Raw genomic sequence first — 270,018 nt, forward strand, 5'->3', positions numbered from 1 at the left:
GTAATTTTGCTATGGTTATGAATTGTAATGTAAATATCTGATACGCAGCCCCTGTGAAAGGGTTGGGTTGGTCAAACCCTTACGGGTCATGACCCACAAGTTGAGAACCACTGTTTTAAGGAAAGCTGGCAATTTTGAGAAATGCACAAAGCCGATCAAATGAATTGAGCAAAAGCAGGGAGTACAATCAACACATTGGATAGGATTGACCCACGGCCAGAGCCAGCCTGCTGCCTGCTTTCCACAGAGCAGCGAGTCTCTGACATTTTTGGATCAATTCATGGATAAGGAAATACAATGATATTAGTGCCAATTAACTGAATCTCCTCCCTTCCTAGTCCAGTTTCATTTCTGTTGCTTTGATAAAATACCCCGACCAAAGGTAATGTAGGGCAAGAAAGGGCTTATTTAGCTTATAATGAATTCCCATTCATGGTCCCTCATTAGGGAAGCCAAGTCACATCCTACCTACCGTCAGCATCGGGGAAACAGTAGGTTTTAACCACTTCTTCTCTCATCTAGCTCTTTCCTGTCTTATACAGCTCAGGACCCTGCCAGGGGAATGGCACTCCCTACAATGGGCTAGATCTTTTTACTTTGGTTAACAAGAAGACAGGCCTCTACAGATAATCTCACAGGCCAAGCTGGTGTAGAGGATTCCTCCATTGAGGCTTTTTCTTCTCAGCTGATTTGTTTTAGGTTGTGGCTAATTAATGATCCAAAACTGACCAGCAGGTTACCCTAAAAAGAATTCACTCTTGGGCTGGGTTAGTTTCCATTACAGGAAGGTAAACAACTCAAAATAACTTTAGGAAGTCCCTGAAACTGACCAGCATAACTACCCCTCCACCCGGAGTAAACAATAAAAGCTGAGCGTCCCCCTCAGACTAGGAAAGCCAAGCTGCCAAGACGACTCTGAGACCAGACCTGCTGCCTCAAAGAGGCAGAAACCAGCCGAGCTGCCTGGAAGAGGCTTAGATCAACCCAGGGCACCTGGAAAGGGCACTCTCCAACATGTTGAGCTGCCCGTAGGCTGTGCAATGTTCCCGGCTTTGTGAGCTGTCACCTGCGCTGGGTGGGCTTTGGTGATGGAGCTGTCTTTGAGTCACTTCTACTCCTATAAGTAGCCCCCCCCACCCACATTCATGTTAAGTAACCCCGATAAAACTAACGTCTCACCAAGTTGTGCTTTGGTGGACTCCATCCTTTGGTCTGTTATGGGCTCCTTATCTGGGGTGAGTAGACTTGTGTGTAGTGTCTACCCCCAAGGAAAGTCTTATCAAACAACGAATGCTTAGCATGTACATACAAGATGCTGAGCTTAATCCCCGGAGGACCTGTGGGGGTTGTGTGTGCATGTGCGTGCATGTGTGCGCGTGCGTGTGTGTGTGTGTGTGTGTAGGGTTGTTCATTCGTCTCACAGCAAATCTGCATAACCCACAGTTTGTATTCAATCCCTATTATATTTTTACCAACAAGAAGGTTGTAAAAACGGACTCAGCAGTTAAAAGTACTTACTGCCCTTGCAGAGATGAGGGTTCAGTTCCCAGCATCCTCATGGTAACTCACAACCATCTATAATTTTAGTTCTAGGGAATCAAATGCCCCCTCTGGCATTGCACGGACACAGTACACATACATACATGCAGACAAAACACCCATACACAGAAAACAAAAATAAATATTTTAGGGGAAAAAACAAGAGGAAATGTGCACCGTTTGTCAACAGAAGCACCTGGATTTGAAGTGCTGATTCATGCTACAGAACTTTCTGCAAAAGAAAAAAAAAAAATCTATCCCCACCGCCTCCAGGCCCCAATGCCTTTTCCATTCCTAATCATTTGCCTTTAGCGCCATCTAGTGGAACCATTTAATATAATCAGCTCCTGCCGAAGTCTTCGGTGCTTTCACGTAGGGCCGGGTGAAGAGAAAAGACTGCCTGACATTCCCAGACCTTGCCCCGCTGCTTTGCTGGAAGGCATTCAATAAACTTTGCCCTGTGGATGAGCTGCTGCAGTAGGCGTAGGCCGAGTATGCCGAGGCCTGCGCTCTAGCACGGTGTCTAGAAAGAAGTCCTTGAAAATCCCTGCACGGGGGGGGGGGGGGGCGCTATCCTAGGACAGTCTGGAGTCTGGAAGTGAACCTGGCCCACGGACAGCATGAGAGGCACCGAATGCTACTGTGGTCCTGATGGTGAGGCTGGCAGGTGGGGAACCAGTCCCTGGGAATAACCCTGGCAGGGATGAATGACTGCACAAGCGCCGATCCCATCTCCATCTCCCAGCTCTGCATCAGCAGCTCACGGACCCTGTAGAGGCCGGCTGAGTTCCCCAGGGCTGATGGACCAAGAGGACATTTCAACAATGAAAGCTCCGGTGCGTTGCCAGTGTTGTGGGAGTGGGCGGGTCTTCACTTGGCAGTCTTCCAGGAATAGCAGTGGCCAGGACTGCTCCTGGTGGGGACCTGTCTATTCCCTTCTCTCCCCACTCCCTTTCTTGTTCATTTTTGCCCCCTCCATCCTTGTGCCCTCACACTGGGTTAAGCCCCTTCTCTCTCCCACGTAAAGCTAGGTGGGTGTTCAGCCTGTGAGGAGGAAAGATGATAACAAAAAGGATGGATTTGTATCCTGGAGAGCTGCTGTGCAAACCATGACTGGACACTGCCTCCCTACATGGCCCTCTCAAAGATGGCGTTAGAAAGACACCATTTGTAGCCGGGCGGTGGTGGCGCACGCCTTTAATCCCAGCACTCAGGAGGCAGAGGCAGGCGGATCTCTGAGTTCGAGGCCAGCCTGGTCTACAAGAGCTAGTTCCAGGACAGGCTCTAAAAAAGCTGCAGAGAGACCCTGTCTCGAAAAACCAAAAAAAGAAAAAAAAGAAAAAAAAAAAAAGAAAGACACCATTTGTTATTTATGCAAAAGTAACCGTAAGTAAGGACCACTGCCCAGGGCGGGTCTCTTCATCCAAGAGGAAGACTAAGGTTCAAGGTTCAGGTTCCTAATGAGTGGGGATGGGGCAAAGGGTTGGAAGGGGAGAACCCAGAGCCCAGATCCTATCAGACTGGGAAATCTACTCTCAACTCCCCACCTTTTAACCCCCTCCTCACACCCACCCCAGCTCATGGCCTTCAGCATAGCTGGTAGGAGCCAACTTTGAGAGATGCAGCAGATCTTCCTGCTCCCCACCTCACCTACAGCCCAGGCCTCCTGTTCTCTTTGTTTTGTTCTGTTTTTATTTTTTTTCCTGGGTTTGGACCCCTGCAAGCCACAGAGAGTCAGAAGATTCCAGAGAAAACCTTAAGCCTGCCAGGAGGAGGCTCCACATTTGATGTCCCTTCTTCTATAGAAGGTGGAGGCAAGCGGGCTGTGGATGCTCAGAAGAGGAGAAGCAGAGGCTGAGTGGGGAATACAGACCACAGAGGCTCAGGGTATCACTGAGCCTGTCATCTGGAGCTAGCCTGTCACATGTCTGTCCCCTCAGCCTGTCCAGGGATGTGCATCTGTGTCCCGGGGAGTTAGAAAGAGCATGCAGGGTTACCACCCACCCCTCTTCTCCCAGTTCCAGGATTCCTCCCAGGATGTAGTGGGACCCTCTCGTCTGAATCCCATGAACCGTGTCCTCTAAGAGCTTAGGTCTTGGGCTGTCCTGGGGAAGAAGTTATGCATCTGGCCATGTGTGCTATGGAGCATACAGGCTTATACCACTGCAAGTCATGTGAGGCATATGGCCCTGGCCTGTGACAAGACCTGTCCTCCCTCTAGCCCCTGTATTTTTCACACCTCCTGCCTTCAGGCAGCACCCAAGGATCTTATAGACCAGGCAGCTGGACAGGTGAGTTTTGCCATCTTGCCATCGAGTAAGCCATGAGGCCTGGGAAGTGTAAGACGAGAGCCGAGCCTTCTCCACAGGACCTTCTCATGTTACTCCAAGCTCCATGCCCTAGCCCTGTGGACCACCTAGTGGTTGGGAGGCTGAGTAGGGTCTCCAGCTCCTCTGAGTCCCACATAATTAGACTCGGGGCCAATGGGAAACCTTGGCTAAGGATTCCAATTAAGGTGTCCTCTACTTGACAGACTGTGTCTCCAATTTTTTCCTTCTCTTAGAACTCCAGTCTTGCCCCAAAAGAAGATGAGAGAGAGAGAGAGAGAGAGAGAGAGAGAGAATATTCAGGGAGCTGAAGAGAGGGTTCAGTGGGAGAAACACGTGTTCCTCTTGCAGAGGCCCTAGGTCAGCTCCCAGAATCTACATGGCAGTTCCCAGTCACCTGTAATTGCAGTTCCAAGGGATCCAATGCCTCTTCTGACCTCTGTATCAGACACACATACATACATGCAGACAAAACACTCTTATACATACAATAAAATGAATCGAAACTAAAATAAAAAGGATTCTGGCTTCTATAGTGGGTGTTGGACTTTCTTTACCAGCTGCAATTGCTCCTCTAGATCAGGGGATAAGGGTGATAGGCCTTCCATGTGTCCCCAGAGTCACACTGAGGAGGTGCAGGGAGCTTTGTGGATGCTCCAGTGAGGGACCTAGAAGTTGGGAGTCACACACTGAGGAGGCCACGGAGGAGTACAGCTTATATGGTTCTTCATAGCCCGCAGGACCATCAGTCCAAGAGTTGGTTGATGAATCATCCATCAAGAAAATGCACCAAAGCCATTCTGATGGCGGTTTTCCAAAGTGACTCTAGCTTGTGTCAAGCTGACATAAAAACAGCCAGCACAGGGCTTACTTAACAAAGGCCTCCTTCCGACTGTCCTACCAGACCCTCCAACACCACACCAAGGACAGACAGTACTGTGCTTGACAGTGGCTTTTGTCTCAGGCAAAGTGCCGAGTCATCCTTTTCTTCCTTTCTTTAAAAAAAAAAAAAAAGTAAAAAAAATTCTTAGCAGGGAGATGGTGGTGCACAGCCTTAATCCCAGCACTTGGGAGACAAAGGCAGGCAGATCTCTGACTTAGCAAAGCCAGTCTGGTCTACAGAGTGAGGACAGCCAAAGCTACAGAGAGAAATCCTGTCTTAAAAAACCAGCACCACTACCACACAAGTGTGTGCATGTACATGCATGCATACTTGTGCTCTCAGAGGCCAGAAAAGAACACCAGATCCCCTGATCCCCTAAAGCTGGATCTAGGTAGTTGGGAAGCAGGTGGTGAGAACCAAACTCAGATCCCCTGCAAGGGCAGCAACTCTAACTGCTGCATTGTCGTCCCCCCCCAACCCTGTGAGAGTAGCATTTCCTGAGTAGGAGTACCCACACTTGGGATTTCTAATTTTCTTATCCTTGCTCACATGAATCTTCTCATGTCCTGACCTGAAATACCTAATATGATAGTGTTAAATGTCAGCTTGACGGAATTGGTGATCACCTGGGAGATGGGTCTCTGGGTATGCCTGGGGAGGGGGTATCCTGGGCTGTAGAAATGGAGAATGGGAGCCAGGTAGCAAAGCCATCTTCATTGCAGTCTGAGTGCAGACGCCAGAGGAGCTGTCCTCTTGCTCTCACCACCACGCTGTCCCTGCCTGCTGCCATGTCCCTGTGCCCCCCACCCAACTCAGTCCTTCTAACTGTGAGCAACTTTTGCCCCTGAAGTTGCTCTTGTCAGATTATCTTGTTATGGTAAAGAGAAATTAGCCTGGTGGTGGTGGTGCACACTTTAATCCCAGCACTCAGGAGACAGAGGCAGGTGGGGTTCGAGGCCAGCCTGGTCCATAAGAGTGAGTTTCAGGATAGTTAGGGCTACACAGAGAAACTCTGTCTCAAACAAAGAGGAAAAGAAAAAAAAAAAAGAAAAAGAAAAGAAAAAAAGGAAGGAAGGAGTGAAAAAGTAACTAAGACACACAGGTCAAAGAACATAAACATTCCAAATGTTTCAAATGATCTCTGGATACCCCAACTAAAGGTGGCATCCACATCCTCTTATAGAACAGGCTGTGGCCCTGACCTGCCTTGCCCACTGTGTCATCCACGCTGGCTGGCACCACTGCTGCTTTTATTTACGTTTCTCTGGACTGGGGAGCTGGCTCAGTGGGTAAGAGCACTTGCCGTGCAGGCTTGAGGACCTGAGCTCAGACCCCAGCACCGTGTGGAGAGTTGGACACTATTTCCTGTGCACCTGTAACCCTGGTACTGTGGTGAGCAGAGACAGGAGCGTTTCTGAGGCATGCTGGTCACTAGCCTAGCCCCTGGTTCAGTGAGAGACCTCGGTTCAAAGGAATAAAGCAGAGCGATTGAGCAGGACATGTGAGATCCCACTCTGGCTTCTCTGCACTCGCACCTGTACCTACATGTATGCATACACCACGAACTATAGAATAGAGCTCTATCTACATACACCACAAACTATAGAATAGAGCTCTAGTTACATTTCTCCCCCAATTCAGGGAACACAGTAACACATAAACTTCCCCAAAGGAAAAGACACACCTACAGAACTTTAAAGACAAACAGATGATTTCCCGTGAGAGGAAAAGTCCAGAAACGCCTTCCATCCCTGTTGGTCTTCTTCATTCTTGAAGGCGGGAGAAGCAGCAACTGGGAAAGGTTGAGAGAGGGAGGCCTGTGGGCCAGTGTGACAAGCTGATTCCTGCCTCCTGTGGAACCTTGCGGATGGCCTGCCTGTTCTGATCTTCCTCTGTGACACAGGGGATAGCAGGGCTGGGAAGATGGGCGAGGCAGATCCATTGTGAGGCAGATCTCTGCTTAGGGCCCTTTGTATGCAGAACAAACATGGTCTCTGTCAGAGAGGAAGGGAGCTGGGCCGGAGGAGGCCTGTCTCAGGGGTGCCTGGAGAGCAGACCTGTGGACATCCCTAACTGCCCGTGCTTGCTGAAGGTGCAGGGTGGAGGTTCTGGAGCTGAGACTGTAGCTGGGACTGTTTTGAGAAAACCTGCTCTCACACCGATAAGCTGCCTGCTAGAGGATGTTATTTCTGGATGGGCGGAGATTCCGCAGGGCTGGGGCTCCTTCCTGTCCACACCATGTGGGTCCACTGCCTTCCACCAGACCTGACTTGAACGATAACCAGGGGACAGCCACAGCCTGTTGCTCAAGGCCTCCACGATGCTGCGGGGCCAGCTATCACAGGACCCTGGATTCCTGGAATTGTCTGACAGAGTGGAGGCCTGTTGTCCATCCCCTGACAGGCCATGCACTCCAAAACAGGTTATTTTGGTCACTCCAGCCGCTGGCTTTTGGCCTGACGCATATCTATATTAAACTGCTATGAACTAGCCATGGCAAGCCGCATCGCCTACTCTGCTGGGACGGTTTTCAATTACAAGGTTCTTTCTGTCACCGGTGAATCTGACCTTGCCCAGACCACCATGCCCTCAGCGAGCTGAATCTCCCTAACAGCTGTCGATCCAGATCTCGGTGAAAAAAAATCCTCATCTTGAACATTTTGAGTCTAATCTGTTGTTCTTTGTGGACTTGGTTTCTATCTAGTATTGAGCTGGCAAACATCTGACTCGGTGCATGGCGGACTGTGTGTGTGCCGATAGGCCCTCCGCTGTCACCCAGGAAGTTCTCTTGTGCTTTCTTTTCAACAGCTCCTGTCTCCATTCTTTTCTCCTCTGTCCATAGATGAGCTTTGCCTTGCTTTGAGCGTCATGCCAGTGTAACTGTAAGGCTAGGAAGACAGTCGAGTTGGTAAAGTCATTGCTGAGTTCAATCCCAGCATCTACGTAAAGATGTGGGTGTGTCAGTGCTGGCTTGAATCCCAGTGTTGGGGACACAGACAGAGGGATCCCTGGGCATGCCTGGTTAGCCAGTTTAGCCCCATTGGTGAAGGGCAGGTCCAGGAAAGGCATGCTATGACGGTACTCTACCAAACCAACCCGTTTTTGTTTTTGGAGGCAGGGTCTCACTGTGCAGCCCAGGCTGGCCTGAAACTCTCAAGCCTTCTGACTCAGTTTGTAGAATGTGGGTTGCCACTGCCCCAGCCTCTACCAGTGTGTGTTAAACAAAGGCTCCAGAGTCAGCTCCAGGCTAAAAGTTGACTTGAAGTCAGTGCTCTTCCGTTGAGTGTCAGCTGGGCCTCCGATCCTTGGATGGATACAAGCGTATCCATGGGCACCAAAGGCAGCCAGGTTGATTATGAGGACCCAGAGGTCACCTCGTGGATAAATGAATGCCCTCAGAGAAGAAAGGGGCAAGCCTCTGAGTTATGGTCCTCTCAGGTCACATGTGGCTCTGGGACAGAGAACTGCCTCCTGAGGGTGGTCCTCTGACCTCCACATGCTTGTTCTTCCCCTCCCCCACAAAACAGAAAGTGGAAGGTAACTGAGTGCTGAACCTGGGGACCTATAGTGGTGGTCTCCATTATTATCTCTTTTATTATTTCTTGCAGATGACCTAGGGCCTTTGGGGGCACTAATGGGAAGCCGTCTTCTTCTTCTTCTTCTTCTTCTTCTTCTTCTTCTTCTTCTTCTTCTTCCTCTTCCTCTTCCTCTTCCTCTTCCTCTTCCTCTTCCTCTTCTTCTTCTTCTTCTTCTTCTTCTTCTTCCTCCTCCTCCTCCTTCTACTTCCTTCTTCCTTCTTCCTCCTCCCCCTCCTTCTTTTTCCTTAGGTTTTTTGAGATAGGGTTTCTCTGTGTAGCCTTGGCTGTCCTGGGACTCGCTTTGTAGTTCAGGCTGGCCTCAAACTCAGAGAGATCCACTTGCCTCTGCCTCCTGAGTGCTACACTCATATTTAGGCAGTTTTGCCCTATTTTCCTTCATTTGTCTCCTTTTTTTTTCTTTTCTAAATTCATTTTAGACAGGATCTCATGGATCCCAGGCTGACCTGGAACTCACCATGAAACTGAGGACAGTCTTGAACTCCTTGAACCTCCTGCTTCCCCTTCCCAAATCCCAGGATTACAGGTGAGTATCGATATGCCCAGCTTTCCTTTCTAATTTAAGAAATGATTTCTCGTTGTCTTGCCCAGAACCCACCCGACCTCCCAGCCTTTCTGCAGAGGAGCATGCAGGGTTGAGCCAGTGCACCTGCCTACCCTCTCCATTTGGTCAGTATGTTGCCTTGGGGATCTCCCAAGCTAAATATTTTCTAAATATTTTCCCTCACCCCTCCCCTGGGCCCTTAAGTCCCTATCTGACCTCAAACTGGCCTCCTTCCTCCATCTCCTCCGCTAATGTTTACGGAACACTTACTATGTGCCTGGCATTTTGCCTCCAGATGCCGTTGCTGGCATCTTCAAACACGGCAGGTCTTTCTGACCCGTGAGACTCCTTGTCATTTCCTCCCTTCTTAGTCTCCATCTGTTCATCTGTAAAATGCAGTGACACAGAGGCCCTGAGGCTTCCTGCCACCCCCACCCCCACTCCAGGCTGTAGCAATCCCTGGTGGCTATGGGCAAATGTCAGGGTTAAATTCGTGTCTGAGCTCGGAGGTGATGGGAAAACCACAAAGCTGGAAGGGTCCGAGTGGCAGTTAGGAAGGCGTCTGAGATTAAATTCTGACTGGGACCCTCTAACATATGGTGGGGGCTCTCGTCCCATGTCAGGAGAACATTTAGGGAGCTCCAAGCATCACCTCTCTCCCGACAGAAGAGGGAAAAGCTAAGCCAACTGCTTGGTGAAGCGCCCTGTAGGAAGCACCTGCCCCAGACCCTGACCTCTGCTACCCCGGAGAAGCGAGAAGCGCTGATTTAGGGTAAACAAGCTTTGTTGTTCTAGATAATGGTTACTTTGTAATTTGGTCAAGCCCTCCATCTCAACACACCTTGGATGGAGCTCCGGGGCCAGGGCACCAGAGACTCAACTCCTCCCACTCCGTCTGTAATTCTAGATTTCTCCTCCCACCGATTCCCTCCTTCACCCTTTGCCTTCGCTGGAGGGCTAGGCGTGCTGACACGACCTCGGACGAGGGGAAAGGGGAGGGGAGGCTGGGAGGTGCGGCGGGAAGCTTGCAGCAGGCTAGAGCACAGGAAAGCTATGGGCTTCACGGCTGATTTCTGTGAAGAACTTTCGACATTCGTGAAGATTTAAAAACACCTAACTCTCAAGTGTGGGCAACCTAAAGAGCGTGGAGTTTTAAACATTGACTTCATTCGTTTATCAAGCTGTCGCCCGTTCTGAGCCTCAGTTCCTTCGTGGGTAAGTGGTCAGGATAAAAAGCACCAAGCCCTTAGGAGTACTGGGAGGACCCTAGCTTGGATGATACTCGCAGACCTGGCCAGCGGCGATGTCTGTGGATACTCGGGTGCGGAGCGCGCCCTCGCAGACGCACTGGCGCGGACACCGTGGCAGGTCTGCAGGTGACGGAGAGACGTCGGCAAGTTAACGGCGCTCGTTCAGCGATCCAGGAGCCACTTGGTGGGGCTGGGGATCTCGAGCTGGGTCGGGAAGGGAGAGGGGCGGAGCTGGCGCGGCCACCTATCAGGGCCCAGCCCGCCGCTCACATTAACCCGCCTCCGGCCAGCGCCCCCGACTCTGCCACCGCCGTCTGGACCGAGAGGTGTTCGGGCAGCTCGCCCACCGCTACGCCAGCGAAGCCCGGCAGGTAAGCGCCAGGTAGCCTCAGACCAAATGGCTGGAAGGTTGGGGACCGGTGTCCAAGTCCCTCGGTGGCCCCGGCTCCGAAACGTCCCCTCCCTGGCTGCCACCCCAGAAGGTGCTAGCCGCGTCCGCGTGCCCCGCCGCGCATCCGTGCAATGGGGGTGAGCCCCTGCGTCTCGGCCCCAGGACACGATGAGCAAGTGCCCCTCGCTGTTGCCGCTCCCTCGGTGTCGAAACCTTAAGGGGCGAGAATCGGGGCTCTGCGCTGTGCGGCTGAGATCAGGGCGCGGCACTGCCAGTGTAGGGCGGCCAGGCTCGGCCCGGGCCGCAGGCGGAAGATGGCGTCTGCACCTGTCCCCGCGAGGACCCGGGAGTTCGCATCTGTCCTCCCCCGTCCGGGGATCCTGGGATTTGTACCGTCCCTGAGGCGACCTGGTGGTTTACACCTGTCTCCGACAGAATCCAGGTTTCGCATCTGTCCCCGCTGGGACCTGGAGGGGGGTGGGGGGAGGATGCCCGTCTTCGAGGGGACAGCAGAAGGGCCTTCTTAAGAGACTCGGGCAGACCAAATCGGTACTTCTTCAAGCTCTTTGCCACTTGCCCACGTCCAGGAGCAAAGACCCGCCGGGCTCGTTACTTCGGATGTTTGTGTGGGGATTAGGGACCCTCAGGAAGGTCGGCCCTGTGCGCTTTCCTGGGTCAGCGCTGGTGTGTCACTTTTGTTGACCTCTCCAACCCTGTGGTCTTGCAGATGCATGTGGCTTTGTAAACTGCTAATTGCTGCTCCGAAGTGCAATGAACCACCCTGCAAAATGTTGCTGTTTCTTGTTGACGTTGCCACTGCAGTTGTAACACTGTTACTGTGGCCTGGAGCCAGCTGCAGCTTCCTAGAAGGCCAATCTTCTTCCTACTTTGGGAAGGGGTCAGTGAACCTTGCTCTAGGCTGAAGAATCACCTAACTTCTGCGGAGCAGGAGCTCTGGTTTTAGATAGAGAAACTGAGGCTTATGCTCCAGTGGTCACTTCCTGGCTGTGTAGCTTCCTACAGACTCCTCTGCCATTCTGCACCTCAGTTTGTTGAGTTTGTGAAATACATTCCAGTCTAGCTTGGTGGGAAGGAACCCTACCCAGGAGACTGCTGAACTACTCAGCAATGTTGCTGCTGTCTTGAGTTCTACTCCATCTGAGCATATTTTGGACGAGTAGCTTTCTGTATGCTTATTGTTACTGTTCTACGAGTATCCACTTGGATACATCTGGGGCAGTTGGCTAGCTTTGGATGCAGTGTCCTGCATGGGGCAGGTGTGTACTCCTGACCTCCCACACCTGCTCCTCCCCACCTCCTCACTTTCCCCTACTTCCCCATTTTGTCCCCTTCTATTCTCCAGGATTTGAGGCTTGCTTTTTTGGTTTGAGGCAGTGTCTCATGTAGCCTCGCCTGCCTCGAGCTCGGTATGTAGCTGGATATGGTGTGGTCTTGAATGCCTGATCCTCTTCCCTTCACCTCTGGAGTCCTGGGATTCCAGGTGTAGTCACTGTGTCCAGTTTATTTGCTGCTAAGGCTGGAACTCACGGTTTTGTGCGCACTAGACCAGCACTACCGACTGAACCCCCTATTTAAATTTTTCCAGACACAGTTTCTCTGTGTAGCCTTGGCTGTCCTGGAACTCGCTCTGTAGACCAGGCTGGCCTCGAACCCAAAGAGATCCACCAGCCTCCCAAGTGCTGAGATTAAAGGTGTGTACCGCCCCTGCCCAGCACCTTCTTTTTTTTTTCTTAAGCCCTCACCATGTAGTAGAGGCTAGCCTTGCATTTTCAGTCCCCCTGCCTCTGACTCCTGAGTGCTGACTCTTTGGTCTGTTTTCTGTTACTAATAACACAGTGCCCCAGATGGAGTGATAGCCATCTTGCAGGCAGAAGACACACATTGTGTATGTGACACTTTCGGGTCAGTGTACACTCACAACCTTGTCTCATTTTAGTCGCCTGCCTCTAAATACCACAGTGAGGTTGAGTTCTAAATACCTGACAATGGGGAATAAATTTCAACGCTCCAAGCTCTGGGGACCCTCGGGTCACGCCTAACCACCACACCTTCACCTTCTGAGCTCAAGGGCACTGTGCTGATGCTGAACTCAGCAGCTGTTTCTCAGTTAGGTTTAAAAGTTGTCTTCGGTTTTGCATTTTTATATTTTAGAGACAGGGTCCCACACGCTATAGACCAGGCTTTCTTTCAACTCTCGATTCTGCTGCTTCTGAGAGGCTAGGTTTATGGACCGATGGCACCATGCTTCTGAGAGGCTAGGTTTACGGACCGATGGCACCATGCTTCTGAGAGGCTGGGTTTATGGACCGATGGCACCATGCTTCTGAGAGGCTGGGTTTATGGACCGATGGCACCATGCTTCTGAGAGGCTGGATTTATGGACCGATGGCACCATGCTTCTGAGAGGCTGGGTTTATGGACCGATGGAACCATGCTTCTGAGAGGGTAGGTTTATGGACCGATGGCACCATGCTTCTGAGAGGCTGGGTTTATGGACCGATGGCACCATGCTTCTGAGAGGCTGGGTTTATGGACCGATGGCACCATGCTTCTGAGAGGCTAGGTTTACGGACCGATGGCACCATGCTTCTGAGAGGCTGGGTTTATGGACCGATGGCACCATGCTTCTGAGAGGCTAGGTTTATGGACCGATGGCACCATGCTTCTTTTTATTTTTCTCACCTCAAAAATGTGTACCCTGCCAGAGGATGGTGGCTTCCAGCCCAAGCTTGAAAATGCAGAGTGTCATTTTCCAACCTGGTGACAAGCTCATTTAACTAATCTTCTAAGCTAATCTTCTTCTAAACCATCCCCTAGTTAGTATTTAAAGTTACTTTTGTTTTGTTTCCAGTCCTGGCGCTGGGATCCTGGACTTTGTGTGTTTTAAGCAACTCTCTGCCTCTGAGTTCCACCCCAGCCGCAGCTGACCCTTTTTGGTAGGGATATTTCTTCAAGTACTGGGACGTTTGTTGGTTGTTTGTTTTTCAAGACAGGGGTTCTTTGTGTAGCCTTGGTTGTCTGTCTTGGAACTGCTTTGTAGACCAGGCTGACCTTAAACTCACATAGATCTGCCTGCCCCTGCCTCCTGAGTGCTGGCACTAAAAGCATGCGCCACTACCGTCTGACTCCTAGGAAGTTTATAAGAGATCAGCAGAATGATCTTTGTGGGTGTCTAGCTGGAGCGTCATCTTTTGACACCTGTGAGAAGTCCTCTGTGTCTAACGCTTTTTGTCATCTCACTGGTCAATTGCTCTGTCCTAAACCCTTGTCTCTCTGAAGTGACCTCATGTATTTGTGTCCTGACTCAACGGTAGTCTGCAGGCTTTGTGAGACAAGGGATATCAAAGGGTAGGTCCCTGGTGCCTGTCATAGCTTGGGCATTTGGAATAAGTAACTCTGAATGGAGGGGTTGCCTGCATGCTGGGCTCTCTGTAAGGTGGCTGACATACAGAAATGAAATTACTGCTGGATTCACTGAAAGCAGAGAAGGCTGGAACCGTGGACTGGAGATGTAGCTCAGTTGGTAGAGTGGCTGGATAATACACACAGATTCCTGAGTTCAACTCCCAGTACCGAATAAACCAGGGATAGCAGAAAACATCTGTAATGCTAGCGTCCTGGAACTCACTCTGTAGACCAGGCTGCCCTTGAACTCACAGAGATCCACCCGCCTCTGCCTCCTGAGTGCTGGGATTAAAGTGGTGTGCCACCACCACCGGCTATGCTAGCACTTGCGAAGAAACAGGAGGGGCAGAAGTCCAAAGTTGCTCATTCATGGGTGCATATTGAGTTGGAGGCCTGGAATACAGGAGACCCTGTCTTGAAAGGAGAAACAGGGTACAGCTAGCCATCCTGTCTCATGTTCCCTTTCCATGACTTCTCTCTGAGTGGCATGGAGGGGGTAGTTAGAAGGACATATTGGCCAGTGAGACCTAGTGCTGTCCCTGCCACAGACAGTGTTTCCCCCTCTCCCTGGAAAGCATCCTGTTTTTAGTGAGTCAGTTACATTCGTGGACAATTGATGGCTCTTGCTTCCCCGGCGGCTGACAGAGAGGATCCCACGAGAGAGTCACTGTTTTGCTGTCTGCCTGGAACAATTCAGAAACTGTTTCAAGGAAGTTCTGAACGATGCCCGGCTTTTGTTGGTAGTGGCCACCAGGAAGCCAGTCGTGGGTCTGGACTGGGCGTGTGTGGCTGCTTTCTTTGTCCTACCCTTGGTTGGCTGAAGCCAAGCCTTAGGGGAACAGTGTCAGCAAATACATTCCCGGCCCATTTCTTGGCCTCGAGGCAAGCAGGAGGGGCGGGCAAGGTGGCCAGGGCACAGGGTGGCATGAAGAGGGCAGCTGATTTACCTAGTGTCAACATTAGGTTGTGACAATACAAAACAGCCTCTGGGCACTGCCAAGCAAACCTGTTTTTCTGGAGATGGGAGAAAACTTGGTGCCTAGTTACTCTGCTTGCGAGGAGACTTAGCATGCTGGGAAGGGCGGTGAAGGAGAGCCCACCTGGCTATCTGGTGAAAGACGATGTTCCGGTAAAGGTGAAAGTTAGGGTACTGAGCAAGAAAGAAAACCACTTCACGAGGAAGGAACTGCAATGAGGAAGCACCCCTATATGGGTACCAGAGCAAGGCCAGCTGTGTGTTAGGACAGCTAGAGAGGTCCTCAGATGTGGAAAAATGATCGATGGTAACTAGACCCAGTTGGCAGGAGGTGGTCAGTGTAGACAGGACTTCTGTGGGCCTTTAATGAGCATACCCTCCTTAGGGCACGTCTCCAGGGAGGCTCTCTTCCTGTCCTAATGGGTGACCCAATGGCCCAGCATGGGTATATGGCCACTCTAGGGTCCTCCACACAAGGGCGTTGTCTTCCCTGTCCCCGTGTGCTGCTCATTCTCGATGTCTCTCAGAGAACTTTCTCTGCTGCCACACGCTGCCATGCCTTCTCCCTGGGCAGACAGACAGGTAAACATTGATTGAGGCCATAAAAGGCCAAGAGCCCAATCCAGGTCAGCTGACCCAAGGTGCTAGGACAACAGGGTGAGGAGAAGTTGAATCCTGTCCTGGAGACTGGAGGGTTGAGGAGCAAATAGGTCCCCTGGCCTATCTGGAGCATGGGATGCAGAAGACTTAGTAAAAGGGTCTGGGTGAGAGCCCAGTACCATCAGAAGGAAGGAGGAGGATGGAGTCCGCCTCCCAGAGGAGCCCAGTAGGTTCTGGGGTTTCGTGCTGGGGCTTGAACTTTCCAAAATGTAAAGAATAAGAAGCTGAAGGGGGAGATGGTAGCTAATCACTCTGTCCTCTAATGGAGACAGAAAAGCACAGAATTCTCTGTGTGTGTGTGTGTGTGTGTGTGTGTGTGTGTGTGTGTGTGTGTGATTCGAGACTCAGGAGAATTGTTACATCGTCATACTCTGCTAGCTGGAATACTTTCTAGACGGTTTTTATGGTGGAGCTGGGAGTGGAACTCAGGTTCTGTGTAGTGGCCAGGTGCTCAATCAGGGAGTTGGGTGCCTCAGACAGCAGTATCTCAGAGAGAATTAACCAGGCAAACATACCCTGAGCCTCTCTTTCTTCCCCGATGAAGAATTCGGTGTCCAGGAAGCCTAAGGAATCTATCCAAAGTCACATAGAGCCCAGGGGTCCAGAGGGCCATTCTTGACAAAGGAGTTTACACGAGAAACACAAGTTAAACCAAACACTTGAGGATCGGTCTCTTGTCACGTGCCCAGAAAGAAGGCTAGAGGAAGGAAACAGAGCCCAGGTGGACATGGTCTCCTATACACAGCTGAATGTCCTATGTGTCTTCCTACAGTTTTCAGGCAAATTAAAGACCTGAGAGCAGCCAGGTGCTGGGGTCAGGGATGATATGCAATTAAATGCTTTTTTTCAGACGACATTTAAGCTTGGGCTGAAGCTGTGGCTCAGCTGGTAGAGTCCTTGCCTAGCATCCATGAAGCCCTGGGTTCTTCTCCCAGGACTGAATCAAACTGGACATAGGAGAGTGTCTGAGTCCCAGTACTCAGGAGATGGAGGATCAGAAGTTCAAAGTCATCCTATGTTACATTTTGAGTTCAAAGCCAGCCTTGAAACACAGGGTACTTTGTCTCAAAGAAAAGTTTACATTGTCTGTATATGCTCAGGTTCCCCATTTCCTGCCAATCATTCGTGTAAGTCCCATCACCCTCCTCAAATGTTTGCTTCTAGATCTTTCTTCCATAAGGTTCCATTTACAGATACTGATGAACATCTCCGTGGTCTGTGAAATATGAATATCTTATCTGTATCTATGGTTGGCGACTCACAACCACCTGTAACTCTACTTCTCCGGAGCCTAATGTCCCCTGCTGGCCTGCAAAAACATTGCGCCCTTGGGATGCGCACACATGAAGGCAGAACACCCAGAGTAAAATAAATCTAACAGCGACTTTGCTCAGGGATAGCGCTGAGGTTGGTGGTGACAATGTGCCAGCGAGACTGGAGCTGAACCTGCAGGGTTACTTCCAGGCCACTGCTCTCTGAGTTGCTGGACAACACCCACAGACACGGATGCCCCTTTTTATGTCCCTTCCTTTCTCTCTCCTTCCTGTCTTCCTTCCTTTTTCCACTGTTTTTCTGTCTCTGCTGGGAAGTCAGCCCAGCCCAGCCCATCCCCAGCAAGCTGTTTTGGATATCTACAGGTTCCTGGGCAAAGGGGGGTCCTGAGTCTAGAGGAGGATTAGGGACTGCACCTAGGTTTCAAGATTTTTTGTTGTTGTTGTTTTTTAAAAAAGACAAACATCTCTCTGTTTCCCACCAGTTTGAGCCATTAGTTTTTCTTTGAATTGATGTTGCCAGCCACAGGCATGGAGTCAGACTTCAAGACGACAGCCACATCTATGGTTAAAAAATAATGCCACGTCCTTCCTCTGGCTGTCATGCTCCCCATCCTGCTGTCTCTCCTCCTTCAAGAGAGAAGTTTGTGCTAGTAGGTGTATCTGTCTGTCTTGTGTGTGTATGTAAGCGGGTAGATGTGTGGAGGTCAGAGGTCAGTGATGGGTGTCTTCCTCAATCCCTCCCTATATTTTGGGGGACACAGTTTCTCACGGAAGCTGAAGTTCACCAGTTTGTCTAGACTGGCTGGGCAAGGAGCCCCAGGGATCTTCCTGTCTCTCTCAAGAGTCAGGCTAAGAACCGTCATGTAAGGCTTTTGCACGGATGCCAAGAATTCATGGCCCACTCAGTTTCCCCATGACTGCTGGGTGCCTCCAGGGACACACAGCACATATACCCACAACTCAGAATGTGCATGTGCAACTTTGGTAGCTGCCGTTTGATCCCTCCTAAGAGAGGGAACTTGCCTGTTCAGAGTGGAGTACAGGGGCTATGGTCTTTCGCTGGCTGTGGTTCTAGCTGCCTCTGAGTCCATCAATTCAATGGCAGTTTCGAGGCAGGGTTTCTCTGTGTAGCCTTGACTGTCCTGGAACTCACTCTGTAGACCAGGCTGGCCTTGAACTCACTCAGTGGCCCGCTTTAATGGAGGCCCTGTATGGTGACAGTGTGTGTGTGTGTGTGTGTGTGTGTGTGTGTGTGTGTGTGTGATATCTCATCTTTTCACAGACCTAGGGTGGTATTGGTGTCAGTTGGATTCAGAGAGTTTAGGAGATTGGTCTGTGGTCACAAAGCAGGAGCAGAGAAGGAACTGGAGCCTAGTTCTGTCTGTCCATATGTTCAGAACTTTTCCCAAGTTGTGCATGCTACTAGCACTTGGTGACATTCCAGTTTCATGGTCCGGGGCTGGGGTACTGCATGGGAAGGGCAGCGAGGAGCTCTGATGTTCAGCTAGGGATGTTCAGCTGGTCCCACCCAGCTACGTCCACCCAGATGACTTTGGGGCCCCAGGCTGGTTCCATCTGCTCTTAGTTTGAATATCTGTGAGGTGGGCAGCAGGGTCCTGCCTGCTTGGTGTTGGGGGCACTGGATAAGACATAGCGTGGGGCTGGTCGGTGGTGGTGCACGCCTTTAATCCCAGCACTTGGGAGGTAGAGGCAGACAGATATCTATGAGTTCGAGGCCAGCCTGATCTACAGAGTGAGTTTCAGGACAGGCTTCAAAGCTACAGAGAAACCCTGTCTTGAACAACCAATAAGAAAGAAAAGAAGAAAAGATGCATTGTGGGAGTTTCTGCCAGGGACTGAAGCCCCAATGCCTGCAGGGGCCACACTGGCCGGATCTGTCTTTGCTCCCGGGAGGGAGAGAGCGTGCCCACATTCCCAGATAAGCCTGTGGTCACACAGCTGAGGGCACAGGGGTCACCAAACATGGGCTGGCCCGTGAGGCTCGCTGTATTACCCATCTAAGCTGTGGCATGGCAAGGTTAGCACCTAGATCTGCATGCTGACACACTCACAGCAGCAAGTTCGTCTACCGTGAGTGTGCAGTAAGGTCACTGTGGGCTGCAGCCTGGGTGGGGACACAGGTAGGTGTGTTCTCCTTTCACTGAAGGGTTCCAGTACTCATCTGTAAGTTTGTTGGGAGAAAAAAAGCAAACAAACCACCTAGAGGATGTAAACCAGTGCTGTTTTCCTGGGGTCACACTGGGTCTTCTGGGAACACCTGGCTTCCATTTATTCACTCAACAGACACTTGCTCCACATCTGTCCTGTGTTGAAGTGGGACCCAGAAACTAATAGCAGTCCTGATTTTCAGCTGCTTGCTCTCTACCAGGTCCATATGGATTGTGTCATGGCCCCACGACAGTATCCCAGGGTAGAAGTGACAGCATGGATTGTGTCACTGGCCCCTACAACAGCATCTCCAGTGTAGAAGTGAGACGACATGAGGCTCAGACCGGTTTACTGGTCTGCCCAACGACACCCAGCCACCCGTTTCCATGATTTAAGTACCAGGGAAACAGCGATAGTCCACATGGTTGGGTGGAAGTAAAGGGAGGCAGAGAGCGGCTGTGAACTCCGAGGGCTCCCAGTGTCCGGGAATGTGATGCCTGGGCTGAGCTCTTGGGGACCCGTAGGAATGGCCAGTTTCCCGAGAATGCCCAGGTAATGGGCACTGCATTCACAAGGGTCCAGGATCACAGCCTGTCCCAGATCATGGTTCCTGGGTGTGGTCAGAGAAGGGACCAAGACTGGGTGACTGGCTGGAAGAGAGACCCTATAGTGGTTGTTGCGTGGCCCTTGAAGTCTAGGGATCCACACAGTTGTGGCAGGTCAGCCCTGAGGCTTCTGGTGGAGGTCTACTAAAGACAGTATGGCCTGGCTGGGGCTGGGGGTGGGGGTGGGGCTGGCAGAATGACTGACAGCAGGGCATTACCACTGCAAGGAGCCTGGGGGGCGGGGAGGGGAACTCTTCCCAGTCCCAGGTCCACATGTGCTTGCCCTCTCCATTCCAATTCTTGACCTTAGGTGGACGCAGTGGCTCATGGGAAAGGCTTAGAGAGCTGATTTCTGATGGTGGTGGAAGGGTTACAGTGGACACGGAGGGAACTAATCCACACACGTAACGAAGCCTTGCTTACACACCCATCACGTTCTAACAGGGACAAGTTGAGGCCTTGTGTCTGGACAAGGAGCCCCAGCAGTGTGGCTGCGTTATCTCCACTCAATAGCAGGTAGGGAAACGGAGTCCCAAGGATGGGAGAGGTGAGTGTTGGGATTAGAATGGTAACCTGAGATGAGAATGGGGTCTGTCCCAGGCCATCAAGATGGGAGAGCAGTGGAGCCCAAGAGTCTTCTAAGGAAGACACATGGATGGCTGACCCTCCAGCAGGGCCTGTTCTCTCAGGCCTCCAGTGACAGCAGCCATGGGGATGCTGGGAATTCAGGCTATCAGGACTGAGGATCAAGGTGAAGGCCAGGTGTCCAGCTTCAAGGCTGAAGTTCCATCCCACTGTGGCCCTTGTCTGGGAGCAGGCTGGGAACAGGGTCTGCTCTGAGGTGGAAACAGTCCAGCGTGGAGGTGAAAGAGAGGTGGAGGCTGGGTTTAGGGAGACAAGGAAGCGAAGGAGGGGACCGATGCAAATGAGGGCCTGGTCTGCTTTCCCAGGGAAATGGCTTTGCATGCTGAGTCACTCCTTGGCCTGAGCCTCCGGGCAGCGAGGTTCTAGACACAGTTTCATAAGGACCACCCAACATACGTGCACATGTGTGTACATGCACACACAAGCTCATGCATGAGCACACATTTGCAGAGACTGCTTCTAGTCTGTACCACTCTAAGACATCGTGGCCATAAGCGAGTCTGTGTCTTTATCTGCATCTTTAATGTTACTTCTTTATTATTTTGTTTTTAGTATTGTGAGAGGAAGCCTTGGGTAGCCTAGGATGTCCTTAAACTGCTGTGTAGACCAGGCTGGCCTTAAACTCTTGATCTTCTTCCTCCACCTCCCGAGTGAGGGGGGGGGGAGTTTTTTTTTCCAAGACAGAGTATCTCTGTGTAACAGCTCTGGCTGTCCTGAAACTTGTGTTGTAACCAGGCTGGCCTCAAACTCACTGAGATCCACCTGCCTGTGCCTCCCTAGTGGCTGGGATTAAAGGCGTGCACCACCACTGCCCAGCCTGTATGAAGATTTTATAAGGATATCTTGACCTGAAGCCTTCTTTTTCACTGGGATTAAAGGTGGGTGCCACCATGACCAGTGGCATCATTTTTGCCTGGTGTGGAGCTAGTGACTTCAGCACATTGACTTCTGTCCTCTTTGACATCCCACAGTGCCATGAGTGGGTATCTGGGACAATTCGTAGACACACACACCTGCTGACTTGTTGAAGGAGGCTTAGCGGGAAGGAAGGAACCCCCTAGGTGTTCATGCTGAACATTGCCCTTGCCTCTTCTGTGGCTTCCGCTTGCTGCCTTCTGTGTGAGCCCTGTGTTCTCCTCTCTGCTTTTCAGTGAACTGGCGGCACAGTGGCATGGTCAGTGAGGTCAGGCTGCCCCTAGGAGATGGTGACATCTCTGGCTGCTGGCCAGAGTTGGGAATGGCTTCCATGAAATGCAAGTTCAGTCTGGGAAAGGGGCCTATCGTGGCCCATCAGGGCTCTGAGTGGCGTTGAGCCAAGCTAGCTAGAGACCTGCTGGTATCTCTATATTGCAACTCCTTGATCTCCTTTTTTGTTTTTTAACTGCTGCCAAGCAGTCCCTGGGACAGATATGTCAAGTGTTTTGAGTACGGTACCTGTGTGAGCACACGAGTGACGCCAGGTGACCTTGCCTGGCTCCTTCCCTGGGTCATAGCCTAGCGGTGTTGGGGGGAGGCTTGCTCCCACCTTACAGCTTTGCAGCTCTGCCTGCAGGTGCACTGAGCAGGTGGAGTCCCCTTCCCTCCCGCTACAGCCCACAGCTTCCACCTCCAGGCGAAGGTGTTGCCCGGCAGGTGCGGCTGCCGTGGCTGTGTTTACGCTTCTGGTCCTTGCAGCCGTTGTCCTGTGAGACTTGAGCTGTCGTAGGGAACAGATGTCGGCCTCCCCTGTGCTTTCCTCTTAGGAGGGGAGACAGCCACCTCTTTGTTGAGACAGAAACTCTGGACAGGTATTGTTTTTCCACTTCTGGAAGGAAGAACAATGCTGTCCTTATATGGCTTCTCAAAGCCTGGAGCTCACCACGCCTCCATACCTGCTGTGGTAGCTGATGATGTCACCTTGTGTGCACTAGGCTCCTTGATCGCACACATTTGGGCTGCGCTGCTGACAGTCACCTGTCTCGAGGCAGCCCTGAGACACCTGGAGAATGTGTCCCAGCTTACATTCTAGTCCCCCGAGTGCCTAGGCTTCCAAGCATCTCTTTCTTTAGTGCAGGGAGTGATCAGTGGGATGCTGCGGTGTTTGGCCTCGGGTGGCCTTAGGAAGATGGTTTTATGCAGTGTGCCATAGTCGGTTCACCTTACAATGGGCATTGGTCTGCCTTGGCCTGGAGATGGGAAGTCTTGGGTCACTGTTTATTCTTAGCTCAGGCAGGAACTTTTTCAAGACCTGGTGCTGTCTTACCACGTTTAAGTTGGTTCTTGTGTGTCAGTGTGTATGATGGGGATGAAGCCAGAGTCTTGTGCTCTACCCCTCACTCGGTTGTTGGGAGGTAAAATAAAGGAATCTCCAGTCTGAGCACAGCCTAGTGCAGGGTAGAGAAACAGGCTCAAGCCGGCATGACCTATGTACGGTCTTCAGGATGGGCGCCAGAGTCTTTTGGATTTGAGATACCATCTGCTTATAGATAATGAAACAGACTAAGGGCTGGGATGCGGGAGATGGCTGCTGGTATCCTCAGCACCAACTCAGAAAGCCAAACCTGGCTGTGCTTGCCTGCAGTCCTAGTGCAGGAGGATCCCTGGGGCTTGCTGTTGAGTCAGGCTAGCAGAAACTAGGACAGTCAAGGAAGAAATGAGGGCAATCAAGGAAGTCACCAACAGTGATCTCTGGCCTTTTCATGCACACCTGTACACACACATGCATACATGCACACATGTGCGTGTGTACAAAATATATGTGTATATATATATATATATATATATATATATATATTGTTTTGTTTTGTTTGAGACAGGGTTTCTCTGTAGCTTTGGGGCCTGTTCTGGAACTAGCTCTTGTAGACCAGGTTGGCCTTGAACTCAGAGATCTGCCAGCCTCTGCCTCCTGAGTGCTAGGATTAAAGGTGTGAGCCACCACCGCTTGGCTCAAAAGAGCTATCTTGGGGATGAGGTCAGAGTCTACATATGAAATTCAGGTACCTTTCTATGCACTTTGACATATGAGGTGAGGGTAATTTATATGTGGTATTAAGTGATTCTGTTCATGGGATAAAGTTCCTATACTCTGAGTCATCACATATGCTGTGTGATGTTAGGGCTCAAAGTTTTTAATTTTGGATTCTTGGTTGTTCAATGCCCCCCCTCGCTTTCTTGTAGAATTTCAAGACAGGGTTTCTCTACACAGCCTGTCCTGTAACTCGCTCTGTAGACCAGGCTGGCCTCGAACTCACAGATATTCACCTGCCTCTGCTTCTTGAATCTGGGATTAAAGGTGTGTGTCACCACCGCCTGGCTTTTTTTTTTTTTTTTTTTGGAACAAAGTCTGTGTGTCACACTAAGGCTTATCTGGATTGGAACTTTCTGTGTCTCCCTAGACTGGCCTTGAACTCAAATCAATCCTCCTGCCTGTACACTAGCATTTGACTTGGGCTGTTAGAGCTTCTAGATCACACTACCATTGCCTTGATGCCATGGACCTAAGGCTGCCTGGTCCCATGTGGGGTTCACTCTGGTGAGTCAGTCACAGAGTCCCACCCAGCCTGTCTCAGTGGCGATGGAACCAACCATTACTGAAGTGTGAGTCACCACTGTGAGGGGTCCAGAAGCTTCTGGCCACAGGAATTGGAAACTGGGAATTTGAACCTTGAGTAGGCAGGGCGTGGCTTTCGGTCCTGCAGTTACTTGGGCCAGGCTTTCCCCATTACCCTGTCTACCGTCCCTGACTTGCTGCTGCAGCTCTGGCTCTCACCCCTATCTATGTTCATGACAGTCAGGAGGGGAGCTGCCCTGTCCTGGGTAATTCCTTTCCTTTTTCTCTTCTGTTTGAATCATTACTTTATTGCAAGGTGATGTAACTATTTACAAGCTCATAAGTAGTTCAGTTTAGCCGGGCAGCATGTTGCTGCAAATCGCTTATTCAGAATTGATCACCAGACAATTCCAGATGCAGAGCAAGGATCGGAGATCACTTGCTGACTGAGAGGTGGGTGTAAGCCACCAAATGGACCTTGATCGTTTCTTAGGAAGGCACACTGTCATTGCAGTGGACAGCATAGAGGAAGAGTTCGCCATGCAGATGAGTTCTCCCTTAGTTAACTCTCTGTCTCGTCTCAGTTGAGATAGTTGCGCTCATGTAACTGGCTGAGCTTGAGCCTTCTTTTCAAGCGGAGTTAGATCCACAGTGCCCTGGGGGCTGCCTCCCTCCCTTTCCTGCAGTGCAGAGAGACGCTCTGCACCACATGCTTCTCCACCCAGTCTGTTGTGCTCTTGCCCCTTGCAACCCATCATGTCCCGTGCAGAGATATGGTAGTCCAGGTGATTCTTAACCTCCTTACATGTTCTATGTAGCTGTCCCTAGTAAGTGACCTCCCAAGCCAGGACACTATTAGTCCTCCGAATGTCGCAGAGGTACTGGCGCTTCTGAGCCAGTGCCTGCCGTGCCTTCTCCATGTACTCTGCCTCCTGGATTTGTGTGATGGTCTACTGCTTTACGTTAGGTGAGTAAGTTTTCACTCGTTAAGTTTACCAGCAAGCCAGGCGGTGGTGGTGCATGCCTTTAGTCCCAGCACTCAGGAGGCAGAGGCAGGTGGATCTCTGTGAGTTTGAGGCCAGCCTGGTCTATAGAGTGAGTTCCAGGATAGCCAAGGCTACACAGAGAAAGCAAATAATAATAATAATAATAATAATAATAATAATAATAATAATAATAATAATAATAATAAATTTCTCAACAAATTCTCCAATAAAGGTCCCATGTTTCTTAATCGCATAGCCAATGGCCCCTACTACTGAGATGGAAGAGAAGGTCTCTGGGGTAATCACATGCGTTGGATAGAAAACATAAAATAAATCAGTTCCAAACACGCAGGGTCCTGTTACACCAGTTTTAGGACAAAGGATGAAGAATTTCTCAGGGGTCAGTCCAAGATGTACTTTTCCTCAGGAAGAGGTGGTAGAGGGGCAAGATGTGGCTGTCCTGTGTGAAAGACCCTTGTTGCCTGTAATATTCCTGGTCCCAGGACAGCTGCCTTCTTCAGACTTGGGGCTGCTGTGGCGGTGGCAGAAAGTTCCACCCGGTACAGCATGGCCTGCAAAGGTTCAGACGGTGGTGTTTGTGTCCCGGTGACACAAGCTCGGCCTTTGCTCTTTTTCTCCCAAGCCTGGGTCTCTTAAGACCTCTCTGACCAGGTTTGGTCACATGTCCAGCACTGCAAGGGATGCTGGGTAAGAGACTGGGTAGGAGGGTCTTGATGGGCCCCCATGAGGGAGGGTGCAGAAGAGATGTCTGAGGAAGAGTGGAGGGTGGTGAGAGAGCGAAACGAGGCCTCTGTCTGAAGCTTGGGTGTGTGGGGGAGGCTCTGAAGCACTGTGTGGCCGCTTTGGGTTTGAAGATTCAAAGATGGCTACAGATGTGTTTAGAGGAAGGACTGGCCAGCAAGGGATTGTGGGATCATGGAGGACTCTCATCTTATTTTGCCCATTTGCCTTTATTATTCCAGAGTTAACAGCAGACATAAAGAGGGGGGCATGGTGGTAATACCCCTTTAATCCCAGCACTCAGGAGGCAGAAGCAGGCAGACCTCTGAGTTCAAGGCTAGCCTGGGCTACAGAGGAAGTTCCAGGACAGCCAGGGCTACACAGAGAAATCCTGTCTCGAAGGATGGCTCAGGGGGTAAGGTACTTGCTGTGCAAACCTAGCAACCTGAGTTTGAGTCTGAGACCCTGTGTGAAGGTGGAAGGAGAGGACCAGCTGCACAGAGATGTTTTCTGACCTCCCTGTATGCATGTGGCGTGTGCCCTATTCTACTGTACATACACTGAAACAAAACATAATAATAAATAAACAAAGAAATGAAGAGTGGGAGGCTGGAGGTGGAGCACAGTGGCAGCACGGGGTTTCTCTGCAGCCTTGGCTGTCCTGGAACTCTCTCTGTAGACCTGGCTGGCCTCAAACTCAAAGATCCACCTGCCTCTTCTTCTCAAATGCTGGATTAAAAGTGTGCACAAACACACCCACCCCCCCCCCATCCTATTTTATCTTGCATAAGGTTCAAGTTCTGTCCATGGAAAAAAAGCAACAAAATCAACTGGGTGTGCTCTTTGTAAAGTGGCTGAGGCAACGCTCTCCTTGGGAGCTTGCTTTAGTTCCTTTGTTGGTACAGGTGTATGTGTGTGTGTGCGCGCGCACGCGTGCTTGCCTGCGCACGCGTGCTTGCCTGGGCCTTCCCATCCCATCCCAAGGGACAGAGCTGGGCCCCTCTTACTTACAATAGGAAACAGCCAGGGCCCTGAGCATCCTCTCACTTCAGAGCCCCAGGTCTTGGTGATTCGCTGAGGCACACGGCCTGTGTAGAGCACAGTCTGGAGCAGCGAAGGCTGCAGAGTTGGCGACGGCTCAGAAGGAATGACTGCCAAGGCAAGAAGGTCCTCCTTAGGTGTAGGGCCGCAAAGCCAGACGTCATAGCCCATGTCTCTATCACAGACAGTCAGAGAAAGGAAAGTGACAATCACATTTTCTATCTCAAGAAGCCTTTACACATGAAGACCTGGCGACATGGGGAAACTTTGTGCGTATGACTTACGTGTGGGTGTGCATGCACATATGTGTGTATGTACATGTGTGTGGATTCCAGATGTCAACATTGGGTGCTGTTTGCCAGTAGATGTCCACCTTGGGTTTTTTTTTCCCCTAAGATTTATTTGTAACTGTGGGTGTTGGGGGGTGTGGGTATGTGCATGAGAGAGTGGGTGCCCCTGGAGGACAAAAGAGGGCTTCTGATCCCCGGAACTAGAGTTATAAGTGGTTGTGAGCTGCTAGCGTGGATGCTGGGACTCAAACTGTGGGCCTCTGCAAGATCAGTACGTGCTCTAAATGACTGAGCCATGCCTCCAGCCCTGACTTGGGTTTCTGAGTCAGGATCTGGAACCTGGGGCTCACTGATGAAGCTGGGCTGGCTGGCCAGCAAGCCCCAGGAAGCCTCCTGTTTCCAGTTCCCCAGCACTGGGGTTCTAGGCATGTGGTACTATGTCCAGCCTTGGGTTCTGGAATCAGGTCCTTGTGTTTGCATGGTGAAGGCAAGCACTTCATGGTCCAAACTGTCTCCAAGCTCTTGGAGAAACTGGGTTTGATGCTCAGGTCTGGTGACTGGGCAGTGTGTGGACAAAGGGTACAGTGCGTTCTTGTGACAGACTGGGGTGGGAGCAGTGGGGAGTCTGTTCAGATTCTTTGGGCTTCCTGGTCTTCAAGGGTCAGAGGGACTAGAAGCTTTATGACTTGCTTTGGGAGAGGTAGTCCAGCTTGTGCGAATGGCCTTGGTGATGGCAGCTCTGGTTTCTGTGACTTGTTCTGGGGGCAGAAGAGGGTCGGGAATGTTCAGATTCCAAGGCCTGCAGTCCCCATGAGCTCTGTTGTACCCAGCATTCCAGATGCCTACTTTGGTCTTGTGTTCTGAGCCCCAGCGGCCCCCATTGCATCGTTTTGGGGTATCTAGTAACACTAGGCCTATTTTATCCCACAGAGGACATGTCGGAGGCAAGACTCATGGCCAGAGACCTCATCAAGACTGTCCTGCATGACGAGGTCCCCCAGCCTCCAGTGGCTCCTGGGCCTCCCAGCGTGAAGGAGCCCATGGAAGAACATGGTAGTCCTGTGAGAGATCAGGACCTCGTTGAGTGCCTGGAGTACAGGTAGGGCCCGCTGACCAATGTCTGTCCTTCTCTGGACGTGGGGTGAAGCAGCACCTTCTGTGTAGAGCAGGAATGGGGTGGGGGTTGAGGAGGCTCTGTACCCCGCAGTCTCCTGACAGTGATTCCTGGCTCTCAGGACCAGCACCCTGCAACCTGGGCCATTTGGCTTCACTAGGAGGGGGCCATGTCTGTTGTTGCCACTATGTCCAGATAGGGAAGGTTCCTCCCTGCTCAGGCTGTGAGACCCATCACTTCACTTCCCAGTGGCAAAAGAGCAACCATACTGGCCAGGGCGAGTCCTTCTGCACACAGGCAGGTCAGTACAGGCTCTCTCTGTGTGCCCTCAGCTTCAGGGTCACTGTCACTCTGGTCGTGGAATTAAGATGGGGCTATTTGGGTGCCTGTCTCCTCACTTCCTGCTCCATTCCTGAGTGAGTCGAAGCCTGGGACAGTGTTTATTTGGGGGATTCCCAGGGTATAGGTGGGATCAAAACTTCCCAGCCCAGTTGCCAGGCAACCAACCATGCAGGCTCCTCTCACTCCTGTCACCACCAGAATAGACCTGGGACATTGGGTCAGTGGTGCAGGTGGCTCCTAAGATCCCCTCTGCAGGGACTTTCCAGGAACTGCTGAGTCATTGGGGTGGAATGTTCGGGCAAACCCCACAAAGGGCTTAATCAGGCTGGTTTCAGTGTGTGTATGTCTTAGTTCAGGTTTCTGTTGCTGAGATGAAACACCATGGCCAGAGAGCAAGTTGGGGAGGAAAGGGTTTATTAGGCTTATACTTCAACATTGCTGGTCATCACTGAAGGAAGTCAGGACAGGAACTCAAACAGGGCAGGATCCTGGAAGCAGGAGTTGGCGCAGAGACCATGGAGAGATGCTGCCTACTGCCTTGCTTCCCCTAGCCTGCTCAGCCCACCTTCTTATAGAACCCAGGACCAGCAGCCCAGAAATGACATCACCCACCATGGGTGGGGCCCTCCCTCAATCATCACTAAATGAGAAAATGCCTTACAGCTGGATCTCATGGAGGCATTTCCTCAGCTGAGGCTCCTTCTTCTCTGATGACTCTAGCTTGTGTCAGGTTGACACAAACCACCCAGTATCATGTGTGTGTATTCACCACACAAGTGTCTCTCATTCCACGGGAGAACTTTTGCATTTTTTAAAGATTTATTTTACGTGCATGAGTGCTTGCCTGTATGTATGTCTGTGTACTGTGCACATACCTGGAGCCTGCAGAACTCAGAAGAAGTGTTGTATCTCTAGATACTGGAGTTACAGGTGGTTGGAAACAACCACATGGGTGCTGGGAGTTGAACCTGGGTCTTCTGCAAGAGCAACAAGTACTTTTTATTGACTGCTGAGCTATCTTGTCAGTTCCTGAGATTTTCTTTTTCTTTTTCTTTTCTTTTTGGTTTTTCAAGACAGGGTTTCCCTGTAGCTTTGTAGTCTGTCCTGGAACTAGCTCTTGTGGACCAGTTTGGCTTCGAACTCACAGAGATCTGCCTGTCTCTGCCTTCTGAGTATTGGGATTAAAGGCATATGCCACCACCGCCTGGTGAGATTTTCTTTAAATTGAAGGTGCGAACCATCACACCTGGCTCACTCAGGACTTTGGTTTAGCAAGTGTGGCTAGACCAGGGCCTGTTAGTCTCTCTCAGTCTGAAGAGGGTGTACACACAAGTGTTTCAGGACTGGGACAGAGGCAGGTCTTGGAGCAGGAAGAGGAAATGAGGCCCAGTTGAAGGGGGCTCAGAGCACCCCCTCTGCTCCTACCATCCACTGTTACCATCAAAGCCCACCAGGTAGCACCCCCTCCCCAAGATCCTCTAGGGGAAAGGTCAGGTGATGGTTTTTCTGGGCTAGGTTGTCCCTGGCTTCCAAACAGGTCCATGAGACAATCTTAACATTAATGTGTGTCTGAGTTCCACAAGAGATGGACAGTGGACATGAGCTACAGACTGGGGTAGGTCCCCTACTGGCCCCTCTGATGTCTCAGTAGCCTGTGGCCTATCCCGCAGGGTCACATTTGAAATGGCCTTTATTCCAAAATGTACTCAGAGCTAAGAGGGACACCAAGGTTTGCTGCTGGCCCCCAGTAACCCACTGTCCTCCTCTCTGTGGGCCTTGAGTCCCCCGGGGTGGTATGGCCTCCCAGCATAACTGCACCTAACTTCTGGTGCCTTCCTGCAGAAACCAGGTGGCCCTGAGGCTGGCCTACATCGGTGATGAGATGGACCTGTGTCTGCGGAGCCGCCGTCTGGCCCAACTTCCTGGGATTGCCATGCACAGGTAACCAGCTGCCCAGGAGGGCAGGTGGAGCCAGAACCAGCACAGGCCTGGGCCCTAAGGGCCCCCTGCAAACCTTGGAAGAAGTGTGGGAGCTTCCCAGCTCCCAACCTTTTCTGAGTCCCCCCACCTTGCATCTGGCCGTAGCAGTAGGTCAAGCACCACCCAGGGTCTTTCTGTTGCCCCTCATCAAGCTGGACAGTCCTGAGAGGTCCCAACTCCCAGGGCAGTGTGGACTAAACCCCAGAGGCAGCTCCTCATTTGGTCTCTGAGGAGGACAGGTGTAAGTAGCGACTTACTCAGTGACCTTCAGAATGGTGAAGACCACTCTGGGCAGAGACCCAGAATGCAGTCTAGGAGACTTTCTTAGTGGAGAGAACAGGGTGTCCGAGGACCACAGAGGCTGTGTGTCATGTTGTACGTCACACTGTAATGAGTCCTATGTGCAGGCATCCAGTGTCTGCGGCTACAGTAACCACCTTGCCTGTTCCATGTCTTACAGACTCGCTGTTACCTACAGCCAGACGGGTGTCAGGGGGGTTTTCAGAAGCCTGATTCGCGGCCTCACCAATCTCAGGGAGAACATCTGGTCCTGGAGAGTTCTGACTCCTGGCACCTGGGTAAGAGCCTTGACACCTCTGGTCCACTGTGTGTGTTGTCTGGTTTGCCACAGTCTCCACCCCTCTCTAGAGCTTCCTTCCACTTCCGCCCCATCCCAGAAGCCTTAGTGTGTGCAGCAACTGCTTGACTGGCTGCTGAACTCGCGAAGGTTCAAGTACACACTCAACAGTGCCTTCCGGTCTCTGCTGCAGGGATCCTTCCTTTGGCAGACGGGACCCTCTCTCAGCCATGGTCTCAGTACAATGCCGGCTCCCTTGCTCACCTCCACTGGCTTGAATGCCCATGTTCATACTGTGTCCCAGGACCCCCACTTGTGCTTGGTCCCAGTCCCAGGAGCTGTCTCTGCTCACCCCAGGTGGTCCCTAGGCCTTATTCTCCCTTTCCTCTTGGTCCCACAGGTGTCACCTGACCAGGCCCGCGGACAGCTGTTTCCCATGGTGCTGTTGGTCCTCTTACTGCTGGGCGAGGCCTTGCACTTGCAGCTTCAGTGAAACCCAGAGGGGCAGGGCCGGTCCCTGCCCCTCAACTACCCCCTAGAGGTGCCGGCACCCTAACTGTGGTGTTTCCTGACTGTCCCTTTTTTTTTTATATTTAACTCAGGATAGTGCTGAGATTTCATACAAGTTTTCTGGGTTTTTGTAAGGCAAATGAATTCACCGGACCTCAGGGGCATTACTGGCTAAATGCCCTTAAGGCCTGGCTGGCTTTGACCCCTGCCTGCCTTTCTCTCTGCAGGCTGGTCCTGTGGCCACCAGTGGGGGGAGTGCTGGCCACACCCCTGTTTGTGAAGCCTTGAGGCACAGAATCTACTGGACTAGATTCTTTGGGGTGAAGAGTTCAATAAAGTGTTGTTTCCAGGAAAGTTCAACAAAATGTTTTTTCCAGCCAGCCGCCCCTTAGGTCCTCTTGGGGGGCTGTCCCAAAACTGAATATACATGGTGATAGGGGGAAAGGGTGGCCTTTGCCCCTAGCCCTGCGCATCCTGCCTGCACCCAAGATCCATAAGCACCCCCAAACCCCTAGATACGGTTGCTCTGCATAGCTCTCTGCCTGTCCTGGAACTATGTAGAGATCTGCTTGCCTCTGCCTCTGCGCCACCACACACAGCGCCACAGCACTGTCTTGTCCCCTTCTGCCTGTGAGCCTAAGGGGGAGTCTGTCCACCTCCTGTGTGTATGTGGAAGATGCAGCTGTCATGAAAATTCGTGGTGCTGGGATGTGCTGCACAGGGAACACCGACTCCCACCACCGGGGCTCAGCACCCCCACCCCAGGCCTGGCCCATTCTCTTTCTAGACCAACAAGGGCCTCCACCTGGAACTTTGCCCATTCCCATTGGACACCAAACAGTGCCCCTCCTCAGTGCCTGTGACTTCAGGGGCCACTTTCTCTGACCCCCTCCCAAATGCCCTTCTTATGTATCCTTGAATTGTCCCAAATTCCCCAGGTCTGGGTGAGGTGCTTTTTTAGTCTCTGCAGTCTGTGTTCCTGTCACCTGGTTGTATCTTGCAGCCTCAGTGCCCTTCCTGGGAGGACAGGACCACATAGCAAAACCTCCCTGAGAAGAGCCATTTTGGGAGATGGGGCAACCTGGCATCCAGACCAAGGGTCAGGAGACTGAAGGTGGGATGTCAGCCTGCAGGGCTGTGACCAGGGGTGGCTGTCAGGGCTGGCTCATTCCTGGGACAGGAACTAACTCGATTGTGGCTGTGAGTCCTCCACCAAGGTGGGGGAGATGGCAGCAGCCGGAATGAGCTCTGCTCCAGAGACAAGGAAAAGACCTTCCTGGCCTGAGGAGATGTCATTTAGTTCCCACCCATGTTTGCCACAGACCACCATCAGCCCCAGGGGTGTCAGTGAGCCTCCTAGCTGTGTGGCCGCAGGCTCTAGGCCCTCTCTTCAGCAAGGCAGTTATGACCCTCACGTTGAAACCTCACTGCAGGCAGTGGGAACCTGAGGTCACACCCAGAACACCTGCACTTACATCCCAGGGTGCAGCCCAGAGCTAGCTTCTCTGGGCTTTCTTCAGCTCCTAAGCCTTGGGTATTTCTGAGTTGGCACCAGCCCAGTAGGTGTCACCTCCCATCCTGTCCCAGCTGCCCCAGGCCTCTAGGGTGTCGACAAATGCTGTTTAGAACAAAAGCCACCTGCTTTGGGTACTCCTCTTTCAAGACACAAAACTAAACACCAGAGCCCAACCCCAAGCTATGTTACAGGTTCAGTCTTCAGTGAGACCAGTCCTGGTTACCAGCAGAACTGGGATTGCTCCCCAGTGCTTACAAGTGGGGACAGACTTGTCACATTTACCACAGCGGCTTCAGTCCGAGAATCTTCACACCACTCCACTGCAGCAGGCCCAAGGAGGGATGGAGGGTTCTGGGACAGTGGGCAACTTCCCTGAGGTGATAATGATGTGGGAGCATCTGGGGTCTGTCTTGTGACCACACTGGATGGGACTGACCACGCCCCATGTGCTGTCACCTGGATTGCCCTGGTTCAGGTAAACCTCACGCTGGGCTCGGGAGAGGCGAGCACAAGCTTCTGAGTGGGCAGCTGCCCTGTAGACAGCCAGGCCATGGTGCTCCAGACCCACAGGAGCCAATCCCCTGCAAGCAAATGTTGATGGCTGCCCAGAATCCTCATTTACAGACTGCTCTGTCTGCTTGAAGTCAAGCTCAGCGTTAAAGCCATTCTCCTGCCTCAGCTAGATGGATGTGCTCACTCGGGGTGGTGCAAACTACACTCGCGTTTCTGTTGAGATCCACAAGGCATATGGAGGTCACAAGGCCTGACAGTACCACTGGCCAGGACCAAGGACAGTCGCACAAGCATGGGGACAGTTGGTCAGCAGGACAAGTCCTGTCTGGGGACTGCTGTCCAGATCAGGTGCAGGTCTCCCCAACAACAGAACAAGTTCATGGGCTCCCTTCCCAAGACTCCCAGCATCACTGAATGAGAAAGCCAGCCAGGCAGCTTAAAAAGGCTCTCATTTATTACATGTCCTCCCAGCTCTGCTCTACTCCTGCTGTGGAGCAGGCTGTGCTCTGAGGGAAGCCATAGACACAGCTGATTCTGCAGTGACCACTGTCCTGTGGACAGTTTGGTAGTGGGGTCTCTCCATGGATGAACTGGGGCTGGCCTAGGGCAGTCAGGATCCCAGGCCATCCTTCTTGCCCAGATACACCCCACACCTTACATCATGCTCCAATTTTCTTCTACGAGGGACCACCCACTCTAGAGCAAACAGTAGGCACTTAATATGTGCTTCTTGGATATGTGTAGTATATGGCACTCAATCTCCCAGCTGTCAAGTGAGGCGAGGACAAAGTGGCTGCCAAAGCCACTGGACAGATTAAAGGCCAAAGAAGCTATGACCTCAACCCTGGGTGAGCAGCATGACACAGGTGGGTGATGGGCCACTCTGGCACCAGGCCTGGTTTGAAGCCAAGCAGTGTGTCCATGGCACCAATAGGGCAAGTCTAAGGCTGCCCCAGGCTTGCCCTTGCTGGATTCACTGAGGGGCATGGCTGGGTGCAGAAGCAGAGCAGCTGGCTGGGCAGGTGGTCTGCATAGGAATTCTTCCCCCCGCAGCCAGATGTCTTGTCAGGTGTAGGGATGGGTTGAGTCACACAATGTGGCACTCGAGGGCAATGCTTCGAGGGAAGCCTTAGTCACAACTGAGACTGCAGTGACCACTGTCCTCTGGTCTGAGGAAAGGGGGCAGGTAGAGAGGCTCACGCTGGGGCCATTCCACCCAAGGCCCTCAGTGATCAGGATCCATGCTGGTCTGCATCACATCCACGTGGCTGTAGGACTTCCATGCCTGCCCGTTGCAGCTCTTCAGGATGCTTCCCAACTGCCGCCCAGGGCCCACCTCAAAGGTGCTGGGAAACTCAGTGCCCTTCTTTCGCTTGTAGATACAGTGCATTGTCTGTTCCCACTTCACTGGAGACACCACCTGCTGCCCCAGCAGCTTCCGGATGTGTTGGGGATGCATGTATTTATGTCCACTGACATTGGAGTGGACAGCAACCAGTGGCTTCTTGATGTTAATCGTGTCTAGAATTTTCACCAGGGGCTCCACGGCTGGCTCCATGAGGCAGGTATGGAAGCCACCACTCACCGGCAACATCTTGGTGCGCCTGAAGTGATACTTAGCAGAATTCTTCCGGAGAAACTGCAGGGCCTGATGGGGAAAAAATGAGAAATCTCACTCACAGAAGCAAAAGTTTCAGCTGTTGCTGGAATCCTTATGTGTGTGTGGCAGGGGGTGCTGGGACCAGGGGTCTGTGTGTGCAAAGCAAGACTTCTACACTGAGGTGCACCCTCAGCCCTTGGCTTTTTGAGACAAGGCCACTGTGCAGAGCCCAAGTTAGCTTTGTACTCACAATCCTCTGGCTGAGCTTCCTGGGTGCTAGAATCACAGGGTGTACATCACCACATGTGGCCACAAGCCCTTCAGCTAGCACCTTAATTCACTTTTTCAATTCTAGTTAACCTGGTTGCAGTCAATGCCCCAGCAATCTCTCTCTCTCTCTCTCTCTCTCTCTCTCTCTCTCTCTCTCTCTCTCTCTCTCTCTCTCTCTCTCTCTCTCTCTCTATTATGTGCATGAGTGCTTTGCCTGCATGGGTGCCACACTCATGCCTGGTGTCTGAGGACAATAGAAGAGGATGTTTGATTCCCTGGGACTAGAGCATATGGGTTCTGAAAACCAAACATGGGTCCTCTGTGAGTACAAGTGTTCCTAACCTCTGCACCATCACCTCTCCAGTCCCCTGGCGGTTTTATTTATTTAATTATTTATTTTTGGAGGGAGTTGACATGCACCTGCCTCAACTAAGATGTGACCATGGCTGTTCAGTAGAAACCATTGGCTTAGAACTGACCAGTGTGACCTACCATGTCAGGTTAGTCCCCAAGGGGCTGTGGTGCTCACAGGTTCAGATGTGGTATTTGAAGACACCCAGCAAAGGTGACCCAGATAGTGGGAGGAAACCGCCAGGACGAGACATGGGGTTAGTGGCAAAGAACTGTGCGTGTGCAGCTTTGTTTGGATTTTGAGTCAGGGTCTCACTATGTAGTGAGCTCGCCTGGAACTCACTGTAGACCAGATTGGCCTTGAATTCAGATATCCTCCTGCCTCTGCTTCCCAAGTGCTGGGATTAGAGATATGAACCATATATGTGTTATTTTTGAGACAAGGTTGTAGGTACTCCAGGCTAGCCTTGAACTCATTATGTGGCCAAATCATTTTCCTTTACCTCCTAAGTGCTGGGTTTATAAGCATGTGCCTTCAGCCCAGTTACCGGGGTTCAAATTTGGCCTTCAGTGGCACATGCCTGTGACAGTGTTGATTGTGAGTTCAAGACCAGCATAGGCTACAAAGAAAGACTCTCAAACTTCTGGCTCTTGTTTCTCCATCTCAGCTTCCTTTTCTGTGAAATGGGATAAGGATACCTTCTAGATGGTGGACTAGCAATGAGGGAGTTAGAGTGTGATACCTGGCCATTACACAGATTCTCGCTGCACTTCCTGGCATCTCAAAGTAGCACTGGGCCCTCAGCTGCCACTTCTACAGGGCTCTTGCCCCTCCACTTGTGCTTGACCTGGCCCTTACTGTGTTCCTGGACTGGTGTCGTGTTGTCACACTTTGACAACAGGAACTCTAATGGGTCTTATGTCCCTAGTGCTAGTACACAGAATATCCTGGTAGGTGACACTTGGAGAAGCAGCAGACGGCAGAGGATCGAGCACTCAAATGCAAAATCATACATTTAAGAAAAAAACCAGGCGTCTGGCAGTGGTGGCACACACCTTTAACCCTAGTACTCAGGAGGCAGAGGCAGACAGATCTCTGCGAGTTTGAGGCCAGCCTGGTCTACAGAGAAAGTTCCAAGGCAACCCAGAGAAATCCTACCCACCCCCTAAAAAATAAAAAATAAAAGAAAAAAAAGGTAAAACAAACAAACAAAACCCCACAAAGCCACAGCAAACAGATCTATGAAAGCAAGCATCCAGATTGCAAGCATAGCATGGGAAGGCCTGGACGTGACCTGACCTGACCCATGAGCCAGGCGACTGGTTCAGAAATTCTGTCTGCTGGCTTCTGCTTCCCTCTGAAGCACTCACTCTGCCACACATGCCCTCGGCCCTCAGCCATTTTCTCCAGACCATGCTCAGCAAGGCACGCACCCTTCCCACTGGGACCTCACAGACTCTCTGCTCCACATGGACTGGAGTCTGTGAGTGTGGCTTCCCATCAACACCAACCTCAAGGTGTCCTGAGATGACCCTGCAGTCAGGAAAGAGGTAGTTGGACACCTGGCACACTGGGTTCTCTATGCCCAAGGATTTGCAGTGCTCCTGGGCTTCCATGCAGGCAAAGGTGAAGTTGGACTGATGCTGGCCAAGGACAGACAGCATCCCACTGGGGACAGCTTCAGATGCTTCTTGCATGGCTTCGGCTCGGACTTTAACTGCATACAGACCTATCCAGATAGAAGTGTTTGTAAGTCTAACTGAAATGGAGGGTAAGCCGTCCTCAAGGGGAATGGTGACAGTGGTGCTGACTGCCAGTCCAAGGGCCACAGTTCTGATCATCTTTATCTGCTGTGCCAGTGGTCACAGCATAGGGGCGCACCTACTGCACAGGATCGACCCGAGTTCAAATCCTTAGCACTTCTCATACAAGAGAAGTCAAGCATGGCTATGTAAGCCTATAATCCAGCAAAGTGGGATGGTGGGGCAGAAGCAGAGACTGCCAGCCGAGCCCTGGGCAACTGTGGGCACACAAATGTAGAACTGTTGACAGGAAGCAGAAGAAAAGGCAAAGAAGGTGAAGGGTAAGTGTGAACATCTCTCCCATGTGAGTGGGAAAGCAGTTACTGTGACAGATGCCACACAAAGACATGTAGCACACACCTGTGATTATGCTGTCATTCTGTAAACTGCACACACAAAATTACAAAGCTAGTGCTTTCAACAGGAATGGAAACACTGCCACCATGTCTACAACAGTAATATGCTTTTGAAAACAGCATTGGGAAGCCAGGCAGTGGTGGTGCACAACTTTAATCCCAGCACTTGGGAGGCAGAGGCAGGTGGATCTCTGTGAGTTCGAGGACAGCCTGGTCTACAGAGTGAGTTCTGGGACAGTCAGGGATATACAGCAAAACCCTGGTCTAAAAAAAATAAAAATAAATAAAACCAAGCAAAACCCAGCATTGGAGCTGGAGATATAGCTCAGTAGCAGAGTGTTGCCTAATACCCTTCAGGCCATAGGTTCAATGCCCAGCACCAATCCCTCAAGAACACCTCATTCCCTTTTCCTCCTCCAATCCTGGGGGATCTGCCCCTTCTACCAATTGGATTCATGTATTGTGGACACTTCATGTTACAACCTAACTGTATAGTGGCTGTACTATTTATATTCTAAGAAGCTGGAACCTGGGCTGATTTCTGCACATTCTCAACCCTCCTCTCCCATAGGGTATGAAATGCTGTTCATGTGGGCTGACCTGCATTTTTTTGATAACCACTGTTGATAAACATGTACTTGTTGACCACCTGGGTCTCAATTCTCGAGAAATGTGCATTCAAGTCCCTTCCCTGTATTGATCTATAAAGCAAACTTTAATCAAGGAACTGATCGGCCAGTCAGTCATTTGTATCTGCTCTCGCTCTCTCACTCATGTGTGTGTGTGTGTCTGTCTGTCTGTGCCTCTCCTTCCCTTCCACCCCCAACTCTCTCTCAGACAGAATGTTACCTAGGCTAGAATTGAACTCAAATCCTCCCTACCCGCTTTGAGACAGGATTTCACTGTGTAGCCCTGGTGGGTATAGAACTTGATATGTAGACCAGGCTAGCTTACTCACATAGATCCACCCGCCTCTCCAAGTGCTAGGATTAAGGGCGCAAGCCCCCAGCTCAGTTCAGGTGAGCTTCTTGCTACAATCTCCCAAGAGGCCAAGACTACAAACATACGCTACTGTGCCCAGTTTCAGCAAAAAAAAAAAAAAAAAAAAAAAAAAAAAAAAAAATCAGGAAAAAAATCTGGAAAGATGGCTCGTCAGTTAAGAGTACTAACTGCTCTTGCAGAGGATCCAAGTTCAGTTCCCTGCACTTATGCGGATGCTGGGAGTGGGCTTTGCATACATACACTAGGCAATGAGCAAAGTACTCCTGACCTTCTTACACACGCCATGGCATGTGCAGTCATGCACACATTCACTCATACAAGCACAGTTTTATGTAATTAAAAAAAAAAAAGGAATGCAGAGGGCAGTGAAGGAAGGTGGCCAAAGGAACAGATTTCATTAGATCACATGTAAACAGTAAACCTGCATTGAATCCTTCAGGCTTCAGAGGGGATCAGTGGAATTCAGTCTTGAGCTCCAGGGTCATCTTCAGCCATGTGCTCCCTTGTGACAACCTAGGAGTGGGTCCAGCACCACTGTCCAGAGTCCCCTGTCCCCACTGAGCCCAGTAAGAACACACCCCGACAAGCCAAACTCCTTGTATACCTTCAGAAAACTCCATGGCTCCGGCAAACACAAGGGCTGCAAACTCCCCCACACTGAATCCAGCTGCAGCAACACAGTTCTCAATGACCTGCGGTGACAGAGCAGAGCATGAGGCTGAACCCGCAGGAAGAGTTCAGTCCCGGGATATGCACCTGGGAACTGGCAGAGCAGTCAAGTGTCACCATGAGCCGATTCTAACGGCCTGGTACTCCAGCTAGAAGAGGACACACAGAGGTGGGCTGGCAACCGGAGTCTAGCCCTTTATGGACTAGGACCTTCTGGAGAAAGACAGACGGGAGCCAACCGTAGTCACACCATGACCCAGAGCTCTCGGTGCTCTTGCCTTCTCTGCACTGCCAGAGCAGTTTCTTGGGCACACAGGTGAAAGAAATTACATGCACGCTGCCAAGGCCACTCATGGCTGTCATCACAGCACTGAGGGACACTGACAACACAGCCACATTACAGTTCATCGTCCCATGCTCCCAACCAAAGCAAAAGTATGATTTTTCCAGGCCACAGAGAACTGGACTTCAGTCCCCCAGACCTACTTTATAATATTAAGTAGGTAATGCTAATCTCTATAAAAAAGCACAGCCTTGGCCCAAAGTAAACATTGTAAACATTAAGTAAATGTGCCACAGGACCATACTCATTCCTGTAACTGAGCCTTCTGTCATTGCATCTTACAAGGTGGCTGTAAAGGTAAAAAGAGGGTCTCAGCACCAGCTAACATGGATTGCCCTGGTATTACTCTATTTCAACAGCAAATAAAGTCACATGCTATAATATCTGACATGCCATTTTCTTTTTTAGACAGGGTCTCACTGTGTAGCCCTGATTGACCTGAAACTTGCTATGTAGACCAGGATCCCCTGGAACTGGAGTGACAGACAGTTGTGAGCTGCCGTGTGGGTGCTGAGAATTGAACCTGGATCCTCTGGAAGAGCAGCCAGTGCTCTTAACCGCTGAGCCTTCTCTATATTGAGTCCCTCAAAACATAAATAAATAAAACCTTAAAAAGATTTATGTATATTTATGTTTTGCTTGCTTGAATATTATGTGCACGTGGTGCATATACTTGGTGTCCACAGAAGTCATAAAACAGTGTCGGATCCCATGGAACTGGAGTTATGGATAGTTGTGAACCACCACATGGGTGTTGGGAACCGAACCCAGGTCCTCTTACTTCAGGGCCATCTCTCCGGCCCAACACATTCATCCTTAATGTACTATATTAACTCGGTGCATTAACTGTGGACTGTCTGTCTCTTCTAAGATGCAAACACCCCTGGAGCAAGGATTCTTGTTTTGTGCAGGGGGTCTAGAATACTAACAATGGGGACCAATAAGAAGCAGACTGAGGACCCCGCAGACCCAGCAGACTCTCCTCCGCTCACCGCCGGCTGCAGATAATGTAGCTTTTCCACGGCAGCCAGCGAGGCCACGAAGACGGCGGGCTGGCAGTGCACCGTGCGGTCCAGGTCCTCCTGAGGCCCGCGCAGGCACAGCTCCAGCAGATCGTAACCCAGCACCCGGTGCGCGGTCTCGTAGAGCTGGCGCACACGCGGGAAGCCGAGCAGGCCGCCCCCCATGCCGACCGCTTGGCTGCCCTGGCCGGGGAAGAGCAGCACCGAGCAGCGCGCGGGCGGTCGCCGCGCCACCGCCTCCTGGGCCCCCTCTTCGGCCGAGCTGGCGTCCCGCAGCAGCTCCGCCACGTCCACGGCGTCCGGGGGCGGCTCCCCGTGGCTCGAGGCGGCGCGGCGTCCCCAAAGTCCCCAGGCCCACCCGGCCCGAGCTACCCGGGCGTTCATAGCGAGACACGGAGCCAGCGTTCGTTACCGCGGCGACAGAGGCACACTGCGGCTGCGCAGCCGTGCGGTCCTTCGCGTACTTCCTGTCGGGTCGCCTAGGCAGCCAGGAAAAAAAAGTTCCTATGTTACCAATCCACCCCAGCTCTCAAACCAGTTGCAGTTGTGTCTTGGTCCTGGAGTGGTCTGTGAGTTTCCTTAAATTTCTACAGCCAGGAACCACAGACAGCATTCCAGAATGAGCCCTCAATAGCTATTTACGTACTAAATTGTGCAACGCCGTCCAGTAGAACGTGGAAGAGTACTGCGAACCCCTGCACGTTGTTTTGTTTGTTTTTGCCCATGATTCTGCCAACTGTACACTGTAAACAAGCAGTTCTCGTGTTTCCTACAAGACGCAACTAGGTGTCCAGCTCATAATAAGCAGTCAGTATATCTTAGTGCCATGGAATCAAGCCCGGGATCATTTTCAGATTCGCTTTTGAAATTTAATAATCTCATTTAATAATCGAAGAGGCAACGTCTCAAGATTGAGTGACATAAGGTTAGTGACAGAACAGGGAAGTTGTGCATGTGCGGTCTCTGAAAGCTTTTTTGGGGGTGGGGAAGTCTGGGTCAGAGTGATTCTGACCTCGCCCTTTTATCCCATTTCCGGAACTCTGATCTTTTCTCATTTCCTGCCAGTCTCTGCTAAGGCGCCCAGGGAACGGGGACACAAACACACACACACACACACACACACACACATACATCCCACAGCACTTCATGAGAAGATCTATGTGGCGGTAACACCCCCCCACACACACACCCCCCACAGCACTTCATTATGAGAAGATCTATGTGGAGGTACGTTTCAGTGTTCTCTGGCTGGCATACCAATGTTATAGACTTAAGGGCCTAAATAATAGAAATTACATCTCAGAATTCCGGAGACTGAGAAGCCCAGGGTCAAGCGAGACACTTGCCAATGCAGTGTCTGGAAAGTCTGTTCCCTGGTTTGCAGACCACCAGCTTTTCCTATCCCCACGTGGTGGGGGAGGGGGGCCCACAACAACGGTATCTTCTTTTAAGAGTATTAATCTAATTCATGAAGGTTCTACCTCATGACCTAATCACCCCAATCCTCCAGGCCCCTATCTCTAAATACCATCACACTGGGGGTTAAGGTTCAATACAGGAATGTTGGGGGGACGTACTACTCAAACCACAGTAATCCACATCCAAACATCTATTTTCATTGAGTTTGAGGGAAATCAAATAAGCATTTCAAGATGTTCAGTTTTGTTATTATATACATTTGATAGATAAATAGATAACCCACTATGTAACCAGCCTGGAACTCACTATGTAGATTAGGCTAGATCCCAACTCACAGAGATCTGCCTGTCTTTACTTCTAGAGTGCTGGGACCAAAGGTGTGTGCCACCACACTTGGCTATTTTTTATTTTTAATTATCTGTATATGAGTGTGGCTGCTTATGGAGTCCAGAAGATAGTGTTGGATCTTCTGGAGCTGAGGTTATAGGTGGTTATGAGCCACGTGAGCGGGTGCTGAGAATGGAACTTGGGTCCTCTGCAAGAGCAATATGTACTCTTAATTGCTGAACCATGTTTCCCTAACCTTGAAGTTTTGCTTTTGACTAGGAGAAATGCTGTGGTGGTTTGGATAAAAAGGGGACCCACTGGCCCCTAGGAAGTGGCCTTGTTGGAGGAAATGTGTCACTGGAGGCTCACTGAAGTCTCAGATGCCCAATCCATACCCAGAGTGACCTTCTTCTTGCTGCCTATGAATCTAGATGTAGAACTCTCAACTCCTTCTCCAGCACCATATCTGCCCACATGCCACCATGCTTCCTGTCATGATGATAATGAACTAAACCTCTGAAACTGTAAGCCAGCCCCAATGACATGTTCTCCTTAATAAGAGTGGCTGTGGTCATGGTGTCTCTTCACAGCAATAGAAACCCTAAGACAAGTGCATATCCCACTAGAGGGGATTTGCCATGTGAAGCATGACCAGTGCATCCAATGGTGTGCTTATAAATGGTGCAGAGCTCCTCTGCACAGGACCCAGAAACACACAGCAAAGGAATATTTGTTTTCAAATGCATTTGGCTATACGATTGAGTGGAATCTCTGTGCACATGAGAGTATGTGCACACATGCATGTGTACATATATCTAAATGCAATGTTGCTGTCTTCTGTCACTCTTGCGATGGCTCTTCTTCGTTGTCAACTATATCTGGAACTACAAGCCAGAAAAGGTGGGCACACCTGTGAGAGATTTCCTGCTTAGTTTGAAAAGTGAGTGAATCTACTTCTAGTCTGGACCTTTGAAGTAGGAAGACACACCTCTGAACTGTATCTTGAGTTGGGAAGACACGTCTTTAATATGGGCCACATCTTTTGTTGGAAGCCTATATAATGACATGGAAGAAGTAAAGCTTTTTGCTCTTTGTCTGTTTGCTCTTGCCTTGCTAGCACCTTCCTTCCTTCATTGAAGCCTATTTGTTCAGGATTCCAGGATATACAGAAGACCAGCTGAGACACCCAGCCCTGTGGGACTGAGCAACTACTAGATTCCTGGACTTTCCATTCACAGCTAGCCAGTGTTGGACTGCAACTTGTAAGCCATTAAAATTAATTGCACACACACACACATACACACACACATATGATGTTGATTATGTGTGTGTGCAATATATATATACATACACAACTAATGCAACACTCCACCTTAGTTTTTTTTTGAACAGGGTCTGTATGTGATAACAATGAAGTAGTCCCACACTAGCTCAGAATGGAGTATAACAAAGGGTTTTTTATTTAGGGGTAGACTCACAGACTCGACAGTCACAGAGACTTGGTAATCCTCTGCATGAGCAGGGAATAGGAACGAAATCCAGTAGTCAAGAGAGGGTGCATGCACACGTTTCTACATCTATTTTTATTTTAATTTTTCTACTTTGTTTTTTATTATTATTAAATTATGTAATTTTACAAATTTTCACCTCCTCCCCTCCTCCCATTTCCCTTCCTCTTCCCCATCCCCCTCCCTCCCCCTCCCTCTCCAGTCCAAGGAGCAGTCAGGGTTCCCTGCCCTGTGGGAAGTCCAAGTTCCTCCCCCATCCAGCCAGGTCTAGGAAGGTGAGGATCCAAACAGACTAGGTTCCCACAAAGCCAGTACATGCAGTAGAATCAAAACCCAGTGCAATTGTCCTTGGCTTCTCAGTCTACATTTATTTTTATAATACCCAAGACCATGCCAAAAGTGCTCCAGCATCTCAAAAGCCATTGGCTGAAGGAGTTTCCACAGCAAGGGTCTCTAATTGAACCTGGAACTCACTGATTTCATCTGGAGAGGCTGGGCAGCAGGCTCTAGAGAGCGTCAGCATAAGGGCCCTCACCAAGAATTTGATCTTGGGAAGCCTCAAATCCGTTTGCTTTTCCCTATTGTTTTAAACTTTTTGCCTCTTCTCTCCACTAACATTTCAACAGTAGTTGCAACCTGTCTTCCAGTACCTCTAAGACTAATTGAAGCCAATTGTGTGGAGTAGTTTTATTGCTGAAAGTCCACGTCTTTACCATCTCCCTAGCAAATAGTGAATGCAAGCCATAAGATACGACTGCTTGCTTAATTTCTTTTAGATCTACATTATAGGTTTCCATCTACATTCTTTGAATCCTTTTGGGTATTTAGTACTTGTTGGTTTTTCAGAGGTGATTTCAGTGTAAGTAGCTAAAACTCTTGGTAAGTCATCTCTGACTCTGACAAGTACTGGTGATGTTAAATCCTTTCCTTGTACCTTCTCTCCCTGCTAATCAGTTTCCTCAATTGATTTAAATCTTTTTACCACTGTCTTTTGTAAAGCCTGAATCTCTTGACCTGTGTATATTTCAAATGATTTCATCAACTCAAATAACTTTTGGTCCTCGTTTTGCACATATGATTTCAAGGTATAACATTTTTCCATTAATGATAACTTTTCATTCTTAGATATTATTTGGATGGCATGCAGATTGCCTTCCTGGAGAGATACTCTATCTGCTAACTTGTCATAACTTTTTAACAGATTTTGATTGTCAATTTTAACAGTGTGATTTTTTTCTAGATAATTTCCCAGCACCCTTTTGTAAGGTTTCATAATCCATTGACATGGATTGAATTTTGTCTGTCAAATTGCTGTTATCCTTTTTAATGGTATTAATTTTTCAGCTAAGTTTTGATTTTCAGTGGTATAAATCCTGTCAGCTAAATGTTCATTATTAGTCTATAAAGACTGTATCATTTCTAAAAGTGCCTTATTCTTTTTTAAAATATCTATCTATCTATCTATCTATCTATCTATCTATCTATCTATCTATCTATCTATCTATTATGTATACAATATTCTGTCTGTGTGTTTGCCTGCAGGCCAGAAGAGGGCACCAGACCCCATTACAGATGGTTGTGAGCCACCATGTGGTTGCTGGGAATTGAACTTAGGACCTTTGGAAGAGCAGGCAGTGCTCTTAACCTCTGAGCCGCCTCATTCTTGACTCTGCTATCAAACCATTTTTTAAGGATACAACATGAAGAACAAATATCCCAATATCACAAGAATGAATGTATCAGAAAAACCACATAAGCCTTGCAGAATACCATCCATAGTATAAGCAAAAATGTTATTAAATTCCTGAGTGGTGATACTGTCTGCTATTATACAATATTAAAATTTATTTATTAATCAAATGAACTTACCTTGTTAATGGGTTTTCAATTGTTGTAGGTGTAATGGTCTCCATTGGCCAGCAGGTGTCGCAGTTGTGCACGACCGGGAGTGGCAGGGCCACAATAAAGTAGTTCCACACTAGCTCAGAATGGAGTATAATAAAAGGTTTTTTATTTAGGAGTAGACTCACAGATCGACAATCCTCTGCATGAACGAGGAACAGGAAAGGAATTTAGCAGCCAAGAGAGGGTGCACATGGTTCTACACCTGTTTTTCTAGTACCCAAGACCATGCCCAAAGTGCTCCAGCATCTCAAACGCCATTGGCTGAAGGAGTTTCCACAGCAAGTGTCTCTAATTGAACCTGGAACTCACTGATTTCATCTGGAAAGGCTGGGCAGCAGGCTCTAGAGAGCCTCCTGTCCCTTCCTCCCCAATGCTAGCATTACAGGTGCACACCTCCACATCTGACTTATTTACATAGATTCTGGAGATCTGAACTGAGGTCCCCAAACTTGTGTAGCAGACACTTTAGAGACTGAGCTAGGAGCTGGAGAGATGGCTCAGCGGTTAAGAGCATTGCCTGCTCTTCCAAAGGTCCTGAGTTCAATTCCCAGCAACCACATGGTGGCTCACAACGCAGTCATGCACACAGATAGAATACTGTATACATAATAAATAAAAAATAAATATTTAAAAAAAGACTGAGTTATCTCCCTGGTGCTAATGAATCTTTTAAAGACAGAAAGAAAATAGAGACCCGAGTAACTGAATGTCTGGAAACTGAAGATAAGCTGTGTTACCTGTCTTGGCTGACCCCAGACTCTTTCCAGGCAGGAAGATCTCTGTGAGTTCGAGGCCAGCCTGGACTACAAGAGCTAGTCCCAGGAAAGCCAGGACGGTTACACAGAGAAATCCTGTCTCAAAAAACAAAAACAAAGACAAATTTTAAAAAGAAAATTATCATCGACCTCTGCAGGAGGTAAGACGGTGTGCTTATATGACTGAAATGGGCAATGATATAATCGTGTGCATGAAAAAAAATAGCAAAGCAGAACTGAAACAGCCAAGTTCAGAAGCTGCCCCTGGCACGGCCTGCGGGGCGGGAGGGGGGGGGGACAAACGGGTAAAACGTAAGAACTAAAGCAAGACCAGGGAGTGAGGGATCAGCACAGGAAGTCCAGGGCCTTGAGTGACAGGTGTTCCAGAAAGAGAAGTGAGGAAACAGAGGACAGGAAACAGAGGGGGATGGGGGAGCAAGTCAATTCTGAAAAGTAACAACCAGGCCTTTCCACACTGACCAGGCTGTTGAAGCCCAGGCATGGTGGTTCACACCCGTAGCCCCAGTGCTTGAGAGGCCAGGATGGAAGATCATGAGTTCAAGGCCTGCTTGGATTACAAAGGAGACTCCAAAATAAAGATAAAAAATGGAGACTGGAGAGATGGCTCAGTGATGGCACTGGGTTCGATTTTCAACACCCGGATGGAGACTCACAGACATCTGCTAACTCCATTTCCAGAGTGTCCAAAGCCCTCTTCTGGTCTCTGTAGGCACCAGGCATAGACATGGTGAACAAACATACCTATGACAAGATACCGATACACAGAAAATAAAAACAACACCTGGGAGAGAGAAGCAAGTGGATCTCTGTGAGTTCGAGGCCAGTCTGGTATACAGAGGGAGTTCCAGGACAGCCAAAGTTACACAAAGAAACCCTGCCTCGAAAACCAAAAACAAACAAGTAAATAAGTAACAAAAATAAGAAGAGCAGCCCCTTTGGGTGATGGCTCGATGGGCTAAGCTTCAACGCACATGGAAGTTTGCATTTGCAAAATTTCAAAACTTTGCAGCCCAGAATTAAACTTTCCCATAAGGAACCAGATAGATTATATCCAAAGGCTGTAGCAACAAGGTGGCTTCAACAGCTCAATAGACCAGCAACCTGTCCGGTTGCATGCTGGTGTCCCAGCACAGGCAGCCTGAGGCCACTTGATCACAATATACATTCAGGTTTCTGAAGGACAGTGGCCTTCTTCGCGAGGCATCAGCCCACCACAGGGGAGGACAGATTTGTAAGGTCACCTTCCAAGCACACCAGAAGAATTTTAGGAGGTCTGGCTCAAGCCAGACAAAGTAGGACCACTGAGGGGGAAGATGCTATGGTCCACTTTCTGTTGCTACCACTGAATGTCACACACTGGGTCATTTAGATAGAGTAGAAGTTTATTCTAATTATTGTTCTTGGGTTGGAAAGTTTAAAGTCAGAGGCTGTGTCTGACAAGGACCTCCTTGTTGGTGGGACTCGGATACAGGGCATCGTCTGGCAAGAGGGGCCACATCCAAGAACCTGCACTGCTGGCTTTGATAACAGACCCACACTCGGGATAAGGGATGGATCTATTCTGCAAGAATCATGCATGACTTGATGGGGTCACACAATGAGTCCTTGGGACCGAGTCCCCTCTTCAAGTCTCACCTGGTCCCACCTCTTAGTTCCTCTTAGTTATGGGAACTAAACTTTCACAATAGGATTAGTCGTACATGAAACCGATCCAGGAGGGAGACAAGGGTATCACAGAGGGGCACAGAGAGACTGAAAGGTGATGGGCATGTACCAGGCTTGTACTGCTGTTGCCACAGGGACTGGCAGGAAACAGAGGTGTGCTGAGAGATGTCACAACCAGCCCTTCTGTTTTTGTGCTGCTGCTTAAGAACAGGAGGCTCGGGATTGGAATGATGTCTAGCCAGTCACAGGCTCACCTTGTAACCCCGCTGGATCTGAGATTCATTCCTGGAACCTGTGTAAAATCGCTGGGTGTAGTGATGCCCAGTTACAAGCCCAAGAGGTTGAGAGAGGGAGATCCCGGTAGGACTTATTGGTCAGGAAGAGGTTGACTCTAATTGACTCACAGGAAGAGGTTGAGGGCTGCCAGCAAGTGGGTGTGGCCAGGCATAGTGCCTAGGGCTTCACTACCACAAGGGGCAGAAAGTGGTTAGTTTTGTTTTCTTTTGTTTTGGATGGTGCTAGGGATGGAACTCAGGGGCCAGTGCATGCAAAAAAAAAAAAAAAAAAAAAAAAAAAAAAAAAACTCCACCACAGAGCTATATCTTCAATTCCTCATTTAAAAAAAATCAGAATAAAATGATAGGTAGAATTCAGTCGGGCACTGTCGAAAAATAATATAATATAATACGTAGCCTGGACTGGCCGCGAGCTCACAGTCATCCTCCTGTCTCGGCCTCCAGTGGTGAGATTACAAGCACGTGCCACCACACCCTGACATTCATTGTTTGCAGAACAATGGCCTGCCTGCAGTGCCCGGAGCAGGGATTGTTCCCCTTTGTGTCCATGCCCACCATGGGCTGAGAAGAAGACAGGGATGCTTGACCAAGGGCGGGCATGGGAAGCCAGGGTGCCTCCGGGGGCGGCGCGGGGCGGGGTGAGGAGGGGCGGGGTCAGCGGCCACCACCTCTGTGCGCAGTGTCCTTTGCAGAGCAGCCAGCAACTGCGTGAGTGGGACTGCGGATAGGTGAGACCCCGACAGCGGGGAGACAAAAGGGAAACTGAGACCTGCACCGAGCGGGCGGGACTCCTCCCGAGAGAGAGTGTGCAGCTCAGGGTGGTTGGCACCCTGAGGACAGCTGCCAAAGTCCTCCCTATCGGTGGGGACTGGGTAGGTTGCTGTCGGCAGCAGCTGGGCGCAGAAGGGAGGCAGAAGGGAGAGGGCCTCTGGCTGCTGGGAATCCTGCCTCCCTTGCAGGAGAGCCCTGAGATCCGTGGGAAACTGAAGCTGGGCAAAGGTTCACCCTGGCAGACTATAGGAGTCAGGACTTGCGCCCTGGCTTTCTGATGCCAAAGCCTGCTTCCTCTGCATGCATGCCGTGGCAGCCTCTCCTGCGCGGTGATGTGTGCACTCGGGCACTGCATGCTCAGATCTATGCCTGGCCATGGCTGGACCTAGACCCGCTGGCGTTCAGAAACTCCGGACAGTGGGTACCTGACGGGTGGGACCGACAAACTTGCTTTTTACTCTAGTCTTCGGCTTTTCCCTAATCGGACTTTTCGGCTTCCTCTGTTCACGTTCCCCTTGTTAGGGGTTGTGCAAGCGGCGCCTGAAAGCCTGCTTTGTTTGAAAAAGTTGCCACTGGGGTGTTGGGAAATGGCGTTGCCCAGACCTCATGATGACCGGTTCCTGCCGGTCCTAACCGATCTGTTGCTGGCGCTGTGATTACTTTCAGAATGAGAAAGGCTGGCTGGCAAGAGGTATTAATGAGGATTTGCAGGTTTTTAAGAATAAAAAGCCCTGAAATTCCTCGGGACAGCAATGGTTCGCTGGAAGGAAAGCTCAAGGATGGGGCGGAGCTTCAGGCAGCGCAAGGAAGAGGGCTGGCTCCATTCTGTTTCTAGGTCACGGCCTCTAGGGAGGTCCCAGAGCAACAGGTGCCCCAGACCCACTGGTCTTGTCCTAGCTTCACAGACTGGGACACTGATGTCCCTGAGTAACAGAAGGTCTGGACTTGTCTAGCCAGGAGTGAAACCCTACAGAGGCTGCCGGCTCCAGCTTCGGTGAGGGAGGGCTCAGGCATCCCATCTGGTCCGGGGCTCCAGATAGCACCTTGGATAGAGAGGTTGGTGCTGTTGGCCTGAGACCTTTCAGACACTGGGAAGAGAATAGTGGTGGTCTGTGGGCCTGATCCTTGCCCAGGGAGCTATATCCCAAGCAGAGGTGACAAAGCTATCCCAGAGTGGCTGTGTGTCATTGTGGGCTTTAGAGACACAAACCTGGGCAATCTCTTGGACCTCAGTTTCTTCACCTGGGAAGTGGCACTAGCAATAAGCCCCCTTTGGGTCCTGAGCAGGTTGTGTGGATCAAAAAGAGGTGGTTGAGCCCTGCCTTCATAGCCACTGTGAGGGATACAGGAAGCTTTGACAGGATGAAGGAAGAATCCTGGGCCACTGAGCAGTGAGGGAAGGATGCCTTGGTTCCTTCCCCAGAGTCATGGGGTAGTGAAAGTGGAGAAGTCCTGTAGCCACGGCTCTGATCTCTATTGCCCTGCACCCTCTATCCAGAGTGTTCTCCAGAGGTGGAGAGGTAGCCACTTCCTCCCCCAGAGGAAGCAGTTGAGTGGTCCCCTGCATGGATAGCCACAGCCCTGTGTAGAGTTTTCCAGGGAGATCTTGGTGCCCTGTCTTTCATTCTGGAACATCCCAAGGCCCCTTAGCAAGCTGGCAGCAGGGTGAAGCTTTAGATGTTATGTGCCTTCTGGAAGAGGCCGAGATAGACAAGGGTGAGCAGACTGACTTTGCCCCCTCTGAGTATTCCTGCCCTGGTCCTCTTTACCCTCTAGAGACTCCACCCTGGGCTGATCTCCTACCCAGCTCAGCCTAGCCCAGGGTGACTCAGCTTCATGGGCCCCACCCCTGCCTGTTTGACACCCCTCCAGGCGGGTGACTCAGGAACCGGGCAGTCTCCAAGAGGCCCCTTTCTTCTTCAGTCTCAAGTGGGGTTGGTGACTGTCCTGTTTTGTGACCTTGGATGGGAATAGGGGTCCTCCCTCTGATCCCCTCAGTGCAGTAGAGTATAAATACAGCCTGACCTTTTGGGGACAGCTGGAGGATGGCAGCAGAGGCCTAGAGTTCAGTGTCCTGTACCCAGATCCTATTCTCATGGTATGTCCTTGGGATAGCCACCACCCTTTTCTATATAGTGGATGGATAATGGGAGACTTGACAGACTCTGAAATCCATCAATAGAGACATTGGTTGATCCCGTTTGGGGACTTCCCTGGGCACAGAGCATGGACCTGCCTGCCCACTCTGCTGGGCGCTGTGACAGGAGCACTTTTGCCTGCAGAGAGGGAAGGAGGGAAGAGGTATTGCTGCAGCGTGGGAGGGGGCGATTAAGGCTGGCAAACCTCTAAGGCGGGGTTCTCAGGAAGGAAGCCAGCTACACAGGTTCTGACCTGGTAGGAATGTTCAGAGAAGGTGCTGAGGAACCTAAAGGAGTTCCTGATGGTGGGGAGGGGCCGGGCTGGGTTGGAGCAAGGAGCGACTGCCAGCAGGCGTTGGTTTCTTTGTGGGAGATGGATATGTTTGGAACTTGGTGTTGGCCAGGAAGGTTGTTAGTTTAAATTTGGGGAGTTTCACCTCAGCCAATGAAACACACTGCTGCTGCTGGTGCTTACCTGTAATCTAAGCCTTTGGAAGTTGAGGCAGGAGGACTACTATCAGTTTGAGGCTAGCCTGGGCTACATAGTGAGTATCCTTGTATACCTAAAAAGAGGAGAGGAAGCCACAGTATAAGCTAGGTCACAGTTGTGCAGGCCTGTAATCCTAGCCCTCAGGAGTTAGGAGGCTGAGGCAGGAAGATCATGCTTTCAAAGGTTAGCCTGGACTATAGAATGAGTTCCAAGTCAGCTTGAGCTTCTGCCTTAAACAAACGAACAACAAAAGCAACAGCAAACCCTGACAGGATCAGCCAGCTCTTGGAGCAGGGGTGATACTGTAACAGGGATTTGGCCTCACCTAGGGATAGTGACTCTTTCCTTGCTCCCCCCTCAGCCCCTCTGATTAAAGCAGAATCTCTCTGTGTACCTCATGCTGGCCTAGAACCTACAATTTTCCAGTGCTGAGGGGTTACAGGTTACACCACCGTGTTTGCAGAACACTGCAGTTGCTAGTCCAAACTTTGACAGATGCATAGCAAACGGCCCCCAGGCCCCACCCACTTCCCTCTCTCCTCAGGCAGCCTCTCCAGACCCCCAGGTGCTCCCCACAGCTTCTCAGAGTCCCAGATGCTCCCATCCACACAGCTTCTCAGTCAGGTTTGACCTCCAGACACGCTGCCTCCCCACCCAGGCCCAAGTGGGCCCACCCTGCTTTCTGTCATTCATCTTCTGCAGTTACCTGTCCCCCCTCCTCCCCAAAAGCTTATGTTGAAAACAGTTTTCAACTCATTAAAAATGTCCTCTAAGCCATGACTCAATGATGTAGGTGAGTCATCCCTGCTACACAGGAGTCTGACACTGAAAGTTCAAGATCTGTCTGGGCTATTCTAGTCCCTCCCTCCTTCCCTCCCTCTCTCCCTCCCTCCATCCCTCCCTTCCTCTCTCCCTCCCTCCGTCCCCCTCCCTCTCTCCCTTCCCTCCCTTCTTTCCTTCACTCCTTCCTTCCTTCCTTCGTTTCTTTCCCCAAGACAGTGTTTCTCTTTATGGCCCTGGCTGTCCTAGAAAGCACTTTATAGACCAGGTTGGCCTCGAACTCACAGAGACCTGCTTGCCTCTGCTTCCCATGTACTGGGATTAAAGGCCAATGCCCCCATCGGCTAGTTTACTTTCTATTGCTGTGATAAAGCACCCCAACCAAAAGCAACTTGTGGAGGAAAAGGTTTAGTTAGCTTGCAGCTTAACTGAGGAAAGCCAGGGCAGGGACCTGGAGGCAGGAACTAAGGCAGAGGCCATGGAGGAGTGCTGCTTACTGGCTTGTTCCCTTGCTCAGCCTGCTCTTTCAGAGCCCAGGACCTGCTCAGTAGTGGCACCACCCACATTGGAATAGACTCTCCCACATCAATCAATAGAATGCCCCACAGATTTGCCCACCGGCCAGTCTGGATGGAGGCATTTGCTCAGTGAAGGTTTGCTCTTTCCAGATGACTCTTGCTTGTATCAAGCTGACAGAAACAAGCAAGCAAACAAAACTAACCAGGACGCTTAGTGAGACTTTGTTTCAAAATAAAAAGTGGAAAGACAGCTGGTCGTGTAATCACTGGTAAAATGCTTGTCTGGTGTGCGTGAGGCTCTGGGTCCAGTGTCCTCAGGGTCAGCAAGAAAAGGAGGAGGAGAAGGAAGGGGGGAGGAGGAGGAGGAAGAGGAGAAGGAGGAGGAGGAAGAGGAGGATGGAGCAGGAGGAAGGAACAGGAAGAGGCAGCTGCTGTCCAGGTCCAGGGTTGGGGCTTAGCTCAGAACACTTGCTGGCATGCTGAGGCCCTGGCTTGGATTCCCAGCACTCATAAACAAACGAACAAATGAAAAGTCCTCTGAAGCTCGACTGAGGGAGTGTTTGAGATTCCCCCTTGTTGGGCACAGTACTAGTGACCATAGCCAAGGCAAGTTATAGAAGGCAAGGTATTTGGCTTCTAAGAGTGCTGAGAGTCTATCTTGGTGGAGAGGCATGGTGGCAGGCAGGCATGGCAGAAGGAGCAGGAAGCTGAGAGATCGCTCCTTCAAAGGCAAGCAGGGGGCAGAGAAAGCCAACTGAAGTAGGAGAGGCTTTTGGCTTGCCAAGCCTGCCCCCGGTGATTTACTTCCTCCAGCAAGGCCACATCTCCTAAGCCTCCCCAAACGGTACCACCAACCAGAAGCCAAATATCAAATATCTGAGCCCATGGGGGACGTTCTCATCAAACCACTTCAGGCAGTGAGGTTGTTTTTGTTGTACTGTAGATTGAATTTAGGACCTGGCTAATCAAGCTCTCTGTCTACCTACCACTGAGCCACATCTCCAGCCCATAGAATTTGTATGTGGGAGATTAATCTCTCTGTGTGTGTCTCTGTGTGATGCACATGTTTGTGTATGGGCGTGGAGGCCAGAGGTTGACATTAAGTGTCTTTCTCAATAGCTGCCCACTTGGTTTGCTGAGGTAGTATCTCTCGGGGAGCCGAGTTTGCCAATTCCTGCTGGTCTGGCTGGGATCCCGTCTCTGCCTCCACAGTGCTGGGACTGCAGGTGGATTGCCACACCCACCCAGCATTCCTATGGATACTGGGGATCCAAACTCCCCTTTTCACACTTGCACAGCAAACGCTTGACCTACTGAGTCACCTCCCCAGCGTGGCTTCTTATCTAATGCAAGCAGACACCCTGATTCTCCAGCTGCTGTCCGCGTGAATGTTCATGGAAACCATCTTTTTGATGGGGAAACAGAGCCTCAGTCAGGGTACTGACTGGCTTAGTACTCCCATAGCAAGCAGAGGCAAAGCAACCCTGGACTTCCACACTAGGGTCCCAAATTCTCTAGCTCACAGGGTCTTGACTCCAGCCCAGAGACTGGCTGCAGAGGGCCCGAGACCAACTATAAGACATGGAAAGAGGGCTGGCTATCAACCTTGAATGTTTTCATGAGTGTCCATATGAACGTAGCTTTGTGAACAGGGCAGAGCCTGGCCCAGATCTCTGGGCAATGGCACGAGTGTGGATTGTGGACTCCGCTCTCCTCCCTCGTCCATCAGGAATAGGTGGGCTGGTTGATCCCGGGGGACAGGACTTAAGAGGAGCTGAAGGCAATGCTGGTCTTTAGAATGTCTCTCACCCACCCTGTGTTCTCTTTCAGGTCTTTCCAGGACAGCGGTTGCAATAGCTATGGCTCCATCCTGGGTGCCTGCTGTGGGCCTCACTCTGGTGCCCAGCCTGGGGGGCTTCATGGGCTCCTACTTTGTGCGTGGTGAGGGCCTCCGCTGGTATGCTACCCTGCAGAAGCCCTCCTGGCATCCGCCTCGCTGGACACTGGCTCCCATCTGGGGCACGCTGTATTCGGCCATGGGGTAGGTGGCTGCAGGTGCCACCTTGCAGTGTCCTGTTCCCCATGGAATCAGGCTGGGCACTGAGCCCTTGTGCAGAGGGAGGCCCCATGACAGAGTGGCATCATTTCCCCCTTAGGGAAGGGAGGGTGGCAAGGCTGCCAACCTATGCATTGCAAGATTGAACTTTTTCCTGCTTGCCTCTGGGAACCCTGCCTGAGCTTACACTACTACAGACTGTCCCATGTATAAAGGTCAGTGTGGACAACAGCAACATGTGCTAAGAGAAACAAGTGGCAGCCACATCCTTTGGTCCGTACTGTACAGCACCAGACCCTGGTGTAGTTCATTCCCAGAAGCCCTCTGCAGTGGTTGCCTCCTGGTTTCAACAGCCTGCACAACCAAGCTGCCACTTGTTTGGCCCCTTACTCCCAGCCTTCATCCTGTAACCGCACACTGACTCAGGGTCTCAATTCAAATCTCCATAGTGAATATACCCAAGCTATCGCCGAGTGGTCTTGGGAGGGTAGCACTCTTGGCCTGGCCCTGTGATGTCCTGACCTGTTGTCTGTTTCAGGTATGGCTCCTACATGATCTGGAAAGAGCTGGGAGGTTTCACAGAGGACGCTGTGGTCCCCTTGGGTCTCTACACTGGCCAGCTGGCTCTGAACTGGGCATGGCCCCCCATCTTCTTTGGTGCCCGGCAGATGGGCTGGGTAAGTGTGGCCGTAGCTTGACTCCAGGTCGTTAGAGATGGCTCTGGGAGACAGGTGACAACACAACCCGGATGGGGACAGTATCTGTAGCTGGCGGGGGAGGCCTGCAGCTTGTAGCCCCTTTAGGTGTTGCTTGAATCAGATGCAGTGGGGCCCCTGAAGTCCCAGCTCTCAGGAGGTTGAAGTGGGAGGATAAGTTGAGCTCAGAAGAGGGCTAGGCCAGCCTAGGTGACAGTGACCTGTGTACTAACGCCTCCTTTGTCCATCTTCCCTCCATGAAGAACGTCCAGAGGGCCAGGTTGAAGTGGGTGGGACTGTGATCTTGGGTTTAGAAGCCATGGCAAGAGACGCCAGCATTACATTTGGTGCTGTGTGCATGCTGATACACGGGGACAAAACCTCTCCTTAAAAATGTTCTTGTTCCACCACTGCCCAGCCTTTAATCCCAGCATTCGGGAGGCAGAGGCAGGCGGATCTCTGAGTTCGAGGCCAGCCTGGTCTACAAGAGCTAGTTCCAGGACAGGCTCTAGAAACTACAGGGAAACCCTGTCTCGAAAAACAAAAAACAAAACAAAACAAAAAAAAAAACAAAAAAAAATGTTCTTGTTCAGCTTTGGTGATACATGCTTGGCCTGTAGTTCCAGCAGAGGCAGGAGGATTGCTTTAAGTCTGACAGTCTGGTTTACAAAGCTTGTTCAAAGTCAGCTAAGACCACATAGTGAGACCATCTTGAAAAAAGTTATTACTAAGCCTGGGGTGTGCACACCACGGCAATTTGACCCCTCATATTGGCCTCTTGGGTCAACACTTGACAATGTTGTATCTTCAGATCAGAAGGCTTTCAGCTGCTGCTTGGACATGCTGTGTCCCCTTGGGGCTGTCATATATGGGGCTGTCTCCATACATGGCACAGGAGGCAGGACTTATAGAAAGGGAAACCGAGGCTGATAACAGAGTAGAGGCAGCTATCACATTTCAGGGATGCTCTAGAGGCTAAGAGAGACTTCCAACTTTTAGACCCAGCATGGCCTTAGCCTCCCCACTTCTTGTCTCTGCAGGCCTTGGCAGACCTTCTGCTCGTCAGTGGGGTAGCAACCGCCACAACCCTAGCCTGGCACCAAGTGAGCCCACCAGCCGCCCGCCTGCTCTACCCCTACCTGGCCTGGCTGGCCTTTGCAACCACGCTCAACTACTACGTATGGCGTGATAACCGTGGCCGAAGTGGTGGCCCACGGTTCCCAGAGTGAGCACACCCTGCCCACCAGGACCACAGCACTGCCAGCAAGCTACCATGGATGGTGGCCACCATGCTTTTGTGACCACTGGGCCTGCTGGTCTACCTGGGTCTTGGCTCAGGGAGCCACCAGACAGGTCAGGGTGGTCGGTGCTAAGTCCCATCCAGGGACAGTTGTACCTGCCTTTCTGCACTGCTCCAGGCATGCCCTTGGACCATGGGGCTTTTAAAGCTAAATAAAGTCTTTATGTGTAGTCGACTCTGTAGTTAGTGGGGTACCCGGTCTGTGTGAGGGCAGAGGCTGTGGCCATGCAACATGGCTCTGTTGCTGAGGCTGGGCCTATCTAGGCTGCACCCCCAAGCTTCTCTACTTAGGGTAGCTCACCAATACCCAACGGACAGGAAGAGGGTGTTGAGTACCAGCACCAGTAGACAGGGCCGCCTTGCTGGCCCAGACCCGCTAAGACCAGGAGCCATCACCTAGCCCTACCCAGGGCTCCATCTGGATGACCTATAGCCTCTTTAGGCAGCAGTTGGCAGACAGGACAAGGTGCCTTTCACACAAGCATTGCCTCAGCAATGGGACACCCGTGTCGGACACTTTCAGGGACAATGCACCTGAGACGTGGAGGGGCTTCTTGGCGGTGCCCTCGTCACATGCAGGTCACACAGCCCCAGCAGTGCTCCGCAGTATGCTACCTGCAGGCCACAAAGCAATTCTCAAATGAGCTGTCACCTACATATGTGCCTCCCCTGTCCACCACTAGAGGAACCCTTTCTTCTGTGCTGACGTCAGCTGTCACCACAGTAGCTTCCTGCAGCCTTTGGTGAGAAGGGCACACTGCTTCTGCTGGCTTAAATCACTCTCTGATTTTGTGTTCCTTCCTGCAGCACAGGACTCAAACCTTCCTATTTATGTCCCCAGCCATCTGACTACAGAGGGGCTGGGTGGCCACCTGTCAGCAGGGAAGCCATGTTGACTCTGGGTAAGAGATGGTTGTCCAACTTCGGTTTCTGGTCAGCAACTGGCATCTCCCTGGAGTCTGGCTGCACAGGACCTCCAGAGTTCTGCCTCTTATTTCATCTCTCAGCAGCACTGCTGAGGCTGCCTGGGTTCTCCAGCCAAGTCCACATGCCCAAGGTGGGTGTGTGCTGGTCTCTAATGACCCCGTAGACACAAAGTGTTCAGGGTGTGGACGACTCTGATAGCCAAGCCTGAGAGCTGTTGTTCCAACAGGAGCATGTGGGGAGAGAACCTGATTGCTTCAGAAAAATTTGAAATTATTTTTGTGTGTACATGCATGTGCCACTCACATTTCCCATGGTGTACACACGGGAGCCAGGGGATAACCTGTGGGAGTTGCTTCTCTCTACCATGTAGGTCCTAGGGAGGTCTTCAGGCTGGGTAGCGGGTGCTTTTTCCTGAGGGGTCACCTTGCTGGACTGCTATTCAACACCATCCCTGTAGGACTGCTAAACAAATGTCCTGGCACCTCAGGTTCCTGAAGGGCACAGGTGACCCCTTGTTGGTTACCTGCACAGATGCAGGGTGGCTCAGTCTTGCTCCTGGGACAGCTGTGCTTTGTTTTAATGTGGTGCCAAGTAAGGGCCTGTGTCCTTCATCAGCCCCCATACCCTCTTGACCACCCCATGAGTTGGGGTCTCTCATTCTCACCTCAAAACAAGCAGACAATACAGAGAAAATGTCATTTCCCAATGACAAAGTAGGCCACGCCTCAGGCCTTATGATCCCCAAAGCCCCTGGGGGTTGGAAATGGAGACACCACAGGTTATAGCTCTTCTCCAGCTTGCTGGGGCTATCACTAGGAAGTCAAACTGGGTTAGGGAGCTCAGAGGTCTACTGGCTTTTTCTTCTCTCATTTCTCAGAAGCACATATGGTGACGTGCTGGGCTGTGCCTACAACTGGGGGAACACAGCTGACATGCCAGCCCAGGCCTATGCCTCCAGGGCCTCAAAAAGAAAAGACCAGGTGAAAAGGAGACATTTTATTGCAGTATAAAAGGGCAGGGAGGCCAGAAGCTCTCCAGAGACAAAACCATTAGTATCTGTCCTGTCTCTGGCAGTGGCTGAACCCAACATGAACCGTCAGGCTTGCTAGCTTGTGGTCCGCATGCCCAGAGATGGGCAGGATGAACCATGTCCAGTTATGCTCAGGTCACTTTTACCTTCAGAAGTACAACAGCCACCACAGTGCTCCACCCTCCTGAGCAGCAGAGCACCCTGGAAGCGGTCCCCACCCACTCTAACTGGACCCACTTACTAGTGGGCTGGACCCAGGCGCCTGCCAGTCACAAAAACAATGGCAGCTGACTTCCAATTCCAGCAACAAAATAAAGAACTAGATTTTACATTTTCTTTCTGTAGGTTAAGAGAAACACACACACACACACACACACACATATACAAAAACCTCAACATTTTGACTTTAGGCTTTGGCAAGAGGCAGCCTGACTTCCATGTGAAGTTCTCCCCAGAGCCATCTCAGCAGCCTTGGCAATCCCACTACCTCCCTGCCTGCCATGGAGCCTCACCTCAGAGGACAGTGGAACTTGGTGAGACGCCAGCAGGGGACTTTTTTTTTTTTGTTTTTTTTTTTTGTTTGTTTTTTGAGACAGGGTTTTTCTGTAGCTGTCCTGGAACTCACTCTATAGATCAGGCTGGCCTCGAACTCACAGAGATCCACCTGCCTCTCCTTCCTGAGTGCTGGGATTAAAGGCGTGGCCTACCAACGCCTGACAGCATGGAACTTTTTAACAGTCCAGCTTCCCAGGAAGGGAAACACCAAGGGCAGGCATGACGGGAAGTCTGTTGTGAAGGCTCTGGTGGAGGAGGCCTAGGCCTAAGGCTGGGTTGGCAAATGTTTTCTCCTGGCTGTTCTGGGGCCTGTGGGTACAACACAGGGTGCTGACACCCTAAAAAGGAGGGCAGAGAACTTTCTGGCCCTGCTGGATATGAGGTTCCCAAACACTTCCCTGCGGAACCCTGTTTCTGTGGAACACCTCTCCCTTTGTACGAAAACTCTGGATGCTAGGTGTAAAGTTCTTGGCTGAGCTGGAGGCTCCCCTGAGGACAGAGGGTGTCAGGAGGTATGGAGAGTGCCAGGGGCACCATCCAGCCCTGGGGACACCACTCAGCCCTGGGGACACCACTCACTGCCCAGCTCTGCCACATGATGTGGACCTGATGTCCCACATATGAAGCAGGAACATGGCTCTGACTGGAGGTGGGGGAGGGAGGAAGAGGCAGAAGGCTAGGACCGCAGAAGCAGCTCCATGCGCTGGGGCTGGAACCAGCTGTGAGCACAGGCAGGAGGGCTCTGGGCGCCTAGATGATGCGGGTGACGGGACAGTTGTCGGTCTCATCCAGAAACAAGGTGCTGAAGACATCGTTGAAGAATGTGGGGTGGTATCTGCAAGCTCGCTCGCAGTCGGGGTTGAAGTTCACCTCCAGGATCTGGGGCTGCATCACCCGCTTTCCTGGTGGCAAAACCAACAGGTAGGAAGACCGGGACGGCAACAAGGTCAGGGTGCACATCTGTCTCGGAAGAACTGGGGGACGGGGACTGTGATGCGGGGCACAAACTTAGGCCCCGATTCCCAGTGTGTGGACATGGGGTGTGACTTAGAACATGGATTCCCTGGCTTAATACCTGTTCCCCAAATAAAAACTGGAGCTACCCCTAACCTCATTTCTCTTAGGCTAATGCAGGCACATCGTTTTACGCTTCGATGACCAGTGTGGTCAGGAGTAGCATGCATCCTGTTCTATGAGCTCTCGTGGTGCCCAGTCTGTCACCTTCCCCCTGCACTCTTTCTCAGTGGATCAGGCCAGGATACCTAAGCTGGACCACTGGGGAAATTTCTCTGTGAAACGAAAGGCGTGGGACTGGAGAGATGGCTTAGCAGTTAAGAGCATTTTATGTTTTTGCAGAAGACCTGGACTCAGTTTCTAGAATTCACTAGAATGTATGGCTTACATATATTCTTAATTCCTGTTCTAGGGGTCCTGTGTCCTCTGACCCCTAGGGACACAGTATACACAGTACACAAAGACCCACACACGCTCCAAGGGTCCTGTGTCCTGACCCCTGGAGATACCAATCATACACACAGTGCACACACGCACCTGTAGGCTCGTCTGTGCAGAACTTTCAAACACATAAAACCAAAAGATAGCCAAGGGCTGTCCTGGGCACTGCCAGCAGGGCTGGGCATAGGGGTACTGGGTGGAGGGTTTTGGTGTAGAGAGTCCCCTTACCATCTGGATGGCTATCCCACTTGAGCATGAGGTCAACAGCGTACACAGCCCGAGATGAGGGGTAGTCGCAGAGGCCCATGGGCGGTGGCTTGGCACATGCCACTTGGAACAGCTCTGTGAAGGCCTTGAAGATCTCAGCCTGGAGACAAGGAATGCTTCATCACAGGGGGACTCAGCCCTGACTCTGGACTAACAAGACCACTATCCTTGGCTGAGCCCTGTCATCCAGGTTACCCCATCTACATTCTTTGCTGGCAAGATGGCCATGCCTGCCTGTCCCCACACTCTGGAGTCCATTTCTGTTTTGCAGTAAAGGAGTCCAGAGCTTCATGCATTCTAGGCAAGCACTCACCACCAAGCCATGCCCTAGTGCAGGAATCTACCTCCAGTACATTTGTTCGTTTCCTGTCCTATGACTAGCCCCCTGCCACTCCAGCATGGAATCCTGCATGGATTTCTGGGGCTGATGGAGACTACTGCTCCTGGGCTACCTCAAGATGCCCCAAATTTCTTCCCCGCTACATCCGAAGAACTTCCAGAAGCACTACACACAGGCCCAGAGTACAGTGGGGGTGTGGTGGTCTTAGCCCATCCAGGGAAGAGAGTGATTTCCATAGCCCCAGCTTGGCGGAGCCCAAGACTCACCTGGACACCGCTCCAGGGAAACTCTGGGTACTGCTTTTCGAACTGGGGGATGAACTCATCATAGTGCACCTGAAACAGATGAGGAACAATTACGGTTGGAGGCAGCTGTCTCTAGACTGAAGCAGAACATCAGGAGGCCAAGGTTAGACTCCAGGCAGACAGAAGATCCACTCTGAGCCTCTGTTTCCTCTTCCATGAAAAGGAAGGCTAGGACTCCCTGCTCAGCTCCCTGACTTTGCAGGCAGGGCTGCTGCCTTTGATGGTCAATCTGGGTCCTGGCTTTCAACTCAATCAAGGTAAGAGGGACAAGAAGCAACAGGGCCACTTAGGGTCTGAGTCAGCACAGCCACTCTGCTGTGGCAGCGCAGAGGCACCTCTGAGAGCTGTTTGCTGTGGGAACCAGGTTACTCTGAAGTCCACCAGCCTCTGCACCCAGGATTCACATGAAAAGTTGAGGCACAGGAACTGAGAGTTCAAGGCTAGCCTGGGTTACATGAGACTCCCCCCTTCCCAAAAAAGCCAAAAAAATAAATAACTGGCCTGCTGTCTGCCCCAATGCCTTTAGCCCTGGTATGCAGATGGCATTGTGACCCCATTGTGCCCACAGTGTGGCAGTGAGCCCTACGGAGACCTCAACCCTGCTCCTACACCTTCAACACTGGGTGCTCTTAAGCACCAGGAAAAGACTTCTTGAAAGGACACAGGACCTGACTGTGACAGGACCTACTTGCCCTTGGGCCCCACCAGACCCTACCTGTTTCAGCACCACATCCGGGTCATAGTTCATGACGGTAAAATGCTTCTCATAGTCATCCAGGTCATTGAGTGCGAAGGGCCTGAAACAAGTGGACAGGTAAGGATGGGCTCCCAAGCTCCATGGGGAGCAGTCACACACTGCAGGCTGGGGCTGGGGTACAATGCTCCCCTTATCTATGGGTTGGGACAGCCCCTCAGTCCACGTTGGAGTCAGGACCAGTAATATGCTGGAGATTCTCTGTAAGCCACAGTTCATCGTCATGATTCTGGGTTAACGTCCAGCTCACGGGACTGTCATATTTGTTACAGAAATGATGTCACTAAACACTTGGAAGCTGTGGGTAGTGTGCTGGGGTGGATGGAGTCCAGGGCGAGCTTTCAGGTGCCACAGTGAAGGGGTTTCTTTTTTTTTTTTTTTTTTTTTGGTTTTTCGAGACAGGGTTTCTCTGCAGCTTTTTTAGAGCCTGTCCTGGAACTAGCTCTTGTAGACCAGGCTGGCCTCGAACTCACAGAGATCCGCCTGCCTCTGCCTCCCGAGTGCTGGGATTAAAGGCGTGCGCCACCACCGCCCGGCAGTGAAGGGGTTTCTTTGCCAGCCCCTTCCCTGCCCTGCCTGCACACTTTGGCCCCGGCCTGTCTCATTTACCTGTTGGAGAAACGTAGCCAGAACACGTCATACACGAACAAGCTCAGCGGCCTCACGGAGCGCAGCAGCACAATGTAGCGGATGTCAAACTTGACATTCCCCACATCTTCTCGAAGGAACAAGACGGGGCTTTCAATGTACTTGGACACAACCTGGGGACAGATGTGGACTCGCTCACCAGTAGCTCACCTCACCTGGGCAGGACAGAGAACCTCCACCCTGAGCCCCAAGATGGGGGAGTCTCCTTCACCTGTGTCCACAGGACTGCACACAACGCCATCACGGCCATCTACAGCTGCCCCCTACTCCCGCATTTTCACACTCTAGCTAAGGCACAGCAAATTCTTTACGTTTATCGCTATTTTATACTTCAAAAAGATATATTTTTATGTGTTTGTCTGTATGTATGTATGTGACCACATGCATGCAGCATCCAGAAGCCAGAAGAGAATGTTAGATGACTTGGTGTTGCAGACAGCTGTAAGCCACTATGTAGGTCTGGGAACAGAACCTGGGTCTTCTGCAAGAGTAGCAGGTGTTCTTAACCACTGATCCATCTCTCTAACCCCTACCTTCCTATTTAAAGAAAAAAAAAAAAAACCCTTTAAGTTTCAGCCTTTGTGTGTGCATGCATGTGTGTGCGTGAGAGTCCAACCTCAGCTACCACTCCTTGGATGTTATCCATGTTGATTTTTTTTTTTTCTTTTTAAAGACAGGAGTCTCTTTCTGGCCTGGAGTGTAACAAGCAGGCTAGACTGACCATGCCTGGCTTTTCTCGGCACCCCCCTCCCCCACCATGAATTCTAGGGACTGAACTCTGGTTTTCATGCTTGCAAAGCAAGTACTTTCTTTACCCACTGAGCCATCTCCTTAGCCCTGGTTTCCAGGTTTTAAACGGAGGAATTCTCACCAACAATCCCATCCACTCCCACTTGCTGTCTCAAGTTGCTACCAGGACTCACAGTCCTCAAAGCCCACTTTCTCCCAGCCTGTGCCATGAGAACCTTGTGTCTGAGGCAGCTCTTGCTCACAGCCACTGGATGGCCCACCCTGTTGGATCCGGCACCACGAGTGATCAGCTCAGGGGCTGCCATGGTGTGCTCCAGTCCCCACAAGCTGAGTGTCCCTGAGTCACAGCTGAATCTCCCAACCTCAGACCTAGCCGGAGGTCCCCACACCTGCTCTCTTTGGTATCTCTGCCTATGCTTGGAGCAGCTGGGTGGGGGAAGCTGTAAGCCTACCTTGGGAGTGCTCTCTCGGTGCCGGATGATGCTGTGGAGGTTGTTGGTGACGTGAGTGTCCAGGCTGCGGGCCAGGTTCCAGGGCTTGCAGATCCAATGGTTGTCTTCACCCCTGGGGGAAGGCATTAGCTGAGCCACACCTGCCTTTTAGACAGTGTGTCTCATGGACCTAGAGGCAGGCTGGCGAGCTAATGTCTTTTAGGAAACTCTGTGTCACAGAACACTGGGGTAACCAGGAGGAGTTTTCTGGAAGCTGAGGAATAATACAGTACAAACCTGCACTCCCCTTCCCCACGCCCACCCCAGAGAAGCAAACGAGAGAGCTGGTAGGTGCCCAGCTAAGGAGTAGGCTGAGTGCGGGGTAAGGATGGGCAGAACTGCAGCATCATAACAGAAGTGCCCAGGAGCGTCCGCCCTGCCTTGAGTCTAGGGGACTTACCTCCTCTCCCGGTGCTGAAAATAGCTGACAAACTGGGGCAGCTCAGTGCGCAGGTTGAAGGTTCGGGGCAGCCAGGGGGGACCCTCAGGACCCCCGGCCCGGCGAGCTATGGAGGCCAGGCAGTCCTTTACGGTCAGCAGGTTCTCGCAGGGGAACTGGTTGAGTAGCACCTGTGGCCTCTCCTGGCTGAACGTCCTGCGGGTGGAGGCGGGTATGGCCAACACAGAGGTCAGCTTAGCGACCCGAGAGGGGTGTGGGGAGTACAGAGGAAGGCTTGCGATCCCAGGCAAAGTGGCAGGTCGTCAGAGACACTGGGTATGCGGCCCCGCGGGCTGCAAGGTACCCACCTGTAGTCCTTGAAGTGTGAGAAGTGGTAGAGGATGTCGGCGTCAGCCTCGCTCTCAGTAAAGGTGAAACGTGGGTGGGAGAGGTGGCAGAGCACCTGCTGCATATCCGAGTGGACCCTGTGGGGAGACTCGAGTGAGCAGCGGCCCGACGGCAGGCAGGAGCTCCTGCTCACCCCGGCTGTGTCAGCAAGTCCCTGGGAATTCCTGGTGTAGAAAGACACTTACAATCCCAGGTTCCCCAGAGAGAATGAGAGCACAGAGCTCGCCTCCCATCTGCCGTCAAGACAATGGGATGATTTAGGTATTCTGAAGATGCTGGGTTCTTAGGAAAGCAGGATGGATATGAGGCAGGCCAGCGTAGGTACAGCTCAGCATCCCGGGACTCTGACTGGCTTGGGCTATATTCTCCCACTCTGAACAGCAGACAATGGAGCAAATTTCTCCTCCCTGTTATGTCGCTAAACCAGAACAGTTTCTATTCAGAAATACAGCCTGGGAGGAGGGTCAATGCCTGAGTGGGCTCAGGGTGCATGGCCAGTAAGCTGGAATTATCCTCAACTTTTAGGGAGACTCTTTTTTTACTACTGTATGCGCCCATGCATAATTTGCAACATGAAAATCAAGGTTGGATGCATTATGGGAATGGACACGCACAGTGAATAAAGAGTATTCTAAGCCTCTTAGTCAGAATGGAGAAACCGGGTGGTGGTAGCACATGCCATTAATCACAGCACTCAAGAGGCAGGCAGATCTCTAAGTTTAAGGCCAATCTGGTTTATAAACCGAGTTCCAGGACAGCCAGGGCTACACAGAGAAAACAAAAAACAAAAACAAAACAAAAGAACACCAAAAAACAAAACAGAAAAAAAAGGTAGAACCACCCAAGTTATACCCATAGAAACTAACTTTCTCTTGAACCCTATACAAGGAGACCCCAAACAATAACTGGGACCTTGGGTACCCTTAGTCTGTGGGTCACTCCATCAGTCTTGACAGTGGGTTCCTTTCTAATCTCTACCTACCACTTTGTTTTGAATAAACTTCCTTGCTACTCTATAATCTGTGTGCATTATTTGTGTGTTTGTGTGTGTGCAGAGGCCAGATAATAACCCGTGGTAGGGAGTTGGTTCTCTTCCTCCACCATGTGGGTCCCAGGAACTGAACTTAGGTTGTCAGGCATGGTGGCAGGGTTCCTTTACTGGCCAAGCCATCTTGCTGGCCCTTTAATTTCATTCTTAAATAAGACTAAAAGCCGGGCTAGAGAGATGGCTCAGAGGTTAAGCGCACTGGCTGTTTTTCCAAAGGTTCTGAGTTTAATTCCCAGCAACCACATGGTGGCTCACAATCATCTGTAATGGGACCTAATGCCGTCTTCTGGCTTGCAGGCATACATGCAGACAGAACACTGTATATGTAATAAATAAATCTTAAAAATTAAAAAAAGACGAATAACCTGGAAACACCTCAGTCACTGCCATTAGGTAGACACCACCAACCTCCCAGTCCTCCTTGATCTGTGAGGAGAGTGTTGGTGTCCCTGGGGGAGGGGGGGGGGCGCTCCTGAATCTGCAGGCCTTCTGTGGGTGTGCTGTCAAGATAAGCATCCTGGGACAAGTCTTATGTCATACTTCAAACCCAGGACAGAAGTGAGGACAGGGCCTGGAGGTGACTGTATTTCTGAAGGAACAGAGCGTGAAGGCAAAGGGGACACGGCATAAGGATGAGGTAAGTGGCAGCTCGGGGAGGATGCTGCTAGTGGGAGGACTCACAGTGAGGCACTGGCCTGCTGGAATGGCTGGCACCAGGCAGGTAACCCGCCTAAGTGAGGAGAGTAAGCTTGAAACACGGCCGCAAGCAAGACTCTGCCTGGGTCCCCATCTAATTCATTCCAGACGGTTCACAGCCAGATCTGTGTCTCAGGACACTCCCTTACCTCTTTAGCAAAGGCCAGGGCTCTCCCTGGCTTCAGGCAAGAGCAGGAGGACCCAGTAGAGAGAGGCCATCCCTAGAACCAGACAGAATGGTGCACACAGCCCTATTCTAGATGAACCAAGTTTCAGCAGCCACGGATGTAGCACCTGGGGGCTGTAGAGAGGGCTCCTAGGAAGGCAGAGGCCCTGCTCAGCACTAGTGGGTGTAGCTCTGTACCCAGGCCCTGTAGCGTGAAGTACAGCTGTCTTTTCCCTGCCACTGCCTGTACCCTCAACTCCTTGGACAGGATCTCCTAAAGTACAGGTGCTCCGCCCCCCCTTTTTTGTCTTTTGAGACACCATTTCTCTGTGTAGCCCTAGCTGTCTTGGGACTTGCTCTGTAAATCAGGCTGGCCTCCAATTCAGAGATCTGTCTGCCTCTGCCTCCTGAGTGCTGGGATTAAAGGTATGCGCCACCACTGTCTGGCAACCTTTATCATTTTTTGAGTTGGGTCTTACTCTATAGCCCAGGAAAGCCAAGAACTTGTGGTACTCCTCCTGCCTTCATCTCTCATGTTGAGACTATAGGAATGTGCCACTGTGTTTGGCTTTTTCTCATTTCCCAGGGCAAGTTCAACAGTTGCCTCCTCCTGGCAACCCCGCCCGCCCTCTACTTTCCTCAGTGGTTCTAAGAACTCCATGATTGGCACCATCGCCAACATGCCTGGATTCCAAAGCCTGCCTGGGCCACTGACTTGTTCTGGAACCTAGGAATGGCAATGACTGAAGATAAGTCTCAGTGAGAGCAGAGAATAAGGGCTATGTACCTGAAGACGTGGCCCTGGGGACGTGCCACTGGGCTAATGGCGAGTGGCAGTTTCTCCTTGTTTTCCTCCAAGACGGCCTAGAATCAGAGGCAGAAACAGACCTCAATGAAGACAGCAAAGGACCACGGGCTTTCCCAACACCCTTCACATCCTAAACTCTCAGTGGTAGCCCAGGGCTACCTGATCCAGGAGTCCAGGATAGGCAAAGAACAACACACACATTGTTCTCATTCTCTACGCCGTGTTCCAGGCTCAGGTGGTGAGAGGTGCCAAACCTGTGTAGGGAGGGGCCGTTCAGTCTGAGAGGAGCCCTGAGGGCTGTTCCTAGACCAGGGTGGCTAATAGTTTAAACAAGTCCACAGACTCTGACACCCCTTGAAAAGCAGAGCCCAGTCTTTCCCGGGACCCAAGGAGCTACTTGTAAGGGGCAGCAGGGACGAAGTGACAGTACTGCTCTTGAGCCCAGGACACAGGCCCCTCAACTCCCTTCTTCTTGCTCCTGGATCACTACCTTGAAGACAAGCCAGCTGCCATGCATTCAGGACACTCAGAAGCCCATAGATAGGCACCTATGTGGAGAGACTGATGCCTGAGACAGCCAGCTTGACTCACCAAGTCTGACTGCCACATACTAACGGCTCAGCTCCAGAAGGCTCATGCTCTTCAGCTTTGGGGAGACAGTCTGTATGCCCAGGAAACCCTGAACCAAAGCACTTGTTGAACACTGTCTCCAGTTCCTGCCCCCCAGAAACTGTGGGAGGCAGTAAGTATTTGCTGTCCTAAACTGTTGAGTCATTTGTTACCAACACAGGTCACCTATGCAAACAAGGTTTCAGGTGAGAAGAGTCTGGCCTCCTGGTCCCCTTTTCCTGACTGCAGCGGCTTTCCAAGGAAGGTGCCAATTCTTCAGGGTTTATTGAGAGACCGCTGGAGGCCAGTGGGATCCTCCCCAGTGACTCTCAAACCTCACTTGCAGCACCCAATTCCACGTTCACCAAACCCTGACTAGAGACAAGCATTGAGGGGGAGGCTGCGAGCCCAATTCTGAACCCCCAGCACGCAGTATGGCATTTCCTTCTCTGCTGGGTTCAGCAAGGTGCCACCAGACCATGACTGCAATCTGCCCCCTCCAATCAGCAACTCGCGGAGCTTCCATTACAACCCGAGTTAATGTGCTTCCACAATCTCCCCAGACTCAGTGGTATCAGATTTCTGCATGCCAGAGTAGATTCAAATACAATAGGGCAAGGTTTTTAGCCCTGCTGAGTCCCCTTGGTTCCTTGGCTTTGGACTCCTAACTCTCCCCACCCCAGCATGTTGACCACCAACAGAATCATGAACACTAGGCACAGCTCCCGTGCGTAAAGATCTGAGGACAAGGGAAGAGTTTCGGCCCCACCCCCCACTTAAGATTTTTTATATTATTTTATATGTGCTGGGTATTTACTAGCGTGTGCATTCATGCATCATTTGTGTGCAGTGTCAATATAGGTCAGAGAAGGGTGCTAGATTCCATGGAACCTAAAAAACTGCCTGACCCGGGCACTGGGAATGGAACACAGGTTCTCTGCAGCAGCGGCCAGTGCTTTCTAACCACTAGGCTCTCTCTCTGGCTGCTAGGGGCTGTGTTCCTGATTGGTATTATGCCTCTGCACGTACTCATCACAGATAGGCATCACTTCTTTCTTTTTTTCAAGACATTGTTTCTCCATATAACCATTCTAGCTGTCCTGAAACTAGCTCTGTAGACCAGGCTGGCCTCGAACTCACAGACATCTGCTCTGCCTCCTGAGTGCTGGGATTTAAAGGCATGCACCATCGGTGCTCGTCAGCCAGGCATTTCTGAGTGAACCCACAGGGTCCTAACGTACAGGTTGCTCAGGACTCCTTGAGGGCCTGCTGTGTTGTGAAACGTACTACAATGCAGTTGGCACTCTGAACCTATGGGCCCCACCTCAGATTCAGCTAACAGCAGGTCAGAAGTGTTTTCTGGGGGAAAACGTCCTCTGTAGAGAATGTGTGCAAATATCTTTCTGTGTCGTCATTCCAAAACCACACGACTGTCCACAGAGCACTGCTACTGTACCGAGAATTACAAACAATCCAGAGAAGGACAGACACTGGGGGTAGCGTTGGCAGTTCTATGTGACAAACCTGAGCACCCACTGACTTTAGCATCTTTGTGGTCCTGCAACCCATCCCCATGGACATCGAGGGACAGCTAGTGTCATTCTGTACCCCGTGAAGGAGCATCATGAGAAGAGGAGGGACAGAGTAGCGTGTACAGCCAGGCCTAGCTGCATAGGCCACCCCATCCCAAACCCAGGCTAGCCGGGATCGAGATCAGGACAGATGACAAACTGCCTGGCTTAGGCAGCTGGCATGCATCAAGCCCCTTATCTCTCAGGTGTTCCCCGAATGATTCCCTCATCCCACCACAGTCGCTGGTCTGGAGCCTGGAATCCAGCCGACATTAACATTTGGTGAATGGATAGAGAACATTCCAGAAACCACCAAACACTACACCTGATAGTACTCGGCGGGAGGCTCAGGCGTAGAGGAGCTGAGGTCCAGCATGTCGGCAGGGGCCCAGGGCAGCAGCATGCATTTCCGGATCAGAGGGTCTGCCTCTCCGTAGGCAAAGTCCCGGGTCACCTCCTCTGCGCCAAGACACGCATGCCCATCAGTGGGGGTGGCAGGAGGCTCGCCCAAGGCCCATCCTCTGGGGTACACGGGCACCTGACTTACCGCCCGTGTCTAGGTCCCTGAGGGGCCACAGCAGTGTGTAGGCCACCTGCTGGGGCATGTAGAAGAAGGGAGCGGTGGCAAAGCTCGGCACATCTGCATGCTGGATCCTAGAGCCGAACTCATCCATGATGTACCACACTGGAACTTTCTCTTCAGCTGTCTGTGGGCAGAATGCAACAATCCTCGGCCACACGTCCACCCACCTGCACACCCAACATCAACCACTCTTCCCCTCTGCCTACTTCGGAGCTTGGAGGCACCCCCAATCCCACTGACTGACCCAGGCCTGTGGAAACAAGGCACTAGCCCAGTAATGGCAGGGATGAGTCCCATATGCTATGCCGGGCAGGCGAGGCTCAAGGAGCTAGACCGTAAGAAACAAGCATGGCTTTTCCCAAGCTGAGAGTGTCAGGAGGATGAGCCTGCAAGGGTGGCAGGGAGGCGGATGAAGGCCTGCAGGTGTGTCTCCTATCAAGGGTGGCGAGAACCACGGAGGGCAACATTTTGGAAGGAGCAGCTGAGTCACCAGAACTCAATTTTAGAGGTCTGAGGGAGAGAGGCCTGTGTCCCTTAAGTGCAAAGGCAGAATAGGTACCTTGGCTCCCAGCCTTGGTTGGTCCCAGGTACCAAGATAAGGTCTTCTATGTAGCTCTGGCTGGCCTACAATTAGCTACACCAGGCTGGCCTTGAATTCAAAAGAGATCCATTTACCTCTTCCTTCCACATACTGGGAGTAAAGGGGTGTACCCCCATGCCTGGCTGTAACCTGACTGTTTGGCTTTGCTTTATTATTGGTAACATACATCTGGCAAAGGTACAGGAACAAATAGGGCTTCTACCAGGCCTGGGAGACAATGAGATGACTCACCCCATGGGCCAGCTGATAGGTCTGGTTGAACTTCCACATCTCCTCCAGCACCAGGGCCACAACTTCTGGGCTGGGCACCTCACCATGGAACTCGATACCCATCAGGTTAGCCATGCGGTGCAAGAGTCCAGGTATCTGCTGCAGCTGTTTCCGCGCATGCTCCACATGGCACGTCCAGGCGTGGTCGATGAGGAAGATGCTGTAGGTACAAGGCACACATGAAACCCCTAGCTTCCTAATGCTATAGTGTGGTGACCCCCAACTAAAGTTATTTTCATTGCTACTTCATAACTGTAATTTTGCTACTGTTAAGAATCGTAAATTTCTGTGTTTTCCAGTGGTCTTAGGTGACCCCTATGAAAGGGTCGCTTGACCCCCAGGTTGAGAACCACTGTACTACGCAGTCAGGGCAGAAAGTAGATAACACCCAAACTCTGGTACCCAGCCCTCCTGAGACTTGCTTTCCAAGGCACCTCAGTTATGGTGCCCTGGCCCAATGCCACCGTTCTGCCACCCACTCAGTGTGGCTCTGAGAAGAGCTCCTCCAAACAGTGGGAGGTCCCTGTTTCCCACCCCAGCTGAACATGAGTTTCATATGAAACAAATGTGGTCACGCTCACTGCAGCCACTCGGGTAAACGTCAGAGCCAGGCTGCAGGCACAGGGCAAAGGCTCATGCTGCCACCCTACTCGCTGCAGATCTAGCAGCGACAGGCATTCAACACAAGCAAAAGCTCTGCCCACTGGGAGTGGCAGCAGGCAGGTGACAAAGCTGCATGCATGCGTGTGCACCCCAGGACCTAATGGACCAAGAACTTCCCATGGGAGAGGCCAAGCCTGTCTTTCTTTTTTTTTTTTTTCTTAAAGACAGGGTTTCTCTGTGTAGTCCTGGTTATCCTGAAACTCACTCTGTAGACCAGGCTGGCCTCAATCTCAGAAATCTGCCTGCCTCTGCCTCTCAAGTTCTGGGATTAAAGGCATGCACTGCCACCACCACACCAGCCTGTCTTTCTAATCTGGCTCTAGCAAGCTTTGCTGGATTAGGGGACTCCACATATACAGGTGCCCAATGAACAAGGCAGCCTCTCCCTGACCCCCTCTCCCTGAGCACACAGCCCCTACAAAACAAAAGGAACAGTAATATTCTAGGTCATGTTTGAGACCAAGTTCAGGAATCTATCAGTATGTTGTTAGTCCCCTAGTCTGTTTGCATATCCTCAAAGGCTGGTTTATTCCTGCACAATGCAGTGTGGGGTACAGAGCCACACGCTCAGGTGTGCACTTGGGAGTGACTACTAAGTGTGACAATAGTCATGGCCAGGTAGGTGTGGGGTACTGAGGACAGAGAAACAGGGCCTGGCAAATGTAATACTCAGAGGGACAACGTTCTTAAGAGCAGAGGGGGTTGAAACCTGAAATAGACACTCGTGCTCGGTGAAGGCCAGAGTTGTCAACTTGTCAAGAGTACAGAATCACCCAGGAGATGGGCCTCTATGAGAGGCTGTCTTGATTTTGCTAACTGATGTGGGGAGACACGTCTTAATTGTGGGAGGGACCATTCCCTGAGCAGGCCATCCTGGGCTTCATAAACTGTAGAAAGACAACAGAGCACCAACAATACATCTGCTGTTTTGTTTCTCCATTGCAGATATGAGAGACTGCTTCAAGCACTTGCAAGGGGGCTCCTGCCCCGTGCCTTCCCTCCCCTATCCCATGACAGACTGCATTGTACACTGTGAGGCAGAATAAACCCTTTCTCCCTCAGCTGACCTGGTGGGTATAATTTATCACAGCAACAGGAGAGTTACTAAGACAGGTTCCAAACGGTTTGTGGGGGTGGTGGCCCATCCCCAGCTACTTCCCAGGGTGCTGAGGTGTGGGCGGCACCGGGCAGAGTGAGGCTTTAGCTCCTGGGGAGTGCTATTCTGCCATCAGTAGAGCAGTCTCTATAGCTCACTTGTGGGCTGGTGAAGGATTAAGACCAAGCTTCAAGACACCAGATGCCAAGGAAACTCAGCAAGTTCCTTCCTCAAGCTTTAGACAAAGCTTCTGGGAGAGGGGCCCATAGGTCCACCCCAGTTCCCTGGAAGATGGGAAGTCCTGATTTTAGATGTAGCCCTGGGCAACACCAGGCTTGGTCTAGGTCTTCCTGCTTCCAGGATTGTGTCAGCAGGCTTCAGGGAGAGGGGACAAGGACCCTTAGCAATGCCAGGCTCAGTTAGGTGTAGCTGGGTTCATCTTTAACTGACTGGACAACTTCATGCAAGTCTTTCCCCCTGGGCTTGCTTGCTCTCAGCAGAACCAAGAGCTAGAGCACTCTGCAGTGAGGTTCCAGGGATGTGCTTTCCAGGAGCATCAAGCATGATTCCTGGCAGACTGTCAACAGCACAGGCTCAGATACTACCCCCAAAGCCCGTGGGAACACCACAGGCTGCTCACCTCACAGGGAAAAAGTCTGGGTGAAATCTCTCTAAAACTAAGTCAGAAACTTAAAAGACCGATGCCTAGACTCGGGTCCTACCTGTTGGGGTCATCAGCCTGGACGCCGTTCTCACTGGTCACGATGACCTTGTAGCACAGCTCACTCCCAGGATTAGGCTGCTTCCTCTGAGCCTCCCTGGTGGCCTCGTCCTCAGCCTCCTCCACCTCCTCCACTTGCATTATCCCAAACATGTCCCCAGCATCGAAAACCTATGGCCAGAGCACAACAAATCAGGAGTGTGGGCAGGAGACCCCTGACCCCTTTACCTCCAAGGTGCAAGCCCTGTTTACCAATCAGCCTCTTAGCAACATCTAAAAGAACCAAGTCTTCCTAGGGATGTCATCAGCACAACACACTTTAGAAAAGTATCCATAGCAGAATTTTCTTAGTCTGCACCCCTTGTTTTACAAGGGAAATGAGGCCCCAATGGCAGAGGGTATGAGATGGGAGATCAGGATGGTGGTTGGCAGGGAGTACCCTGACTTCACTTTCACCAGACTATTCTGATACCAGGACAGCTGAGGTAGCCCACAGGCACCTCTCCATACTGGCACAGCAGAAAGTGTGGCCGGAGGGGCTGGGACAACTCTCAGAGCAGAATGGGAACTGGAGGATGTGGGGATTGGATCTCCTAAGCCAGTAACAGTTGGGAGTCAAGGACAGCTGGAGAGGCAACAAGCCGGCCTCTTCTCCCATACTCCCTCCCAGTTCCCACCACAAAGGCACCTCAGGTCTGTCATAAACTCCAGCAAGGGAGTGGGGATGGGGACCTTTGGAATCTGAGGCCCACTTGTGAGGTCTGAACTTCGGCATTTTGCCACATCTTATACATGACACCCCACGTGGAGGCCCAAAAATGTGAGCCTATATCCACGCTGACCAAAGGTCAGAGAGTTGGAACTTACCTCTATTCCTTCAAGGTTACTGTGTTTGTACCTCAAACAAAGGTCCCACCCAGATTTTAGGTCAGAGAGTTCTGCTCTCTCAAGGTTACTGTCAACAGGTGAGGCTAATAGCCAGGCCTTGCATTTCGGGAATAGGGGAAGTAGGTATGTTTCTGTCTCAAACGAAAGTCTAAGGATCCAACTAAGGTTCCAGTTCCCTTAAGGAGATAACATTAGATTCCACCCAGGGAATGTTTGCTTACAGAATGTTTTGTTCTTGGATGTGAGCATGACTTCTTTTGTTCTAGCAACAGAATGTTTAACTATGGATGCAGCTGGGGACCTTCAATTTGTCGGCACATTTCCTTGTATCATGTTAAAGCAGATTTTTGCCTTACTCCTACCTTTTGGGGTCGGAGTATTTTAACCAGTTGGAAATTAAACGCGGGCAATTTCAGTATTTACTGGAACTCCCAGTACTATTCTATATAGGTTTTTCTGTCTTATTATTTTTGCGTCTTCGTATTCTTTATTAATATTTCTAAATCCCAATACCCATACCCCGGCGAGTGGCATTTTTGTCATGGCTGGTCCCCGATAATCCTGGAAAAGTTTGCTCAAACCGTCTGTGACTCGGTTTCCCCATCTGTATGGCGGAAAGGTCTGGGTTTGTTGGGCAGTTTAAATTACTAAAACAAAGCAAGACATGGAACGGGGCCTGAGCTGCAAGAACCAGATGAAATGGGACGCAGCAGGCAAGTCCATCCCTCCAACCTCTACCACTGTGGGGCAGTTACAACCTTCTCAGGCCCAGACACGCTCCGTGAGGCCAGAAACAAGGGGGCTCTCTGCAGGGACAAGAGGGCTGGACTCTTTTAACTCCTCCGGACCTGGGAAGCTATGGGAGAGAGCCTGTGGGGAAAATTTCAGACCTGCAGTTCTAGGGTGTGGAGAGAAGTAACCACAGGCTGGGAAGGGAAAGGCATGGGGCGGGGGTGGAGGGAACCAATGGTGAGATGGCTCTTGGGTAATGGTGATTGTGACCAAGCTTAATGATCTTAGTTTGGTCATCTGTATCTCATAGTGGAACTTCTGAGAGTTGTCTTCTGACCCCCAGGTATGTACACAAGTTAATGTACAAAAGTGTGTGGGGGAGTGGGGAGGTTGCCATTCTCCAGAGTGGAGTCTGGCAGGCCAACCAGAAGGTAAGTAAGGGAAAGCTCTAGGTGAAGAACAAGGGCAGAGTCTCAACCAGGTCCTCTTTTGATCCCTGAAGCAGCCCTGGGTTGGGGGAGGTTTGCCCTCATTTAAAACTGGGGGCCTGGAACCCATACCTCAGGCATCACAGGTCCTCCAAGTCCCTGGCTTTCACCCCAAACTTTCTAACCTGAAGCCTGGCTTGGCTTTTCCTCTGCAGGGGTGTTGGGGACTGTGGACCTCCTGCCTGTGGGAGTAAACAACTTGTTTTGCAGCTGCTCTGAGGACAAGATCCTCAGGAGTTCCTGATGGCAGGGGAGTGGTTTCTGGTGGGCTGAGAGTTAGGGTGTGGCCGTTAGTCTAGGAGACCCTATAGAAGCTGCCCTGGAACACATAAAGGGGGCATTCTTGGTTGTTACCTGTGTCTCTGTTTAGTCTGTTTATGTCTCAATCTCCAGCCCCTTGCCCAACTCTGGGCTACACTGGGGGTATGCAGGGACCAACCCTGCCTTTTAGCTGTGACCCCTAGGGAGGTAACAGCTGTGGATGTTCCTCTGAGTGGAAGGGAGGGTGTTTTTAAAAACACCTCTTGTCTTTTCTGTGGAACTGATCAAAGTAAGGAACCAGGGCTGAATGCCTGGTGGGGGAGGGTGGCTCTCCAGGCAGGTACACAGTCCTGCTGAGCATTCCCTCTGGGTCTGGCGGCAGGTGTCACTGTGGTGACTCAGCTTTGTCTGGAAAGGCTCAGTAGGGCCCGGGACAAAAACAAAAAAACAAAACAACAACAACAACAACCAAAACCCCAAAACCAAAAAAAAAAACAAAAAAAAACACCAAAAAACAAAACAAAACAAAATCTCGAAAACGATGGCTGTCCCTTGTCCCTGCCTAGGCCACAGCAGCCTATTTGAGAAGGCACAGGACATATGCTGGAGTTCATTTGTTACTTTTGTTACCATCCCCCCGCACCCCCCCACCCCAGCCAGGTGCTTGTGTTTCTTCATCCCTGCTTTCCAAATGAGACATAGCTTAAGTGCCGAGTCACCTGTCCAAGTGAAGGTGCCCTTGGAGGCTGGCAGAGCTGGACCCCAGGGCATTCCCAAAACAGTCCTTTCAGGCAGCATCATGGGTAGCCTTTTAACCTCACTAACTGATGGGGGCCCGGGTTCTATCTCAGCATTGGCCTGGGATTAAGGCAAGTCTGCAGAAAGTGGACAATACGGGAGGGCCCAGCACCTGAGTAGAGGGAACCACCCAGTTATATGAAGTCCACTAACATTGAGCCGCAATCTACGACCATGGTAATGCCCGAAAACCACACTGAAAGTGGAAAAAGCATCTAATACCCCGACCAAGCACACAGGTCAGTGCAGTCGCTTTGCTCTGCTGTCTGGGCTGACTGGGAGCAGTAGCCTCAGGACACACTCTATCTCTTGCCCAAAAATGCTCTGCACCTCCCTTCCCATAGGACTAGGGATGGAGCAACCTCCCATCAAGGCTAGGTAAGCACTCCACACAGTGAGCTGCACCACAGCCCTATGTACTTTGAGCAATAACTATCTGGCCCATATATAGCGTAGAACTGGATCAAAGAGGGTGTGAGTCGGCCCCATAGCAAGACTCGGGACTCCTAGTACTTGGCCTCTCCTGATCACCTGCAGCTTTAGTGGGTTTCGGGTGGGAGGCGGTGTCCTGAAGTGACGCCAAGCTCTAGCTTCAGAAAAGACCCTCCGCCCAGCACAGCTGTTACTGTTTTCAACACCCAAACCCACGGCCCAGTTTTCAGGCAGCAGACGCCGTACACCCCTACCTAGCTCAGGTGAAGATAGAGCTACTCCCTCATCTTTGAAAGGGAACACTTCACCCTCTCTTAGCGTCTTCTCCATCTCGCCGGGCCTCCTTAGTTTACAAAGGGTGTGACCGCCGACTCGAGCCGTGGGAAGCAACTCTTAATCTATACGCCGCAGCCGAGGTGCTGGGATGCCGAGAGCGAAGTGCATGCCAGTCTGCAGATCCCAGCTCATCCTTGGCAGGGTCCAGACCCTGCAGGATGGCAGCACAGGTGCAGCTCTCGGCCGGTCGTCCTATGACTCCCAGACAACACACCACTCCTCTGAGCCTCTAAGTGAGCCCTTTGGAGCCGCTGGCCGCTGGGCTGTGCTCCCCATTCGTCTGCCTAACCCACCCGCAGCCCGCGCTGCCCCGTACCTCGTGCTCCAGCTTGTGCAGGAGGCTGCCCCACAGCCGCTCCGGGACGCCCGAGGCGCGCAGCGCGGGACCGTGCAGCGACACGAACTCGTCCAGCAGCCGCTCATTCAGCCTTTCGGCACGACCCGGGCTGCCGCGCCGCTGACCCGGGTAATCCTCCATGGTGCTCGGAAACGCACGGCGCCGCCCACCGCCGGAGTTAAGGATATGGTGCGCACGCGCCGGCGTCCCGGGCTGGGAGATTCCCTAGAGTGCGCACGCGCGCTAGGGGCGTGTCTTCCCATTCATCCCGGGACTGCCGCGGAGGGTGCTGGGAGTGCTGCTTAGAGCGCCCCACGTGGTCAGAACCGGAAGAGCTTGTTTTCTAGGGGCAGGTGGGGTTGAGGTGGGGGAGGAGGTCAGACAGCCCTCGCGCTGGTTACGATTTTGTTGTGCTAGAGTTTTTTGTTTCTTTTAATTTTAGTTTAATTTTTTTAAATTTATGTGTATGAACGCTTACTTGCGTGCATGTATGTGCGCATCTCGTGGAGGCCGGCAAAGGGTGTCCGGTTCCTTGGAACTGGAATTACACATGGAGTGCTGGGATCTGAACCCTAGTCTTCTGAAAGAGCAGTTAACCACTAAGTCATTTTCCCAGCTCGTTTTATTTTGTTTTGGTGTGCGCGTGTGTGTGTGACAGAGAGAGAAAGAGACGACAGAGAGTATGTGTGTGTCCTTGTGGACATCAATGAACAAACATTGTGAAGTCCGTTCTCTTTCTACTTTTATGTGGGTCCCAGGGATCACCTCAAGACATCAAGGTTGCATGGCAAGCACTTTTGTTAGGATCTGAGAGAAGCCTGCAAGAAAAGACCTCAACAGTCATGCTGCAACAAACAGGGGCACTTTATTAACATTAAAAAAACTGCCAACATATTGGGGTCGCAAATGGCGAGCCCCAAAAGAAGCTCGCAAGCTCCTTTTAAACAGAGTTAGGGGAATTGCAGGGAGGAGGGATTAATCTGGGGCTGATTGGTGGAGGAAAAGATTAGTCTGGGGGCTGATTGGTGGGAGGTCCTGGTGGTTAAAGACTTTCCAACAGCAGGGTAGGGAAAGTTGTCTTTAGTTATCAGGAGACTGGCCACCTGCTGAGTCCGCAGAAGGTCAAGGGGCACCTGTTTGCCCCTGAGTCGCGCCCCTCCCAAACTATTTGCTCAGCTCCAGCTACCTCTAGTAAACCAAAACTAAGCCCCTCCCACTCCCCCCAACCCCCCCCCCCCACTCCTCCTCCACACCTCCGTCCCTGGCAGAGACTATTAGAAGCCTGTTGTCATGGTCTGGTCTGGCTCCCCAGCCCTCTCACCTTTACCACTGAGCTGTCTCCCAGGTATTTGTCATCACCACCATCGTCATTTTGCCACAGGGTCTCACACAGCTCAGACTGACCGATAAACTCACCTTGTAGTGGAGGCTGGCCTTGAACCCATGATCCTCCTGCCTTCCCCTCCCAAGTGTTGGGAGGTACCACTGTGGACGTATCCTAGCCATATCTTGAAGGCTTCACTGAATTCAGAGGCTGCGATACCTTGGTAACTGGGGGTGCCATCAAAAGAGTTATTCCTCAAGCTCAGAGGTTCACAAGTGCAATTAAGGGGACAGCAAGATGCCTCTGAGGATGAACGCCTATGCCTGGCCTCGACCTCCTGAGTGCTGGGATTAAAGGCCTATGTTACTGTCGCCCAGATAGACTATGGTTTTTAAATGGTTTTATGTTTTTTTTCTAGTCTGTTTTCATTCCCAGGTTATGGTGCTGTGGAGTATCCATCAGAGAAGACTACTGAGACACAGGTTTAAGCCAATAGAAAGTCTTTATTAGGTGGCCTGTGCCTACAGTGGATGTTTGGGATCCCAAGCCTTTCTCAGGCTTTTAAGCACAAAAAAGAAAGAAAGAAAGAAAAAGAAAGGAAGGAAGGAAGGAAGAAATCATATCCTGGGTTGATATATTTCAGTTAGCAAGAATAGTTACCCAGAGATGGGCAGTGGTGGTGCATGCTTTAGTACCAACACTCGGGAGGTGGAGGCAGGAGGATTTCTGTGAGTTTGGGCTAGCCTGTTCTACAGAACAAGTTCTAAGACAGCCAAGAGCTATTATACAGAGAAACCCTGTCCTGAAAAACAAACAAAAAAACAACAACAAAGAAACAGAATAGTTAGACAGATGTATACCTAGAGAAGCCAAAAAGCAGGTTAGTACATTTAGAGACTTTCCCAGAGCTAAGGACTTTGATGGACTAGGTCTTTGCTTTTGTTTTGACAGGTGTCAGTTGCACTAAGGGATGGGGACCTGCAACAAGGCTTGATTGACCTCTGATTTAAAAGTTCCTTTCTGTGTTGTTCTGCCTGTCAGATCTCTGACCGAGAGGAAGTGCCATAACTCCCATTCCCGGTAACAGTCCCTTGGGCCATGTTATGGCAAATCTGTCTGTCTTTGTGTCGCTATGAACAAAACAGGGTAGCCCCTTACTGTCTCCTCCCCTCTTCAGGGATGCAATGCCTTTTGTAACATTTATACATTTTTCTCTATATTTTTTCTTCTATCTGCTTTCTTGCTCTGAACAAGCTGGTTTGCTGTCCAAGGTCATTGGAAATTCTGTTCCCTTGGCCAGCTCTCACTGCTACGTAACACTAAACTCCCAGGAATTTCTGAGACCAAGAGTGGAATGTATGAAATATTCCTTTTAAAACTTTAAGCAACAAAGCCGGGCGGTGGTGGCACACGCCTTTAATCCCAGCACTCGGGAGGCAGAGGCAGGCGGATCTCTGAGTTCAAGGCCAGCCTGGTCTACAAGAACTAATTTCAGGACAGGCTCTAGAAACTACAGGGAAACCCTGTCTTAAAAAACCAAAAAAAAAAAAAAAAAAAAAAAAAAAAAAAAAACCTTTAAGCAACAATAAAGTGTGCCTAAGATCTGCCACAGACAGGAAGCTTATTTAGCAATATATGAACCCATGATCTTAATTTGTTATGTTACAAATGTGATTTGTATTCAACTAACTCATAATCAATTGCTGGGTTTATTATGCTGCATGCATATATATATGTGTATATATATATATGTATATATATAATTTTATCTGTGGTTGGTCCAAATGGAAAAGTAAAGGTGAGAACAAAATTAGGACCTAAGTATGTCACATAAGGTCCAAGCAAAATCTCATTTAGTTTTGTTCATAGTTATAACGATTTTAGACCATGGTCTCCTGACCCCGCAGCTATGGGCCTGTGTTGGGAACTCTTGTGTGAAGGATGTTGGGTAATAGCCTCAGGTCATATGAATTGAGTCAGGCTCTTTTAGGTGATAGCACCTAGCCAAAAAGAATTGCTCTAACCTGACCATTCTGCTCCATCTGTAGAAACAGTACCCCTGGGTATCAAAATCAGCCTTCCATCCCAGCGGTGGTGGTGTATGCCTTTTATTCCAGCACTCAGAAGGCAGAGACAGGCAGATCTCTATAAGTTAGAAGCCAGCCTGGTCTACAAGAGCTAGTTCCAGGACAGGCTCCAAAGCTACAGAGAAACCCTGACTCAAAAAAACAAAACAAAACAACAAAACAGCAAACAAACATACTAAAAACAACCTACCTTGCTCCCAGTCAAACCACAAAAAAGCTGTGACTTCCTGGTAGCTACACACACACACACACACACACACACACACACACACACACGTCCTCTAGCCCCTCTAAGTGCACTCTGTTAGGTCCCAAACCCCAAAGGCAGTGACTATAAAAGGATTGCTGGCAGCATTCCTCAGGAAACAGGTTTCTGCCTGCCAAAAGGAGCCACTTCCATTGTCTTCCCTTGCCTTTGGCTCTCTATTGACATACATCTGTGGTTATATATCAGAGCCCATGCTAACCCCCAAAGCTCCTCTGGTCCCTAGAATGTGTGCCCCTTATGAATATCAACACCCTCATTCTAGCCTCCTGGATGTTCTCTTTCCCCCCATTATGCTAGTTCCCTGGCTGTTCCAGCCTCCAGGTCAGCCCCCTCCGCAGCTACTCCCCTTTCTATAATGGCAAGGTCCCACCTACCCACCCAGGAGAGATAGCCCTGACTGTGGCCAGTCTACTCTCCTCTCCTTTCCCAGCGGTAGCCATGTCTACTCTGGACTCCTCCAGATGCCTCTGGCTGCTCTCTCTCACATCTACCATAAAAACCTTCCACCCGTGGAGCCATCATTTCAGTGGTTTTACTCTGACTTCACTTACATGCTTAGCCTTCATCCCTCACAAGGTTGGGACCCTTCACTGCTCCAATAAAGCAGTCTCACCCTGTTGAGACTGAGTCTGAATGCTGCTCTGCCTCACTCTTGTTTGTTTGTTTGTTTGCTTCGAGACAGGGTTCCTCTGTAGCTTAGGTGCCTGTCCTGGAACTAGCTCTGTAGACCAGGCTGGTCTCGAACTCAGAGATCCACCTGCCTCTGTCTCCCCCATCCTGGGATTAAAGGTGGTGACTACCCGGCTTCTGCCTTACTCTTCTTTTTTTTTTTTTTTTTTTTTTTTTTTTTTTTTTTTTTCCTTACTCTTCTTAAAGAGGAGGCCCCTCGTGGCCCCACACAGTCTCCACCACTGCAAGCCCTCGCCCTGTGTTCTCTCCAGACTCCTTGCCATTCTCTGCCCCACCCCCACCCCGCCAGCCCCAGTCCTCCCCACTGACCTTTGGCCGCATTCACCCTGCTGCTCTGTCTGCCACAGTTCTCGTCACTCTTCAGGCTCAGATGAGAAGTCACCACCTTATTTAACCACCGATGTTTTATTTAATCATAAGACTACCCAGGGTGGGGGCTCATAAAGGCTCTTGTCTTGAGAACATCAGAAACGTGGCTTCAGTCCCTGAAGAAGGCGTGTGTGCTGGGAGTGCTGCTGAGGGTGCACACAGGAAACGAGCTGCTCACGCACCACAGAGCCAAGGGCACAAGGATTCTATCCACCCCTCATCCAGACAGCAGTCTGCAGGCAGGAGGACCCAGGGCTGGTCTCAGCGGCAACCCTGCTGGTGTTTGCCTTCCATACCCAGATAAAGAAAATAATTACACTGTGTAGGATAGCTAACATTTCCACACACTTAAAAAGAAACACAGCTGGACAGTGGTGGCATACATCTTTAATCCCAGCACTTGAGAAGCAGAGGCAGGCAGATGTCTGAGTCTACAGAGGCCAGCCTGATCTACATAGAGAAACCCTGTCTGGAGAAAAAAAGATCCTCTTATTAGACAGGATTGTATGTTTTATTGAATTAATGTTTGCTTTTGAGATTTGAGAAAAGTTATGTTCTGGACTTTTGTTTTCCCGTTTCCTTCTTTTGCATATGTGTTATGTGTATGGTGTACACAAGGTCATATGTGTATGGGTACATGTGCACTTTGACCCAGTGCTTGCTGGTTTGGCCAGCCAGCTTGCTCCAGGGATCCCCACGTATCCACCTCCTGAGTACCGGGATTGCAGGCAAGCCCTTCACTCAAGGTGGGCACTTATACAGGTGCGGTGACCTGAACTCTGGTCTTTATTCTTCTCAGGCAAACACTTTACCCACTGCATCATTTCTCAGACTCTTTTTCTTTTTTTCAAGACAGGCCTTGCTGTGTTGCCCATTGTCACACTGTCGTCTGGAGGTTTGTGTTTATCTCCAAAGCTTTGTGTTGTTCTCAGCCATAGTCAAGAGCTGCTTTCTGTAGTGGGTAGCAGTTAATGCAGAGACTAAAAGCTGTCCAAATGTGGAGGGTGGGTGACTGTTGAGTCCACAGATGGGGCACCCCACCCCCAAGGTTCAGGGAACACCCGAGGAGGTAGGGGTGGAAAGAACGTAAGAGCCGGAGGATGGGGAGGATGCTGTGAAATTATGCCTTCCGGGCATGGCTGCTGTTGCACACACAAGCATGGCTGTCACACGCATAGGCTCACAGCAGCTGTGGTTGCCCTCACAAGATCAAGCCAGTTGATACTCCGGTATGGATAGGGGAGGGGAACTAGCTGAGGAACTACTGGCAGTTGATGGCTGCTGGGGAGGAGAGAGTCACTCTTCTTTAGGTATGGTCACTTGTGGGTTGCCCATGTCCCAGTAGATGGTCCCATACCCATGCACATATGGGTAGCACCAACTGGACTCAATGGGATACATACATGCATACATGAAGTTGAGAGGGAGTTATGCTAGGTGGGGCAGAGGGGGACTTGAAGCTGGGGAGGGGTATGTATATGGTCAAGATACATGATAGGCAGGTATAAAAATTTCAAAGCATAAGCTGGGCAGTTGTGGCATAAGTCTTTAATCCCAGCACTCAGGAGGCAGAGGCAGGCGGATCTCTGTGTGGTGATATCTTATTTGTGTTTTAACAAATAAAGCTTGCCTGAAGATCAGAGAAGCTGAGCAGCCAGCCACTATTTCTTACCTCTACTGAATCCTCAGACCAAAGGGGCAATCCCGTCCCTTTGAATCCTCAGACTGAATGTCCTGTGTCCCTGTTTCCTCATGCTTTATATTCCTCTCTCTGCCCAGCCATATTCCTTCTTGTCTCTACCTCCTTAGTGCTAGGATTAAAGCCGTGTGACTCCCAAGTACTGGGATTAAAGATGTGAGCCACCACCTGGCTCTGTTTCTCTTTGTGTAGCCCAGGGTCGCCTTGAACTCTCGGAGTTCTGTCTGCATCTGCCTTCCTAGTGCTGGGATTAAAGTTGTGTGCCCCCATAGTGTCCTATATGACTAACTACTGCCTAGCTTCCACACTCTGATCTTCAGGCAAGCTTTATTTTTTAAAGCACAAACAAAAATATCACCACATCTCTGTGAGTCTGAGGCTAGCCTGGTCTACAGAGGGAGTTCCAAGAGAGCCAGGGCTACACAGAGAAACCCTGTCTCGAAAAAAACCAAAATAGAAAAAAATTCAAAGCATTAAAAAGAAACCTTTGAGGTTGGAGGGACAGCTCGGTGGCTCTGAGTATGTTCTGCTCTTGCAGAGGACCTGAGTTCAGTTCTCAGCAACCACATCACCTATTACTCCAGCTCCAGGATCTCAGACAGTCTCTTTTGGCACCTGTGGACACTGTAGTTGTGTGTGTGCATGGATACTGTAGTCACACACACACACACACACACACACACAGAGAGAGAGAGAGAGAGAGAGAGAGAGAGAGAGAGAGAGAGAGAGAGAGAGCGCTAAAATCTTTACAAAAACAATTAAGAAATATTTCCCATCACAAGACCAGACATAGATTCTTCTGGAACTTGTTTCTGGAACGGAGTCTGAAGGCAGAAGCCTCAAAATTTCAGGGCCCCATTTCTTGCTTGCTTTTTCTTTTCCTTTTTTTTTTTTTTTTTTGTGGGTTGCAGTGGCCTTTCCCATACTCTCAGTCGTAACTCTAAAGAAAATGAGAAACGGACAATACTTAGGTTCATTTCCTGTTTATTATTAAAGTGATTCCCACAAGTGTTTAATTACATGCACGGGGGAAACATGATAGAGAAAGGCTTTGACTATCTGAGGCAGCTGAAGGCAAATGCGGTTACATGGATATTGGTCAGTGCGCCTCAGGGCTGCTACGCAGAGCCTGGACAGAATGCGTATGTTTGGAGGCCAAGACAAAGGCTGGGGCGCAGAAGGGTATCTGTCTCTAGAGCAGTGTGGATGGCTTCTGGGTGCACTTGGCTCTGACCTTTCTGACAGATCTGTTTGAAAGCCCGGCTGCTTCCCCTGTAAGCACTGACATGCACCGGGCCTCTCTCATGGCCTCTCTCATGTGCAGGGCCGAGGGTCAGTGCAGGCGTTGTGGGTGGTGGTGACAGGTCAGGTCTGGATGGTGGGGACCCTGCCTGCTACCCAAGAGAAGCCAAGTTCATCCTTTCTTCAAGAGTGTGTAAAGAAGGATGGGCGTCACCAGAGTCAACACTGGCTCTTCTAGCTTCTCACTCCTCACTTAGGGCGCTTCGGTCTCTCTGAGTCAAATGCCCAGCCCTGAACTATGGGTTCTACCCCACCCTTGTCACAGGGCTAGGGGCCCTGGGCAGAGAGGGTTCAGCTTAGTGTCTGGCTGAAGAACTGTGAATTTCCCCGGCCTCTGTTGCTCACTGTTGAGTCACAAGAGCACAGACTTTCAGGGCTTCCATCTGGGCCTTTGTGTTGACATACTGGGTGCAGGCTGGGGAGGATGCAGCCAGCAAAACTGTTGGGAGCTGTCTAAACAGGGTGCTGGGGGGAGCACAAGCTATGCCACATCACCTGGACCCTGAAGAGCCCCCTCCCCCCAAACTGGTAAAAGTTGTGACAGGTCGAACAGGTTGAAGCCCACCCGGTGCTGGCGTGCCCTGGAGAGGCGCTATCTGTGCTGCTTCTGTGTTTGACAGCTGTTTTCGCTCACAAGTTCTTCAGCCTCAGTCCGAATGGCATCAGCCGGGCGCTGCGGGCTTGAGCAGCAGGGCCGGGCTACCACTCTGTGCACCTTTGGTGAAGCAAAGCTGTCCAATGCTAGCCAGGTCAGTCACACTCTCCAGGCTAGTCCCAGGGCAAGAAGAAAGCACTGGCCCTCCTGTCCGTCCTCCAGGCCATGTGGCAGACGAGCAGACATGGGGCAAGGCTGCTGTCCTGGTTAGGTTGTGTCATACTGTTCCTCAGTCAATCTTTCTAGAAGTCTGGCACACAGTAGGTACCCAGTAGATGTCTGCCAAAAGACCCAACTCATTTTAGGCCCTTATTTTTGTGCTGAGGGGTAGGAGGTGAGAAGGCCGGGGCCTTTTGTAGATGGCAGAGGCAGGTGAGCAGGCTCCCTAGTAAAGCTCTTGAGTCAGGATTTGGGGTTTGTATTTTGGTTCTATTTCATCTGTGTGTTCCAAATTAAAAGGTGTCAGGAGGAGAAAGGCGGTCCAGCTCTCCATCTCGGGCTGGGCCCCTGAGTATCTGTAACCACTAAGTGAGGAAGGACCTTGGGAAGACTGCCCTGGGGGAGCCAGAGTTTGGGAAAGCTGTCACCACCAGTAGCCACCGTGACATGTGTTGTGCTGCCTGAGAATTGGGGAGGGGGCCAGGGTGAGAAGGATGGTGTAGCCACAGCCTCGAGTACAAGTGACCCAGACAATCAAAAGGCCCATTCTGAATGGCAAAGAATGTGCCCTGCTGTTGCCACCCACGAGTGGAGGGCTTGGCTGGGCCACTGACCCTCAGGGCAGGTTGTTCTCCTTCCTCTGCCTCTGCTACTGCCAAGGTAAGTGCCGGGAGGTGCCAGGAACACAAGTCAGGAAGGCTTTCAGGGTGTCCTGCTGAGGTGCCTCCAATTCCAGGTCTCACATGGTGACCAAGACCTGGAACCCAGGGGGCAACGTGGTTTTCCTCTCACCTCCATAGAGGTCTTCAGGTTGCCTCGGGTGTGGCACTCTACCAGGGGTGGGACCAAGCACAAATTAAACTGGAGAGACACAGGCCCTCTCTGTCTTTGCCAGGTACCAGGGCTTTGGGGGGCTATTTTTTGGGGGATGAGAGCTTGACATGAGAGTGAGGGACCTGGCTTGCACTGTACCTGCTCCTACTCAGGGGACACTGGACATGATGTGGCCACAATGGGGGGTGGGCATTCTGGAGAGAGGAGATAGTGAGGTGTGTTGATGGGGCACAGAGGTGACAAATTGCTAAAAGTCTCTCAGGAGTTGAAGGCAGGACTTAGGAGAACCTGAGAATGCTGATGTTTTCTGTTTTTTGATAAGATTTAAAACTAAACCCGAAGCCCTTAAGTGGGTTGGCTAAGGGGATATGTCATCTTAGCTGGGCAGGGTTGAACCCCCAAATGCTTCTTAAGGTGTGGCAGGGCAGTAATGGTGGATCCTGGGAAAGATTACCGGCATATGAATTAGGAGTTAGAGAAAAGCCCCTTCCTCACCTAAGCTGGTGGCTTCCTTCAGTAGGCCAGTGCGGGTGGGGAGCAAAATTGGAGGGAGGGCATATTTATTGGACCTGGGACAGCCAGTCAACATAGTGCTCCTGGCTTGGGGCTTCAGACTGGCCACCCCGGTTCCTGGCGTCTCTGGTTTGAATACTGCCAGCTTTCCCGGTTCTCCAGTTTGTAGATGACAGACACCTTGGAGAACTTCTTGAGAATCCTCACTTTTTTGAGCTGTTTCCCACAATTCCCTCCTAGTGTGTCTCCTTCATGTGTGTCCCCATTTGCTTCATGTTCCTGGAGAGGGTGAGTGTTGCTGGGTTCGTCCTGGGGGACGTTGGTCCCTCTAGGGATGATCACTGGCCCAACAGGAAAACAAGAAGCTTCTCCCAAGTGCAGCTGGGCTGCCAGGACTGTGGACCAGAGAAAGGCAGGAGGCCCCTGCCCTGTCCTTCCACCAAGTGCAGAAAGTCCACCTGCAGCCCTCCACAAGAGAGTGGCGGCCTTTGCTGATCTCTTCTGCATGTGGTGGCAGTACCTTGTCCCCGAGTTCCAAGGGAGCTCAGATGTGTTTGCTGTGCCCTGTCATCAAGCAGTGATTCTCCAGGCCTGGATCACCTGCCCCACACATCACCTGCACACACACCTTCAGTCTTCAGCGAGCCACATGTGTTTTCTGAAGCAGACAGCTTACGTCACCAGGGTGGGATGGGGACCAGGAGACCTTGGAGTTCATTTTGAGATTCTCCCACGTTCCTCCAAGCTATACCATCTGTTAATTTGTAAAACACAGACCAGTTTCTATGCGATTCTGAAAGCCGGCAGCAAGCAGTCTGAGGCACAGGTAAGATCTTGGTGATGGGGTGACTCCCCAGCCAGTGGGATGCCATTCAGCTTGGCCACACAGGGGCTCCCTTCTTTCAGAGACGGAGAAGCATCGGGAGGCTCCCGACAGCCTCTGCCTCAGAGGCCTCCTCTCTCTGGGCCTGGCTTTCTCCTCCTGTTGCCGTAGGGAGTGGGGACTGCTCTCTGAACACAGCCTGCAAATCCCTGAGGAAGGCCTTCAGGCACAGGGCAGGCAGTGAGAGCCAGTGGTGGTGGTGGGGTGGCAGCTGCTTTTCGCTCTTCTGAGGGAATGATGTTGCTTCTGAAGCCTCCCCCACCAACCCCAAGACAATGCTTCACCACAACACTTAATCCAACCCCCAAGAAGTCACATTCAACAGCATGTTCAAGCACGTCTGTGTTCTCCCCAGGCCAGAGGGAGGGGGCACTTGGCCTCCCCCAAACAGAGGTGGCTAGTGCTGGGGAGGGGGGCGCTTAATCACTGGGGGAGGCCAGTGATTAAATAGCAACAGTGGTTACTATTACAGCTCCTGGAGAACACTTCTAAAGTACCCGCCCACACAGAGACGTATATATATTTAATATTTATATATATATATTTATATATATATATAAATAGAACTTCATTAGATGTTCTATTAAGGCGAAGTGTAAGCCCATGGATTCCTCTCCTGGAGGACCTTTCCATCTCTCACAGAGTCCCCTGAGCCCCATGGCCTGGCTCGGTGTCCTGTGCCTACGGCTGGAGGAGTCGGCAGGGTGTGGTGACTTGACAGGCGCTGGCACCAGCTTATCAACCACCTCCCAGATGGCACCTCCACACACTCCTCCTGGCCTGGCCCAGCCCTGTGTGGGTGACAAATGGCCCAGGCTTTCCAGAGCCTGCAGGGAGTTGGCCACATTCCTCTTTCTCATCAGGCTAAGGGCACAGTAGTCCTGTTCCCCACATGGTGGGGACAGTGTGTCCTGGCCCAGGTAGGCCCACTGGGGCGGTTCAGGAGAGAATGCTCTAGGTGTCCTGGGAAATAGAGGCAAAGGGTGGGTGAAGGCTTCGTGAAGCTGTGTTTCCATGGAGGAGTAGCAGACCCACCCGAGGGGTCTGGGCTGGGTTTAGGCCTCCCACGGACTGGTACAGGCTGGATGGCTTTGCCAGAGGCAGGTGTCATGGGTTTCCCAAGGCAACCTGGAGGCCCGCAAAGCCTCCTTCCAGCTCCTGCTGTAGAGGGAAGGCACACTCCCCTCCTCCTTGGTTCCCACTATCCCCAAGCAGGACAGCTGGCTGGCTATTTGTAGGGCCGCAGGAACCGAGACACTTTGGAACGTAGCAGTTTGATAAAGGACCGAGGGAACATCTCCTTGGATTCCTGGGCTGTATATTTGAAGTAGTTTTGTGGGTGTGCCAATACGTCGAAGAGGGCCTTGATCAGCTTCTTGTCCTGCAAGACATGGGGCACGCTGTGAGACAGAGGGCAGGCAGGGGCATCTGCCCAAATCAAATTGCAGCTCCAGGAGGAACGAGGAGCTTGAGGGCAGGGGACCAACCTTGTGCCTATCAAACTGTCACTGCACCCCAGCGCCACCTGGTGGAATAGAGGGCATAGTGACAGCTGGGCCAGAGTGGGCCAGGGCTCTGTGGCCCCACTCCTGGTCTCATTGTCCTAGGTAGAGGGAACTACCATGAAGAGGTTGAGCCAGGGCCCACCAAGCTCATCCCAGGACTGGTTCCATTCACTGAGAGCTGGATCCTCTGGACGTGGGCTAGTGCCTGTGTGTGTGTGTGTGTGTGTGTGTGAGAGAGAGAGAGAGAGAGAGAGAGAGAGAGAGAGAGAGAGAGAGAGAGAGAGAGTCACAGTTCACCCTCTGTGACATAGTGCCCTGTTTCTCAAGGCAGTAGGCAGGATGGGAAGGAAGGAGTCTAAGTCGGCTCCACTGATTTTAAGACACTGTCGGTAGAACCACCCACATTTCACAGTCAGGAGACTGAGACCGAGGGCTTCAGCCAAAGCACTTCACTAAGTCCTGGTCCCCATCTACCAGGCAGCCAACCTGTCTCAAACCTCATGGACTGGAGGGGCTGGGAGGGTTGGTGGCAGACATTCAGATCCAGTCCTATATCAGGGCCCTTGACCCAACACTCTCCTCCCGTCCCTTCTCCCGGGGTCAGGAGTCAGGGCAAGGACAGGCATGACCCCAACCATTCTCACAGAGTCACAGGGATTCCCTTCCAAAAAACTTACTTTCAGAATCTCCTGGTGGTTCTCCGAGGCGTACAAGCGCCCATCGCGCACGATGTCTTCTATTAGCTGCTGGTAGTCCTCTGGGAGCCGGCCAGCAGGGAGAGGGAAGGTGGGGGGGCTTGAGACCTTGCACCTCCCTCCTCTACCCTCCCCAGCGCCCTGGACCCGCCTTGGACAGTTGTTGGTGTCTGGATGTAGCGCTGCCTCTTGGCCTTTGCTTCTGGGGTCCCCTCCACCTGCTTTGTCCTCCTGGTCTTCCTTAGCTGTCCCTATTTAACCTTGCAAACCCTGAAGGTGGGGCAGGACCTTCTGTGACGCCCACAGACAGCACCGATGGTCCCCTCTGTCGCCTGTATTCCACACCCCTTGGGTTTCCATATTTCCTGGCCCTTAGTTCTGTCTTTGGGTTTGTGCCTTGTCAGAGACAGGGATGTACAACTCATTTCTGAGTCCCCAAGCCAGGCCTCGGCTGGCGCAGAGTAGGCTGTGACAAGACAGGGGTGCCTTACCATCATAGGTGACATAGGGCACTTGAAACCCTTTGCCGCTGTTGGCTTCGTTGGATTTGAACTGGATCCAGAGTTTGCGGGAGCGGGAGGTAAAGGCGATGGGCCGCTCATAGGTCTGGCAGGTCTCATAGGTGGTGACTGACGTGGGAGAGGCTGCAAGGATGCAGGCCTTTGCAATGCTGCAGGCCTTTGCAATGCTGCTTCTGGTCTACATACAGCCCGCTGCCTCAGGCCCCTCATCCCAGCCCCCAACGTCAACCTCTCTGCTTGAACACCCAGCTCCTTTGTTCCTCTGTCCTGCCCTGCCTTTCACTCTGATCTGCTTGCCTCAACCTTCTGAGATCTGTTTCCACACCCTGCCCATAAAACCTCCCCATGCTTCTTGCCTCCTGCCACGTTCCTGTTACTCTTTTGAAACCCCCTTTACAGTCTCTTTGTCTCCCTCAGGCTCATGGCTCCTCCATGAGGGACAGGAGACCAGCTCAAGCAGGTGCAGGAGACAGAAGTCAGCATGGACCAAGGCCACCCGAAGCTCAGGCTTAGAAAGTCCTCTCACCTGGGGCTGAGTGACAAGGGTAAACTCTGGGCTGCCTCCCTGATGCTCACAGGAGAGTTGCCTGTGGGTGGTGGTCAGAGGCTAGTGAATGGGAACGGATGGAGGAGGGAGTTCCAGGCTGGGCTCTGACCAGCTGGGCAGGCCCCTCACTCCTTTTGGCTTCAACCCTCCGTTTGCACACTGGGGCTTTCTGGCCTATCAGCCAACCAGCAAGTAGTATATGTACAAGGTAACAGAGCCACACAGGACCTATAGGAAAGCCACCCCCTGTTCCTCCCACCTGTCTTTCTGTCCACAGATGGTCTAGCTCAGACCAATAGCATAGTTTCAGGCCTGTTTGGGTCTCTGGCCTTCTCCTTTAACATTCTGAGTTTAGTTCAGTCCTAAGGTGCTCACCACGCAGTGACAGGGAAGTTTCTGGACAGAATGCTGAAGACAGAGTTAGGTCCCTGCAGGGTGCTCAGTTCCTTCCTGGGTTTTCTCACCATGGTGGCCTGTGGGCATGCACTTTCTCTATTCCAGCTAAAGGTCTACTCTGTTTATCCCTTCCCATCCTTCCCTCATGTTGCAGAGTACATAGCTAGGGCTAGTTCAGGCATCTCTAAGTGTGTCTGGATGGCCCTTGGCTCCTCTAAGCCCCTGAGGGAGGTCAGAAGCCTATGGAATAGGAGGAAAGTCCCAGGATCACACTGGAGGTATGGCGATACGAAGTGGGGGAAGGGGCACTGTAGCTAGCTGGACAACTGGAAGAGACTGGCTAATAGCGAGGTTGAGACCAGAATTGACTAGGTCCAGATTGCCCCAAACCTTCATGACCTTTCCTTAGAATTCTGTGTGGCCCAGTTCTTAGGCCTGGCTCAGGTGGGCTTCTGTTCTACCTCATGGGGACCTTGGAGCCACCTGCTTTTTGAGGCCTCCCTTCCAGCAGGTAGAGCTGAACCAATCTGGAGAAGGGCATGGGCACAGGGCCTGTCTGGTCCCAAACCCAGAACTTACCACTTTTCCTCATGACCAGGACATCGCCACACTCATCCTCGATGGGTAGGAAGATCTCGGGGACCACGATGAGGATCCTGCGCTTGGGGGGAGGCGCGATGTGCCACACACACTCGGCATTGGCTGGGTAGTCTCCAGGGTAGTTGGGGGACTCGATATAGCCTGTGTAGTCACCAAGCTCGCCACCACAGTGCTGGTCTGTGGGTATCACGGTCAAGGGACTTGTCAGGCTGGCTACATGGGTGTTCTAGCCCTCAAAGGCAATAAAGGTGTTCCCGTGCCAGCCAATCAGGTCTTGTGCTGACTCACGGGGGGCGGGGGGGAGGTCCTGCCTGGACCAGAGGGCAGGGCCTCAGCTGATACCATTGGGTTCCCTGACACCCAGCCCAGGCTTTCCTTTCTTACGGGCCTCCCTCACCCGGCACAGGCCACTCCGTGCCTTCGTGTCTTGGTTTTTACCACCCTCAGTATTCTGTAGGCTGCCTGCTCCCAGTCAGCCTCCGTCCCAGTTGTGTCTCAGGTGTGAAAGGTGAAAGGCTTCTGGGTGGCTCCAGATGTGACCAGCAGCCAGGGGGAGGAACTAGGAACTTATTGGGGGAAGTATGAAAACTAGAAACTCTGAGAAATACCCAGGCATCATGGCACAAGCCTTTATTTATTTTTTTTTAAAAAACTTTTTAAAAATATTTATTTATTTATTTATTTATTATGTATACAGTATTCTGTCTGTGTGTATGCCTGCCGGCCAGAAGAGGGCACCAGACCCCACTACAGATGGTTGTGAGCCACCATGTGGTTGCTGGGAATTGAACTCAGGACCTTTGGAAGAGCAGGTAATGCTCTTAACCTCTGAGCCATCTCTCCAGTCCCTGGCACAAGCCTTTAATCTCAGCACTCAGAAAGCAGAGGCAGGTAGATCTTCGTGAGTTCAAGGCCAGCCTAGTCTGCAAAACTAGTTACAGGCCAGATAGGGTTACATAGAAAGACCCTGCACAGAGAGACCCTCAAAACAATAACAACAAAACCCCCAACCAACATCAACAGCAACAAAAGCTCTCAGAAATGGAGTAAAAATCCTAATTTAGTATCCTGTTATACCCAAAGACTGCTGTGCCAAGAGCTGGGGACTGGCAGGTAAAGGGCAAACTGTCTGTACATGTTTTCCTTTGGAACCCAAGACTCTCAGCTACCCACAAGGCCTATCAGGCCCTCCCCCAGCCCTTCCACATTGGTCCATGCTCAGTTCCCTGCTTTCTATTGCTTTCGAGTATCTGTACGGTGCCAGGTGGTGGCTTAGGTGATGCGTGCCTTGTATAGCTGCAGGCTTTGGTAGCTGCCCACAGCCTGCCACCTGCAGGCACAGAATCTGCTTTCTCTCCCTGGGTACCCAGAAACTAGAGTGGGTCTGGCCTGAGTTAAGGCTCGGGTAAGGATAAGCATGCATGGGGAATTATGAACTGTGATGCAATCACGTTTCCTGCAGAGTGGGCAGAGCATAGGCCACCCCGCCTTGCCAGGGACCAGCGGTCTTCTCTCACAGAGGTCCCACTTGTCCCCTCCCCACTCATTACTCAGCATTCCCAGCTCCCCTCCCAATAGGAGTGACACTTACTTTTGCAGTGGGTGACGTTGGTGGACCCATCAAAATCGGTGCTGGTGTTGCCTGGACAGGTGATACAGTGGTTCTGGCCAAACTCGGGCTGATAGGTGCCCACAGGACAGCGGATGCACCGGTGGGTGGTGGTATTATAGTAGTGGCCGGGAGAACAGTGCACTGCAGGGGACATGGGGGAGGGGTGCTGATGGGCAAGGGTAGGGGAACCTCTGTGCTCCCAAGACCCTCCTCACCAAATGACCTCTCTGATTTTTCTCACCATTATGGGATAAGTGAGGCCAAGCTATATACCTCGTGGCGAGGGCGAGGAAGAGCTTGGGTTGGGGGTTGTCCATACCTAGGATGTGTGAGGCTCCAGCATGCAGCAACAATGTAAGGACCAAACTTACTTGAGGGGTGCAGTGGGGGAGACAGTATGACTGGAGGGGGGTCAGGGCAGGAAGGGAGGGGAAGTGGAGAGTTACACCAGACATTTCTACAAAACAAATGGGCAGTGGAGCTAAGGGTGGGAGTGCGGAGTTCTGCTCCTGGAACCGAGTGGGAGAGGACACGGGGCAGCCTGTGTGTCAGGAGACCCTCTGCCCATGGCAGGCTCTGTGACACTGGGCTTGGCTGGAGGCACAGGGTCACAGAGGGTCAGCAGGGTAGGGGAGTAGACGGGAGGGTCAGTGGGTGAGGAGGGGATGATCTGGGTGCAGAGGGGAGGGGAAGCCCAAAGGGTGGCTGAGGCTGCTATTCCTGCTCTTGTGGGGCCCCTCTGCTACGCTGCCTGGCCTCTCCTTTTCCCATCATCCTCTTTTCCTGACATTGTCCTCTACCTCCTCTTTAAGCAGCCCACCTTTTCCCTGAAGGTGTGATATTCCCATTTCTGACATTCCCAGTGCTCGACAGTCTTGAGTCTAGCTGCTGTCTCTTTGTGGTATGTGACATGGTTCTGGTCACCCATGTCCCCTACTGGAGTCCTGAGACCCCCTCCTCTGACTTTGGGGTTGACCTTTGTGGTGTCAGGGAATGTGTCTCTGAGTAGCTGGCCCCTTACCTTTGGCCTCACAGTCCTGGAAGGAGGCAGTCCCCGTGTGCTTGGTGAGCAGTCCTCCTCCACAGGGGAAGCAGCCGGTACGCCCAGGCTCGGGCTGGTATGTGCCCGCAGGGCAGGCCTGGCAGGGCTTGAAACCATCCACTGAGTAGTAGCCTGGAGAGCACTGGCCTGGAGGTCAGAGGTCACGGCTCAGGTAGGGGAGGGGTCCTGTGGCTAGGAGAGGCTGACGCTGTCCAGGGAGGGCGGGAATGAAACATGGGCAACTAGGGTTGGAGACACTAGGATCTGGGTCTTGAGGCTGACAGTTTGCTGTGTGGCCTTGCCAGCCTGACTATTCTTCTCTCACTAGCAGCACTGGCTGGAGCTAAGGGGTCTCGCTGCCAAGCTGGACTACAGAGGAAGAGGTGTGTTTGGGGGGGTTCATGCCCCAGCTTCCCAGGGGCAAGACTCAGCTATTCACAGAAAAAAATGGCCCAGGGCTCTGGACTGGCTCTGTCTGATCTGTCAGGATCTGTCAGCACGACAGGCCAGAACGGGGTTGGGGGTGGGAGGGAGGTATCTGAGAACTAAGGCCCTGACCAGGACAAAGAGAAACCCCAGGAATGCCACCCCAAACTCAGTATTCCTGCAGAAATGTGGGCACAGGTGTTCCAATATGGAGTGGGTTTAAGGTCCTCTTGACCCAGGTCATGAGATTCTCAGTGCATATCCAAATGGAGACTCTCCCCTCCCACTGCTACCCTGTGCTTTGCTAGCCACAATTTCCTGGGGACCACATTCCTAGGGCCCAGAGGATCAGGAAGTAGCTGGCAGCCACAGGGGTCTGCACTCTTCCAGGGCTCTACTTGCCCACCCTCCTGGACAATATGCTTTTCCAGGGCTGAGCCCTTGGTTCTAGAGCGAGTCTGGTGTGGCTCAGCAGGAGATGCCAACAGGAACTCTGTTGCAGAGGAGGCTGAGTGGGCAGTAAATGGGAGGGCTGTGTATGCTAAATCAACCGCCCCTGGTGGAAACTGAAAACTGGCTTCTCAGACACCAACAGGGCAAACAACACGTTAAGTTCTCTGTGCGGAGGAATTATGGCTAAAGATGCTTGAGTGGCAGACCTTGGGGTGCTACTTAAGCATTTGGGTGTTCCTTCACAGGCCACACCTCGGTCCATCCATGAATGTAAGTTGTACACCGTGAGGCCTTTCTTGTGCGTGCTGACTGGGTGGAAACTGTGCGGCTTTGGAAAGGGAAGAGTTTCAAGCAAGATCACAGTTTACGATTGTACGTGGCATTGGCTTTTTTCTCTGGGAGCCTCATGTGGGGGTGGTGGGCCCTGCCTGGAACCTGTCCCCACTTAGCCCTCCCCTTCCAGGTGGACCACACTTGCCTCCACATTCAGATACATTGCGGGCACCAGCCAGGCCCAGCCCTTCACTGCTGGGGCATGGCGTGCAGCTGAGCTGGCCCTCCATGTCCTGGTAGGTTCCCGACACGCACGGCACACACTGGCCCAGCTCACCGCTGAAGTAGGTGCCAGGCGCACAGGACACTGTAGAGACCGAGTGAAGACAATGGTCAGGGGCCAACCCCCTGTGCACAGTTAGGACACACCCTTATCCCTGGGGCTTTAAGGGCCTATCCGGAAGAGCAGGGAGCACCACGAGGGTGGCAGCCATCTCTGAGGACCCTATAGGCTGGACCCTGCTGCTCCTTCTTACAGTGGTTCGCACAGCCCTTCACACATCTGGTCTCTGGGCTCCAACAGGATTGCCATGTCTCTTTGACCTACATCCCACCCTCAGCCTGACTTTTTGTTTTTTTACAGAATATATCTGTCCCCGCCAGATGTCTCTATCAGGTCCTTCTATCTCAAACCGCCTCTTCCTTTCCTGCCTGTATGGGCGAGCTGGCACCTAAAGACACAACCCAATGCAGAACCTGGGGACCAGTAGAAGGCCTGGGTGAGAGAGCCTGGTGGTGAACAGATTATTGTAGAGTACCACAGAGATGCAGGGCAGCGGAGAGCCAGGATGCTGGGCTGCTGAGGGCCACCGAAGACACTCGTAAGGAAAGAGGCTAAGGGCAAAGAGAGCCATGCTCATCACTGTCAGAGGTGAGTACAGACATGTAAAGGGGAGGCTGGGGAAAATCACCCAGTTAGATGCATGAGTATGGACTGCATTTTAATCTCAGACACACAGACGTAAACTGACAGATACATACTCACATGCACAGACACATGACACATACAGACATATACACTCATATAGAGACATACAGACGTAGGAGAGAGAGAGTGAGCGAGAGAGCAAGAGAGAGCAAGCATGCGCAGGGAACAGATGCTATACAGTGTCCATAGCTGGAATATACTCATAGTTTGTTTAGTGAGACTAGGTTTCTGAAAACCGGAAATGATTTCCAGATAAAGAAGAGAATGTTATCACTGAGCCCCTCACTGTTCCTTATGGAACCCATGCACATGTGAAGATCATATTCTTTGTGTATGGCCCCTGATGGTTCTCCAGGCCTGTTCAGCACCTTCCTGGGAGCAGGGTGGGAAGTCTCTGCATGCCCTTCAGTTCCCTCTTCCTCGACTTCCTGGATCAGTGGGCGAGTACTGGCTTGAGTAGCCACATCCTTGGAACCCCCGCCTCCTGAAATCCCTCTCTAAACACCCCTCTCCTCTCCTGATAGTGAGGTACTTGCTTCTAGGCCTCTCCATCCCACATATAGCCTTCCTTGCATGAGCTCCTTGCATTCAGCGTCAAGGAGACAGGGAGTCCACAGTAAGGCTCACTCACCTAGGGCATGTGGGACTTAGAGTCACGTCTGTGGCTGCACGGTCCTGTCCTTTCAGCTTCATCTCTGTGTACAGTTACCTGCACACTTTCCATCATCCCCAGGAGGACCAGGACTCTGCCACCACCCAAGCCTTGTGCTGGCTCTGAATCTGTTCCCTCTTACAGGCCATTCCTATGGGAGACTGCCTGGGTCTGGCTGTGGTTACTTTCTCCAGCTTCTCTCCTGGAGGGGCCAGGAGGCACTGTGCTGCTCAGCCCTGGATCAGCCTCCCGGGTCCTCAGCTCACACACCTCCTTCTCCTGCACCATGCTGCAGACTAGAGTCTGGTCCAGTCTGGTCCCTGAGGACTCATGCCTCACCTCCTTGACTTTGCTGTCTTGTTCCCTCTTCTCAGAGCTATGGTGAGGATCACACACCTGGCCCAGCACCAGAAGAGAGGACGCGTTCCCCAAATGGCAATGATAACGGTAAGTACTGCACTCTCCTCCTTGGCAGACCATTCCCTCCGTTCCTGCCACATGTCTGTTTTCCCTGTATGCCCATTGCTGTTTACTAAGTTACTAGTGTCCGGAGTCAGTGTCTGGGGCCACGAGCAGGGGGACTCACCACACTTGCCATCCTGTAGTATTTGGCCTGTGCCACATGTCCCTGGCCCCTCCAGTGTCTTGGCTGGCCGCTGGGCCACTTCGTACTCAGTGCCTGAGACCTGGATATAGAACTGGTGGCGGCTGATGGACTTCCGCAGAGTCTTGATGGCAGCCTGCAGGCTCTGTTCGGTCCGCTTCCGCATGCAGTCTGCTTCACATGTGTCTGCAGGGGAGAAAGGGACCCAGCGACAGTAACTCTAACCTGCTAGTGGCTGCATTCTTTGCTGAGAGCTCCCCCAAGCCAGTCCCTGTGCTGGGTTTCACAGCTCAGTACAGTCTTACAACAGACCTGGGTCAATGGGGGGTGGGGCGCTTTAGAGGTGTCTGACAGAAACTGAGATTGAGGGTCTAAGAGGCATGGCTTAGCCTAGGCTACAAAGCAGATCTGAGTCTGAGTAAGGCCTCTGCCCATTCTTGAGGATTGCCACTGTCTCCAGGGTAGTATCCAGTTCTGACAGGGTAGATATAAAGTGTCCTCCAGGACTGGGAAGATGGCTCAGTTGGTAAAGTGCTTGCTGCCACTCAATCATGAGGTCCTGAGTTCCGATCCCTTGTACCCACATAAAAACCAGGTGGTGTGTAACCCAGCACTGGGGTAGGGAGACGGGTGAATGTCCAGCGCTCTTTGGCCAGGTAACCTATCGAGACAAGGCGCTCAGTGTTCAGTGAGAGACCCTGTCAGGTATGGCCATGCTGCTCTAATCCTAGCACTCAGGAAGCAGAGGCTCTTAGTGAGTTTCAAGCTAGCCTGGTCTACATAGCAAGTTCTAGGTCAGCCAGGGCTAAATAGTGAGACTTGGTCTCAAAAAAAAAAAAATGTATATTGATCTTTTGCCTTCACATGTTTGTTCCCCCCCACCATGTGCACCAGCACCCACCCCCCTCCATAAAGGTTCCTGCACTGAAGGTGTGTCCCTTGCTGGCAGTGCTAGCTGGAGAAGTTCTGGAAACACTAGGTAGTAATGTAATAGGCCATGGAGGCAGATCCTCGAGGGTCCCTCTCTGTCCCTCTCTGCTTCCTGTTTGCCTCTGCTCCTCTTCCTCACCACTTCCTGGGTACGTCCTCTTCTCTCTGACCTCGGTGCCTTTACCTACTGTGTTCCTCTCCCCGAACCCCATTCCTCGCCACTTCTAAAGATTAATTTTGATTTCAATTTGCTTTAGGATGTTTTCAGGGCAAGTGCCACACGGTGGTGCACGCCTTTAATCCCAGCTCTTGGGAGGCTGAGGCAGGAGGATCGAAGATCTCTGTGTGTCCGAGTCTAATCCAGTTTACATAGAGAGTTCTAGGACAGCCAAGGCTGCATAACAGCAAGAACCTGTCTCAAAAGGACCAAAAATAAAATAATAAAAAGGCAAAAAACTGACCCATCACCTGCCGGTATAGCTAAGAAGAATTGCTTGTATGAAGCACAAACCTGTATTACAAGCCTCCCTTCAGTGCGCACCCCCCACCCCCCCAGGCTGGGAAGAGGGCCTGGCTCAGACACTTTGGGGAGGCTCTGTCCCGTCCTCATAGAGTTGGGGTTCTCGTGCTGTCTCTGCCCCTTTGCTGTGCGCCAAGTGTTACCCTGAGTTGTCTCCTGCACTTGGGGCTACAGGGCTTGGCCCACAGTGTGTAGCAATTCCCCCGCGAGTCCCGACTTCCCTTGGGCTCACTCTGTCTCAGTTCTAACAGACTCCCGGCCCCCAAGAACACGTCACCCACCTGAGGCCTCATCCATCTTCACCTCTACTTCAAACTCTGCCGTGATATGGGACACCTCCTTGGATGGGGACTTGCGGCCTCGGCGCCTCTTCTTGGAGGAGTCACACTTGAGGGTCACAAAAGTCACGTGGCAATTATCTGAACAGAGAAGAGTGCACTGTGGTGTTGTGGAATAGTAACTAGGCAAAGATGTGTTACATTTGTTTCTGCGGTGGAATATTACTTTATGTGAAGATGCGTTACATTTGTTGCTGCTCCCTTTGTTAATGAGGTAAAGATGTGTTGCATTTGTTGCCTGCCTAAGGCACCTGATTGGTCTAATAAAAAGTTGAACTGTTGTGATCCAGCTGCCCTAACTCCCCCTGGCCTATAGGGGAACTTCCTTGTGGTCTGTAATTGACAAGGATGTTTGTGTTCTTTCTGGCAGGTGGGTGTCCACAGAAGGAGTAGAGGTATAAAAGGTTGCTGGGCAAAATAAAGGTTGCTGTTCTTCCACCTGAAAAGAAGCCTCCGTGTCTCAATCCAGGCACTCCCCCCCTCCACCCAGTCTCAGCTATCCAGGCTGCGCTGGCAGCAGCACTGAATGGCCAATAGCTAAGCAGGAGAGGGATAGGCAGGGCCAGCAGGCAGAGAGAATAAATAGGAGGAGAACTCTAGACTGGGGAAGAACCTGAGAAGAAGATAGGGGACCGAGAGAAAGGGTCGCCAGCCAGGCAGACAGATGTGGAAGAAGCAGGAAAAGTAGGACATACAGGAAAAAAAAAAAGGTAAAAAGCCCTGAGGCAAAACGTAGATGAAGAGAAACAGGTTAATTTAAGCTAAAAAAAAAAAAAAAAAAAAAAAAAAAAGCTAGCCAAAAATGGGTCTAAGCTAGGCCAAACATTCATAATTAATAAGAAGTCTCTGTGTCATGATTTGGGAGCTGGTCGATGGCCCCGAAAGAAAAAGGCTGGTACAGTGTGGTAAAGATGATCTGTGTTGGAAGGAGGGTCCTTCCTGGCCCTACATGCAAACTCCCATGGGAAAGGTCCCTCCATGTCCAGGAGGCCATGGAACAGATGGTGACACCAAGGTTTAAGAAGACCAGAGCTGCTCAGGGTCTCACAGGCACTGGGGGTTGAAGTGAGTCTCAGGCTCAGCCTGAATGACATCATCACATATGGAGGTACCCCATAATACTTACTGTATTATGTGTCTACTCATCACCTGTCAAGAGTCTGGCCAAGAGACCCTACATCCCAGGTAAAGCCTCTTGAGGGCTCTATTTCGCAGGTCTGTGGGAGGATCTCAAGGGACCAGAGATGGGGATTTTCCTCTTTGGTCTCTTACTGCATTGTTGCCTGCTTTTCTCCCACCCAACACCTGAAAGCTCTTCCATCAGGGCTCCACCAGGTCACAGAGAACATGTATGTATACGTGTGCGTGTGTGTGTGATTTACTCCTCTGTGAGGTTGTGACAGTGGCCTTCTAGGTGCTGCAATACCCATGTTTCCCTCTCATGACAATTGCTTAGTGCAGGCCAGACATAACTCAGAGGACTAAGGGGCCCTGGTGGAGGACAGACAGGAGCCTATGCTTGGCAACCCCACCCAGCATGGCTGGGGACTTCACCTCTGCTCCCTGGTAAGCAGGGGGAAGATGGTTCACTTACCCAGAAGGGGGTGCCTCAGGGTGTCCTTGGCTCGCTCCTGACTGCGGGGCCGGAGATGGCACTTGGCATCTCTGATCTTGAAGCGGGCCTTCTGCCTGATGGGGGTGGTGGGGGCATCTGGGGAAAGCCAAAATTCCCCCAGGTGGCGGCCTCTCCTGTGGGCAAGGAGGTAGTGGGGGACGGGGGCTGCCAGAGGACGGGTCCTTCTGGAGCTGGGTGGGGGTTGGTGGGTGGGCCATTCTGCCCCGGCAGCCCTCCTGGGTGGAGAGACCTTCCCTGCCCCACTAATTTTTCTCCCTGTTAGGCCTGAAGCAAGTGCTGGTCAAGCTCAAGGCCAGGGGCCAGGGAGAGGTCTTCCCCCAATGTGGGGAAGAACACTGTGCACCTCCTCCTTCATGACCACAGTCACAGATATACATGGCTGTGCTTTTAGGAAAGAGAACAGAGAAGGACAAGGAAGGGCGAGGGCTTCAAATCCTAGGACACCTAGAACCATAGACCTCTCCAGAGCAGACCCCAGCTCCATGGACCAGAGTCCTGTGACCCCGAAAGCTCACGAACCCTTCCTGGATGTGTCAGGCACAGCATCCCAGCATTCTCTGCTGTACTGGAAGCAGGTGTGGTTCTGAGAGGCAGGGACTCTGAGCACCTCTCGAGCACATTGTCCAAGGGCCGCTCTGTCGGCTAAGTTTAAGGCTATCCATTGCTACGTTGCTTGTTGGGGACCAGCCTGGGCTCTATATGAGACCCTGTCTCAAACAATGGCAGTAACAGGGGCCGTGGGATCACAACATTTTATAGTTACTAAATCACTCTACTACTGTGACCTCAGTCAGAAAGGCCGCCTGTGGCTCCCTGGCTGTGGGCTGGGCCCAGGATGGAAAACGTTTCCCTGGGTGATCCCCTTCTCTTTCCTAAATCATGCACTGGATGAAAAACGAAATGATCATTTCGGCCTGTGTGGTGTGGACAGGCCCAAGGTTACCTGAGCAGCTGGGCCCCGCACTGGAGCTGGTGCCATTGCGTTTCGGCAGCGCCTTGCCCTGGAGACCTGGGACACCGCAGCTCAGGATGTAGCTGTTTTCTGAGTCTGTGGAGAGGTCAGTGGGTAAGGTTGGCTAGGGTGTACCTCTCTCCTAGGGTCCCAGATTCCTGAGGTCTCCAAGAGGTTGCTGAATGAACTGAAGATCAACACTGGCTCCCGTGGAGGCTGCCCAGGCCCACAGAGTGCCCGACAGCTAGCTGTCTGGGACAGCTCTGTGACTGGGAGCCCTGCATTGGGCTCTGTCCTGCTGAGCAGGAGGAAGCAGGTGTGCACCCCAGGAAGCAACACACTGACCCAGCCCAACCCAGAGGGCCAGGGGTTACCTGGCATGAAGAGACTGTGGCCCAGGCAGGACAGGAAGCAGTTCTCCACGCCACCCACCTTGCCGCAGGACAGCTGCACCTGGGCAGAGGCCTTGGACCGAGACAGGCATCCACTCGTCTCTGAGGAGAGAGAGACAGAGAGGCCTTGAGCGAGCCCAGAGGGCCTTGAACGTGGGTCGGTTCAGTCTTTTAACCCCCCTCACAGGGCTAGACTGTAGCAGACTGGGGACAGGAAGATGCAGGTCTATTTGGTAGTGTGGGGTGCTGGCTGCTTACAGTCAGCCTATTCTGTCCCCCTACAATCTTGGTCTTGTATTTGAGGAAAGGAGAATTCTTCTCTGGCAATCCCCAACCCTTTTCTAAATCATGCACCAGATGACAATGAAAGCATCATTTAGGTGTGTCCTCAGAGCAGGTGCTGGGCTCCATCCTGGGTCAGAGGTTATTTGGGCAGGGACCAAGGTACAAGGTACAGGGTACAGGGAGGGGCAGCACCTCCATCCAGGAGGCACTTGAAGATGCTCAAAGCAGTTCTTTAGAACATCTCCCATGGTTATTGTTAGAATACTGAAATCAGGCTGGAGAGATAGTTCAGCAGCGAAGAGCATTGGCTCCTCTTCCAGAGGACCCGGGTTCAATTCCCAACACCCACATGGCAGCTCACAACTGTCTGTAACTCAAGTTCCAGTGGGTCTGACACCCTCACACAGACATAGATGTGGGCCAAATGTCAATGCACATAAAAATAAATAAGCTGGGTGGTGGTGGCACATGCCTTTAATCCCAGCACTCGGGAAGCAGAGGCAGGCGGATCTCTGTGAGTGCGAGGCCAGCCTGGTTTACAAAGTGAGTTCCAAGACAGCCAGGATGGTTACACAGAGAGACCCTGTCTCGAAAAACAAAAACAAAACAAATAAATAGACAAATAAACGAAGACTGAAAGCATCCTCTGGAAAGCTGCTAGGGAGACGGCTCAGTTGGTAAAGTGCTTTCTTTTCTGCAAACTTGAGGAGCGTTAGAGTTCCCCAGCACATACAAACAGGTGTGGTAGCTCATGCCTGCAACCCCAGCGTGGGGGGGGGAGGATGAGTGGCATTAGGGTGATAGCAGAGACGGGTGGGTCCCTGCAGCTCCTTGGTCAGCCAGCCTAGTGGAACTGATGAGTCAGAGGTTCAGTGAGAGACCCCGCCCTAAAAGAATAAGGTGGAGGGCAAGAGAGAAAGATACCCAGAGACATCCAATGAAGAACCTTATGTAGGCTTCTGGCCGCCACACCCACATGGGTGTATCTGCATATGCACGTGCACACACACATGTACACACCTATTCAGATATGTCCATATACGAGAGAGAGAGAGAGAGAGAGAGAGAGAGAGAGAGAGAGAGAGAGGATGAGAGAGAGTAGAGAGAGGAGAGAGGATGAGGAGAGAGAGAGAGAGAGAGAGAATCTGATTAGTAAGAAATGATGGTTCTGGGCCAGAGCAGCAGCATGCCATATACTCGGAGTCAGTCTTAGGGGAAGCCTAGGCTCAGGGGAAGTCACTCCAGTAGCCAGATCACAAGGCTGCATCAAGCCCCATCCCCTCGCAGCTGGCACAGTCACGCTTAGACTCTCTCTAGTCCAAACCTAACACCACCTGAAACAAATCCATCTCACACTTCCTCTGAGGATCAGCGCATGGCTTTGCTCACTGAGCAAGCCTGAAACACAATTCTCCCTCACAGAGGCCCCTGCTGAGCTTCCTGTACAAGAAGCTGAGTGGTCGGTGCTTTCTTCGGCAATGCTGAGTCTACCTCCTTGCAGCTTGCTCTCCCCAAGGCATCCACCAGCCCCTGCAGTCATCCCATTCTTCTGATCCAGACTTAAACCTAGGACCTCACGCATGCTAGTTCAGTCTCTGCTGCTGAGCTGAGCTACCAGCCCCAGCCACTATTCTTTTTTCATTCTTTTTAAAAACTTTATGCGTATGGGTGTTTTCGCTGTATGCATGCCTGTGTACCCAGGTGTGTGCCCGGTGCCCATAAAGACGAAATGAGGATGTTGGATTCCCTTGAACTGGAGTTCCAGATGGCTGTGAGCTACCATGTAGATGCTGGGAACCGATCTTGGGTCCTCTGGAAAAGCAGTCAATGCCTTTAAATGCTGACCTTGGTCTTTAGCCCCTTCTGACTTCTTTCTTAATAATCCCTTGTTTCCTTGGAGCTGAGCTCTGTACTTTATTATACAGAATTCCGTGAAAATCATGTGTTTATGGGGCTGGAAAGATGGCTCGGTGGTTAAGAGCACTGATTGCTCTTCCAGAGGACCTGGGTTCAATTCCCAGCGCCCACATGGCAGCTCACAACTGTAACTCCAGTTCCAGGGCACTCGACATCTTCACATAGACATGTATGCAGACAAAACACCATTTCACATATTTAAATTATTTTAAATTATATTTAAATTATTTTTAAAAATCATTTGTCCGGGGCTGGAGGATGGCTCAGCTGATAAAGTCCTTGCCCCAGAAGCAGGAGGACCTCAGTCTGATTCCTAGAAGGCACATAGAAGAAGCTGGGTGTGACATCACAGGCTTGTAATCCAGTGCTGGAGGCAGAGACAGGCTAGTTGGCAAGCTGACTTGGTGAGAGACAGAGGAAGGCATGTGATGGCCTGCTTGGGCAACTTCCACACGGGTGAGTCATGTCGTGGTTCACGGAACTCATCAGATGTACTGAAACCCCACTGCACTATCTGCCGAACTGCATGGGTGAATTCCATGCATGGCATGTGAGCTAAGTCTTACTGCAGCTATTGGCAGTAAAGGAAAAGCAAACCCTAGAGAGACGCCATCAGCCGGAACACACAGAAATTATTCAGTTGAGTCAAGCCTGTCGCTACAGACAACGTGGTAAATGTTTAAAGAGCCATGGTGGAACCTGTGGAGTCACGAGCAACTCTAGAGTGCTAAGAAAACTGAGCACTTCATGGTCACAGCTGAACCCCAAGGTCCTCAACTAGGAGTCAGAAGTCACAGGAAGTGGTTTCCCCAGCTCCCCCTCTCAGCAGGCTGCTCTGACCTGAGTATTAAGGTCAGGGCCTCCACTAGCTACCACAGACACGGTGCATGGCAGCAGTCTGATAGTGAGAACCAGGAGGATGCTATCTGATGAACCAGGCTGTCCCCCAGGTACTCCTCTCCCCACAGACATCTGCTCACCCTATGGGACCATCTCATAACTGGGAAGCTTTTCCCGTGTCCCTGCAATCCTCACTGTGCTGGAGCCAAGAGCCCCAAGCAGATATAAAGAGATTGGAACTGAGCTTTAGGGACTCCCGGGGTCCCTGGTGGGTAGGAACACATGCAGGAAGAGTGGTTTTCTAGATGAGCTGAAGTCCTGTTGAAAAGGGATCTTTGCACTCACAGGAGCCAGAACAGGCCATTCTGTCTTCACACTTGTGGTACACTGAAGCACTCCTCAAGTAATAAAGACTCATTTTATTGGAGGAATTTGTCATGAAGTGCTTAGGAATGCCACTGTCTTCATTATCCTTGCAGCTCTGGAAGACTAGAAATGAATTTTCTAGGATGTAAGGTCACCCTGGAGAAGCCTTAGCTGAGGCTCTGCAGAGACTGTCCCAGTGTACAGAAACTGACTACGTAGGAGTCAGAGCAGACGGTTGACGTCATACAGCTTAGCAAAGGCCACAGGAAGAAACCCACCTAGATGTCAGACACTGCCTAGCTCCATGTGCCCCGTGGAGCATGTTTGCACTTCAGTCTTTATAAGATGTTTTTATTATGTGTATAGTGTTCTGTCTGCATGAAGCCTACAGGTCAGAAGAGGGCGCCAGATCTCATTATAGATGGCTGTGAGCTACCATGTAGTTGCTGGGAATTGAACTCGGGACCTCTGGAAGAGCAGCCAATTGTTCCTAACCTCTGACCCATCTCTCTAGCCCTACTTCAATCTTCTTTAAATGACAATCTGTCTTCAAATGACAGGTCTCGTATACCCCCGTCTGGCCTCAGACTTGCCATGTGGCTAAGGAGAATCTCAAACTCCCAATCCTCCTGCCTCCACCTCCCAAGCTCTGAGATGACACCTGGATGTCCTTCTGTTTTCTCATGATGGCTTCCCACCATTTGCATTTCAGGATCAACCCTCTGACTTAACCTGTCATGTACAACGACCCACCTGTGCCTCTCCTTTTCTCGGATAGCCACTATCTGAATTCTATAATCAGATCTCCATCTGTTGCCAGTTTGAAAACCACAAGGCATGTTCTTTGTGGTCAAAGGGTGGGAAAGGCACTAGCATTGGGAGAGACAGCCTTGGGGATCCCTTCCAGCCACCCGTGGCTATCACCCCCCTCTTCTCTAGTCTAGCACCACCGAGAAGGGTCACATGGCTCAGGAAAAGCTGGCTGGTTGATAGCACTAGGACCAGGCTGACAGCTCAGTGGGGGCTCTGAGATCTTTCCAACTTTAGGACATTCCACTCCAACACTCTCAGTGACCTGTGCTCTCCTAGGAACTGGAGGGACAATGTCTTTTTGAGGGGCGTAATAATAATGGGTGAAACAGATTATGGGATTAGACAGGCCATTCATGGGGACCAAGCAACCCAGAGTGCTCACCAAAAGTTTGCCCTGGGGCGGGGTGTATAATCCTAGCCTTTGGGAAGCAGAAACGGGGATCAGGAGTTCAAGGTCAACCTCAGCTATTGGGGTGTGGCTCTGTGGTAGTACTAGCATGCAGGAGACCCTGGGTTCCATTCTCAGCTCTGCAACACAAATGAATGACAGTGAAAACCGCAGCCTGTGGAAAAACAGAGTGGGACAGCAGGGAGCTCAGCAGGCTGACATGCCGCTGTCACAGTCCCCGACGGCAGAGCAACCTGGAACTTTCCTTGGCTATCTGTGGGTCTAGCATTTGGACCTGCTAGCTCATGGACACAGAAAGCCTTCCAGTACCTTCTACTAATATCCTCAGTTATACTTGTCTGCCTCAGTCAGCCCATGCCCAGAGTCCAGAACATTCAGTGTCTCAGGTGACTTAAAAGAGAAGGTGGTAAAACATGTCATTCACCGACACAGCACTCAGACCAATGGCAGTTAGCCCCCCCTCCCCCCACCAGTGACAACCAGGCCACCAAGGGCAGTCAGACCTTCTGGTGGTTTGAATACAGATAGTCCCCACAGCCTCATATATTTGAATGCTTAGTCACAGGGAGTGGTACTACTCGGAAGGATTATAAGGATTAGGAGGTGTGGCCTTGTTGAGTAGGTGTGAATTTTCTGGAGGAAGTGTATCACTGGGGGTAGGCTTTGAGGTTTCAAAAGCCCATGCCAGGCCTGAGCTGTCTGCCTGTGTCATCAGGATGTAGCTCTAGCACCTGCCTGCATGCTGCCATGCTCCCTACCATGGTGACAATGGACTAAGGTTGCTCTAAGCAAGTCCCCAATTAATTGCTTTCTCTTCTAAGAACTGCCTTGGTCATGGTGTCTCTTCACAGCAAGAGAATAGTGACTAAGACAGCCCTCCACCCATGCCACAGCATTCAGTGGAGACTGGATAAGCCCCGACGCTTCAGACAGCCTTGGTTCTGGGAGGGTGGGTGCAGGGTTGGCACGGAGCAAAGGCAGGGAGGGAGGGAGGGAGGTCTGATGGCTAGTCTAACAGCTGCACTCTGGCTGGGCATGCTGGAACACGCCTATAACCCCAGAACTTAGGAGACAGAGGCAGGAGGATTCTATGAAATCGACACAGCCTGGTCTATATAGTGAATTCCAGGCCGTCCAGGCCAACATAATGAGACCCTGTGTTAAAACAACAGAATAAAAAGGGACGAGGATGGACCTGGGCTTTGATTCTTAAGTGAATGAAGTCTTGATGGAGGGCTCTTGGGAGAGAGCTTCTGAAGTTTCAGTGTTTTTGTAATGGGGGCTAAACCTAGGGTCTCATGTGTGCTAGGCAGGTACTCTACCACTGAAGTATATCCCCAGCCTTCTTTTTACTTCAGTTTTTACACTGGATCTCACACAATTGTCTGAACTCATGGAATTCACTCAGCTGACCTCAGACTCACTCTGTAGCTAGGCAGGTGTTGACTTTTTGATCTCCCTGACTCAGCCTCCGGAATAACTGGGACTTCACAGGTCACTATGCCTAGCAACCGCCTTTATGAGTTGTCCAGGAATACAGAGCACGTCAGCGCAGCAACTTGGAGAGTGGGTTCCAAGAGGACAGGCACATGGCATTCCCAGACCTGCTCCCTGGGCCTGTGGGGGCTCGGAAGATCTTTAATTCGCTGGACCAATGAATACGAGTCACTGGGACGCAGCTAGAGAGGACAGAGCCCTTGCAGAGAGGGCGTAGGAAACCAGGGCTGTCTAGGAGGCAGTGCTGGCCCTGCGAGGGGCTGGCTGCTGGGTGGGGATTAGGGGTAGAATTTGCTGGCCTGGTGCTGCCATTGCAACCACGGGAGTCTAGCCAACTACTCCCTGGAACTTCCTCAGAAGGACCAGAGGACCTGATGAAGGTGGGACCATCCATCTACCTCTTTCGGCTTCCAAGGGAGTCCCAGGTCCAAAGCATTGGCTACTTAGACTCCCAGATCTCCTGCTCTGTGGTCTGTCTCCCCACCTCAGAGCCATTGTTCTGTGTCCCTGGCTGACACTATGCTTGCCCGGTCGCCAATGTGCCCCTCATCAACAAGCCCTGTTTCCCATTAGCCAACCCCATTGACGAGAGATTCCTGCCCACTAACCCAGGACCCAAGGAGCCCCCCCTACCTCTGCAGTCACTGTCTCTTGCATCCCCCCCCCATACAGAGGGCACAGCCAGCAGGTGGCCTCTCCCCACTCACCCACACAGTCCTTCCGGTTCCAGTGCAGCCTCCTTCCCGGTGGGCAGACACACTCGTAGCTGCCCCTGGTGTTGACACAGCCCTGCTCGCAGCTGCCATTGTTCACACTGCACTCATCCATGTCTGGAAACACAGGCACGAGAGTGAGGGCAGGAGGGGGTGGGAACCACCAGCCCAGGCCACACCCATGGCGCTGGGAGGGCAGAGGGCACCCAGGACCCGAGACCAGGAAGCTCCTGTCCCCAGTGCAGTCAGGGAGAGGTCCCAGGAATCATGAATGTCTCATCTCCCGAAGGGAAAGCATCGGCTCTTTCCCGCGTTAGTTTCCCTTTCTGCACCAGGGTGAAAGGAACAGCCTGAGACCCCCTCCTCTGCCACCTCTAGGCAAGGGCTAGCTCTTCCAGCTCCAGGCCACCCAATTGCCACACACAGCACACAGTGTCCTATCAGTCAGGGAGGTGGCACTTGGTGTTTGAGAGTCCCTTGACAATAGCATCAGCCCCCAGTGGCTACTTCATCCATCTCCAGTATTACCTGGCCCTCTCAAGCTTCATGCTATCCTCAGGTCACAGAGAAAGAAGTGAGACTGTGCTCCCCCTCCCCAACTCCCATCTTCATCAGCCACATCTGGCCCGAGGCCCTGTGGCTTAGCTTATGCTCCTTTTCCCTTTGGTGCAGGATATGGAATCCAGGGTCCTAAGCGAGAGTCATCCCCCCCCCCCCGCCCTGGGCTGATGGCTCCTGAATCTTCTCTCCATCCCTGGCTCCCACCCTACCTCACAGGCCCAAGGTTTCAGGTCATGGACCACCTCCCTTATGGGCTGTCTGGATCCCACACTCCCTCCACAGGCAGAGCCCTTTGTCCCACCGTACTGCACACTGCTTCAAGCCTTCCTGCTTTTGTGTGTGCCCTTAAGCATCCTCCAGGCCAGGCAGCCCCGTACATCCTGGGCATGGATCTCCCTAGGGGATATTACCCTGTTTCCCGCTGTTTGTGGGCTCATCCCTGGGACACCCTTCCCTCTGTGACTCTGAACATGCTGTCCCCACTGGATCACGTTCCCTTCTTGACCTAAACATTCCTCCTTTAGGATTCTCATTGCCTCACCATCCTTCCTTCCTCTAGAGTGCACTTTCTGGAATTTTCTGTGCACCGGTCACTCCCTTCTGGACTGGGGCACCCCAGGAAATGAGGTTCTGGGCCTTATGTTTCCAAGCTGGCTAAGGTACCCTGTGGTATCCCATTTCCCGTCTCTCCCATCTTCTGTCCTTTACCCTGTCCTGTGCTTGGCAGGATCCCTCTGTTCCCAAAGTTCCCTGCCTTGCAAGGTCCCTCCCAGGCCCACCAGGGTCAAGGTGAGGGTTGGGGTGTGGGGAGCAGTGTTGATGGCTATATGGCCAGGTGCGTGCCTCGAGGGGGAGATGGCCCTGGCGGGCGGGCTGCAGACCTCCGCAGTGGGTTGTCCCGTAGAGTATGTAGCCGCGGTGGCACAGGCACTGGAAGCTGCCAGGGGAATTGATGCAAATGTGGTCGCAGGTCCGCTCAAAGGAACACTCGTCGATGTCTGTGGCCACAGGAGAAGAGCACGGGTGTCAATATGAAGTGACTAGATAGGTCTGCCACCCAGTGAACATCCCCTCTGGATGGGGTCCCTGGGACCCCAGGCTCAGCACAGCCTCCCACAGTCTACTAGGCTTCTTTGGTTTTACTTTTGAGACTGGGGTGTGTGCATGTGCTTCTTGTTGCTCACTTTCCCACCCTGCCTCTATTAGCCCTGTTTCTGGGACAGACTCCCCTCACATCTGTTCTGGAAGTGGGTGGGGCAAAATATCATGAGTAGAAGATTATTATGGACCTCTATTATGTTAATAGCTCATTAACCCGTGGTTAAGAAAGATAATTATGTTTGCTTTAGAGTGTGTGTGTGCGCGTATGTGGTGTATGAACATGTGTGCATGTGTGTGTGCCCATATGTTTACCTGTGCATACATGTGCAGGCCAGAGGTCACTAGTGAGTATCTTCCTCATTTACTCTCCATCTTAATTATTTAAAAAAAAATGTTTATGTCTTAAATTATGTGAGTGCAGTGCCCAAGGTAGACAGAAGAGGGCATCAGAGCCCAGAGAGCTGGAGTTACAGGCCTTCTGATATGGTCTGGGAACTGAACCCAGGTCCCTTGCAAGAGCAGTTCATGCTCTTAGTCGCTGAGCCATCAGTCTCTCACTGAATGGGAAGTTCACTGTTAGCTAGACGGACTGGCCTGCAAGTCCTCGTCTCTCACCCTGCTTCCCACGCTGGGTTCACAGGCACGTGTTGCCGAGTTTGGTGTTTACATGGCTGCTGGGAATATGAAATCCTCAAGCTTGCTCAGAAAGAGCTTCATACTGAGCCACCTCCCCACCCTTCTTTGGTTTTACTTTTGAGACTGGGGTGTGTGCATGCGATCTCAGTACGTAGCCCAAACTGGCTTTGGATTCCTGACTCTCCTGCCTCTGCCTCCCAGACACATCAGTAGTCACCCCTGTGCAGACCTACAATGAAAAGGAACAAGCTGGACAAAGAAATAGAAGACATACAGTGTGACAAGAAAAGCAGCACCAGGAAAGGTGGCGTTAGAGCCGAGTCCTGAGCTCAAGGGAATAAAAAGTTTAAAGAAAAGGCGGGTGCTAAATGGAATAAAGAGGGCGGTGACCTCAGGGCAAGACCCAACCCAGCTAAGATTCCAACAGTGAAAAGGAATTAAAGGAAGCACAGGCAGGGAAGGGAGCCATCAACAACTAAAAGCCAATACAAATGTTACTGATCAGAGGGCCAAGTTTCAGGCCCAGCAAGTAGAATTTGGCAGCATCATCCATGGTTCTGGCTTTAGAGCCAAAAAATACAAGAAAGGGATTGTGGAATCTGGTGGGGTGGGCTAAGGGAAGGTGCTTGAGGCCAGGCATGTGGCAGGGGGTGTGCCCGTGTATGGAGACCCACAGAGGCCATTGTGTGAAGCTGTGAAGACCTGGATCACCCTGGAGACCCCAAGATATTGGAGATGCCAGAGCCATGGGATACCTGCCAAGAGCGCTGCTAATGGAGCAGAACCGGCCCAAGAAAGATAAGTGTGCTGCATTCAACAAAGCTGGATGGAGTTGGAGTTTTGAAGAACAATTTGACATCAGACATGGAGATGCAGAGTTTAGAGTTTGCCCAGCTGGTCCAGTATTTCCTTACTATGCTCCCTTTCCTCTGTTTTGGAATGGCGATGTATGTTATGTGCTGTTGTATGTGATCTACTTTTCAAATCTGATTTTTACAGATTACACTTAGGAGATTGCCTGGAGTCTCAGAAGAGACGTTGGACTTTGGATTTTCAAGCAGTCTTGAGATTATGAAAGACTGGGGACTTGTGAAGATGAACTAAATGCATTTTTTGCATTATGGTGTGGCTGCGAGCCTAGGGAGTCCAGGGAATGGGATGTGGTGGCTTGAATAAGAATGTCTCCCAAGGTCACCAGGGAGTGGAACTGTTTGAAAGGATTCGGAGGAATAAGAGGTGTGGCCTTGGTGGAGGAAGTGAGTTGTTTCAAAAGCCCACACCAGGCCCTGTCTCACTCTCTGCTTGTGGATTGGGATGTAGCTCTCAGCTGCTGCTCCAGCACCATGCTCCCCACCATGACAATAATGGACTAAGCCTCTGGAACTGTAAGCAAGCCCCCAATTAAATGGTTTCTCCTATAAGAGCTGCCTTGGTCATGGTGTCTCCTCATAGCAATAAAATAATGACTAATGTATGCATAATAATATTTCCCTCAGAGTTTGTGTTTAGGACAGACTGCCTCCTATGAGCACGTGGTTCATTTCTCTTGAGAAGCAGACCCTGACCTGACCCTCCATGGGCACAGCAGTTAAGAGTTTGTTCTCTGAATACATCGGCTCTGACTCTAGTGATGTCATACTTATTCAAAATGTGCTTATAAGACCCTAATACAAGGGAGATGATGTTCTGTGGGCGCTCACACGAGGGTGTGAGCTCTCCATGGGAGGACCTCCTGAGCTGTGAATGGGTCCTGTTTGGAAAGGAGAAGGGAGGCTCCAGGCAAAGGCGGGGAGGGTCAGAGGGCAGTGGGAAGGTGCTAGGGGTCCCTAAGAAGCTTGGACTCTTCTTTGATGGACTTGGGGAGCCTTCAGGTAGATGGGCTGGAAAAGGGGTGTAGATACAAATGGGGCTCCCTAGGTGCGGTTGTATTCCAGCAAGGCCTTGGTGCGGAAACCCAAGTGTGCCTACTTCCTGGCCTGTTCTCTCAGGGTTGGTTGCATATTGAAGGTCAAAGATTCTTGGCCAGGGTTCCCCAACCTTCCTAATTGCTGTGAGCCCTTTCCTTTAATATAGTTCCTCATGTTGTGGTGACCCCCAACCATTAAAGTTATTTCATTGCTACTTCATAACTGTAATTTTGCTGCTGTTATGAATGCAATTTAAAATCTGCTGTGTAGGATATCTGGATATGTGACCCCTGTGAAAGGGCTCTTTGACTCCCCCCAAAGGGGTTGTGACCCACCCATTGAGAACCACTGCCCTTAGCCCTCCATAGAGCTTGGTAAACTGATGGCGAAACAAATCCCTTGGGGCTCCTGACCGGCTTGCGTCTAGAAAAGATGGGCCAGCATGTTTATCCAGGGGAGTAAGGCCTGGCCTAGGGGAGGCTGTGGCCAGCCTTGACCCAGTGAGTAGGCCAGGTCGGTTGCTGGTACCTCTTGGCACCCTTCTTACCAGGACCTCTGACCTCAGGGCCTCAACTTCTGCGACACTGAACTGTATTTACAGGCAGAGGCTGCCAGTTTAATAATCAAAGAGCTGCCTGCTCTGCAATTAGAGGGGTCTTGTGGGAAGAAAAGAGCCAGACCCTGACAGAATAGTCAGGTTAGAACTGAGGCCCGGATGCTTTTCATATGTTTTCTCCCCAAGTTGGTTCTCCAGGGTACCTGCCTCCTTCCCAGTGGACCTGCTCAGCAAGGTCTCATGCACTTAAGTTCCCTCTCCTAATGAACCAACTCCCTGTTTGTCTTGGGAAATAAGTTGTCCAGCGTGTCACCAGTAATTTCCCCAGAATCTCCTTGATTTCCCTTCTCCTGGGATGCCTGCATCCTAGAGGCTACTGGGCTGTCCTGTGACTCTTGGCACTTAGTCCAGTCAGATCCACAGATCCACAGTTATCCTTGTCCCAGCAGAAGCCAAACCTCTGCTGTGGGAAAGCATCGTGATGTATGATGCCTTCCACTAGAAGGCAGTATGTGCCCTTCAGAATGAGCTGCCGGCAGGAGGAAGGCATGGATGGGAGGGGAGAGTGGGTGGCTTCCCTCTGGGTCTTAGTTTCCCGTAAATAAATTTTTAGATTAGGTCTCACTGTGCAGCCCAGGCTAGACTCAATCTCACTTTCATGTCCAGCTGGAACTGGGGCATGCACCACCATGCCTGGCTCTTCTCATTTAGGAAGGGGCTAAGGAGGCAGGGTTAGAGTGCAGGGTTCTTAAGTCATGACAGACAGGTAGGCAAGAACAGGCGCCAAGTTCTGGAGAATTCTGTATCCTGAGCTAACCAGTTTGAATGTTTTTTTCTCTCCTGGGAGTCTGAAAGAATCTGGAAGGCAGGAGGGGCATTGACCATAAGGCTGACTGTGAGTGGCACTTGGGGCCCGTGGGTGCTCACCTTGGCACGTCCGCTCGTCTGTCAGCAGCTTGTGGCCCTTCTGGCAGCTGCACTCAAAGCTGCCCACGGTGTTCCGGCAGAAGTGGTCGCAGCCTCCGTTGTTCACCGAGCACTCGTTGACGTCTGAGGGGTTTGGGGGAGGGGAGCAGGCTCAGGTGCCATAGTGGAGCTGGCCTGGGGAAGGGGTAGTGCCGTCCTGCCTTCTTGGCCTTGACCCGCCTGCTGCTCATTGCCTAGGGCTGTGCCTCTGGTCCCCCCAGTTGAGCACAGGTGTGAAGAACTTGGGTAAATCACTCAACCCTGGTTCCACAAGGTCCCTAGCTTCCCCTGTGATTGGTTGCCCTCGTTTTAGGGTTCAGGGATCAACAGAGGCAGTGATGCTTCCCATGTCCCCTTTACCCAAACATTCTGGAAAGAGTGGGGGCTGCAGCAATGCTGCCTCAGGGGACATGGGGCGAGCTGTCTGCCCCCATCCCAGGATGACAATAAAAAGGGTCCCACGATATAGGACAGACACCATGAGGATGACACAAAATCATATCTCCAAGGTGCCGGGGCTTAGTGGGTGTGTCAGTACGCTTGAGAAGCCACTGCCACTGCTTGCTGCCTACTGGGGAGTCTGTGTGGTGGAGGAAGTGCCTAGGTGGTGAGGCTTCCTCCGGTGAGGTGAGTGAGGTCTGACCCTGCCCCACTTCCCTGTCTGTCAGCTTGACCTGTCTTTGTTTCAGCGGTTAGTGAGTACCTGACAGATCCCTGAGCCCACCCCATGCCATTTATGATGCCCCTCACCCCATGCCTCTCATGAGCAAGCTTGCCAGTTGGCCTCGGGTCACATTTTCCAGCGATAGAGAGCTTTCTCCTCCAGAGTGTGGGGCTTCTGGCTAACACTTCAAGAATGTCTGTCCACCTCTGTGAGCCCCTCCATTCATCTCCTGCTCACCTGAACCCTGGTGCTACCCAGAGTTGAACTCTTGACCCTCCCACAAAGAGTGTCTCAGGCCTTTGGAACGTCCCTATTGTCCCTTCCTCACCTGAGTCTGTCAGTGAAGGGGCTGCCACAGGGTCGGAATGAGAAAGAGTTCAGGCTGGTGTAGCCAGCTCCACGGAGGTGGTGGGAAAGGTGCTCTCTCTCCAGCACAGGATCTAGTAGGGGGCTCTTGGCCTCACATGGCTCTCAACCTCCAATGAGTGTCCAGCGTGCAACTTCTTTTTCTCTCACCTCTCCTTTCCACCCTGTGCCCCCCTCCCTGCTATGGCAACTCGTACCACCTTCCATGGGATGTCTGTCAAGTGTGCCGAGGCCTCTGGCTTCCCAGGATAAAGGCCTGGATTCCTACAGCTCTTCCCTCTGCAGCTGGGGCTGGCCTCAGCTGCTCACTTCTCCCTGCTGAGCCTCTGCAAGGCTTTGCCCACCACACACTCCTAGAGAAGCTGGCCTGTCATGGATCCTGTTCTTGGGGACATGAGAGAGCCTGAGGACAGCAGAGGTAAGCCCCCAGGGCCGGGGACTTCCTGAGAATGTTTACAAAGTGAAGAGATGAACCTGTGGTCGTGAATAGTCCAAGACAGTAGGGGGAGCTGAGGGCAGAGGCTCTGGGTCCAGGTTGATGTGTATAGGGGAGTCCTAGTGGGGGTAAGCCACAGGAATGCACACATCACCCTCCCTCTTCCTTCTACTATTCCATGGGCACCACCTGGCCACCTGTGGGGCCTATGAGTGAGGGTTTTCAGGTGGGTGCAGAGGGAAGCCATGTGCTGGTCTGGGCTGGCTTGCAAGTCAGGTGAGGATACCTTCTTTCCCACTTTGATGAAAGTTCTGGCAGGTGGCCTTCTTGGCCCAGGGCATGTGGGAGGAGCAGAAAGAACAGGCAGTGGGTGGGGGCTCTCCCAGGCTGTTCTGGGAGATGGTGGAAGAGGGGTTTCAGTATCAGAAGCAATGATGCCATCTGATAGAAAGTGGTACTGTACCAAACAGGGTGCCTAGGGTTGGCAGCCTAGAGCAGAGCTAAGTCTGGGGTAAACTCCCAGGCCCTCGGCCCCCATGCTTAGGCAAATGCTTCACCTTCTCACCTGCTTCTACCTGCTCTGCTACCCCTAGCTGGCCCAGAGCTCTCTGCTCTGGGTTTCCCAACTGTCACCGCCCCCTTGTAGCCACCTGTCTTGCCTGATGATGACTTCTGGGATTTCAGAAAACACCGAACCTTTGAAGTCATCCCTTTGATATTGTCCCCTGGACCCTCGCCAAGATCAGAGTGTGCACCTGACTAGTGAACTAGAACCCCAGGGCAGGCCCTCGGGCTCACTAGGAATCCCCTCTTAGCTTGTGCTGTCCAGGTCCCTGAGCCCTGCTGGGAACTCCCTAGCCCACAGTCAAGAACTCCACAAATCCCACCCCTGGGGTCTGTGGTTGACACCTGGCTTCTGGGACTTGAAGATGTCATGATGGCCACGTTAGACACTTACACACGAATCCCCACCCTTTCGATGCTAGTAGCGTCTATAGGGCAAGCTCAACTCTGCTTTCTCCCCTGCCGTGGTCACCTGGCCCAAGCAAAGTCACCAGAAGCCTTGATGATCCTCTAGATTCTACCCAGAGGCCAGAGGCCAGAGGCCAGGCAGTGCCATGGAGCCATCTCAAAATGACAACCTGGACCTCTGCCCACCCTACCTAACCTTGACTGGGGCCTGACCACATTCCCTTGAGTGCTATCAGCCCCCTATGCTGGTGAAGGTCACTGTTCCCTCCCCCCACCTTCCACCTGCAGCTCGTAAGGACTTCATGTATGGGCAAGATGCTCGTGTTATTTCTACAGTAGAGATTGACTGTACCCCTGTACCCCTCCTCCCAGCACCTGAGCCCAGCAGGAGCCAGAGCACCTCAGTGTGTGGTGTGTTACATGAGTGTGTTGGCCCACTCCAGAAGTCAGGAGGGAGCAAGGGCCCCAAGGAGCGACTCATGATTATGAGGAGGTGTTGTTCAAAGGGCTGGGTAAAGACGGACCAGCCTGGTTAAAGGGCCCAAACCATATCCACTTCCCCCATGAGAGGAGCCATGGGAAGCCAAGGATTGGGAGCTCCAGCCAATGGGCCTAAGGCTATGCTATCTTCTTCACAACTATCTCCCCCAAATGGAGTACAGAACACAACATGGTGTGGGCTACTAGCATGGGGTGGGGCAGCGGCCTCTCCTCGCAGACCACATGGCCCTTGCTGGCAGGATAAGTTGGCTCCCAGAGGTGAGCAGCTGGTCTCTATTTCTCTGTTCTTGACCACCCTGGGCTCCTCACAGGAACAGAGCTCTACACAGCCCTCATGTCGAGGGTCAGCCTATGCATCAGAGGGTACAGCAAAGCCCGGATCAACCCTCTGCTAGCCTGGGGTACCATAATCATATGGCTGGCTTACTGTGGCATCATGGGCTCTGAGGGAAACAGTGGGAGCTTCACCCCGCCTTCTCTTTTGCGTAGCTGCAAGGCAGACTTACCTTCCGCCTCAGCCATCTTCAGTCTCACCTCCAGACTCCTCAATTTCTATGCCAAATAAAGTCCCTTTGCCTTTGGTTGAGGTCCCCTTATACATTTGTGGTAATGACACACCAAGATGCATGCCCTGTACCAAGATGTCCCTACCAGCGGGACACTAAAGGCCGTACAACTGAAGGCCAGGGGTCGGGCCACACACCATACCCCTATTCCTAGAGCTGAAGGTCCAGAATGCTCTGCTGTGGTTTCTGTCAGTTCTGAATCCACAGGCAAATTCTAATGCATCAGGACCTTCCTGACCCAGGACACCACAGGTGTGCCACAGTACACAAGAGTCCCTGCTGGGGACTCTTCTTGTTCTTATCATCTCTGACAATCACTCCTGTGGCTGCCAACTGCCTTCATCCCTCTGCCCTCCAGCCTGGTTAACAGGGCCCAGATGTAGGACCATATGGACATTCTGGGGCCGGGCAGGGCGGTACCAACGCAGCCCGTGTGCTGACCTTTGCACGTCTTCCCATCCGGCTGCAGCGTGAATCCGACTGGGCAGCTGCAGCGCACACCCGTGGCAGTGTCTTTGCACGTCCGGTCACAGCCTCCGTTGTTCACTGCACATGTCTCTGGGGAGTGGAGGGAGAGGGAGGGGACGGAGGACAAGAGTTGCTCAGTTTTCCCCGGAACCAGCTACCATCTTTTCCCATCAGTAACAGCAGGGATCTAGGTTCAAGTTTCATCTGCTGGGATACTTCCTGAGCCAGTATTGTTCCCAAAGAAATGTCTGCAAACAACTTAGGGCTGTTCTTGGGTAAAGATGACTCACAATGGGGGGGGGGGGGGGGGGGGAGGGAGGCTCGCTCTTAGGATCGGTGCTGAGACCAGCCTAGCAACTACTGTGTGGTGGTTCTAAATCTTTGCCCTGCTTGGGTTCAGACGCCCAGTCCTTTTGGTGGCTGTCAGAAGGCATGGGGGCTCCTAAGCCCAGCCTGGTGTGAAATGGCTTTCCGGCCTGGCCATAGGACTGCACACCGTCCATCAAGCCGGGGACCTTCCCAGCCTCACATCTGTTCTCGCTGAACCATTTGCCAAAGCGTCTGGTTTTCGTCCGCTTGAAGCCTGCCTAGTGCTTTTTTTCCCCTCCTTCTGCAAAATTCAAAGGGGCCAGAGTGGCTGGGGGCATAATGGAGGTCACCGGAGCTGCTGTGGGGTGAGAGTGAGCCTCTGCAGGCCCACAGGAGACGGGCAGAGCTGGCTCTCCAGGACGTGGTGGCTCGCCCGCCACTCTCCCAGACCTCACCTGGTTTTCTTCATGAGCACCTGGAAAGCTTGCTTTGTGGGAAACAGCACCCGTGGGAGTGGGCTTCTCTGACCCTTTACTGTGGGGGCGGGAGAGCACCACTGAGTGCCCATCTCCACGACCCGCATTACCCTCATGCCTCTACCTCGCTTCGCCTGATGCCTGGCTATGTCTGCTTCCTCGGAAGGTTCTCACTCAATTCTGAAAATGGCCTGGGTCTTCTCTGCAAAGACTTTGGGAAGGAGCCTGAGTGAAGGGATGAAGGGAGACTCTTGGGTACCACGTGGCTAACTCCATCAGATCCATGGTATCTTGCCTTTGAACTTGGCCCCAGAGAGGGTACGGGTGCCAGGAGAGGACAGAAGCCTAATATCCTTGTGTGCATGCAAGCACAAGTGGGTTGTGTCTGCTAGGTTGCAGTGGTGCGCGTCACTATCTGCAGAGGCTAGCCAGTGCCAAGGACAGCTTCTTTCTCAAGGCCAGCATCACTACTAGCCACGACCATCCTGGAGAAGCTGTGGTTGCCACTAAAAGCAGACATCCTTCTCCCAACACTCCTCTTGGCTAGCTTCTCTGAGATTCAGGCTAGCACCTCCAGCCAGGAATGGGAAGTTTCTGTGAGTGGGTTTCTCTGTGGTGTTCACAATCTATTTCCTTATCCTTCATGGTCCAAGCCCTCTCTCCAACGCACGCCTCTGAATTCCAGGCATAGAGAAGACCAATCTTCCTCACACTTAGGCAGGTGGGCCCCTATGCCAGCACGGACCGGTTCTAACTGGTTTGTAGCCTATGTGTACCCTCTCATCTCCACACAGATGCATTCAGTGGGGCAGGATGGTAAGGTAGAAGGCAGTCCCTCACCTGGGGAGTGAGGAGACGAGCCCCCCCCCACCCCAGGGCTAAGGTGAAGATCAAATAAGCTCTCCACTTTAAAGTCATGAGGCCCAGGTGCGGACCTGGGTGGTGCTCACCTAATGTTTCCTTTTCTGGGGTTAAACCAGAGGGGGAATCCTGCCACCCACCCCAGCTGAGAGCCTGCCAGCCTTTCATGTGGGACAGCCCTCTAGAGAGGAGCAGAAACGCTACCTGTCTCTGAAGTGTGGGTAATTACAGCTCAATGACGGGGGACTGTGGGGGAGGGGGGCAAGTGATAACAGCTGGAGCTGGGTGGGCCCTGGACCTCTCTGATGGTAGGGGTGGGGTTTAGGCATTAGGAACTGTGCTCTTGGGAACCAAACCTAACCGTTTGTGATTCCTCCTTTCCCTTTGACAGGACTTGGAATTTAACTAAGGAGGCCTTGGGGACCTGCTGGCCCCATCTGCTCATTGGGTGGACTGAGGCTAAGATGAGGAGCTGGGTTCTGGCATAGTGGTCACCCATTCTTTCACCCCCACTGCAAGTCATTCTCTCCCATGCCAGGCTAAAAGTCCTCCTTGCTTTGTCCCAGCCAACGGCTGATGCACCAGCTTCAGGCTCTGAGTCCCCAGTGACCAGGAAGGCCTCTGTGTCTGTTCTTGGGGGCCAGCCCCCGAGTCCACAGCACCTCATTACAATGATCACGAGACCAGCCCCGCCCCCCGTGTCTCACATCCCTGCCTTCTCAGTTCTTGAACCTCACTTCCTGAATGCACAGCCTAGGCCCAGATGCACAGGCCTAGTGGCAGCGGTGACTGGCATCTGCTTGGCTGGACTAAACTGAACACACAGCTCCCTGGGCACACGGTTCTACGTAATGTCCTTTATCCTGCCTCTGCCAGACCAGTTCCAGGGGCTTGTACAGTCACACATGTGGCTAGACACTACTCCCAACTGTCCTTGTTTTCCCTAGCCAGGGAGCTCCCTACTCTAGGAATGCTTTTCTATTCAGTCCATTGAGTCTGAGCCTCTCCCCCACCTCCCTTGGGACCTGGTCAAACTGCTTCCTCATAGTTCGCAACTGCTGGCTCTATCTTTACTGTGGCCATGCTGTCACTGTCCTATGATGTCACAGCCCGCCTTGTTCTAAGCAGCTCTTAGGAGACCATTCCCTAAGAAGTTTGGTGCCCAGCCTGGCCTCCATGGGCCCTCTGCCCTCCTGTTGGACAAAGAAATCACTTCTGCTTTCCCCACCTCAGCCATATTGCTCTGGGTGAGGGGTACTACAAAATGTAATACGTGCAGAACCCAGAAGGTGCCCTGTGGGGCACTGGCTGGCAGGGTGAGACTGAGCATCCTGTCTCTAGAATAATTTCCAACCAGAAGCCCCTGGGTACTGCTGACGGCTTCATCAGCAGTGGAGGACTGCACAGCTCTCATCTCCAGGGACCTTGCAAACAGCCTTACCTCTGCCTCCCGAGACAGGAGGCCGCCTAGATCTGATGGTTGGCCACTACTGTCTCAGAGAAACTTGGAAAGTATTCCTCTTTCCAGTGGGTGGTAGATGAGGTCTGGAGCCTGTAGCAGGCTATTCCAGGGGTTGGGCTCCTCTGTTTCTCACCACCCTAGTGGCCTTCTCGGGTGCCCATCCCAGTCCCTGAGCTGGGGATGGTGTACAAGCCAGCCCGGGGAAGGCCTGGGTCTGTCCACCAGAACTGTGAGGCTGATGCTGGAGTTTAAGGGAAAGAGGGCTTTCTCAAGGGTCAGAGTCAAGTCCATTTGTGATCCTGTGAGTTCCATCTCTCTCTGTGCCCTGGCTCCAGCTGAGAACTACAGGGCTCTTCCTAATGGCTGCCCCATCTCTCCTGCAAGAAAACCACCCTCCAGAGGCACCCTCTCTTCCACTACTCTAAGAAGAGCGCACAACAGTTCAAAACAAACAAACAAACGAAAACAAACCTGTCCCTTTCGCAGACAGAACTAAGGCTCTGAAGGAGTTTGTTTGGGTGGGAACAAACTCACCCCACTTGTGGCTCAGTGAGAAGTAATGAGGGGGCCTGTGTTAAAAAATGATTTAGGATTTCCAGATCATATAACCATCCAAGGAGCTGGCATGCTCACACAGCCATGCGAACAGGACTAGTCCAGGAGTGGGGCTTTGATGACCGGTTCCCAGGGTGTCTCAGTGAGGAAGCAGGGTGATGGCCCCAGGCAGGTAGAAGTCTGTACCCATGGTGCCATGATTCTGCAAAGGCAGAAGACCTGCTGTCTGGGAGCAGCCCCTGTGCAGGCTCTGCAGGCTGGCACCACCATTGATCAGCATGTTCCCTGAAGGACAGTCTTACCCAAGTGAGGATCAGCTTGAACTGGGCAGTCAGACTGGTTCCATGTGCCCATGGACCGTGTAAGCATGGGAAGCCCCTTTGTACATGGAGACTGGACCCTTATCTGCTCAGAGACGGACTATTTACCATGTGGTGTTTGAATGGCCTAGAAACAAGGGCCAGAGGTGTGCTTAACAGGCTGGTCTATAATTGTGACTGCTTTACTCTTGGTGCCAAGTTTCAGACCTCGGCACATGGAGTCCAGGGTGCCCTGTCCATGGCTGAATCATGTAATAATCCTTTCCTGAGAGATCGGAGGGATGACTCAGACATTAAGAGCACTGGCTGATCTTCCAGAGAACCTGGATTCAATTCCCAGTACCCACATGGCAGCTCACAACTGTCTGTAACTCTGGTTCCAGGGTATATGGCACCCTGACACAGGCATACATGTAAGCAAAACACCAATGCACATACAATAGAAATAATAAAAATAACCCTTTCTGAGTGACTCTAAGCTGGACAGATGTACTTGGAACCCAACCCTGGTCTCATAGACACCCCAATCTGGTGGGTAGTGTAGAGGCCCTAAAAACAGTTCTTTGGCAATGAGGGAAGAGCCACAGAGACAACTAACAGGAGTCAGATGCTTCCTAGGGGAGATGAAGCTGGGGTAATGAGAGCAACCCAGGGTTTAGGCCCAAACAAGAGGCAGCTGGCCAGAGCACTATAACAACTTAACAAAAGAGCTGGGGAAGCCCACTGGCCCATATGCCAGACTTTGCTCCTGCAGACTGGGGGCTTTTAGGCAGAGACCTGACTCCTCTCTCTAGAATGCTGGTTCCTATTTGTATGTGCCTGGCCTCACTGAGGGCCCCAAACCTAGCATCTGCCTTATCCCTTGAAGACAGGACCCTGATAGGAAGCTGCCCCAAGCCCTGGTGGCATCTGTATAGGCCTCAGTCAGGGTGGGCCCATCTGCCTTTCGGCCTCTAGAACTGGCTGAAGCAGCTGTGAAGGAGTCGGCCACTGGCCCTCTCCATCTCTATACTGACTGACCTCTGACCCTCTCCCCTCAGCTCACTGCTGACCCTGCCCCAGCTCCCATCACTCTGGTCTCTTCTCTTCTGTCTCCACTGAGGACATCTCAAGTTCAGCTGTCATTGGTATCACGTGGACAGCTTTGGATCTGTCATTATGCTGGGCTTAATGAGCAAGGTCTCTCTGTTGTCCTGTCACTTAGCAGGGAGCTGCACAGTGCATGCATGGGGTGGGGCAAGGCACAGGGAAAGACTCCGCACAATGAAATGGGGAATTTGGAAAGGCTAGGACTGGGTCCCCAGGGGAAGCAGGAAAGAAGGCTGCCCATTTAGTGCCGGTACTGCTCAGGACTGAGGCCGGCAGGCCCCTGTAGCCATATTGCTCAAAGGGTCCAGCAGACCTCAGAGGCAGTCATGGTGCTCCCTGGACTCTCTTCCTAACACAGCCTGGTGGTGGTGAGGGCCGTGAGGCTCTTGTTGATAGTGGCCTGGCTGTGCAGGTCCCATCCTTCAGACCCTAGTGAGACAAACTCCTATTAGAGGGACTGTATTCTAGAGTCCTGAGGGCTCTTGACTCTAGGGATTGTGGGAGTGCCAGGGAAGAGCTGCATGCACCTGAAAGGGTTAGGATGCTTACATGGTTGTTGGGGAAGCAGAACCCACCTTGGGGATAGGGGCCCTACAGGTCTGCAGAAAGAACTGGAAGGAGCCAGAGGACAACCTGACAGACTACAGCCTGCAGGAAGACAGACTCCTTATCTATAAGAAAGGACAATGGAGGCTTTTCCTAAGGCCAGGAGGCAGGAACAGTGACCTCAGGACACAAGCCTGTCCCTGTCTTCCTGCTCTTTTTCCCTAGCTATGAGGTTCAGGTTCCGGGGAGACAGAGGATGCTCCCAGGAAGCCTTTCTCTAGAGTTCCCCAGTCAGCCCCCAGAAGGGAAGGTGGGGGAGGGGCAATAACTTGTCTATTCATATGCACGGCTCAGGGAAGAACCCAGGCAGGTCATACAGCTGGTGAACATCTGGATCTGTGTAATCTTCCAGGTTACACAGTTGGTGAGTATCTGGGTACGAGCCCTTTGTCTATGCGGGGCTGTCCTCTAGCTAGGTGACCCAGCCTTTCTGTGAGGAGTCCAAGCAGCAGCAGCAGCTAACACTCACTGAGCGTGCCCTTGCCTGAGCATGCACAAGCGGACAGAGCCACAGTGCGTGAGTAGAGGAACTGCGTGTGCTGCTAGACACCTGTGTTAGCCAAGAGGCTGCTTCACAGAGGGAAAGCTCTGGTTCAGATGTCATGGCTGCTCTAGGAAAATGACCCCTGGACTAGACCAATCTGTGGTGTCGGACACAAACCTCTACGCAAGGCAGCTTACCCTTGCTCTCCCAGGCTGTGAGCCCCTGGGGTGATCGCCTTCCTGGAGGAGTTCAGATCGGGTTCCTGGCTGATCTTTGGTAATCCCGTGCTTCTTCGGGTTAGTTCCACCAGCCTAGCAGTAAGAGCTGACCAAGGCCAGGCAAGGCCCTGGGTCTCTCTCCTTACCACTGTGCCTACCTCAGGTTTGATTCCCCACTGGCATTTCATAGACCTGGCCAAGTGGAAACACTGAGAAGACAGAAAGGCCTGTAACTGAGTACTTGCTCTGGGCTACACACAGGGCCACGGGGCTTCTTTGAGCTCCTCCAAGTTCCTGTGGGGGACACAGTCCTCACCCCAGCCTAGCCACAAGGGAAAGTGAAGCTCAGGGATGTGAGATGGCCCTGGTGGGTGCCTGGAAAACCAAAATAAAATGACAGTCATAGCAGACTGTAGAAGTTGGGCCGAATGAATTCGAATGAGGACCCCTGCTGTGTGACTGGACTTCTGTCTAACCATGGGGCTCCACACTGTTAAAACAGACACACGTCCTTAGCAACAAGCTCCATCTTGGAGGCGTAACATGAAGCTCTTCCCTGCCCTCGCCCCTGTGACTTTACCCACGTCAGTCTCAGAACCCTGCTTGAGAAAAACTTGAGAAACTGCCTGCCTGCTCTGGCCTGCACACTCCGTTCCAGGGGACTAAAAGCAGAAGGGGAACTGTAGCTAGGGGCACAGGCCACACCCTTCCCATAGGGAGAAGACAGCTTCTAGGTAGGCTTGGAGGAAAGAGCCTCATGGGTTTGTCTGTTTCTACATTCAGGCTCACTAGATTGGGGTGAAGGAGGGCTGTGCCTCTTTTTCTGGAACCTTCCATTTGCGGCATGCAGATATACAGAGACACTTGAGTACATCAGGAGTCAGAGATGGGCAGTGTGGTTAATGGCAGAGGGCTCTGAGGTCATACTTCAGAAGGTGGGGGGTGGCACACGGATCAGATTCTGAGGGGAACAAGGAGCTGAGGAAAGAGGTACGGTTCATGCCAGGGAAGATGGTTGTGCCTGCAGCTAAGCACCAGTGAGATGAGAGTCAGGGAGGAGGAGGCTGAGCCTCTAGGGAGAGAGCTGTGGCAGGGCAATGAGAAGCGGGCACAGGCCCAGGACAGAAAAATCTCTGGAAGGGCTAAGCCTAGGAGCATCTGAGTGTCGAAGTGTCTGGCTCCACTATGATGGGTGGGACATGGGGACATGGGGACATGGGAGAAGAGGACCTAAGGCAGGGCTGCCTTCTCTCTGTGAGGCTCACTCCTCAGTGATGCTATCCCTCAGCCGAGGGTCCTCCAGTCAGGCTTGGTCACCAGTTCCAAAAGTGCTGCTTCTGTAGCTTTGTGTGGCTCCTACATTACAAGCTCCAGTTTCTCTACCTGGGGGCAGCCAGAAGGTTTCTTTTTTTTTCCATTGATAAACCCTGCCAGGACCCTGCACCTTTGCCCACTCTGTTTTAACAGCCAGATTGCCATTCACTTAACTCCTATCAGGGCCAGATGTATGTATGACCAAATAAGGGAGGGACTCAGGCCTTAGACAGGGACCCAGATGACTAGCTAGCCACGTGTGGGCTCCATCTGACGGCTGGGTGTAGCTTTTGGTCACCCAATCCTTTTCAATGGTGTCCGGTTTCTGGAGTTCTGTGGGCAGCTAGGCCCTGTTAGCAGGGAAGGGACACATAGTTGGGGCAGAGTAGGGGTGTGAATGAGGACATAGGGAAGGTGAGTGAGGGCTGCGAGACCGGGGTAGCCTTGTCAGGCAGGACCACCCAAAGTGGCACTGGGTAGTGATGGTGGTGAGTAGGACCCACTGAGGCAGGGCGCCCAGGACAGGAAGAGGTTATACCCAGAGAGACAAGGGGCATCCAGGTGGGAGGACAGGGACAGAGCAGGGGAGACAGGGCTAGGGGAGAAGGACAGGGCCAAGCGCAATGATGGCTCCACCTTGCCTGCTCGCCTGACAAATTCCTGGCTGTCTCTTACACTTGGGTTTGTACCCTGGCCACCTATACCAACAGCTGGCACTGGTAAGTGCTGTGTATGGCTCAGGTGCCATGCTAGGTGCCTTTTCCAGGTGGGCTCATACCATCTTCATGACCGCTCTAGTGAGGACACGCTGTGCAATTCCCAGTTCACAGACGTCTCTGCGGGGGCAGGGGTGGGGGAGCTAAGAAATATCCCTGGCAGGTGTGACTCCCTCACAGGCTGGCCTCAGGGTCAAAGTCTTCACCTCTCTTCCAGGTCCAGGCACCTCTGGCCTGTACAATGGCTGCTGATGAAGATAATCATGGATGTTGGGGCCGGACCTAAATTCTGGCCATCAGTGGGAACGTTTATGAGGAGGGACCTTCAAGTAAAGAAGGACAGGTAAGGCTTGGGGGGGGGATTCCTATCCCTGTAAACCCAAGACCCCCCCCTGCCTCAGACCAGGCAGTATCTATTGGTTCTGACATCTATAAATACTGAGAATCTACTCATGGACAGACTCCAAGAGGAAGCAGAGGAACGCGGGCCTCAAAGGGTCAGGCGACAGGCGCAGAGTCAGCTAGGACAGTCCAGGGAGGAAGTTTCTCAGCTCCTCCCTCCCTCATGTCCTTATCCATCAACCATGCCAGCTCCAGCTCTCAGTGAAGCCTGGGCAGAGTACGAGGCTGGGGTCACTGCTCTAGAGGGCCAGGCATCCTGCTCTCCTGTAGGCTCCCACAGAACCCCACTGGCAAGGCTGTAGGTTCTGCTACTTGGTGCCTTCGGGAAAACCATGAAAACCTGAACAGCTGCTGAGCCTCAGGTAGGCTCTGTGACTGGTGACTGGTTGTGGACTCGGTCACCTGCAGGAGACTACCCTAGTTGTGTTTAACTCCCTTCTCAGGACTTAGGTCCTGAACTCCCAGTGTGGCACAGATACCTCTGGGCCTGTGGGTACTCAAGGGAACAGCACTGTAGAGGAGGGAAAATTCGGGCAGAGGGTTTGAAGACACTAGGCAGTCAGGAAAGGTGGGTACCACTGCAAGGACTGAGGGGGCGCCGTAGCTCACACTGCTCAGTATGTCTCATATGGTGGGACTGCCTTTGGAGCTTCCACTATGGGCAGGAAGACTTGGGGCCCTGGGCTGGATCAATGAGAGAAACCGCTGTGGCCTCTGCCTTAACAGAGGGTCCTCTCAGCCATAACTCAGAACCACAAGGCAAGAAGGCCATGGCTGACAGGACCCTGTTAAAGACCCTGTTCTGGGAGGCCTCCTTAGACTGTTTTGTCTGAATAGACTCTAGTTCCTCCCAGGTCTCTTGAAGTATCTCTCCTCACTCCCTCCAGAAGGATAAGGATGGCTTCCTCCTCTCCCTCAGCCAATGGGGTAGCACCCTGCTGTCCCACCAGGAACAGAGCCACCTCTGTCCTAAGTGAGCATTGTGGCCTCCCTCTACTACATGTTTTCCCCCAGGGTCAGCTGACCATCCCTGCCCTGCCTGGTGCTCCCAGAAGTGGGGTTCTGAGCCTGAGAAGCTACCAACACCTTTGCATGAATGATGCTACAGACTTGAGTCAAGACTGGCTCACTTCTAGGCTCTAAACTGGGACCCTTGTAGTCAAAATCACACAGTTCAGGCAAAGAGTAGGTAGGTCCCCAGAAGGAACTGAGAGGATTAGAGACTGACAAGTGCCCGGGGCTTTAAGTCTCTCTCTGTGTTGTGTCTGCTGGACTTTCATATGTTCCCTGGCTCTGGCTCACAACTGTGAGGTTGATAGTGGACGTGTAGGCATCTAAGAGATGTGGACTCTATGGTCAGGGCATGGAATCTCTCTTGGAGAGTTCCTGGTTCTAACAGCTAGAGTCAGAGGTGTGGTCTCAAGCCTGCACCTCCATTGTGGAGCTCATGATGAGAAGCCACTGCCAGAGGGATTTATGGCACTGGGCACCCACAGGGAAAGGAGGTTCTCCTGGCCTGAGAATCAGCTCGCTCATTTCTGTACAGAGCACAGAAAACCAGAGGGAGGCAAGGTAGGAAGTGTGGGGTGGGGAGAGCCACTCCCTCACCATTGCTTCCTGAGGGGTGCACCCCCTGCCCCCGGATTTCTCATTCCCCAAATAGACCCCATCCACAATGGCTTCAGGGCTTGAAGAAACCTGTGGGGTCATCTTGACAGCTATGTGACAACAAGATGGATGCCCTTGGCTCCAGTGAACTCTGAATACTCAGGGCCTTGGCCCCATCTTCTCTCACATCACACCTTCACCTTGGTCCTCTGGAGGAGAGCTGGTCGGGTCTGGGGTCAGAGACACAATCTAAGCAGCCATATGGCCCAAGATCTGGCCTGTCATGAAATTTCCTGTCCCCCATGCTCTTCTTCTATTGCCAGATGCTGTCCTTTGTCCTGTCCTCCCTCCCTCTCAGCTTGGGACCCTAGAGGGACCAAGCCACCTCCAGGTTTAGAATTTCCCAGGACAGTAAGCTGGCACACTATCTCTGAGGCTAACCCTTGACTCAATTCTTCTTCCCTTTCCTGACTATCACATATCCCCTTCCTTTCCACACATGGCCTGGCTCTGATGTCCAAGTGTGCCCTGATAAGCATGAAACAAAACAGGGACGGTTACCTCTGCTATTCTCCAGGCCTTGCATCTACTAACATCACCTGGGAGCTGTCCTGCCTCACTGGAGGTTGGCAACCAGCTGGGGGCTAGAGTCCTAGAGTACCCCAACTCCCTTCACAGGGGCCTATTTCGGAGAGAATTCCTGGGAATTCATGTGCTTTCCAGCCGGGGCCTCCACATAAGAAGACCTCTCCAAGACCGTCAGGCTCCGACCTCCAGGACCACCCCTCCCCGGCCATGATCCCTCACGGTGCTCAGCAATGCAGGGTAACGAGGGAGTCTCAGTGTATCCTTCCCAGAACTAGGGACTCTTATACACAATTGTATGGTTACCAAGCTTGGATGAGCCTAACAGTGCCTCTGAGCAGCTTGTGACAACCCTGGTGGCGGCAGCTGTGCTCAGGAGGGGCCAGCTACAGGCCAGCAACCCAGAACCGGGGGCCCCTCTGATGGGTAGGAAAAGGAGGGGATGCAGAGGCAGAGCCTTGTCTTGTCTCTACTCTGTTGTTGAGAGTGGTCCCTCGCTCCTCCTTCTCTTCCCTTTCTCCTTGGGCTTGTCTAGCAGTGGCCTCGTCAGCAGGCCTCCCCGATACTCCCAGAGTAAGGTCATAGGACCATGCTGCACAGAAGTCCCAGTGGCCACTGAGTCTATGTGACACTCTGACCCAGGAGCCTAATGTACATGTTGGTTTCTGAGTGAGTGGAGGAGGTTCATGTACTCAGGGAACCACATAGGGTACTGGGTTCTTTGCTATAATATACAAACAAAGAAATAAATGTGTTTTATGGAGGGTAAAAAAAATTTAAAAAGGAAAATAATGAGTTCCCTTCTGCAGTAGAGCCTCCCCACATTCACATACAACACACGGAGCCCCCATAGCACATGGACGTACATCCTCATGCTCACACACACATGCTTGCACACATGCAGGCTCACACAGCGGTATACCTCCCCACCGGCATCCACACAGTCACACAGTCACACATCCATACCCAGGCTCTCACACTCCCCAAAGCTGGCATGTACACACACACAGACCGCACACCAGCACCCCCCAGGCCAGCACTCATTCACACACACCCACACACCCATAAGGGCAAGGAGAACAAAGGAAGTGGAAGAAAAGTGTTACCCATGAGGAGCCGCCGTTTCACCCGCTTGTCCACATCAGCTACTGACGTGGCATTGAACTGAGAGCGCTCAATTGCAGCCTCATCCTTCTCTAGAACACAAGTAAGGGACAAACACGGAGCCGGTGGTTAATGAGAGCCCACTTCCCGCGGCCCAAGACAGTCAGCCTCTTGGCGTGGCGCACACAAAGCCAACATAGCATGCTGGGCCAGCACGGTGCCCTCGCCAAGGGCTAATCCCAGGAACTTTCAGGCGGGTGTGCTCAGGGTGAAGCAAAGAGGAAGCAAGAGTAGGAGGGATGGCATGCAGACCAGAAAGATGGCCACAACACAACCTGGACACAGTGGGGATGCAGGGTCTGTGTGCCGCCAAGCAGGGTATGTGGCTGAGGTCAGCAGGAAGCCTGTGTGGAAGATGCAGAAGCAGAGAGCATGCCATGGGCTCACAGAGAGAAGCGGTTACAGGTCCCTGAGGCTCGAGCAGGTGCGGGACAAAGCAACAGGACAAAGGGATAGGTTTGCGAGGTCTGGTGATGGATATACCTGGGACGGCAGATGCCCTGTTACAAGGATGCTGCCACTCATGCAAAATTAAGAACAAAAACTCACAGAGAACCGTACACATACATACACAGAGAACACGGGATCCCAATGGACAGACAGAAAATCCAGGGGATCTGGGCAGCACTGGTTGCCTGCTTGTCTAGAGGACCAGAGCTAAGCATTCAAGTGCTCAACAGGGGACTGCAGAGAAGGGTCAGTCATTGTGGGAGCGTGCGGGAGGGAAACGGCTCGGGCCAGCCGGGGAGCCTCCAGCCACTGGGCACGGAGCTGGGCCAAGATGCTTTGCTGGGACCGGTGACAGAAAGGAAAGCAGGACGGGAGGTTTCTCATCCTGGCTAGGAGTTGAGGCCACAGTGGCTGGAGATGGGTAGGGACTAGTTTCTAATGAGAGGGGACTAACAGGAAATGTGGGATCGGGGAAAGAGATCCAAGCAGGGACTGTCACATGCAGCAGACGTTAAAAAATAAAAATAAGATGAGAAAGGACGGAGTGTGGACACAGACAATAAGGGTTAGATCTGGGCTAGAGTTCAGATGCCCGGCAGTTGTCTGTGCTGGTCCAGCGGCTGCAGGGCAGGCTCGACTGGACATGGGAGACTTGAATAGACAAGACAGAGGGGAGGCCAGAGTGGCTCGAAGGAGCTCTGGGCAGGACAGTGAAGGGAGAGAGGTCAGAGGACAGAAAGTTCTAGATGGGATCAGGCTGCAATAGAGACACTGGTCTGAGACCTGGTTTGGCTTTTAATTTTTTTTAATTAATTTTTTTTTTTTTTGGTGATTGGTTGGTTTGGTTTTGGCTTTTGGCTCTGAAGAATGATTAACGAATGTCAGTTATCAGACAAGACAGGCAATCAGGGACCATCACAAGAGAAGCAGCGGGAATGAGGTAAAATGAAATAAAAAAAATGGCTGTCCGAGAGAAGAGGCCACACAGAGCTGGGGAGAGCCACCACAGGCAGCAGGACAGCCCCGACTACACAGGGGATGGCCTGGGATCCCTGAGCGGCCTAGCACCCAGTTTTCCAAGACACCAAGGAGCAGCGACAGGGGATGGGAAAAGATAGCAGCTTTGGGACGCGTGTGCGTACATGGCTTCACCGAACACCTTTCTGTCACTCAAAAGCCCCTCTGAGTCACCCTCTAAGTTGATCATAAGAAATGGGACCTTTCCAAAGAAATAGCAAGTGTGATCCCACCAACTCATTTTGGGTCCTAGCAAGTAGACCCTCGGGCCCAAACTCTGAAATTCCTTTTTCTTAGTTAAAAAAAAAAAAAAATCTTGCTGTTGTTTTTGAACAGGAGAAAAAAAACGTATTAGTAATTATTGCATAAAATAACTACAAATGTCCAAGCTGCCCTTGGGAACGTGGGCCCAGAAGGAGGAAGTAGCTGAGTTCTAATCATGGTTCCATGGAGCAAGGAGGTGATGGGATAGAGCATTACCGAGGGAGAAGGGACCTCAGGTGGGTGAGGAATCCTAGGGAGAGCCCGCCATCCCAGAATGAGAAGCAGTCCCAAGCACGCATGCCCCACACAGGGTGCACACCTCCACCCTCACGGTGAGCCACGTGCTAGGACACTCAGTTTCTACATGACTGCGAACAGTGCCCGGACCTGCAAATACTCACACAGACTCAGCGAGGCTGCCAAGAGTTTTTCACATTAGAAAATACTGGGCTTTGGGGGACAGACGATGTCCCCAAGCTCAACCACACTGCTACAGACAATCCCCTGTGTTGAGTTTGAGGACAAGAAGCAACCCCAGTGGGGAGACCTAATCCTTGGGAATGTTGTCCCAGGATACTGAGGGACCCAGGGCAAATTCTCACAGAAGCTCCCCTTGGGATGCCTGCCAGCCCCATCAGCCTTGTAGGTGACTCCTCTTCTTCTCTCCCTTCTGTTCCCCCAAGACAGGGGGACCACACAGGGTACATCCGGGGGTAGTATGGCAGTGGCAGTACCTACTTACCAATGCATGTCCGACCATCCGCATGTAGAGCGTACTTCTGGTGGCAGCCACACATGGGGCCTGTGTCTGTGTCCTCGCAGCTGTGTTGACAGCCTCCGTTTCCATAGTTACAGGTTACTAGTTAGTCCCAAAGTGTACACACGTGTGTATAAACAGAACAACAACAGAAATGGTTAGTTTACTGGAATTGGTTATTTCTTGGGGTGGGGTGGGGGTTGGGGAAAGCGAGAGCCTGAACTGACCAGGGGAACTGTCCTTTGAGGACCGAGGGAAGCAGACTTGCATCTCTATCCTTGAGCCCCTCCAGGGTGCCAGATAGAAATGCCAGTCTTAAGAGGTGGGCCCAAGAGTGGACTCTGAGAGTCACATAGCTAACACATGAAGAGAGAGTGGAGGGTGAGGGAGAGGCTAGACACACATGCAAGACACTTTAACCCCAATAGTCCCACTGGGACACATGCCTGTTCACACCAAGACATATAGGGTCCATTGTGGGAGAGATGGCAGCCATGGTTCAAAGAGACATTTATAGTCTTAGCTCTTGCACAGCTGGATCCCCTGCCTGTGTTTATGGATCCTACTCTGTGGGTCCTAGATGTGAGTTATCTCAGCTCTGTTCCCTCACAGCACTGTGGAGACCAGCAATCCCCAGATAGACAGAACATAAGCAAATTAACGTCACCTGTGGTATATGCTGAGAAAAACCTACACTGAGTGATTGGTGCTGTCTATGGCTGGAGGATCTGGGGCCCTTCAAGCCCAGATGCTCCTCCATAGAAGCAGCAGCAACCTGCACCCATGGGAACAGGACTGAGCAAGGGGAAGCCAGTCTGAAGTAGGCAAATGATGTTCAGGTTTATTTACATAAAGATGGTCCACTGCCACTGTGTAGGGTGAGGGAGGCTGCCAGAGACGATGAGGATCTGAGCTAGCTCTCTCTCGGAGGGACCCTTGGAGACTCCACTTTATCACGCCATGACCTGGTGGCCAAGAGATGTCACCTGAATGTCTGGACAGCATGTCTTTATGGAGACCTTGACTGGTTGTCCATACTCTGTCTACACACATTATTGACTTACGAAAGTCATTCTGAGTCCAGACATGGTTTGAGGAGCACCGAATTCCAGATCTGAGAGTTTGAATTAATCACGCCCTACTAAGCAGATCCGTTAACGTGGCTGGCAAGGGAGGGAAATCACTGGAGGAGAGTATAGGATGAGAATGGCTGGAAGGGGCAGGTCTCTATCTGGCATCTCACATACTGCCTTCAGCAGCCAGGGTTTCTCAGCAGCATCCTCTTCTTGACCTAACTTCCAGGGAAGTTAGATGGCCCACAGGCTCTCTTGCATGAAGTCTGTTCTTTCCATACTTAGGGATGGTGGTGATAGGCAGAAAGTTGGTGTTTCCCAGTCCAGTGTTCCTTCTTGGGGATAGAAGCCCAGGGCTTAGGATCAGGGCCTGCATAGGTCCCAGGGGATGGGTCATTCCCCAACTGGGCATTTTTTTTTATTATGGGGAGACTCCTCTTCAGAGTGGGCAGGAAGCATTTTGGGAAAGGCAGTGAGAATGCCACAGACAGTTCCTCCTATTCTCTGCATGCTGGGCTTTGGGAAGACAAGATGGATAAAGGAATATCCTCATTCCTGGAAAGGGCTCTAGACTCTGATGGGACAAGGGATTGGGGTGTGGAGCCCTGCAGCCTCTCCCCGCCAGTCTAGAGGTTTCTGGGATAGCCTGGGCTCCGGATCAACTCTAGAGTCCAAGGTTCTTGAATACACGTGAGTTGGGGGGGTCCATGCAGGTCTCCCCCATCCTTTGCACTGGTCCTCACCTTCTACCTTGTTTGAGGCAGGGGTCTCTTCCTGTTTGCCGCTGTGTACAGCAGGCTAGCTGACCTGTGAGTTTTCAGGCATTCTCCTGTCTCCACCTCCTACCTCACTACAGAAACACCAGAATGACAGACAGACACACACACACTACTGTGTCTAGGCTTATATGGGATCTGGGGATTTGGTCTTCCAAACCATCTTTAACCATGCCTCTCAAAACATAGAAGAAACCAAAGCCAGATCTCCTGAGTGCCACCATCCAGGGAACCCTTAGGGTTTCTCCCCGCTCCTTGGCCTAGGACCTAGAATTAGGCTTTCAATACCTTGTCAGGGAGGGTAGGGCTATGGATCCAGGGATCAGCAAATGTCCCTAGTCTGGGCTTAGCCCTTTCCTTTCCCTGTGGTGACAAGGGTAGGGGGTCTTAGCTTTCCAAAGACTCTGGCTTGTCCCATGTCCTTCCAACCAAGCTAGACACCCAGAGGAGTTTTGTGGGTAAACCTCCCTATGTGGCACTAGTCCCAGATGGGTTATCAGGGTAAACTGGTCCAGTGAGGTCACTGGCAGCCCTCTCTTTAGTGTCTGCATGGAGCAAGTCTTCGGAGACCATTCTTGCCTGAAGCCTGTGCCTGCTCCTGTCCTTGCTCAGCATGAGGGCTGGGAGACTTATAGTCAGCCCCAATTGCTCTGAAAGTGGCCAGTTAGCAAGTGTTTTCTCTGAAGTTGGAAGAATCCGCCTGTGGGTCCAGGCTAGGACCTCTGTCCTGCCTTGGTGACAGCCAATATGCATGCCTTTGCCGTTCCATGGGAAAGACCCACCAGTAATGAGAAAGACTGGCCCACATCCTGACCATAGCCAGATGTTGTAGAATGTTATCCTTGAACACAACGGCAATTGTCATCTTCATCAGGACAGATGTATGCAATTCTGCCCCAGCTGTGGTCTGAGGCAGTGATAGAATGCATAGGATGTGTAAGGTTAACTGATGGGGTGGGAGATCCAGTCTGCAGCTGTGGTGAAGGCATCATTCACGCTGGCATGAGACTTTCTGGTGGTGGGGCTGCTTTGAGGTCATTCATGCTTCATAAGTAAGACCAGGAAACTCACTGGTTCCCCCAGTTGGACTTGGATAGAATCATACTCTGGTCTGTCACCATCTAGGATGAGTAGGCACTTGTTCACATTGTCCTGGGAAAAGTTCACAGACCACCAGAATGAAGAAAGTGCCTCCGCTTTGGGAGATGGGTAGATAGCATAGAGGGTTGGAGCATGGGTCCCTGGGGATAGGAACAATAGCAGGAGCTCATGGGTCTCCAAGTCCTTGGTAACTGTTCAGGGAAGATGAGCTGAGGGAGTCACAGTGGTGAGATGGTGGGCCAGCTGTCTTCTGTCGAGAATGGAGGAAGAGAGGAAAGCTGAGGTCCTTATCATGGGGTCAGTCAACCACCACAGAAGCTCAGACAGGCAGGCACACATTCTTCAAGAGGCAGGAGCAGACTCCTCCGCATGTCCTCCACACCACAGTGCAAGGCTGATGAAGGCGTGGCTCAGCTGAGTTGGAAGTACTGACCGAAGTTCCTTCAGCTCTTGGCAGACCCAGAACAAACAAAACGCAGCCTGCATCTCATTGCCTTCCCACAAAGCAGTTGGCCGGGTGTGTTGGGTTTGATGCTCTGGAAGCCCTTGCATGTCTTAAGTTCTGTTTTCTTTCCCAGTTTCATTCCCACTCATGGGCTGGATGCCCACAATAAGAGGTTGGACTGGGGATGGCTGTGATCGCACACACCTTTAATCTTAGCACTTGGGAGGCAGAGACAGGCAGATCTATGTGATTTCCAGGCCAGCTTGGTCTACAGAGAAAGTTCCAGGACACAGGGAAACCCTGTCCCCATACCCACACTATGGTGAATCCTGGGGCAGATCTCCTCCAGGCAAGCAAGCAGGCCTTGAAACGGTACCTCTGGCCTGTTGCCTTCATCAGACCAGATATGGGGCTCATGGTTTGTAATTAGTCCTAAGGAGGTCACTGAGTTCAGCTTTTTTTTTTTTTTTTTTTTTTTTTTTTTGAGACAGGATCTCATTGTAGTGCAGGCTGACCTCAAACTGTCTGCACAGCTGAGGTTGGCTTTGAACTTCTGTCTCAACCTCTCAAGTGCTATAATTATGGGTATGGACCATCACACCTGGTCTATGCAGTGCTGGGATGGAACTCAGGGCTTGGTGCCAGGCAAGTGAACTATATCCTCACCCTGGGTTCTGACCTGGAACAATGTCAGCACTGGGTCCACTCCTTCCCATCCACCCTTTCCTCCCACTCGTTCTCCTTTGCTTCTTTATACTCTTCTATCACCTAGGGCTTCTCAGGCTGATAGAGAAAGTGGGGCTTTTAGGCCTCTGAGCTGTAGCCCTCCATCCCCACAGGGGAGTTTGTGTTCAGGGCGCTACAGATGATCCGAGCCAATGCCTGGGGCTGTGTTGACGGTGTCACACCAGGTACAGAAATCCCCAAGTTGGGAGGTCATGAGCCACCCCTCCAGCTTCCCCAATCCCCTCAGCAGACCTGTCCTCCCCTGACCCCAGTGCCTCCCTGAACCAATGTCCAGCACCCTGGACAGACCCTCCACAAAGCAATGGTAGGAGACGCATGGGGGTGTCTGACCCATTTGCCTCCCATCTACCTACGTGTGCAGTCCTTCTGGTTTTGGGCAAGGTCAAAGCCGGGCCTGCAGTCACAGGCTACCCCACCTTTGGGCGTCTCCCGGCAGATGTGGGCACAGCCATGGTCTTTGTTCATGCAGTTCATCCCCTCTGGGAAGAGAGACAGAAAAGACAGGGGTTGGAGGCCAGTGACAGTGGAAGAGAGAAGAGAACCTTAGGCTGTGGAGAGATGACCAGTAAAGCAGCCCAGCCCAGCGGTGGGTGTGTTCAGTCAGCTACTGCACACACTGCTCCCATGTACGTGTGTGTGTGTGTGTGTGTGTGTGTGTGCGCGCACACACACACATACAGGTGCATTCTGCTGATGTCACAGGCACAGCTCCTGCCTGACTGCAGCATTGCCTTCAGTCAGGGCCATTTGGATGCTCTCCTTAGACTCCAATGGCTCCAGGACACTTTTGTATCTACTTAGTAAACTCTATTTCCTCCCTGTTTGCCTGGAGTGGCTTGAACCTCCTCCTGATGACCCCGATTGATGTTTATCTTCTGGGTGATTTGTGAGGAGTTTCCAGAATTTATGAGGTCACGGGGTCAAGTGAGAGGTTGTAGGTCACAAGTCCATCAAGAGGCCACAGGCAGATCAAAGAGCAGAGAGCCACTGTGTGCTGCACACCAGCTTTGGGACCTGATGTCACCTCCATCTGAGAGAGCGTGGCAAGTAAAGCTGTCTGGGAGAGGGAAAGAAACCCTGAGGTGGTGACCACGTGAGATAGCTTATCTTTCTCAGAGGCCACGCTTGACCCTTGTCCTAGGGGAAGAGAGTGTAATCGTGACCCTGTGTGCTGTTTGTGGGCCCTCAGTAACACAGGACATGTTTAAAAGGATAGGTCTATGGCAATTATAAATAATAGACCAGAAATGTCTTGGGCTGGCAGTGTGACTCAGTGGACTTCGGCTAGCATGCTGGTGGTCATGGGTTCCTCCCCAGCACCACAAAACACAAAAGAAGGAAAGAAAAGGCGGTCTAAAGTTAATTCACAGATAGCAATGAGCAAAGGCTGCATTTTGCCCAGCACCTGGGCTCACCTGATCATGTTCTTCTTCTCCCCCCGCCCACTTTGATTTGCTCATTAATTCAAGCCAAGCTGCCATACCAGTGCAGAGCTTCTGCAGCACCTGACTCACGACAGACAGACAAGGAACCCAATGCACGGACGGAAGCTCCACCCCTTCCCTTCCTCCATTTCCAACACTACCTAAGCCTGACAGCAGGGACAGAGGTGTGTGTGATGACCACTATCCAATAGTCACCGGGAGGGAGCTGATCTGTGGCCACAGCCTATTTCTGGCTGGCTACCAGTAACCAGGGTTGCTCCTGAGCCAATATGAGCCCACCCTGACACCCTGGCACCCTGGCACCCTGGCATGTAGCTTTATTCACAAAACTCCTGAGAAGTCAAGCAGACGTGGTCATGAATCTGGCTCCCCATGAACTGTGTGCCTTGGAGACCATTGTTTGGCTTCTCTGAACCTCACCTGTAAACAAGCATGAGACCCTCAGCCTTGAGGATTAGGCTTAAATATTCCCTGAAGCCACAGCCAGGAAGATGCCAGGTGCTTGGCATGCATTCTGTTGGCAGGACCTGTTTCTGTTCCTGCGGATCTGAGGGAGGCAACTCCCCGATGGGTCCTGGCTGGTAGAGCACTCTTCAGAGGTGACTTCAGGAGAGGCACTTCTTGGCCATCCAAACCCACTTAGTTTCCTGTCATTTTCTGGGACACCCTACCTGTCAAGAGTCTGACTACCAAGCAGCTTCCTGGACTCAGAATGGGAACTGTCAGTGAGCAGCTTGAAGCCAAGGTCACACTTCACTTCCTACTTAATGTGTGTCTGTGTCTGTGATTAGTGTTTCAGCTGTGACCCGACCTTTGGTACCCTGTCCTCATGTACATCCTCTCTAGGTCCACAATCCCACACTGCCTGCTGTATCCCCCGGCTTCTTCCTGGTTCCTTCCTCTTGTCTTCTATAAGTGACTTCCTAAGCCCATCTCTGAGTCCATCAATTCCATAAAGACTCCTGACCCCACTGATATCCTCCAGGCCATACCGATTTCCCAGACTGCTGTCCTAACATACCTGCTTTGTCTTCCCAGGCATGGAAGAGTCATGTGCCCTGTTTAGCTCCGCTTGTGCGTGGTGAAGAAAGGGAGATTGAATTTCCACTTCTAGTCCCAGAAGCTCTGCACACCATTAGACTGCCAGGAATTCATCCCCATGGAGCTGATGCATCCCTGAACCCTGGACCACAGATTCCCAAGCTTTAGAAACTGTCAAGCCTTCTCCTCTGATGACCTGTTAGCACCAAGTCTTTCCTTTTGAGTGTCCAGACTTCAGTCATGAGCCAAGGGGTCATACCCCAGAGAGGCTCTGGGAGAGCGACCCAGCACCATGGTGACTGCCAGTGGTCAGTGGCGGGGCCACAGGAAGGAAATGGGGAGCTACAGAGCTGGTGTCCAGGGTGCACTCAGAAGATTCCTAAAGTTTCTCTTAGTCTGCTTTACACGTGCGTGTGTGTGTGTGTGTGTGTGTGTTTGTTTGTTTGTTTGTGAAAGGCCTTGCCCCCGAGCATAGCCTCCCATCTTAGGTTCCCATACCAAGCTCTCTGCCAGTATGCTGTAGCCTTGGTTCCTCTCTATCAGAATCCAGAGATGCCTGCTTCCCACAATTGGTGGGGACAGGCTGAGGACATTAATACAATTGAACTCAGGTCCTCTCTATGTTCCTAACAGTTATAAGCTTTATTGAATTCAGAAGTAACAGCTTAAAACATACTACATGTAGCTAGATGGTGGTGACCCATGCTTTTACTCCCACCACTTGGGAGAGGCAGAGGCAGGCGGAACTCTGTGAGTTTGAGGCCAGCTTGGTCTACAAAGTGAGTTCCAGGATAACCAGGGAGGGCTGTTACACAGAGAAACCCTGCCTCAGAAAACAGAACAAAACAAACGACAATAACAACAAACCCAAAAACGTACTACATGGAAATGTAATGATTTTTGCCCAAAACTATATTTTCTAAAGCAAGGAGACTGTGGGCTCAAGAGGCATGGAAGGCACTAGGCACTGGGCACTCCTGTCTCCTGAGTGTGGCTTGGACTCCAGATTAAAAGCTTTTCCCCAGCTTCCGTGGCCTCTGCCAGGCTGCTCTGGCAGCTTTTGGCTACAGATGGTTTCCTCCACCAACCTGTGTACCTCTCCAGCCCAGGCCTCAGTCACTCGTGGTGAGCCCATGCATACTCAGCCCCAGGCCCAGGGCCCATCTGGGAGGGCAGAGCAGAGCTTCTGCGACTTAGGACTGCAGGCCTTGCTTCTCTGTCCTCCTGCAGCTCTCTGCCTGGACCATGCCTGCTCCTGAGAGGGATGCAGACCACAAGCTTCCTAGCACACCTCCCTAGGGGCAGGTATGGGAGCCACATGCACCAAGTTCAGAGAAAGCTCGCTTGTTTCCCCCCACAGAGGCGCTGGGAGAATTTCAGTCATTCCCGGAAGTCCTGGTTTTCACATGCCTGGTGCCAGCCAGCCCAGGCCGCCCGCCAGGTCGAAGCTAATCTGATCCGATCCATCCAAATCTAATTATGCTCTGCAAACTTGGGCTGAGTGTCTCCTCAGTGTTAGGCCGGGCCGGGTGCAATGGCGAGACAAGGCCCTTAGCTGCCACACGGATTGCCAGGTCCACAATGGGACTGCCACATGCTATGTGATTGTGGGCAGCTTACCTTACTTCCAAACCTCAGCTCCACCTGTTGGGCAGAATTAGATAGCCCTGGGTCCTACTTCCAAGGTGGGACAGTAGCAACAAAGCTTTCTTTGGACCTCAACCCAGGCAGGAGGGAGCCACGGAAGGCTGTCGCCAGAGAGGGGCCGTGCATGTGCCAGGGGAGACCTCTGCCTGCTTTAGAAGGCTCAGATTTCAAGCCACGGGCAAGGTAAAAACTGTCACAGGACCCTGAGAGGGATGAGGAGCCAGTGAGAGGTATGGGACATCTTTTATAGCCCCCTCTTCCTAGAGTTTTCTGGAAGGTGGGGCATGTGGAATGAAGCTCTCTCCATATTCCATTTGCTCTTGACAGGTCTGAGAAGGGGTGTGCCTGCTTTACAAACCACTCGTGGAAGTGTGTCAGCATGGGGGACGTTGTGTCTGGCAACGCCTGTCCCAGGCCTCTTTCCAGCGTTATCCCTGGATCTTCTGACAGGCCCCGTGGTGCTTTCCCAGCAGGCCACGGGCCAGCTGCCAGCCTAGGGGATGGTCCCATGTGTGTGGAGATAGGACGGCCACATTAGTGTGGATGTCACAGTCCCTCAACACAGATTTGGCACCCTTGGTCCAGTCAGAGTTGTAATGTGTGCCCCCTCAAGGGTCACTGCTATGACAATTTCATCAATACCATCACTTTCTGAGTTCTTGTCCTTTAAACACAGAGGAGAACAATGGCCTTGCTTCACCTCCCAAACCCCTCCAACTTGGAAGGGGACCTTAGGGGCCTTCCATAGCCCAGAACTGCCCTAGCTTGGGAAAAGCAAACCTAGCTTATGTAGTTGGAAAGAACCCCAGGGAAGTCACATGAAGGGAGATGCAGGACTGAGCTGGGGAAAAGAGGCTAATGATGACCTCTGGGATGCCTGTCTGGGGTCAAGTTTTAAGCCAACTTACAAGTATGTCATCTTGTCAATTCTTCAGATCAACCTTAGAGAGATGTAACCTGGGGTACCACATGCCCTTCCAAGACAGGAGCACTGTGGCACACACAGGCTGATAATTGGGCTAGAGTGAAGGGCTGGATCATGGGACAACACAGAAGCCAAGGGAGACGACAGCCATTTTGAACTATCCAGCTCCATCTGAATGAGGACAAGCAGAGCCGCTTACTCCACAGGTACTTTGTACAAATAACCTCCTTGAAGCCCAGGAGACTGACTGCTAGGAATACCACAGCTCCAGCAGTAGGGATGCTGTGGCTCGTGAGAGGTAGGGACACTTGCCCCAAGGGGCCACTCTAATGCTCACCATTCATCCTGCCAGCCTTGTGTCCGATCGGCAGCTTTGGTTCCTTAAGAGAACTGCTGCCCCTGCCTTCCTTCCTTTATCCCCTCTGTTTAAGCTGCAGCATACAGGGGAAAGAGATTTTCCCTCCAGACCTCGAAGGGTCTTGGGTATATAACAGAGCACCCAAGCTGGCTCTCTGTCCCTTCTGCCTGTGAAGCACCCTGCTCCTCCTGCAGGGCTCCCCCACCAAAGCCTCAAAAGGACAGCCCCTTGGTTCTTTGGGTTATTGATCTGCCCCTCTGTGGTCACTACCTGCTGGGACTATGGCTGGTCCTTGCTGTGCTGGATGAGATGAAGGGCTTGCTTTCTGGACAGTTCAGCATCCCCCAGATGTGCCTTGGCCTGTTCCATCACCCAGACTCTGGGAAAGCTGCCTCCAAGAAACAGGGCACCCTTCACAGACAGGAGGACAGATCTGAGGTGTCTGCAGACACATGTGGATGGATGTGTGCAGAGCTACCAGGGAGGTTGTGTGGCAGAGGTGGGTAGTGCGATTTCATGCCTTACTGCAGCCTTCTCTAGTGTGTTCTTAGGACCTGCTTGGCTTCCCGTCTGAGAATGGAAAGCCTTGAAACCCTTTTCTTTCAGGAGTGCTGAAGGGCGTCAAAAGTGGAGACCTGGGGCAGCCTCCCTGTCACCCCTTTGACAGACAGGACCACCCTTCCTTCCTCCTCACCTCTTGAAGTTCTTAGGCTTGTCACTAGGTGTCACCACAACCAAGTTGAAGCCACTCCAAGGATCCAGAGGTGGCTTTGGAGAAGGTCTGGCTGGGAGATGAACTAAGACAGGCTAGCCTCCAGCCCAGTGGGCCGCGAGTCACTCACTCTCCCCAGCAAACAGCCACATGGCACACCCAGTTAGACTGGATTTGAGACGAACGGTAAGTACTTCCTAATTGTATGTCCCAAATGTGGCATGGGTCATGTTTACATGCAAAACAGTAAACCTTCTGTGTTTTAACTTGTCAACCTTATCCCTTCCCATAGGAGCCCACAGGAAGTCACGTGGTGGACAGGTTGTCTCATGCCACTCTTAGCTGGCCCCAGACGACACAGATTCCAGGCTGTTAGCTGTGGATGTCCTCCTCCTCAGCCCAGCTGCCGTCTGGACCCCGCGAGGGCAGCAGGCACTCAAACTGCCTAGAGAGGCTCTCTGTATTCCCAAGGATAATCCCAATATTTAGCCTAATCTAAAGGTGGTGCTTAGTAAATACAGGCATTCCTGCGCAATGTCGTGCAGAGGAGGAGAGGGACTGGTGGAGTGGGATGGGTAGGGGTGGAAGGTGGGATAAGAGTCTGGGAGTGTCTCCTGGAGAAGCCTGCTTACATGAGAAAGGCCAGGCAGATGAGGCTGAGGGACTGATGAGCCATGATGTGTGTGTGTGTGTGTGTGTGTGTGTGTGTGTGTGTGTGTGGCCCTGCTGGAAGGGTCTGGTGGGTTTGGAAGATCAGCTGACCTGATGGCCACAGCATCGGTGTAAGTCCTGGCTGAACCAGAGACCCACGGGGAAGGACATGCTGGGTGTCCCTGGGTGGCCTCTCTAGGCTGTGCCCTGCTCAGTACAAGGAACAGGAAAGCGCTTTATAAATCAAAGCCATGCAGCCCAGACATCTGAGAAGGTTCTCAAGGGAGCAATGGTTGGAGCAGACAGGCGCTCCAGACAGAGGGAGCAGTGTGAGGAGACAGGGACACGGAGTGGCAGGATTTTGCAGGGGTGGATTCGTGACAAGGATAGGCTATGAAGATCGGAGTTAGAACCCTGTGGGGAGCTGGGGGAAGGCCATGAATGGCATGGCCTGCGGGCTGGGTGCACAAAGGCTGAGGGAGAGCTGGCAGCAGCTGCACTAACCTGGCCAGAGGTCAGCAGCTGGCAGCCCTGACCTAGGTAGAGGACAGTATGCATGGCAAGGCTGGGGAGGGTATTTCTCTGTCTCAGGGGGCCTAGGCTGCACAGTACCCTCTCTCTTGCTCCTGTCAGACCTGAGTTCAGAGCCAGCCTCTGGTAACTTTCTATGGCCAGAATTCTACATCCCATCAATGAGATAACTACCACACAGATGACACGCAGGAGCCCTGAGAATCCAAGGCCCATTGCCAGGCCCAGTCATCCTCAGCTGTGTGCTGGTGACATGCTGCTGTGGAGCCCAGGGATGGACACTTCCTGAGGGACACGGCATGTACACACACCTTCCTTCTCGCTCTCGTGAACACGTCTGACACACACCTCACTTTCACAGCAAGACTCCGAGGCTCGAGGACTGAGCTCTGAGAAGGGACCTAGGGCCAGGTGGGTCGAACGTCTCTTGTCTTGGTACCCTCTGAGCTGTGGCTCACCTTCTGCCCTTCACTCTCCATTCCTGGAGACCCCAAGGACCAACAGCTTTGCAGAAAGATTGCCTGGCAGCATCAAGAAACTGGCCCTGTGGTGCCCCTGGCGCCGGCCTGAGGCCAGGCCAGGAGAAGTAGGTAAAGCGGGCTCACCAGTCAAAGGAGTTGTTTATGGGGGTGGGAGGCTCATAAAAAATAATGGGATGGATTTATTATCCCCGCGCTGAGGGCCATTCCAGACCGCACAGGGCCAGGCCTCTTCCAGTAGCACCATAAATCTCCACACTAAGTGCCAGGGATGCCCGTCCTCCCGCCCACCTGGTCTATAGCACACAAGGAAGTTCGAGGAGGCTGCAACCCTCCATGGCCTGTGGTCCCAGCCCCCATAGTCAGTGATGGAAGGGCTTAAAACAAGGCAGGGATGACCCTGGCCCTGCAGGAGCTACAGTGGGGACTCTGGAGTGCAGGCCTGGCTTGCTTCCCAAGATGTGAGCATCGTATCTGGGGAACTAGTGACAGGAGCCCAACAGCCATGTATGCTCACAGGATGCTAAGTCATGATTTAGCTGGGGATTCTCGTGAGGGACAGAGGGGCTTTGTTTGTGGACTTGCTTATTGGAATTGGGAAAGAGAAAGAGTTGGTTCTGGTACCAGAAACCTCGCCTTCCCCATCTTTAAGCGCCCCTCCTCACATAGTAAGGCATGGGAAGGGAAGCCGTTTTCCATCAAGGGGCATGGCGGCACTTATCTGAGGCACCTCACAGGGTAGCTGTGAGCATCAGGGCAATCCCCAGTGGAAGCCACTGTAACGCTTAAGGGACTGGAGCTGGGCCTGGCGAGGGCTCATATGACTGAGGCAGGGTTAGAGGAGGTAAGTGTCCAGTCGGTCTTCAGGGCAAGGCGAAATGAAAGCAAGACAGGCTGAGCTGAAGGCAAAGGCGCGAGGATGAAGGACCAGCCTGAGGGGCAAGAAAGCAGGAGGGCTGGATAAAGTCAGAGTTGGGATAGCTCAGAGGCTGTGCTTGTGGCAGGCAGTTCCTGACCCAAACTTCTATACATACTCCGAACTCCCCAGGTGGCCTCTGCCAAGCAGCTCCCAGCCAGGCCTGACTCCACCGTGAGCGTGGGCAGTGTGCTCAGATCCCAGAAGCGAGGTGAGCTTGGCATTTCCCACCACTATGGCCATGGCCAACTCAGGCCAGGCAGGGGCTTGCTACCACGCCTCAGGAGTCTGAATACTGGCTGGAAGAAAACACTTCACTCCTAATCCTAGCAGGTAGGAAGCATGTGTGGGTCCCCTTCAAAACTGACACTTAAAATGGAACCCTGAATACAATGGAAGGAGTGAGACCTTTATGAATGATGAGGCTGGTGGATCTTGGGTGAAGTTAAGGCCCATGAAAACAGGTACAGGCAATAGCGAGGCCTTTTGCCCCCTGCCTTTGGTTACATCTGCACACAGAAAGAGGCAGAGAACTCCTCACCAGATATGGGACGTTCTGGAGCCTAGTTCTTCAGTCTCATAGCCTCAAGAATGGAACAGAAATAATACTGAATAATCATAACAGCAAGAAGGCACCGAAACAGCTCGCAATCTTCTCTGCTATGGACAGACTGAGTGAGGGCTGGGTGAGCGCTCCTCTGCTCCCCCCCCACGCCCACCCCCAGTTCTGTGACAGAGTTGCCTCTGAGCTTGGTCTGGGTGGCACCTGGTTTTGGATCTGCTTTTCCTGCAGCTTATGATTTGGGGAGGATGTCCCCACGTACAAAGATGGGGGCCTTTTACGTGTCATGCATAGAAGCAGGACAGAGGGATTAGGGTGTAGGGTCATTAAATTGCCAAACATATGACAAGCAGAGGCTTGTTGCCTCTGCCCTCTGAGAACACACACAGGGAGGTCTGAGACTCCACAGAGTCCTAGGATCCTGACCTTCAAGGAGATCCCAAAGTCTCAAGGTTTCCCTCCTTCCTTCAGACTCTTTCAGACCTCAGCAGAGACTGGGGCTGAGCCAGCAGCTCAGGAGACAGAGGGCAGGTGCCCTGTAGACACCATTCTTGAAGACCCTTAATCACACACAGAGTCAGATTCTGATGGGACTTGGCATTTCCAGCTTTAAATATGTAGGTTGTCATGCAGAAGGCCCTGGGCCATGTCTAGTGGGGGGGGGTAGACTGACCCTTTCACCCAGGCTCCACTGACTCCCAGGTTTCTATACTGTAAAGAGAACAAAACTCTGCCTTGTTCAGTCAGGGGTGTCTGCCGCTAAAATATTCGGCACCCATGTGATGCGAGTAACAGCCCAGTCCTAAATGCAAACCTGAGGAAGACACGCTCTCCCAAAGGTCTGGGGCCCCATCTCACACCTGCGTCAGCCACCCTCTCTCCAGTTACCTTCCCTTCGGTGTTCTGTCATTTCCCCATTGGTCACGGCTTCCGGCTTCCTCAGCCACCTTCCTGTCATCCTTCCTGCTACGTCTCCCTCAGCCTTTCTGTTACCAGCTTCCCTAAGGCCACTCCATTACAGACCCCCTCAGACATCCTGCCACCTTTCTGTCAGACATCTCCTCGTCACTTTCTCTCTCGAACTGTCACCTCCTCTCACTAGTCTCCTGCCACCTTCTCCTCCTCAGCTACCCCATTATTGTCTCCACAATGTCTGTCACTTTCCTGTCAGTCTCCTCTCCCTAATTCAGCCATTTTCCTGTCACTTCCTTCTTAATCACCCCCTATTAACTCTCTCTCCACCTGCCTCTTGTCGCCCCCTCATCTCCCCATCACCCTCCCTCAGCCTGTCACCTTCCCCTCAGCCATCTTCCCGTCACCTCTTCCTCTGCCATCTTCCTGCCACATTATCTCCACTCATCTTCCTGTCACGTTCCCCTTAGCCCCCCCACCCCTGCCATGTTTTCTCTGTCATCTTTCCTTTAGCCACCCCCCCCCCCCCCCCCCCCGCCCCGTCACTTTCCCGTCAGGCATCCCGTTGCGCCCCTTCCTCAGTCACTTCCATTTCACCTTCCCCTGGGCCACCATCTCCTCTCCCTTGGCCATCTTCCTATCAACCTCTTAACTACCCTGCCGCCACCTTCCCCCAAGCCATCCTGCTCATGGACCTGTGAGACATCTGGGAGTGCGACAGCCCAGCTCCCTGCTTGCTTCATTGCCATGTCCTACCCGAGATGGATGGTGACCCTGGGCTAGAAATGTGGTTCCCATGTCCACTTCTCAAGGTGGAGTCAGCAAAAACTCCCGTTAGATACAGTTTCTGTCTCCCTTGGTTCTGCCAGTTTGGAGAGTGGGGCTGTAGACCCTCTTTGGACTCCTCCAACAGGCAATGAAACCTGCAGTGGGGATCTCAGGTATTAAAGAAACCAGGGAATGGGGGAGAAGCCGACTGGATAGTGGAGCAGCCGCTGCTGGACCTAACAGGGTAGAAAAGGGGGAAGGCCCCTGGGGCCAGGGAGGCAATGGACTCGTACTCTGGCCAGGTTGGAGGCAACTCAAGATCGGTCATGCGAAGAAGCATCAGGTCTAGGGCAGGGTGAGAGCAATCCCCTCTAGTGAGGCTGCATGGTGCACACATTAGGGTAAATACTGGTACCTACTCTGTTAGGTTCTAGTCCCCCTGATCAGATGGCACTGGAGGACAGGGGTGTCTGAGGTCTGCTCTTGACACTCTCACAGAAAAATGGCAGAGAGACCCATGTAACACTCTGTCCAGTGGTTCTGAGGTGGTTTTTTTTTGAGCAGCCCGAGGCTGTTTCTCCGGCTCAGCAGCTACTGGTCCATGGCTAGACAACCCCACTAGCCTCCTGTTATCTCATTCCCACCGCAAACTCCTGCTCTCCCCTGGGCTGCTTCCTTACCCCACCCACACCCTGTTGGACTGCTCATTCCTTCTCAAGTTAGCTACCAGTTCTCGGACGCTTTTCCAGCCCCTTGCTCCATAGGTTCCCAGGGCCAGACTAAGCTCAAAGTTCCCAGTGTGACTAGCCTATGGGTGCCTCAGATCTATTCCTCTGGGCATGTGCCAATCACCCAGCGCAACACACCCACGCCCACACACATCTCGGTATCACAGTTCCAACATCAGCTGCTAGCATGTTGGGTAAAGAAATGATTCCTCTCCTTTGCTCTCCATTGCTCTTTCTCTAAAAGAGAAGTGGGAAGCCATGGACGAAACGCCAAGGAGGCGGTCATGACTTGAACCCCTTGAGATCTAGTCTTGCCACTTTTCAGGAGGACCCTTGGACCCAGTGTTTACATGAGTCTATGAGCTTCTAACCCTGTCTGTGCCATGGATTGGCTAGTGTTCACCCATAAGGCTCCAGGGTTTAACACTGGCAGCGCCATCTCAAGGCTAAGGTAAAATGAACACCATTGGACACTGGCTCGGTTTCCCTGGATGACCTAATAAACATTCACTGCTCTGCCACAAACACTAATAGTGACTTTTCGTTCTTAGACGCACACAGGCTTGGATATTAAATGACAGAGTCCTTCTAAGCCATTCTTCTGGTGGGTCAGTGCCTGTCAGAGAATACAGTTGTTCTTAAAAGGCAAATTCTTTTTCATTATGTGTGTGAGCATATATGCATGTGTGTGTGTGTGTGTGTGTGTGTGTGTGTGTGTGTGTGTGTGTACATATGCTACAGCATATTGTGGAGGTCAGAGACTAACTTGTGGGAGTCTGTTCTCTCCTTCCGCCATGTGGGTCCATGGAGACTGTCTTCAGGTCACCAGACGGGGCTCGGTGGTTGGAACCCTTACCTGCTGAACTATCCTGGTCCCAAATGCAAATTCTTGATGGTGGTGTTGATTCAAATCTGCACTAAACACCAAAAGGCACAGAAACACCACACACACACACACACACACACACACACACACACACACACCCCAAAGAAACACTCTGTGCCAATGTTCACTTCCTGACTTCATATTATACTCTAGTGACCTCAGATGCTGCCTTTGGGGAAAACTGGGTGGAGATCACCGCCATCTCTATTTAACACATTTTGTTTTGTTTTTATGAATCTAGAATTATTTCAAAACAAATAGTTGTTAAAAAATCCTTACTGTTTCGTCTCGAGTTACATTGGGGGTCTTTTACTCCTCCAAAGTTTCAAGTAAAACAAACAGACCCCCAAATGTTCTTGTGTGGCTTAATAAACACAACAGCCAAGTATAATTTAACCCAAGGTCATTTTCACACAACCCGACCCTCTGAGACACAACTGTATCCAGAAACTAGGAGCACGGTCAATGGCAATTCCAGAGCTCACGATGCCTTCTAAACAAGCTGAGAGCCCCTCAGCCTCTGACCTGAACGCCTATATGACTGAAATCACTGCTGCTGACCCTTAGAGTCAGACCTGCTGCGGGTCAGTGGCACATGGCAGGCAGCAACAGTATCAAAAGACACCTGTTTACCAGAGGTTTGGAGACATTCAGCTTGGGGCCAAATAGCAATACACACTTTCTGTCTGTAGCAGGGACAGTTGTCTGTATAACTGAGTTCACAGCAAAAACTGCAAAATGTAATGGGAAGGGGCAAGGTCAGCTCAGGCTAAAAAAGGAGGGAAATGTTATGAGATCGTTCAGAAAAATCCTCCCACAAAATGGTTTTGGAGGCATGATTGCCACCTAGACCCGCAGGTAGTGTAAGGTGGGAAGAGGCGTCTACCACACCAGGACTCCCACTGAGTCCTATAGACCTGGGCCAGCCATTGAGAAGGACTCCTGGAACCTTCCTCATTGCCTGCTCTCTGCAATAGCCGGGAGTCAGGAGCCCAGGTCGTGAATGGTAGACTCTCCCTCAGTGACACTGGCAACCTCAGGCAAGGTTCCTGACTCTTCAGAGTTCAAACTTGAAACGGGCCACTGCAAGGATGCAGAGGGTGGGCAGGGATGTCCTTAGTAGCACACAGTGAGCACACAAGTCACCTATGCCCACGAGCTCGTCAGAGATGTGCTTCAATGTGCCCACATGGCCCTTAAGGCCAAGTCTTGAGCCTTGTGGACATGTGGCCCCAAGTCCCAGGTGAGTGCCAGGGACAGAAGACATGAGAGTCCTCTACATTCATTTACACATGTGCTTAAGCATGTGCAGAAGACCCTCAGCCAGATGTGGAATGTCTTAGGTGGGCTCCACGCCCTTGTTGGGGAACAGAAGCTCGAGAGTCTGCAGTGCAGCCTGTCCTGTGGCTGGATCTGGTGTAGATCTCAAGCAAGCAAAGTGTGCCCGGCTTCTCTGTGGCGTGGCTCCTTCATCTGGGCAGGGTCTGCAGGTGTGTGAGCCTCTGCATCTGCCTCTCCACCTATGCCCAGCACAGACTACCTCCATAGTCACAGCACAGGACCTGGGGACAGATCAACAATGCCTGCCCACCCCACCCACCACTCAGCCCTGCTGCTGAGATCTGCCTTCCTCGTCTGTCCTGTCCTACCCCTCTGTCCCTTCAAAGGCTCTGCTTTGCCCTGGGACTTGGAATTGTGATGAACAGTGTCCCTGTCCCTGATAACTCCCTAGCTGCAAGGAGTTGCACCCCAGTCACACTAATGGAGACAAGCACGCATTCCAAAGTGCCCCGGGAGCCGGGTAGAACAGGCACAGCTGCAGTGTCAGCTGCTCCAAGGCCGAGGCTAGCCCATCACTGGAGTCTGCGAGCATGAGCAAACATGGACAACATAGCAGAGAATCACCTCAAATCTAAATAAAGGGGTGGGGGCTAGGGCAAGGTTTGGCTACATGCAGCTCTGAAACCCCCTTGTGAGCTTGTGTTGTTTCCTACAACAAGGTGGTTTCCTCTCACTCTGCTGCCTTCAGCCCCTGCCAAGGCTGGACCACGGCAGGTGTCTAGTGAGACTCTAAAGACAGCCCTGTGGAACAGTTTCCTGAACAAGAGGCAGGTGCACCTCAACATCACACCCCATTGGCCACCAGGGATGCAGGTGCACCTTAATATCACACCCCATTGGCCACCAGGGGTGGTCAGGACTCATGATAGGCCACCATAGTCAATGAGGTGACCGTGGGTATGATGGCTCGATTGGCCACCCCCTCAGATGAGAAAAACATATCTGAAGAATCCCCAAGGTGCTTGTCCCAGCTCATAGTCATAGAGGGTTTCACAGTCAATCTTATCCTAGGCTGAAAAAAGAAATTCAAATGGCCCCAACCTAGGATCCGAAGGCACCAACAATTAACTGGATCCATAAGTGGGGAGATGACAGAGAAACATTTTTTCACAAAGGTGGGAGTCTTTGGCTTTGAGAGACCCTTCCAGATCCAGCCAGTGTCGGTTAGACTGGAAGAAATAACACTTTGCTGAGGAAAAGGGCAAAACCATCCATGAGGACACATCTTCTTGGAGCAAGAACTTGACATACTTTAAGGACTGGAAGGGTAGGGGTGGGAGAGGTGTTAGCCTCTGGGTAGTCAGGCGGCTGGCCTAGTAATAGCAGAGGCTGGGCTGAGTCTGGAGTGGCCCTCGGGCTGAAGGCCAGAGGAGGAGTTGAAGGTCAGAGGAGGCCTTGTTAGCACTTGGGCCAGAGGCTGAGCAGAGGTGGGCCTGTGGGCTGTCAGGACACCAAAGCCTTTACCAGGAAGCGCTAAGCAGAGAAACTAGCCAGATCCAACAGCCCCAGGGTCCCTTTTCATCCAGTGCAGCCTGAACATCATCAGTGTCAAGTCAAGCCAACCCAAAGTTCTGGAAACCAGCAGGAATTAACTGCCTCCATGGCACACCCCTAGGACAGATTTTACATTGGGTGTTTCAAAGCTTTTCCTTAAGGGGCTATTTTTTTTAACCAAATGACCCAAAGAGGCAGAAGTGACAGCAGAGGCCCCAGGGGCTCTGAAGCCAAGAGCCTATTGCTCCAATCCAGCCTGGGCCTGATCCATAAACCTCAGGCCAGGGTTTATGCTGGTGCCTGGGAAGCCAGGCTACTTACAAGTACTGAGCTGCAAGGCCTCCCTCCTGGGCCAGGAACCCAGACTCACCTTGGCCCTGCATACATCTAATCAAAACAGGTCTGTGCTTTGGGTGGGTGGGTAGGGGGTATAGTGGCATTTCATTTGTATTTTAATAAATAAAGCTTGCGTGAGGATCAGAAAAGTAAAACAGCCACACTGGCCAGCCTTACAGACCAGGCACCAATGACACACACCTTTAATCCCAGTAGCCACATCAGTTTGCCAGAGAAACTGGGCAGTAGTGGTGCAAGCCCTTAATCCCAGAACTAGAGAGGAATATAAAATGGGAGGAGACAGCTCTCAGTCTCAGTCTCATTCTGAGGTTTCCTGGAGGTAGGATTGTCATTTTCGAACTGAGGTAGAGGTGAGAGCCATTGGATGGCTGCTTTGCTTTTCTGTTTTCAGGTTGAATCCCAGTATCTGTCTCTGAGTTTTTATTATTAGTCGTGCTACAAGGGGGATTCCAGAGATATGGAGAGGAATTAGCCAGTCAGGTGACAGGAGGAATCCATTTGCCTTCCCAGAAGCCACAGAATCAGAGGCCACCTGGGAGGCGAGGCGCTCCATCCTAGCACTTCCAGGCTGGCTCTGATTCTTGAGCTAGATTTGTCACTGTGGTTGATCTTGTTACAACCACAGACTGTGCTTCAGGAGATCGGCTACCTGCCTGCCCAGGATCCCGTGTCCCGCCATCTCCCAGGCATTGTGCACACTTTCCTCCGGTCTGGAAGCCTAGACATTGCATTGCCGTTTGCCCTGCAAGATGGGCTCCCAGAAGATCCCCATGAGCTTTTAGATTGACCCAGCTTTAAAAGCCAGAGATTCCAGTCAACGTTCCCAATAAGGAAAGGGACCCCTTTCAACTGCCTGTCAGTCAACAGAGACTGGGGATGAGGTGCTACAACTGGATTCTGGCCAACTCTGTATTCCTAGCTTTTGTAAAATTCCAGGGGAGCTTTTGGGTAGGATGACCTGAGTCTGAGGCTATACCCAATACCAGCCAGTACACAATTCTTTCGCTCCCAGTCTCTAGAGTTCCTAAATTCCCCTAAGAGTCATCTCCTGTCACCGACCCCCCTCCAAGCGCCAGTGTTCTATGGCTACTCTCTTCAGAACATACAAACCCCTCCCCATACCTCCCCGACATGCCCCAGGATCCCTGCCATGACTGGGCCCTCAGCTCCCCTCCTGGGACCCCTTTCCTTTAGCCTATCGTATTCCACCATTCAGTCTTGGCTCCAAAACTGCCAGGCCTCTGTCCACGTACCTTGCCTAGGGAACTGCTTCAGACTTCCACATGGCTCTTTTTCATCATTTGATTTCGGTACAGCCATGGTTCCCACACAGAGGCCTTCAGCTCTGGCCACTGTCCCACCACCTGCTTCTTCTCTGACAGGCCTTATGACCTGAACAGAGCCACTACAGCAAGCGCATTTTGGCTCCAGTCCCAACTCTGCTTCCTCCCTTGTCAGTGGAGTCACACCCGGTCTCCTATGAGCGCTCTGTGGTGGTGGCGTTCAGGCCTTTGCCCTGGTAGCAGTTCCCTGCTCACCCCGGGGTTGCTACCTCCTCTCACCCATCTCCTGAGGTAAACACTGAAATTTGTAACCTCTCGGTCCAGCAGAGGCCAACAAGGCAGATCGGACCAGCCACAGCTGCCCTCTTGCATCCTGCCATCTGTTCTTCCTCGTACACTCAACTAGAGGCACGGCCTCACCACAGCCCACCCGATGCTCTCTCCAAAGGCATGTGCTGGTGGGGACAAAACCCCCTGGAACGTGACTGGAAGTTCCACCCAGAACCACCCACCACCAACATAGGCAGAATCCAGGGCCTTGCCACATGCATTTCCTGTCTGGCTCACTAACTTGCTTCTTATGGTCCTTGGGGACTCAGGTCCTCATTTACAACCCTTGCCTCCATCTTGGACAGCTCTGTCCAGTGGCACCATAGCTAGGTGGTATTAGGAACAAGATAAGCACCTGTATTCCAGAGGCCACCTGTGTGTGGTAGCTCTGGTGTCTGGAGCAAGTGTCCAGAAAACACTAAGTTTGGCCCTCATGTGCTGGGGACACTGTACTGCCAGGGGTCAGTGCACCAGACTTGTCTGTGAGGAAACTGCCAAAATAAACCCAGGCAATCTAAGAAACTACTAGAATACTTCCGGTTTACAGTCCTAATATATTTCAAATGTATTTTTGCTTTTTATTTTCCCAGGAATCACTTTCTAGCAGAAACCACACACAGTGTCCTAGAACCCCACTCTACCACCCCTGGCAGCCCCACGGAACACCAGCAGGTCACACTAGTCTCTCCTTGTAGCTCCAGACACCCAGCTGGCCCAGTGCCATGGCCGTTGTCTTGTGAACGAGGAAGCTGAGGCTCCAGGGACACAGGGAGCTCGCTGAAGAGTGGCCCCAGGAAGGGATGGAGGAGCTGGGTTCTCACCTGGGCTCTGTGGAGCTAAGCCCAGCATGAGCCTTCTTTGCTCCTGTCTTTCCCTGGCAAATCTCCAGCTTTGTCTCCTTGTCAAAGGTCAGACGTGGAGAAGGGACAGTGGGCTGTTCTAGCTAACGTCACATCTCTAGCCTTGATTATAACAGGACAGCCTGACCCCAGGAGCCTTGGCTCTTGGCACTGTCTCGCTAGGTTCTCTGTAGTTGTTCACAGCCCTGCTTTGGGATCTGGAGCTTGCATACGTGAGCCTTGCTATTGCTGTTCACTTAGTCCAGGTTCCATACATGTGTTGACCCAGGTTCCACACACGTGTTGGCTTCTGACAGTCCTGCTGCCGTAGGCCCAAGCTTCAAAACCCTCCAGGATCGGAACATCAGTGCCCTGACACCAAGAACCTTCACCTGCTGGGCTTGGCTCAGTCCATTTAGCTTCAGCCTGCTGAGTCACCCCATCCCACCTGGCCTCCAGGGGCAGCAGGCTCTCACAAGGTCCCTCAGCAGGACCCAGGAACAGGAAGCAGATAATTGTGGGTACTAGAGGCTTATGGAGATATAGGTGACATCAGCCTTTTTCAAAGGGGTCTGGCAAACACGGGGTCTCAGCCCCACCACATACAGACAGAAGAAATACCAACAGTTGGCAGAGAGCAGGAATAGAAATATTTCTACAAAGACCAACATTGGTAATACACGATAGCTACGAAGATCACCACTGAGAGCCCCTACCCTGACCCTGAGGCTTCTGGAATCCACATGTGGAGAGGGCCGCCTGTCAGTTTCCGCAGGGTTGGGAGGCATGCCTGGTCAGCACAGGCTGTACTTACCATTGGAGCGGTGTATGCAGGTGTGTTGGTTATCACTGAGGAAAAAGCCACTGTGGCACTGACACTCATAGCTGCCCATGGCATTGACGCAGATCTGCTGGCAGCCGCCATTGTTGTCTTGACACTCGTCCACATCTGTGAGAAGAGGGAGAGAAGGAGACGTCACACCTGGAGCTAGTGGGTCACAGACACAATCCAGTTCTCCACTGGTTAATGAAGGGTCTCCACAGAGGTGCTGTACAACGGAAGTACTTCATGGTATTCTGCATGGCACTGTGCTGTGATGGTCCTGCACAGTGTACTCCAGGGCACCGTGCCGTGATGGTACTTCAAAGGGTACTCTGTGGAACCATGTGATGATGGTACTACATGGGGGGTACTCCAGAGGTATTTCATAGTACTCCATAGACATACTCCATGGTATTCCATGGTAATCCCCCACAATAGGACTCCCCAGTATACCCCAGAAGTAGTCAGTTACAAGGGCTGGAGGGTCATGACTGATCCCTGTGTGCCTAGCATAGATCTAAGCATCTTTCCTACGTTAACTCTGGTCCTTGCACCAACCTTATCAGATGCAGGTGTTAGCCCATTTATAGACGAGGAATCTGTGCCGGGTTACATGGGAAGTGACAGGGGTAGCCTTTAGACCCAGCACATTGACTCCCAAACCTGGCCTTACACCGGACTCTTCTCCCGAGGATGACAGTGCAAACCGAAGTGTCTCCCTAACACGGAGCTCAGCTAACCGCAGCCCACCATTCCCCAGTTCTTCAACCCACCTCGGGTTTCCAGCTGACAGCACAAGACTCTGGAGCCCTGAGGGGGAGGCTGGAGGTCAGGGCAGCCTGCGCCACCCTGAAGGTCTCAGCTTGGCAGATTGATTTCAAAAGCTAGTAGGGTGAGGGGAGGATTTGAAAAGACCCTGACCTCTGGCTGCCAGGACTGCCGGGGAAGGCTGCCAAGAGGTCTTTCCCACTCTGCGGGAGGCACCGGCTCAGGGCCGATGCTCACTTCTGACCAGAGGCTGTTGGCACAAAGGGTGTGACTGGCTGAAAGGGCCTTTAGGGAGCTCTGGTCCTGAGCAGAACAGCATGTTTCAATTACCAGAGTCATAACCCCCTACTCTGTCGGTTTGTTTAATGAAAGAAGGGCTTCTTAAACCTTAATGTTCCATGGCTGTATTGTCATTTTAATAGGCAAATACATAAAACCACAAAGCAATGTGCGTATGGAGCTACTGGCTGTGCCCAGCCAATCCCCAGGCTCCAACACACACACACACACACACACACACACACACACACACACACACACACACACACTTCCTTTGTATGCATACGTGCACACATACTTTGGCATTGTAAATTTCCTATGCTTTTTAACACAGACATCTTTTGCTATAGAGACCAAAAGGATGTGAGGGGGAAATAAAGGTAGAGGCAGGCGATGTCCTGCACTGAACCGGGACAGCTCGGCTCTCCAGCACTGTCAGCTGGGTCCTATTTAGGCTCGAGGGCGGCAGACCACTTTACCACCCAGGAGACCGCACGGCTGCCTTTGAGGCCCACAGCGTGGAGCATCATTATCCTCCGGCAAGCTCAAATGTCAGCCATGCGGCTGTCGGAGGAGGGAAACAGATCTCTCAACTCTAAAAGCCACCAAAGGTTCCAGCTCACATGTAAAGGTGGCTCTCGCTGAGAGGAGCAGCAGGCCCAGAGACTGACCTGGGAGGTGCGGCAGCCACAGGGGTTGTGGGGAGGGCGGTGGTGAGGATGACTGGGGGCATTGCTAACTCTGAATAGCCTTCTCTACAGTCTTGTTGATGGCGTCCTGCTGGTCCAGTTCACCTTTCCTTAGTGAACCCCAAAGTACATGGAGTACCTTTACTTGGTGAACCCCAAAGCACATCTTCCATGTTGCAGGAGGGTCTGCCCCGGGCACTGTCTGGTCACCTGAGCAACAGGAAGCCAGCATCCTGGGCGCTTCCTGTGGACCGAGGGGCCTCACTAAGGCCTCAGCAGCTCATGTGATAGCGTGTGTTACTAACTGCATGGCATCCATGGGTCATAGGACACTCAGGGAGCTGACGTGACCTGGGTGGCCCACGCAGTAGGTCAGAGTGAAGGCAGAACTCACATTGAGGCCAGAACCCCAGAGCAAGAGCCCACAGATACCTTGCTTGGCTGGCTGTACCCAAAACATATTTCAGACCGGTTATGAAGAACCCGCTCCCTCCTGAGCTTGAGTCTGAGATCAACTTAAACACACACTCCTGAGACCCATAAGGCATGGTCCGTGAGCAGTGTGGATGCAGAGTGACTGTCTCTGGGCTGAGCCCTGTGTCTGACTCAACTGCACGGAGAGAGGTAGGCACCTGTGCCTGCGTCTTAGCACACAGCCAACCATGAGCCCTGACCCTAGGATGCAGGTGTGCCCTCTGCCATGCATCACTGCCTCTCTCCTGGCTCCCAGACTCTAGTTCAGGCCAAGTCTCCATTGCAAGACAAACAAGGCACAAATACACCCTCCAGTGCCCTGCATGGGGCAGAAATGTGGCCTTGCCCTGAATGCCACCTATCTGCAGGCATTTGGCCTGGCCCGGCTCTGCACCTCACCAAAAGCTAGGAACCAGGGCAGTTGACATAAGGCATCCACAGGCCCTCAGTGATCTGGCAGGGTGGCTGTGCTGTTGGGACAGGGCTGTTTATACTAGCGGGGAACAATGACTCGCCAACACTGATGAATAATTTGAAACAAATGCAAGGCCGTGTAAACATGTCTTTCCCTTGCTCCCAAATGATAAAACCCCAAGATTAAGCAGGCGGGAAAAGAGAGTTGTCCCTCTGCACCCTACTGTGTCCAAACAGGGCCCCACATCCTACCCAAGTAGGGTAGAAAGTCGTGGGGACGCTGAGTCCCTATACAGCCTGAGGCCACACTAATGACCTCTTCTATAGACACTCAGCATCTCAGGCTCTCAAAGAGGACTCGTGGCGGCTGGAGGATGGTCAGCTGGTGTAGCTGGGATCATGGGAAATCTGCCTACCACCTAGCCCAGATGGGGGTCAACTGGCAGAGTACCATGGAAAAACAGTCCCTTGGCTGTTCCTTGGAGTTAGCCAGCACACTGTGACCCAGCACAGGGTGCATCTTACCATGAGAGGCGTCCTTAGGGCCAGAAGGGAGTCCATAACAGGGCTCTCTGAGGTCTGCTCTGTTTTCCATTAGCACATGGGCAGTACGGGGCCTTGTCTTCAAGAAGCACGGCAGCAGGGTCTGCAGACTGTCCTCCAGGGAGCCCCTTGGAGCACTGGGGTACAAGTAGGCTTTCCCCTCTCTCTATGAAATCATGGTTGTTCTTACTGATGGACTGTGTGTTTGGTCTTGTTGGGAACGCCCCCTCCAGAGGCCCAGTCACTTCACAGATGAACGCCTGATGCTAGTTCCACGCAGCTTAGTAGACACTGCTCGCTAGAGCCACTCAGGAACCCTTCCCACCCCAACTCCTGGGTCCTATCACCTCTGGTTCTCAGAAGAGGAGAGAGATGGAAAGAGACTGTCTCAAAACCCAAAGGACAGAGTGCTCTCCCGTAGGCAAGAATAACTTAGTCAGGGACTCATGGGGCGGAGGGTAGTTCCTCATTTCTCCCCGCTGCCACCTTAGTGCCTCCTTCCAGCTCTCCCAGACCTGGAGGCCTTACCTCTCCACTTCATTCCTTTGCCTGGATCACAGGTCCCGCTGTGCCACCCCTGCCGTGAGTGGGGATAAGCTTGTATCTCTTTCACAAGAGGCAGGCTTGGGGTGGCAGGACAGAAGGCCATACCTGACCGTCTAGGGTGAGCTCCCTGGGGTTGGGGGGTTGATATCACAGCTCATTTTCAGAAGGAGGCTAGCTGCAGCAGAGTGCTGTTTTGGCTCACCAGGTGTGGTGGTTTGAAAGAAAATGGCGCCCCAAAGGGAGTGGCATTATTAGGAGATGTGGGGAGTAAGTGTGTCGCTATGGAGGTGGGCTTTGAGGTCTTAAAGAAGCTCGAGATACCACCCAGTGTCTCAGACCACTTTCTGTTGCCTGCAAGATATTAGAACTCTCAGCTCCTTCTCCAGCACCATGTCTGTCTGTGTGCCACCATGTCACACCTGATGACAATGGACAGAACCTCTGAAAATGTAAGCCCCCCCCCGCCCATGAAATGTTTTTCCTCTGTAAGAGTCACCTTGGCCATGGTGTCTCTTCACAGCAATGGAAGCTCTGACTAAGACACCAGGCATCCAGAGGGACCTGAGCAGGCTCTCTATGTCACTCTCCAGGAGCCCGCTTCCCTAGTACCAGAATGAGCCCCGTTCATACACACTTATACCCTTCTCCAGGGACAGCCTTGTCTCCTCAGACCAACCCCTTGCCCTTCTGCATCCATAGATACTAAATACTGACTGAGAATGAACGCTACTTGGGGTTTTAGAGCAGGAAACAGGGATGGCGGGCTTCCTGGAGGGGGTGATGTGAACCCTGGCCTTCTAGCACAGGGAGATGTGTGAGCTGAGGCTGGAGGATTGACAGGCCTGTGAGGGACTGCAGCAGGAGGGGAGTTCTGGAAGCCCCCGATGACTGGTGAGGTCCCGCACGCTAGCTCAGACAGCTGGGAGAGATGAGCCCCCGCACGGAGGTGTGTCCTGAGCTGGGTTACTGACTCTGCAAGGCTCTCAAGAAACAGTCGAGTCCGCAGAGTGATACTCTTGGAGAAGTTCTCGGAGTAGCTTGACAAGCAGGGTGTGGCTAACCCTTAAGGTGCCAGCAAGACTGAACCTGTGTGCAGCGAGACCCCGAGGGTCCTGTAACAGCGGGGGTGGCGGTGGGGACATCTTGCTTCTGACATTCTACCATCTTCCTTTATAACCACAGTGGGGCTTTCTAGAGGCGGGGAAGCCCTGGACACTGGAACTAAGCTATGAGGCAGATTCCAGGAGGTTCTAGAGGAGACCCTGAGTCGGGTGGCAGGGCTAAGGACAGAACAAAGAGCTTGTCTTGAAGCCCCAGTGTGGCGAGGGACGCCAGGACATCTGGGGGATGAACAGGTCTAGTCCTTTAACACAGAGTGTACTTCTGTATGGAGCACCCCCCCTTTTTGGCTATCTGAGGTGTTAGACAACAAATGGGGAGGAAGTTGGGCCTCAGGGGGTCAACCAGGTGACCCTCAGTAGGAATGCTATTCGGTAGTTGTTCCTTCAGTCAAAGGCGGTAGCCAGTGACAGGCAAGAGTGCTGGAGCTTAGGAAGGCCTGGGTACCCAAGGAGACAGAAGATGTCACCTCACTCAGCCTGGCCTGAACCTCCCCTGGCCATCCAGGCCTGAGATGCACCCCGTTTCCCAACAATACTTTAGTCTGCGTCCCACCCCAACAGTCACCAGGGCTACTAACTTGTCCCCCACACCTAGTCCATCTGTCTCCCCAACTTCCATGCCACAGCCATCTTAGACCTCAGAGTCCCCCTACATGTCCATTCTACGTCTCACATCTTCCAGCTTCCCTCTGATGCACACTTCAAAGGCGTGGCCCCCAAGCGCGCAGCTTCGACAGGACACGGCATCCGAGATAGAGCCTCACGGGGTCTCTGGAGTCACGGCCCAGGACAGACAGACCCAGGCCTGGCTCTGACACTGGAGCAGGCAGCCCTCAGCCGTGACTCCTATCCCGCTTTGGTCTGTGGACACAGCCTCACTCTCCAGCCCCCACCAGCCCTGCGGGGTCATGTCAGGGCTGGGGCCGTCTCCCCACAGGAAGGGTCTCTAAGGCCAGGCCATGGGCTTCTGGAGGACGGCTGCAAGAGGCCTGTGGTTTGCTCCCAGGGGCCGCTGCTTGGCCCCAGGTGGGGCTGTTTGTTTTTTATTAATAGTGGGCTGTTTGTCCTCTTTTGGATGAGGAGCTGGGGTTTGCAGTTATTTATAACTGGAAATTGCTCCTTGATCCTGCTTCGGTTGCTTTGTGCCTCCCACGAACACTCATAGTTCGACACTGGGACTCTGTGCTTGGAGGGGACCCCACCCATGTTTCTGTGGCTGCCCAGAGTCCACTGTGTGTCAGGCCTTGCAACAGGCTCCCAGCATCCTGTAGGCGGGGACGGAAGCGCAGGCTCATTGGTGGAACCAGGTTCAACCTCCGCCACTGAGCTCTGCCACCTGGTCCTGGCAGAGGCAATACCCCCCCCCCCACCCCCAGCCCCACTCCCTTCTGAAGGGCAGCTGAGGCAGAAATGCCTCTTGGCTATCAAATGACTCTTGCAAAATTGCATTTGATGAGTTAAGTGTAAATAAACGAGAACCAGATGGATTCGATTTCGGGTAAAATACACATGGGTCTTAGCGATCTGGGGCCTGAGTTCTGGTAGAATCAGATACTCCTGAACCGTCAAGATCTCTGGCTCGGCATGCAGGAGGGATAAGCGGGTCACTGAGGACCTGTCTGTTTCCCGCTCAGGGTGTCATCTGCAGCCTTCTCCGTGTCTCCTGGGTCCCCTGCAGGTCAGCAGTGTGCAGCCTCTTGGGCTGGATCCAAGTCTGAACTCAGGGCTGAGAGAGGCCTGTGTGGAGCTCTGCTCTCTAGACTAACAAGCCCACTGCTAAACCCCCAAGCCAGACCAGGAGGGCCAGACTCTGCTGGAGTTGCCTGCATCCAGGCACTGCTTCTCCTCAGGCTCCTGCCTTCTGAAGCCAGCTGCTAGCCGCCGCCCCCCCGCCCCGCCCAAGCAGGGTTCTGTGTCCCTAAGGAAACAGATTTGTTGCTTAGTTCAGGCTTTCGACTGCTCCCCCTTAGAACTGCCTGTGACCCTGTGGTCACTGCCTATGGGGTCTGGATCTTTTCCCACAGGCCACACCAGATGGGGCACGAGTCAGCTAGCTCTGACCTCAGGCTGCTGAGCCTTTCAATTCAAGGCATGGGTTTATTTCTCTGTAAGGCAGGGATGGTAATAGCGTTGAAGTGTTGGGGTATAGGGGGGTGTTAGAGTAAGCACACAGCCAAAACCCTCAGCGCCAGATCTGGCCCACATGGCTACCAACAAATGTGAACAGTGAGTGTCTTGGGTCTCCAGGGATGGCAGGCACAGCATGCTGGACAGCCAAGTCCCTTCCAAATTGGAAAAGTGACAACAGGCCACATGAGAAGCGAGAGTTCAGCCTGCCTCGCCTTCTGGTCTCTGAGCGGAGGAGTTCCTTAAACTGCCTCCCTCCTGACGTAGCTCTGGGTCGCTCACCTCCCAGGACTGCTCTCGGGGGGTGGGAGGTGGTCAGTTTATGACTGTGTTTAATGCTGACCAGAACCAAGGGGGTGGAACCGTGCGTGTGGTCTGCTCGCAGTGTGTGGGACAGTGCTCTCCGGATCTTTCCTTTCTACAGTTGCTTTTTAGAATGGAGATGCAATTCACGCCTTGGTGTGCACCTTGGCCTTTTTTTTTTGCACACCTGCTATGTTGTGTAACCATCACTACTAATTCTGGAACATGTTCTTCCCTCAAATAATAATGATGTGCCCCTTCCTAATAAATCCCGCCCTCCAGAACCACAGGTTTACTCTGTCTCTATGTATTTACCTGCTCCTGACATTTCACAAAGATGATTACTCACTTGTCCTTTTGTGTCTGGCTTCTTTGACATAGCATAGTGTTTTTAAGCTTCATCCATGTTATAGCACATATTAGAAGCTTCCCCCTATTGTATGGCTGAGTAATATTCTTGTGTCTATATACCTGTCACATTATTCACCAATTAATGGACATTAGGGTTGTTTTTGACTTTGGTGCAATTGGGAATCATGCTGTGGATATTCACATAGAGGTTTTTGGGTGGACATGTTTTAATTCTCTTGGATCTATGCTAAGGAGTAGCATTGTTGGATAATATGATAAATCTATATCTAATTTTATTTTATGTAGGGGGGGTATGCCAAGGCATATGTGTGAAAGTCAGAGGTCAGCTTGTGGAACTGGTTCTTTCCTGTCACGCAGGTTCTGGGGAATGAACTCGGCTCCTCAGTCTGGGTAGCAAATGGCCTTATCTCACTAGTCGTTGACTTAACCTCTCTCCCAGTTTTAATTTTAGTTTTTGAGACAGGGTTTCTTTGTGTAGCCTTGGCTGTCCTAGAGCTACCTCTGTAGCTGTGTGGATCAGGCTGACCTTGAACTTGCAAAGATCCACTTGCCTCTGAATGCTGGGATTAAAGACGTGTGCCACCAGGCCCGGCTTATTTTTATTTAAAATTCTGTATGTCTGTATATGAGTTTATACACAGGTGCTGATAGAATCCAGAAGAGGGTATTGGATTCCCCGGAGCTGGAGTTACAGGTGGCTGTGAACCACTTGATGTGGGTGCTAAGACTCAAACTCAGGTCCTCTGAAAGAACAGAAATGCCTTAAACACCGGGCCATCTCTCCTGTCTCCCTATGTCTAACTTTTGAGACACTGTCCAACTGTTTTCTATTGGGCCACATCACTTTACACTGCCACCAGCGAAGGGGGTGTGTGTGTCCGGTTCTCAACTCCCACAGTCAGCACCTGCTATTTCCAGTTCAAAGGGCCACGCTAGTGGGTGAACTGGTATCTCCTGGCTTCTAGTCCCACTTCCCTGAATACTAACCTTAAACAGTTGCCCTAAGGCCCAGTGGCAACTTCCTTAAAGGACTGTCTATACAGATCCTTTGCTCTATTCTGTACAACCTAATGCTGTCCCTGCATGGCTTAGTGGCTCACAGCAGTGCAGAGTCATATAAGTGCTTTCTACACCCTGGGTACCAGGCCCTTGTCAGATAAATGGTCAGGGATTCCCTCTCTGCCCACTATCCTTTATCAATGCTGGGACCATTGAGACATGGAAGCTCCACCCAAAGCTGGGGACAGTGGGGCCTGGGCTCCTCCTGGGCTTCACCCTTTTCCCTCTCTACACTCTGCTCTTAGGAGATCTGACTGTGACCCCATAGCATCTCTGGATAACTGGGAATCTGCCCTCACTGCTAAGCACCCACTCTCCCATCCTCTAAACCTGCACATTGGCCAGTATGGTACCTGCTTGGATGTCCAGCAGGTATATGACCTCCCAGAATCCAAGCTGACCTAACACCACCTCCCATGGAAGAGCAGAGCCAAATATAGTCCTGTCAGGCCCTTAGCCTCTGTCTTACCACAGGGAGGCACTGCTCATAGACACTTGGCCCGAACACCTGGCTGTCAATCTCAACCACCTTCCCACCCCTATATCTGCTCCCTTTGACAGCTGATCCTGCTGCAAAACCCCCAGGCACAAGCCTAATCTCCTTACCTCTCCCACTGGGATGGCTGAGTGACCTGGGAAGAGTCTCCATGAGAGATTGTCCTGTATACCTGCTTTTACCCCTCACCCCCTCCTCTGTGTTTATGCTGTCCCCACTACCTGGGTTATTTCTCTCCACACGGTAACCTCACCATGTTACCCACTTCCTGAAGCCCCAAAGCAAGGGCCCACAAACAGGCTTCCCTTTTCCTGGCTACCAAAGTCTATGGTGACCACTCTGGCTGCATGATCACCAGCCTGGCCTCTGCTTACCACTCCAGTCTGGACATACCTATTGGTGTCTCAGTTTCCTGTCCTATGTTGCTATGATAAAATATCTGGCCAACAAGCAACCAAGGGGTGAAAGGGTTTATTTCTGCTCATTCAGGGCTATAGTCCATCATAGTGGGGACATTGCAGCCGCAGAGGATCCCTAGGGCTGATCACATTGTATCCACAGTTGAGAGCTCAGAGAATACATGGATGGATACAGGTTCTTAGTTCACCTTCTCTTTCATGCTGCTTAGGACGGAGACAAGGGAACAGTCCCACCCACATTTAAGCTGGGTCTTCCTGCAACAGTTAATATAACCAATAAATGCCATAGACACGCGTACAGGCCAACCTGTTCTAGACAATCTCTCATAGAGACTCTTTCTGGGTCACTCTAGGTTGCCGCAAGGTGACAGTTAAAACTTCACCCTCACACATGTGAAGATCATCTCTCCTGATAATTCCTCAGCACAGTGGGCTGAGATGGGACTCTGCCTCAATGGGGTACCAGACCCGTTACAGGAAACCCCCCAGCCAGCAGCCTACCCACAGTCCACACATGGGGGACAGAGCAGGGACAGGAACAGGACTTCCCTCTCCATGGGCCCCACACAGCACAGCTGTGAGTGTGACCCTGGCCGGACATCTGTGGGAGGCACTCAAGTTTTTAAAAATTCTTTTGATGAGGATAAGAATGGAGGGTTGGTGGTGGGAGGCAGGGCAACCAACCAAATGAGGCATGGAGACAGAGCTCAGGGAGGAGAGTGGAGGGAGCTCAGGGCCTGGCAGGGCTTGAGGGAGAGGTCGGCAAGGGTCCAGATGGGAGCAACGGCCTCTGTGGTGCACCTGCCTGCCTGCTGGAAGCCTTTCTCTTCTCCTGAGAGAACTGTAGAGCAGAGCAGGCCCAGAGTCTCCCCGACACTCCCAGGTCCTCTAGCCAGCCCATCCTGCCTGATGTCAGCTAGTTTCAGCCTGGCCACGATCTAAATTGGAAATCTCTAAGCCTGAATTCTGACTGCAGCACTTGGCAGGTCCAACCTCTTCAAGCTCTCGGGCACAGGGCAGGACATCTCCTTCAGAAGACTGCTGAGGGGCACAGGACTGACTTTATGTGTATGTATATAGGTATATGTAGGTAGCAATGCATGTGGGCTCATGTGTGTGGATGCCAGAGGTCAACACTGGGTGTCTTTCTCAACTTTACTGTTTGAGACAGATTCTCTCACTTGACCTGGGGCTGGCCAGTTGGCTAGGCTCGCTGGCCGGGAAGTTCAAGAATCCTCCTGTCTGCCCAGAGCTGTGCCATTCATGTGGGTTTGACGGATCCAAACCCAAGTTCTTATGCTTTTGTTCCAAGCCCCTCCTTCCCCCACTTTCTAGCTTCTTCCACTTGCACAGCCCCAGCCCAGTGGGAGAGAGGACCACTGTGGCCCATGCCTTGCCATGCTGCTTGGCCTCCCGCCCTATGCATGTCCCACATTGGCCCTCTAACTGGCTCGCATACATAGGTTGATTCTTTCCACACTCGGCACCCCTTACAGTCAGCTCTGGGGTGGAGGAGTTGATGGTGACCAGGACCAAATGCTGGCTTCATCTCATTAGTCAGCTTGAGAGGAGGACAGCTGAGGATTATGAATGATCCCTCTGAATCCAGGAGCTAACTGACACTGTGTGTCCCTGTGGGGGCAGGCTTGGAGGTCTCCTTTGCTCAAGCTACACCCAGTGAGTCAGACTACTTCCTGATGCCTGTGGGTCAAGATATAAGAGCTCTCAGCTCCACCATGTTTGCCTGCATGCTGCATTGCTTCTCGTCATGGCGATAATGGACTAAACTTCCGAACTGCAGGCGAGCTACCACAATTAAATGTTTTTCCTGTGTAAGAGTTTCATGGTCATGCTGTCTCTTCACAGTAATAGAAAACCTAAAAAGTCTGGCCAGTGGTGAGGCTCTGACGTTCCTACCTGCCCACTCTCCCCAGGATATACCTGCAGCCTGGCCAGGCAATGTTTGGTGCACCTGGCTCCTCTGGGTCACAGGTGTCTGTCCAGAGTCCACTCTTCTACTTCCCTGAGCTTCCTGCCCCTTATGTTTGTGTGTGTGCTTTTCCCACATCTCGCTTTTCACCTCACACCTGAGAACCCCATACTCCTTCCAGGCAGGATGGACAATTGTCAAAAACCACTGGGCTGTCCAGCCCCCAGCACTGATTACACAGAGGATACCATATTGGAAGTCATTATCTAACCCCAGAAGCAGCTGACTGGTAGACATGGGCACGCAGGGAGCCTACATGGGTAGAGAGGGCTTTGCCTTGTTACAAGTCACTTTCCCTGGGCACACTGTTATCCCAATCAGAGGGCCACAGCAGCAGTCTTACTACGGGCTACTGGCTCCCCACATCCTGGGCCTCGATTACATTCTCTCTTCTTGGCTACAAAATTATGTATTAGTGTTGAGGAAGTTTCTGATATGGAGGGGGCAGCATATAAGCATCAATGCAATGTTTATAACCATAAAGTTATATCTATGCCCAGATGATTCTGGACATGACCTTAGAGCAGCGTGGCCAGGGCAAGTGTCCTCTGACTTTGCTTCTGGTATCTCTGGAAGTTTCAGCATAATTATCCCATGTGTGTAAGATGGATAAGTAAACAGACACTCGTAATTCAATCTAATTCTGGTGGCGGCGGGGCAATACAGGGCAGGGAATGTTTGGCGGCCAGTCACTCTGCAAGGTGGCTAGGGTAGAGACCCTGGTGGCCGGGGACTGGAATACCCGAGCTAGTAAGGGATAAGGGCTTCTAGGCAGAAGAAGAAGACGAAGAAGAAGAGATGGGGTGAACTTGGGGACAGCTTAACATTTATCTTGCAGGATGTTTAGGCAAGAAAAGTAAGGCTGGTGTGGTAGGTAGGACCTCCTGGAACCCGTTTCCATCATGGGAGCCTGGCTTTCTCACCATGGAGTTGCCGTTGTAATCCAGCCCCTGCCTATTCTATGTGGAAGGACCAACAGCTGGTCCTAAATGCTTCTGCTGGTGACTGATCCCTGGGCAGCCAGCAGACAGGCCAGTGGTGGCGGTGGCAGTGGCAAGATGGCCTGCAGAATTCTGTCCTTGTTGAAGTCACACTTGGGAGGTGATGAAGGACCCCAGACTAAGCAGCCACGCCTACTGTCCACTCCACAGATGGAGAGTGCCAGCGGGCACAGGGTGTCCTTGCCAGTCATCTATTTCTAGTTGCATGTGGTCAGGATGAGGTGGGTAAGAGGGAGGGTGGCTGGGTAGGCGGATGCACAGGCTGGCTGATGGCCATCAGAAACAGCCAGTGTCCTGTTCGGCTGTGCCAAGGCAAGAGCGGCTGCATCATCTGCCCAGACACAGCCAGGCCCTGCGTATGTTTGGGTGACCCAAGATGTTACCCAAGACACCCAATCCATCCAAGATAAGCAACAGTGTTGGCAGGGGTGTGGGCGAGAGACTGGGGGCACCCTCATTTGTTGCCAATGTCCCTTTGAGGTGCACAACTTAGCGTTGGGTCTGGGCCTATGATTTGGAGGCAGGATATTTTTGAAGGGTTTTCATAAGACACTTGTTTACTGTTTATTCCCCAGGGTTTTGCCCAAGCTCTCGGCACCGAGACTGCAGACGGAACAAGGGGATGGCAAGTGTCTTGCCCGCTGTCCTCTGTCCGTGGCTTGTGTTTACTTTGCTGTTTATGGATACTCTCTGGGACAGAGCAGGGCTTCTTTCCCAAGCCACCAAATAGAGACCTAGCTAAGGTGGGGTTGGCGTGGGGTAGAGCAGAGCGGCAACAGACTTCAGCCCAGGGAGAAGGGCTGCTCTGACCATTCACTTGTCCTCCACAGACCATGCCCACCCCCACAGGCCACACCCCATGAACTACTTCCTCACACACCACACCCACAAGGCCACACCCACAGACCACTCCCACACCCACAGACCACTCCCACACAAACCACTCCCCCGACCACACCCATATAGACCAACAAACCACACCCACAGGCCACACCCATAAAGACCACACCCACACAAACCACTCCCAACCATAGCCTAACACAAATCATGCTGTTCCCAGACAGACCACTCCCTCAAAGAGATGCCTTCACAGAATACTCACATACTTAGACCACACCTTCATATAGACTATGCCATGTACAGACCGTGTTTACTACACAGACCACTCCCACACACAGACCACACCTCCACAGGACACTCCTCTACACAGAGCATGCCTCCTCATATGACATGCTCTGTCCCCTCCTGGCACCACCATGCCACCTTTCACCAGATAAAGCTGACGGCACAGAACTGGCCTCTAACTCGCACCCGGGCTAGGAAAGGATCCAGAGTAGAGGCCCAGGGCACCTGCTTCCCAGTGCTTGTTCTCCAGGCATGGAGAGCAGAGAGTGGAAGGAGCTAGGAACAGAGACATGGGAGGATTCGAGCCACGGAGGGCTCTAAGATGGCGGGTGCACCTTCCCAATGGCCTGTCCAGCTTGATGCGTGCTGGGGAGCTCTACTCCAATGACAGGTGTGCACACTCACTACTGTCGGGTCTGCACACTCACCACTCTCAGGAGTGCACACTCACCACTCAGGTCTGCACACTCACCACTGTCGGGTCTGCACACTCACCGCTGTCGGGTCTGCACACTCACACTGTTGGGTCTGTACACACTCACCACTGTCAGATGTGCACACTCACCACTGTCAGGTGTGCACACTCACTACTGTAGGGTCTGCACACTCACCACTCTCAGGAGTGCACACTCACCACTCAGGTCTGCACACTCACCACTGTCGGGTCTGCACACTCACCGCTGTCGGGTCTGCACACTCACCGCTGTCGGGTCTGCACACTCATCGCTGTCGGGTCTGCACACTCACACTGTTGGGTCTGTACACACTCACCACTGTCAGATGTGCACACTCACCACTGTCAGGTGTGCACACTCACCACTCTCAGGTGTGCACACTCACTACTGTCGGGTCTGCACACTCACCACTCTCAGGTCTGCACATTCACCACTGTCAGGTGTGCACACTCACCACTGTCAGGTGTGCACACTCACCACTCTCGGCTGTGCACACTCACCGCTGTCAGGTCTGTACACTCACCACTGTCAGATGTGCACACTCACCACTGTCAGGTGTGCACACTCACCGCTGTCAGGTGTGCACACTCACCACTGTCAGGTGTGCACACTCACCACTCTCGGCTGTGCACACTCACCGTCAGTCAGGTCTGACACTCGCTGCTGTTAGGCTGCCCTCCTTGTGATGGCCCCCTCTCATTCCTGTTTTATACAAGAACCTGTGCAAGCCTGGGGTGGATACCGAGTCAGTCTGGAGCACAGCTCTCCAGGTTCTCAGGGAAGGAGGATGATCCAACCCTAGACTCTCAAGGCTGCCTCCAAAGGATGCCACGGAAAGCACGCAGTCGGGAAAGGCTTTTCTGGGGACTGTCCCTTGCCCATGGCCTCAGGGCCAAGTGTGTATGTTCGGGTGAGCCAAACAGGCTTCATGAGGAGGTAGGGGCAGGCCATTCCAGCAGCAGGAACCACAGGGACCAGGCCAGGAGAACAGGAAGAAAGCTTGTTAGGGGACTGAAAGCCACTCCCTGTGCTGGAGGCCAGTCCTGAGGCAGCCTGGGGCTGTCTCCTTCAGATGAGGGGGGCATAGAAAGGAGCTTGGCTACTGTCCCTGAGGATAACTCACAGGATCTGGAGGGAGAAGGAGCCCAGATTGTTTCTGAAGCTTCAGGGACTCTGCGGGGGAAGGGGTGGACTCCAGAGTACTCCATGCCCCCCCCCCCAAATCTGGCTTCCCATTTTAGCCTGAGCGGCGTGACCCCTGCATGATCTCTGAAGAAAAGGAATTCTGCTGCTATCCACACAACCCCAAGAAGTCTGAAAACCACTGGCTGAATCCCATCTACTTAATCTCACATACCATGTGGAAGCCCAGGCTTAGAGACAGAGTGTCCCAGCATCCTCCAGGAAGGCAGCAGCCCCCAGCGCCTGACTCTTAGCCCACGGTCCAGTCCTTTCCCTCAGTGCTGGCTGGGCTCTTCTGAAAGAAGCTCAACCCACTTCTTGGCTGACCCCGGAGAAGGGGTGGGGAGCCCCCAAGCTTGGAACCATTCCACCTCCCCACACCTGCTTCCCATTTTTGCAGGGATGGGGCAATCCAGCACGCGTCTCTTTTTCTCGGGCCAAGGAATTTCTATCAAATTAACAGATGCAAACCTGCAGTGCTGGTGTGTGCCTGTAATCCCAGAGCACTAGAGGTAGGATCAGAAGGATCAGGGTTCAGGGCCAGTGCCCCCATACATAGCAAGTTCAAGGCCGGACTACATGAGATCCTGTCTCAGCAAAAAGTGAAGCCAAACGAATAGTTGTAAAAAGCTGAGACAGGCAATCTGACCGACATGAAATCCAACTGTTAACGCACCCCAGTGTTTCCAATCGCCTCAGCACGGGCCACAGTGGGAAGAGAAGCAGGAGGAAGGCACAGGGGTCAGGGAGAACTCTCTCCCCTTTACCCCAGACACACTGCGGCTTGTGCAGAGGACACAGGGCTGGCCCAGGATGTTTAGTTTTGCATTAAGATGGTCAACATTTTCCCCCCAGCGAGCAACACTTTTGAGCTTCTGGAAACAAACAAAGACTACTGGAACCTTCCATGGGGTTCAGAGGAGTGATACTGGCTCCAGTTGGCTCCCTCGAGGAGCTGGTAGTGCCTTTATCACACACCCAGGCCAGCACAGGGAGCCGTGACAGCCACTCCCACCCCCAGCATCTAGACATCCCAGAGACTTCCTCCCCTCACACAACTGGTCCCTGCAAGAGTCTCCTCGCTGCCCTTCTCCCCCTCTTCTATGGGACAGCTTCGAAGGTCACTTGCACACTCGCCTCCACCTGGACACAACAGAGAACAGCTGTCCCTACCTCACAGGGGCCAGAACAAGACAGAAATAAGAGGATAGGACCAGGCTACCATAGGGGATGCCCTGATGTCATGTGACCCCGCATGCCCTCAAGAGGATGGAGGGCTGCCTGATCAGGAGTGCACCTTGTAGGATGTGGGGTCTCACACATAGCCCACAGCCCAGGCTAGCCCAGGTCTCATATAAAGTCCACAGCCCAGGCTAGCCCACCGCCTCTTCACCAGCTCAAAAACAGACTAGTTTTCTCTCCAATGTGCTTTGACTTTGCACACTAGGACAATGGGAATAGATGACTGCTGTCTGTAGAGCCTTTGGGAAGTGCAAGGCACCAAGCTGGGTGCCTTACCTAGCTCATCTCCTCTGGGCTCAGAAATAAACATGGTCACTGGCTCCACCTTATAGCAGAGGCTCAGAGGAGCTAAGTTACTTGCCCAAAGTCACACAGTGATCAACTTAGGCAGGATGTCTAAAGCCAGGCAAGTTGAATGTCTGTGTTTCCCAAGTCAGGGAACAGGTCCTCCATATTGGAGTTCTCCACCAAGGGAGCTGCACAGGGCAGGTACATACACGGTTTTTATGAACTGAAATACCATCAGCATCTCTGGTATTCAAAGCCATCTTGAAGCTAGTGGTTCGGTTCACACTTCCCCCAGGTCGGACTCCAGAGACATCTGACCTCGTAGGCCATTTCTACTGGGAAGACTGGTAATGGCCTCAAACAGAATTCAGCCAACTTGACCTGAGTTCTGCAGCCCATTCCACCCAAACATCTCTCTGTCCCCTCCCCTCCCAAGGCATCTTTGCCCAAGTCACAAGGCAGAGCCACAACAACACCGCAGGTCCACCTCTAACCGCTGCCGTTGGTCATTGCTTTCCCTGACTTCTGATGTTGATCCCATCAGATTTCTGTTGACTGTTGCCAAAAGTATCATGAGTTCAGCTGCCACCTCCGCCACGGACACCCTACACTGTCACCAGCTTCCAGCCAGGCCATTATAGGGGCCTCCCTGCTGGAACACCATGCCCTTCCTCCCTGTAACAGCCTCTATCGGCAGCCAGGAAAGATTTTTATTAAAATGTCAATCAAAACATGTTAGTCCCTGCTGCCCACCAGCTTCCCAGTACTCGACATAAAATCTGCCCCTTCGAGGGTCTCAAAGCTATCTGTGACTGCTTCCTGCCTCCTTCCTAACCTCATGTCTCCCTTTCCCACACTAGGATACTCCAAACATAGTGACCTGTCCCCAAACTCATCGGTGTCTCCCTTCTGTTAGCACGGAGTTCCCCACAACGCTACAAGACACTTCCTCCTCTCCCCTGCTGTCCCCCTCCCACATCTGCTCCCCTTAAATCAGGGGAGGCCACTAAGACCACCTTCACCACGAGTTTGTGGGGGGAGGTTCCATACTTGACCTTGTTCTGCAGGGACCCAGACACCCTGCAGGGGAGGCTCACCCTTGCCTTCATGAAAGCCCAGACAGAAAGGCTGTCCATATACATTCTGGCTTCCATCCAGCAACCACCACTAGACATGAGCCAGGAAGCTTCCAGATGGCTTCAGCTCCTGGCCATCTCTAGGTCGTCTCCAGTTTCACATCTTTCAGCTGAGGCTCCAGACACACTGGAGCAGAGACTGGCTATCCGTGATTTGGTTCTCGACCCATGTAAGCCACAGGCAGAGAATGGTGGTTTTTCATACCACTTGGTATGCTGTGGTTTTCACGTGGCAACGGGATCAGAACCCAGGGGTCTGGCGCAGCCGTCCCAACCCTGGCACTTTCCATTAGGCTGTTCTGTTTCTATTATTGTTGTTTTTGGTGCATTTGACTCGACTGAAATGACTTTAGCTGAGCTGTACGTTCACGTGCTGCTGTCTGTGTTCCTACTGTGTGATTCCACAAGGGGGAGTCCGGTACTGGTTTCCATTACCGCTTGTGTCTTCAGCGGGTACACAGTAGGAACACAGAACTGTTCAATCGCAAATGCTTGAACACTGGGCAGCATTTTATCTTCTGTACATGCATGCTTCTATCCTTGCCAACCTGGGGCCCTGAAGGCTTTCCGTGTAATTCTTCTCTGCCCCTTGGCACCTGCGTGACCAGCACAGTGATCCAGCAAGGGCTCTGTCCAGGTGGTAAATTCTACAACTTTAAAGGCAGCTTGCCTATACCAGAGACAATAAGAGGGCTCGAGGCATGGACAATGCGCAAGGGTGCAATAGAGAAGATGGGTAAGCAGGACCCTTGCTGCACTCCTTGCCCTGGAGTAACAGTGGGACTTTGGAAAAAACAGGGCTGTATTCTGTCACATGGGGCAGGACCAAGTCCCAAAGGGGAGATGCCCGAGTAAGCTAGCAAACTCTTCCCTCAGGGCAGGGTGGAGGTGCCCTCTTGCCTTCTGGCACTCCACTGCCCACTACAGAACAGAGCTGGGACGACAGAACAGACTTGGTGGCTGCAGGACTGGATGTGTGCTTGACACAATCCATCAGGGACCCGCCCCTGGACCTGGTCTGCCTTCCAGAGCCACTACTCTCCTGGGTGCTGTGGGGGCAGGGGCAGGGGTGGTCAGCAGGCACAGGCTCAAGCCTCGGTGACAAAAACCACATGCTGGGTCTTGTTCGAGCTGTGCTTCTTTCTGGCATTTGTGACCTGGAGTTGGTCATTTTCCTGAGCCCAGGTTTCTTCATTTGTAAGAGTCGGTACTAACGGCTTCTCTCCCACTAGGTTCTGGAGTCTAGGAAAAGGCTGCCAAGGGCATCTACCTGTGGATGTTGTGGGGGACCCGTGAAAGAATGCAAACACAACACCGGGGAGCTTCACGCATACAGGGATGCACAACTCATCCCGCCCAGGTAGAATGGTCTGTGAGCACAAGGTGAGGAGGCACACAGTAGGTGCTTCATCCCCCTTTGCCGCTATAGCGCCATCTGGTTAATCAATCAGCTTGTCGGCTGGATGCGGCTACAAATGACTTCTCTTCAGCAGGGATCAAAGTGCTGGGGGCTAGTCCAAAATTCCAGCTGTGAGTAACTTGAGAAACACATTTTTCAGTAAGTCAAGGTAAAGACCGAGGCTGAAGACATCTGGCTAAGTGAACGGACGGCTTCAGAAAAAGAGAGGCTTGCTTTGTGGAGATGAGGAGAATGACCCGCTGCTGGTTCTAATTTAGGATGAAAAAAATCTTATTCTATTAGCCTAAATACCGCTCAGCTGGCCGATCGCGCCGAGCTCGGAATAATATTTTTCAAACAGAACCTGCTATTTCAAGTAATTACACAGTGAAAGGCAGCCATTTCGGTCTGAGTAAGATGTCTTCCTGGTTCCAATTCCCTCTGGTGTCATTTTCTGTTATATTTGAGAAATTCCTCAATAAAGATGTCAAATAGAGAGAGGCCTTCGCTCTCCAGAGCACAGACTTGGCCCCCTTCCAGGACCTGGTCAAAGACAAGCCATCTCCATAAGAAAATAGGCTCGCCTGCTCAAAAGCAAGGCATCGCGGACATTGCAGACGGGAAACCGACCTCAGCCTTCAGCCTCACTTCTCCCAGGCGACTCTGGGCACTTTTGAAATCTCCCAGTGGCTAAGATGGTCGGGGCTTGCCTCTGCCACCACCCCGGGGGAATTCAGTAGGGCTCAGGGAAGAAGGCTACAACAGAAACAAGCTCTCTGTGCTCTCCCAGCTCTCTCAGACCTCTGCAGTCAAAACAACACCCAGGCCCAACACTTTTTGGTGCGTGACAGCCTGTGGCTCTGTGTCTGAGAGGAGGTGTGGGACAACATGCAGTTGTGTGGACAGGGGACCCTCCAGCAACACAGACAACCCCTCAGAGCCACCCAACAAGCCTTGGGGGTAAGGGTGTGCTGGAAGCTTCCGCATACAGCTGGAAGTTCTATGAGCAAGTACTGGAGCAGGAGCCTGGGGAATTCACACTCTCTCCAGGGGGCAGCTCAGGACAGCCCCCTCCAGTGCCACACTTTTAGTGTGCCTCCCTGGACATCACACTTTTAGGGCCCCTGCTCTGCTACTGGAACATTGAATCCACGAGGCGGGGGGGGGGGGGGTATATGATCACCTAGAACATGTTCCCACCTCAAACCCTGTTCCAGACAATTCCCAAGGCATCTGGGACCCTAACACACCCTGTTTAAATAGCCCCAACATTTTGATTATTAGGACAAAGGACACTTGTATCTGAGCCACAGCCATAGGGCAACTGCTTTGGGGTACAAGTCAGAACCCCAGCAGGTTAGTGGTCTTCATGCTCAGGGTGGTGCGGGGTTGGGGGGAAGAGGGAGCAGAAAAGAGGGAGAAGAGCAGGATCTACCGACGGTTGACCTGTCTGTCACAAAGTGAAAGGAGTTCCTGGAATTCAGAAGTCATATCTGGCCCGCAGGTTACCAGGAGAGTGCTCGCGTCAACGGAGGGGGAGCTTCACAGTACTGTGGGATTAGAGTCCTGGGATCATAGGGATCATAGTTATATCGGACGGTTAGGTCACAAGGCCTTCCTTGCGATCCTGCCTGGAGTCTCGCAAACATCAGGGGGCAGGACAATAGTCACCAAGCAAGAGTGAGAGAAAAATATTGGTTTTGTTTGGTTGTTTTTTTCCAAGACAAGGTTTCTCTGTGCAGCTTTGGAGCCTGTCCTAGAACTCACTCTGTAGACCAGGCTGGCCTCGAACTCACTGAGATCCACCTGCCTCTGCCTCCTGTGCTGAGAGAGATTAATGGTGCCACCACCTGGCGGTGGATTCTTCTTCTTCTTCTTCTTCTTCTTCTTCTTCTTCTTCTTCTTCTTCTTCTTCTTCTTCTTCTTCTTCTTCTTCTTTCTCTTCCTCTTCTTCTTCCCTTTCCTCTTCCTCCTTCTCTTCCTCCTCCTCCTCCTTCTTTCTTCTTCTTCTTTTTTTTTGAGATAGCACAGGCTATCATGTAGCACAGGCTGGCCTTGTGAACACACGACCCTCTTGCCTCTGCCTCCCAAGTGCTAGGATCACAAATGTACACCAGGATTCCTGGTTGGAAACGCTGACATTGACATGCTATTGCCTAATTCTGAGGTGCCGACAATTCCTTCTGTGATGGCAACACGAACAGCACTGGAGTGGGGCAAAATCAAATGTGCCCCTGGGTCAGAGGAGTCAGGACGGCTGTAGGCAACCAGCTTGAAAACTCTGCCCGGATACGAGGAACATCCAGCCCCAAGTCTCCTCCAGATTTAGTCAGTCCAGCACTTTCTGTGAGGCTGGTCCTATAGACCATTACACAGCTGTGGCAACTCAGGAGGGAGGAGCCAAGGAGCTGGCCCCAGGCTCTGAGACTCAAGAAGAGTGGGGGCCACAGAAGAGTCTTTGCTGGACTCTTCTGTGTCTCAGGCCTGCTCATTTCTCAATTATAGCTTGCCTCAGTCCTCACTGCATTCCAAGCATCAGCCTCCCCTCCCCCTGCTTGGTGTGTGTGTGTGTGTGTGTGTCTGTGTGTGTACACGTGGACATGTGGGCTTATACATTTACACACGTACATGGTGCATGTACCAGAGAGGGCCAAAAGTCATTCTCTGGTGTCATTTCTCAGGCATTGGCTTGAAACTCACTGAGTATGCTAGGCTGAGTGGCCAGTAAGCCCCGGGGCTCTTCCCACCTCTGCCTCTCAGCACGAGGACGGCAAGTGTGCACTCCTCGCTTAGATTTTAAGTGTAGGTTCTGGGGATCAAACCAAGGTCCCTGTGCGTACCAAGCAAGCACTTTACCAACTGAGCTGTCTCCCCAGCTCCCAAGCATCTGTTCTTAATGTGCTTCCTGGATGCAAGGCTGAGACTCTAAAAGTTCAGCCAACAAGCCTGGGGTCACACGGTCGGTCTGGGCTGGGGCCGGCTGCAACCAACGCCTGACTTCTGAGTCGGAGTTTTCTCTTGAGAAGGAAAAAGACCAAAAGGGGAAAAAAAAAGACCAAACAAAAGAAGCCTGTAGGAAAGGTCTGCCCTCGGCGGCTGCAGGGTCTCTGTTCAGGGTGGGAGCCGGGAGGACAGAGAGGGGTCTTGCCTAAGTCTTTCATTTCTAACAGTGTAAAAAGAACCCAGAGTGAAAACAATGTTGTTAAAACAAAGACCCGTACAGACTTCACCATCAGGCTAGAGGCTGGAGGCTGGAGGGGCGGGGGCGGGGGGTGCCTGCCCTAACAGGGGTAAGGGTGGCCCTTCCCAGAAAAGGACACAGAGCCCAGCCAGGGAGTCCAAGGTGCCATACACAATCTAGGGAGCAGAGAGCATGGTCCCGTAGGAGTGTTGGGGCATCAAAGCAGCTCATGTGATACACCTCACTGGCAGTTGACTCATGCTACGCCATTTCTGATGTCAGACACTCTGCTAACTACATCTGTGATTTCACGGAACCCTCACCCAACCCCTAAAAGACAGGGATTACACATTCCATGCTGTAGATAGGAAACGGAGGCATAGAGAATCGAAGATATGGACCAAAGACTAAACAGCTCAGAACTGGAGAGCCAAGACTTAAGTGTCAAACCAGCCAACATCCAGGTCTGTTCCCTTGGCCAGAGTGATATTGCTTGCTTCTAACAGGATATCACCGGGGACAGTGGTGGGCTGAGCCTTCACTGACTACCCAACCGCCCAAACATATTTGCTGCGGACAGCCAAGGAAGCAGCTGAGGAGGGGTACACACACCAGGTGAGGGGTAGGTGGCAACACTTCACCTGGGTGTGGCATTGCAAAAGCTGTGTGGTCCCCAGTCAAAGGACCTGCTGGGCTCTGCCATCCCTAAGCCCAGCCTCAAGGAGCTGCCAGAAACTCCACACACACTGGGCCCAGACCGACAAACTCCGTCCCCCTCTGAGAGCCCGCTGAGAGCTTCCTCTTTGAAGCTCTGGCAATGCCGCTTCCACCCCCATGCTCCCCCAGCCAGGGGTAGCTTTTCACAGCCTCTTCTGGTCTTTGCTAACTCTTGTCCAGACCTCTGTTTTGGCACTTATTTGGGGTGTAATTACATGTTCACAGATCTGTTTCCCATAATGAGCGAATCTGAGCCCCAACACGCATTAAACAAAACCAGACAGCAGCTCTTAGACTGACACGCCACTAGGAAGGGGAGGCCCGAGTGCTTGGGGTATTGAACCCCTCTACCTAGTGCTGACAAGCCAGCTGGCAGCATGGGGGTCTGGCTGGTCCTTACAGAAATTCCTGTATGCAAGGCTAGAGAATCCTGGTGATCTTTTAACCCTTCAGACCCATCTGCGGCAGCAATTCTGAAGGACCACTTAGGGAACCAGGGAGGAAAATGTTTTCGGCCCAGACGCAGTCTGGATTCTGAGGGCAAAGGCAGAAAGATGGCTAAGCCCCTAAAGCATCAGTAAGGCTGGCTAGTTGACCACTTAATCTGTACTCAGGGCACACCCCTCGGCTTTATCCTGTCACTTCATCCTTACACAGCCTGATGACACAGTGGCACACTGACCCGGAGAAGACGAACCTCGGAGACCATGACAGTTCTAACAGTTGTGACAGCCTGAGACCCCGACAGGCCCAGAACCTGTTCATAACCATGCTCCTGTCACACACATAGGCCCTCCTGGATCCACCTGCTATTCTTCTGCAGCTAATGGCAGGAGAGGGCTGGGAGCAGGCAGGTCTGCTCTGAGGGCACTGTACGGCCCACTCGTTGATATCCCTTGGGTTACAGGTTGCGAATCAACTCCACGCCCCCTCAGAAGAGTCTTAGCTCCAGAGCTGTGCATGTGGCCCCTGCAGTTGTATCAGTTACTTTTCTTTTCTGGTTTCTGAGATCTCCAGCAACTTAGGGGAGGAAGCTGAAAGGGATGCGATCCGTCATGGTGGGAGGCTGTGACAAACAGCAGGAGTCTGAGGAAACAGCTGGTCACCCTGTATCCGGCACACTCAGAGGTGTTTCCGTGGTGACTCTGCATCCAGCCAAGATGACCGGTTTAACCATCACAGCAAATGATCAGGATAAGATGAGGTAGCATGGCGGGCCCTCATCCGATACAACTGATGTCCCTTTGAGGAAGGGGATCTGGACACTGTGAACGGCTATGGAGCTAAGACAGTGTGAAGACACGGGGAAACACCGTTTACAAGCGTAAGAATTCTTGAGTGACCGTGGGCCAGGAGAAAGGCCTTGGAAAGAACTTTTCCTGCAGCCCTTAGATAGAAATAGCCCTGCCTCAATTTTGGATTTCTAACATTTAGAGTTATCAGAGAAGTGATGTCCATCACATAAGCCACCCAGTTCATCTCGTTGTCATAGCAACCCCAAGAAGCTCGTACAGGCCTTTAGCAACCCAGGGCTGGCCGAGTGGCTAGGAGAAAACTGACGCCATGTGACAACGCCTGGTAATAAAGGGACATTTAGGCTGATCACAGAGGTGGTCAGAAGACCAACGGAGGCTCGCCTGCAGGACTTGCCATTTCTACTCCCTAATCTTTTGTATTTTCTCAACTTTATTCACCAAAAATGATCACAGGTATAAAGTTTGTGTAATTGGCTTAAGATATGTTTGAACTGTGGACAGTCGGAGGAAAACCAGACTATGGGCTGAACTGTATTCCCTCAAGTCCCATGTTGAAGGACTCTAAAGACTCTTACCTCGAAATGTGATTATATTTGGAGACAGGGACTTAAAGAGATAATTACATTTGAAACTGAAACTGTTAGAGTGGACTTATTCCAATATGACAGGTGTCCTTAATGGTTTAATTAATTAACTAATTAATTAATTCGTATGTCTGTGGGCATGCGTGCCACAGCACACATGTGGAGGTCAAAGAACAACTGGCAGGGGCCGGTTCTCTCCTTCCACCACATGAATCCTGGGGACTGAACCCCGGTTGCCAGGATGGTGGCACTGTAGTGGTTTGTATCAGAAATGTCCCCCACAGGCTCATGTATCTGAACACTTGGTTCCCCATTTGGGGAGGCTGTGAGACATGCAGCCTTGCTGCAGGAAATATGCCCCTGGGGACAGACTCGGAGAAGTTTACAGCCTCATCCACTTCCAGTTTGTTCTGTCTGCTTGGTGTTTGCAACTGGAGATCCCTGCTCCTGCTTGCTGCCATGCCTTCACGCCTGCCACTAGCCGCCATACCTCCCCACTATGATGCACCTTTATCCATCTGGAATCATCAGCCAACAAATTCTTCCATAAGTTGCCTTGGCCATGGTGTTTATCACAGCAATAGAACAGTACCTAATACACCCTGTTGGGGAATATTATGTTACTTTTGTTTACGTTGCATTTGTTTAATGCTGCGAAGCTGTGATACTTTGCCTGTCTAGAACACTTGATGGTCTAATAAAGACCTGAATGGCCAATAGCAAGGCAGGAGAAAGGACAGGTGGGGCTGGCAGGCAGAGAGAATAAATAGAAGAATAAATCTGGGACGAAAAGCGGCCAGAGGAGGAAGAAGCCATCAGATGTCAGCCACCCAGCTACACAGCAATCCACGGAGCGAGATTTACAGAAGTAAGAGAACAGGAAAAGCCTAGAGGCCATAGGTAGCCGGGGTAATACAAGTGAAGAAAAATTGGTAAGAAATGAGCCAAGCTAAGGCCAGACATTCCTAACTAAGAATAAGCCTCCATGTGTGATTGGTTTGGGAGCTGGGTGGAAGTCCCCCCAAAAGAACCAAAAGAGTCAAAAAACATCATAGCACTACACGGAGCCACCTCACTGATTCAGGTGTCCTTAAACGAAGAAGCAATTAGAACCCAGGGAGATACCACCAAACGATTGTGTGCACAGAGTGCACATGCGGACATAAACAAGAAGGCACCCCATTCGCATCCTCCAGCCTCTAGAACGTGAGGAAGAAAATTTCTGCCATTGAAGCCAGATGGCTTGTGGGGTTTTGCTATGGCAACTTGATACACTGCGACGAGGAGCAAGAGGAAGGTGCCTATTCCCCCGGCCTCCAACTCTGCATGTTAGAACTGAGCGACGGGAAGGCTGTGGTCGGAGGGGCTCGGCCGTGCCACTCACCCAGGCAGTTGTGTCCGTCGTGAGCCAGCATGAACCCGTCAAAGCAGGTGCACCTGTAGTTCCCAGGGATGTTGATGCAGTCGTGGACACAGCCTCCGTTGTAGTAGTCGTTCTCACACTCGTCGATGTCTGCAAGGGCAGAGGCACCAGAAGGATCAGAGCGAGAGTCTGGCTTCCCTCTCCCACCATCACAAGCTGCTAGGATACGACTTATCAGGGGATGTGATGGCCTTAACTGTCAACTTGAGACAACCTGGAACCATCGGGGAAGTTTCCGTGAGGGACTGTCTGCATTAGGTCCGCTTGTGGGCACGTCTGTCTTGAGGGGCCTTGTCTTGAGGGGGGGTGAGTGATATGGAAAGACCCAGCCCACGGTGGGTGGCCTCATTCCCTAGGCAGGAGGATCTGAGCTGGACAAGAGGGGAGGACTCAAGCAGAGTACAGCAAGCATTGTATCCTTGTTTTTCTCTGCTCTTCTCTGTGGGTGTGACGTGATCAATGGCTCGAAGTTCCTGCCTTGATTTCCCCATGATGACAGACCACAGCCTGGAGCTGTATGCAGGAATAACACCCTCTACCCTCAAGTTGCTTCCTGTCAGGGCACTTTTGTCTTTTAAACCACCACACCAGAAATGAAATTAGAACAGGGAATAACTCAGCGGATGCTCAATAAAGTTTACTCAGAGGGACTGAAGAGTTATTTGCAAACAATCTTGGCTCAGCTGCAAGTCTGACCACCAGTTTCAGAAGAGTCACATTGTGATGTGTGTGTGTAGGGGTATGTGGGGGGCTCCCAATTCCTGCCACAGTGAAGCAGCTAAGTGCCAAGCCTGGCTCTGGCTCATTCTGAAGCCTGCCAACATTGCCAACATATGGGGTCCTTCTACATCCATGAGAACTGGCTCATTCGAAGCGGGGAGGGTAAGTAAAATAAACTGCACATCACCCAAAAAGTGTCATCTCTGGGATGAAAGAATGTGCGCTGCCTGCCCCCCACCCCCTATGGCCCACAGTCTGGCCTTCAGCTGCTCCGGCTTCCTTGTTATAACAAAGACGTCTGTCTCATAAACAATGGTCAATAGCTTCAGTAAAGGTCACTCTTTCTGCTGTTTTAAGTCCTTTCTCAACACTTCCCAGCAGGGGTCAAAGGGCTATCAGTTGGGGGTTCCAGAAAGAAGAATAAGAACATGTCTAGTTAGCATTCAATGGGCTGCTTCTACGCCCAAGGGGTTGACCAGACTGTATGCCATTCTCTCTAAAGTCCTCACAGGGACTGTAGTAGGACCGTATTTTTTTTTTTTTTTTTTTTTTTTTAATATTTATTTATTTATTATGTATACAATATTCTGTCTGTGTATATATCTGCAGGCCAGAAGAGGGCACCAGACCCCTTTACAGATGGTCGTAAGCCACCATGTGGTTGCTGGGAATTGAACTCAGGACCTTGGGAAGAGCAGGCAATGCTCTTAACCTCTGAGCCATCTCTCCAGCCCCCTAGTAGGATCGTTTTATGTCAACTTGACACAAGCCGAAGTCATCTGAGAGGAAGGGACCTCAGTTAAGAAAATATCTCCATAGTATCTAGCTGTAGGGAATTGTCCTAACTAGTGATTGACTCAAATCATTAATTAAGCCCATTGTGGGTGGTGTCATCCCTGGGCTAGTGGTTCTGGGCTCTATAAGAAAGCGAGCTGAGCCACCCATAACAAGGGTTACGGAGCAAGCCAGTAATCTGCTCACCTCCATGGCCTCTGCATCAGCTCCTGCCTCCAGGTTCCTGTCCTGCTGGAGTTCCTGTCATGACTTCCTTCAGTCAGGAACTACAAGTGTAGAAGGGTTTCCTCTCCCAGCTGCTTTGGGTGACAGCGTTTCATCACAGTAATTATAGCCCTGACTAAGATAGGGACTCAGGCCCCTTGCCCAGAGCACTGAAGGAACCTTGTGTATGAAGGCTGAAACCTTGCGAAAGGCCACACACCTAGAAGGGATGCAAGTGGGATTCTAAGTAGTGAAACCTGACTCTGGATCCCCAGGGAACCTAAGCCCAGCCTTGACCTCTCAGGGATGGCTTGTGGCACAGAATGACCCTACCAGCCATGGTCTCAGACCCTGGCACTTCTGCTAGGTCTTTGGTCGCCCCACTTCCAAATACTCCCAGGGCTCAACGCTTCCCACTTACAGTGAGCCCAGTCTTCAGGGACTCTAGGATGATCTTTGTAGAGTGGGAACATGTCATTGCTGAACTGAGAGTGATTCTCAGGACACAGAAGAAGCGTGTCTGAGACAGAAGAAACATTCCTTCCCTTATCTGCCAGGAGAAGCAGTCTGAGCTGAAGTCTAGTGGAAGATGGGAAGAGCCTGACCCAAAGCCTGGAGACCCATGCTCTCACCAGCTCAGGGGCATGGGGAGCTATGGCATAGCCATTTAATGCTTAGTGTAGGGACATGGATCTGGAAATCCAGGGGCTCACTCCTTCACTCCTGATTCTTCCAGGAAGTGATTAAACACCCCCAACGGGCAAAGGCAATAATCAGTGAGAAGAGTTATGGGCAAGCCTGTTCAGGTACCCAGTCAGCCATCCAGAAGGCGGGAAGGACAAAGTAGGGGGTCCTCAAAGGTCTCAGAGTTAAGATGCTCTGGTTCACTGCTTGCAGCCACCACCTGTGCCAACCGGGAAGCAGAAATAAGTCTCCACCATGTCCGAATCATCTTTAAATATATGTAGTAGTCTAAATAACATTAAAGCAAATATAAGACTTTAAGTTAATGGAAAAGGAGCAGGGTGTCATAGCTACTGAGGGATACCCATTGCCTTCAGGTTCTCTTTGAAGCCCTGACCCTGCACACGTCACTCTGAATACATCTCCTAGGTCTTTGACCTGTACCCAAGACAGTGCATTCTTTTTAATTCACCAAGCAGCACAGCTCTGGAGTCACCCCATCACAGGTCAGATGGGTTTCCTTCTGCATCTCAGATACCAAGAAGGGCCTTTTCTTTTTCTTTTGTGTGTGTGTGTGTGTGTGTGTGTGTGTGTGTGTGTGTGTGTTGCATGTATGTGTATGTGTGTGAGCGAGCATGTAGAGCACAGAGGTCAATGTCCGTTGTCTTCCTCTACTGCGCTTCATCTTATCTTTTGAGTCAGGGTCTTGTAGTGAGCCCAGAGTTCACTGATTTGGGCAGATAGGCTGGCTCCCCAATCAGCTCCAAGGACCCACTTATCTCCACCTCCCCACCCTGTTCGCCACCATTACCCTTGAGGGCTGGAGTCACAGGCACGGGTCCACCTGGCTTTATATATATACTTAAGTGTTGTTGTGGAATAGTTCACTATGTAAAGATGTGTTGCGTTTGTTTATGCTGTGGAATATTACTTTCACTGTGTAAAGGTGTGTTGCACTTGTTTCTGCTGCCTTTGTTAACTATGTAAAGATGTGTTACGTTTGTTTCAGCTGCATTTGTTTTACTCATGCAAAGATGTGTTGTTGTTTCACCTTGCTTGCCTATGGCGTCTGATTGGTCTAATAAAGAGAAGAATGGCCAAGAACCTGGCAGGAGAGTGCTAGGCAAAGCTGGTGAGCAGAGAGAACAAACCGGAGAAACCTAGACTTGAAAAAGAATGAAAGAGCAGAGAATGAGGGAGAAAGAGAGGGGCACACCCTGGGCCAGCCAGGCAGCCACCAGTCAGCCAGACACCAGCAGCAGTGAAAGTAAGGTATACAGAAGGAAAGAAAAGGCAAAAAAAAAAAAACCCCTGTGGCAGAAGGTAGATAAAGAGAAACAGGCTTGTTTAAGTTAAAAGAGCTAGCCAGAAATGAGACTAAGCTAAGAGGAGCGTTCAAAACTAATAATGAGATTCCAAGTCATGATTTGGGAGCTGGTTGGTGGCCTAAAAGAAAAGAAAGCTGGGTACACCTAAGTGTGGCTTTTCTACATCTGTAACACGGCAACAGGCTTCCTCCCTCTGCCTACCAGCATGAACATCACCTCTCACTAGATGACCCAGCATTCCTCTTTGCTTCCCTCCCTCACGCTGGTGACTGCCTGACCCCAGCAGCCTGTGCCGCTTGCAACTCCTGTTGGTGCCATGGTGGGTATGAGACTTAGAGTGGATCAGACAGACTAAGGGAAAAGACTTCTGTGTCCTGTTTGTGCCAACTAATCTCTCTCATGCTGCACCTCTAAGGGCAGCAAGTTAGCTCTCCTGAAGCACGAGCCCTTTCAGTCCTCAGCGCCGTCCTCTGGGAAGCTGCTTTTGATGGCTGATCAAACTGAGAACTGTTCAAAGTCACATCATAGGTGACAGGACAGGGATCAGAACTCAATCTACAAAGCTCACATCCTAAGTTACACTGTCAAGCACAGGCCAGCCATGGGCAAAACACTCCAGACAAGCATTTGGTCCTTAGCACATTTCTGCTGTGCCCTGGAAAGTGTTACCTAGCCATTCAAGTGCTGTTCACCCCTCTGCCCTCCCACCTGTTTCTCCTCCATGCACATACATGTGCATGCCTTTCCATCCACTCAACCCCTAGCCAATCAGCCGTATGTCCATTCAGCTAAGACCCATCTTCCTCCTGCTATCAATCTGTCTATATACTCTACGGCATAGCTGCTCAAATTCCCACCCAGCCCTTCTCCCATTATCCATTTATGCTAAGACCTACCTTACTATATAACTTGGTTGGGTATCTTCCCATTCACCAGTCACCTATGTACATACCCATTTATCCAGGAAAGCATCCACCCATATTCAAATAGTCATTCTTTATCCATCCATCCATCCATCCATCCATCCATCCATCCATCCATCCATCCATGTGTTTGGCCATACACCGGCCTCCCATCAATTAAAAGCCCATGCATCCACACATTTATTAGCTCATATATCCATCCAATGCTCAACCACCCACCCATGGGTTCATCGATGCAAACACTCATCCTGCAAATGCACACCCCACCGACCCATTCCCTTTTATGTTCAACAGAAGAACGTTCACCCATCTACTTATCCAAACTTCTCTTCCTCATTCACCCCTTTCCTTCAAGCTGCTTAAAAACAAAGGCAACCAGGCGGTGGTGGTGCACACCTTTAATCCCAGCACTTGAAAGGCAGAGGCAGGCAAATCTCTGTGAGTTCGAAGCAAGCCTGGTCTACAGAGCAAGTGCCAGGACAGGCTTCAAATCTACACACAGAAACCCTATCTTGAAAAACCAACCAACCAAACAAACATAAAACCCAAAGGCAAGCCGGGCGGTGGTGGCACACGCCTTTAATCCCAGCACTCGGGAGGCAGAGGCAGAGGCAGGCGGATCTCTGTGAGTTCGAGACCAGCCTGGTCTACAAGAGCTAGTTCCAGGACAGGCTCCAAAGCCACAGAGAAACCCTGTCTCGAAAAACCAAAAAAAAAAAAAAAAAAAAAAAAAAAAAAAAAAAAAAAAAACCCAAAGGCAATATGATTTTCAGAAATAAAGGTTTAAAGAAATACATGAGATTGGCTGGTGACACTGTTCAGTTGGCAATCCCAGCAGAATCACAAAAGGTGAGCCATAAACACAGCTGAGCTTCCTAGGTGCCAAAAGAGAGAGAAACATAATCTATTATAGGCTCACCATGTTCATAACATACGATTAAACCAGTTGTTCAGTGGTGGTGATATCTGAGCATCCATAAGTGTGCAAACCGGGACATCCCTTCTCCTGATTGGGGACAAATATCTCAATGGGTCTGGCCTAACTTTAACCTATGCCTGTTGTCTGTGTCTAACGATTAAGAGGGATTTTTTACTATGGGGCTGATAATTAGTTTAAGCACCATGCTATAAGATGTAATAAAATGATTGTTGAACAGTCACTGAAATGATTTCTAGAACCGTCCTCTCATTGACTCTCCATAGGGAAGGCCATGACTGATGCCCATGGGCTGAAGAATGAAGGAGTTTTGCCACCCTCACCCCGGCCCCTCCCACTCTTGAGGAACTTTGAGAACGATCCCCTCCTCTCCTAAGCCTGACGTGTTCCTGCAGTCTCTTGTGTTGGCCTGTATGACCCCCAATACCCACAACAAACGACTTCATAATTGTACCTTGAGGTTCTATTTTTTACAATCGTTTGATGAAGTCAGGTATAGTGGCAATCAATTCTACCATCCCAGAGTCTGAGGCAGAAGGATCATGACTTGAAATGCTGGCCAGCCAATCCCAGCAATCCTCCTAGCCCCATCTCCCCAGTGATGGGCTTACAGGCACACACTGCTCCTATTGGCTTTTATGTCGGTGCTGGGGATTGAACTCAGGTCCTCATGCTTGCCTCAGCCTCTGTCTGGGATTTTCATAGGATGCAGATACCCGAGGAACACAGGCCTGTAGAGGAGAGCCAGCCTGGGACGGCAGCGTTAGAAGCTGAGTGCCATGGGTACCTGGGAAGTGAGTGCCGTTTCCATGTCAACAATGAGAGGCTCCAGGTCCTCCTGTCCAGACCCCCAGACAGTGGCTGCATCCACGGCCACCCTCTCCTCTTCCAGCTGAGCCACAGCCTCAGGCTGCATGAGGGTGAGACAAAAATCTTGTTCCAAAAAGTAATTAAGGAGAAAGGCCACTGAGGGAAAGACATCACGGGTATCGTATCTCAGTACACCTTGACTTGAGACTGAGCGGGTGGTGGCGGTGCTGACAGGGAGGGTAGACAGGAACAAAATGGGCAGGACAAAGGATCAGAACTCCTACTGAAGGTGAGAGGTTCATCAGCTCTTTGTCCATCTCTGCTCTGCTTCTAGATTTTTTTAATTAAAAATTTAATGATTGAATTTTTATTACATTGTCTCTTTATTCTTTTTTTTTTTTTTTTTTTTTTTTTGGTTTTTTGAGACAGGGTTTCTCTGCAGCTTTAGAGCCTGTCCTGGAGCTAGCTCTTGTAGACCAGGCTGGTCTCGAACTCACAGAGATCCGCCTGCCTCTGCCTCCCGAGTGCTGTGTCTCTTTATTCTTTTGTGTGTGATAGAAACTTTGAATTACATTTATTGTCTGTGTGTGCGCGCATGGAAGTCAGAGACAACCTGAAGGAGTCTGTGGGCTCCTTCCACCATGTGGGTCTCGGGAACTGAACTCAGGTCTTCAGGTTGACTGACAGCAATGACCCTCACTCTGTGAGTCATCTCACCCCTCCCCCTTCTAATGAGAACTTAATTCCTAGTAGAGGATAGTTTTCAACCTCCAACAGAACAGCGCAAACAACACGGGAACTATGTATTAGGGGTGTTTTCAAAGGTCACATGGTCTGACTTTTCCTATATCAAAATGTCAGCTCAAACATCCCACAGCTATGGTCCTGTGCCAGCAGCCCTGGGGTAGACCCCAAAGAGGATGGATTTTTTTTTCCCCCTCCATTTAATTCAAAGTCGATTCTCATTGTCTTATAAAATATATATTTATTCTGCGGCATATAGGTTCCAGAAGATTCTTTCCCAATGATTCTGACTGTCTTCTCATTTTATTTTAATATTGTTCCAGGACAATTTTCTTTCCTTTTTAAATCAAGGTTGACGAAAAAGCTCAAAAGGAGGCTTTGAAAGCAACCACACTTTCACTCCCAGAGGTCATTAGTGACAAGGTCTTACTTCCCCTGATTGGCATTTTTCTAGACATTCCTCCCGGATGGGAAGCCGCGATGCTCTAACAAAGACCTCGTCCCTGACTGGGCACTAGCCTGTCCCTCCTTTGTCTGTGGCTTTAGGAAAACCATGCACTCTTTAGATAGACATCCATTCTGGGAGAGATGTATGGCTTAGGAAGTTGAGTCCTTATTGATGAATAAATCTTAATCCAGTTTGTTGGCTAATTATGCTCTCGGGAAGGTGGTTTCTGCCTCGCAGGAAGGATTAAGTCCCCTGTCTCCGGTAGTGAGGGGTTAAGCTCCAGGTCTGTAATGACTGAGTAATGAGACCAGCTCTCTGAGGACCCCTGGCATCCATCGATCAGGTTTCCCTTCTGCAGGGACAATGCCAGAAGTGGGCCCAGCAGTTAATTACAGGGGAGGTCAAAGGTCACTTAAAACCAACACCAATCTATATACTTTCTCATTCCTAACTGCGCACAATGTCCACTGCTCAGCCAGAGGGAGAGAAGGTCCCTATCCCACTCTGAGATCTGAGCTCTTTGTGGGGCTACAGCTACTTTGTGACCCTCTCTCAGTGCCCCATGTGGTTTCTGGCCATCATTAAGCATTTTCCCGCTCCCTGTGCCTGGAGCATCGTCCCCATCCCAGGCTCCTAATAACCCTGACCTGGGATTAGGTGTTTCGTCCCCTCTGAAGCTTAGCTTACCCCTTTGAAGCTTGCCCCCTCCTCCTGCAGCTTGCCCCAGCTCCCCTACCTATAGACGCCAACATTACTGTGCCATTGGAAGCTGCCAGTCCACGGGGATGTGTATCTTGTTCAGCCTGAGCCTCAGAAGCTGGCAGAGTGTATGCAATGAGCATTGGCTGACTGCTGAGTGAATGAACACGCAACCTGGCTGTCGCTTCCACTGACAGGCCCTGGAAATGTGTGGGACGGCACAGGGCAGTATGTGGGTCCTGTGCCTAGGACAACTCCAAGAGATGGGTGTCAGCACCTTAACTTTATGCCAAGGGAAATGAAGGCTACTGGGGCAAGCGGAGCCAGGGACTGAGCCAGGCTGCCTGACTTAAAAAACAAAATAAAAACAACCCCCAAAAACAAAAAGCAAAAAACTAACCCCTGTTCAGTCACAAAAGGCCACATAGCATGTGACCCTATCCACAAAGTGTCTCCTGAACAGGCCAGCCCAGAGAGACAGAATGTATGCTAATGGTGTCCAGTGGTCACAGGGCCTGCAAGTCTGGGGGTAGGGGTGGGGGGGCTAAGAAACATGGAGTTTCTAAACGCATTGCGGTGATGAGCCACTGTGGAGTCAGACATCACGTGGGTCAACTATGTTAGGTATGCAAACTGTATCTCCACGCAGATAGCACGTGATTTCCCAGAACCCATAGAAAACTGAAAGGAGAAGGGCAGACTCCGCGGTATCTCAGTCCTCCACAGCACGCTGGGGCATGAGTCCCACGTACATCATATGACCATGCAATAACGATCATTTTTCAACTGAAGAAAAGCCAGGGTTATTGTTGAACAGATCCATGGGGTGAGCTGATCTTTTGGCTTCTTCCTGGGTGCAGGAGAACACTGAGGACGATCGCTTTGTGTGTACTGTGTTTTCTATCTTGTTTTCAAAAAGTATTTCTAGACGGATTCCTACTATGTAGCCCAGGCTGGCCGCTAACTTTCATGTTCCTCCACCTCCCAGGAACCAGCATTTCAGGTGTGCACCACTGCACCTGGCTCGAGGGTGCTTACTTTGAACCATGATCCATGCTACCTGCTCAGCTTGGGTCCATGGCGGGGTGTTTTCTCCCAAGATCAGCGGGGTGTCCCTACCAAGCCCCTAGGAAAAGGATGGGCAAATTATTGCAATTCTCCCTTGACCATAGCCTAAACCCTTCCTTGGGGCTCTTTCCCAAGATCTGGCCTCAAGACCTTATGAAACATTGGTTTATGGAAACTGAGCCCTGGAAGCGTCTGGGGGTGGCAGTGAATTGGGCCCGGGGCTCAGTCAGCCCCATGCTCTATCTCTCTCCTGTCTGTTACAAACTGGATCCCAGGAGCTATCAGCCATTCTCACCTTCCTCTGGCAAGACGGGGTGGGGTGCAGGGTTGCAGACCCTGAATCTTAGGACTCTTCAGGGGCTGCAAACCCAGTCCCCAGATCATCAGAAGCACACAGGTTTTGGTGCTGAAGTCAGAGAACTGGTCCACGTTCTGAGGGGCCACAGAGGGAGTCTTGGATACCGAGCTCATCAGCAAACCCAGCCTTAGACCTAGGACTCCCAGCTTAGCCTCTGTCTTCTCCTCCCCCAGATAATAGAAGTAACAGAGGAGACCCTTCATGGCAACTGGCTAAACCTTCACTGTGGTCCACGTAAGGAAGACCATTTCCACTCCCCTACTCACAGGGCAAGTTTGCTGTGAAGCCAAGAGCCCAACACAAGCAGGCTAGCTTTGGAGGTGCCCTGAATCTGGATGAAGCCATCCAAGGGCAGCCCTTTGTCTCAGCAGACCAGAGCTTCATGCCCATGGCATCCACTGGGGATTAGGACATTTGCCTGCTCTCCTGCTGTGGCTATGCCAGCCCCTTACCTTCAGTCTGGACCTTTGCCATAGGGAGCTGCCAGCTGGCTTCAGAGAGGAAGTAAGAGGACCCCAGAGAGGTCCAGGTCTGCCAGCGGCACTGGCAGTGGGAACGCGACAAGTGCTGATGGCCCAGCAGCATTTGTCACTGCCAGGGTGGAGAGCACCCAGAATGAGGGACTTCTTCCAGTAAGACCCCTGGCCCTCTCTGAACATGGCAGTCAGTATGCTAAGGCCTGAGAGACGCATAAGATGAGAAGCTCCGGTCCCCATGTGTCTATTCTCAGTTCTATACCCCTTCTCAAGGAAGGGAGGCCTGGGCAGAAGGCCTGGATCCTCTGAGAGAAGGGTGCATCTTGGAGATGCTGGAAGGCATAGGCAAAGAGCATCCCTGACAGCTGTTAGGAACCTGGGTCTGAAGCCTCAGGCAACCACTGCAGCTCCAGTCCTAGTCCTCCAAGGGTTGCAGCCTGGATCCATCTGGAAGACCAGTCAGGACAACCTCTGGGACCCCCTGACCTTGCCCGTATACACAAGCCTCTGCACTCTTTGTCTCAAGGCCTTTGGGGAAGGCTGATATCCATTTCAGTAGCCCTCAAAGGCCAACGAGCCCACAGTTTATTTTCTTAGAAATAATGGTTTTTTTCTGGTTAGCATTCCTCTGATGGAAACACAAATACAGCCACTGTAATAAGAAGCAGCCTAGGGGAGGGAAGGGGAGAGAGCCTGGAGGCAGAGAGGAGAAGGGCTGCTGCCTGAGGGGACAAGAGACCCAGGGTGTGGGAAGCCAGGTGGGGAAAGTTTAAAGGGGGAAGACACCAAGAACATGGCTCTGCGGCCACCTCCAACACACAGCCCTCTCAGCCTCCCTAACACTGCGACCCTTCAACATGGTTCTGCACATTGCGGTGACCCATCAGATTATTTAGCTACTACTTCATAACTGCAATTTTGCTCTTGTTATGAACTGCAATGTGGGCTTGTGATGAACCTGATATGTGGGCTCTCTGATAGATAACTCCCAAGGGGTTGGGACCCACAGGCTGAGAACTGTTGTCCATGAGCAAGACAGACTCCCTCCCTCAACTTCTCCTCAGATGCACACACCTAGGCAGATGCCGCTGCTCCCATTGTCAAGGAAGGCAGACTGAGGAAACGAGGGCTCGAGATAACCCGTTACTTGCAGAATTTTGGGCGACAGTGAACTCCTCTGAGCTTTCTTCTATCCATTGGCCCCAGAGCTGGAGGCAACGTCAGAGACCTCTGCTCCACCCTCCTAGCATGGCTTGGATGGCACCTCCTCCAAGAACATTCTCCACCTTCCCCCACCTCCCACCAAACCTCCTTCTCCCCTACCACAGGCAAGGGTAGATACCCACTTTATCTCTGCACCCCCACTGCATCCTGCCTCTATTTACCTGCTGCTTTCCAACCCATTTTGTCTTTCCCAGCTTCCGGGTAATCAATGAGGTCATGACCAGGAAACACACCTGGGGCCAGTGCGAACCCTGCCGGTGAGAAGATCCTCAGCTAACAATCTGGACACTCTAGGCCAGGTCCCACATTTTAGGTGAACTTGTCTCCCATACAAAACCAAGTGCACAAGTTTTCGTTGTCCCTGATCAGACGGTCAGGGGCCCCAACAACTCTCCAAGTGACTTAACTGCCATTGACTGCGACCACTCACAAGCAATCCTGCCTGGGTTTTTAAGATTTATGTGCTTGAGTGTTTTTGCTTGCATGTATGTATGTGCACCACATGTGTGACTGTCGTCTACAGAGGTCAGAAGAGGGCATTGGATTCCCTGGAACTGGAATTACAGAAGATTGTGAGCCACCATGTGGGTTCTGGGAATTAAACCTGGGCCCTCTACAAGAGTAACAAGCACTCTTAATGGCTGAGCTATCTCTCCAGCCCCGACCCGACTCCTGCTGGGTAGTTTTAACTGTTGTCTTGCCACAACCTAGAATCACCTGGAAGAGAGTCTCCATGAGGGGTTGTCTAGATCAAGGTGGCCTATGGCATGTCTGTGGAGACTTGTTCCAAATGTTAACTTAATGTGGGAAGGCCCAGTGCATTGTGGGTAGCACCATTCCCTGGTTGGTTGGCTCATCACCAAGCAAGCAGGCAGCAGGGATTCATTTATCTTTCTGTCCTTGAGTGTGGCTGTGACGTGAGTTTTGAGTTTTTGCCTCAACTTCCCCACAATGATGGACTGTACCCCGAAACTATAAGCTAAAATACACCCTTTCCTCCCTGTGCTGCTTTCCTTCACATTTTGTCACAGAAACAGAAACAAATGAGAACACCACTTAATTGTTACCTGGGAATAAGTAAGGGGGAGTTGAAGTCTCCCTGGGCTGGAACCCCCTCCATGTGCCCACCCACCCCCGCTTTCATCTTGGACAGTGCACACATTAGCATGCATAATTGCATGTTTTCAGACTTAGCGGGAGGAGAATTCTCCTTTGCTCGACCTCCCCGCTCAAGCCTTTCCTGGCTTCCCCTGCCTCAAGCCAAAAAAAAAAAAACCAAAAACCCTCTACCTAGAGTTTCAATAAAGTGTGCTATAATCACGATGGAAATGACTTAATAGGACCTCAGCCATTATTTGCTCCAAAGGCCAATTGATTTTAGATTTTTTTTTTCCCTTAATGATAAACTAAATGAATCGCTGGGTGTGTTATTAAGAGTTTGGTTAAAACCTTTAATGACACGCTCTGTAATCTACCTGACTTTAGTGATTGACAAGTACACCCCGGGGATATAAAATCCAGGAAGCGATTATTTACAATCATTACATACATGCTAATTTTGCGATCTTTGACGGTTGTCATTTTTTTCTTTTCGCACACACACCAAAAGGAAAATAGTAATATATTTAATATATTGTGGCCAAAACAAAATCTCATTTCCCCCAAGAGCTTTAATTACAGCATTTTGAAAAGGGCCTGAGTTGAAACTTGCGAGAGGAATAAAACCACTTGAATGAATGGTCTAAAAATTAAGCGCACATAGACGGGCAATGTGCGCCATGGGTTCAGACTAAACAGCCATTAACAGAGTGGAGGGGGTCTTGGTTATTTAAACAAGCCATTTGAGGGTGGTTTGCTCCTCGTTTGAGGCCTGGTCCTGATTATAAACGAGAGCTTTTAATTAAGATTAGTAAGACCCAATTCAAGCTATAATTTGGTCCTTTTCCTTCGCAAATGTCTATGAAAACAAGGCGATTAAGGTTAAATGAGTTGAAGCCTTTAAAGGGATGAGTTGCCCCCTCCTGGCCCCAGTCTGCAGCTGGGGCAGAATGAGCTCAAACAGGCCTGGCTAATTCAGAACAGGGGGCTTGCTGATACATGGTCGGCCCCCATGACCTCCAAAAGGCCTGTGTCCGAAGGGCCGCATGAGATGCAGAAACGCAGCTTAGATAAGGGAAGAGGGGCTGGGAGACAGAGTGTGGAAAGGTCCCAGGTAGAAAGAGCTGGGGTTTGAGGAAGAAAAAAAAATAGGCAACTGGGGTGAGGTTAGGAGGGGAGATTAAAAAAGAGAGAAAAAAAAAGCAGCAGCTCAAAGTGTTTGGGCAGAGAAGAGACCTGGGGTAAGCCCACCGGGAGGGCCTCCTATCTGTCCCATGGATGATGTGAGTTTAGTGGGTCACAGTCACAGACCTGTCTCTAGGGAACAGCTGTGGAGAAAGGATGACTGTTGGCTCCTCCATCAATACACAGCTAGGGATCCCTCTCCCCACAGCCTGCAGACAAACTGTTGAGACCCCAGCATAGCTAGGGATCCCTCTCCCCACAGCCTACAGACAAACTGTGGAGACCTCAGCACAGCTAGGGATCCCTCTCCCAACAGCCTACAGACAAACTGTGGAGACCCCAGCACAGCTAGGGATCCCTCTCCCCACAGCCTTCAGACAAACTGTGGAGACACGGTGGCTGGTGGCTGGCATCTCTCCACTGGGTCATCTGTCTGAAGGCTGACCTCTCTGGACCCAGTACCTCAGATGAACTCTATCACTGGTCCACACCAGTCAGAGACGTCAGTTTCCTCATCTGTAAGTCTTCAAAGCATCTGAGGCTCAGGGAGTCCTTCCCTGATGTTCCCTGGGCTGCTAACTGCCTTCCAACCACAGCTTTGGGCCAGCCTCAGGGTACTGGCGTGGGCCATTACCACCTAGGGAGTCAGGCTCTGAGGAGGGATGAACGGGGGCGAGAACTCACCTATTTGGGAACCATGGACGGTTTCTGGAAGGAGGTGGTCCTGGGGACACCCCTCCCTCCACAGCTAGGTTCCTGGGATGGGAATCTAACAGTTGACAACCGCAGCTCTTGAGGCAGGTCCAGGAAGAGCCCAGGAGGATACAATGCAGTATGGCAGGGTTTCAAATGGAGGTTGTGAGTGGGTCTGGAAAGGGCCACCAGGAGTCACCTGTCAAGCTCAGGGGCCACTTGGGTGCCCTATGATGAGTTTTCCAACTTTCTATACCCACAAATTCACTTCCACCAGGACACAAGTCACAGAGAAAATTCCTCTGCCTCATCAGAACCTTATCAGTGGCCCAAGGCAGCCCCATTTGTCCTCAGCAAACCCCTTACTTCAGGGTCACTCTGTCAGCCCACAGCAAACCCTCTGCCAGCATTAATAAACCAGCAGGATGAGATGATAATTAAACTAAAATGGGACACTGCCTCAGTGTCATCCTCAGTTCCACCACCATTGCCACCATCAGCATCCCAACCACTAACCATCAATATCACCAACATCACCCTCATCCCATCACCCTGACCACCATCATCAACATCACAGTCACTAACGTCATTAATATCGGCATCACCATCACTACCTCACCTGCCACCATTGATGGTCCACAGCAACAGCAGCTAATGCTTGTGTGTTACATTCCACATACCAGGTCATGCTTTCATGCTTTAAATACATGAATGCACCTAACCCTTGCCTTCTACAAAGTAGCTGCTAGAATGATGCTCACTGTAAACACAGAGGTTGAGTGACTGGCCCTGATACAGGCGGGGTGTGAGTCCCAGCAATCTGGCTCAACATCTATTCTTTAATGACTCTGCTCAGCTGAAGAAGGACCATTCAGAGCATGATAGACAGCAGTGACCACAGCGGACGCACAGCAATGGGCCCATCACACCTGGGCTCTTACCCTGATCCTGACAAGGTCCTTCTCTCTCAGATGGCCCCTGGACAATCTGAACCAGGAAATAAACATCCGGGTGGTCTCTGAGACCCCTCAGGTACCCTGAATGTGACCTGTCAGTCTTTCCAGATGTGTGTGCAGTCTTCTTGGGGTAACCATCTTAGAAGATCTGATGGCCCCTGTATCAATGTTCCAGCAGGCTGTGCTGATGCCAACCAAAGCCTGTGTGAGAGTCTCCAGGCATAAGACACCTGCAAGCAGGGTGGGTCCACTCAGGTCCTCAGAACCCAGGCCAACCAGCATGCACTGTGATTTAAGATTGCCACTGACAAACAACTTTAGCTAATAGGGCACTGCCAACTGAAGGGCAGGGACACATGGTACCATGAGTGTCACCTCCACGGTATGTGGCGTCGAGGGACTCTGAGAGTCTTTACCATTCACAACCCCCTGGAGCTTGCGGCTACTCAGAAAGCACATGGTGGTGATTAACACACTTGTCTGCATGTTGGACACCGGGAGCTAGGTACCAAGGCAGTGGGCTTCACACACTGCACTGTGTCCAGCCCAGTCTTCAGGGGGAGTGGGGAACAGTTTGAGTTCAAAGAGTCAAAGGAGACACTGATGTTTGTGGAAGGCAAATCATCACTCTGGATTCAGGTTAGAGGTGGGCTGACTGGCAACCAAGGGTCCTTGCAGAGGTTAGGCTATGCCCTGCTTTCTTCCCACATGACACACGGTCAACGTGGTGCCATCAGAGAAAGGATCCTCTTAGCAACTCCCATGCTCCCCTCTTCCCACTCACTAGGGTCTCACAAATTGCTCGTCTGAACTCCAGTCTTGGTTGGGGAGCGAACTCAATCTAAACCTACCCCTCAGGCTAGGACTAATGTCAGACTCTCCGCCAGAGCACAATGACAGATTTCATAAGTGCCGTGCTCTTAGATTCCTGGGGACAAAGCTGGAAGCATATGGCTTGAGATTAACAGCCCCAACACCCAGGCCACAGCAAGCAAGGCTGGGGAGTAAGACATGACATTGGAACCCAGAGTCAGAAGAGCAACAGTGGAGGGGCTTCTGGGAGCATGAGGGGTGCTCAATGCAGGTGGATATGAGTGGATTCCTGCAGGGCACTACAACTTCCTTTCGGGCAGATGCGGGCAAAAAGTCCACATAAGCAGGTGGCTGAGCTGGTTGGGAACAAGAGTGTGGCTCTTGGGCTGGAACATAGCTCAGTTATAGAATGATTACCTGATATGGAACTCCCCTCTGTATGCTATAAATATGTTTTTATTACCGTTGGTTATTAAAGAAGCTGCTTTGGCCAATGGTTTAGTAAACACAGGCGAGAAATCCGAACAGAGACATAGAGAGAAAGTAAACAGAGTCAGGGAGACATCACGTAGCTGCCAAAGGAGAAAGATGCCAGTTGCCAGAACCTTACTGGTAAGCCACAGCCTTGTGGTGATTCACAGATTAATAGAAATAGGTTAATTCAAGATGTCAGAGCTAGCAAAAAATATGCCTAAGACATTGGCCAGTGTCGAAATTAATATAGTTTCTGTGTCATTATTCAGGTCTGGTCGGCCAGAAAATGAACAAGCAGTCTCAGCCTGCAATTACTTAGCTACAGGGTGCCCTGGTTTTGGTCCCTAACACTCTATCAGCCAGCTGTGATGATATACATCTGCCATCGTCTGTAATCACAGAGACAGAGGCAGAAGGATCAGGAGTTCAAGATCTCAGCCCAGGGCTCCATCAGCATGGGGAGTTTAAGCTGAGCTCAGAAGGACTTCAGAGGAGTAGGCTTAAGATGAGAGCCTGAAAGCAGAGGACAGCAGGGGCTGGGCTGCGAGACGGACAGGCCAGCTCAGTGGCTTCAGCTAGCAGAAGGGATGTGCCAATCATGGCCCTCCCTTGCTAGGGACACTGAGTCTCAAGGACAAGGAGAAGGTTAGGAAGGATATACACGTCCTCGTGTGTGTCACCTGGACCACAGAGTTACAAACCCCTCCAGATCCTGCCAGCAGCCGAGCCAGACCACTCCACCAAATACTTTGCACATGACCTTCTCTCTCCACTTGCTGCCTGCCCACTTCCCAGAGGCCTATGGGTCACATGAGCTTCCCCCTGCAGCTCCCCGGGACCCAAACAAGCCAACAAGGTGCCGACACTAAGCAGGACCTATAGAGATGCCATCCGTCAGGCTGTCAAGGCTGAGTAAACGCATTGGGTCAGTGGTGCCAGCATTCCTGGGGGTGTTTGGCAGCTGTAAGGCCCCAACTCTGCATAGCCTGGACAGAAAGGGCAGAACCCCATCCTGTTTTCATGAAATGCTTTCCCAATGCAACTCCACACTGAAAACTGAACTGCTGTTAGGGCCAAGACAAAGGATCGGAAACTCTGGGTTTCAGTCCTGTCTGCACTATTATAAAGCTCTGGAAAGCCTGCTGTCAATACCCGCCTCAACTGATCTTTCTCTGTACACTGAGGGTGGATGGGCAAGCCTAGGTCGGGGGTACATGGATTAGGGAGAATAGCTTTTAGACCCCAATAGCCCAACTCAAATGGGGTCAAAATGACCATGAGATTTTCATGGGACAATATCCTATCTGGCTCAGACTCCTGGATACCAGTACCACAGTGGCTTTACTTTCTCTGCAGAGGAGGCAGTTTCTTTCCTTTCATTTTTTGAGATCTAATGATCTAGTCCAGGTTAGTCTCAAACCAACCCTCTGTGTAGCTCAAGATGGCCTCAGCCTATAGATCTACTTGCCTTGAACTCTTTCTATTTTATTTATTTATTTATTTATTTATTTATTTATTTATTGGCAGGGTTTCTCTGTATAGCCCTGGCTGTCCTGGAACTCTATTTTGTAGACCTGGCTGGTCTCAAACTCAGAGATTCACTCGTCTCTGCATCCTGGGATTAAAGGCATATGCCACCATGCCTGGCTTGCCTTGGGTTTCTTGAGTGCTGGGATTCCAGGCATGCACCACCATGTCTGCCCTGGGGAATGAGTTTCTACTTCTGAACCACCAACCCAGTACCCCAGGTGCAGAGAGGAGAGGCTGGACAGATGAATGGCTTGAGCCACAAGCTGTCTTTAAGATTTGGGGGCTAGAAAGAGGAGAGCCAGCTGAGCCACTCTCACAGCCCAGCCCACGCATGGGCAGTTCCTCTGTAGAAGCTACAGGCTACACAGGGTAGTCTCAAGTCTGAGTTAAGGGTCCAGAAGAGGAGTCACCCTGGGCTTTTACTGTCTCCCCTTGATTTCTTTTTTTTTGTTTTGTTTTGTTTTGTTTTTTCGAGACAGGGTTTCCCTGTAGTTTCTAGAGCCTGTCCTGGAACTAGCTCTTGTAGACCAGGCTGGCCTCGAACTCAGAGATCTGCCTGCCTCTGCCTCCCGAGTGCTGGGATTAAAGGCGTGCGCCACCGCCGCCCGGCTCCCCTTGATTTCTTCAAGAAATAAAAGGGTTAAAACTTATGTGAAAGCCAGGCACCCCCCATTTCCAGTTCCATCTTCCACCCTCCAGGTGAGCAGCTATATCTCTTGGAAGCCTGCAGAAACACGAGACTGACAGAGCCCAAGATGTCTGTCCACAGTGCTGGGATGCAGGAAGGTCACGTTAGTATACCACAGAGCGGGTCTCGGCCACCTCCCTCTGGCCCCAGGCTTGGTGGAGAGGACGGAGGGAACTCACCTTCACACTGCCTCCCTTCCCCCTTGTAGCCAGGCTTGCAGAGACATTTGTAAGACTTGGGTGTGTTCTGGCAGATGGCATCTATGTGACAGTCATCTGTGCCCTCTGAGCACTCATCCACGTCCACGGCTCCTGTGGGGAAGGGGAAACTGCAGGTGAAGCGTGCTAGGAAGACATCTGAGACCATGCTAGAAGTCCATGCCCCCACCCCTACCGTTGACAACTGGGGTAACTGACATTCACAGTCACATGTTGGGGCAGTTGGTAGTATTCTCTGTGCTAGGCACGGGACACCACACATCTGGTCTTTAACAGTCCATTTTTTTTTTTTTTTTTTTTTTTGGTTTTTCGAGACAGGGTTTCTCTGCAGCTTTTTTTTTTTTTTTTAGAGCCTGTCTTGGAACTAGCTCTTGTAGACCAGGCTGGCCTCGAACTCACAGAGATCCGCCTGCCTCTGCCTCCCGAGTGCTGGGATTAAAGGCGTGCGCCACCACCGCCCGGCCTAACAGTCCATTTGGGTATGGCCATTATCCTCACTCAACATGTGGAGAAGCTGAAGGCCAGGGACACCAGAAAGAACGTCCTCTCTGTGGATCTTGGTTTCCCCACAGGCATCATCCCAACCCTCCACACTCTTCATTCCAAAAGAGGCCCCGGAAGAACTTAAATGCAGCCCCTCTGGGTTGCAGATGAGAAAACTAAGGCGGAAGAGTGTGCAAATACTGAGCAGAGGCCACCCATGGAGGGTGCAGGTGACCTGGATGTGAGACTGAGCCCCAAGGCAGTGGGAAGGATTATCTCCTAGGACCCAAACCAGAGCAGAATCCACAGATCTGCCTTTTACCCTGCTAACTCAGGCCGCTGCCTCAGAAAGCCAATTATCACACCGCAGCTTCTAGACCCCAGCACCATCCAAGCTCAGAGGGCTCCGGCGCATCTCCTGTTCCCAGCACATAGATACAGAAAGCTGCAGCCATGGCTGCACGATGAAAAAGACCTGCACACACACACACAACTAGGAGAGAAGAGAGGGGATTATGAGGAGAGTAGCGAGAGAGAGCGAGCTATCGAGAGCTAGAGAGAACGAAGCACAGACATACCAAAATCAATCCATTTAACCTCCTCTCTCTCTCTCTCTCTCTCTCTCTCTCTCTCTCTCTCTCTCTCTCTCTCTCTCTCTCTCCCTGTCCCCTCTCTTGCTCTGAGTTTACTCAGGGAACAGCCAGAACTTTAGGTTTAGATCAGAGATCTGAGGCCAGTGATACTTGCTCCTGGACTCGACCCCGTCACAGAACAAGCTTGTCTGGGTGTCACTGTCCTTTCAGTTGGCTGTGACCACCAGACAGATGGACAGGCAGAAGGACTCAGGTGAGCAGACAAGGGACTTTCAGCAGCTGCCCTGAGGACATCCCCCCTGGGAGGTTCCAAATGTCCCCATCTCTTCATCCATCTGGCCTCACCCTAGACTTCATGGTGCCCAAGAATGCCCACTTTGAATTAATCCCCTGGCTGGACATTGGACTCTAGGTCTGTGGCCCTACCCTCACCCAGACTCTTCTTCCTCACTCAGACTCCAAGGTTCCAGCTCACCAGAGGGGAGAGAGACGTTGAAAAGAAACACAGCAGACTCTTCCCTGAATACACTTGCACATGAAAAACACGAGCAAGCACGTGTACAATATGCAGTATCCCTCCCAAGGCCAGCCACTATGCTCAAGTGTGCGGTCCACCTCTACAGATTCTCAAAGGCAGTAGGCAAGAGCCAATAGGCAGGCAGCATAGTAAACCAGAGAGTGCTTGCCGGGGCTGGTGTTGAGTTTGTGGGGGAGGGGCTTTCTGGGGAGCTGGGCACAGAGGGACCACTGCTTCAAGGGCAGGACACCAGAGAGGGCCAGATCACATGGGGCACCTCTAAGAGACACCCTCCTACTTCCCATGGGTCAGGGCATGAGAGTGAGGGACAGGAAGTTCCCTAGGGGTTTGAGATCCCTTCTATCTCCTACCTAGGTAGATGAGATGGAAACATAGAAGTTTGGAAGGGGTGGGTGGGGCTGTCTGCCTTTCAATTATAAACTCGGCCTGGGAGCAGGGGAGCCAGACTGCAGATCCCTGCACAGCCTTCAAACACAGGCTGCTCACTTCAATCCTGGTTTTCTTATTCTGAGGTCAGCTCTGGGCAGGTCAGGCTTCCACAGAAGGAAGAGGGGAGCAGAGGCAATAGATACCAGGAGGAACAGAGAGGAAGGGAGAGGGACACAGGACAGTCCCACAGAGAGGAAGGACCCCCAAAGCCTGGGAGGGGGGGAAATGCCCACAGACATGTCTAGTACCCCCAAGAAGGCTGGGATTCTGGAATGGGGGCATGGAAGAAAACTCAGCACCAATGGTGAAGTAGCATGGACTAGCATGAAGTCTCTCCAGCACTGAATCTGCTGTGGGACTCTCACAAACAGACCCACTCCTCTGAAAACAGACCTCGGGAGATTCTGCTGGAGGGAGAGCAAGGCAGGACCCTCCCCACCCTCTCCCAGGAAAACACTGGAGATGTGAGGAGAGAGCCAGGGTGTGCAGTTTTGCTCCAGAACCCCTTCCAGGAAACTCAAATCAGGAAGGGACACCCCCCACCTAGCAGCTCCTTCTGCCCTGACCTGCTGGCTTCCTCCCGTGCCTCCTGCCCGTCTCTCTGATGGTCTCGACATGCAGTCCTGGTTTGTTCGCGATTCGTGTTCCCCATCCACCTCCTTCCCTATGTCTGTCTGTCTCTTCTCCCACTCCGGTCTGACAGTCCATCTGTCCATCTCTTCCCAGACATCTCCATCCTTCCTCTCTCCCTTGGTCCCCTCCCTCGGCGCCGCCCCTCCGAGTCCTCCCGTTTCTGGTGTCCATCTGTCTCCTCCTCTCCGTCCTTTGATCTGCCTTTCTCCTTCCCGCTGTCCACTGCCTCCTCGCTCCCCTCCCTTACCTCCTCTCCCCTCTTCCCTCCCGCGGCTGTCTTTCTCAGGGCTTCTTCCGGGGCCCTTTTGTCTGTTCCCTCGGCTCCTCGGCTCCTGTCCGTCTGTCCCTTCATCTCCCCACCTCCCCTCCAGTCTCAGAGCGTCCTTTCTGGCCACCTCCGGGTATCTCCTATGCGACAGCTGCCAAGTCTTCGGCCCTGGGGGAGCACCACTCTCGGCTCGGGGGGTGGGGGTCCCTGCCGGTCTTCGTATGCATACCGGGCCCCGCTGGCGGCCGTCGCTCTTCCTTTCTTTCTCCGGCCTCCCTCTTCCCCTCCTGGGGCCCCAACCCACCCCGCCCCCGCGGGCCACGGGCGCTCCCAGAAGTTACTTTGCAAGGAGGCAGGACCGGGCGCGGGGCAGCCTCCGACGGCGCGGGGTGGCAGCCCTTAGGTCCCCGCGCGCCGCAGTCCCCCGGGTCCTCGCGCTTACCTGGGAGCCCGCTGCCCCCCACCAGCCGTCCGCGCGCTCCCAGAGCGAGTAGCACGCACAAGTGCCAGCGCACAGCCGCCGCGCCCATGCTCAGAGCGGGCTGCGCCGGGTGCGGGCGTGCTGGGCACCGGACGCACCGAGCGGCCGCTCAGCGAGCGCTCCTGTCTGCTGCAAGCTCCGCTACCGCTCGGGCTCCGGAGCCACCCAGCCGGCGAGCAGGACAAGCTGACAGCCGCGCGCTCATTGGCCCGCGGCAGCGGGGGGCGGAGCTCCGCGGGAGGCCGTCCAGTGGGCGTCGGGTGGGGTGGCTTGCCGGAGTCTGGGCCCACCCCCTCTCCCGGGGCGGGCGGCAGGTGGGGGGTGGGAGACCTGCGAGCTGGGGTCGCGGTGCAGGACGCCACCCGGGCCGAGACGGGTCCCCAAGTCACCCTTCGTTGTCCCCGCTCTGTGTCCTGGGTCCCCAAGGAACAGGATGACTGTTCCTCGGGCGCAGCACCCTTCAGCCCCGCACACACACAATCGGGGAAGTAGAGGTGGAGAAAGGCCCAGAGGCACCCAGGACTAAAGGCGATGCTCGGTGCACGCAGCCTATGCACAGACATTTATTGAGTCTCTAATGGGTGCCAAGTACTGCCTGGGCAGTCACACACTAACAGGCATGGAAAACTCTTAAAGATAGTTTCAGAATTTACATACAAAATCAAAAGAACTTTTCAGTACGTCTTGTAGGACAATGGTTATAGAAGTGCCTGACTTGGAAATCCAGGCATCGCGCCTGGAGCTGTGCTTCCGTGGAGAGGACGCGCGACCCGGCTGGGTTGAGTAGCCTCTCTACCCCTAGATGCTTGTCGCTCCGCCAAGCCCAGGTTCTCTAGTGATAGGCTCAGCGGGGCGGAGCGGGAGGGAGACGGGTCGTGGCGTCGCGGTCACCCTGGCCCTGAGCCTCCCCCAGCCCGGGGTCTACACCTGACCCCTCGGCCTTGAGGCCTGGCATGCACTCAATGGCCGCTCTCAGCTCTGGAGGCAGGACACTGAAGAAGTTCAGCAAACCCCAAGGCCCATCTCCTTGACAACCACCAATAAGAGCTCCTGTTTTCTCCTGCTCTCCAGTCTCAAAGACCAGACTTTTCTCTTTTTGTCCACTCTGCCTGCGCTGTGTTGCACCCAGCGGTTCCCCTTCACGCCGCCTCCCTGCCCCCAAAGCACAGTCTGCAGCCACCTCCAAGGCCCCAGAAGGCTAAATCATGTCTCTCATCTCCTGCTGCCAGCCAGATTTCCCGTGGGCTTGTGGCACTGGGCTGGAGGCTGAGGCAAGGGATCCATGCCCACATTGTGCAGAAAAGATCAGGGAGGAAGTGGGGCCCTGGCCTCTATTGTGTTCCTGCCCTCTACACTGCCACTGCATGCATTTTCTTTCCCTGGTTGTTCCTGGTCATGTAGTTTAGTTCGGGGACTATGCCTATTCTCTTGACTATATGGCTTTCTGATTTTTTTTACCACCTGTGCATGAGACATCACGACAACCAGTCTATTTGTGAGAAGTGTTTTCAATGGGGGCTCTGACTTCTTAGTACCATATTTTCCCATGGGTCTTCCTCAGGGGCTCCCATCCCTGCTCAAGTAAGTGCCCCTAAACACAAGAGCAGCCATGAGACTTTTCCTATTTTCTCTTTCAATATTAAAGGTGGGATGGAGGTTGGGGGTGGCCTAGGACTCCCTACAGTCCCTAGGGATTATTTTATTAATATGAAAATTTTATCTGCAATGTGCCCCCTCAGTAACCTTGGAGGTCAAGTTTGTTGCTGACCTAACGTCCCTCAAGCGTGGGGGAAGAAGTGGCTCCCTCGAGGAGTCCATGGCACGTGTGGCAGAGCCAAGGGACAGTGGAGGAGGGGAGTGTCTAACTCCCTGATGCTCACTTCCCGGAGCAGAAGCAAGACATGATGGAGGCTGGGGTGTCTGTACTGATGACCTGGGTGACTGGTGAGCTGGGTGGATGGGGTCCACACCCTAACATCAGGACTCTGGCAAAGGATGTCTTGGCACCCCTCCATATTGAGCTGAGAACACGAAGGCCACTGGTTTGGGGAGCCAACTGGGCTACTTCATGGCCAAGCCACCTGTGTGTGCTCTGCACGTCAATCAGTGCACCTGTGCTCTCCACGGAAGTCCTATCCAGACCAACCACAGGTAAGGTAGCCTGGGAGGCAGCTTGCCCTTTGCACCCTGAACCCAATGTCACTCCGCCAGGACAGCCTTCATACCCTCCTACAATAACAACCCTGCTCCATAAGTTCCATGCAAGACCCCCCCCCACAGCCTCAGAAAATGAACATTTCCCTGTTCTCACCCCCAGTTTCCTCTCTGCCTCCATCCAAAATGGGATCCTGAAGGCCTTGTCTATGAACACAGTTCCCAAAGGGAGTGAAACATGCATGAATGAATGAATGAGGGAATGAATGAATGAATGAGCTAGTGCGCGAGTGAGTGAGCCAGCAAAGGAGTGAATAAATGAACAAATGGTCACGGAAACAAGACAGAACAGCTGTGAACTTCTGTTGCTCTGTTGAGGTGACTTTGACTGTGCCAGGTCCTTAAGAACAAAGCCAGATGTCTCTCCCCTGAACAACCTCACTTTCTGCACTCTCTGGGGGAAGCTAGACTGGTCAGCAGAACCCCAGAGCAGACGACCTAAGACTTGGGGCCCTTTGGCTCCCCCTGGTGACGGTTCACTAAGGTGCTTGCCAGTAAGAAGGCAAGAGGAATTATCTAGTTCCCCTCTGCCTTCTAGGTAAGTCCTCTGTGATCCAGCCTCACCCCTCCATGACAGGAAAGTCCCAACCTGGGTTCAGATCATAACCTCAGGACTGACCAGTTCTATAATGGTGTCCCCATCTCGGATGTCGCTTCAGCCTGGATTCCTCAGCCCGAATGGCCTCTTAGAGTCGTTGGGAGGGTAAAACCAGGCAAGCGTGACGTGGGACCTCTCTGAACCTCAGTCTCCCTCTCAGTAACAGGAGAGTGATGCTGGCATCTTCTGCAGAGGATTAAACGGGACACTAAACCTGAAGCCCTCAAAACCATGACAGGTAGAGGTCTTTGTGTTCCTGTTCGGGCCAAGGGAGCTGGTTCGAATAGTAGCAATAGCCACTGGGTTATAAAGGTCTTCCTTTGGGACATTTTTAATCAGGATGGGTTCTCTGGGTTAGTTGTGAAAATGCTTTGGGATACAAAGTTCTCTGCAACTATAAAATGCCATCACACACACAGATGTCATAGCTCTGTGTGGTGAGTTTGAGGTCTTTTGTTCTTTTTTTTTTTTCTTAAAAATAGAACAGAAGAAAGAATGGAAAGGAAGTATTAACTCCTCCTGTGGCTGTATGTGCCCCTTGGTTCTTCCATGTTGGCCTTTCTGCAGTTCCCTATACAATCCTGGGCCATGCAGGTCCTTTCTTGTACTGGGCTGGGTTTTCAGATGGAGTCTCAGTCTCGAGGAGCATGTAATCTAGGTTCTGAAATGACCTGGCGTTGTGGCCCAGTGTCTTCTCCGCCTGTATTTGCCGGGCATCCCTAGGTATGTGGTATGGTACTGGGACACATTAGTGAATCCCACCATCTACTCCCATGATGCAGAAATTGTTGCCATCCCCTCTACAGAGCACCTGAGAAAATGGATCTGAGGTTTCCTGTCCAGGATCACAGAACTAGCAAATGTCCAGAGGTGGGATTTGAACCTGGGTTTGTACAGCCTGCTCATAAATCACGGCGATGAAAGGACAGAGGGAAACAACGGCAGCAATGGGCACTACTCACTGTAAGGCTTTGGAGTTTTCTGGTTTTGTCCCAATATTGGGAAGAGCGACTTCCTCATGGTACCTAAATCACAGCGGTGTATAACCTTCCTGCCTGACTTCAGTCTTACTCAGTTTTATTATCTGCCTTTTTCTTTCCCCTGACTGTTGGAATATGGAACCATCCCTGTCACACTCTGGAGGCAGAGGAGACAGGATGATACTGGAAAGGCTTCTCAGAGATGCCTGGGTGCAGCAGGGGACCAGCGGCTCATCATGTCACTTTATGGGGTTGGGGACAGGGGTCACAGTGGCTGTATGGGGAGCTCATGAACCTGACTTGTGGCTGCAGGTTCACAGATGGATGGATGTGAGGACTAATGTCAAGACAGCCCGGCTTGGGCTCAGCTGACACCTGGGGAAACTGAGACCTAGTCTCATTCCAGCCACTGTTCCTTGGGCATGTCTACTCACTGCCATCTCAGAACATCAGGCTCCACTCAGGGGCCACCAGGACTTCCTCAAAGCCTTGCTCCACACATTCCCACTCACGCGCGTGTATACCAGGCAAAGCTGTAGCCGTGGCCTCTCCCCTCCCTCCTCTGGCCACTGACTTTCTGGAAGCAACACCAGTTTTCAAGGTCAGGTGTAAGCATTCCTGACCCCCTGAGATGCTCTGGGCCTCCCGCTCCACAATTCATGTTTCTCTGTGCCATGCTGCCTCTTTTCTGAGCCACGGTTCCCTCCCTTCCCTTCCCTCACTGGGCCGCTCCCTGTCCCCAGCCCTGTCCTCTGAGCCCAGGCCCTGCACTGGGTCCCTAAAGCTCCCTGCATGGCCTATGCTGGGTGCTATGTGCTTGGAGAGACACAGCCTGAGGTTAGAAGCTCTATCTTCCCTTCATGTTGTCAGACACGTTGTCACCTAAGGTCCCTTTCAGGCCTTCACCGCAAGCCTCTCAGGTCAACAAGTGACTGGCTGGGCTATTGGGCAAGCGGTTTGCTAGTCAAAGGCACATAACCAACTCACACCTGTCAGACTCAGTGTAAGTAGATCTATGCATCTTTCCTGAGTGGACAGGAGCTGCCCATCTCAGAGAGGAGAGTTCACAAGGCAGTGAGAAGCAGAGGGTGATAAGGGGAAGGTGGGGGGGGGATTCAGGGAGGGAGGGAAGAAGGAGAGAGAAATGGAGAGAGGGAGAAGGGGGACATATTAGAGTCTTGGTCACATCATTTCTTCTGCTCTTAAAGAAGCTGCATTTGTTTCTGTCACTTATGGCCAAGGCCGCCCTGCTCAGCCACTGCTCAGAGTGGGAGACCTGTCCGCAAAGTGCCACCGCCATCCAGCAGACACTTTCCATGGAAATCCACGAGTCAACCACCAGGTAGGTAAAGTCCTCTGTATCCATAGATGTAGCTGAGGCCCTCAGAGGCTCGGTGATCCATCCTAGGGCTCCCGAGGGTGCCCTGTGCTCTGTGCTGCTATCCAGGAATAACTGTCATAGAGAGTTGGAATTTTTTTTTTTAAAAAATGTCCTGACTTTTTTCTTGTTCATATTTTATTTACCCAGATTCCATGATTTCTCCAAGTACCTCCGAGAAATTAAAAGTGACAATGAAGCTTTGCTGGAACTTGAAGGTGTGGTGTGTGTGTGTGTGTGTGTGTGTGTGTGTGTGTTCACGTGGGTAAAGGACACTTTTAGGGGTCAACTCTCTCTTTCCACCCTGTGGTCCCAGGGATCAGACTCAGATATGACACCCATCACAACTTGACCAGGAAGGACTTGCCAACAGGCACCATTGCACTTGCCTCTCAAGGACAGTGACATTATGGACCATGTCTTCTGGCTCTCCAATCACTGGGCTTTTGTTTCCTCTCTGGGATTCTGGTCCTCAATAATGGACTCCACAGAACCATCAGGCAGGCAGTCACTGTCCTCAAACTACTGATGCTTTATTACAGTGATATTCATTCAGTCATTCAACACTCAACCAGGCACCCAGTGCATGTCAGACCCTGTTCTGGGCTTAGCATCTGCCTTGCAGGAGCTCAGGGTCTAGCGAGGCATGGGAGTTAAGAAGAGAGTATCAACTTGAAGAGTGGGGTTGGGTTTGAGGCTGGTACTGTGCGTGGAGGAACAGGGCCCGCAGGGCAGGGAGATGCATATATGAGGGAGAGGAACAAGTGGTACCTTGTGGCTCAAGGGCCGAGAGTTTGGAGGGGAGGGGCAGATGTGAAGCCCTAGGGAGCAGAGAATTTCAGAACCCAAAGGTCCACGGACAGAGTTCAGACTCTGAGCAGGGCTGCCATGACATTATCCCATGTTGGTGAGAGCCAGGGAAAGGCTTGGACAAGGGAGGTGACATAAGAGAAGTGTGTTTTGGAAGCACCCTCTGGTTTAGGTGGGGATGCTGGGATTAATGGGGTCTTTGTTTGGCCCCATTGCAATTTTCTTTTTGGAGAATTCAGAGTCGACCCAAGCTATTTCTCTGGGTCTTTGGGTCAAATCCACTTTGGATCCACTCATCCAGTACTGCAGTCTCCTGGAGAACCATCAGATAGGGAGGGCTTGGGGACATCTCGCAGCAGAGGCATCTGGGATTGTTTGCTCCTTGTATCCACATTGGTATCTCTTTATTTTAACCACACTGGTGTGGGAGGTCCTTCTGTATATGTGTTGCTTTAATTGGTTAATCAATAAAGAAGCTGTTTCGACCAGTGGTTTAGCAGAATAGAGCTAGGCAGAAAAAACTAAACTGAATGCTGGAAGAAAGAAGGTGGAGTCAGGGAGAAGCCAGGGAGATGCCATGGAGTTGCCAGAGGAGTAAGACACAAGTCTCCAGTCAGAACCTTGCTAGTAGGCCATGAACCTCATAGTAAAATATAAAATACTAGAAATTGGTTAATTTAAGAGATAAGAGTGAGCTACAAATATGCATAAACTAATAGGCCAAGCATTGTTGTGAATAATATAGTTTCTGTGTGGTTATTTCGGGTCTGAGCAGCCAGGAATGAACAAGCAGGCTCCTACAACACCACACAACATTTATTAAGATTCTTTTATGGAGCCGGGGGTGGAGTTCGGATGACACAGTGCTTGCCTAGCATACACAAAGCCCTGGATTTGATTCTCCTGCATCACATAAAACTGGGGGTGGAGGTACACTTAATCCTGAAATTCCAGAATTTAGGAGGTAGAAGCAGAAGAATCAAAAATTCAAGGTCATCCTGGCTACAAAGAGAATTTGAGACCAACCTGGGTCACATGAGACCCTGTCTCAAAATAATAAATAAATAAGCAACAATAATAATAGGTAGTAATAATCACAAGCTTAAACACCAGATAGGCTGGCATCAGAAGCGAATGAAGGGGGATATAAGGGAGGGAAGGAGCAACTTTGAGGCTCTGAGCTCTTAAACTTCCCAGTGGCCAGAGGAAGAATTCTAAGGGACCCGAGAAAACCAGCCAAGGATATCCCTTGCCCGTATCCAGAGTGGCAGGGATCAGAGGCAGAGCAAGGCTGAGGACAATTTAGCTTCAGCCCTTCCCTAGGGTCTGCTATATCAGCAATGAGACAGCCAGTTTTTCTGTGGAATGACAGACAACAAAGACCAGCAGCACACAGTGAAGACTGGGCGGGAGAGAGGCACTCGGGCACTGTTGGTGGGAAGTGAATTGGAACAGCCTTAGGGAAGGGCTTGGACCCTTTGTGGGCTCAGTCCTTGCCTTGCATACACAGGCCCAGCATTGCTTCCCATGATAGTGCCCTACTGTTGCAAATAAATAAACAAATCTAAAATTAATAAAATGCCCCCCAAATTTTTAATTATATACATACATACATACACACACATACATACATACATACATATTTGTGTGTGTGTGTTTGTGCATCTGTGTGTGGGTATATGAACATGAGTGCAGTGTCCTCAGAGGCCAGAAGGGGGCGTAGGATTCTCTGGAACCAGAGTTACAGGTGATTGTGAGCCTCCTGATGTGGGTGTTGGAATGGAATTCAGGTCTCCTGAAGAACAGCAAGTGTTCCTAATCATCACTGAACCATCTCTGTCATCCTCAACAAAATAGAAATTCATTTTCCTCTCTCTCTCTCTCTCTCTCTCTCTCTCTCTCTCTCTCTCTCTCTCTCCCTTTCTCTCTGTGTGCGCGCGCGCACATGACTTCAGTATGACATTTCCAAATGTTAATAGCAGTTTCCTAGAATGGGTTTAGCAATCTTTATCAGGAACTTACTTGACTTTAAGTTTTATGCATTTCCTGTGTCACAGGAGATAGAACAGGGCCTGGCATGGTTAGGCAAGCACCCTACCCCTGAGTTACATGGAACCCAGCAAAGGACATTACTTTCCCCTGCATACCCATGTGGGCCATGGTTTATTTTGAAATTGGTTTTTGCAATTAAAACCATTTGGAAAACCCATGAGAATAAAACTAGTTCATGGAGGCCCCTAGCACGAAGTGGGTGCCCACTAAGCGCTCACTGTGAGCACTGACCTGGTGTCTGCAGTCAGCAGCGCCACAGCTGGATTTAAGTCTGGATGTGTGCACCTAGAATGGAAGTGTCACATGGGCCACCACATTGCTTTGGGGGATTGCTGGAAGGGTCAGAAGTCTGTTTGACTGACCAAAATCTTGATTTGTAGGGAGATGAAGACAAAATAAAATAAAAACATTTTAAAGCATTGTAGCCTATTTCTGTCCACTGCTGGGGAACCCGGGGGCTTCAAGAAGGCCCTGGTGCCTGCAGATTCACAGGCCCACAAAACAAACAAACAAATCTTGGGGGCAGGCAGGGACATTATGCAAGGCCCCCTCCTCCCTGGGGCTGTCACTCTTGAGCCAGGCGCAGACGCCCCCCCCCCCCTTGTACGCCAGTGAGGAGACCCTCACCGCTACACCCCACCCTTCCACCAGTCACCTCCTCCCTCTCCCACCTCCAGCCCCTGCCAAGGACTTTTTGAAGTTGATCAATCAAACATGTTTTATTTCGGGGCCCTGTTCCTGCGAGGGGATTCTGCGCAGCCTTCATTAGTTCCACATAGCGAAAGAATAGAACGATTCCAGGAGGAGGGGAGAGAAAGGAGGGAAAATTAGAGTTAGGGCTGCACACTTAAAAAAAAGAGAGAGAGAGAAAGAGAGGGGGTGGGGTGGAAGTACGGGTTTGCTAAATAGAGCCGGCTGCATTCAGGGAAGGGTCCCACTCAATCCTCTTAGTCTGACAATGTCAGACTAGGACCGGAGATCGGCTGTCCAGCGGCCCCGGTCCTTGGGATGGAAGGGCAATGGGCTGTTTAAATTGCTACTTAGGGTTCCAGCTGTTTTACCAGGGATTTGCCCAACTTAATGGCTCTTTAAAGCTTTAAACGAGAAAATAGGTCTTCTCAGGACTCAAAGAAGAGGCTCTGGCCAGCTCAGACGGCGCCCATTGTCCCCAGCTTAAACCCTGGGCGGCCCTCACCCCTTCCCCCTCTGCGGGTGCAGACTTTGTCCAGCTCGGCGAGACGATTTATCCTTTTCACATTCTGGGTCTCTGGGCCTGCATCCAGGGGACTTCCTAAGTACTTACATGAGGGGCGGCCGGGCTGCTTTCAGACGGCCCCAAGGTCTTGACAAGTAAAGACAACAGGGACCACATCTCTTTAGGGAGTGCCTACTGTGTGCCAGGCTTTGAGTTTGGCACTGAAAAAAATAACAAGTTTGAATTTTATTCTTACCAAGGCCTACAGAGGAGGTGCTAATGATGGTCCTTTTACCAACAAGGAAATTGAGGCATTTGGATGAGGGACCACTTGGCCAAGTTCACACAGAGGCTCTCCTCAGGGTGAGTTCCACAGGTTTGCAGGCAGGTAGCTAGCCGTGGATGCTTAGGGGGTTAGCAAGGCCAGGCAGGGGACTCCTGGAACAAGGGGCTCTAGGTTCTTTTCTCTGAAAGTAAACTCATGGAGGCTGAAGGAGTGGGTGCCTAGGAAGAAGGGGGGTCAGACACATGGGACTGTCAGCCAGAAGGTGGAAGGCTCTGACAGTAGCTGTCTTTCTTCAAAACCCCCTTCTACCACACAAGATATCTTTACCTAGCACAATTTAACCCCAGCACAATAAGACGCAATCCTTATTTTTCTGGTCATAAAAGTCATGGAAATATATCATAGATAACAGACAATGCAAAGATCTAACTGTGAATGAGGAGGGTTGGCTGATCGGTAGGAAAAGGCGTTGACCTGAGTACTCAAGTTTGAGCCCCAAAAGGTGGAGGGGTAGAACCACTCCACAAAGTTATCCCCTCCAGTCTTTTTCTTACACGCACACACACACACACACACACACACACACACACACACACACACACAGAGAGAGAGAGAGAGAGAGAGAGAGAGAGAGAGAGAGAGAGAGAGAGCAGGCTACGACCATACTCTGAAACTCACCGAGTCAGAAGACTTCTGGGGATATTTGCAGACAGTCCCTGTACAACTCTGTGGCCTTTGATTCCAGCCTTGGGTCATACATTATAGGGAGTGTTCAGGGCAGAGGCAGTTTCTGGAGATGGATGCAGGAACACTGCAGGTGAACAAAGGCCAGGAGGAAAGAAAGCCCTCCCCGCGACATAACGTGCATGTTTAAAATCTGTTTGTGGGAAACGGAGACTGTGTGTCTGGCCAGACCACAGAGGGAGGCTGGAGCCAGACCCTGAGCCTCAGGCATTCAGTCAAGGGGTTGAGCATAGCTTTCCAAGGCCGTGGGGAACAAGGTCAGTGTTGGGGCCTAGACCGGTACCCAACAACAAGTACCTCGGACCTCAGAAACCAGGAAGGTAGGCCTGGGCCCAACACACACGTGGCAGGAAAGCCACACACTTCCAGTGGAGGAGTAGACTTCTCAGCCTTCAGTAGCCTCAGCTGAGGATGGGACCAGCGCTAGCTGTGCCCGGGTGGTGACAGGTTGGAGGTCCCAGATGTGACTATCTTTCAGGTGACTGCCTCTTGGCCCGTCCACCCCAGACACTCAGTGCTTAGCTCCTTTGTCATGTGACAAGGAGGTATGTGAGAAGCAAGTTTATCTCAGTCCCCCTGCCTTTTTTGGGGGGGCGGGGTTTCAAAACAGGGTTTCTCTGTGGAACCCAGGCTGGCCTCGAAGTCATGGAGATCTGCCTGCCTCTGTCTCTGCCTCCCAAGTACTGGGATTAAAGGCGTAAGATGCTACTGCCTCAGTCCCCTGGCTCTACAGGTGTGAAAACAGGGCCCGCAGAGAGGCCGGGACACTTTGGTGACTTCATTGCATGTCAGTGGCAGAACTAAAACAGACTTCTTAAGTGTTGATGAATCAAATGTTTTGTCTCAGGGCCCTTTTCTGCAAAGGGGCTTGTTGAACAGTTCTCACTCCCCTAACTCCTTTCTGCTGGGGTGTGTGTGTGTTCCTGAGTCACCGGGGCGGAACCAGGCGTGACAGACTAAGCGAGTGCTTATCTGTGGAGTCACAACCTACCTTCCCTTTGTCGTTGTTATTTTAAGCAAAGTGTGAATGTAGCCTAGGTTGGCCTCGAACTTGCTATGTGGCTGAAAATGACCTTGAACCCCTGTTCCTCCTGGTTCTGCCTCTCAAGCGCTGGGACTACAGACGTGTGCCACCATGCCTGGCTTGTCTTGGCTCAACCTTTCAGCAAACGTATTTGACAAGGTGGTGTAATTCTTGGTTTGAGAGGGGTATGTGAACCCAGATGTCCTAATGCACAACAGTTCAGCATGACCTGGGTGTTACTGGAATCTGGTGTGGAGATGGCTGGGAGGGTAGAGTGCTTTTCATGTGTGCAGGGAGGCCTGTGTTTGGACCACCAGCATCCTACATATGAAGCTAGGTGTGCTGGCAAGAACTTGTAAACTCAGAGTGGGGGACAAGACAGGCAGAGACGGGGAAAGCTCTAGGCTCAGGAAGAGGTTCTATCTGAAAAATAAGGTGGAGCGCCAAAGAGAAAAACATCCGACGTCCACCTCTAGCCTCTACTCTAACAGATAAAATCTCCCTTCCTCCCTCCCTCCCTCTCTTTCTCTGTCTCTGTTTCTGTCTCTGTCTCTGTCTCTCTCTTTCTTTCTCTGTCTCTGTCTCTGTCTCTCTCTCTCTTTCTCTGTCTCTGTCTCTGTCTGTCTCTCTCTCTCTCTCTCTCTCTCTCTCTCTCTCACACACACACACACACACACACACACACACACACACACGTGTTTAGGGCTGCGACTGCAGCTCAGGGATAGAACATCTCTTCCAGCAAAGGCTGGTTCGCCCAGCAACACATCATTGAGAACTTTTCATATAAATCTATTCACATGTGTCTGTAAAACTGCACGCCAGCCATTCGCCACAGCAGTGCTTCTCATGAGAAACCCAGAAAAAAGTTGAAGTGGGGACCGGTTAAGTACTTCTTATTATTTTCATATACAGACTACTAAAAGCTATCAAAATATGTGGCATAAACCAAATTATATGTTTATTAATGGTGTTTGATATATTTCTACAGGCATTTGTAGTTTTTTTTTCAGACTTAACAGATCTTAGACAATTCTGTCTGTCTGTCTGTCTGTCTGTCTGTCTGTCTTTCTGTCTACCCATCCAACCACCCAAACCTTGTTTTACAGGGTTGAGAACTGAACAAAAATCCTTGTCAGTGTTGGCTCATCTTTCTTTTGTTTTGTTTCCGAGGCAAGATTTCATGTAGCCAAGGCCAGCCTTGAACTCCTGATCCTCCCGCCTCTACCTCACAAGTGCCGAGATGACAGGCCTGTGCCATCCAGTGGCATCTTCATCATCATCATCATCATCATCATCATCATTAATGGTGGCTGTGATCTTTGTGAGTGTATATGCCATACGTGTGCAAGTCAGAGAGAGCCTTTGTTAGTTGATTCTCTGCTTCCTGGGGTATGAAACTCAGGGTGTCAGGCTTGCGTGGGGGAGCAGCAAGCACCCATACCTATCCAGTCATCCTATCAACCCCATACATTTTATTAATTGGGCTTTGTTTACAGAATCTAGGTCCTCATACGTTTTTTGTTTTGTTTCTTGGTGATGCTGGGGTTTGAAACCCTTGGGTGTGCTAGGCAAATGTTCTACCACTGAGAGACATCCTCAGCCCCAGCCCTGGCTCTTGAATTTTTGAGACATGGTTTGCTTATGTAGACGATGCTAGCCTCGAACACACAATCTTCCTGCCTCAGACTGCATCCCTAGAGTTTGGGATCACAGGTTACACCACCCTATCTGGCAGGACAGTGGTCTAAAGTATTGAATCAGTTCGGAAGCCTCTGGAATTGCTCGGTCCCTTTAAAGTCCCACACCTCTTCAAACACCCAGAGAATGGCTGTAACATCGGACTTTGAGTCTAACTGGTTCATTCTCAGGCTAAGCAGAGATGGATGGAAGCTCACATTTTTTCCTGGCATTTCCCAGATCCAGGGATTGTCATCTAGATGCTGTCCCATCTCTAGTCATTCCGTGTGGAGAGCCTGCTTCCCTTCCCACCATCAACCAAACCCTTTAATACCAGCAAGCCCGCAAGCACTTAACCCTCATCTCTTTTCCCGGAGGATGCTTTTTTCCCCAGCGTGGCCTCTGAATCCTCTCGCCTGCTCAGAAAGACATTTCCAAGACTATAAATAAGTTCACCTATGTTTTCTTTGAGAACTTTTACGGTTCAATTTTTTTGTTTGTTTAAATGTTGGCTCCATCTGGAATCTATTTGGGTATAAGGGGTGAGGCAGGGATTCTGTTTTATTTTTTCCAGCTGGCTGACTTCCAGTTATCTCGGCGCCTTGCTTCGAACAATGCATTTTCCTCTCTGATAGGAAGCACCCACCCCCCCTCCCATTTCCATGCTGATTCTGCAAGGCTCCCACCAGCCTCGGCCTGGCCCAAGCTGGCTGCTTTTCCAGTGCGCTGCAGCACTTTCAAAGAGCCTGCACCTTCCCGTTCCCAGCGGCTGAACATCTGGTAAAGCCAGCGCGCCTTCATTACTTCTGTGTCTCCTTACGTTTTCCCTGGCTGGTCCCTTGTGTTTATTTTTCCAGATGAAATTTGGTATCATTTTGTCAAGTTCCAAAAAATAAAAGAAAATAAAAAGCCTTGTTGGTTTAAGGCTTCCCTTACCAGGCGGGCTGTGGAGGTTAACCCGCTGCCCCCAGTCTGGTTGTCTGTCAATCTCTCCTCCCATCCCCCAGCCCTGTTTTGTCTGTGGCACAGAGAAGCCGTGTTTTCGTATATCCAGATCCATTCCACTTCCCTTAAAAAGAGTATCCTTGGTGACTTTGAAGCTCCGCTCGCTTTCCACATAAAGTTTGGCTAATCTTCCCAGGGTTTATTTGTTTTATGAATCCTCTTAGTTCAGCGTGCGTGATAGGTGGGAAGAATGCACCCAAACGTATTCTTTTTCCCCCCTCTCTCTCTCTCTCAACCTTTATTTATTTATCCTGGGGGAAGTGCATGCCACAGCTCACAAGTGGAGGTCAGAGGACAGGCTGTGGGAACCAGTCCTCGCATTCTACCATGTGGGCCACAGGATTTGAACTCAGGTTGTCAGTCTTGGTGGCAAGCGCCTTTACCCGTGGAGCCATCTCTCCGGCCCTCGGATTGATTTTTTTTTTTCTTCATTTGCAACTCTGTTCTCAGTCTTTGTCCCAGGCTGACAACTGTGTCTTATCTCAAGTTCTTTTCTGTCCTCAGGCTGATGCCTTCTCTGCTGCTTCAAGGGAGACATTGTCACGCCTCTTTCAACACCCGAGAGTTGTGATTGCTTCTGTTTCCCAAAATATTCTTTGGATTTATCATCCCTGTATTTCCTTAAACAGGTATGACTCATGCAGCCTCCTCACAAGAGCCCTGTGAAGAAGGTGGGAAATGCCTGCTTGGGCTGGGACAGCCAGGATGGCATGTCCCCATTAGCCCAGCTGTGAGGGAACAAGAAGGTCATTAGGAGTCATTTGGTTCTCGCAGGAGAACCAAATCCTTTCCATGGTGACTTTGGTGGCTGAGAGACTGATGTGGAGAGGGGGAGGGGGTGGAGGTGTATATGTAGACTTCCATTTCAGACATCTATTCTGGGGACTGTCAACTGTGACCTCACCTGTGAGTGAGGGAAAGTGACATCGTGTGACTGAAGATGGGGAGAGGGGCCCTGTAGCCTGAGAATGGGTCTTATACTGTCTGTGACTTCAGGTGTAGGGGTGTCTCTAGAGGACCCCATTGTGGCCTGTCATTAGCATCTTCCCTTAGTCAGCTGGGGCCTGGGAAGAACGGCCACAGGGCAACCTTGAGGGGTGCTGAGCTGAGACTGGCTGTCCTTGACAGGAATGACAAATATGAGTTAGCAGATGAGGTGACTGGGAAATGTCGTTTCCCTGTGATGCCATGGGGCCTCGGTGTGCTGTTCAGATCAAAGGCCAAGTGTCAAGGTGGGGACCAGAAGGTGGGTCCCCCTACAGGTCACACACTGATTTGAAGCTTAGCCTCAGGGAAGGAAAACTGCTTTGTTCTTTCCTTTATTCTTTGTAGTGAGTATCTGAGGGCCTGCTTTTCACCCAGCTCCCGCATGGTTAGCTTTACACGCGAAATAACATCACACAAATTGTATTCTTTTAAAGACTGCCTGGCCCATTATTTTCAGGCTCTTACTCACATCTTGACTAACCCATATCTAATAATCTGTGTAGCACCACAAAGTGGTGCCTTACCAGGTAGATTCTAGCGTGCGTCCATCTTGGGCTGGAGCTTCATCGCATCTGGCCTCTCTCTCAGGAGAGGCACAGTGGTCTGTCTCACTTAGGAGAGGTGTGGCATCTTACTGATCCTTCTACCTCACTTCCTCTTCCTGTTCTGTCTACTCCACCCACCTAAGGGGCGGTCTATCAAATGGGCCAGGCAGTTTCTTTATTAGCCAATGAAATCAACTCAAACAGAAGACTCTCCCACATCATTTCCCCTTTTTCTGTTTAAACAAAAGAAAGGCTTTCACTTTAACATAGAAAATTACATATAACAAAACAGTTATCATGCAAAAATTAGTTACAATATTTATATCTACTTTATCTTTTATCATAACAAAGGAAAACAGCTATAACTATCTATCTATTCTTCAGCTCCATCAAAGACTCCAGAAGAACACAATATTACCTAAGTAAATAAGAAATATGCAATTTCCATATAACTCTAGAAATGATAGAGACATCTCGCTGCCTGGACAGTCACCCAAAGTTCTTTTGTATTGTTGGGGCATCTATCTTCAGCCTATAGGCCCACAGTATCCAGCAGAGTTTCCCATGAAGCAGGAAATTTCAAAGACAGTTCAGTCACTATCTGCTGTGTCCTGCAGAATGTCTCGCAGACTCTTTCATGAATCAGGAACCCAAAGAGATCATCTCACCTCTAGGCAAGTTTAGCAGTCCTCTCTCTGAGGGTTCTCTGTGTCCAGTTTATGCAATAGTCCAGGCAAGAGCAGTTTCTTGCCCAAATGGCTGTCAAACTCAATAAGGAGCCTCTTCGATGGCCATCTTCCTCTTGAAGTAGATTGGTGCTGCCAGGAGCAGACATGTCTCATTGTCATGAAAAACCCTAACTTATTAAGACATTTAAAATGCAATATTCTGTAGTCTTTGGAAGATATGAAGTATGCCTATCTAACTGAAATATATCTCTATATATCTAGAAAATCTAACTAACATGACTACAAGCTTAACTATTATCAATGATTTTTCATTAGCAACCTATATTCCCTAATTATACATTACATTTTTAAATGAACTACACAATCACAATACCTTAATCGTTATTAGAAATACATATACATATAACAAAATAGACCTTAAATTTCTATCAATAAGGCAAAATTTATACCAATGTAAATTATTCATATCTATATCATCTCCCCCTTTAAATGTAAAAGAACATTTATAAACAATATTTGGGAATATGGACGTAGTTATTTCTCTCCAAACTGCTTCCTGCTGAATGGGGACGCTGTTAATCAGATCTTTCATGGTATAACCTGTGTGCCAGGTTCATCTCAGTCATCAGTTGGGTGAAGTAATTTTCTGAAGGTGTTCACAGCAACCTTTCAGGAGGGCGTGGTCTATCATACCATATTGGGATAGAAGCAATCCAATGGGTCTCATTTTCTGTAAAAATAAAAGAAGAATCTCTTTTCCAAAGTATCATATCCTTAGATCCAAATTCTAAAGTCAAGGTATTTTCAAGATATCTTTCTTGGATTAGTTCAGCAGCATTTGTAAACAAATATCTTTTAGCAGCTGTTGCTCCTTCCTCAGCATTCAAACAATTCAAAAAGAGCATAATAGCATACAGTATCAAGATTCTCTGTGTATATTCCATCTTTGTGCGGCTTTATTTTAACCTCTATTTCATTTATTTTTACTTTTATTTTTTGAGACAGGTTCTCTGTATATCTTTGTCCTGGAATAACTCTGTAGACCAGGCTGTCCTTGAACTCTCAGAAATCCGTCTGTCTCTGCCTCCCCAGTGCTGGGATTAAAGGTGTGTGCTACAACACCTTGAACTCACAGAGATCTTTCCGTCTCTGCCTCCCAGGAATTCGGATTAAAGGTGTGTCCTGCCACACCTTGAAGTCACAGAGGTCAATCTACCTCTGCCTCCCAAGTGTTGGGATTAAAGGTGTATACCACAACAAACTACTTCCTTTTTCTTTCTTTCTTTCTCTTTTTTTTAACTGTAAGAACTTTAACTTTTAGTCTGCATGTATTTTTAACTCACTGCAAACCATTTAGAGGTTTTCTTTGTCTTTGAATCTCTCTTTACTGTATATCTCTCTTTTTCTGACCACACGAGTCTTTAATTTACCAAGCAATATAGGTAGGATTAAAGCCGTGGCTTTGACAGCTAGATCCAGCTCATTCCTTAGCTTTCCAGCCTCATGGCAGAGGTACCGGCTATAGCCTTGTTTATCACCACAACTCTGTGGCGGTTCAAGGTCCCTGCCAGCAAGCAAGCTGCAACAGTGTTAAACAACACTCAAAAGCTCCATAGTCAGGACCGCCTGCTTGAAAGAGTCAGAGTTTGCCCTGGTGGGACGGCCCAGAAAGCTGGCATTTTAAAACGGCACAGCTTTTTTCCTGCTACGGCTGAAAACCGAAAAACAAACGTTCAGCTTTTCATCAACACCATTTAAGTGTTTCGTGGCAGGACCTCTTAAAAGAGCTGCAAGATTTTGCAGCTAAAGCTGAGTCAGGAAGTCTCTCTTAGATGAGAGTGCTTTCTTACCTCTAGCAAGCAAAGCCAAACCTGAGAAATAGCTGCTACCAAGAAAACATGCTTTACTCTATTCTTTCCCAAGCTTTCTCAGGCTTTCTGTGGATTCAATTATCCACGTGGGCGCCATTCTGTAGTGATGAGCTGTGGGCTGCATTCCCACCACCCTGCTTTCGGCCTCCTGACTAGCTTATGCCCCAAAATAATTACACAGAAACTGTATTCTTTTAAACACTGCCTGGCCCATTATTTTCTGCCTCTTACTCACATCTTGACTAACCCATATCTAATAATCTGTGTAGCACCACAAAGTGGTGCCTTACCAGGTAGATTCTAGCGTGCGTCCATCTTGGGCTGGAGCTTCATCGCATCTGGCCTCTCTCTCAGGAGAGGCACAGTGGTCTGTCTCACTTAGGAGAGGTGTGGCATCTTACTGATCCTTCTACCTCACTTCCTCTTCCTGTTCTGTCTACTCCACCCACCTAAGGGGCGGTCTATCAAATGGGCCAGGCAGTTTCTTTATTAGCCAATGAAATCAACTCAAACAGAAGACTCTCCCACATCAATTCTTAGCTTTTATTTTAGTAACTGAATGTGGGCAAGGCCCTGAAAATTTTGCTAAGAGACAGTGCAGTTGCTGGGTGTGGTGACACGTGCCTTTACTCCAAGCACTTTGGAGGCAGAACCAGGTGGATGGATTTCTGAATTAAAGGCCAGCATGGTCTATATAATGAGTTTCAGGATGGCCAGAATCACATAGTGAGACCCTGTCTCAAAAAACAAAATAAAAACCCTGAAGTTACCACCCATCTCCTCCCAATGCATCTGGACTATTGAATAATGCTTCTTGATAGTAGTTTTGTTGTTTTGGTTTTAATTTAAAAGAACATTTTACTTATACATATGGGTATTTTACCTGCTGATATGTCTGTGTACCATGTGTGTGCCTTGTGACCAAGGAGACCAGAAGAGGATCCTAGATCACCTGGGACTGGAGTTAAAGACGTGGGGAGCCACCAAGTAGGTGCCAGGAATCAAACCTAAGTCCTTCGGGAGAGCAGTCAGTGCTCTAAATTGCTAACCACCATTCTTGTCTGGCGTATTGGTTGATTTTTTTCTTTCTCATCTTGGGTGGATTTTGATGGTCTCTCTCCTCACACCTCTCCACGCAGCCTCCCATTTCCCTGAATTATGGACAAAGATTTTGGAGCTGTCTGACTGGCTCCCAGGCTCCCTTTGTGGCTGTATGCTTCTGGACAAACCCTTCACTTTTGCAGATGACAATCATCGACTCAGATTTGCTGGCTGTAGCTTTTGCGTGTGTATGTGTGTGTGTGTGTGTGTGTGTGTGTGTGTATGTGTGTGTGTGTGTGTTTTGACACAGCATCTAAATCTTATTGTGTAGCCCAGACTGGCTTTAAAATCATGGCTATTCTGCCTCAGAGGGTCTCCCAAATCCTGGGATTATAGGCTGAGACCATGCCCAGCTTTGGGCTGTATCCTTAAAGTATAGGCATCAAACAGTAAAGTGATGTCTCCTGCTGTCCTTGTCAGCCCCACATATGGTGGGCCCTGTTCCCAACTACTATTTATGCTGTAACCTATGGCCAAAGGTGCTGTAACCCACACTAGGACTCTATAACCCACAAGAACAGTGCTGTATCTGTGGCCACAGGCTCTGTAACCCATGGTTAAGGGCACTGACCCCACAGCCAAAGGCTCTGTATGACCCAGAGTGCCCTGCCCAGGGCTAAGGGATCCATCATCTGTGCCTTAATAAGGCTCATCCAGAGCCAGAGTGAACTCTTAAAGAACCTCCCAGCCTCCTTTTCCTTAGGCACACAAGACAGCTCCCTAGCATAGCTCCTGTAATCTTATAATTTCAAGATTCCAAAAAGTCAGGAACCAAACCCCCACCAAATCTGTGAACAATGTGACCCCAAGTGGACTGTGGACAGGGTGTACAAGAGCTGACCCAAGGAGACAGTGTCCCTTCGTGGGAGCATGTCTGGTAACTCTAGTGCTTTCTTTTCCCTTGGGGGTGGCGCCCGAGGTGGCAGGGATGCTCAGTGTTGACTGTGGTCCATCCCAGCCCGTGACTCTGACTTTCCCACTGTGCCTGGGAAAGATGCTGAGAAACCTGCAGGAGAGTCGATTTGGAGATCAATGTCAGCAGGTATTGGAGCTTCCACAGTTGGAATCCACGACAGTGAGGACCCTGCCTGTGCCTCAAGCTTTCACCTGCGTAAGCAACTCATCCGGTCTCCGGCTGGTCTGTAGTCAGGCTTGGCTGTGTTATAGTTACAGACACTACTCAATAAGTTATTTTCTAATGATCCTTGGCTCTGGTGAACAGCTTTTCCTCCTGCCTGTGGATTCCCTGCTGTCTGTACACAGGGAAGTCACTGGTTGGTCTATCCCCAAACATGAAGTGTCAAAGGTGAGTTTGTCACAGAGCTCGGAAGTTGGGCAGATTCAGGCTTCACCTAGATAATGTTCAGAAAGCCCTTTCCCCAAGGCTGCTGAGCCTCCCTGCACAAGCTTTCCTGTTTTTCTCTGCATGGGAAAGCCAGAGCCGACTCTAGGATGTGGTGGGATGAAATTATGGGGTTCTCAGCAACCACCCATCCACTTAGTTGTCCAGAGGTCCCTCTGCCTTACCGCCTTCTGGGTACAGACCCAGGATGCTGGCCTCAGAGGCTGGGGTTGGAGTTGGGAAGCGATGCTTTGCTTCTAAGTATTTCTGGATCAGGGATCAATTAACGTGTGTATATGTGTGTGTGCGTGCGTGCGTGCAAGTATGCATTCATTTGTGGTTGATGTTGGGCGTCTTTGATCTCTCCCCATCTTAGTTTTTTGAGGGTCTCCCTGAACATGGAGCTCACAGATTGGGCCAGGCTGGCTAGCCAGTTCATCTTAGGGATTTTCCTTCCTCTGCCTCCCCTACCTAATGCTGGGCTCTAGCTGATACTGTTGTGTCTGTTTTGTTTTGTTTCGTTTCTGAGACAGTGTTTCTCTGTATAGCCTTGACTTTCTTGGGATTTGCTCTGTAGACCAGGCTGGTCTTGAGCTCAGAGATCCACCTGCTTCTGCCTCCCGAGTGCTGGGATTAGAGGTGTGCGTCACCATGCCTGAAACATGCCTGGCTTTTTTTTATTAATTAATTAATTAATTAATTAATTTATTTATTATGTATACAATATTCTGTCTGTGTGTATGCCTGCAGGTCAGAAGAGGGCACCAGACCCCATTACAGATGGTTGTGAGCCACCACGTGGTTGCTGGGAACTGAACTCAGGACCTCTGGAAGAGCAGGCAGTGCTCTTAACCACTGAGCCATCTCCTCAGCCCCCATGCCTGGCTTTTTTAGAGACATAAAAACCACACGTTCTAGGGGTTCAGATTTGGGTTCTCATGCTCACATGACAAGCACTTTCCTGATTGAGCTGTCTCCCCACCCTGCAGAAACCATTTACAAAAACGACCTTACTCCTGTTACTTTCTCAGATTCCGCGTCTTCTACACCCTCATTGCTTTATCCTCGTCACCACCATCCCTGCTGTGACAGTGTTGACACCGCTATTGTCATTGCCATTACCACCATCAGCACCATCAACATGACATCACCCCATCACCCCATTGCCTTCATCACCATCACCATTACCATTGTCACCGTCAACATGACATCATCCCTATCACAACCATCACCTGCATCACCATCACCTGCATCACCATCACCGCCATCATCACCATCACCACAACCACCATCCTCACCATCTCCACCACCCTTATCATCACCATCACCCTTACCACCGCCATTACCACCACCACCATCCCCACCACCATCATCCTCACCATCCACACCAACCGTCTTTTGAACATCAGTATAACACACGCTGCCCTCTGTTGTAGCCGGGGAGCATTAGGAACTGGTTCGGCACTGTGGTTCTGTAAGGTGACATAAGTGTTGTGGACGGACCCCTGAGGTTTGACTGCTAGCCTCATCGTTGCCTGTTCCAGGAGTGGAGGCCAGGTCAGGTGACTTGCCCAACCCCACACTTCTTTGTCGTGTCTCCACCTCCAGGCCCCAGAGCCTGCTGAGCCTCCACGGTCCTTCACAGGCTCTCAGCACGGTGTGTGAAGCCACGCACTCAGGGCTGGAGGCCACCTTAGGTCCGAGCTCATGAATTTCTTTCCCAGCTCTCCTTCTCCCTGATTTCACGTCCCAGGCGGTCCTAGGTGTTTCTGTGAGTGGAAACACACTTTCCCTAGGCTGGAGGCTCAGCTGTAGACTTTTAGACACTGTTTGGCTTGGCACGGCTTCCAAACGTCCCCCGCCACTGTTGCTCTAGATTTCTTTCTGCCAGAACCGAGATCAGAAATAGCTCAGCTGTGAAAAAACTTCGAAGCTCTCGGGCAGTGCTTGAGGAAGACGGATTGCTTCTGGGTTATTTTTCCCTCTGAGTCAGAAGTGTGACGGTAGGTGGGAGCTGGGGTGAGGGCTTCAAAGACCCAGGGATATTTAGGGAGCAGGACGGAGGGATCCATTTTAGGAAAAATGAGGGCTGAGGTGTTGGCGCCCACCATACAATCCTGCTTCCTAATCTCCCAGGCCTTCTGATTCCGGCCTCTAATACCCACCAGTCCAAGTTTGGTTGGTGTGAGACAGACTTACATTGTTCCGTTTCAGTGTTATGCTTTTAAAATTCAACTTCATTTTGTTTCTTTTCTTTTTCCTTTTTTGCAGTGCTATAGCTGGAATCCTGGCGCTCCTGTGTGCTAGGCAAGAGTTCTGCCCCTGAACCACACACACACACACACACACACACACACACAAACACACTTTTTTGATTCTGAAACAGGACCTGTCTAAGCTTGAACTTGGTCTTCCTGCCTCAGCCTCCAGAGTGACTGGGGGTTACAGCTTATGCCACTAGGCCTGGGGAAAAATTGCTCTCTTTCTTTGTATTTATATACTTTACGCATATGGGTGCTTTGTTTGTACCCCAGAATGTATGTTTGTACCCCAGAAGAGGCATTAGATCCCATTATAGTCTGTTGTGAACAGCCACGTGAGTACGGGGGCATTGAACTCAGGAGCTCGAGAAGAGCAGCCCGTACCCTTTCTGAGCCATTTCTCCAGCCCTTTTACTGCCTGCCTGCCTGTTTTTAATTAAATAGGTCCATCTGGAAACTTCCTGTGACTATATCCCGGTTGAATGTGGTCCTCAGCACAGAAGGAAAACTTCACCTGGCGCAAAGGGCACGTGTCATATACAAATGCCATCTCTGTGAGTTTGAGGCCAGCCTGGTCTATAAGAGCTAGTTCCAGAAGAAGAAGAGCTAGGCTCCAAAGCTACAGAGAAACCCTGTCTCGAGAAAACAAAACAAAAAAGAGGGCAATACCAGCTTCCACAGAGGGAGGTAAGAGAAGACCCCTTCAAAACGACAGTCCACTGTTCCGGTCTCCCTCAGAGGCTGCTGGCCATTGAAAGTGGGAGTCTGCCATGACAGTGGCCCTCAGAGGCCTATGTCCAGAGTGTTGGGAAGAATGAAAAAAATGACTCTCACCTCACAGAAGGGCAGAGAGTGGAAACATGCCTGCAGTGCCCTTGACACAGGGTTAAAAGGGAAATATCACCATCATTAGCTGGTCCTCACTTGACTTTAGTTTGAATTCATAACTCTACCACCCCTGCTGAGTTTACCCAAAGGAACCTGAGTCAGCATGTTGGAGACACTTGCATGTCCATCGCTACAGCCCTAGCCTCATCAGCTAATATGGAGGCGATGAGGAGATAGAGGATGTGGTGTGAACACAGGTGGGATTGCATTCAGTAGATGCAGAGGATGTGGTGTGAACACACCTTTAATTCCAGCACTTGGGAGGCAGAGGCAAGTGGAACTCCATGAATTAGAGGCCAGCCTGGTCTACAAGAGCTAGTTCCGGGACAGACTCCAAAGGTACAGAAAAGCACTGTCTCAAAAAAACCCTCGAGCCGGGCGGTGGTGGCGCATGCCTTTAATCCCAGCACCCGGGAGGCAGAGGCAGGCGGATCTCTGTGAGTTTGAGACCAGCCTGGTCTACAAGAGCTAGTTCCAGGACAGGCTCTAAAACTGCAGAGAAACCCTGTCTCGAAAAACCAAAAAAAAAAAAAAAAAAAAAAAAACCCTCAAAAATAAATAAAAAAAATAAAAGGAAAAAAGGTGAGTGGCTCCTGAGGAGCAACACTTGAGATTGACCTCCCCCACACACACCCACAGAGAGAGAGAGAGAGAGAGAGAGAGAGAGAGAGAGAGAGAGAGAGAGAGAGAGAGAGAGAGAGATTCCTGCACCCGCGTGGGTCTCAGAATCATGTGTTGAGATCCAGGAGAGCCAGCTACAGCCCTGGTCTTTGGAAAGTGTCAAGGCTGGCTTCATGACAAAGAATATTTTCTACATGGCCCATGAACACTTTGGAAGGATGTCCCCAAGCCAAGAGAAGAAAGACTCCACACAATGTGTTCATCATGTTAAATCTAAAGCTGTGCTCCTTAAGCCTTCCCCTTTGTCCCTGAGATGACCTAAAACTGCCATAGTGAACAGGGACACATGTCCTCTTACCATGTATTCATTTCCAGCTCTACTGCCCCCCCCCCCCCATATCCTCAGGTGCCAGGTCCACAGATCCAAACAGCCACAGAAGGAAAACAATTAATCCTACGTTGTATGGGGATGGGAAGCCATCATGAGAGCATTTGGAGCCTACAGGAAGACGTGCATAGTTCACACACAAATCGTGCCTCCTCGTGTAATGCACTTGAGCTCTGAAGGATTCCAGGGGTTCTGGAACCTTCCTTATAGGTGCAGAGGAACCTGCACGTATATTGAGAGGAGTTAAGATTTCCTGGAGGATTGATCTTTCTATTGTTACCCAGCAACCATCTCATCCAGGACAATATTTTTCTTTCTTAAAGTTAATTTTTAACACACATGTGCACACATACATATGCACATGCATCACAGATGTGCACAAAGATACACACATGCGCATGCATGTATGAATGCATGCATGCATACACTTTCAAATATGGGCACACACACACACACACACACACACACACGCAATTATGTTTTGGTGTTGAGACTGGAACCTCACGTTTCTTATTCTACAAGGGTGTGCTCCAGTGTGAGCACACAGGTGCCGGGGCGGGTGTGTTAAGGGCAGAGGACAATGTCTGGAATCGGTTCTTTCCACTGTGATTTCCCGGTCTTGAAACCAGGTAGTCAGGCTTGGCAGCAAGTGCCTCTACTGCCTAAGCCATCTTGCAGTTCATGGCTAATTTTTAGGGCTTGCTGGCAGATTGTTAACACAGCACCTAACGGCATCTGAGCTTGCCCAATGTGTTTGCCCTCCTCCTCAATAACGGCAAGCGTTGGAAAGCTTTAATTTTCGACTTCCTCTTCCAAATTATATGGTACCATCCAGTATTTTGGTGCTGGCCTGTCTCTCTCCACCATAAATTAGGAGTCATTATTGCGGAGTCGTACAGCCCACACTTATGTGTTTCCTCCCCAAATATTTGCCAACGTCTGTGCCCGTTGCTCCTTTTTATATAGCTGGCCTTCCCTCCAGAATAATTTTTGATTTTTGCCTCGAATACATTGTGTGGAGGGCTTCCTTTGATGAGATTATTCTGGTGGCAGGCATCTCACAAGTCACTTATGAGCTGCCATATGGGTGCTGGGAATTGAACCCGGGTCCTCTGGAAGAGCAGTCAGTGCTCTTAACCACTGAGCCAGCCCTTAATAACTTATTTTTATTTCATTTAAATTGGTATTTTTCCTACATGTGGGTCTGTGTGAGGGTACCAGACCTTGGCATGGGTTGGAGAGATGGCTCCATGGTTAAGAGCACTGGCTGATCTTCCAGATTACCCGGGTTCAATTATCAGCACCCACACGGGAGCTCACGACTGTCTTTTTACCTTTTTAAGACAGGCTTTCTCTTTGCCCTGGAGTTCACTGCTTAGCCCAAGCTGGCTGGCAAGTCCCAGGGGGCCTCCTGTCTTTGCCTCCCCAGAGCTGGGCTTTCAAGCTTGTGCCACCGTGGCTGGCTTTTTACATGGACCCTAAAGGTCAAACTCAATGGCAGGCACTTCATCAGCTGGGGCCTCTCCCCAGCTCCTAGGCACTACATTAGAGAGCACTTTTGGGTCAGGTGCAGTGGACAGCAGGAGGGTTACAAAATCTTAGCCAGACCCTGGGAAGCTCTAGAGCTGGAGCGTTCCCCGTGGCTGCTTGTGTAGGATGGAGGCCAGGGCTTTACATGACTGTATTGAACCCCAGCCTCATGGAGGTGTCCGGTGAAGGAAGCCTAATGTTGGTTGAGAAATCCCCCAAGATAGCCAATGGTGAGGGCCGACTCCCAGCAGCCAAGGAGGAAGCCCGTTAGGCCGGAAGAGGAAGTGGGTCACCCATACAGTGTCCACCACGTAGTATACGTTGTGCACAGAGGTCAGCTTCCAGAGTGAGGACTGTGAGCCGACCTGCCTCAGTTTGAGCCTGAGGATAAGACAGAGCAAAGCATAAGGCACTTTCTAGTTCACATAGATTTCAAAAGTTCAGCGTCGTTCACACTGTGAATTCAGCAAGACTGGAAATGGTGTATCATGGCTAAACTGTGTTCACGCGATACAGTAAAGGCTGACTTAAAATCATTAAGCTAACTGTATAATTAACCCCACTGACGGTTTAAAATAACATAATGTCAACAGATGGAAATTTATTCCCTGGATCTTTTCAGTCAGCCAGGTGTGGTGGTGCACGCCTATATTCCCAGCCCCCTGGGAGGCTGAGGCACAAGGATGGTCAGCTAGAGGCCAGCCTGGGCTACATACTGGAAACTTGTTTCAAAAACTAGCAAGAGGGCTGTTGGGATGGCTCAGAGGTCAAGAGCGCCTTAGTTCGTGCAGAGGACGTGAGCTCACTTCCCAGCAGTTCAGAGACATGGCTAAGGCAAGCTTCAGGGCGTCTGACGGTCTCTTGTGATTTCACTTTCTCAGTCTCTGCCTCACTCTCTGAAAAATCTAGCAAGATGAAGCAAAACAAAAACTTTACATCCCTTCTTTATGAAAATTATTTACCCGTTGAAAGGCATGTTCTTTAACGTCATAAAAACATGTGTAAACAGAAATGTGTAGATGTTTATGGCACCAAACACTCCAGCACAATATTGGAAGTGTTAATTTAAGAGAAGAAGCCAATTGATTAAATTAGTTAGGAAATTCCTTTCAACCCTGTGGTTTGGCCCTGGTTAGCAGAGTAATACCGGAAAAATAAATCAACAGCCTAAGTCTCATTAAAGCTTTTAGCAGATGCTATGACTATGTAAACAGAAAATACAAAAGAACCAAACTACAAATCTTTAGAAGAGTCTATTAAGTTTATTTAATATAAAAAAACACAAAAGTGATTTCTTTTTTTTTTTTCCAACACAGGGTTTCTCTGTAGCTTTGGTGCCTGTCCTGGAACTAGCTCTTGTAGACCAGGATGGCCTCGAACTCACACAGATCCACCTGCCTCCACCTCTTGAGTGCTGAGATTAAAGGCGTGTGCCACCACTGACAGCTGTGATTTCATTCTTAAAGGTTGGTTTTGATTATTTTTAGGTATTTGTGTTTGTGTGTGTGTGTGTGTGTGTATAAGTGTGCTTATGCACATGAATGCAGGTGCCCTTGGAGACCAGAAGAGGGCGCCAGATCCCCTAGAGCTGGAGTTGACAGGTGTTTTGTGAGCCTCCTGGTGTGCATGCTGGGAACCAAACTCAGATCCTCTGCAAAGGTAGCAAACACTCTTAATGGCTGCTGCGTCTCCAGCCTGCAATTCCATTTTTATACACCATGAGCAGCTAGAAACTGTGATTTAACAGTGTCTGTCAGATACTGCGAGTCCTGGAGACGGATGGCATCGGCTGCACCACAATGAATACCTCTTACCGCTGTGGCGCTGTGTGCTTGAAAGGGGTCCAGATGGTGAATTTTATGTTACCTGTGTTTCTCTGCAATAAAAAAAGTGAAGCTCAGAGGTAGTAAATCTTTAAAGGAGCACAACGAAATGTTTAGCATGCAACTCAGGGCAGAGTCAGAGCTGGTGGCATGCACCCACCCTTGTTGTCTTAGCATTCTGTAGGCTGAGGCAGGAGGCTTGCCATGAATTTGAGGCCAGTGTGAACGACTTAGTGAGATTAGACCAACCAGGGATATGCAGTGACAGGACACACTGAGGGCGGAGTGGTGCTGTTTGTGCCGGACTCAGAGGGGCGAGGACCTCACTATGGGTGGGGATGTCATCATTCTTTGGCAGATATGTCACAGGTACACTTGCGCAGTGAATGCAATCACAGCTTTAACCGTCCGAAGGTTGTAAACATATATACAGGACCAGTCTCTTGGCTTGCAGGATAACAATTGAAATGAAGGAGTTAGAGAGAGAGTCTGGGCTGGGACTGAACCCGGGGGGGGGGCGGGGGGGCAGGACCAACCTGGATCTGAGCTGTCAATACCGGCAGTCATGGGTACACAAAGAACCCAGGGTTTTAAACTGGATTGTCTGTCTCTTGCTCTCTCCAAGGATGGCAGGGATGATGTGATTCTGGAAGGTTCCTTGGCAAAGTGGGAGGATCTGTGTCATTCTTTGTGTGGCCACAGAGTGACACTGGATCCTTTCTTTCGGAGTTGTGGTCTGAAGGTGGCTTGTCACCCCTGGAATTCATGCTGTTTCCATGGCTAAGAGAAACCCAAGCCTTTCTCTTGTGACTGTGTCAGTTTCCGAGGCAGCAAGTGAACTCTCGGGAGTGGCCGAGTTACTGCAAGAGTAGGTTGTTAAAGGCGAGGCTGGCCCTCGTGTCTCATGTGTATGTGTAGGTATTGGGGTGCATCTAAGTATGGCAACCATGTACATACATGCAGAGCCCAGAGTGCATGCATGGGGACCCTAGACCAGGGAGTTACGTGTCCTCCTTTTTCTCCTCCTTATTTCCTTGAGATAAGGTCTCTCAGTGAACTGGAAGCTCATGGGTGTTTTGGCTAGATTGATTGGCCAGGGAGTACTGGGGGGGTCTGCCTGTCTCTGCTCACCAGTGCTGAGCCTACTGGCATGTACAACCAGGGGCAGTTTTTGTGTGAGCGCCGGGGAATCAAACTCAAGTCCTCACTAGCAAGAGCAAGTGCTCCAACCACTGAGCCATCTCCCCAGCCCCTTGTGCTATGCTTTCTCTCACAGCCAATGCCCTTCCAACGTCTACCAGACATGGCAGCGCAGGTCCTCTCCGGATATGACTGCCTGCTCCCAAACTTCCCAACCTTTAGAACTCCGGGCATCAAGAAATGGCTTTCCTTTGCAAGTGACCAAGCCTCGGGAATTCTGAGACAGTCATAGAAAACGGAGAACACAGCGAGACTTTTGAGGCAAATCCCATTCCCATGAGGCTCCAACGTTGGATGTGGGAAGAGGCATTCTGCATATCGGTGGGACATGGGATGTGGGTGCCCTCAAGGAGAGCTCTTTTGTCCCTATATATGTCCCCAGCTCTCTGCAGAGCTGGGTAGCATTGCCCACCTGGCTAAAACTTGGGATCCAGTTCTAGGCTTGCATTTGGGCAGGAGGCAGTAGAAGGCCCGGGCTATGGGGATCAAGTGTGTGTGTGTGTGTGTGTGTGCGTGTGTGTGTGTGTAGGAGGCTGTGGGGGAAGGGCCTGGACTATGGGAATCAGAGGTGTGTGTGTGTGTGTGTGTGTGTGTGTGTGTGTGTGTAGGACTATAGAGGGGCATGAAGGTGGCAATGGATGTAAATTTGAGAGAGGAGAGTGACCATACCCTTCCATGCTGGGGCCTGAGAGGCCACCCAAGTTAGCTAAGCGGGTTTGTAAATTCCCTGCTGTTGGCCTCTCCCACCTGCCCCCACTTTGCTGGGTTTGCTAGGACCCTGGCTGGGACCGCAGACTTCCCAGCCTGTGGTAGTCAGGTGCCCCCAGTGGCCAGTGGAGACATTGCACACTGGACCACTTGGTGATGGCCAGTCAATGTCTTCTCCTTAAAGCAGATTTTCTCACGCAGAAAACTGCCTCTGGACCTTTTCTCTTCCTCTAGACGGACTGCTCTGACCAGTGTTCTTCCCCTCACTCTTGCTGGAGTAGAGGGTATGTTCTGTGGTCTCCAACTAGCTAGCGGCTAGCCATGGCCTCGGGGCAGGGGCCCACCACCAGGTATAAGTGTGTGTCTAGTCCCAAAAGACAACTAGATTTGCTTCAGGCTGGTCTTAGTCACCTCACAAGGTGGGGTTGGAGGACCCATAGGCTTGGAAAGTGTGACTAGAATGGGAACACAGAAGTTGAGTATGCTCTCAGGTTTCAGCTTTCGGGTGTGGTACACAGTGGTGGCACTCGCTGAGGGGGTTTGGGGGGAGAGATGGTATCTTAATTAGCGTTTCTATTGCTGGGATGAAACACCATGACCAAAATGCAAGTTGGGGAGGAAAGGGTTTATTTGGCTTACACTTCTACATCATAGACCATATTGGAGGAAGCCAGGACAGGAACTCAGACAGGGAAGGAACCTGCAGGCAGGAGCTGATGCAGAGACCATGGAGAGGTACTGTGTACTGACTTGCTTCCCTTGGCTTGCACAGTCTGCTTTATTATAGAACCCAGGACCACCAGCCTGGGGATGGCACTACCTACCACGGGCTGGGCCCGTTGATCACTAATTGAGAAAATGCCTTACAGCTGGATTTCATGGTGGCATTTCCTCAGCTGAGGCCCCTTCCTCTGATGACTCTAGCTTGTGTCAAGTTGACACACAAAACCACCACAACTGACCGACCTTTTGTTAACTTGACACAGAAACACATCAGTATTAAGTCACAACCCTTCCTTTCTTACTCATCCCCTAAGATCTTAAATAACTTTAAAAGTCCCACAGCCTTTACAAATTCAAACATTGAAATTCCAATCCCTTTAAAGTAGTCAGTCTCTTTAAAACTCCAAAGTCTTTCAAAATTCAAAGTCTCTCAACTGTGGGCTCCAGTAAAATACATTGTTTCTTCAAGAAGGAAAAATCAGGACACAGTTGCAATCAACTCAAAGCAAAACCAAAATTCTAATCATCCAATGTCTGGGATCCACCCTTGATCTTCTGGGCTCCTCCAAAGGGCTTGGGTCACTTCTCGGCTCTGCCCTCCGCAGCACACACGGGGCTTGTCTTCTAGGCTCCGTCTGGCTCCACTGCTGTTGCTGTCCTTGGTGGTCACCCCATGGTGCTGGCATCTCTAAAACATGGGTCTTCTGCTGCAAGTGGGCTGCACCATCACTGCCAGCCTCTCCTAGGCTCTCCTCACGGTGCCAAGCCTCAACTCCTTTGCATGACCCCTTCATGAAGTCCTGGGCCTTCAACTGCCACTGAGGCTGCACCTTCACCAATGGCCTCTCCTGTCCTCTCACAGTGCCAGCTGCTCTCCATGACCCCATCATGCTTCAAAACCGGTACCACCTGAGACTCTTCCACAGTACCAAGTCCAGCTGCCAGCCTGAGGTACAACCTTGGCTGCTTCTGGAACATAGCTTCTCTGTGCTCTCAGGAAATACTTCCCAGAAGATTTCTCCTCAGTGCTTCTGGTCTCTTCTTAATCACCGCTAATTTCTCAGCTCCAGCTGAGCAGCATCAAGTATCCCAGCCAAGCCAAGTTTTGCTTCAGCAGTTCTGGTGTCTTGTTAACCACAGCTGATTCTTCAGCCCCAGCTAAGCAGAACCACAGGATCTTAATTCAAAATAACAAATGGCCCCGATAGAGTTTTTAAATGTCCGTCTGAGGTCTCACAAGCCAGGCCTCCATCTTCTCCACTGCTTTCTACGTTCTTATCGTCCACGTTCCTATAGAACATCCTGCAAAGCACTTACTACTCAGTGGCTCTTCGAAGCCAAATTTCCCAAGTCTTTCCACAGTCCTTCCCCAAACATGGTCACAGGAATACCTCACTATACTGGTACCAATTTCTGTCTCGATTATGGTTTCTTTTGCTGCGAAGAGCCACCATGGCCACAACTCCTTTATGTTGTTGTTGTTGTTTTGGGTTATTTTTCTTTTCTTTCTTTCTTTCTTTCTTTCTCTCTCTTTCTTCTTTCTTTCTTTCTTTCTTCTTTCTTTTTTTCTTTCTTTCTTCCTTTTTTTTTTGAGATAGGGTTTCTCTGTGTCTGTGTTTTCCCTGGCTGTCCTGGAACTCACTTTGTAGACCAGGCTGTCCTTGAACTCAGAGATCCACCTACCTCTGCCTCCTGGGTGCTGGGGTTAAAGGCGCGAACCACCACCATCTTTAGAACTCTTTAGAAGAATCTCAGCCCTTAACACTTTCCCTCTGCCTGGGGACCTGATGACGACATCGAGCTACTGCTGCCTCCAGCAGAGGAGTGGCCTAGGGTCCCTTCCATGGGCCTCCCTGACTCTGGCCCTGTAGACTGGCTGCTCAGAACCTGGGCTGCTGCGATGAGGACATGTGGGAAGTCTGTGAGACTAGCCCGCGGAGACCAAGCTGAGACCCCCTTCTCACGGTTTTTCTAATAGCCTGTTCACCTCAGGATGACCTGGAACCAAGGATTCTCCTGGACTCTGGTGTCTTCCTGTCCCGCGATAGAAGGCTCTGCTTATTCAATGGCGTGGTTTTGGCTCTGGGATAGGAGTGGGGCGCTTCTCAGTCATCATTCCACTGGAGTGCAGGAGGGGACTGTGTGCGTTATATGGGCATATGCAGGGCCTAGGGCAGGTTTACACACACACACACACACACACACACACACACACACACACACACTTCACGATCCCTCCTGGCTACACCTGTTCCTATCAAGGAAGAAGAGGGAGGCCATGGTGCCCGAGGCTGAGGCTGGCTTCATGGGATGCTCTTCTTGGGTGCAGCCAGGCAGGCAGAGGCCACGTTTTCCAGGTCTGATTCCACCCCGAGAGCAGAGCCGCTGACCTTCTCCACAGTACTTGGCCAGAGAGCCAGGCATGCCCAAGCCGTTACATTCTACTTCTGAGTCGGCAGAGGCCAGAGGACAAGGAGGAGGAGGGAGGCAGCCCACCAAAGAGCAATTTTGAAAATCTTCAGGTTGTCTGAACAGCTTGAGATGGCCAGTTTCCAACCCTCCCCTCGAAGTGACAGATCCTTTTTACAAGGGGACCAAAGGCCCAGATGCGGGCGGGAGCCAATCCTTGTTCCATATCAAGACGGACACAGAGCTAAAGACAGAACCTGACCTCGGTTGGCCCTTCAAACCACCCTACCATTCTCTCTGTTTCCACATCAGCTGTGGAATTTCCCCATCCCAGGCTGCCGTGCCGCCAAGCTGTGAATAGATGGGATGCTACTGCCCTCCTGTGGCCAAATGGAGGAAGTTCAGCTATGGTGTCGTTCAGCCGGCCAGGCCGGGATGGTGCCCCCTCCCCCGCCCGCCCCAGGACCCACACTGACCTTGTGTGCAGATCAGGGTTTGAACCCCACAATGCCCCAGCGATGTGTGACACTGAGAGGAGTGTCATTACTTCTCTGAGCCTCAGTTTCTCCAATCAAAGGCAGGCTTTCTGTGGGGCTGAGTGGTCACGTAAGATGTGATAGTGTTAGCAGGTCTCATCTTTACCCTACACTGGGGAGGCTGACCCAGCTGTCCTGCACCACACCTCCGTTAGAGCGGACTGGGTGCTAGTGATTCCCCGGCTTCTCTGCCCTCTACTGTGCTGTCTCTTCTGGTCCTGACGCCAGCTAGCGCGCAGGTCCCTGCATGAGTTGGGCATAAGTTCAGGGTCCTGCCCCGGGCACGTGGCTGTGACAGGAGCTCAGGGACCAGAGCTGGGTGGGACCAGCCTGACTTCCCACTATGTGTCCAAAGGATGCATGGCTTGACCCAAAGCGCTTCAGACGCCAGCTCAGGCAGGTCAGAGTGATGTTCAGAAAGTAACGTTGTGGTGGGTGTCTGTCCTGCCCAGCCCTTCAGGAGGGGGCAGGTTGCCACTGTCCCAGAGGAACGGGCCCTGCCTGTCTCAGCTCCACTCACTACACAGTCGGAGGGACCTGTTTGCCCCCACAGCCAGCAGACCGGTTAGACTTTCATCTCCCAAAGATAGGTTATCTCCGGACCGCTAGGGTCTGGGCGTCTCCACACTGGTATAGGAGGAGTTAGTGACACTCACTCTGTCAGGGTGTCCGTTCACTCTGCAGGAGGGGAAACTGAGGCTGGGAGGAGAAGGCTATTCCTGGGTGTCCCGGGAGTGTCCTGTTTGCACGGTAGGGTCCTTTTTTCACGGAGTCTCTGGGATGAGGATGGAGATGAGGAGCGTGGGTGTTCTGCTCATTGTCCCCCAGTGACCTCTCAAAGGAGCTCAGCTCAAGACTGGCATTGGCTGTGACGGGCTGGAGCCAGCTTCCGGGAAACAACAGCTCCAGGGGCCGATTTTTTAATTTAAAATAAAACAATATTTTATTATTATGGAGGTCAGTGCGGTGTGGTGTGGTGGTGTGATGGTGTGATGGTGTGGTGGTGTGGTGTGATGGTGTGGTGGTGTGATGGTGTGGTGTGATGGTGTGATGCTGTGGTGTGGTGTGATGGTGTGATGGTGTGATGGTGTGGTGGTGTGGTGGTGTGATGGTGTGGTGCTGTGGTGTGGTGGTGTGGTGTGATGGTGTGATGCTGTGGTGTGATGGTGTGATGGTGTGGTGGTGTGGTGTGATGGTGTGGTGTTGTGTTATGGTGGTTGAGTGGTTTGTGATGGATGTGTGGTGTGAGGGGGTGTGGTGGGGGGTGTCGGTCGGGATGGGGGCCGGATGTGTGATGGGTGCTGGTTGTGATGTGGTGGTGTGAGTGTGATGTGGTGTGGTGTGATGGATGTGTGTGATGGGTGATGGTGTGGTGTGATGTGATGTGTGGGGTGATGGTGTGGTGGACTGGTGGTGTGGGGGAGGGCTTGTGGTGTGGTGTGTGGGTGGTGGTGGGGTGTGATGGTGTGGTGTGATGGTGTGGTGGTGTGGTGTGATGGTGTGGTGTGATGGTGTGGTGGTGTGGTGTGATGGTGTGGTGTGATGGTGTGGTGGTGGTGTGGTGTGATGGTGTGGTGTGGTGGTGTGGTGCTGTGGTGCTGTGCTGCTGGTCTTCCATCCTAGTAGCTAGTGCCCTCTTCCAGCCTTCTTGGGTCTGGCAGTCTTGAGCCCCACCTGTTATGTAGAACACTTGTGGAGCGGGTGGATGTGGACCAGTGTTGCCCTCCTCGTTAATCCTGGCTATGCTGTTACTAAATGTTGTCTTCTTTTTTTTCTTTTTGCTGAATCTCTGCCTCCAGTCCTCAGAGTCTGCAGGGGCCATGACTGCCTGGCTGCCCTCTGCACCACCTACCACAGAGAGAGTGGATTGGCCCCTCCCATCCCACTGTGGGGATAAAGGCACAAAAGGAGGAGAGCCGCCCCGAACTTGTGAAAATATCACGTCTTTTTTTTTTTTTTTTTTTTTGGTTTTTCGAGACAGGGTTTCTCTGCAGCTTTTTTAGAGCCTGGCCTGGAACTAGCTCTTGTAGACCAGGCTGGCCTCGAACTCACAGAGATCCGCCTGCCTCTGCCTCCCGAGTCCTGGGATTAAAGGCGTGCGCCACCACCGCCCGGCTTATCACGTCTTTTAAAAACACCTCAAGCAACTGTTGGGAAAACTCATGGGGGAGGATGGCTCTGTGCCACCGGAGGGGCCTGAGGACCAGGCACGACCGACCTGGAGAGAAGGCACCAGCATGCAATTCTCACCTGTACCAGCAGGTGGCGCCAGTTCACACATGCCGCTTGTTTGATTGTCAGGGACATCCCAATCCAGGATGGGCTTTCTGGGGTGAGATCTGCTCTTAGCTCTGCAGGGGAAGCATTCGAGGACCAGCAATTTGGTTAGCCAGCCTAGCATAACTAACAACTTCCAGCTCCCAGAGAGGGACCTGCCTCAAAAAGCGAGATGGACGACGCTTGAGATTGTTCTCTGGGTGCCACATGCACACGCTCAACCTGCACCTACACAAACATGCACACATATGCATGTCCACACACAAAGTGGCAGGAGAATAAATGTATAAACCACGAATACATATGATGGGGGAGGAAGAAAGAAAGCGGGCAGGCAAAAGGGAGTATGGGAACCGAGCCATAGAATAGCAGAGTACTGAATGTAAAAGCTTTGCCTGCTCTTTCTTGCCCTACTGCGGCTCCCAACCCCAGAGGAGCCTGGAGCCTTGGCACCTGGCGAGCGTGTGCATGAGAGAGAGAGAGAGAGAGAGAGAGAGAGAGAGAGAGAGAGAGAGAGAGAGAGGATGGACACTTGTATGTATCTAGGGGCATGGCGGTGCACAGAGCTGTTTATTATTACACTGTGCAGGAGAAGATGGTTTACCTAGTCCAGAAAGATCATGGTCCTTCTAGAGAAATACCTCCCTGGGGGTTTGGAGGGGCGAGGAACTGGAGCCTGAGTGGGGGTGCCGGGGTCCAGCGGCCCATGCTGACACTCCTCAGGGGGAATGGCCCTCTGCAGTTACCCTTTTAAGTTTACGTTCAGCTTGGTCCCCGAGCAGCCCAGGTAGAGGAAGGGATGCTAATGTCCCTAGACCAGAACCAGAGTCAGAGGGAGTAAGGGACAGCTATGTGCCATCTGGCTGGTGGTAGAGGGCTGGAGAGCAGTTTGGGTTGTTCTGCCCCACTCCTCAAACTGTGGTGATTCTCTAGATGGCTAGGAAAAGGTCAAATGTCTTGCGGTCCAGGCCTGGGTGGGGGGGGGACACAGGGTGTGAAACATATGCTAGCCGGTTGATTCTGCCTAGGTCCCTTTGAGTCCAGGTTCTGACAGATACTTGGAGAGTAGCTTTGAAATAGTCTCCTCTCCTCTTTGCTCTCCCTCCTCCCTCCCCCCCCCCCCTCTCTCCCTCCCCCCCCCCCCCCCGCACTTGTCAGGAGTGTACGAGAAGAGTGGAGAGCCGGTTATAATTGCCCCCCGCGGAACTCACCTGCCGTGAAAGGGTGTTAAATAACACGCAATTTACATGTCTTCCCTGTAGGAAATTATAGAATCAGAGCTTTCAAATTAGCAATAGATTTTTCTAATTGAATCTGTTTCCTGTAGGGCAGGTGAGTGAGGAGCCTTCAGGTACTCCACTCTCCCAGCAAATGGACAGCCAGACAACTGAAGGAGTTCAGCGCTCGCTAAAGACACAGGGAAGGCTGATGCTGTATTTCTGGGAGAGAGCCCTGCAGGACGATACGGGGGTGCACACTAGTGACCATGTGATCCGTCTGGTGACTGGATGAAGAGTGTCTGCACCCCCGAAAGGAAAGAAATGCTGGTGAGGGATGGAACAAGGCAGAACGAAGAAATGTATTTGAATGTGGCTGGGTCGCCCATCTCAGTTGTCAGCTCAGGGCCAGGCTCTGGGATGGGCCTCAGTTTCCCCATATGTGAACAGTACCTATCATGAGACTATGGTTCACATGAAGAATGTCTAGACCAATATATTGGAAGCCTGGCACATAGCCTGACTCGACATTTTTACAAAAAGATTCACTGTTGAAACCTTTTGTACATGTGTGTTCAAAGATGTGCGTGGCTACACACTCACAGTCAGAGGACAACCCTGGGCGCTGTTCCTCAGGTGTTATTTTTCTTGAGGCAGGGTCCCTCATTGGTCTAGAACTTTCTGAGAAAAGCAGACTGGCTGGCTATCAGGGATCCACTTGTCCCTGCCTCCCCAGCGTTGGGATTGAAGCATATGGTGGCATGTCTGGGCTTTCATAGTTCTGGGGATTGAACTTAGATCCTGGTGCTTGCAGGGCAGGCACTTTACTGAGCCATCTCCTCGGCTTTGCTATCGTTAATTAGTCATTTTCATTATTTTATGTGTAAGGGTGTTTTGCCTGCATGTAGGTATGCGCACCTGTGCACGCAAGTACCAAAAGAGACCAGAAGAGGGCGTCAGATGAATGTGAGTCATTATGTGCATTCAGGGAATTGAAGTGAGTCCTTTGGAAGGACAGTCAACTGTTACCTGCTAAGCCATCTCTCCAGTCTCTTTTGGGGATTGTTTCTTAATCTGTGTCCCGGCAGATTGTCTGTTACACAGGGTAAGTCCCACAAGCCTTGTTTGTTCTATCAGTTTCTTGGTTAGAAGTCCGGGCTTGGTTTAGCTGTGGCCTCTGTGTATGGATCTTTGCCAAGGATGGCATGATGGTGTCAAAGGCTCAGCTTTCCCAAGTCAATTCAGGTTCAGTTCCTTGCTTATTCCTGGCCCTGTGTGTCTCCTGACATGGTGGCCCCTGTTTATCCCCGTCAGCCTGGGAGCTGGTCTCCTGGCTGGACGGAAGTGGTATACATCTCATTCTGTCTGCTGTAGAATGAAGTTAGAGCCTGGCGATCCTCTGCACTGTGTCCCCAAGTCAGAGTCAGTACAGGCTGAACAGGTGTATGTCGCTGGAGAGATCGTCCATTTCAAATCCATCCTGCCCCAGGGAGACCCCCCCTGCCAGGGGCTGGTAGGGAAGCGGATCTTCTAACTGAGAACCCACACCAGCTAGCCCAGAAACATCGCCGCCGTGGAAACCCTCTGGGACCGGAACTAAATAGGTCTGGTCACACTGCTAGGAAGACAGAATCTTCCTGGGAAGGAACGGTGAGAAACCGTTTCAGAGAAGACAAGCTTAGTAAGGAGAGGAGGGGTTGGAGATGGTTTTAGTGAGTGAAGGACCTGGCGTGCAAGCATGGGGACCTGAGTTCAAATCCCCAGAGCCTGCATAAAGCCATGTGCCTATAATGCCCATGCTCCCGCGGAGAGATGGGAGGTGGAGGCAGCGTCCCTCAGAGCTCAGAAGCCCGCTAGCATGGGACAGCAAGCAGACTGCCTCCAACGAGGTGGAAAACGAGAGCTGATACCCAAGGGTGTCCTCTGACCTCCACACATGTGACAGAGCACCCCTGCATACACACGCATGAATGCATGCGAGTTCAGGTGTGCACATGGGCACACACACATGCATACAGAAAAAGAAACAAAACATTTAATTTCTAAATAAATTAGCAGTGCTGAGAGTTGAACCCAGGGCCTTGTGTCTGTATGTGCTCTACCACTGAGCCACACTCCCAGCCCAGAAGTGAGAACGGTCAACTAGACTTCACAGAACCACACTGACTCGGGTAGTGGGCACTGTATTGAGAAGGCCGGAGGGAGATGCTGGTTGACATTGGAATGGAATCCGGAGGGCTGGCAGTGCCTTCTCTCCTCGTTCTTCACAGCCCCATACTCTGTCCCACCAGGCTCAGCTCTGCCAATCTAGAAAAGGAGTTCTTGAGGGTTCTGCGGGAGTGGCTCCAATTATCCTTGGAAACTTTCCTACTTCATGATCCATTTCCTCCTCAGGGCCCCAGAAAGGGCTCTCCTCCCCTGCAGCCTGGGGTGGAGATGTGGTTGGGTCCATTATAGAGATTCAGGCATGCAGGACTGTGCCTTGCCCTGAGTGCATATCTGGAGACATGGAGCCTCTAAGTCCACCTTACCAGCACTCAGGAGTCTAGAGCAGGCTGTGAAGGGTGGGCACGTGGAGGAGGCGGGTGAGTGGAGTCAGTTGCCAAGCCCTGGACAGCTCAGGGATGATGGGAGCTGAGAAATATCTTTAAAAGGGAGAAGAAGCCAGGCTGATGGCCATACACCTGCAATGCCAGCTACTCAGGAGACTAAGACAAGTCCAAGAACAGTACGGGCAGCTTGGCAAAACTCATGTTAGAATCAGAGAGAGAGAGAGAGAGAGAGAGAGAGAGAGAGAGAGAGAGAGAGAGGTTGGAGTAGAGTTCCGTGGAGTGTTTCTTAGCGTGTGCCAGGCCTTGGGTTGGAGATCCAGGACCACCAATCAGAGGAGGAGAGTGAGGAAGAGGAGGAGGGGAAAGAGGGGGTGAGGAGGCGGGACAAAGAGGAGAAAGGAGAAGAGGAGGAGGGGAAGCAAGAAGAGGGAAGGGAGGAGGAGAGGGAGAAAGAGGGAGGGGAAAGAGGGAGGGGAGGGGATGGGGTGGGAGAAGAAGAGGATGAAGAGGAAAGGGAAGAGGGAGGAGGGGATCGTCGCTTTGGACACTCAGTGTGTGCAGATCCCATGACAAGCCCATTTTACAGTACAAGGACACCGACTACAGGCAAGAGGATTGTAGGGCCGAGGCTAGTAAATGGCAAGCCCACCCACCCATCTGTTTCCTCATCTCTACAAACCCCCCCTCAAGCACTTGGCCGCCTGTGGACGTCTCCCTTGGAGCTCTTTCTTAAGGATTAGCCACCATTCCTCGTTCTTCCTCTCATGAAAAGGGCCCTTGTCATTCCCCCATCCCCGAAAGCCCCCTTAGAAGCCCCCCCCCCAACCCAGCCTTTGTACCAGGCCACAGCCTCCAGGCCTTCCCCAACCTGGGCCCTGTCCCCCCTCCTGGCCATCTTGGGAGGCTGGTGAGGTCACCCTCCTGTCAGCAGGAATGCACAATAGGCCCGGTCTCCTTTCTGCTAGAGAAGGGGCTGGGGTGGGGAGAGGGAGGGCAGGAGGCGGCAATACAGGTCGCACAAATGCTGCCTGCGCAATGTAGGGGGATGCACCGGGTGGGTGGGCCCTGCCAATTAGAGCTGCGGCAGGCGGGGGGGGGGGGGGGGGGGGGGGGGGGGGGGGAAGGTCAATGGAGGGGGAGGAGCAGGGGCTCGGCCATTCAGGCCAGGTAGTCTCTGGTGTTCTTTCATTTAGCTGCCCTATTAATCTTGAGCACATACCATGTGCCAGGCTCTGTGCTAGACTTCAGTGACAGAGGGAAGGGACGGACGATCCCCAATTTGGCCGGACAAATGCTCTGATGTAAGACAATAAATAGAAGAAAGAATTCCCATGACGGACAGACGTGAGTCAGCAGGCTGATGGCATGGGCCGGGCAGGCTTCTCCCAGAAGGTGAATTTGGGCTAAGGACTGGAAAGATCTTTTCCAGGCAGCGGGCACAACAACATGCCCAAAGGCCCTGAGGCAGGGGCACAACCTGGCAGGGGTGGGAACTAGAAGCGTGCCTGCCCTGCTCAAAGGCTTGTGCCCAGTGCCACCCTCCCTCACCATGCCTTGCCAAGCCTCACGTGAGAGCTGGGGTGTGTACAGACATCAACCGGGCAGTGGGTTCCTGCTGCATGCATACTGCAGCGGCCAGCGTCTACCACTGTCCTGGGACATCAGCCCCCATTTGCAAGCAAAATAAAGGTTCGGGGAAGTGGGCTCAGGACAGGGGCTCTTGGGGCTGGGTGCCAGCTGTCCCTGGGAAAAAGGCAAGGGTGACCTTCGGCCTCGGTGGTCTTCTGCTACCTGCCCATTTCGGCCAGTTCAAAGGTCACGGTCCTGAGTTCTGGAGGTGGCTCAGTTGATAAAACCTTCAACGTGATGGTTTGACTTCGTTTCTCCAGCATCCAAGTGAAAAGAAACCGTGGGTGTGTGGTGTGAACTCACAACACTGGAGCTGGAGAGAAAGAGCTGCAGAACCCCTGAGCTGCTGGCCAGCCAGCCTTGCCTGTGAGTTCCAGGCTAGTGAGAGGCCCTCTCAAAAAACAAACAAACAAAAGAAACAAACAAACAAGCAAGCAACAGTGGGGCAGCTCCTGAGGAACAAGCCTGAATTTGTCTTCTGTTCTCCACACACGTGCAAATTTGCACATACACACACAACACACACACACACACACACACACACGCGTGCAAGCACACATGCTCACACACACCATCCACCATCTCACTGTGCTGTGTCCTGTGGGGCTCTGGGCAGGAACCACGGGAAGAGGCTCGGCCCTTGTGGGAACTCCTGGGGCTGTGGCCCTCAGCTGCTTGTATGAGGGTTTAGTAACATTATCATGGACTGAATTTAACCAAAGGGCCCAAGGGCAAAAGCCAGTTTGTGTGGTCGCTGCATGGCCATTGTCCCCAGCCTACCTAGTCTAGTCACTGCAGCGTGGGTACTCTGGTGACACTGCAGTCTTGGGAAACACCAAGGTCCCTCTGAGGAAGGATGCCTGGGTCTCATGGACCAGTAGGAGGACCGACTGCTGGCCCTGCTTGAAATGAGGCTAGAAGGCTGCCGCCATCCCAAGGGACACCGGGGTCAGCTCTGATGAGCTCAGGTCCCCAGAAGCACAGTCTTCGGTCACTTCCACCCGGGCTGTGTATAGCCCACTGGTTTCAGAGTGACTCATTCCTCTTATGTGAGATACAGAGCTCTCACCAACCCTCTTCCCAAGGCTTTTGGGGATGGGAATTGGAGGCAGCCAGAGGACTGCACCAGGACTCCTGCGGACCCTCAGTCCTTGGGCCTCCCTGAGTCTGCTCCAGTGATGACAGTGAGACATCCATGACCCTGTCTCCTGAGCTGGCTGCTGGCCCAGATTCCTGAACGATCAGTTTGAATAAGAATGACATCGGGCAGGTCAGAGGTTTAGCCAGATGCTGTGGCTGGGAGCCTGGCCCCAGATCCTGGGTTTTTTGTGCCTCCTTGTGGTTGCCATTCAACTCTGGGGCTCTCAGCACAAGATTGGGGGGTGGGCTGTGGTTTGCTGAGGACAGAGGGACAGTGATTAGTGAGGAATATGCCAAGATTAAGGTGACTCAAGGTGGAGGCATGGACCTGCTAAGACTGGAAGTGTTGTGTGTGTGTGTGTGTGTGTGTGTGTGTGCGCACATGCACATGTGGCCCTGGCTGGAGCAAGGGTCCCTCTGCATCTCCAATAAGCCTACGCTGCCTGTACCAGTCTCTACCAGCTACTTCCCAGGCACCAAGAAGCCTCTGGATGGGGTGTACCACCCTGACAGCACAGAGACCCAGAGACCCTGCCTGCTGCCCCCACATAACATGGGCTTCACTTGTTAAAGACAAACTGAGCTGGACGAGGCTCCCAGCTTGGTGGCAGGAGCTGGAAGACACTAGCACCTGGGTGCCTGCACCTCCCTGGTGCTGCATGCATCGCAAAACCCACCCCAGCCTCTGTTGACAATACAAACATTGGCTTTCCTGAGGGGTGTTGCCCCATCCTGCCTGCCCTTCCGCAGTGGTAGGCATGAGTGGTGTGGCCGGAGGGGGGCCCACAGGCTTCTTCTGCCTCCCGGGCCAGCCGGTGGTTAGTTGATTGGCTATCTGTGTGCAATGACTGCAGCCAGAGAGAAGATGTTGGGACATGGGAACATAGAATACAGGTTAGCACAGACAGTGCAGAGGTGGGTGACAGTTTTGAGGATGGCCCAAAGCGTCCTGTGTTGTTTGCACACTGAGCAGAGACCACGGTTGCTGACCAGAGGACGAGGCTGGAGGTAGATGTGGGGTCAAAGTCAGGGGAACTTTAGGGACCTTGGAGGTCTGTCCTACTGTCCTGATGGAGTATGAGTCCATGTCTGTCTGTCTGTCCTCTCCACACAAATACTGGTGTGCAGATTGTCTGCCTCCCTTGCTTGTCTTCGGTCTAACCTGACTGCTTCCTTCTGATCGGGTCACTTAGGCAACCATTCCGAAGTCTTAGCCTTTATGATCACCACAGCGGCATTGGGCATCTACATACAGACCTTCACAGGATTCTAGAGTGGGGCCCAGACTCCAAAGGTTTCAGATTCATCCAAGGTAGAAAAGCAAGCGTTAGGTGGCAGAGCCAGGATGTGGACCAGGGCCTGTCATACTCCACAAAGCTGCCCCGGGATGCAGAACCGGGGGAAGCTGCAGTGCTGTGGAACTTTTTCCCAAATGCGGGCCAGGCTGCTGAGCCTCCTTCCTCAGATCATTGGTTTGTGCTTTATCTGTCTTCCTGGAGTCCAGGGGCTGATGCTGAAACACCACCAGGATGGCAGGGCTCTCATAGGAGATTATTCCCAGCTGATGCTTCTTAAGAAGGATCCCAGCAGGTCCAGGCCCCTCCTGGCCTCACCAGGCATGGTTGTGACAATCTCAGTAGAGCAGGGCCTCAGCCGAGGCTCCTGGCTGAAGGCAGAGGTCCAAGGAGAAGGAGTATAACTGACTGTCTCCACCGTAAATGGCTGTCCACGCTTACAGCCAACGTCACAGAGCCAGGAGGATAGAGGACCAGACGGTGTGCCAGTGTCGTCCCAAGTCTCATTTTCTACCTGGAATGGGGGTAACCCTCTCTGGGGTTTAACAGTGCAGTCCCCTTCCCCAGCAGCTTCAGACACAGTCCAAGAACATCTTGCCCTCGGTGGACATGGGCTTTTTGTTTCTCAGCACAACGGGGACCTCACTGAGCATGGTGAGGAAGGGCGAGAAGGATGCACCCACTCAGGACGGCCTCACCTTCATTACCCAGATCCTCTCCTGCGGATACTTCCTGGGGATCCTGGCTGCCTGGAACCTCCGAGCCACCACTGCACCTGACAGTCACCTCCCAGTTCCTTGCCAAAGCTCGGTTCTCTGCCTGGAGAACTTCAGGCTTCATTCTCTCCCAAACTGGTTTCCCACCCGCTACCCTGCCTCACCCTGCAGGAGCCCACTTTGGATGTGGAGATCTCCCAGCAGCCTCCCCTCCTCTACCTGCCCCCAGCAGCCCTGACCCATCTATTCCTCCTTCCCTCCCCCATCACTGTGCCCTGGCCTTCCTGGTCCTAGTGTCATTGCTCACAGAGGGACCTGTCATGCTTGTCTTGTCATCCCCTCTGGGACCCAATTCCACCAGCAGGACACACTGGCCAGGTCACCTTTGTCTAGGTTGGTTTTGAGGGCCCTGGGACACGCCACCAAAGGATGTCTTTTGGGGGTCCTGTTAACCTCCCTTCTCTATTTTCTGGAATTGGCCAGGCTCATTGTGTGCTCCTTGGTGTTCTTCCCACGGTGGTTGTCCTAGTTGGGTTTTTTATTGCTGTGACTTGGGGAATGGAAATGTTTATTTGGCTTAGATATTAAATCACGGTCCATCAATGAGGGAAGTCAGGGTGGGAACTCTAGGAACAGAGGCAAGACCCATGGAGGGACAAAGCTCACGGGCTTGCTTCCTCCGGTGTGCACAGCCCAGGACCACCTGTCTAAGGATGCTGTCCTCAGTGGACCGGGCCTTCTTACATCAATCATTAATCGGGGAGATACCACACAGATTTGCCAACAGGCTAATCAGATAAAGGTATTTTCTCAGTTGGGGTTCCCTTTTCCTAGATGGACCGTTATTTTACGTCAGGCTGACGAACAAATACAAAAGCTAACCAGTGCATTTAGCCTGTACGTGTAGCCTAAGACACATTCTAGTGGGGTTTCTCCAGCAACTCAGGAGCCTGACATCAGTCTGGTACCGATGACTTTAGGGGCTCAGGGCAGCAGCTCTTTCTCTTTTCACACGCTTCCCTTCGACTTGTGCTCTCCCAGCTCGTGACCTCTTTTTGCAGGATTCTCCAGGGTAGCTCCATTTCTACAATGTAAGTTTTCCTCTGTTCTGCGGTAGGAGCACTAGGTGGCCCTCCTCAGCAGACTCTGTGTGGCTGCTCCCTCCCTCCACAGGCTGCCCATCCTGGTGCTGTCTTCTCCTGGCCATGACCCGTTTCTCTACCATCACACCATGAAGTGGCAGACAGTGAGGAGCTTTGCCAAATGCCTGTGGGGCTGCAGACAGGGCACCTCAACGGCCTGCTCCCTTCCAAGGGCCTCTGATGCTTTCTCTCCAGGGAAATGGAGAAGGAGGGGCCTGGAAGGGCTAGGGACCACCATCACCTTTTCCTGCCCATCCTCAGCCTGGTCAGGAAGAACCAGAACTCCATTCAGTAGAGGAAGAGGGAAAGCTCAGAATAGAGGGACCTGACTGGATAGGGGGGACTAGATCCCAGGCTTAGTTCTCTTCCTTGTTCCTATTGGACATATCTGTGGGACAGTTTCAAGTCACTGGAGTCTCTGTTGGGTCAGATGTCAATCCTGCCCAGCCCCCAGCTGCTTCTAGGAGACATCAGAATAGGGGGGGGTACCAGAATCACAAAACAACCATTAAGCACGCCACCAATACAAGAAGCCAGGGGACAGTGGATCATGTAGAACAAGGGCATCCCATTCCTGTCTCTATCGTCCTAGTGTTAGGTGGCCACGCAGGGCGATGACTGGTAAGGTAACCTCTCTGGATGCTGCACCGCTGTGCACTCTAGGCTGGGAAAGGGCACACTCACCGGGGAAGCTGCCCCTGTCTGACCCCCTGAGCGTGCCCCTGCTTACTCTACTTTAACATCTCCGCTGGGTCTCAAGTTTGTTCCATTGAGCCACTGAGCTCCCACCCAGTTTCAAGGGGGGCTCCTTCATGCTGCACTGTCTGCAGACATGTGCCCAGGGCTGGGTGCCCTGCCGCTTCTGGCTTGGGGACTCACGGAGAGGCCAGAGACGGGTCTATGCCAGGCCTGCTGCGGCCTTGTTCTTGCTGGCTGCCTTGGGGCGATGACAGTAGCTGATGGTTTGGGCAAGTGACTCTTGGGAGGTGAAATCCCCAGCTGGTGGCTGGGTGGTGGGAACACAGGCAGGAGGGCCATTTGGGGAGGAGAAAAGCCACCGAGGTACTAGACCTCCCATGAGTGACCAAAGCAGGTCCGGAAGGGTGTGCGCGTGGCCCATGGGGACCCGTAGAAGGTGTGAATATAGAATTTGGAGCCCTACCTCACGGTGAACCCTGGCTTGTTTATTAGACCTCTGTGAGCCTCAGTTTCCAAACCTGTATATTTGAAGCAAGTGCCTTCAAGGTCTGTGGGCAAGCCTCCGGCGGAAAGCATACGCGCGCACACACACACACACACACACACCCACACACACACACACACCAGCCCCCCTTCTCCCCCTCCCCCCTGGATATGATGAAGCTGCACAGGAGACCCTGAGGTGGGGTCTGGAGCAAGAGTTTCAGGCCTGGCCTGGGTCCCAGCGGCTGTCTACCCAAAGTGGGTCAGCTCCGTTATACTTTGTGCCCAGAGGTTGTCAAAAATCCTGCCAGCTGAGTGTTCTGGAATTCTGGGCCAGCTTTGAGTCTGATCCAGATGAGCCTGAGCAGAGGGAGGTGTAGAATGTTAGACTGTGCTAGGGAACCCTGGCCTTGTCAGAGTGCCCAGTGGACCTTCTCTCCAGGGCCAACCCCATACAGTCTGCTTAGAGTCCTGGGCAGGAATATTGATGCTGCCCTTGGTTTAATAGAAGAGATTACAGGGATCGATTAGTGATGTCTGCGGTGGGTACCTTGTTTTTTGTTTGTTTCTCTTCCTCTTTCCATTCCTCTTCTCTCTCCTCTTTCCTCCCTTCGTTCTTCCCTCTCCCTTCCAGTTCAGAGCTAGGAGAAGGCACCTAGGGCTGGAGGCATGCTGGGTAAGCATGGGACACTGCCGCAACCCTGGCCCTGCACTGGGTTTCTATGCAGCCCCTGCCTTGGCTCACCCCCCTGGCACAGGAAGAAGCAGAGAGCTGTAAAGCAAGAGACACAGTGGTTCTGGCACTGAGTGTCGAGGGTACCAGGTTCCCGGGAGTGACTGGGACTGGGGAAGGGTTTGTATGGTCCATGAGGAGTCCACAGAAGGACTTGGAGGCTACTCCCTAAGGTGTAGGAGGAGGATAGCCTTGGGTAAGTGTGTCCTCTGCACTTACCTGCTGGAGATAAGTGAGGCAGGATTCAAGGCATGCCATGTGGGCCAGTACCAGCTCAGGGGCTGCTCTGTGTGGGTCTGGACAGGAAGACTGGAACAATGGGAGCACAGGTAATGGAGCGTCTCATCCATGTGCATAGCATACAACCCATTTCTTTTTCCTCGGCTTCCCAAGAGCCACTTCAGCAGGGGAATAGAGGTGAGGCTGGAGATTATGAGGTCTCCATGCACCCCCTGTAACAATATCACTCAACCCCCATTCACGGGTCTCATCTGTCAGCTTGGGATCATCTGTGAGAATTAGGGATGCTATCAGGTCTTTGAGGAAACACAGTTTAGTTCTGTCCCTTTGAATTACTAGGGGTATGTGTTCCTCCCTCTCACCTGGGGACAGAAGGCTCTTGACCTATACTTTTTTCTCTAATAGTGCCTTAGTTTCTCTTGTTTGTGTAGTAGGGGCTGATAAGGGGCTGGAGTGTAAGAGTCATCGCCCCCTCCTCCATTTCTAATGATTCAGATCCAAACCTGCTGCCAGTAAACATTCAAACTAGAGTGTGAATGTCTGCTGCATTCCAGCTTGACCCCCCACTCCCCACCTCCCACCAAGGGCTGCTTTTGGTCTTAGCCAGTTACAGGTAGACAGCGGATATCATCCCTCACCTGGGAAGACACAGGCAAAAGCATGTGGCCAGGCTGTGGGAAAGCAGGAGGAGCCTAGGAATGAACAGGCTCAGGAAGGTCCCAGAACAACATTTCAGCCTGGGAGTAGGTATGGGCACCGGGGAGGAGTCCGAGGCAGGTAGGTCCTGCAGGAGTGCAGAGGCACAGGCCTCCTTTCCCAAGAAGGGAACCTGCGGCTCAGCCAGCCTTCTCTAGCCTCTCTTGGGTCTCCCTAGCTCTCTGCTTCTCGTCCCAGCGTAACTGAGCCTCCTCTACTCAGCTTTTCTTTTTCCCATTCTCATTCTGGGTCAGTGACTGCCCAGTAGGACCCTGTTTCCACAATTCAGACACCTCTAAAAGTAAGGTGCTTGCTGCGGGGGGGTGGGGGCTGTAACATCTTGGGAAGTTTCAATCTCACTAATTACCTGCTGGGTGGAGGGAATGGAGCTAGGTGTCCCTACAGGAACTAGCACAGGGCTACAGCATCAGGAAGGACTGTGCAGCCCGGCAGGCTCTCTGGGGGGCCCTCTCTGTTCTGTGACTGTGGGAGACAGAGAGCTTAGGGCAGCTCCGAATCCCTGTCTAGCATAGTTGGCACAGCCTATGAGGCAATCCTCGTATACAGGTGAGGGCAAACAGGCTGAGCGCCTGGCTCAGGACCCAGAGGCAGGCCTGAGCCTGTCTGACACCTCAGGCAGGGTTGTCTCCAGCTGGTTATGTTGGCTCCCCCAGAAGGGTAGTGGGAAGGGACTTCTGGCAGAGAGGGTGGGACAGGGCTGTGCGGCACGGGGAACTGACTCCAGGATATTGCTGGTGGCTGGCACTGCTGGATGCCAGGGCCTGCCCAGATTGCCCTCTTGGCTCCCAATCCCACTCAAGTCTCACAGGATCAGGCAGAGTTAATCAACCTCCTAGAGGCTCAAGAGAGTTTTTCTGACCTAAATTATTACCCTTCATATAAGATTTAGTCTCGAACACAATGGGTGATACCGAGGACCTAAGTGTGTGTGTTGTGTGGTGTGTGTGTGTGTGTGTCCTCATACTGATAGGAAAACAGGTAGACATATGAACAGGAGCCAAGGGATGACCAAGAGGGGACTCCCCTCCCACCCAGAGCTGTGACCCAAGGTCAAAGATGCTGAACACCAAGCACCTCAGGTCTGACCACTCGATCTATTTGCCTTCTTGAGAATTCAGTCCTCTCAACCTGCTCCACCATTGACTCAGCACGGAGCGGAGGACTGTAGTGACCAGAGCTGGGGCACTGGGCACACAGGCTTGCCAAAAGTCCCTCCCCAGGCTCAGCATCTTCTTTCCAGAAGAGAGAAAATATTTTCTCCTGAGAGTCAGTGGGATCAACATGAGGTGCAGCAGCCATGTGTGACTGGGGACACTTGGTTCTAGTGCTGTAACCTGGGGGGACTCACAGCCCTCTCCAGAGCAGCCCAGGATCGCTGGACCCCTCGTGTATTTTTGTCTGGAAAGACTGACTCAAGAGCTGCCCCACCCAGGATGACTCCAGCGCCACCATCAGCCCTGCTAGGTTTTACTCTCTCTCTCCTCCATCCCTGTCTCGTCCATGGCATGGGGCCCTCTGCAACTCCTTCGGCCTCACCGTGTCCCCAGCCTGTGTCCCTCATATGGTCAACATGGCATAGCCAGTCATTTAGTGTCAAGGTTTACACCATCTAGGGTGTGTTGTTCAATGGCAGCTTGTTGTCACTGTCCCTCCATTCTGTGCCTTTGCCAGGGGCCCGAAGGTGGTGACTAGTATGGTTGATCGCGGGTCCTGGCCTGTTCCGTGTTGCTTCATTTTTTTAGAAATGGCCACTGAGGCCTTGAGAGTTGACATGTGGTAGGGGCTGGCCCCGCTTTACATCTTATAGCTTCCTTTTGATTTCCAGAGGAGGAGGGGTGGTGTGTGTGTGTGTGTGTGTGTGGTGTGTGTGGCAGATCAGAGAAGCCTTTGGGGTGGGGCTGGAACTGGCCAGGACCCTGGACAGCTCAGCTGAAACCCCACAGAGCTTGCCTGGGATGGTGGGGGCTTTAAAAGTGATGGAAGACCTTGCCTGGCAGCTGACTGGGGGGAGAGTGAGCAAGAAGGACAAAGGAAGACAACTGTAGTGTGAAGGTTGGCTTCACACCCCAGCTTTATACTAGCTGGACAGGTTTGAAACCTTTGGAGCATCCCCCTGGCCCATATTAATTTCATCAGCTGAGGCTTCTCTCCCTTTGTGGGGAGGCTGCCCCTTGCTGGAAATCCATGCTAGACTGTTGCAACATATAAGCCAGCAAGGAGGCAGCTGGGAAAGTTCCCTAACAGCCACGGAGGGACTCCAACATATGTGAGGGGCTGAGGAGTACCGGCGCGAAAAGCTGCCCACCAGGGTACTTGCAATGGCAACTCATGGCATCAGTGGCCAGAACCTGTCTCCATTGGGAGCTATTAGATGTGGCATCTCAGTCCCTGTAGATGACAGGGGTGGTCTCCCTGCTCAGAAACACCTACATCTGTTCCCACCCAGCTTTTTTTGTGGGTCATAATACTATGGTATTGCTGGGGCTCCAGTGGCCTGATGGAATCCTATGTGTGTTTATTTATTTGTGTGTGTGTGTGTGTGTTGTGTGTGTGCGCACAACAGGGTGCAAATGAGCAGGATCCAATTGCTAGGTATGGAGGGAAGATCTGACTGAGGCCTATGCCTTCGAGGCGACCGTTGTCCTGGGGCGGTGTCTGGATACAGACAGACCTAGGCTAGCAGGGGGAGACTGGTGTTTAAGCGTCTACCTTCTTTTCCTCTCCCTGGGTCTCCAGCAACACAGTAGGCAACCAGGAAATGCTTCCATCAGGAATGAGCCTTGCTGGCTGATTCAGCAGTGAGGATCGGGTGGTGTTTCTGTCAGTCTCCATGAACAAGACCACTGTGTTAGTAAATTTTCCCTTACACAGAATGTCTGCTGTCTGCCCAGATAAGCTGTTTCATTTAGGAGCGGAGGTCTGTCCTGCCCCACCCCCACATGCCTCATTCCCTCATCTTCTAGAGCCATACACTGATGTTTAGTGGGCTGGAGACCCTGTAGATACAGCATCAGTCTCTGTGGCCTGACCTCTTGGGTACTGCTTGGACCAGGAGAGGAGTAGGGGATCACCTAAGGCAGAATGTGTTCAAGCTCAGTGCCTTGGCTGGGTGGTACAAGTGATGTCAGATCTTGGTGGCAAGCTCACACTTGGTTCCAAACAACATGCTGAGTGTCAGGCATACAGTGGGTGCTCAGTCGGTGCACAGTAAGAGATGGTATTCTGGAAGCTGAGCTCTGGCAGCATCCAGACTTGGAGGACAAGACACAAGAATGTCCAGTATCTCTGCTCTTGGTCCCTAAAGGCCATGCCCAGCTGCAGTCTTGTTCTCGGCAGGCAGCGGGCACTCTGCTGACATCCCGGGCCCCTAACCCTTCTCTCCCAGATAGGCAGAGCAGTTTTACAGGGCACAGCATGATGCTGCAGTCCTAGGACAGGGGCTCCGCGGTGAGTTCTTCGGAGGGTAGGAGAGAGACGTGGCGACCCCCTGGGTGAACCTCTGTAGCAGTTCCTCTACTCTAGCCTTTACACACCCCAGGCCCACTCCCTGCCCAGATGCCAGAGTAAGCTCTACTCAAAAATGCAAACTTGGGCAAGGCAAGGCCCTGGCCATTACCTTCAATGGCTCGTGAAGAACTCCACGGGCTTAGCGAAGGGTCCCAGAACCTCATCCTCCTTGGTCTCTCTATCTTCTCACTCCACAGAGCCTCACCATCCCAACCCTGGTCTGCACCAGTCTCTGCCTAGAAGGCTCTTCCACCCAGGTGGCTGATTCCCTCTCCTCTCATTGCGTCTCCTTCTGCCTCTCTCATAAGCCTAGACTCTCTTTCAGAGCACCCCGGGGGCCTCAAGAGCTCCCAGAGGTGTCCCTGGGGTCGGACACCTAACCATCTGAGAGATGAGCAGTACTAGGACCCACAGACATTGGTTAAGGGGTATCGGATGAGCTTCCTGCCTAACTTCCATTATGGGGGGCAGCTCAGGCCAGACTGGCTCCTGTTTCCTGACCACACTAGGCCCTGCGGATGTTGCCCTCTTCAACCCTGGTCAGGGGGTCCTCAGTCTTTCAAACTTCCCGTCTCTTCACCTCTGCCTCCCTGGACAGGGCTTTCCCTGAGACCTAAGCTCAGTTCTCTGCCTCCCTGACTGGCTTATCTGTGGGCTCTGGATTTCTGGGTGAAGCCACTGCGGCCACCCAGAAGCCAGGGGTGAGAGACTAGGAGACAGAGGGACGTCCACCGGAAGACCCAGGGCCTAATCCAGTGTGTGTGTGTGTGTGTGTGGTGTGTGTGTGTGTGAGACCCAGGCCTAATCCAGTGTGTGTGTGTGTGTGTGTGTGTGTGTGTGTGGTTGGGGATTGAGGGGGTCTGTGTCTCTCCAGGGACAGCACCCTGGTGTTCCCAGGTTGGGGTCCTGGTCATGGAGCAGGTGCCCGGGCACCAGGAAGGAGGCCACGCACGCCCCTGCACGCGGGTGCCTAGCGCGGCACGCGCTCCGGAGGTGAGGGCGCCCGCCCGCCACGCCTCCCCTCTCCCGGCGCTCGGCGGGCTGGGTTGGGGGCTGCGTGGCGAGGCCGCGGGCGGCCCCTGAGCGGCGGGATTCGGGCTCCGGGCCCAGGAGGGCGCCGAGGCCCCAGGCGCGGCCCGGGCGGCCGGACCCGGGCGGGAGGGGCGCGCGGGCCGGGCCCGAGGCCGCGATCGCGCATCCTGCGGGGCCCGTGCGCGCGGGGCGGGCGGCGCGGCGGCGCGCGGGGCCGGGGCGGCGCGGAGCCGGGCGGGGGAGGGGGGCGCGGGGATCCCCCGCCCGCGAAGGAGGAAGTCTGTGCTCCCACTCGCAGCCTCGGCCGCGCGGCGCAGAGGCCCCCGCCCTGCGCGCCGCCCTCGCGGGAGCCGGGCCCCCGCCGCCTCCGTGCGCGCTGTCTGCCGCGGCCCGCCGAGAGGAGCCCCGGGGCCAGGTAGGACCCGGCCGGGCCGGAGTGCGCACGGGCCGGGTGCGGGCGGCGGGCCGGAGGGGGCGCGGCCGAGACCCCGTCCCCGGACCCGGGCGGCCCGTGGCGCCCTCAAAGTTACTTTGGCTTGCCGCCTCTGCTTTGCCCGGGGCGCGCGGCCCGGGTCGCTACCGCCGCTGCGCAGGTCCGCGGGCGGGTGCTGGCGGGAGGGGGCTTGGCCGGGCCGTGCGGTCAGCGAAACTTTCCCAGGCTGGCCGGCTGCCGCTGGCTGCTGTTGGAGTAAACCCGTGAAAGGAGAGGGCTGGTGGGGTGCAAGTGTTGATTAGGGTGATAACAATAGCCACCCCCTTTTGCGGAGAGCCTACTGTGGTGCAGCCAGCCTCGGCTGACACTTGGAGGAGGGGGGATGAGGAGGGGGACGGATGCTGGGTCAAGTGGCTACTTTTGCTGGGTATTGCTGGGAACTTCACTAACACCATCTGTCGTCGATCCATCCATCTATTTATCCGTCATTCTTCCTTCATCATTCAACACACTTACTGCTTTCTGCTGTGCCCCCTCAGGGCTTCAGTGACTGAACAAGACAGCACCCAGTCCTCCAGACAGATTCCATGGACTGCCCGAGCTGAAAGCCATTTTACCCTCTTGTGTGTTTATTCTGGGACGGTTCAGGCAGGGGCAAAGGAGAACTGTGGCGTGAAAGAGCCTGGGAGAACCATCCTATAGGGATCGGAGACCCACCATCTTCCATCCCCTCCCAACCTCTGGTCTAGGGCTCACTGGTTCTTGAGGTCAGGGCATACCATACTGGAACTGGTTGCCCATCCTTATCCAGCTAGCCTGGCAGATCTGTTTCCCCTCCTCGCTGTTTGGTGCTCCACTCTCCCCCGCATCTTTCCTGAAGTGCATTCCCCCACCTCTCCCATTTCCACTTCTTCCCCTGAATGGCTAGGAGGAGAATGAACTGTTAACAATTATAAAATTAAACTCGGGGAACAAAAGTGAGGCACCGTTGAATGGTTGGCTGCTTGCGGGGTATGAATGGTGGTGGCAGACTTGCTAGCAGGGATCAGCTACATTGGTGGGTTGTTGTGGGGGCACTCAGGCACTAACCATGTTAAAACACCCCAACTGGTCTTGGCCAAAGGAAAATTAACGACAACTTCACTAGTGTTTGGCACATGACTAAACAATGTCTTGGGGGAGCTGGACAGGTTTTGGGGTGACTGCTCATTCTCAGCTAGAAGCCAGGCATTAGGAGACCATCTGGGGAGGGTACCCAGGCAGGGGAGAACAACAGGCTTTGGAGCCGGTGGTGACAGGGAGGAGTCTGAGCAAGGGCCCATCTGCAGGGGACTGCCTATGTGGGAGCCTGCATACTAATCCGTGCACCGCCCCGTCTCCCTGCAAATTGGCTTCCAAGTGGCAGCCCCCCCACCCTTGTAAATCCTCCTTTTGCTCAAGATGGATTTCAGTGAAATGGTTGCATCTCTTCCAGTTTCCCCGGGAGCTGGAATAGTGTTAATTGGCTGATGGCCGCTCAAAAGACAAGATACTTTAGTCTTGAACGTCTAATTGGTGTGCTTGGGAAACGGGTTGTGAGTAGGGGCTGTCTCCTGATTTACTCCTAGCTTGAGGACTTTGGGAAGACCTGGAGTGAATTAGATGAGGGTAGGTCCTGGGTGAGATGCGTGGGATGATGTGTCTGAGATGTGAGCCCTGTGTGGTGTGCGTAGAACCAGCCGTACTCACCCAGGCCGCGATGCCCTGAATTTAGGGACCACTGAACCAGGTCTGGGCTTAGATAGAAGATGGCAATAATTGGGGGTATTTCTGGCAGGGCCAAAGTTGTATCAGGAAAGCACAGTGAGACCCATGGAACCACATTCAAAAGCAAAGCAATGTTGTCAGAATGTCCAGTCTACCCATGGGGCTGCTAAGTCCTCATCCATCCGAGTGAGTTCATTATTTCTCTCTTGAACTTGCTGCCTGCCCACCCAGGCAGCAGCGGCTGTCTGTCTGTTCATCACTTGCAGGACACAGCTCTCTTCCACTGTCTGAAGAATTCAGGATGAAGGGTGGATTTCACTGAGCGCGGACAGGACGGGAGGGGGGAAATCAGCATACCCTGCAGGTTTCTGGGCCCATGAAAGAGTAAACCATTGCCGAAGTGTAGTGAGCTTTTAATCTCTTCGAATGCCTTACCCCCTTCTAATCTGGCCCGTGAGTGAGCATGAATAGTGGGGCGAGAAATGAATGGGCCAGGCAAAGACTTCCAGCAAGTAAATATGACACACAGAAAACATGCAATTAGTGGAGGTTAGTGAGTGCCTTTCAAGTCTTCAGAGCTGCAGTTGAGGGTGGAGTTTCTCCCTTATCCCGGAACTGTCTGTCAGAATCCTTGAAGTGATAACGTGACATGTCTCTCCCATTAACCCTCCCTCTCCAGAACAAAAAAGGGTCTTTGCTGTGGCCACCCTTTCAGTATGTTCCTGTTCCTGGAGATCTTTCCATTCAACCTTTGTCTGTACCTCAGAAGAAGGGCCTGGGGTCCTGGCTCTTTGGAGACCGAGGCCTGGAAAGTAGGTTCCCAGACATGTCCTGATCCACAGGGCAAAGCTGCTGGCCCCTTAGGTGAGAGGCAGGCTTGCTCATGGGGTCTCCTTTCTGCTCCAATGCCGTGCTCTCTGTGACTAGATACATCTGACACCCAGGGTCTGGGGAGAAAGGCAGGCAAAGGTGGCACTTTTTGAAGCAAGGATTGTTGAGCATGGGCCGTGCCGGTGTGATGAAAGCCATCCACTGCAGCCTAGTGCCTGACGTGTGGCTGTCCCTGTCTCACAGCATGGCCCTGCTAGCATTGTCCAGAAGACTGCCACTGACAGGTTGGGTTTGAAGAGGGGACCAAGGAGTGAAAAGCCAAAGCAGTCCCAGGGAAAGAGAGAAAAATAAATAATTAGAAAGCAAGCCCTCTTTGGAGGGTGGCACGGGGCAGAGGCCTTGGAGGTGGCATGGGGCAGAGGCATTGGAGGTTGGCACAGGGCAGAGGCATTCCTGCGTTCACTCAGCCACTATGGTACTCTTGATGACCCAGCTATCCAGTATGTTCTGCCGACACAAATGTTTTTCTTTATTTCCTCTTCTTCTCCCCCCAATGAAAGAAGGCTTAGTTGTGATCTTTTTCTATCGTAGAGAGCACTTTTAGGGGCAATTCAAATTTCATCCAAAATCCCCTGAAAACTTAGTAAACCAAGATCATTATGTTAGTTTATAACTGAGGTAGAGACTGGAGTGGTGGTGGGTTTTCTCTGTGAATTTCTCTTCTGTGAACTCGGCCAGTCTGTTGTCAGAACTAGTCATTCATTACATATAGAAGCAGGTTTCTCCCCTCCTCCTTTCCTTCTTCTTTTTTTAAAATCTCCTTTCGGTGGATTGTGTTCTCCTGCCGCAAGGCCGTTGTAGCTTCTAACTCATTCCACCCGATGGACACCTGCGTGATCACCTGCTATGGCTGCCTTCCCGTTTCCATTTCCGTAGCCTCCTTTCAAGAGGGCCTTGAGGCTGTGCCATCAGTGTGCTCTGGAGGGGCTTCGGCACCATTGTGCTCACTCTACTGCTTTGAGGAGAAAATGATGTCTCCTTCCTATCTCCGACAAGCGCATCACGTCCCTTCCCCTCCATTTCCTCTTGCATTTTCTGTACCAAGCTGCAGCCGCAAAGCTGCATAGTACAGGCACCAACTCCTTGAGAAATGCAAGCCTTTCCCGCGTGGCGCCTGCTCCGTCCTTTGTAACAAAGTGCTTCTGGACTCTGGGTATCTGTGGAAAAGGCCAGTGTGCCCTCGCCCCACCAACACCCACCCCTGGTTTCCTGCATTTGTCGGGGTAGGAAGTGGAGAAATGGAGTTTTGGGCTTTTGGAGGTTTGTCATTTGGGCACGTTAGTGAATTGATCACACTTTAGAAGTTATATATCCTTAATTTGCAAATTCCTGAATGAGCACAAAATATTAGACCTGAGCTTGTCTCTGAAACAGCTCCCCTCTCCGCCCCCTCCTCGAGACTCCGCGTGGAACCCTGACATGCTGACGTGGTTACCCTTCAGGGGCATCTGTCAATCCATTTCTACAAGCGCTCCAAGACACACTTGCTTTCTTTGCCAACCGGATTTGCATGGAAAGCCACCAGACCCCCCGTTGCCTCAACCCCACCCCAGCCACAAATGTCCCAACACCCTTAAGCACCGAGTATGAGCTGGCTTGTGTGTGGGGATGAGACACAAGTGCTGACTCTCACAAACTTGACCCGTTTCCCTTTTCGTGTGTGTGTGTGTGTGTGTGTGTGGTGGTGTGTCGGAACCACATCCGAGCAGCCTCCACCGCACCTTGCAGATGCCTAGGCCTCCAGAGTCTGTTCTGAACACTCGCCGACACCACTTTGTGGAAGGAGAGATAGAATGGGTCCTCCTCCGCAGCTATCTGCATGACGGGGATCCGCTAGATCGTTCGCTTCTGGGGTGCCGTGCTGGCTTGTAGGTGTGCTTCTTCCTCCCTGCATGGGCTGTGTGGGCTTCCACCCATCTCAGGTCCCCGTCTGTGCGGTAGGGAATGGAAACGGATCAGGATTCGTGGATGACCCACCAAATCTGTGTCCCAGTCCAGGGGATAAGTGGGCAAGCTATTTGGTGGCTGGTAAGTAGCGCTCGTGACCGTCTGAAATAAAAGTACAAAATTGGAAAAGGAAGTGTCCTGGCTTGGGGGAGGGGTGGCTGAGGAATTAGAAAGGGATATTTAAGCTCGTGGTTCAACACGGACCCAGCTAAAAGGTTTTTAAGTGGTAGATGCTGTAAGAAGTCACTTGTGGTTGATCCTCTCTGGGGCTCAGGGTCTCGTTTCTACTCCGTCCCTGGAGCTCCGTATCCACTCAGCTCCCCGGCACATTCTGCAAGGTCATAGATGCCAGTTGTCTGCCAAAGTTTCTCACCAATGGAGACCTACAGTGGATACAGAGGAGAAGGCCAGACCCGAGCCCCGTGATGGAAGGGGCCTCGTGAAGTCTGGGTCTGATACCCGTTCCCCCAACCCCTATCCCGCGGCAGAGCTGCTTCTTTTCCTGGTCTCGGAGTACTTGCCTGTATTTTATTAGTTTTATTTTATATCTTCTATGAGGGTTTCCGCTCAGCCCTAGTCGGCTGTGTGTTTTTATGCCGAGACAAAATAAGGAAGAAAAAGCGGCTGAAAGTGGGTTTTTTTGAGCGTGCGTGCAGATTACGGCTTGGAAAAGAATCCTCCGCAAACCTCCGTGCCTTTGTACTTGAAAATGTAAAGATATTTATTACATTTTTCAGATTTGTGTTGTGGGGTGTGTGTGTGGTGTGGTGCGTGTGTGGTGTGCGCGCGTGTCACAGACACGTGGAGGGTCAGAGGACAATCTGTGGGAGTCGGTTCTCTCCTTCCCACCGTGTAGGTCCTCGGGATGGAGCACAGGTCCTCAGGCTTGGCTGCAGGTGTCTTTACGGGCTGAGCCATCATTTCAGCCCCTCAGGACTCTTTCTGGCTAGTGTTGTCCCCTGGGTTTGGCCTGTGGGGACCACACAGGGACATGTTAGTATTTTGTTAGCATTTGCCACATTCTACTGAAGCTCTGCGTAAGCCGTGTCTCCCCAGAACTGGCTCCGGCTAGCTTTGCTCTGAGCCAGCGCTCGGTGTGATGATCCACTCGTTGGGCTGGGTGATGAGAAGCAGCTGGGGGTGCTCAGCTGACACTCACAGTCAGGGGAACCAAGGCTTGGGATTCTGGTCACTGCGGCAGCCGGGATGACTGGTGTTTTCTCGCACAGTCGTGGATGGTTGCCTGGTTTCCTAGACTCGGCAAGGCAATGCTGTCTTTGCTTCGGTTTTTGTGAAAGGTGTTCTAGGGAGAGACAAGTCAGTGGCTTTTTGAAGTGATTGCCTTTGATTTTGGGCCAGAGGCAAACTTCACCTTTCCAATCTGAACACTTCTGAGAGTCAGGGCTGAGGCAGATGGCCATGGCACAGGGCCAGCAGGCTGGACTCAGCACTGTCCAGGGTCCATAGACTTCGAGAGGTCATGGGTTGTGGGTAGAGGGTGGGCGCTTGAACCATGCAGTATACTGAATGTAGCTCCAGGCAGTGCCAGCCCAACTGCCATCTTCCGACTGGCTTCAGCTGGTAGATGACGTTCATCTCCTCTGCTGTAGATGCTCTGTAGGTTTAGGGGACCCTACTCGATCTCTTTGTCTCCTTTCTGGTCTTTGGCACATGCGGCTGGCAAGCTTCACAGCTGGGTGGTGGCTCCTTGCAGGCCACACACTCTCTGCTTTGCTTAGTGTGGTGGGAGGCCCAGGGCATCTGCTGCTCCTGCTGCTTCCAGGGCCTTGAATACCAGGCAGGTTTTCTCCCACTGAGCTTATACCAGCTCTGCCTCAAGCCCAGGTCACTTGAATCCCAGAGATGGGTGTGGCCCAGGGGAGGACCAATAGGAATTAGATTCACCAGTGCCCAGCAGTGCTAGGAAAAATGGTCAAGGGATGTGTACTGAGCGTTCCCAGCTAGGAGGAGAGGTGGGAGAGGAGGGCCCCTAGATGGCCCTAGGACTCCAGGCAGAAAGAGGGGTTTGTGACCAGTTGAATATCTCAGCTGAGTTGTCAGAAGTTTCCCGCAGAACTCTGGGTTTTATTAAACCATCTCACTGAGCAGATGAGACATTGGTTAAGTACCGACTGTGTGTTGGAGCCTGTGTGTTGGTCATGTGAGGGAGATTTAGAATCTGCACATTTCCAAGAAAAGCCCAGATTTGGAGTGGTGAAAGTTTCTTTAAACATGGTCTGTCAGATGCAAAGACTGTGCCTGCCTGTCATGCTTGTATCCATGTGTACACACATTTATCCATTCACATATCTGTCTATCCACGCATCTGTCCATCCATCCATCCATCCATCCATGCAATCCATCCACCACAATCCACATATCCATTTAGGTATCATTGTGCGCATCTATCTATCTGTCCATCTATGCATCCATGCCATCTGTTTGCAGATACCCAGCTCTATATACCCGTTTATGATGCATGCATGCATCTATCATGTTATTCATGCATCCGTCATCCATCATTTTCTCCTTTGGTTTCTCATTTGTCTTCAGATACAGGACCAGGACCAGTATTGGGAGCTTGACCAGGAAGGATCTGGTGGCCGTGGGTGGAGGCCCTGATACAGCCTAGGGAGGCTTGGTAGAATATCGTCTCTGGGGCCTTGAGCCAGGAAACAGGTGGTCAAATTCAGGAGTTTGAGTGCTGTGAGAAGCTGCTCGCAATGGAGGCTTCGTGCAGATTCCTGGTTGGTAGGGAAAACCCAAGTGGCTGAGCTGGGGCTGAGGAGTGAGGGGGGGAACTGGGCTGGTGTCGCCCTGCCTGTCTGGAGTTGCTGGCTTTCCTGGAGGGTAGCGGCTGCTCCTAAGAGGTTGGGTGTTCCAGAGGGACTGGGCAGAGTGAGTTTCAAGCACCCCTGGAGGCTGGTGTGTTCTGGCTGTGGTGACAGAGTCCAAAACCAAAAAGGCTAGACAAAGTTAGGGTGCGGGAACTGAAATGAGACCTTTCTCTGGGTGTCAGCCTCCTGTATAGTGGGCATCTCAGCACAGCCTGCCCCTTGGTGTTGTGAGCGGTGAGACCCCAGATCCTGAATTGCTTGTAATCCCCTTATCTGAGTGCCTACGCTGCTTGAGCACGAGACCTTCAGAGTTCCTGATGGCAGGAGAGTGGTTTCTGGTGGGTTTGGCTGGGGCGTGGCTATCTCTATATAATCTGCCCCTGAACACAATAAAGGGCGGGCTTTCTGAACCAGCGTTGGGAGTTCTGTGGTGTCGGTCTGTCTCGGAGTTTGAGTTCTCAACCTCCAGCCCCTTTTCCCGAAGCTCGCCGAACGGAGGTCTAAGCGCACAGAGGGCAGACTGGGGCTGCGGTGTGCGGCACCGTGGCTCTAGAGAAAGGCTGCCTTAGAAGAGGACAGTACTTAAGCTAGCCCCCCAGATGTAGGGAATGTGTCCACCAGTGCTAAACCAGACAGGCCCAGAACTCTCACTGGGGTTCTGTGGAGGAGAAGACACGTAGCTGCTCCTACCCTTTCTATAACTCCAGGTAGAGAGCAACAGGGAAGTGGAAAGAGATTAGGCCATGTGCCCAGCATCACCTGAACTTGTACCCTGTGACCTCTTCACCCCAGAGGCCTGCTGGCAGACAGCCAGAGGGACAATAACAGAAGGGTCATCTCTGGTGCTTCTCTGCCCCCTGTGCCTCGGCGCTCTGTCTCCAGGCCTGTCTCCAGGCCTCGGTGTGGCTGGGTCACTCACCTGTCCTACTAGGTGACGGCTCCTTTGTAAACATCTTTCATGATCATTGCATTGATAGAGCC

General features: G+C 51.7%; 5 protein-coding genes and 1 pseudogene across 8 annotated transcripts; 2 read left to right on the plus strand and 4 right to left on the minus strand.

Moving 5' to 3' along the window:
* Window positions 1-24,413: 24,413 nt before the first annotated feature.
* LOC119823623 lies at window positions 24,414-25,369 on the minus strand (annotated as a pseudogene).
* Window positions 25,370-27,807: 2,438 nt separating this feature from the next.
* Bik (BCL2 interacting killer) lies at window positions 27,808-31,450 on the plus strand. The gene is made up of 4 exons (XM_038344249.1): window positions 27,808-27,971; window positions 30,171-30,269; window positions 30,769-30,886; window positions 31,286-31,450. Exons 1-4 carry the CDS (start codon window positions 27,808-27,810, stop codon window positions 31,376-31,378), a joined length of 474 nt encoding a protein of 157 aa, XP_038200177.1. The 3' UTR covers window positions 31,379-31,450.
* A 2,405-nt stretch (window positions 31,451-33,855) lies between these two features.
* On the minus strand, window positions 33,856-41,255 carry Mcat (malonyl-CoA-acyl carrier protein transacylase). Its single transcript, XM_038342705.1, has 4 exons — window positions 40,811-41,255; window positions 39,411-39,498; window positions 37,158-37,375; window positions 33,856-35,072 (listed from the first exon to the last, which is right to left on the minus strand). Exons 1-4 carry the CDS (start codon window positions 41,222-41,224, stop codon window positions 34,650-34,652), a joined length of 1,143 nt encoding a protein of 380 aa, XP_038198633.1. The 5' UTR covers window positions 41,225-41,255; the 3' UTR covers window positions 33,856-34,649.
* Window positions 41,256-49,381: 8,126 nt separating this feature from the next.
* Tspo (translocator protein) lies at window positions 49,382-57,659 on the plus strand. 2 transcript variants are annotated; one of them, XM_038343472.1, is made up of 4 exons: window positions 49,382-49,464; window positions 55,264-55,474; window positions 56,028-56,166; window positions 57,225-57,659. In XM_038343472.1, exons 2-4 carry the CDS (start codon window positions 55,293-55,295, stop codon window positions 57,411-57,413), a joined length of 510 nt encoding a protein of 169 aa, XP_038199400.1. In that variant the 5' UTR covers window positions 49,382-49,464; window positions 55,264-55,292; the 3' UTR covers window positions 57,414-57,659. The 2 variants fall into 2 exon arrangements, with proteins under 2 accessions (XP_038199400.1, XP_038199401.1); XM_038343473.1 differs by having other exon boundaries at window positions 49,426-49,444.
* A 2,363-nt stretch (window positions 57,660-60,022) lies between these two features.
* On the minus strand, window positions 60,023-79,055 carry Ttll12 (tubulin tyrosine ligase like 12). Its single transcript, XM_038342559.1, has 14 exons — window positions 78,877-79,055; window positions 74,627-74,796; window positions 72,107-72,305; window positions 71,239-71,398; window positions 71,017-71,150; window positions 68,491-68,567; window positions 65,754-65,870; window positions 65,407-65,601; window positions 64,968-65,079; window positions 63,727-63,878; window positions 63,079-63,160; window positions 62,325-62,393; window positions 61,680-61,818; window positions 60,023-60,898 (listed from the first exon to the last, which is right to left on the minus strand). The coding sequence occupies exons 1-14, from the start codon at window positions 79,036-79,038 to the stop codon at window positions 60,747-60,749; spliced, it is 1,920 nt and encodes a 639-aa protein (XP_038198487.1). The 5' UTR covers window positions 79,039-79,055; the 3' UTR covers window positions 60,023-60,746.
* Window positions 79,056-90,908: 11,853 nt separating this feature from the next.
* Window positions 90,909-208,265, minus strand: Scube1 (signal peptide, CUB domain and EGF like domain containing 1). 3 transcript variants are annotated; one of them, XM_038342915.1, is made up of 23 exons: window positions 208,178-208,265; window positions 204,753-204,884; window positions 185,680-185,808; window positions 159,121-159,255; window positions 140,455-140,580; window positions 135,945-136,061; window positions 133,414-133,503; window positions 121,276-121,392; window positions 117,291-117,413; window positions 113,045-113,161; window positions 111,597-111,719; window positions 104,745-104,864; window positions 104,362-104,466; window positions 103,377-103,493; window positions 101,726-101,863; window positions 99,977-100,180; window positions 97,956-98,117; window positions 96,578-96,745; window positions 95,536-95,697; window positions 93,924-94,121; window positions 92,372-92,524; window positions 91,863-91,942; window positions 90,909-91,061 (listed from the first exon to the last, which is right to left on the minus strand). In XM_038342915.1, the coding sequence occupies exons 1-23, from the start codon at window positions 208,263-208,265 to the stop codon at window positions 90,909-90,911; spliced, it is 3,057 nt and encodes a 1,018-aa protein (XP_038198843.1). The 3 variants fall into 3 exon arrangements, with proteins under 3 accessions (XP_038198843.1, XP_038198844.1, XP_038198845.1); XM_038342916.1 differs by lacking the exon at window positions 133,414-133,503; XM_038342917.1 differs by lacking the exons at window positions 133,414-133,503; window positions 135,945-136,061; window positions 140,455-140,580.
* Between the last annotated feature and the right edge of the window lie 61,753 nt (window positions 208,266-270,018).

Source organism: Arvicola amphibius, chromosome 9, assembly GCF_903992535.2.
Source record: "Arvicola amphibius chromosome 9, mArvAmp1.2, whole genome shotgun sequence".
NCBI lineage: Eukaryota > Metazoa > Chordata > Mammalia > Rodentia > Cricetidae > Arvicola > Arvicola amphibius.

Coding starts and splice junctions, on each gene's coding strand:
- Bik (XM_038344249.1), top strand. CDS start 27,808: ATGTCGGAGGCAAGACTCATGGCCAGAGACCTCATCAAGACTGTCCTG. Junction 27,972..30,170: donor GTTGAGTGCCTGGAGTACAG/GTAGGGCCCGCT, acceptor GCCTTCCTGCAG/AAACCAGGTGGCCCTGAGGC. Junction 30,887..31,285: donor TTCTGACTCCTGGCACCTGG/GTAAGAGCCTTG, acceptor TTGGTCCCACAG/GTGTCACCTGACCAGGCCCG.
- Mcat (XM_038342705.1), bottom strand. CDS start 41,224: ATGAACGCCCGGGTAGCTCGGGCCGGGTGGGCCTGGGGACTTTGGGGA. Junction 37,376..39,410: donor AGCCATGGAGTTTTCTGAAG/GTATACAAGGAG, acceptor CTATCTGGATAG/GTCTGTATGCAGTTAAAGTC. Junction 35,073..37,157: donor TCATCTCAGGACACCTTGAG/GTTGGTGTTGAT, acceptor TTTCCCCATCAG/GCCCTGCAGTTTCTCCGGAA.
- Tspo (XM_038343472.1), top strand. CDS start 55,293: ATGGCTCCATCCTGGGTGCCTGCTGTGGGCCTCACTCTGGTGCCCAGC. Junction 55,475..56,027: donor ACGCTGTATTCGGCCATGGG/GTAGGTGGCTGC, acceptor TGTCTGTTTCAG/GTATGGCTCCTACATGATCT. Junction 56,167..57,224: donor GTGCCCGGCAGATGGGCTGG/GTAAGTGTGGCC, acceptor TTGTCTCTGCAG/GCCTTGGCAGACCTTCTGCT.
- Ttll12 (XM_038342559.1), bottom strand. CDS start 79,038: ATGGAGGATTACCCGGGTCAGCGGCGCGGCAGCCCGGGTCGTGCCGAA. Junction 74,797..78,876: donor TGCACAAGCTGGAGCACGAG/GTACGGGGCAGC, acceptor CTCTGGCCATAG/GTTTTCGATGCTGGGGACAT. Junction 60,899..61,679: donor GTGGGATAGCCATCCAGATG/GTAAGGGGACTC, acceptor TTTTGCCACCAG/GAAAGCGGGTGATGCAGCCC.
- Scube1 (XM_038342915.1), bottom strand. CDS start 208,265: ATGGGCGCGGCGGCTGTGCGCTGGCACTTGTGCGTGCTACTCGCTCTG. Junction 117,414..121,275: donor GGATGGGAAGACGTGCAAAG/GTCAGCACACGG, acceptor CAAACCCCTCAG/ACGTCAACGAGTGCTCGGTG. Junction 100,181..101,725: donor GAAGATGGATGAGGCCTCAG/GTGGGTGACGTG, acceptor TCTCCCCTGCAG/ACACATGTGAAGCAGACTGC.